At 46.8% G+C, this 288358-nt stretch overlaps 1 protein-coding gene across 1 annotated transcript; it reads right to left on the minus strand.

Moving 5' to 3' along the window:
* Nucleotides 1–35401: 35401 nt before the first annotated feature.
* FAM83F (family with sequence similarity 83 member F) lies at nt 35402–242442 on the minus strand. The gene is made up of 5 exons (XM_069652931.1): nt 241800–242442; nt 126100–126267; nt 124846–124967; nt 65228–65928; nt 35402–38415 (listed from the first exon to the last, which is right to left on the minus strand). Exons 1-5 carry the CDS (start codon nt 242253–242255, stop codon nt 38348–38350), a joined length of 1515 nt encoding a protein of 504 aa, XP_069509032.1. The 5' UTR covers nt 242256–242442; the 3' UTR covers nt 35402–38347.
* Between the last annotated feature and the right edge of the window lie 45916 nt (nt 242443–288358).

Raw genomic sequence — 288358 nt, forward strand, 5'->3', positions numbered from 1 at the left:
GGAAAGATTGACCACTAGGGGATACCCAAGAAGGTTAATAAAAGATCAAATGAAAAGGGCTGAAAATACTAATCAGGAAATCTGTCTCACGAAACAAGTAAGAAACAAGAATGAACGTCTGGTATGTGTCACAACATTTAATCCAGTCAGTGGGGATGTCAAAAGAATTATTGGTAAACATTGGAATTTAGTCAAACAACCTGGGACATTGATGAAAAAACCCATGTTCGTGTTTAAACGCAACCAAAATCTTAGACAAAAATTCCTCCACACGTACAGAGAGCCAATAAGAGAACTCACTATTAATGATCAATGGGGACTGCCACCCGTTGTCAGACATTTTAAGTGCGGTGGGTGTGTCGCATGCCCTCTGAATGAGACGAAACGTGAGTTCCGATACGGTCAGAGGATTTGGAAGATGAATTCTCACACCAACTGCCTGACTAAAAATGTAGTGTACATTATTAGTTGTCCATGCCAATTGCTATATGTGGGTAAGACTACATGTGAAATTAGACAGCGTATATCTGAACACAGGAGCTGCATACGAAATAGAGTGGCAGATAAACCGTTAGTTGAACACTTTGTTAAAATGCAGCACAAAGATACAGACATGAGATAGTTTGTATTACAACACATCAAGACTAACATGAGAGGAGGTGACATTGGGATAACATTGCATCGCATTGAACAAAAATGGATCCATACCCTGAATACAGTCCATAAGGGTTTGAACGTTTCGGTTGAGTGGAATAATCTGATCACAAGAAATTGACACCGAAATGAAGGGTCATTATGACCAACAGATGTGGGTACTATATAGTCAAATACTACCGTGAGTTGTACATACCAAGAATGTAACATAAAATGTGGGCCCTGAATCTATTGTATGTGACGGTCTGTTTTGAACCTGTTGACCGATGTCCATTACGCACATGAGAAGAAGTTTCAAGTATATGGTGCAATTTGGAGTATATCAGCCTGGTAGGAAATGATACGGTATTGTGAATGTAATGAGCCAATCTACAGGTACTCGAAGGTTCATAGGGTCTAAGCACTGTATGTAATTTGTAAAGAGATCTTCTCCTTATGAAAAAACTATTGGCTTTAATTACCAACATGTTTACATTGAGAACTGTTTACAAAAATATGGTAATGTGAATGCAATGAGCTATATTTTTTTCGTATCCCCATGGTCACGTTTATCAAGTGCTGCATATTAGATATGGAGTGGTCCGGGATGATATGCATTAAAAATCGTCTGGTGTAATTACCCACACGTCTATATTGAGAAATGGACCCAGTTCCTTAAATTAGGGAGTCAAGAAAAATGTGTTCTAAAAAATGTTGGTCTATCGTTTGCGTAGGTCACTCCCTTGAGGCGCGACCATGTGTAATTCTGGCCTTCTGGCATAGTAACAAGTTATGCTGGGATACATGGGTATGGAGGCTACCAAGTTCCTGGGTTAATCTAGACGGTGGGGTGGTCCTTTTTTAGTGTCGGGAGTACGCTTTAAAGGAGGTAGTCCTTTACCTATGTTTAGCTCACTTGGTTGTGGAGCTGTTGGAGCCGAGCGAGTGATCGCGGCCTTTTGAAGGAATTCACCAATGTACTAAAGGTAAACACTTGTTGTGGGTCGGTGTCAGCCTACTCTCAATAGCGTGCCAGATACCCCCCGCTAGCTGTCGGTGTTTTCGGTTGGCTTTCTGTTTGACTTATTATACGAGTAACTTGGTGTGCTGACACTGGTGAAGTGAAACGAGCGCCGTGGATTTCACGGCGTTTCGTTTATGTTCTCGTCTGCACTGAAAAGATGTTCTTTTAATTACAGGATATGCGGCACGCAGCATTTATTACGAGGGAGCACTGCTTGACATGTGTTAGGGGCACTGGAAAGGGGGCCCTGCATTGCAGAGCATCTTTCACAATAGGTTTTACCTTGCGTTCCGCATGGACGTGCACATACGGGGATATTCATATGGATATGTGCACAAGGCAAGATGGGCTATGGAGAATGCAGTTATACTGACACTATAGGGTGATTGCCCTTTGTTTAACTTGGGGTACATGAGAACAATATATCCGGTCTTTAGCATGGGTATTTTTATGATTTCCATAGAGCATCGTGAATGGTCTACCGAGTGTACAAGTTCTACGCTGGTCTGTGAGTGACCGTTCGGTTACGATACTTCGGTGAAGATTCCCGAGCCATGGGCATCTGTAAGTGTTGTTTTTTTGGTTTTTTAGTGTTTTTATCTTCACTGTATAGAATGCAGGGATATAAATATTTTCATGGACACTGAAATGTGTGTTTATGTTGGTTCCACATGTTCAGTATTTGCACTGATTCCAGTGGAGGATTAATGTCCATTATCCCGCTCACCTATTCTTGATTTGGAACCTGGGGGTGAGTAGGGACTGGTGTGTTGAGAGATCTTGAATACATTGTGACATTACTAGTCACTTTTTTGGAGAAATAGGGATGACACTTTGTTTTTACTATTGCTTTTAGATTGGTTACGGGCCCACACTTGTTAAGAACTGGGCGAAGTATTCTCTCTTCGCTCCACGTCCTGAAGAACGTCTCCGACCGAAACACGTGTCGACGCTTTTCTGTGAAAGATATCTGACCTAAATTTGGTATTGGATATACCACGACACCTAATATTAGGGACTGGGTCACTGTTCAATATACTAAATGAAGAGAAACATTATATTTCCAATACCCATTGATGTATGTAACACCATGGGTGTTCTTATTGTGTGAATGTTTGAATGAGTTCTGTATGTGGCTATGACTGTTGGTATGAAATTGTTTTTTATCAATTTTTATGATATCTAGATGATTTGTACATCCACCCACAGCAATTAAGGGGTAATGAAGCATTGCTCCTTGCGTGCCACGCACAAAAACTCCCAGTTGCTAATATAGACAAAGATCCCTTGCAACCTCTTTCCTTCATAGAAGTTTCTTTTCATAAATAGCCCAGGGCATGGGGGGGGCATGATGAGCCCACTGGTTGGGAATACATATACATGGGTTGCAATTGATAATGCCTACCATTACCCTGTGGCCCTTCCTCATGGGACAACGGAGCACAGCAAATCCTGAAACATCTGGTGCCTTGTTTTTACTAGGTTTGGTTTCATGTAGGAAATACTAAGACATCATGTCTTCAGGTGTGTGTACAAATCAAGATGTTACATATCTCCATCTATTATACTCACACCGATGAATTAGTGGGGCGCTTTAAACAGATGCTTAAACATCTTCTTTTGGAAGTTGGCCGATGAAGAGGGGATAAGTTACGATGAGGTTTTACTGTGTGCTCTGTTGCAGTGAGGACCACCCAAAAGTACCCTTCTGGGATCACACCTTTTGAGCTAGTTTATGGCATGCTGTGGGAGGGTAGGGAACAAAAGGTTGTTAAAACTTCTCAATTTGTTCCAAAGTCTTGGGACAGCATGACGATTTTACGGGAACTGGTAACTTAACATGTCAGCCAGGCCCAGGACAAACAGAAGTCCCATTATTACTGAACAGGCAAATTCCAAAACTTCCAGGTAGGCAATTGAATGACAGTCCGCCTGCCCACCACAGAAACGGTTGTCCTGGTGGCATGGACCATATGTGGTCACAGACGTCTTGGGAAATCTGAACTATAAAGCTCAGTAGCTGCATGGAAACCGAAGTCTTGGAAGGGAAACATCAGTCCTAAGTTACCCAGCATAATGAGGACCTGGACCCCTTGCTCACTGTGCTTAGAGAGGCACAGCTTCACCTCAGTGATGAGGCCCGATGAGGCCGAAACATGTGTCTGGGTTTGTCGGTGGTACTCTTGTTCAGAGAAGAATCGCTTAGCATTTCGGTGCTGGACTGCCCAAGTGGGTGGGACCAGATCGATATGCAAATGGGTATTTCTCCTCTGTGAAAAGCAGAGTGGGGGGCTAAAACGTGGATGTAGACCCTCCTGAGTGTGCACCTACCCATAGAACAGTGTATTTGGCCATATTCGTTCTCGGTAGAGGGGCTCACAGACCTTTTTTGTGCACTCTAAATTTAGCAATAGACCAAAAAAACACTTTCCATTTTTCTCAACCAACGACTTCATTTTCTCTCTTATTTAAATATATGCCATAACAAAGGCGTGAAATCACACTGTGCAAGTCCTGGCATTGTTAGCACGTGCCATTTTGCACTCCTATACTATATTATGAGACTAAAATCAAAGAATGGATGATTATTTCCCCCCTGTCATGGAACAACTTCAGATCTTGCCCAATGTGTTGTACTGCTTTCCAGAGTTGGAAACACAGCATAGCCTGTGCGATCAGCCTCCTCAACTTCCTGAAGTCGTAACGCTCCTGTGTAGGCCCAGAGATGGTGCACCTAGCTTCATGGGGCAGGTCGAGAAATTCAAACACCACCTTTTTATTTTTCCTGCTCCCGCAGCAGAATTTCAGTATTATTCTAAAAATAACGTTATAGGGGTGCCTCAACACAAGGTGAGATTGGGGCATAGTGGGAATTCATTTTGGTGTGTGGCTGTTTGCTCTGTGTGAGAGGGAAGTAAAGGCTTGTGGGAGACACTGGTGTACACTTCTGGGAGAAATGACCAGTAATTCCGGCCCCTACTCCGATTGCCTGACAAACACTGGTTGTTGCCCTTGACAGCATTGAGCTGATGTGTCAAGTCCCAGCAGGCCTACTGAGTGTGGCACCTGAGCGTGTTGAGTGAGGTTTGAGGCAGTGCCCACCTACCAACCAACAAACTAAGAAAAGTGAAAGCAGCACTTGGCATCTTCATATCTAAGACCAGGGCAGCGTGACGTTGTGGGCCCCGCCCCCGCGTTGTCCAATCCAACTGCTGGACCCATTACATCACTTCCTGCCTGGGCAAAGGCCAGGCAAAGTCAGGCAAAGTCCCTGCTGTCTGCGGCTGTCTGCTGTGGGCAGCGCCTCTGTCTTCATGTGGCTGTCCTCTTCAGACCAGGATACCATGCATCCTATGACATTGCAAGTACTTTCTACTTTACCTGATTTTGTGTTACCGGCACGCCCTTTTCATCCATCTAAGGGCCACATTGGTGTTCCATCTGTGATCGTGGTTTCATACTCCATTTTGTTAATATTGTTGGTTACCTCATCTTTTGTGTTATTTATGGCACCTTTTAGTGCAGATGTTAGGCATACTTTTACGATGGGCAACATTGCTAACCTGACTTATCCTGCTTATACTCCTAAATCTACTGCTCTGCATTTTGGGTTATGGAATGCCAGATCTATATGTAATAAATCAACCACAGTACTTGATATGTTATTAAGCTTGAACCTCCATTTCTTATGTATTATTGAAACTTGGATTACAGCTACCAAAACTGTTATACTTGCTTCACTCACTACTTCTGTTACTTCTTTTTACCACACCCTCATATTTCTTCCCTAGGTGGTGGTACTGGAATTTTATATCACTCATCCTTTTCTCTTTTTCGTCATAATCTTGTTCTCCTTTCTTTTTCTACATTTGAATTCTCCTACTTTATTTTTTCTGCAGTTTCTTCTCTATCCTCAATCTCACTTTTATTGGTTTATCATCCTCCAGGTCCTGTAACCTCATTTTGTGAAGACCTTGATGTATTGTTGTCTTTTAGTGCTTCCCATCACTTTTCCTCTTATAGTTCTTGGTGATTTTAATCTTCATCTTTTGACTACTCATTCTACTCTTCCATTTCTTTCTATTCTAGACTCTCACTATCATAAGCCTCTCTGCATTCCTCCTTTTCATATCTCTAGTTCTAGCTTAGATCTTATATTTACTTCTTCTATTTCTAATCTTCTGTGTCCTCTCTTCCAGTCTATTTATCTGACAATCACGTTCTTCTATTTTCAATTCTTCCTGTTCCACCATCTAGTATTCTTAGTTATGCAACCTCTCCTTCTTACACGCATCGTGATTTATGGAAATTGAACACCACACTTTTTATTTCTACTAGTGCCTCTAAGTTGGTGTCTCAAGCATCGTTCTCCAATTTAACAGCTGACAATGCTGCTACTACTCTTTCTTCTTCCCTTTCTACATCTCTTGATTCACTTTATCCTTCTTCTCCGTTTTACCCGCCTCGTAAACCTCCCCAGCCGTGGCTATCCTCCCATCTTGGCTCAATGTGACGCATCCTTCTGCGCCTATGAAGGAGCTGGCTAAAATTGAAAACATCTGGGAATTACTCCTTTTATGTATCTTATCATGATCCTTATGATAACTGCCTTCTGAGCTAAACAGTCTTATTTCTCTGGTTTACTTCAATCACACTCTTCTCATCCAAAGCGGCTCTTTCAAACTTTGTCTTGATTACTTTCATCTCCTATTCCCGATCCTTCAACTAATTCTACTCTAACTGCTACAAATCTTGCTCTGTATTTTACTTCTAAAGTTTATTCTTTTCATTCAGCTATTGAATCCTTATGTAGTCTGGCCTGTTCTTTGCCTCCTGTTTCACCTTTGTTGCCTCCCAACAAAATATTCTGTGGATTTATTTCATTTCGAACGAAGACACCCTTTTTCTTCTTTCTCGTGCTCATCCTACATCTCCTTCTGATCCGCTACCAACTGCGCTTTTATCTAAAATCTATCTTTTATAATTTATCTTACTATCTTATTTAATTATTCTCTTTCCTCCTCTGTTTTTCCATTATTATTTAATCATGCTACTATTGTACCAGTTTCGAAAAAACCTTCTGCTAACATATCTTCTGCTTCTAACTTTTGTCCTATATCTCTTTTGCCTTATCTTTCAAAAATTCTCGAACACATGGTCTACACTCAGGTTTCTCCTTTCATTTCTCGCAATTCTATTCTTCCTCGTTTCCAATCTGGGTTTCATCCAGGATACTCTACTTAGACAGCTCTTCTGTCTGTCCTGGATTCTTTGCACTCTGCACGTCCCACTAAACAGTCTTCTCTTCTCATACTTTTGAATCTTTCTGCTGTGTTTGATACTGTTGATCACACTCTTCTATTGTCTGCTCTTTCTTCTTTTGGGTTCTCTGGTTCTGCCTTAGCTTGGCTTGAATCTTATCTATGCCAGAGAACCTTCTTGGTTTCCTGGGCGGGGTTTCTTCTGAAATACATTCACTCACTTGTGGTGTTCCCCAAGGATCGGTTCTTGGCCCGTTTATTTTTCTCTCTATACTTCTTCACTAGCAGGGGTTATTTCTTCTTTTGGGTTCTCGCCTCACTTTTACGCCGATGATACACAGCTCTTTCTTTCATTTCCTCTCTTTACAGATGATATTCACCTTAAATTTAGCACTTGTCGGCTATCCAATCATGGATGTCTCATCACTTTTTAGTTTTTAATGCTGCAAAGCTGAGGTCATCTTCTTTCCCGCCTCTAATATTTCATCTTCTATCTCACCCTTTTGTATAGCCTTTCCTCCAGCTCAGTTACACATCTCATCAGTGGCTCGTAACTTAGGTATTTTCCTTGATTCTGATCTTTCCTTTGTACATCATATTTCATTATCTGACCATTCTTGTAGATTTCATCTTTATAATATTCGCAAAGCTTGTTCTTTTATGACATTCAATGCCACAAAGCTACAGGTGTCTGTTCTAATTTTTCACAGCGTTTTTATTGTTCTTCTGCACTCTTTGGACTTCCTATTTCTCATTTGGCTCCACTAAAATCATTTTTCAATGCTTCTATTCGTACTTTCTGTCTGAATGCTCCACGTGATTCTATTTAAATTTCTCTCGTTAAACTTGGGTGGCTTTCCTTTCATCACCGTCTAAAATTTTATTTCTTATGTTTAGTTATTAAAGCTCTTCATGGTCTTGCTCCTCCCTACCTCTCTTCGCTTGTTTCTTTTTTTATCTTCCTTCTCTCGTTCACTTCGTTCGGCTTCTCATTACCTTATCATAGTCCCACGCCCTCCTTGTGCTCAATCTCGTTTCCGTTCTTTTTCTCTTTTAGCACCTCTAAACTGGAACTTGCTCCCATCTCCTCTTCGCTCTATTTCTGTTTATTTATCTTTCTGGGTTGCCCCAAGATCCCATATTTTGTCATCTGATCCACAAAGGTTGTTGCAATTGTTGTACTATTTCTGTTTTAAGCATTTTTCGTACTGTTTTTACTCCTACGTTCAGTGCTTTGGGTTAAGGCGCTATATAAATCTAAATAAAATACAATAAATAAAATACAAACCCATTCTCTTAACCAAAGCTTCATGCCTCGCATAACCCCTTAGCACTTTGTTTGTGGCAACCAGTGGACTCTCCAGACTGCCCCCTCCACTCATCTGCCAATGACCAGCTCCTTGCTGCAGCACATAGGGTACAACGCATCCATCTGAGAGAAAGCGTCTTTGGACCCAGGTGCAGAGACAAACTATCGACTGATCACCAATGTTCTGTTTTGAACATTTTGGATAAAATGGTATATTTCCAAAACCAAGCCCACCTTGAAGAATATGACCCCTTTAGGCTCTAGTAGTCTGGGTCTCGTGCCCACCACAGCACAGAATAAGTGCTTTTAGATTTAAAGTCTAGCTTTCTCTAAACATGAATCAGGGACAGATCTCTATGCTGCTTTTATTGGATTTGTCGGCAGCCTTCGATTTGATGGATTTTAAAATGTTGTTTCAGAGGATGCAATATGAGGCTTTTTTTTCAAAACAAGCAGCTGAATGGATTTGATAATTTTTAACTGACAGAAGTGTAAGAGTTTTTAATCGCGATGTGGCTGCTGACCCCGTGGAGTTGGTATATGGTGTTCCACAGGGAGCCTGCCTTGCCTCAACTCTTTTTAATACGTATATGAAGCCTTTATTTTCTATGTTGGATGCTGCGCGGGTCTTTTTACTGCGACTATGCTGACTCTCAGATTATTCTAAAACTCTCAGGAGACTATACTGCCAATGCTGCAATGATTAATAAGATTTTTTGATCTGATACACCCTTTGAAGGCACAGAATGGTCTGGCGCCCAATGAATCAAAAACTGAGCTGCTTGTTGTAGGTACACGCCAAAGCCTTGAAAAATAAATTGCCAGCTACATATACAGGTTTTACCATAGCTGGCTGCCAAGTACAGGTGCTGCCCAAGGTTAAAACATTCGGGGGTTGCCTGGATGCTACATCATCTATGAAAGACCACGTCATATTATATTACTACAGCGTACTATCTCAGATTACGGGCCAAGATTGTTCATATATATATATGGGAGTAACGCTGCCAAATTGACTCGGGCCATTATCAGAACACGTCTTGATTACCATGCTAGTTTATTGGGGGGCTCAAGTCAGAAAAACCTCTCTAGATTGCAAGTAATTCAGAACAATGCAGTGAGAATGGTAGCCTGTCTAAAGCGCTGTGATCATGTCACATAGGCCAGGCGTGCCTGACATTGGCTACCAGTGAGAGAGGGGATTAAGTGTAGGCTCCTCACTATCACTCACAATTGCTTGTTCAGAAAGAGTCTCACCTATTTAAAGCAGAGATTGTCAAGAAAGCAATATGTGAGGAATCTTAGGTCTAGCCACTCGAACTCTCTGCTGGTGCCACGTTACAAATTGGAGAGAGCAGGCAAACTAGCTTTTAACTTACTTGCGCCCAATCTTTGGAATCAACTATCATGTCTCCTACTATTTGAGTAACCTCTTGTTGTGTTTAGGAAGGCTTTGAAAACTTTTTTTTTTACTTAGGTTCTGCAACTTTCAATATTTTGGGTGTTTTATACTTTCTACTGGTTGGCTTTGTAATTTTACTTCCTTTGGATTTTAACTATTCCTGTGTGATAATTGTGACTCTGGTTTTATGGATTCTCCATGTACTTGATGCATAAGCGCCTTACAAATGCACAATAAATAAATAAGCTCTATGTTACATTTTATATTGCATTTTATTAATTGAAACTTGTGGTTCTGTTTTATGGATTTTTCCTTTTTTGTCGTTGTATCTTGTATTTTAGTTCTGTTTTTACCTGTCGGTATTGTTTTTGTACTCCTTTGTGTATTTTGCGTAAGGGCCCATTTGTCTGCGAGCCTAGGGCGTTCTATACATGTTTAAAATGTACATGTCAAGAGAAAGAAACACACACACGGTTTGACAGTGGAAAGCAAGAAAGTAAAATGGGAGCAGGTTGCAGATACTTCTGTGATGCCTTGCTGTGCCAGGCTATGCTTTGCTAAAAGTGGCTTTAAGATTATCTGTGACCGTCATGAAACTGCTCAAAAAGATCACCATTGACTTCTCCTTGCTCCAACACGTTCAAATGATATCCAGCACACACTATAATGAGCACCTAAGCCGTCCATGTATGCCTACTGAAGAATCCCAAGCAACAATACAGCCAACGTACAAACCACAGCCCTGCCAGTGTGTCCTAGCACCAAAGGCACAGAAGGCATCCTCCTGGACACAAATGCTTCCTTGCTTTTGACAATGAAAACATTGTAGCCGGCTTGCAGGTTTGTTTCTGAGTACTTCCCATCTGCACCCATCAACCCAACAGCAAAGCTAGCTTGCATTTTTCCACTCGCCCCACTAACTTGACCCACACTTTTCTCCTTCAGATACACCAGTGCGCCTGGATACCATGCAAATGGCCGCAGTGTGGGGTACACAGCCCAGTAACATAACAAAGTTGCTGCGCATGCTTACTAGCAATTTCTGACACCGGCATCCAGCTTCCATTTCTGAATAGCATTTACTGCCCCGCCAAAAGGTTTAACATTGTCTTGTGCCTAAAACAGGTTTTTAAAAAAAGCCTTTTCAGGAGTCAGGAACTGCTCGGAACACATCTGTTGCCAGAATGGCAGCTTGGGCCATGGGGCAATAAGAGGGGAACCTTGCCCCTCATGCCGTACGCCAGCTATGCCCCTGAGAGGGAAGAACCAAGAAAAGAGAAACTGAGGAAAATAAAAATCACAATCCTTAATAAATAAGAAATCTGATCAAGAACACTATAAAATAGCTCAGTGATGTGCAGTAGGAGGCACAGGCCAGGCAGAGCATTGCTTGGAGAATAGGATTCAGGCATTGTTAGGGAGATTTTCTTTTTTGCAAATCTTCTGTCTGACTCTCTCAGCACTACTGCTGAGCTCACTGGGATTTCTTTCATTGCATTTGAAGGGGGAGTGAGACTTTATCTCACTCATCCTGCATTTACATTTGTTCTGGGGACGTTCCAGTGTGGGGAGACCTCTCCTCTGTTCAGTGCTGTTCAAGATGGCCTGTCCTTTGTTGGCTGTCCTCCTTTCTTCCTGCACCATGCTGGGCTTCTTGCAAGAAGGCTGCAAAGGTTCTCCTTTGTGTGTATACTAGCAGGAAGCGGGTAGGAGGGAGGTCCGCCCCAAATCCACATTCCAGAGAGGCTTGGATGTTGCGGGCCTGGGAGGCTGGCTGTTCACGATTGGTCAGTCACCTCTAAGTTTTCTTACTGGGGGCTGTAGTCGCCCCCAGCCCACATTCTGGAAATGAGTTTACCACTGGAGCTGAGGAAGATCCGAAGAAGACTGACTGAGGGATGCTGGAGGACTGCTGCAGAAACCATTATTGACTCAGCGAATAACACTGCATCAAAATCCTCGAGCTTCTAATCAAAAGGCAAAACCTCTGAGGTTCATTCCCCTTTAAGATTGGTGGGACCAGTCACCTGTCCTGCTTGAGGTACATCACCTGTTTTCAGTTGTCAGATGGTGCATCTTTGCTCTGCAAGGCCCAGATCCAGTTGTTCATCATTGGAAGGACGGGATCTATTAAAAGTCCCGATTCTTCAGAGTCCAGGGCCAATGTAAGGGTTTATACTGCCTCTGGCAACATGCAATGTTGGCACTTACTCTCTTTGACTGGAGCTCTTCTGGGGTGTCCTCCAGGCTCTGCTGGGACACTGGAAATCTGCTGTGCTACTCTCCACCAGGAAACAAGCCTGCTGGAAGACCGAAGTACTGCTGTCGAGTTGCAGAGTGCCTTCTAACTCTGTCCGTGGTCAATGCAAGCCCTGCATCTGTAAAGATCTCTTTGAGGGCCTCTCCTTCATCGCGGACCCCAACCTGGGTATCCCGCCTACAGTCTGTCCCAGAGGAATTAAAAGATGACCAGTACTGAATATGCACAAACCCGGACTACTTGCCTCTTTCCTCAGGAACCCTTTTGTTTCGGGCTAGGGTTGGATGTCTGAAGTTATAGTATTTGGTGCTCCTTGCAATTCTAAAGAAGTGTGTAGCCTATAGTGGGCTATCTGAGTTGTAAGTATGTACTTAAGTATTTTTGCTTGATTTCAAATACTAAACGTTTTCCTTAGTGTAGCACTGTAATACATGTTTATTTGCATAACGTACCTATGTGGGTCTTGTCCTTATCAGTTCTGTTAAGTGTTAGCTGTACCACACAACAGTGCCCCTTCCTCCTTAGTTCAGCCTTGTTGATTAGTCACCACGTCTTAAGAAAGTTGCTTTGCTCAAGTGGGATTCTGAATAACCTTTCTAACCATAGGTTGGCCTTTCTAAGTTCTACCCCAGGTAGTGACTTTGAAAATCCCTCCTGACAGGAGGTGTAACTGACCTGGAGGGTTGCTCCCAGGAAAACGTAGACCAGATCTTTTCCCCAATTTTGGAGGAACATTAAGACATTTCTCTGCCACGAGCCCAGGGGGGAAACCTGTGGCTGTAGTGTGACATTATAACAGCATGACAAAACCCCTAAGGAGGTGAAGAAACACTTGCTGGTAATAGTGTGTTCTATTTCTGGCTGCCCAGAAGGGTGACCCATGGATAAAGGGTGAGCATATCTAAACCTGACAAAGTCCCTATGCAACAGGAGGATACATTCTTGCTGTTAGTAAGGTCATTAAGCAGGCATGTAGTATATCGCTAGTACTGAGATTGGCAAGAAGCAAACAAGGGCACTATATCCCTTGGATGAACACTGCCAGGAAGTGATTAGGGCATTATATCCTGGGTCTGAAACTGCTTATTTAGAGGACCACAGAAAGTATAGCATTCCACCTTTTAAAACACCCTAGGGTTCATTTTCATGGAACCGTAGCGTATATAAAATGTGTAAAAGTCTAGGACTTACACATTTCATTTACGTTACGGCTAATTTCCAACCATTTGCATTGCAGAGAGGAGGGGCGCATCACAAGTTAAAATTCAGCCTTGCTCTTCCACTCCACTATGCAAATACTCCAGCATTTGCGCCTTTTCATGCTGGCACAAATTATATGGATTCCTATGGAGTCTGCCTGTTTTTTACACCAGCAAAAAACAGGCTGATTCCATAGGAATCAAGTGTAAATGCTGCCTGGCATGTGCAAATGGCAGGAGGCATTTACTCATTTTGCACGACGGAGTGCAAAATAGTGGCGTACACGCAAGGATGCCACCTTTTTACACTGCACTTTTGGACTCCACCATGCAAATGTGGAGGATTACACAGAGGAGGCCCTTGTTTGTCAAGGTACAAACATAACCAGTCCCTTCTGCGTGATCCCGCATGGATTCCCTCCCTATACCTTCATCGGGGCAATCATTATTATTTCTAGCTGATCGCCATAGCAGAAACCAGCATTATTCAAACCCTTCCCGACAAGTTTAATGAAGATGCTGAACCTTCCTTTCCGACTTGTATGTATTCCATTGATCCTGTGCCGCAATACATTACAGAGAAAAAATGTGCAGTAACATACACCATTTTACAGTTTCAAGCAGAGGGAGCCAGAGGAAGCAATGATGTTGACCGCAGTGGAGTACCTTACAAATCAAGGTAGGGAACTCTTTAGAGCTAATCTCTGATCAGTGGTGATATTTTTCATTTCTGGGAGTAGAGCGTTCCAGTGGAAGGGCGGTATGGGTGAAAAGGAGCCAGAGGCAGCACGGGGAGGATAGGGCACAGATTAGTTGAAAAGTATGTGAGAGTTAGGAACACTTGGGTTGGGGGGTGGGGAGAAGCAGTAGATGAAGGTAGTCCAACGGGGGCAGCATATGAATTGATTCAAGATCAGAAGGACATTGAAGTGGATTGGATTTTACATGTCCAGCCATCCACATTGGAGATGATGGGAGGCGGTTCAAGAGCATCGGGTTCTGCAAGTAGTAAAGTTCAGTACTTTGTTAAGCCGAGTAATGGAGTAGAAGGGAAGACCCAGGAGAAGGCTAGAGCAGTGCTCGGGTTGACTAAAAACAAAAGAGAGAAGATTTAGTCAAGGAATACGTATGGTGCGGGTGGATTGTTTGGGTGTTTAGAAGGGTTCTCTTAGCTGCCATGGCAGGTTAGGAGATTAAGTAATGGAGCTGGAGGTCAAAGGTGACCTTGGAGTTGCAAGTCTTGGTGAATGGCATGGAGCGGCCTGGACGAAAGGATCTGGTGGACAGGAGGAGAGGATCGGCAGGTGAAGCAATCAGGTAGATATTAATAAGGGATGTCTGACTGAAGTGCCATCCACTGTCCGAAGTCAATGAAACAGTTGGAAATGTGGGATTATAGTTCAGTGGAGGAAAAAGGTGATGAAAATGTGGGTGTCATCAGGACAAAGGTGATCACCCAAATCAATGTACGAGGTAAATTTGCAGAGAAAGTATACAGGGTGAAAGGAGCAGTTAAAAGACAGAACCTTGGCAAAATCCAACCCACAGGGGGCTGGAAGAGGAGTTAGAGTCCCACGAGACACAGAAAGATCAAAAAGGCAGATCTGCACCCAGTCTTGGATTCCTATGTCAAGGTGGGTGAGCTTGATTGGGGAGTGCTATACAGTATCAAAGGACGCAGACGGATGAAGGAGGGTGCGAATACTGGAGTCTTAACTAGTGGTCAGACTTGAAGAAGTTGGAGAAATGAGCCATTGTTATTTCCATGGAGTGACTGCAGCCAAATCTAGATTGGAGGAGTCTGCATAAGGTATTGGTCTCCAGTTAGTGATTCTATTGACCACAAACATGTATGTCTATGGAATGGTGGAGAATGACGGTCAGTCTGATAGTTGTGTGCAATTTCTAGGTCAAAAAAGGGCTTTTGAGAATAGAAAGGACAGTTGCTGAGGGATAGGCAAATAGCCCATTAGATGGCTGTTTAATCTCTTTACCCCTCTCAACCGATCGAAAGCAAAATATTAATTTTACCTTAAATGTTGTTTCCAGAGCCTCAAATAATGTGTTAACATTTTATATTGTCAGCATCCGTCAAAGCATGTCATTAGTGTCTCTTTTGTTACTGCTGCTGGAAAGAATCATTTTCTAAAGATATGCTGGGGCACTTCTTTAAAATGGCAGGCCTTCCCATTTGAGGAGAACGCACTTTCCCTATGTTTCTATGGGAAGGCTTGTCCTGACTGCGGTATCTTCTTTGGGAATTGAGGTGCAGCTGTACCATTTGTTTTCCGGCATTTGCAGATCCTGCAAGTGAGAAATGTCATTGACTCGCTAAGCTGACAGATCCATTTTTGATGTCTTTGCCCTCAGCCCAGGGTTTACATTTCAGACATCTCACAACCACTCCTCGATCCTGTAGAAGGTGGTAGAACACAAGGACTGCTCTGCTTTTAAGATTATAAATCAGGATGGCATCCACCCCACTGAGGAAATTCCTGCATGTGCAGCTCTACCCTCAAATGAGTTGATCCTGCTCAACGGAGCATGGGCAAAATTCTGTCTGAAGGGGCCAATATGCACTCTTCCATTTTGACTAGGATTTAGCAAATATATACCTGAACAGATTGCGTACCTTGATCCAAAGAGGATATGAAATATTTTTATGGACGGTTAGTAGAAGCAGAGGATAAAATATCAACTGTTGAAGGGCGGAAAAAAGGGATTTGAGCAAATACAGCAACTTGAAATTCCAAACAATGATTTGGAGGACAGACACTGAAGAGCCAAGATTCGGTTTTTCGGGTTTCCTGAGAAAATGGAAGGAGATAATCATGTTCTGTTTATGGAGAAATGGATTCCTGAAATCCTCCTTTTCTTCCATTGGCCCGCTCGAGTTTCATCACGCTCAATGAGCTAGGCCGCATGCGCCTTCCTATAATTCTTTACCTTTGAGTGTTTTAATTATCTTTCATCAGCAGACTCGCCAAATCCTGACAGCGGCACAGCAGCAATCCCCCATTATGTTTGCTGGGCATAAAATCTAATTCTCCCCTGGTTTCTCCAAATTTACTTTAGCTAAATGAAAAGGATTTCTTGATCTCACAACGTAGCTCAAAAAACCTGCGCTCAAATATGGTCTTCTTGAACCTGCCAAGATGATGGTCACAACACAGACCGGCTCCACAAAGGAATTCCTGCATCTGATGCCTTGACCCCATATCAAACCTTCACTTCAAGTGGTTGGGTATTACCCAAATTGTTCGTTTACAATTGTTCGAATGAACAATTGACCGAATTTAAAGGGTCACAATTGACCTTTTCACAATTGACCGTATATATATATATAAATATATATATATACATCTGTTTGCTAATATATATTTATTTATATATATAGGGGTTTTGGGGGGTTTGGCGTTAGGTGGGGGGTTGTGGGGGGTTTCCCCCCACATATATGTTACAATTGACCTTCACAATTCGGTCAATTGTGAAAAGGTCAATTGTAATTCGAACAGTTGTAAAACGAACAATTCGTATACAACCAGTGGTTGGACTATGAAATGCTAATTTGTCTCCCCTAAATAGAGTGGATAGAATAAATTGAAATGTGGTGAATATAGCTCTTTGAGAGGCAGATAATACATTAAATCAGTCAATTCAGAATGACCCTTTGGGGAAAACAACTGTAATTGCCTCTGCTGTACCTCTGGCATGCCTGCTGCCCTCGGTCATTGCGTGGGTGAGGTGCAGTGATGCACGTCGTCAGTCACCAGAGTCAGGTGGTTGGCTCGACCAATCACTGCAGACTGCTTGAGTTACCAGCCATCCTACAGTAGGTATACAATGTAAGTAGAAATGTAAGTAGAAATAAGGGAAGAATTGTCCTGGTAAAGGCTAACCTACTTCAATGAGGTTTCAAGGAAAACAAGATGGGGGCAAATGAAGGCAGGTAAATCCAAGGGCTAATCCCCTTACAAGGAAAATAAACCACTGGGGACCCATGAGGATTGATTTGAAGGGAAGGAATTTAAAGATGGAGTGTTTTTTCATAGCAACCCACACCACATGTAGGTGGCGTGCAGAGGTGCATGTGTATTTTGGGAGTTTGCAGAGGGTATAGTTTGTAAAGTTCAATTTAGTCCCCACATCTCATGAGGAAGCCAGATGATCGTCAAGGGAACAGAATCATGTTTATCCACCAGAAGGAGACAGGGCCATTTCCTCTACCTCCTCTCCTCCAGATTCTGTTCCAAGTAGGTCATTACATACGATGAAGCACTACTGGGATGGAACAAGATGGAATGAAAAAACAAGCCAAAGGAGGGGACGAGGTTACTGAAACAGGAGGTGTATTGTGAGATGGGGAAAAGGCTCATGAATAGACCCTTGAGGCACTCCCACTAATAGGGAGTGGCAGAGCGACTGCCATCGTAGCTAGAGAAGGGGGAATCAAACAAGGCTGGGGTTCTACGAGCCAAGGTTTGAGAGGGTCAGGAAGAGAGAAGGATAATCGAACGTGTGAAAGGCAGCAGAGAGGGAAAGGAGGTTGCGAATGGATGAGAGGTGGGAGTGGTGAGCTGTACAGAGGAAGTTTGAGATGTGGGCAAGTGCCCTTTTCGTCGAGTACTTACTTCAGAATGCGGATTAGAGGGGGTCACAGAGTTTGTTAATCTCCAAGTAGGTCAGAATACTTTTGAAGGAGTGCGACAGGTCAATCGTTTGCTCGGTTGTCGGGTCAGGTGTAGGATTTTTCAGGATGGATTGAAAAGTAGTCACCTTGAAGCAGGCTAGGAAAACCCTGATGGTGTGTGATAGATTAGAGAGTGATGATAGGTGGGAGTCAGATAGGAGGGACCAGTTCCTTGATGGTCTGGGGTGCAAAAGGGCTGTCGGTAGCTCAGGAAGGGTTGGGAGAAAGGTGAATCTGTGCCCCCTCTTTCAGTTCCGGAAGTGAAGCAATATAGTCCTTACCATTCCCCTGCTTTATGTGCACTAGACGACCCTTACAATCTGTGCATCAATGAACGTCCCAGTAACACCACTTTTTCAGTGACTGCAATGGCATAACCATGTGCAAAACCTTGCATCTAAACACTGCAATTTCACCAAAATTAATGAACGGTATAAAGCAAACCTGGAGGCAAGATTTTCAGAGATCGGCCGCGAGTCTTCCTACTTAACTTTGCATCCACCCCCATCAACGGTGAACTCCAAGAAGGCCAAGTTACACATGGCGCAAAGGATGCAATTGTTAAATCCCTGCTGGAAAGACTGGACGGGAAACCGCTCCAAGCCCCAGGCAGGACATCGGTTTGCGACACAATGCACAGAATGGAATCGGCAACGCTGATGTGAGGCAGCGTATCTTGGAGAAACCCCGACCGAGGCCGTCAGGTTAGCCTGGTCATCCTGGAGAAACCAGACGGAGGCCATCCGGCTAGCCGCCCCCTTCTCCTGTAGCTTTTCCAGACATTGACACATTTGATCATAAGGCCCCACATGTCCACTTGAGAAACTAACCATTCGTGAACAAGACTTCTGTTACCCGGATAAAACAATTACTTAAAACCACACGCAACCAGTAAAGATCGTACATTTCCCCTCCCCCAGCCATACTCTCGACTGTTCAGGTTCCTCGCTGTTGCCTAGGTCGTCCTTTGGCTGAGGCTGTTTCAGTTGAGCACAGACGCTCAGCTAGTGGCATGAACCAATGAACACACGGCTGAGTTTTTCCGTGCAATGCCAGCTTGCCTCTGAGCCGCTCGGGGGTGGATGACTAGCGACAGACTTGGCTTTAACAGCACCAAAAAACAAAAAAACGTGGTGATTGGCAACTTGCTATGCCTCGGTAATTATTTCACCCTCCAAGCTACAATACCATTCCAACACCCGACACAAGGAGTTGCCCACGCTCACCCTTCAATTGTCTTTGCAGTCTGGGAGCCTGGTGTGATGCAAAGTGCATCATAATGAAGCAGGTCAATTAGCTTGTCAAATCTAATTTGGCGTGGGACCTACACTATTCGTCCCTGCTCGGATTGCTCTACACTGACTGGCCACATAGAAAACAAGGCAACTAGGATGTATTTAATCTCCAGTCATTTCAACCCTCCAAAGCTGCCATGAATGATGTATGCCAGACACCACTGGAATATTGTGTCAAATTCAAAGCCCTTCGCACAAATGACTGTCCACCATCGCTGTTTCACAGACAGTTTTCTATCAGGCAATTAAGATCTACAAATAGAGTTTCTCTCGCTTCCAGGATACACAAAGCAATGTCTTGGAGGCCAAGGATCTCTTCTACTAGTCCCGATCCTCTGGAACCCAGCTACACAGGATCAAGGCCACCTTCTTTTCCACGACAGTATTTCTTCAGTCCTACCTTCAAAACATCATGGCGGCCCCTTGTGTCGGCAGCCTCTTGGCCAGTGTGGGAAGTTGGACCAAAAAAACATGTTCCAGACATCAAAAGTAACACGCCCCCCCATTCACCAATTGTAATTTGTGGCTTTTTTGATAAATTGTTTCAGTAGTTCCCAGTGTGGCATTTTTGGAGAAATGTGTGGGAAATTATATATTGGAAGGCAGATTGAGCCAGTGATATTGGTAATGCCTGTTAAAACGTCCAGCCACACAATGCACCTCATAATTACATAATCCCACAATGGCCCACAAGTCCTGGCCATAATGGTCTGTTGGCTTGTGCTTTTTTCTTTATATAAACCATTTTATGAGATTTGTTTTAAACAAAAAGGTACAAAACATGTAACAGAACTGCACAGAAAATCGACATGCCAATTTACATTGATAGGTTCCCCCGCACATCCCACCCCCGTTGTTAAGTCTCCAATATAACCCAATATACCATAATCCCTCTCTGCATCCTCCCAACTCCCCAGGTTCAAGACCCCCTTCCACATTCAGCAATCCGATAATTTCCCACTGGGCTCGTGCTTTGAACACTGCACTATTGCCTTTGGGCCAGTCTAAGACTTACCTAGTTCTCCCCTTTAGCCTCTCCCAGGAGATTGCGTGACCTGAATTGGATTTTTCTGCATGAGCATGATAAACGTTCAGAATAACCCACCCCTGCGCCCCCTTCGCAAATCTTTTAAAGGGGGCAACCAGCTTCTCTTAGCTACTCTCAATTCTCGCTCTGCTATCAAACACTCCACTGACATCTCCTCTTGCCTGCTCCCCAAACCTATCTTCCTTGGGACTTTAACATCCATCTTGACTCTCCAGATGTGGCTGCTGTTCTCTTTCAAGACCTCTGCAACACTCTTTCCCTCACTATCCTTCCCTCTGCCCCAACCTACTCTGATGACACACCTTGGATGCTCTCATCTCAACAGATATCCCTCTCTCCAACCCTCTTACTACTCCTCTCTCTTGGTCTGACCACTCTCTCCTCCCTTCCATCTTAACCTCCCCTGCCACTTGATGATGCCTGCGCCCGCACTGCCAGTCTCCTTCGTCATTCAACTGATGAAGCACGTGTCAGTCGCTGCATTTGCCTCTTTCTTCATCCCTCCTCCGCCCGCATCATTTGACTCTCCTAACTCTGTTCTAGCTAACCTTCATCTCTCTAGCTCTAACACCCTGGACATTCTTGCCCAAGTCATGAGAATCCGCATGAAGCGTGCCTCCAAATGCAACTCTTGGGATGACTCCGACTTGGCAGCTTTGAAACGCAAGTGCAAAGCTGCAGAGCGTAAATGGCAGGATCTATCTCATCCTCTGAAAAACTGGCCTGCTGCCTACTTCAAAGGCAATATCGTCTCACCATCTGCTCCAAGAAGAAGGCTCATGTCCAAGCCTGCATCTCTAGTGCCACCAATAACACAGATGAACTCTTTAAAATCTGCAAGGAACTTGCCAATCCTACCAGTCTCCTCCTCTCCTCCTCCCTCCCAGGCCCTCGGCTCTGCACTGGCAGCCCACTTCTCATCCAAAAGTCTGACCATCCTGTCCTCTCATCTGCTCCCTCCCAAGCCCCCTGTTCTCTTGCCTCCCTTGGCCCACCTCTTCACACCCCCATACTCTCCTCCCATTGTACCAGATGAGATCTCTAGATGTGTCTGCTCTATGAAAGTCTCCTCTAAACAGGTGCTCCCCTGCTCCTCCAGAACCATCAAGAACAACATTGCATCTCTCGCCCCAGCCTTGGCTGAACTCTGCAAACTCCAATTTGCCACTTCACCTTCCCACAACCCTTTAAGGACTCTCTTGTGCACTGTCTCGTAAAAAAGCAATCTGCTGACCCTTCTTGTCTAGCTAACTATCGCCGTATCTCTATCACCCACTTTTTGGGCAAATGCATGGAGAAGCTGGTCATCCCTCAACTGACCCTACACACCGAAGTGGCTGGAGGCCTCCATGACCACCAATCCGGTTTGAGAGCATCCAGAGGTATGGAAACTGCTCCCCTGAACACCCGTGAGGACTTACTCTCTAATCTGGACTCAAACACTCCCTCTGTTCTGATACTCTTTGATCTTTATTCTGCCTTCACACAGTCAACCACTCCATCCTCATACCCTCTGATCTCTAACTTCTCTCATTTCTTTTAAGCTGCCATCCTCTACCTCCTCCCTCATACCCAACTGCCTGACTGCTATTCAGGCATGGCACTCTGCCAATGATCTCGGCCTTAATGCCAGTAAGATGAAGATCCTTCTCATTGGGATGCCTGCTCCTGGTTTCCTCCCCACTCACTGGCCAGACTCCTTGCGTCCCCCCTGTTTAGCAAAAAACCTTGGGATCATCTTTGACTCCTCTCTCTCCACAAATCATGGACCTTGCCAAGAAGTCCAACTTTCAGCTGCACCTCCTCAGGGGCATTCTAACTTGTCTCACCTTCCCCCAGAAGCTCAACGTCTCCAGAGCCCTGGTTATCTCTAGGCTGGACAATTGCAACAGCCTCTTCTTCAATATGTCTCTATGCTCTCTTTGCCCCCTTCAACTAATACAGAATAGGACTGCAAGACTTATACTTGGCCTCAAGCCCAGGGACTGCATCGCTCCAGCCCTAAAACTCTCCACTGGCTCCCAGTGACCACAAGGATCAATTGAAGACCCTGTGCATCATCCACAAGGCTGTCTGGGGCCTGAGACCTCTCTACATCCAGCTTTCCCTCCCTAAATAACTCCCAGCCAGAGTCCTTGGGTCCTCTGGCTCCAACTCTCTGCAGATCAAATGTTTCAGCAAGAAGAGAGTGGGAGGTAGGTCCCTTTCCTTGGCTGGTTCCACCCTCTGGAACGGTCTGCCTGCCCCCCTCAGACTTGAGCCGGACCTTCTTAAGTTCCGGACACTTCTCAAAACTTCTCTTCCTTCCCTCTCCCCTTCCTGTGCTAACTCTTCTTCTGCCGCTGCGAGTGGGCCTGGTCTCTTCATAGTCATATAGGGGCCAGGCCACCCCCTACCAGTCCCCCCAGCATCCCTTGCCAGCACTTGCCTTTGAGGTCCCTTTCCTGGACTAGCCCAACCTGGTCCTCCCTGTCCACCACACTCGTCCTCCCTTCCCCTGGCACTTGCCACCTGCCAGCCCAGCACTTGCCCACCCCCACCCTTGTGGCACCCCACTCCTGCACTTCTCCCTGAACCCCCTCCCCCATACACTTACCACCTTGTCATTCACTTGCACGGTAAGATTGTCACAAGGCCAATATAACCATTTTTGTTGTTCCACTTTTGTGGTTACCATTTCTCCCCATCCCTCCGCTGCCCTCCCCCACATCTTGTCTTGTGGTTCCTGGAAACACTTGTGTATAGGTGCCATACAAATCTCCAATGAAAACAAAATGAATGAATGTATTACTTCAAAAGTGTGTTTCACTGGGAATTGACAATTCCTTCCCACAATTCCGGTCTGAAAAGGGCTCTTCTGGGGTATGGACACCGTACTCATAACGCCAGACCCAACAGAGTTATCAACTTCAAATAATCATATTTTTTGGTTCTCACATATGTGAGTTTAGAGGATGTCACCCACTGCTGAGTCAGTTCACAGACAGGGCAGGCCCCATACACGTCCATAGATTCCAATGTGCTTCCAACTGCCAAAAACAAAATCCTCAGATTTCCCACACCTTAGCCACTCAAAGGGTTGAGAGGAATGCAGCAACGGTACACTTAACTCACCTTATCCAAGATGGAGAGTCGATATTGTCAACTGCCAGCCCTTTATTCATGCAACATTGACCCGTGCCCATCTAGTAAGTCTCGGCCGTCTTTATCCTACTCCCACTTTCCTGTGGCGCAGCCTCTAGAAGGGGCTTCAGATACGTGCATATGATGTATGCCGTTTCCATGCAGCATGATTCTGTGGCAAGACAGGAGGCTCATATTATGCATTACAATCTTTACTCTGAAACCACAGCAGCAAAGAAAAAACTTTCACAAACAAAAAAGTTTGAAAAACATAACTAAATAGAGTTCAATGTCAGTGTAAGGGGGGACTCCCCAATCCATCATGGAGGACAGGTCATGCCCTGCAGGAGACCAATGAGCAGGGACCCTCCTCTATATAAGTCCTTTACTCCAATCCCAACTCCTCTTTCTTTGCTGCTGACACCACAGCTAAGTCACTAATTTTAGTTGTGTCTTGCATGTTAGTCAGTAGTAGGCCTTAATAGTACATTCAGGCCTTAGATTGTGTAAATTGTATAAATATAAATGTCAAATATATATTAGAGTACCTTTTTTATAAAGGGAAAGTTTTACTGCTTTGGTTATCTGGGAGGCTGCATGCGGCCATTGCTTTTATTAATATATTGTTTTTGCTAGAATGTTGGCGCTCACGCTTGCAAACCTCTGGGTATTAAGCGCATTGTAAGTAACAGTTAATTTCTTTAGAAATGATTTAAACCCGTCGTGCGCCGGTCAAGTCAACGGAAGCTTCTGCTACAGACCCGGCACGCGCGTGCCTCTTTGCTTAAGCATTCCTTTGTCATGACTCAGAGTGCATTTTCGTTCTGTCAGGGCAAGGTTTGCTTTGTTAGAAAGCATCATTTGGCGTTCTCAGGTTTCGTTATGAAAGCACTGAGCGCTGTGGACAAGGGTTTCCACAGGGTGTCTGTTCCTTCATTGTAGTGACCCTGGGACTTGACCCGCTCGGGATGCCCCTCTGCAGCACGTGACGGGCTGGAGTCACTGACAGAGATTCACAGCATGTCAGTGCACTTTCACTCACACCCGCCCTCTAACTGCGCGTTTTGCCCAGCATGGTTGCTTAGCCCCTCTCTGTCAAATGCGCATCTCCAAGATACGGACATGAGTCCAGGAAAGCGTTAGTTCAAATATCTACAATGTTTCCCTTATGTCTGTGGTATTTATATATACTTGGGTGAAATGCTTCTGCTTCAATACAGCAAATGCTTCTGCTTCAGTCTTGAAGCCGGATAGCTCAATGATAGAGCTGCATGTTCACCATGCAGGGGGATCTGGGTTTGTTTCCCGCCTGGTCCACAACATGTATGTTTATATATTTTTTTTTATTTGATATTTTTTATTTTTGTTATTTAAATAATGATATTTTGCAAAATATATTATGCCGATTCCCGCCCGCTCAAGAGCCTGATGCGCTGCCAATCTGCAGCTTTGTTTAAGCGCCGCATATGGCTTAGGTGATTGCCTTCTCTGCAGGCGTGCCATAACTTGCTCGGTGGCAGGCTTTGCCTGCGATCTAATGCAAGGTTGCCCCTACTGTACTGCTGCTTTCACACCCAGCTAGGGTGAGCAGTTGAGGTGCACTTGCTCAGTGTATTCCTCTCTTAAACAATATTTTAAGCTATGTGTACAGCACATTGGCGTATCCTGTTGGCACTAGCCCGGATGGCTCTGTAAGCATCAGCTTTTATATAAGGGCCCAGGGTTTGGGGCCCCTGTTCGGGCATAACCCCACTTCCTAGGCAAGGATTACTTTGTATTTATTAATTATTTATTTAGTACTTCAAAGAAAAGAGTGTTTGGAGGAGGGCGTTAACAGACCTTAGGGGGGCCCTACTTTCCTTTCTAGCCATCACTCAGGCACTAACCTTAGTCTTTTAGTAATTCTGTCAGCCCCATACATTAGTTAGTTACAGGACAACTCAGTCCTTTCGCTTCCGTAGGCAGTCCAGTCCCCTTTTTTCTTATACAAATAATTGGAGATCTATAATCTACTCGCTGAAGAGGGAAATAACCCGTAATATCCATATTGACGTGCAAGAGCTGCGGAGCTTGATGTGCAGATGGGTTTTCCTGCTCCGCAACACCAATTCCACTCCTTAAAGGGTGGTGTGATTTCTTTTACTATTGTCCCAATATTGTATTGATCAATACAGTTTTATCTATTGGCGCGGACAAGGTTTGCTCAAAGGTAACTGTTTTGTCTTGTTAGCAAGAAAACGTTGAGCTCCCAGGTTCTGACTCTGTTGCAGCGTTTAGGAAACACTTGCTGGTATCAGAGGGAAAGGTTACCAGATAATAACATTTTGGAGCACGCCCCCATACCTTTCTTCCCAAGGCTTTGTCTGTTCCCGCTAATACATCTAGCAGTGTATACAATTCCTCCTCTGCTCGAGGAGTACATGCCCAGTTTTGCCCTCCAGTGGCTGTTTATTTTCATTCTTTTTTACCCTGTAGCGCAGCGAATATAGTGCTTGCTTTGACATCTGTGCAGTGCTTGCTGACGCATGTGTCGAATCCAGGAAGTGTCAAAATAAACGTTTCATCCTTCCGAGGTCAATAAATGAACACCACACACCACACACCGTGGATAGTAATAATAAGCAGTGCTCAGATGCCTGAGGGTTTGTAGCACTATATAAGTGCTATTTCATTTTATTTTATTATGTGCAATGTGCTTCTTTTTTCCTTTCCCCTGATCTCTGGAGAGGCCAGTCAGCCTGGCATGCATACAGAGGTCCAAGCCTCAATGTTGAAGGGACGGTGGTCCCAGTATTCCTTCACAGCCTTTTCCATTACTGGGCACAATGATTATGCCATGGTCATTACCCCTCCCCCTCAAGCTCCTCCCCCCGTTTTCCCTCCCCCAACACCGTTTTGCACCATAAGGTTACACCTCCGGGAGGAACACCTGAGGTTTCTTGTGTTTTCCTTTAACAGGAGTTTTTACTCTTGACCAGTGCAGAGCTTGCACTGGCCATTTGGCTCCCGTCTGTTTGTTTTCCTCTTCACCATTTTTCCTGGTATTTCACTAAGTTAAGCGGAGCCGCTACGGATTCACTTCAGTCATAAGGGGTTTGGATGATATATACTTGTTTCTTGTTTTGGTTAAGTTTTCATGTTTCCAGTACAGTGGAGTTAGCGGGCCCCCCTTCTACGGTCTTGGGGGATGGGGTTTTAAGTGCAAGAGTATATAGGCTGAAGAGGTGTAAGAGGATCAACTTCTGGGCTTCAGTGTGGACATCAGGGTTTGCATCCTCCTCCTTCTGAGTTGCAGGTTTTTTTCCTTCAATAGGTGGTGGAGGTTTATCTCCTCCTATAGGAAGGGACAATATCCCTCAGTGGGATAGAGGGGGCTGGACGTGGTGCACATCTTCCATCCAAGTTATTATGGCCTCTCTATTACAGGATGTTTCAGCGACTCAGCATTAGCCATCCCCGCAAGAGTCCGTCAGTATGATTGCTCAAGTGCAGGGAGACACTTCGTTAGTGAATGGGTTCACTTAGCCATCTGCAGGGCAGGTAGACATTTTGGTTCCCTCTGGAGATTGTTCTGCAATAAAGTGCCGGCACAGTGTGCTGGGGGTGTCTAGATAGTTCAGATTTACTAAGACAAAGGTTAGTCGTCCTCCGTTAAGCAGCTTCACATTAACTGTTTAGTGATCTGTTTTCTTAGCAGTCTAGAGTCTTTCTCAAGACTATGGAATGTAGTGGGTCCGCCTTCGTTAGTTAATGTTCCCCTAGGGGATTTATCAACCATGGAGGAGGGGATAGGTCGAAGCACCTGGCGTTCTAGCCGGGAGTTCAGGCATCGCTATGATGGGAGCGATTGGATGTAAGATAAGTTTCTCTTTGCCAAGTTTCTCTCTTAAGGGTCAGGTTTATGTAAGTATCTCCCTATGGTCATGATAGCAGAGTCCTTTTTTTTCAAGGGTTCGGGAGGTCTGAGGATCTCCGTCTTTACGAGTTTAACTCTTCCTGGGGTTTTTCAAGGATTTTGCAGAATATCTCTTTGTCATCAGTGTCCCCCGGTTGGGCTCTTTTTAGTTAAGTTGTTATTTAGCACCTATCTGCTGGGTTTCAGGTGCGGCTCCACTCTTCCATCCTGCTTCTGCCCCCAGAAGACGTCATATTTTTCTGGGTTTAGAAAGGTATACTGGTACACAGGGGTTACATATGACTGGAGACAATGTGTACTTAAGAACAGGACTTGGGGTACACTCTTCTGGGTGCACAAGGCCCTGAAGTCTATTGCATTTTAGCTCCACCTAAGCTAGGTTGTCCTATAACATGTTAATAAGGTGTTCCTTTGACTCCCGTTTGGGCCTTCTAATGAAGGTTTGCCTTTCCAACTCTGTTTCTCCATGGTAGTCATGTGATATGTCTTGTTTCTAATATGATTTCTTTCATCAACACATGGGATGGAGCCAACAAAGCTTTCACCCCTCGGAGGGGTGGGGGGGGGGAGCGGGTAATTTTCTTTATCTCCAGGAGAACTAAGAGTTTAACTTCTTACGTTTCTGGGTTACCATAAAATGGTATGACTTTAAGTGTTTTAAATCTTTGCTGTTGAAGACAGAGGAGCTTGTTACGCCTATGCTTTTTTCCTGCTTATTACTATAGGAAGACTTTTGTCTGGTGTCCCCCCCCCCCCCTTCTTTTTAACCAGTTGGCTTTGGTGGCCTGTGATGAACGCTGGAATTGGCACATCTTCCTAGTTCTTTGCAGTTAAGACTGCTATGCCTTATATGACAGTTATTGGGGCAGCTTAGCTTGGGGGGAATACATTTTGCAATCAGTTGATTGGTCAAAATAGAAAAATTTAAAACACTTATTCTCCTATTATTTTTGTATTGTCACTATTGTATTGATCATGTTGTAATTAATATGATGCAAGGGCTTCAAACTTGCATGATATGAGCCTCCTGTCTTGCCATAGAATGACTAATCCCCCTCACTAACGTGAGAAGGGGGGTTAGATTCTATTAAAGACAGGAGGCACTTATTATACCACCCACCCACCCTTGATATGTTATGATATGGCATTTATAGCGCGCCTATACACAAGTGTTTCAAGAGAGAAAATGTTTTGGTTTGTTGTTCTCCCCATCCACCCACCCTGCTTTGTTTGTTGTTCTTACAGCTTCGGGCTGAGATGTTCTGTTCAGGAACATTGCTCACAGTTTTACAAGATGTAGAGGGTTCATGATCCGGGAGCTTTGCTGGATTTTGTCTTCATAATTTATCATCTGATCTGGGCAGTGGATGTCTGGTTCAAGACAGCTACAGAAAGAGGAGTTGGGATTGGAGTAAAGGACTTATATAGAGGAGGGTCCCTGCTCATTGGTCTCCTGCAGGGCATGACCTGTCCTCCATGATGGATTGGGGAGTCCCCCCATACATTGACATTGACATTGAACTCTATTTAGTTATGTTTTTCAAACTTTTTTGTTTGTAAAAGTTTTTTCTTTGCTGCTGTGGTTTCAGAGTAAAAGATTATAATGCATAATACTCACCTCCTTGTCTATAATAGAATCTAAACCCCCTTCTCCATTAGTGAGGGAGATTAGTCATTGTATTCACCGACAACGCTGTTTCTCCATGTGCGAGTTTGTCGAAGGAGGGAAGGCGCCTGTGTTGTACTGAAAGCTTTGAAACAAAACATGCACGTGCCAAAAAATGGTATATGTAGACATCGAAGGGGCGCGTGGACAAAAACCTTCTCATCAATGATAACACATTGGGAGGCCAGTGCAAATATAATCTTTATTCATTTCTTCAGTTGCCGGTAAGTCAGAAGTAGGTACGATCAAGCCACCTACAACTCATCTACGCAGCTTCACATTAAGTGACCCCAACTGTCATTCACGTGTGCATCTAGCAATCAGCGGTGAACATTACCCAGCATCCAAGCAAACATAGAATGCCACTATATAAAACGTAGCAGAGACGCTAATCCTTTTCAGCTTGCTTAATGCTGGTTTGCTGCTTTTGGAAAACAACCTCTCTTTGGATTACACAAACAAAGCGGCGTTTGGCTGCCATCTAGTGGCCAAAAGGAGAACTGCAGTTTCAGCGCATGGTAAATGTGGCCATATTGTATTATTGGGTGGTGGGGAGATTCCCAAAGCCCTGGAAGCAAACCTGTAGATGCCCACCGGAGCATCTTTGAGATGCACAGGTGCAAATGCGATTCCCAGCGATTTGCTCAAGGGCATCTCAGTGATGCTCCAGGCATCTCCAGATTAGCTGAAGTTTTAGGATGTGTGACTCCAGTATAAAGTACCCAGTGCTGGTCTGAGATGTTCATGGGCAACTCGGGATCCGCTGCCGTGCCAGTCTTTCACGATCATGCCCTTGGTGATAGATTTTGGCTGGGCAACCTATCTGAATAGGCCACCCTATGGGAACCGTTGTCCAACTGAACACAGCTTTCTTCAGACCTGCCTTTAATCTGACAATCATAGACCCTTTTGTCCTGTGTAACACCAACCATGCCATGTTATCTGGAACGTCGGTTCTAAAATAAAACAGTAAAAAAATCATGTTGATGTTTATTCGTTTACATCAGCCATTATTTAAAATGTTTGCAGTGTTTTCTGTAAACGGTGACTTGCCTTTTTGAAGGTGACGACGGAAATACTAAAAGAAAATGGAGGAGGCACCCCGATAACCGGGGCAGGGGCCTTCCTCCTTCCGCTCTCTCGTCCCCCCTCCCCCCCTCGGGGGCAGGGGAGAGGGCGGCAAGAGTGCAAAAGAGCGCCAAACTCAGCAGTAAGCCCGCGAAGTGCAACAATGGAAAGGGGAGGAGCAAGGGCTTCATATGCGGCGGGCGCCCGGCACAGGAGCACTTGCAGCTTTTCCAGCAGCCGGGCGCCCGTCAACCAGGAGAGGAATTCGTTTTCCCTGCCCCAGTTGCCTGATGGATAAGGCACTGGCCTCCTAAGCCAGGGATTGTGGGTTCGGGTCCCATCTGGGGTGCCTAGGCACTTGCAGCTTTTCCAGCAGCCGGGCGCCCGTCAACCAGGAGAGGAATTCGTTTTGCCAGGAGAGGAATTCGTTTTGCCGCAACAGAAGGACGCCCGCTCGCCGGCATGGAGAAGAGGATGCCGATTTATGCAGTTCCAGAAATGGTGAAAGGAGGGTTCCAGTTTTGGCTGTCCGGGTTCCCGATCGAGTGGAAGAAGGTTTTCCAGCTGGTGCCGGGTTTCCAGCAACCGCGCGGAATAGGAGTCCGGTAAGGAGCTGATTATGGCGAGGGGGAAACTTCCAGACCTTGCACTGCCCTCTAACCGTTCGGTACAGGGTGCACGCTCGCTGCCTGTTTATTGACATTTTACTTTTTAGAATGTGCGCGGTTTCCATGTGGGTACTGTACAGTTGATGATTTATATTTGGGATATGTTGGATGTCCTGAACATCGTTTTAAGACTTCTTAGACACGGTATTAATTTCGCGAGCTAACATTTATGGAAAGGCTGCATTCTGGGAATTTTATTCTGTAATGGGGCATAATGGGGCACTCGAGCGTGCGGTCTGTGAAAAGCCCACGCCTGGGCAGTGATGTTCAAGCGTCAGGGGCCTGGCCACCCAAGCTGTGACGTGCCAAGGCACTTCACTTAACGGGGCCAGCGCTTCTTTTATTACTTACAAGCTAGGAATCTCACAGACACCACTCCCCCTTTCCAAATCAGTGGGAAACGACACTGCGAGGGCAGAGCTGGCGATCAAGCAGCATACGGTTATCCCCTCCACCCCTCCAAGTTTTGAATTTACATCACTGTGACGTTTAACTACTAGTGGGACTGTGGGATAATTGTTAGATTTGTATGCGCACAATTTGGGCTGACCCCCCACTTTAAAGCCGGAGTACCACAGGATGTGCAGTTTGTGAATCTTTCACTGAGTTTCTTATATAAACCAAAATCTGGTTGTAATGCTCTCTATCGGTTATAGTTGGTTCTCCCGCCACTCCCCGCCCCTTTTTGTGTGTGTGGAGTATTTTCAAAGACATGTGCTCGGATCTCATAAAATGACATCTGTCTCTGATCTGAAACCGTATTAATATCATTGAGACTTGGGGCCAAACAGTTAATAATGCGCTTAATTATGATTATCGTGTTTTTTTTTTTTTTGAAGGAGTCCAACCAAAAAACTAGTGCTTGGGAAGAGGGAGGCACTGGGAACATCAGCTCTTAACCGGAACTTGGTTGTGATTAATGCCGGTCCTTAAGGGAGAGACTGGTTGTTGTTCTCATCACGGCGAAGCGCTGGCTTATAAAACAAGAAGGTACTTGATGTGAGGGAGCTAACATTTATGGAAAGGCTGCATTCTGGGAATTTTATTCTGTAATGGGGCATAATGGGGCACTCGAGCGTGCGGTCTGTGAAAAGCAGACCGCACGCTTTTGTATTCCGATGTCATTGGTCTGCACCAAAGCCCATGGTTTCCAAAATGGCAGTCGTGTGTTATTAAATAATGTTAGTGTCAGAAGGATGCCTGCCCATAAACACTTGCACTTGGAATAAGCATGGGGTTTGACCTCTGAACCCTCAAGAGATGTGGCTTTTTTGACAGCTTTGAAGAGCATGTGTTAGGGTTCCTGCCATTCTGTAATGCAATTGGATAAGAAGTCTGACAAGTCCACGCTGAGACCCGTTGGGACGTGGGGGTGCACACGGGAGTGCCGAGCAGGACAATGTATGGGTTACAACCGCGACAATCATTGTTGAGGCCTCATCTGGAGTATTAAAGGGCTCATCTGTGGTATTGGGTTCACTTCTGGAGATCTCATCTGATGAATCATGGCCAGTTCTAGCGACCACATCTGTGAAGTGGAGTGCAGTTCTGGCGGACACGTGCTAAGTACGGGTAAGAATTCAGAGGGACTCATCTGGTGTACCTCGTCTAGCTGTAGAGACCACACTTCAGTCCTCTTTCCAGAGTCAACATCTGGATCATGCAGTCCATTTCTGCAAGTCTATGGTCCCACTCTAAAGGCGCATAGCCATGGAAGGAAGCCACACCTGGCGGACTGCGCCCGGATCTAGAACTCTTCTTGGGAGCAGCTGTGTGCGCGCGCAATTCAGGGTCACGTCTTCACACGGATATCGAGTGACTGGAGTTCAGAGATCAGTGACAAAGTGTTGCGTTGCTCAGCCCACATGTCCCACGAGGCATCAAGAATGGAAACACTTAAGTACGGAATGCAAGAAGGCAGAGGCCAGCGCCATTTCGGTTCCTCGAGGAAATACAGTACATGGGCTACAATCCTTCAGTGGGAAGCACAGCTGAAACTGGAGCTCATAGTTTGTGACTGGAGAAGGAAAAGGCCCAGTAGCAGAGGCAGCTTTGGGGGTGAGGGAGTTATAGGGCCCCTGCTGGAGGCTGGAGGGCGCACTGGGCACCAGGGGGGAGCCAGGGGAGGTGGCCACTCCCCCTGCACCCCTTCACCTCAGGCTCTGCCTCTGAAAGGCCCATGAGTAGAATAAACCATATTTTATGATAAAGTGTAGGGAGCAGCCTTTTGGGAAAGCGGTGGACGCAAATAATTAACGGTCCCTGGCAGATGCAGGGGAATGATAGTAAGTTGTGAGAATGGGCAATAGTTTAGAACATGCAAGATCTTGGTGGCAAACAAAACGAGATCTGGTGCAGGGTATTCTCCAGCAACCCACTTAGCCCCCACCCCCCCACTGTAACGACCGGATCTGTGAATGGAAATCCCAGGCCTAAAATCGGGAAGGGGCCTGCGCCTCTGCAACACAGGCAATAGATTCTACACCCTGATCCCTCTTGCAAAGGTTTCATCAACCTGCACTCGTCCCCAAGGGGCCTCATGCTCCGGTCCAGCGATGGAGTTGGTGGTAAGTTCGATCCATATGTGGTGGCAGTGCCATAGTTTCAGCCCAAAAGGGAGATTATGATGTTAGTTCATTCAATTGGGGAGCTCGAGTCATGGGTCGATCCATAAGAGGGAGTTGAGAAGATGGTTGAACCAGTATAGGGAAGTTGTTAACGTGGTTCAATTCAAAGAGGGGGCGGAGAGACTGCTTCCGGCCAGCAGTGGGCAGAGGCGGTGAAATGGTTTAACTCAACAGTGGAGTTGGGAGAATGTTTTAGTCCAATGACAGATGGTGGAATTGTTTATTTTAATAAGAGCGTTGATGTATGGTGCAATAAAGCAGCGCGGTTGGTGGAATAGGTTGGCTCAAAGGGGGGTTGGTGTCTCAATTCAATCCAAAAAGGAAGTTGGTGGTCTGGTCCAGTCTTCGGCGGTTAGTTGGAGATATGGCTGACTCATAAGGGGGAGTGGGCGGCCTGGTCCAGTCTTCGGTGGTTAGTTGGAGATATGGCTGACTCATAAGGGGGAGTTGGCGGCCTGGTTCGATCCGTAAGGAGAGCATGAATCCAGCGGGGGAGTTGGCAGCATGATGTATTGCATGAGAGAAGTTGGGGCATCATTCTCTGCAGTTCGGGAGATGCTGGCTTGGATTGGTCAATTGGGGAAATTGGTGAGATCGTTTGATCCCTTTTTGATGTTGGTGGCATGGTAGGATCTAGGGTGGAAGTTGGTGACACAAATCATTGGGGCAAAATTGCCACCCTGTGGATTAGCTCTATTGCCACATCATTAAGTGCCTGTAGATGGATACAATCTGAAAAGTACTTCCAGAATGTGGTGCACTTCCAGAATGTGGGCACATTAAGACTCGTCAGGCTGATTCCACACTTTTGGGCCGCTCTGCATGGTAGACCTGTTTCCCTAACCTTGCGTCTGCAATTGCTACACTAGTTTTCAATGGGCCTCATTACGACCCAGGCGCTAATGAGCTAATGGCGCCGTAAAAGGCTGTGGCGCCGTTAACCTATTAGCACCTAATTACGAGGTCCCTTTGCGGGACCCGACCTTAACGGCTGTTTTTGCGGCACCGTACTTAGCGCCTTCCCCATTCCCATTGAGCCCTACGGGGCAAAAATGGGAATGGGGAAGGGCCATGGAGGAAGGGGGAATTACCGCCCTGCCAACCTTGTAATGGGGTGGTAATTCTCCCTTTCTCCATGGCGGAGTTGGTAACTTACCGGCATGGACCATGGTGTTAATAGCACCATGGTCTTCCGCCAGGGTCGTAATGAGGCCCAATGTGTTGTTCTTGTGTATATAAGGTGGGAGCACAGCACATGCACATTAAGGATGAACACGTGCCTTGTGAAGAGCGACATGCAGAATTACTAACACTAACACGATCACTGGGGTCGTTTTTCCTTCCTTCCTCCTGCTTCCAATTCTCTCTCCTTCCCAACTAGCTGAAAACAGACAACACTGCCAGTGAGCGATGGGCCCATCACTGTGAGCAGTGCTCCCAGCACCCACACAAGTGCTGGTTGCCCATCGTACTTTAGTGCAGGAGCACGCTTGCGACACTAATGCTTGCAAGAGGGCGGACCAGCACACACTTTGCATTGCAGGCCAGTCCCCCGAAATAGGCAGGGCACCTATGAGAATAAGGTGAATCGTGCATTTCCAAAACTAGCCATAATAAAAAAACAAGCACATCCTCTGCACTTTATTTTCGCTTGTTTTTGAGAATCTGTCGGAAAGTGTTTTAATATTGTAGGTTCAGAATGACAAGTGGAATTGAGACTGGTCAAGAACATAGAGGTCTCCACGCCTCCAAGAAGGATTAGAATGATACAACGTTCATTTTTTCGATGTGGTTTTTGCTTGTTTCTTCTCTCTTGGGAAAAAAAAAACCATCGAAAAACATAGGGGCTGTGGGGAAGGCTATATGAATGGTGGGGTAGGGAATAGAGTTACATTAAAAGGGGATTGATGTCTTGGGGAAGGGGAGTAGGAGCCCCTGAAAAATAAATAATTTTCCCTGGGTGGTATAAACCGAAAAAGATATTTCGGCAAATAACCCATCGAAAAAATGACTGGCGAAAAGTGAACATAGAACCGATTAGAATAACTGAGCCCAGCCAAAAAGCCTACCTTTTTTGCTTTGGCTGGAAAACCGTATCAAGCGGAACTTGACAAAGACTAGACTGGACTGGACTGACCCATCGCCCAGAACCCGAATTTGAGTTGGTAGTTTGCGCTTACCCTCAATAAGAAGTAGGAATACACAGAATCAGTTCGTTCTTCATGAAATAGTGATTTTCTTTTTTATTAGGTGGAAGAACTAGGTAAAATTAGATGATGCATTGGTCCATCCCCAACATTGGCAGACTGATCACTGGGGCACACAGCTGTGCCTATTGCCTTAGCACTGACTGTACAATAGGTTCACACACCATTGCAGGGGTCTTCCACCAACTCCCATGATCCATCCATATTGACTGTACTGGCTTGGTCCGATGGGAGTAGCAGATCCCTCCTGCGTTTAAATGAAGGCCCGTCCTGTACTTTTCTTCATCGCTGATTGATTTGCCATTAGCCATCATGTGAGAACGGAGCCCTGGAGTGTCTAGTTGGAGGTGCCTGGTCTATTTCAGAGTGTTGGGCTGAAGCCCAACACACTGTAGGACAGGGCCTGCCATATGCAACAGGACCTCCACAATGCTGAAATAATCTTACGTGGGAAGAAAAAATTGTCTGGTGGTATAGCAGTCAGACTTGCAACAACAAGCAAACACATTTTTCTTCTCCTCTGCCATGGCACAGGCAGAGAAGAGTGTAATCCTATTGTAGTCCTTCGTGAGTGGGTACCATCTATTGGGACCTCCTCATTCCCAGAAAAGGGTCTCTTACACTTTTGGCAAACGTTAAAATACTTGGGGTCCACCGCCCAAGTTAGTGAGGGTAATCCACACCCTTCCTCTCTGTGGCTATAGGGGCTCTGCAGGTCATTCGCACCTCACTGATGATGCACAACAAGGCAGACACAAGCGCCTGGTGTTCCAATTGGTACATTGTTCAGAAGAGAATTTTCCTGCATTTTGGTGGTGGACTGGACAGTCCTCGTAGGTGGGAGCAGATGATAGGAAAATGAATGTTTCTCCTTTGGTAAGGCGCGGTGATCTAAAACCCGATTGTAGACCCTCATGAGTGGGTACCATCCCCTAGAACATGTTATTTGACGTTAATTGTTCCCAGCGGAGGGACTCACATTTGCGCCCATACATTCAACCAGGGGCTTCCCTTCTTGGAAGCACTTTCATGTGTGCAAGCAGGAAGGCCTCTCACGGGATCATCAGATGAAGGTACACTGCCGGGGTCTCAGTGCCGAAAGGAACTGCCCATTGGGACACCATGCTAAAGCTCTTCCAGAAGGTGCAACATCCTGCATTGCGAGATGACTTTGGCGTGTAGCTGGACTGGCACCTTCTTGGGCATGAATTGCAGCTGGCACTTCAGGGACCTTTGAGTGATTCCAACACGTGCCATGCAAGCATCTGCTGCATAGAAGTCTACCAGGCAAGATATGCTCGCTTGGCCAGAATCCGCCACAAACAACTATTGGCTGCCACTGCTGCTGTGTTTGAAGCAATTCATAGTAAGCCTGCAGCAGAGGGTGGGGAGTTCAAGAAAATGTTCATTTTTTCACCCAATCAAAATGGAAACAAATTATATTGGGAACGAGGAATGAAAAGAAAGAAGGCATAAGGGGCAAAAGAGAAAGTGCCCCGGGGAACACCATTCCTGACCGTACCAATGGGCACAAAAGAGAATGATCTTGGTGTGACAGTTGACTCACTGGTGGCCAAACTGGCACAGTGCATGAAGGGATGAGAGTGTAGGGCAGTGGTCTTCACACTGGAGGCCCAAAAGGATGTTAAGGGGAGGTGGGAGGCAGACTCTTCAAAAAGGGATTAAGGTCACTGTTTCCAATATAAAAAAAAGATGAATGGGACTGCTTTTACTAGAGAATATAAGCAGTGGGCAATCTGCTCATATTTTATAGAACCTGGGGTACCCCTGGACATCTTTGGGACCCCCTCAGAGGGCAGCACTAGGTCAGAGGGCCCAGAAACAATATTTTTACTCAAGGCGGGATTTGGTTTGAATACCACTGGCATTCATGGGTCTTCATGACAAATCTTAGATGGAGAGGCCTTTTGGAATTTCTTTTCCAGTCACTTCTTAGCCAAATGGAACAGAGGCAGGAAGAAAGAACATATAGAGGGCATTGGGGAACGACTCTATGCAGGAAGTGTGATAATGGTGTGTTTGCTCAAGCGGGGGAGTTGGTGGCATGGTTCAATCTAGAATTGGGAGTTATTGACATGGTTTGATCCCAAGGTAGAGTCAGCTGAATTGTTCAATGGAAATGGACTTGTATTTATATACTTGCTTTTTCCCCCCCTGCAGACAGGCCTGAGGAAACTACGAAGAACAGCAGCAACCCACCAGAATCTGAGCCAATCGCCTCCTGCCTCAGTCTCTCAGTCCTGCCAGCAGCAAAACCTGATCCTGAGCCTCACTGGAGCGTCAGACTTCAGTTGCGTCCTTCAGAGACCAGGCGCTGAACCCAATTGCTACTCTGTAGACCAGGGCCCTGTGCACAGGCTGGGAGAGGCGGGGGCCCAATTGTTCAGCTCTACATCCTGAGCTGGCTGGATAGGACCCTTTGAACCTCTTAACCTGTCAATTTTCCATCGAAGAGGTGGCAATAGCCTGCAGTTGTTTTACTTTGGAGTTCCAGTTGGAGGATTGTACTTAGTTTGTGCTTCTGGTGAGCCTTTTACATGCTGTAGACCAACCTGTGCATGGCACTCTCGAATGCATATCACACAAAGGATAAAGGCGGCTCCCACATCGTTGGTGAGAGTTGAGGTTGTGACCTTGGCACAAAGCAGGCTGACCAAGGGCCGGGAAGCTGTAAAGGAATGCCAGCATCACCTGAGGAAACGGTCTGAAGGCCCCCCAACACTTGGAAAGAGTCCCACCCTCTCGTGAGTTTCCAGAGCTGAGTTCACACGCCACCCAGAGTCGAGGAGTGTGTTCTCATAAAGCAGCATAGAGTTGAAGCCCTTCTTGCATTGGTGGGAAGCCATGCTTTAATGTGGTCCCATTTGAGGTAGAGGAGAGCCCTTCCTTCCGGGGAGCGGAGTGTTCCAGTGTCTGGAAGACTTCCATTCTCAAGACACAACACACTTATCTGATGATTTGGGCTTGAGGCTTCGGGTGGATTTTGGGCTGATGTTGCCTGCAAGAAAAAAGAGAAAGATAAGAACAGAGAGGACAGGTTATGGAGGTGGAGATTGGCAGAAGGAGGTCAAGACATAACCATGCAGCACTATTTACAGAGGCCTACAATCATGACTTTAGGAGAGGGGTGAAAGAGCACAGCGTATGTGGTATTTTAGTCTGCACATTTGCATGCCTGCCCCCTATGAAGGTATCCGAGATAAGATCAGCTACCCCCGCCCTCCCTCGCCCCCACAAAAGCACAGTCGCTGACCACTCTTCTAGAGAAGCAGCTGTGATGTCACGCGCTCTGGGCTGCAGTACACCATCTCAACAATTTAGTGCAGAGTTGGATATTCTTATGAATCTGGGGTGGGGGCGGTAGAAAGACAGGCACCACCTCCTACCTCTATCCATCCCAGTCTGTCCCCTACTATACCAGCTTATCGTATCTTCATTCCAACACACCTGCGACACCTCCATCACCCCCTCCCCAGCGTGGCCCTCCAACAACCCTTATCGCGGTTTAGATCTCACGCCTAGCTCATCCCCTAGCCTCTTATAAACTGCATGGCTTTTTGCACAATTGTGCACAGAAAGTGTGATGTAATATGCACCAATCTAACCCATTTTTAAAAAAGATTTCTCAGTGAGAGAAAGGATCCCCCTCCCCCAGTTGCTTCGCCAGTCACTCAAGCACTCCATGGGAAATGTTTACAGCCCTCCAAATAAGAAAATTCACCAGCCACCACCGACGACAGGAATAGGGCCAACGTTAGAGGGCGCATACGGTTTTTTATTTGTTCCTAATGGCTAAGGTTTTATCTGCCGCCAAAGGGCCAGCCCCCAAAAAAATCCATTCACCACATCTCATGTTCGCCATTTTGCTGGCCTTTTGTGTTTTAGTTCTACGAGATGCTCGCAAGCTCTGAAAGAAGGACACTCTGCAGATGCGGCTGGAGGGGAAGGTAAAAAGGGAGTAACCTCCTTTACTTTACACCAACACGTGTTCTTTCCTACTAATCCTGACCCACCAGTAGTAGCACTACTAGAAGTAGTAGTAATTGTACTACTACCAACAGTACTTCAACTACTATTGTGAATAGCGCACTACCAGTCGCGGTATCACTACTACAAGTGGTAGGACTTTATTAACATTATTACAATCAGTTGTACCATTACTACCAGTAGTAGCAGCGCGACTACAAGTAGAAATGTCAGTATTAATCATAGGAATAGTGGTATACATCACTTTTAGGCAGTGGTCGAAGTGTACGAAAAGAAGTAGTGGAACTATGTTCCCTACTGGCCTGCACCGCTCCCCACGACCCCATCACCGCACCCCCTCCCATGCACAATTAAAAACCCCAAAAAACACGTGCCTGCTCTTTAAGGAAACGTCCTGTGCAGTGCACTGAAAGTGCAAGTTTCAACTTCTTCCTACACTTTTATTCTAAAACGAAACCGTTCCGGAACGGTTTCTTTTTAAAATAAAAGTATAGAAACGGTAACACTTAATTAAAAGAAGTAGAAGAGCACTGCGCCCGCCCACTTCGACCACTGCTTTTAGGTGCTGGCTCATTACCAGTAAAAACCAGTTTCATCATGAGGAACCCCCTGCAGAGATGCAGCACCACTGTTATACCGAAGTACAGGTGCTGCATCGAAACCTCTTGGGTTGTGGCCATTGGGGAAGGGTGGAATTTCCATCTGGATTGTGTGAGAAGAATTTGGCACTTGCAGGAGACAGCAGAGTAGGCCTCGGGGAAAACTAGCAGGAATTCTGACCGCTGCCTAACCAATGCCAGACAAACGCCATACCCTGCCTCATCAGGCCCTGCCCTCGATGGGCAAAAGTCCCCGCAAGCCACTTGGCTTTCCAACCAAGCATGTAAGGTTTGAGGTATCTCTCAGCCTACCAACCAACATCTTAAGGAAGGTGAAAGGGGTCACTGGCCCTCAAACTTCAAGCAGACCTTCCTCTGAACCAAAGTTCCTGACTCTCATAACTCTCAGACGTTAGCTCATGGTAATTTCTAGAGTTTCAAGACTGTCTCATTCCTTCATATGCCAACTAGCAGGTGCGTGTTTGTATTTCTCATGGGATACAATGGCCCTCATTACGACCCTGGCGGAGAGGGGTTTACGCCAGCGTAATGCATGGCGTACCTCTCCGCCAGATTAGGACTTTCCGTAGCGCCATGGCGATTTTTACGCCCGGATTTTCCGAGCGGAAAAATCCATGGCGCTACGGGTCCCCTCGTTAATTACGCCACCGTATTCTACGGTGGCGTAATTAACGCCTTCCCCACTCCCATTATACCCTATGGGGCAAAAATGGGAATGGGGAAGGGTAAATGGGGATTGGGGACTTACCGCCCCGCCAAGGTCGGAATGGGGCGGTAAGTCCGCCAACCCCCATGGCGGAGTTGGCAGCTCTGCGCCATGGTCCATGGTGCAAATTGCACCATGGACCTCCGCCAGGGTCGTAATGAGGGCCAATGTATTTATTTGAGACAGAGAGGAAAGAGTGAGATTGACAGGTCCCATTTCTCTAGCTAAAAATGCCATTGGTCTGCAAATTGCCAGGGGTCTGAGGGAATTGTTGTGGGTTATTTTGTTTTTTAAGGCCTACTGCTCCCTTCCCCGACTAACTGATTCCCCTATAAGATCTCCTACCACCTAACTTTACATGCACAACCCATTTTCTCCACGAATGGACACCCCAGGAATAGCCATTTGCACATCGACACTAACCGACTCGCGACCAAGCTTTCCTATTTAGCACAATCACACTCTCCCACATCAGAGGCTAACCAGACCTAACACTCACGTTTTCTCCGTCAAATCTATAGATAGCCGACGGGCACACGGGAAACTGGTACTTCAGACATGCACCCATTAACACCACAGGTTTCGCATCAGATTCTCCCACTTGTCCTTCGAATGAACCCCACACTCCTTTCTTACAGAACCAAGCACAGCAAGGCCACATGTAGTGGCAGACGTGTGCTGGACAAGATCACTTACATCACATTAGCAGTGGGTGCAGTAGCACCGGTGGAAGGAGTACTACGCTAGCAGCAGTAGTAGTATGGTTACTACCACTGACAGTAATACTATCCCTCATAGCGATAATTGCAGCAGGATACATACTACTTGCAGCATCAGAAGTAGCAATACTAGTATTGGTAGTGGTACTAGTACTACTGGTACCATGACCTGGCGGTAACTCTATTAAAGGATAGTGAGGGGTACTTGTTCTGCTACTACTGATAGCAGTGCTAAACCATTGGGTTGATCTGGTCAGTAGATGTTGTGTGCCCTCAGATATCAGTCAGAATTCTGTTCTTTGACCACTTCTTGGAACATGGCAGATGCCAGTAGAGCTTTCTCATGAGTCGCTTTTGTGTAAGTGCCTTCTTCTGTGCTTTAGGACTTGTCTCCAGGTTCAGCGAGCGTAGGATAGACTGCCTCAGGTTCGATGGGTGATTTGTGGTGGAAGTATTAACTCTGCTCCTAATCTAAGGAGCAGAGTTAATTCTTGTGGTCGCTACCTGCACACTATTTATTTCATTTTTGTTTTGGTTGCATCAGGCCTACACCATAATTCTTGGCAATCACTAGCATAAGCAGTCTCTCTTCTTGGTCACTACCAGCACCACCTGTAAATATTCAGCCACTATCGCGTAACTGTACATATTATTTCATTACAAAGCTTTACTCTAACAGGTTTGCCAAAGCTGGACTAAATTGCATCTCCCTGTTTGTTTATTTATATAATTATATAGCTCCGCAGCCCAGAAAGCGGCTAAAGAAGCCAGAAGAGAAAATAAAGTAACAGCTTATTCAAACAGGGCAGTTGTCAATTGCTTCCTGAAGATCGTCATTCTAACCTGCTTGCTCTTGGGACTCGCCAGTCGGATGGTATCAGCACACACAGTAGTTCCAGCAATGTTTTGTACAGTGATACATGTTTTAATATACTGAGGCGACAATAGTGAGCGTTTTAAAGCAGATTCTAGCTTTCACTGGGAGTCAGTGTAACTCCCTCATGCTGTGAGCCGAAAATAGGCTTCTGTCTGGGGACACTTCACAATCTCAACTGCTTCATTCTGCAGAATTTGAAGTCTTCCCAAACATTCCTTGCTGGCTCCAAGCAGCAAATCATTACAATAGTTGATTCTGGGTATACCAATAGCTCGAACCAGTGTTCAGCAGTTTGTTTCGGAGACATACGGTTTCACCAGTCTTGGCAATCTAAGGTGGTGTTGTGTTTTACTTATAACACTATTGATATGAGCAATCATGTTCAAGGAAGGTTCGAAAATGACCCCTAAAGTTTTGACCTTGTCAGCTACGTTGATATATTGATGATCAATGTTAAAGCTGATATATTGAGTGTGGAGCTTGGCGCGTGCTTTGGAGGAGCAAAAAAAATCAAAATCTCAGTTTTATCTCCATTTAGGCACATTCTGTTGGTTGCCATCCAATGTTGTATTGTTTCCGCAGATAAAAGATTTTCTACGCGTCTTTTTCATAGTCCCCACTCAGTTCCATTAAGAGCCGAGTGTCGTCAGCATAGTTGGTGAACTGCGCTCCCAGTTTATCTAAAAGATCACATAACGGGTGGCAGTATGCACTGAATAAGGATGGCGAAATACAAGCGCCCTGAGGCACCCCGCACTCAAGCAATTCCTGTCCAGAGCACACATCTCCCCAAACAATTCTGGATCTCCTGTTGCTCAAGAAGGAACTAATCCAACCAACCGCCTCTTCAGAGCAGTTTCCTAGACTTCTTAGCCTCTGGAGTAGCTTGTTATGGTCCACAAGATAGAAGGCTGCTGATAGGTCCAACAACACCAGCAGCCCCAGTTTGCCTTCATTCATAATTAAGCATTTCAGTTTGAAGGGCCAAAAGGGCACTTGCTGTACCATGAAACGATCTCAAATCTGATTGTCTGTGGTGTAAAATTTAAGCATTTTCCAGGTGGCACTGGAGCTATAAAGAATGTCAATTTATCCACTATCATTATACGAATTGCAGGCCCCTAACTAATGTCCCTTTTCTGTTAAAGTTTGTAATCTACTCCAGCCTTTTTACTGCGTGGATTAACTGACACACTAATCTTTTTAATATGTCAGGCACTTCATTCTTCATACATGTAGCATTGGTAAAGCTACCAAGATAAGGAATAAAAAGTACACTATTGTCCATAACGAGTTTGGATGGAATAGTTTCACTGAAACAAGTGGTTGGTCTAATTGAGTTTCAGCCATAATTTAATTGAAGACGAGTTTTCTGCGGTGCTCAGTGCTGGGGCCAGACGAGCTTGGTTGTCCAAATTCTTCCTAATGTTGTTGTGTGCCCTTTTAATTTTCTCAGCAAAAGCCTTTTGGATAGCTTCGTAGTCCACAGCTTGCAGAGTAAAATTATCTAATTGCGTTTTCGGCTTCTCCAAGTCTCTAAGCATTTCAAACAATTTTTTGGGTTCATTTTGGGAATTGGCAATTTGATGATCAAAGAAACTTTTTTAGCTAATATGATCTCTTTACAATAAAGTTTTTCCAGTGTCTTCCAGATATTTTTATTCTCTGGTGTCCGCTCCGTCTTCCAAATTCGCTCTGCTCTGGTGTCAACCATTTCTGGCCATTAATCCTTTCTCTAAAATTCTTCGACTTCAGCGGTGCCACCTGCTTCAGGAGCTTGATAAAGGTTTTCTCATACTCAACTACCAGCGCCTGTGAACTGTCCTCTTCTGAGGTATTATTCATAATTTCATCCATGCAATTCTTCAAGTCATTGCTCAGAATGTTATGAAATTTCCTACTAATAATTTGATTTTAGAAAATGTATCCCGTTAGCCACCAGAAGTGGTAATGTAAAATGGACGGTTATAAGAAGTGGTCAGACCAAATGCAAGACACTGTATCCAAAGGGCTTAACCCAAGATCTTTAGTAGCAACCCAGTCCAATATATTGCACATATTGGGAGTAGGTTCCTTCTTATGAATATAAAAAGCATGTTTGTACAGCGTTGCTGGAGTTCGATAGCCTCAAGGTCCTGGGGGTTCCCAAATCATCTGTTAAATCTCCCAGCACCATGATGGAGCCGTTAGATTTATTTAGCAAGGACAAAATGCCTGAGAGATCCTCATAGAAGCCCGGCATATCTCACAGTGGGAGGTATATGAGAACAATATTCAGACAATTGCTTGGTGTTGGGGTGGTTTTTAGTAGAATGGTCTCACAGCCACTACATGAAATAGATGACCTAAAATAATTCAACTTTTTTTTTTCAACTAAAATGGAAACCCCTCCTCCCTTTCCACATTCTCGGTTTTTGTCCAAAGAATTTAAAGGCCTTGACTGTAGCTAAATCAATACTAGGGCCACTCGACTGAGCCACGTCGGCAAAAAGGCTGTGGTTTTACCGCCGCAATCCATGTAAAGGATGGTGGGGACACCCCCACAACCCCCAGACCCATTATACCATTTAAGAGGAGTGGGGGACATCCCGACAACCCCTGCTCTCCTTAAATGGTATAATGGGGTACACCTTTACCGGGTCAAACCACAGCATTTTTGCAGCGATTTTTTTGTAAAGGCGACAGTTTTGCCACAATTTTATTACTGCATACCGTCTCAGTGAGGCACATAATATCTACATCTTGATCCATAATATAATCTCGTACCTCCAGAGCATGCTTATCCAATGACCGGGTGTTCAGCAAAGAGATTTTGAGGGAATCACTTTGATTTTCTATAGGGGGGTCTCTAGAAGAGATTAGAGGCTTGTGTGTCCTGTAGCAGCCACATCTGAGACATAAGTGATATCCCTAGGTTTTGGAGAAGGCACGATGAAATCTGTGCCAGCAGTCCCCTGAATAACCATATTACACAAATATTATCGAATCTGCTCGTGTTGTGGCGTAACACAAGCATTCTGAGGAAGAGTACTCCGAACCAACAAAACGTTAGTGATGACTTCTGGAATCTCATTAGGTGCTGTCTGTGAAGAAGTGTTTTCTGTATCATACAGACAATACTTCTTGATAATGGATTCTCTACGAGCTTTTTGTTCTTGAAGAAACGCTTCTAGAGGAGCAAACATGGTGGCTCTCCTACCAGCAGTAATGCACTTCACAGAGAGACTACCCTAATCAGAACAGCCACCGAGTTTGTCAGCGCAGGTGCCTCGTGCGCAGATGTGCTAGCCCCGACGCGCTGGCACTGAATGCGCCCGATTAGTTCCTAAATACACTCACGAACTACAATCCTGATGAGAAATGTAGTTCGTAGTCTTATCCGTGTTCTTAGGGAACAAAGCAACGCAGTCTCATAGGCGCAGAAGGGCGGCGTCTGGGCACAGAAACAGCTTAATATTACAATTACAGTTAAGCAACATTAAAACACAATTTATAAAAAGCTAATTTTAAAAGTTGCCTAAAAACACGAAACGAATAATAGTCGAATCTAGGTGAGGAACTATTTCCTTTCAACGGTCAACACAACAAGAACAGCTAACTGTTGCAAGTGAATTGAGCCGACTGATTTATTCTATCCCTGCCTGTTCTATACATCTGACCTACCCTCACCTTGCAACACTCCTCATTGCTTTACTTCAGATCTCAATCCACTACCCTTAATCCTGTGATACCAAGAAGACTCCCAAACACACCCTTTGACTTCTCTAATCCCATCCTCATGATTTCTACCACTCACTAAATAGTGCCACTAACACCATACCATCTCCAACCTCATCTGCCCCTCTCACCTTGGAAAAGTGCTCTGACCTCTTCCCATCGTGTTATTGTCTCCATCTAGGAATCAGAATGCCCAAACAATCTGCCACAAACCCCTTCCCTCACCACTCTCATTCACCCTTAACCATCTATAGTAGCAATAACAGAAACATGAGTCCCATGATATATGATACGATATGGCATTTATAAAGCCCTATACACAAGTGTTTCAAGGGGCGGCCAGGAAGGAGAGGAGGAACAGAGGGAAGATCGAGACAATGATCTTACTAGGCCAGGTGACATTGAGATCATACAAGTGCAGGTGAAGGGGGAAGGGGAAAAGTGCAGGGGTTAAGGGGGGAGGCGGCAGTGCGGTACATGGGATGGACAGTAAAATCAATAGAATAAATAAAAGCAGTAAGTAAAAATTGCAGCCAACTGGTAGCAAGTGCAAGGGTAAATGCAGACATCAGGTGTGAAGTGCTGGTAGGGGACTGTAGGGATACAGAAAACAGTCCCCAAGTGCAGGGGTTGCCAGGGAGGCAGTGCAAGAGTGCAAATGGCAGGGGAGGGGACCTGGGCCCCGAGATCAGAGGGTAGCCAGGTGACCAGTGCAGATTCATAAGATGGCCACTCCTTATGCCCTCTAGTGGAATGTAAAATAGTTGCATAGTCTGGGTAAAAAAGGTGAATAATAAGCTCACCCCACCGCCACCTTCCATCCCTGACATTCTTCCTACATCCTCTGAGCTATAGCCACTCAGCATCTCCGAACTACCACTCTCAGTTCTGGGCTAGGCAAGGTGAGCTCCCCCCAGAGCCCTGGCCCAGATGCCCCCCTAACTACCTAAATAAGTGTTTAAAATGGCGTTTATCCAACGCACACGGTGCTCGAGTCCCCTTCCTCCTTCCCCTCCCTCCGTAGCCCAATCCTGCCTCCCAACCCTTCCCTGGCACCCTGATTGGTCCACGGGCCAATAGAAAACAAACTACCGGAGCGTGGCATCCTCGCTCACACCATCACTTGCAGGAAGCTGGGCAAGGTGAGTTCCCCCCAGAGCCCTGGCCCAGATGCCCCCCTAACTACCTAAAACACTGTGAAAAGTGTTTAAAATGGTGTTTATCCCGCGCACACAGTGCTCAAATCTCCTTCTTCCTTCCCCCTCCCTCTGCAGCCCAATCCCACCTCCCAACCCTCCCCTCACACCCTTATTGGTCCACAGGCCACATATCACGAACACTCCCAGGGCAGCCCTCTGCCCGGCAGCCCCTGTGGCTAAGGGCCCAAGGCCAAGGGCGGCTCCGACACTGCCGGTTCCAAGATGTGTCTGCAGGTGTCAGCAGGGGAAGCCAATGAAGCCACCAGACACCGACAAAACTGTAAGCTCCTGCCACTCTAACTTACCTTTCAATGGCCTAGACTGCTACAGACCTACACCATGCATTATTAGAGAGATATGTGACCACCAGCCTAAACCTATTCATGGCTGGACAACAAACACAGCCTGCAGTATAATGTTAACTAGTACCATAACCCGAGAAAATCACAAAGATTAGCATGCACCAAATCTAGACAGAAATGTGATTGCTAGCATAAACCACACTTAGATGGAATTTCTCAAGTTTAGTCTGCGCCAAATCCAGACAGAATTGTGACTGTTAGCATGTGCCACACCTAGATGGAATTTCTCAAGTTTAGTCTGCGCCAAATCCAGACAAAAATGTAACTATTAGCATGTGCCACACTTAGATGGAATTCTCAAGTTTAGTCTGCACCAAATGTAGACAGAAATGTGATTGTCAGCATAGGCCACACCTAGTTGGAATTCTCAAGCTTAGCCCGCATCACATCTAGAGAGAAATGTGATTGTTAGCATGTGCCACACCTAGATGGAATTTCAGAAATGTGATTGTTAGCATGTGCCTCACCTAGATGGAATTTCAGAAATGTGATTGTTAGCATGTGCCACACCTAGATGGAATTTCAGAAATGTGATTGTTAGCATGTGCCACACCTAGATGGAATTTCAGAAATTTGATTGTTAGCATGTGCCACACCTAGATGGAATTTCAGAAATTTGATTGTTAGCATGTGCCACACCTAGATGAATTCTCAAGTTTAGTCTGTGCCAAATCTAGACAGAAATATAATTGTCAGCATATGCCACACCCAGATGGAATTCTCAAGCTTAGCCCGCGTCACATCTAGAGAGAAATGTGATTGCTAGCATGTGCCACACTTAGATGGAATTTCAGAAATGTTATTGTTAGCATGTGCCACACCTAGATGGAATTTCAGAAATTTGATTGTTAGCATATGCCACACCTAGATGGAATTCTCAAGCTTAGCCCGCGTCACATCTAGAGAGAAATGTGATTGCAAGCATATGTGATTCTTAGCAGGCACCAGACTTAGAATCCTGAACCTAATTTGCGTCGCATCTAGATAGAAAGGTGACTGTTAGCTTGTGCCACACTAATATGGAATTCTGAACTTAAGCTTGCATCGCACCTAGATAGAAATGTGACTCTTAGCATGTGCCACACCTAGATGGAATTTCAGAAATGTGATTGTTAGCATGTGCCACACCTAGATGGAATTTCAGAAATTTGATTGTTAGCATATGCCACACCTAGATGGAATTCTCAAGCTTAGCCCGCGTCACATCTAGAGAGAAATGTGATTGCAAGCATATGTGATTCTTAGCAGGCACCAGACTTAGAATCCTGAACCTAATTTGCGTCGCATCTAGATAGAAAGGTGACTGTTAGCTTGTGCCACACTAATATGGAATTCTGAACTTAAGCTTGCATCGCACCTAGATAGAAATGTGACTCTTAGCATGTGCCACACCTAGATGGAATTTCAGAAATTTGATTGTTAGCATATGCCACACCTAGATGGAATTCTCAAGCTTAGCCCGCGTCACATCTAGAGAGAAATGTGATTGCAAGCATATGTGATTCTTAGCAGGCACCAGACTTAGAATCCTGAACCTAATTTGCGTCGCATCTAGATAGAAAGGTGACTGTTAGCTTGTGCCACACTAATATGGAATTCTGAACTTAAGCTTGCATCGCACCTAGATAGAAATGTGACTCTTAGCATGTGCCACACCTAGATGGAATTTCAGAAATTTGATTGTTAGCATATGCCACACCTAGATGGAATTCTCAAGCTTAGCCCGCGTCACATCTAGAGAGAAATGTGATTGCAAGCATATGTGATTCTTAGCAGGCACCAGACTTAGAATCCTGAACCTAATTTGCGTCGCATCTAGATAGAAAGGTGACTGTTAGCTTGTGCCACACTAATATGGAATTCTGAACTTAAGCTTGCGTCGCACCTAGATAGAAATGTGACTCTTAGCATGCACCACACTTAGAATTATGAACCTAGCTTGCGTCGAATCTAGATAGAAATCTGACTGTTAGCATGTGCCACACTAGTATGGAATTCTGAACTTTAGCTAGCGCGGCATCTAGAAAGAAATGTGACTGTTAGCATGTACCGTACCCAGATGGAATCCCACAATTGCAAGGACAGCAATGCCAACTAACCAACCAACTAACAATTCATCCCTCCGCATACACCTCTCAAGCTATAACCAAACACAACCACAAGCCTAAAACGCAGCAATCCGCACAAACTTCACAACAATGCAACAACAAAACAAACCACACATAGACTTGCACAACAGCACACGACGACTACGGACCATAAAACACTGCAAGCCCAGCCAACGGACCCACGGGGATGAGGCTGCTAACAGCACATCACTGCTCTCTTGCACTTTTCCAGCTTATTCCCACTAACCCACCCCTCTCCTCCCCTTTTTCAGAGCCGCCAGGGGACCACTTTGGTGGTGATAATGTTAAAGGACATTTGTACCGCGCACTAACATTAACATTATCCATCATCGGCTGATATTCTTACTCTTTTCACTGTGACGCTGGACCTATCCAACCTGTTTAGGGAACATCGCCTTCAGCATGATTCCTCCCCCAACAGACCACTGCCTGGGTGCCTCTGCCCAGCGTCCATACTTATTCTTGCAGAAACTCTTTATTTGTCTCTAGGCATCCATTAGCCACCTTGTCAGTTCCAATGAAGCAACTCACTAAGATCACTACCTCCTACACTTTCCCATCTCTGTGCTCTTCCACCCACTCCTCTTGCCTCCACCTCACCAAACAAATTATCATTCGACTGCCTGTCTCCTCATCTCTAGGTGGTTAGGGCCTCTTCATTATCTTGCCCCCTCCCAAAGCCATTTTCAACCAGCCTCCCACTTGGAACACAACTACCATGCATGATCCTTCACTTCACGCTTAGCCCAAATGCAACCCTGGCTCACCTTTGGCCTGACAACTGAACTGCCATGCACCTCTTATCTTTGCTAAAGGCCTTGCCGCCCCGATTTCTGTCCCCTACAAGGAATGTATCCGGATTCTGCCAAATCAATTTATTATGCTGGCTTCATCACTTCGCTTTGCTGATAGCATTGTAAACTACCCAACTCTCACCACCACTGCGCCCACTCCACCTCAGCCTCTTTCTCTATGATGCATTTTCCCTTTACTTCTCCTCCAAAATCATGAAGGTCGGAGCCACATTGACTGAATTCTGATGTGTTTTTCCCTTTCTACCCACCTACAACCACCCCGCACCTCCCTCGCCTCCCCATTCCCATCCACTACTCCCAAGGAATAGCCCATTTCACTCCAAATGGACCGTTTTGCTCCTCACACCATTACAGGAGTAGCCCCTCTCACCGGCTTCTTGCCTTTCGCTGGTCTCTGCGAACCTTACCTGACCCCTACAAGGTAACAATATTCTTAAAACATTTGCTGACACCAAAAGCCAACCATCAGTACACTAAAGAACACACATATATATGGTGTTTAACTGCATACCTGGAGTGAGTACCTTGACTGCCACAATGAATGTAACCCCCTCCAGTCATTTCTCAATTCTCACCTAAATCTCACTCAATGATAGCATGGGAGAGATGGAGGCAAGTGATTCGTGTCTGAGACAAGGGTGAGTGCAGTTGCTGTGGTGTGTTTACCACAGAATCCTGCTGGAGGGGATTACATAGGTTGTTGCACTCACTGTATGCTGTTAAACACCACACATCAGAACGTTACTGTAGTAAGGCATTAGGAAGATAGACTATTACTGGGCAGCTTACCCAGTAGTCTTTCTTGAGCTTGTTTTTGTTTAGGGTCACATGTTATGCATACTCTGCCATCTAAATGGTAGGCTCGGAGTATTGCAAGTTGCTCATTTCAAATTAAAATTAAGTGTTGGTGTGGACGTTCCATTCGTACTATCCATATCCTGGGGGAAACAAACATTAGAACTCTGGTCTCTAGTTTACAGCTATCAGTTGCACTCATAGGTGTGTTTCTGGAGAAACACTATTATTATAGGAGAGCTCAAGCCAGTTTGGTAGGATTTAAACACAGATTTCCTGTTGCAGTTTGTAAATTAGTGCGATAGGCACAATATACGGAGGGGCGGTATGAAATCCTGTAATTAGCTAGCTAGCCTGCTCAAAGGATCCAAAAATGCTTCTCATTTGGATCATGGCTCATTGAACACAGGTGGCCATGTCCAAGTAAAACCTGGGTTTATAACGTCCGCACCAAGGCCTGGCATTGGGGAAAATGCTTCTTGTTTCAAGTCATGCTTAAAGCAAACATGGCAAAATGAGGAAATGTGGGGTGCCTCTTGTCCATCCTACCTCTACCTCTGGGCTGCAAGGATGCAGGTCTAACATATGTAAGAATTCGCCAACGGCTACAAAGGGTCTAGTTGATAACCAGTAAAAGACTTAAAACTCTGATTCTCAGTTCTCGTTGATTCTCCCCCTCTCTCTCCCTCTCTCATACATATATATTTATATAAAATGCTTAGGTATGTTTCCATACTCAGCTGATGCAATTCATCCATGTTAAGTTGCCCTGTACTGTCCAAATGGCAAAGTGCACCTCTGTGTGCCCTTCCACTTCCACAGCAGCTATCATTTTAACAAACAGAATGAGCACAGCTCTATGCGGTTTCTTCTTTCCACTCCCCCTTCTCTTCACACAGGGCATGGCGGTTCCAGCGTCAATGACCAGTTAATTACTGGCTCAATGTTGCAGTCTCTGCCACAGTGACTGCTGCCTGGTTCCCCCAGAGTGGTACACTTAGCATGTGGACTCTCATCCCATGCATTCCCTGGCAGTTGCCCACCTGGCCTCCTCTTAGCACTCACCTAGCCCCTGCAGGCACCCCCTTTCACTTGCACTCTCTCCTCTTTTACCCTGCTCTTCCCTCCGCACTTCGCATTCGCGCAGAATGCCTCCCCCTTGCACTTCTTGTTAATGCACTTGCACTGTCCGAATGTCACAAGACCTAGTAGGACCGTTATCTTTCTCCATTGTCCCACCTTCCCCCGTCTTGCCTTGTAGCGCGTTGAAACGCCATTTGTTGTACAGGGGCCTTACAAATATCCAATAAATAAAGAGCAAAGCATGTGCTGTGTGCAGGTCTCCATCCTGAAGAGAAGGACCAATTTGTGGAGCCTCATGCGCCAAAAGGAGGGGGGGAGTCCCAGAGCACTCGAGGGACTTAGTGTGGTCTTTGGAGTACTGTGCACATGACTATTCGCATGAGCGCCAAGTGAGCTCCTGGTGCCCGGCCCGCCTGAATCATGACCACACATGGGCTGGTGGGGTTCTTCAGCAGACCTAAGGTGCCGATAGTCATTCTCAGAGACCCACATTCGAAAAAGCAATGGGATAACCCTGCACACAGTGCCACAAGCCAGAAGGAGCCTGAAGGCCCTGCACACAGGAGGGGCCGGTAAGCTTGTTTTCCGGGCTGTTCCTTTTGTGTCCCGTTGCACTGGGGTCACTGCAGCATCTGGGCTGGTGCAGTTTCCCAGTGGGTGGAACAGCCAACATCAGTGAGCCCCAGGGCTAGATAGAGTGTGCTGGCGTTTGCACTGTTCATATGCTGCTCCTGCTTCATGCTTAGCCCCAGACTAAGAAAATGCAGGTGCTACGCTACCAGGTCACATTAGATCGCGGGCTATGTTACAGTGCGAGAAGCCGGCACGCCAGCCTCGCACGTTAATGTAACATTACAGCCGAGTTAAGCACCATCTATGGGTCAAAAGGAACATTTCCTCAACTATCCATGGCACTGTTACGCCACATATCTGGTGATTGACAATATAGGAAGAGCTCTTAGACTACACGGTCTGAAGAAACTTTGAGACAGTACCACACTTGCGTGGGCACATGCAGCGGTTGGAACTGCATCATGGGATAGGACTGTGTGTTATCAACATGGAGGTAACCAGCACCAGTCCAGCTCCTTGCGAGCCCTCCATTGCTTAGGATTGATGGATTGACTCAATGAAAGTATTGTTTAGAATTTCTGTTGGGACCAGGAATTCCGACGATCAGAAGCAAGGAGCATCCTTAAATTGCATTGGTAGTAAGGGTAATCGGGCATATGAGAGGAGAGGATGTGGGTATCTCATGGAGGGGGAGGAGTGGTGTGTTGGCAGGAAACTGTTCAAAGTTGGCGAAACATTTTGGCAAGAAACCTAATGTGGTGCTCCAGCGCTACCTCTTCTTCTCATGCACACAAAGAGCAGGTGAATCTACTGATCCATGTGTTACTGCTTTGAGGACACTGCTTGTATTATGTAAATTCACCAGGGCTATTGAGGAGTGCATCAGGGTCCAAGCCATGGCGAGGACATGCAATACAAAAATGACAGAATCCCTGTGGAAAAACATCCTACCATCGACAAGGCTCTTGACACGGCTAGGGCAACAGAAGAGTCCTCTGCGAGGGTCATCAATGGTGATCCGCGCATGGCCAGGGAGGAGGGTGGAGAGGTTCACAGGAGAGAAGTCAATAAGCCACACGGCATCAGAGCCAAGGGGGAGTCTAAGTTTACCAGTGGTTTCAAGAACACACGCAGCCACCCACGACCAAGGAGCTATCTAGCAAGTGTGGCTGGTCCAGGCACAACACAGGCACCAAAGAGTGCCTGGCTATTAATGCCGAGAGCAGACAGTGTAATGTTAAGAGTCATTGCGACAGAATGTACACAGATTGCCTGGCCAGACAGCACAGGGCAATTACAATCCTAGGTCTCGTCACGGGGTGGTGGAGGGAGAGGACCCCATCGAAGATGCTGAAGGTCTGCATCTGTTGTGTTTCAACACCTCATGCAATTGTTTGGTGGTTTGCCGGGTGCAAGTTCTTTTCAAGATGAAATTTTGTTGTGGGGAAAGACTGAGCAAGGACAGGATGGCACTGACGTGTGTGTTGCAAAGTAAAGGCTGGACCATTAAGATACCTTAATGTCAGATCAAGGTCCAAAGTGGAACATACCTTGGGTAAACGATTGGCTGCGAGGGCATCAGGCCCGTGAAGGTCTGGTTAGAGTTGTGTTACAAGCCCCCTCCTCTATATCCAAGGAGCAGCTTGGTTCATTCCCACGTATTCCCTCTTACACGAGCAGCGCATGCAAATAAAGGAGCTGCTTAGGATGCTTGTGCTGCTTGCATGCTCCCAGCAATGCCACACTGAGCTTGAAGAATTTAAACGGGATCTAGACCAGACACTGGCCCTCATTACGACCCTTGCGGAAAGCGACTGACCGGAGCGCCACAGCGTAAATAGCGTTTCCGCCATTGCACGAAGGAGCAAAGTGCGGCCCATTCCGACCCATCGGGCACGAGCACCACGCCACGGCGGAAGTGCAAAGTCCGCGATGGCGGAAATGACCCCAAAACGGCCCACACCGCCGCCGTACGGCGCCCTAGGTGCAATACCGCCACCCCTCTTAGCGGTCACCGCAGTGTGCGCCTACCGGAAAGTACGGTGACCGGAAATATACGGAAACGGAAGTTAAAACATGGGCCCGGAACGGGAAACATCCCGGCGTACACCTATAAAACCACTAAAACCACACAACCACCAAAATCACTACCCTGAAACACACCCCAACCCGTCACCCACCCTAGCGAAACCAAGACAAATGGGAAAAGTAGCGAAGAAAGCGTGCGACCGCAAGCGGCAGGTCCACTTCTCCCGCGAGGAACTCACCGTGCTAACAGAGACCCTCCAGGAGAATGCTGCCGTCGTCTTCTCCACGCAAATGACCAGAACGGCACTTGCAAACAAGAAGACCATATGGGCTCTGGTGGCACAGCGGGTAAGTGCGGTGGGGACCGCACCCCGCACCCCACAGCAATGCCGCAAGCGATGGGACGACCTGCGGATACGCGTCCGCAGCATACTCTCTGCCAACCGCAACATTGCCACAGCCACCGGGGGAGGTCCTGAATCACCCATCAAGTTGACCCCCTGGGAAGAAATCTGTGCCTCCACCATCGGAATGGAGAGCATAGAGGGAGTCGGAGGGATGGAGAAAGGAGTGCAGACATCCGAAGATTCAGGTAGGTGTACCAGATAAAACAATGCCAAATCCACACAGTCCATCCATGTGAAGTACCATGCGTCCACATAGTGCAACAGAAACACATGTCCAGGAGAACGGCCACACACATCGGCCTGATAGCGCACGTTAAAACCCACAATAAATACATAAATAATTAAAAACCCCTAATACACGCACTACACGTGCAGCAGGCACACCCTAACTGCAGGCTGCCAAACAACTGCACCCTCACTCCACACACAAATCAAAGCACCTCCAAGGACCCGACCCAAATCACCCTCAGGTACCACCCCAGAGCATGTGATACAATGCCATTCCAATTCCCACAGACCCATCATTAACCCTCGCCCTCCTTTACTCCACCACAGGGTCCGATCCAAACGACGAGCTACAGGACACCCCTACCAGCACACCTGCAAAGAGGGCCAAGACCAACGGCCAGAGACCCTCCACCTCAGCTGCACGCATCAAGACACGGCAGCAGCACAAATCAGGTGGCAGCACAGAGGAGGGAACATCAACAGGCACCCCAGCAGCCAGCATGCCCACAACACCACCACCACAGGTCCCCCCAATGGATGCCACAGAAGGCACTGCCTCTGGTGGCAGCAGCACCATAGGTGACACCCCATTGATGGCAGCATGCTCCGACACAGAAAACGGGGATGTCGAAGTCAGATCCATCCATGACCTGTCCCAATCCCCCTGTCTGTCCCATCCCGTACAACATGAGGATACCACGCAGGGGCACCCACAAGACAACGACTGGCCATCCCCCACAAGCCCTGTGGCAAGGCAACATGAGGACAACAGCCCCTCTGTGACACCCCCGCAAATGGGCATGGCCCAGCAGAGGCAACAGTCCCTCGACAAGTTAATCGTGCAACAGCAGCAAATGGCCACGCTCCTCAAGGACCATGCCGATGAATGTGGGGGCACTAAGGCAGACATAGAAACATCAACTGAGACACTTAGGGCAGAAATGGAGAGAGGCACAGAGACGCTAAGGGCACAAATGGAGAGTAGCACCGAGAGCCTGAGAGTCCAAATGGAGAGAAGCACCGAGAGCCTGAGGGGGGAACTGCATGCGACGTCCAAAGACGTATGTGCCGAACTTGCCGCAGTGCGCCGTGTGCTCACTGAGCTCTCGCAAACCCTTAGGGACATGCATGGACGTGAGCAGGCAGACACATCATCCGTTGCAAGTTCCGTCCAGGGCAGCCCCCAACGTAGATCTGGAAGGAACCTGCGCTCCACAGGCAGGGGTGCCCCTGATACCCGCAGAGGGGGCTTGCAATAGCGACAGCCCACTGACAATGAGCATCTTTGGACACTGGGGTTCGGGGGGGAGGTAGGAGGGTGGAGGGGGTGTGTTGGGCTCACTTGGGTGGCGGGTCGATAGGGTGTTCAACATGACATCACATATGCCATATAAAGTGCACGATCAACCAATGAGATGTGTGGACATTGATTTTTGTGTACTAGGCCATCATAGGCGTACAGTCCATATTGTGCATGTCCCAGACACGCACAGTGCCACGAGTCCCGTGTCCATGTATCAGCCACCAGGCGTGAGTGCTAGAAGCATACATCAATGAGATGCTGACGAATGTCACGGGCCTCCGGTGCCTCGCAGACTCCATGAGGTGCTGCCACATCCCCACACTCATCATGACCATCATCAGGTGCTTGCAGTTCTGCGTCAGGGGGCATGGGCACATTTCTACGTACGCACATGTTGTGGAGCATGACACATGCCATCACCATCTTTGCAACCTTCTCATGGCGGTACAGGAGTGCCCCGCCAGACCTGCTGAGGCAGCGGAAACGAGTCTTCAGTAGGCCGAATGCCTGTTCAATGACTACACGGGTACGTGAGTGGGCATGGTTGTAGTCCTCCTCATGCTGGTCCCGTGGGTTCCGGACTGGTGTGAGGAGCCATCTCTTCAGTGGATATCCAGCATCACCTGTATGTGGACGAGAAACCTATGATGTGGAATGCCATTGATACGTACGCACACCCCCCCCCCCTTCCTGCCAGGTCATTGCCAAATCACATTCCCCACATAATCATGCATGTAATGAGACTCACCGAGTAGCCAGGATCTGTTCCCTGCGTGTCGCTCCATGTAGCGTGGTATTGTAGAGTTCCTCAAGACCATAGAATCATGGGTTGATCCAGGGAATCGGGCACAACAATGTGTAATGATCCTGTTGGAGTCACACACCATTTGTACATTCAGGGAATGAAATTGTTTTCTGTTGCGGTACTGGGCCTCCATTGCATGTGGGACGACCAATTCCACATGGGTGCAGTCGATGGCACCAATGCAACCCGGTATGCCGGCAAGTGCATGGAATCCCACTTTTGTGTTGGTAATTTCCTGCTCCGAGCGTGGTAGAGAGATGTAGTCGTCTGCGTGCTGCAGGAGGGCATCGAGCACTTGCAATAGTGTCCGTGAGAACAGTGGCTGAGAAATGCCATGCAACTGTCCGACTGTGTGCTGGTAGGTGCCTGTGGCCAGGAAGTGGAGTACAGACACCACCTTCAGTAGGGGTGGGATGGCGGTTGGGCTATCTATCATGCTGACAAGGTCAGCCTGTGTCATGTCCACAATGGCGGCTATGGTGTCCCGGTCCAGACGGTAGAGGGTGTGGATCTGCTCATCAGTGAGGTCGAACGGATGTGCTCGGAGGCGTGGGATTGCGGGCTGCCTGCGTGGTGGTAGTGGCTGTGCTGGCGGCCCTTGCTGGCCCTGCCTTGCCCTCCTCCTCCTCCTGCGTCTCCTTCGTGCGGCCGGTTGCAGTTGGTGTTCGTCTTCTTCTTGGAGTTGGAGTAGTTGCAGTGCTATCATGTCCCCCAGGGCCAACATCGCGAGTCCTGCCGGTAGCATTTCGGTGTGGTTGTGGGAGGAGACTGGCTGTGCAATTTATGTGTTTTCAGGCTGTATGGCCTCCACCTGTGGTGATTAATTCCACCTGTGCAAGCTGCTCTCCCCTTTGGCCGAGCACGTCCCGCGCACAACGCTGCAAATCTGGGAATGGCATCTTGCTATTGCAATCATATATTTGTACCCGATGGCCGTGTAACATTGGTTGACATGTTCATTCTGCTGTGGTCCCATTGTTGCACATACTATCTGTGCAGTCGCGAACAGACTTGTGAAGGGTCAGTGGAACGTAGTACTCGAGTAACGGTGGGCCCTCATGCATCACTTTACCGAGTTGCAATGACGGGCGGGGCGTCCCATTTGTGGGTGAAGGCAGTTGACATTTTCACACACAGCCGCACTCGATGGAATAATTAGTGATTTCAAACGGCCACAGATGCCTTTTCGGCGTGATGTTGCAAATGTGGAATTCCAAGGGCGGCGCTTTCGGTTTCCAGCTAGCGGCGAGGAGATGCCCACAGGTCTGACTGCAAATATAACGTTCTGTTGTTCAATGTCCTTGAGACAGGGCCCATGGCGAGGGAGCAATGATTGATATGAATAGTTTGGGATGCGCAATTGCTACGTGGGCGATGAGGCCGGCCGTTCCCAGATACATGTTACTTCACAACACCGGAATTACGGGCTGGGGCACTGTGGATTTTGCAGGCTGCATAACGCACAGACTCAATGGATGTTTCTAATGTTATGTGAGTAATTATTCAGGCGTTTTGATTCCGGGATGAGGGAATGATGAATGGATGCATGGGCAGGTGATTTGATACAGAGTTTGCCATGTACAGGGCTTCTTGGGATCTATCCGCCTCACCTACGCTATGTGATGCAGGGCTGCCATGGTGGGACCATCGTCTATCTGGCCTTGTTGAGCCCTCCCTGTCTCGACACGCCCTCAGACACTTGTGTCCATGCACATTAACATTCCCATCTGATGGATTCTGTTTTGACAGACGCATGCACAGGTACACTCGTTTGTGATGGTGTTTGCACCTCGATATAGATGGTTAGGAGTCGCAAGTGGTTTTGGGGTGGTGATGATCCTTTGGAGTGGGCTAGCATGCATATGGCTGTGGATTTCGTGTGATCATTGAAGTGAGTTGTTGGAATGTAGTTCTGATGGCCATTCTGTTCTTTTTCTTTTCTTTTGGTTGACAGGTATCTCCTCCCCTTTTGCCACTGCCATCTGTATGCCACTCCTGCAGATGGGTTTTACTCCCGACACCTGCTGCTTCGTGTTAATCAGTGGAGCAGCATTACGATCTTATGGGACGATCGCCAATGGCCCACATGCCCTTACGCTGTACTGGTGGCTCGGAGCAACATTTCGGCCTTTCGGCTGGACTAGTGCCTCCCCATTGGGACGGCCCTGCGGTTCTGTGCGCTTCCATGTTGCCTTTTCGTACGTGAATGTGGCTCTGTGTACCATGAGGGAACAGGACGACACACAAGTAGTGGCTGGTCATTTCTTGCGGATGCAGCCCACAATGGTGATTGGTGTTTAGGAGTTCATGGCCTGATGGCTGTATGGGCTTGGTGACTTTGATGTGCATTAAATTTCTATTCTGATTTGGCCCGTGTAGCGTTTTTCTTTGCAAGTGATGTGGCATATGCCTATTTGGGGGGCGATGTATTGTGAGGAGATCTGCATTGGGTTCCAGCTTCGGAGTTTAGTTGCGTGGTACTGTACTGGGCGCGTTTGCCTACTAAGCCCGTGAGGTCAGGGATGGGGGCTGCCAATATGACAGTTTGAATGTTGTCATGCTCAGGGGCGGGGGATTGGGTTTTGTTTAACAGATGCCGGTCAGCCAGGTGGACTGGTGGAATGATGTGATTCTCGGAATATGACTGGTCACAGGTGCCTGTGTTTGCGTGCGTTTCTTGGTGGGGGACTGTGGTCATGTCCATTGGGATGGCTTCTGTGTTCGTGCCATCTGTGCCCTGCAGCTCCCATTGGCCCCTCTTGTGTTTCTTTTGTTCGTTGCCATGCATGGGTGACTTGTACATTTCAATGGTTGCATTGTGGCTTCATTGCACCTACGGGGAGTTGTACTTTGTGGGCAGGGAGCGGTGTACAGGCACTCAGTGGGGCCGTTTACGGTTGATTCGCGATGCCGTACTTCTCACCATGGCGGAATGGTACATTACGCCATGCCTGATGGCGTTAGGTACATGTCCGCTAGGGTCGGAATTGGCGTACCGTTGCGCCATGGTGGTGTTTGCGGTTTGGCATGGCGCGCGCGCGCGTGCTTGGTGCAGTTAGCGTTGGCGTTCACTACGGTGTCGCTAATGGCTTCGTACTTTGCGGTGACGGGTCATAGTCGCACCGAGCGCTATTCGATGGCGGTATTGCATTTCCGCCATCGTTTTCCGATTTCCGCAAGGGTCGTAATGAGGGCCACTGTCCTTTTTCCATATCGGGGGTGAAACAGTTCTCACAGTAGGTGCCAGTGAGCTTGGAGTGGGGTGGGGCTTGCCCAATGGCAAAATGGAGAGTACTGACCAGTAAGGTTTTCTCCATGGACACTTCGGGACCCAGAGAAGAGGTGTGCAGAGATTGGTGTTGGCAGTCTGGTGGGCGTCCAAGCATTTTTGTACTTTTCTATGGGGAATTCTAATCCTATTCAGAACTAAACCAACCATAGTCTGCTCACATATGTCATGACAACCAAAGGTTTTGAACACTTTTTAACCACGCGTTTCCAAGAGGATGGTAGATTTACAGGGGTACAACTTTGTGTTAGTTTATGTACTAGGGCAGAAGACTGTGTCGTGACAACCCTCGACATCTCCCCACGGGGAGCAGGTCGAGGACGGTGTGCGATTCAAAGTATTATAACGCGGATGGACAAAAGAGAATATCTGATTGAGAGGGATATGGACCTATAGCTGAAGAGGATCCGCAAGGGTTGTGCGACTGATGGGACAGGGTGGACCAATCCCAGGAAGGCAGGGACTATGCAGCTGTTTGGGATTTACTGGCTAACAGATCGTGGGGTGTGACCAGATGTGACAGATTAGTTCCTCCCATCTCTTTGAATAGTTAGCTCATTGAGTTAGCACAGGAGGGTAATTTAGCTAGGACTCTCACTAAAATACATTTGTAGGAGTCTTATTGGTGGCCAGCTATGCGACGTGGATTGGGTTGTGAAGGAATGTGCTGCGCATGTACCATTAGTGACAAGAGCCAACTGGTGCGGACACAGCACAGTTTTCCTGCGCTGGTCCCGTACGAGGTTTGGAATAAAGTGGCATTAGATATCACAGGCCCATTTGATGTGTTGAAGGGTGGCCTATGATGTTTACTTGTAATGTAGACTACACTTTAGGTGGGTTGGGGTGTCTGCCATGGAGTCTGTACTGACAGAAAAAGGTATTGATTTGATGCATAAAGTTTTGGATCGTGCGTTGTTCCAGGTAGTCTGATGATGGACAACTGCATTCCGTTTTTCACCAGAGGACTGCATTTTTGCAGGAGTTGGGAATATAGCATCACAGGACCGCACAGTAAAACAGGGCATCCAATTGGCCCGTGGAGAGGACTATGTTTGTGAAGGTGCCATTCAGCTGGCTTTGGCTAGACAAGTGCTCTGCGAGACAGTTAAGGCACATAGACATACACACTAATCTCATGGGACAAACCCCTTTTTGAGATGAGGAGAAGAAAGGCGGGTTCTAAAAGAAAGAGTAGTTGGCATCTCTGATACCAGAAGAGGGGCCACGATGACAGATGTAGAAGTGGGTGATTTGGTCAGGGTGCCCTAGGTTGGTAAGCAAGAGCTTATCAATGTTAATCTTACCCTTCTGAAGAGTCGTCAAGATTGGCTTTGGGTGAGGCGTATGTCCGTCTGGATGACAGACCTGCCTGGGGCAAGAGATGGACTTTATTTTAGGATACCAAGGGTGCTTGGTGGATTGATGGTGTAAATGAGGACATCTGTGTAACCCCCCTGTGTCAGGAGATTAAAGAAAGGATCCCTGATGCGCAGGGGACCAGGAAATAAAATAAAGATAAGGCACCCTTGCCTGTACACGTAAGGGTCCCTTTACTGGCATTGAACCACCACCAGGCCCCGGACACATTTTTCTAACAGCGTTCCTCACATGATGGGAGTGCCCAACGTGGTTTAAGTCCTCCAGGGGCTGAATATTAAGAAAGGTGCCATCCCCGGCCAGGTGGCCCACCAGGACTCCCTGGGCTCTACCTGACAGATGTGGCCCAAGCTGAGTAAGTTGTGTGGGGCTCCCCATGCTACCTAGGAGTGCTGGGCTGCATATGACATACGCAGACCAGCCCATGTAAAGACTTTGTGCGTCCCCACACACCCTTGCTGCGGCCTGCTGTCTTCTGCCACAAGACGCATCACCAGAGAGCACAGAGAGTGAGAAACATCGAGAGAGCAGCAGCCAGAGACCTTGCGACAGTTCTGGTCTGGATCCCTTAGAAGTAATATTCTATATATAGTTTTAAAACAGTCCACTATATAGAGTTTGTATATATTATTTTTAAGACATATTTATTTAATATTGAAAATGACTTTCTATTTTTGCGTTTTAGTTTTTAGATATGCAGATGCTAGGACTAATTGAAGTTATTTGTAGTGTCTTGTGTTTGCCACTTTTATACAAAGACTCTGCAAAACCTACTGGTTTACGGGAAAAGTATATACGTGATCTTTTAACAACTAAAGAGAACCGTACACCAGCTTTGTCAGCCTATCCTTTCGTGCGACAATCACTCTAACCTTGTGTTCTTTCCATAGGGGTATTTAAGGATCCTATCCCAACTACGTGATCTTCCCTACCCTGACCGCCTTCATAGCGAGGTACACCAGGATGATCCTGAACCCAGGAGAGCCGGGTCTGGAGACAGGTAAGAGGCGGGTCAAGCTATAAGTGAAGATTTGAGCTGTCTATTGTGTGCCCACCTACCCCTATCTCCCAATAAGGTGCGTTAGACGATCACCCTGCTGCATGTGTTTGGGAGAGGTTGCTGATGCCCATTTTCAGGACAGGGTGGAGGCGCAAGTGTCAGTGAGGCTGAAAGCAAAAGTGAGCCTCCCCCTTATATTGACAGGAATGAAGGCCTACATTAGTCAGGTAGAAGCAGGCCAGCTCCCGCCACGTTGAAGGATTTTGTGTGTGACAAGTGTTGAAATTCCTATCTTATAGCACAGTGCTGTATACTAGCAAAAACAAAGAGGTGATGGCTGGAAGGTTTAGAATTAATCTTAACCACTGGCAATGCTCTGGGCAACCCTCCAGACCACCGTTCTTCGCCTGCCAAGCCATTACAGAAGGGAAAGACCATAGTGCTGCATACTGCCAGGTTCATATCCTGCCTCCATGGCATCATTGCCAGGCTCAATCCACTGGGACCTGCAAGGTTACTGTGGCAGTCAGTGGTTGATGGCAGTGAGGTGCGACAAAGCTCCTTACCAGTTTCCTTCTGCTTACTGGCCACTTCAATGGGAACACACCCAAGAATCAACATCCAAATGCATGCCCATTGAAGACAGGTTGAGTGATGCCAATTGTACCAAATGACTGTAATTTTAAATTGGTGCTTTTGCAGCACCCCCAAAGGATTAAACATAAAAGCACAGTGGGCCAGATTTGGTTTATGGTCGTTCCATCGAAAATAAACCATTGAAAACAATACCCATCGAAATAAATGCAACGAAAACAAATGCATCGAAATGCTTTCGTTTACATTCAAAAGTACATATCCATAGAAACTTGTCCATCGAATATAGGAATGGACAAGTTTCGATGAATATTACTTTTAAATGTAAAAGATAGCATTAGGATGCATTATTTTTCCCATTAAAACGTTACATGGAGCTGTGCAGTGCTGAAATCTTCAAAGTATTTCGGCACTGGCCAGCTTCATGTAACGTTTTAGTGTTTATTATTTATTGGGGTGGGGGTCCCCTCAGCACCCCCCCAACCCACAAGGGCACCCCGCCAACCCTAACGCAACCCTAACCCTAATCCTAATCAAAATGTTTAAAAAAATGTATTCAATGAAAGTGCATTTCGATAGAAATGGCTTTCAATGAATACATTTCGTTGGATTTCAAGTCAGTGTACCTAATTTCGATGGATAGTCTAGATCCCGCCAGATTTCAGTTTCACGGATCTGGGGTAGTCCTTATACCCTAACAGTGACAGTGTTCCAGGTTTGACACTATGACTGTGTGGTAGTGGCAGTGCTGCAGCGATGATACACCATGTGATAGGAAAAACACATCAGTATTACTTACACAGACAGATTCGGCCTGTCACATGTGGTATACAGACTATGGGACAGTAAGGGTCACCAGTGCGACAGCAAGAGTGCCTTCAGATATTAAGTTGTGTACTTGCTTTAAGACCGTAACTCTGCGGTTATATACCGTGTCTCCTGACATCAGGTTAGGTGTACCTACTGTAATACTGCAGTTAGATGCACTCGATTTTGTGACAGGCTAGGAACAGAGAGACACAGAGACAGACAGAGACAGAGAAAGAGAGAGAACCTGCTACACGTTGTGTGGCAGCAGGCCCCCTCTGGTGTTCACCATGGAGGTTGTGGTTGTGTGAGCACCCCCTGGTGTTAGTATACATACAGACCTTGTGCGAGCGAGACCTCACCCAGCGCACTGTTTCCAGGATTTACCTGATATGTTCTCACTGCTCCGTACAACGATGCTGCCGGCCACGCTGCGGCTCATGTCATCAATTTCGCTCTTGTCCACAATCTCAAACCCATCCAACATCAGGGGAGGACGTTTCCTTCGGCTAAAGATGCTACCGAACCGTTTGCTTGTTTTGGCTGGCTTGTTCTCGGGACCCCAGTTAATGACAGGTAATGGCGTCCGATCTTTTCCTATGTCCATTTTGGCCCTAGTGCTAGCACGGGGCTCCATTTTGGCCCTAGTGCTAGCATGGGGCTCCACAGGCAGGATTTCCGAATTGTCCTGCTTCAATGTCACTAGATCATCCAGGAACTTTTCCAGGCGCTTCTGGCTCTCGCTGCCACCCTCGCCCTCCTCACTCTCGGCAGCCGGGGGTCGTTTTGGGCCACCCCAGCGCATCATCTCACCAGGGGCCAGTCCAGTTCCCACCACCAGCGCATACTTTGGGCTGATCATCTTGCGTGCCACAGTGGAGGCATAGTTCAGGCCTTCAGGCTGGCCACGGGGGCCTGTACCTGGACGGGGACTGGGCCGGGCATCTATAACATTCAGCTCCTTGTAGAGGTTCACCTCTTCAGATACGGCGTACAGCTCGCGGAACTCAATGTCGAACATCTCAACATTCTGACCCGAGATGAAGGTCAGCAGGTTGCGGTCCAACCGCATGGAGGTCCATGTTAACCTGTGGGATGAGATAAGGAAAAGGGTTAGAGACGAGAGTAGGGCACCGCGCGAGAAACCAAAGCTACCGTTTACTGCCCATTGCGGTGGGAGTGAAGGTCCCAGACCCGTACCACACTACTGCAGATGGGCAAACTTTTGAGGCACCAATAACATGTTTGTTTCTCTAATATTCGACATTCCTCATTTTTCTTTCCACCGTGTGTTTTCTAAGATAAATCTACGTAACGAATGGTGCAGTGATGGATGAATTGATCGGCTTGACATGTAGTGGGATCAGGACAAGCTACATTCCCCAAGCTCACGCTTGTTTCTAATTTACAATTGTAAACTGGAGGCAGAGCTCATCTCCCATGAACGTTTCCCGGTCTAAATCCAAACCATTTTCCCTAGAATCAAATCTTGACAAAAGTGAAGTTCGAGAATCCCCTTTTAAGGGTTGTTCCTCTGTAGCTGTGTTTTTAGGTTTCACTTATTGCATCACTCTTCCATTATTCTACATTATTTCTGCTGCAGAATACACACACACACACACACCCACCCCCCCCAACCCCCCAAAAGTGCAGGTTTTCGTTACAACAGTAGGACCACTATAGATCCTAAGCCTAGAGCTCCCTCTAGCTGTGACAACCGGCGAAGCTATGCAAATTGGTCCACTGTGTATCCTAAGGCAACAGCTCCCTCTAGCAGAGCATTCTGTGCGTTCGGGCAGCCTGTACTTCGCATGACCGCATCAGATGTACATCTGGCCTTTTATTATATATGTAGGAAAGTCCATTTGAGCCAAGTCACACATTCCAATACACCACCCAGTAACAAACACTGGAAGTTCACCTTCATTTCCGAGACACAAAATCAAGGCATTGTGGGTATGCAAATTAGCCCAAATGCAAACATTTTTCTCCAGCAAATTGTCTTTGTCTGAGAGGGCAGTGCTACTTAATACATAGCTTAATCAACCCAAGACAGACATTTGCATGACTGCCAGGACAACTACATGCCTGGGTTCACCCTTTTTAGGGATCATCGGCGCAGTATAGTATAGTCCCTACAGCCTTGCGGTTGGAGCATTTGGGCATGTTTCCATAGCACCAAGAAAGTTATGGTGGGTTTAAAAAGGTTTGAAAAAAACATTTCACTTGAAATGTGAAAGTAGGAACGTTCATTTGAGCCAAGTCACACATTCCACAACGCCGCCTAGTAGCAATGGCTGGAAGTTCACCTCCAGTTCTGAGCCACAACAACAAGACATGCAAATGACTCCAAATGATAAATAGCCATTGGCTAGTATATTTGTGCTATCTAACTCTACTCTTCTGCTTGCATGCAGTACTCTGATGGCATGGACAGCTTAGTGACTCTGTGTTGCATCAAGAAACCAGAGGTCACAAGATTATTCCATCAGAGGGTCCTCTAAAGTAACCAAACTGGATGTTTACTGCTCCATAAGGAAGGCCCATGACACCACGACTGTAGCCCAAGAATGCAGCTGAGCATACCCCGAAAAAATATCTAACCGGGAGCCTGTGAAGCAAAATGTAATGGATGATGGCTCCAAGAGTGCAACCAGGTGGCACTAGAGCCGCATGGACTTCAAAATTGCAAAGAAAGTATATTCCAGAAGAAACCAAACCACGGGTTCACTATCCTCGAGGAAGGGCCACTGAGCTGCAGCCTAACATAGCAGGCAGAGGTAACCTGAAAAACAATCCAGCAACCCAATGTCCCTTAAGGAAGGACAAAGCCACTGACGTGCAGCACAACACTGTAACCGGAGGCCAATAGGCTGGATGAATGGCTCCAAACATACACCCCGCCAATGATACTGGAGGAAACACAACCAGGTGCTTCCAAGAGGGACACACACTGGAGCTTACTCTGCCATTCAAGGAGAAGGAACGAGGGCCCCTGAACTCTAACCCAACAATGTAACTAGACAGGACCCCTAAGAGAATCCAAAGCAGGAGTTTATATGCTGCCATAGGGTTCAACATGAGGCCCTTAAAAGGTAACTCACCCTACCCTTGACCCGCGTTGAGGGCCTACTCTCTCCGAGTAAACCATTAATGCACCAGAATGTGATTTGCTCTACAAACTGGCGAGCAGTCTGTAGCCAGGAGAGTGAATTCATGTGCTGAGTGACAGCATGATGCCACAATGGGACTGGACCGGAGGGGGAAGGAATAACGTCACCTGGTCACAGTAAAGGTTCGGAAACAGGAAGCAATGTATTCATGCCTATGTTTACGTTATGGGTATGGCATGACTGGGAAACCCCTCACTCATTGTGTGTAGGCAGCACGTGAGGATGTGCAATGCGGTCCCTCTAAACCTGCTCTAGCGGCAGTCACCAAACTTTTGGGTGCGTGTGCCGCCAGCACAAGTTTACCTGACGTTTGTCCCCAAAGTTGAAGCTGCTTTTCGGCATTCTCAGAGTGATATTTGTCTAAGGCAACAGGAACAGAATCTTAGAGAGAGAGGGGCTAAAACGGACTCAAAGAGGAGCTAGATTCTGTGGCTGCTTTCGAGGTCGATTCTGTGACCAGCGCTCAATGGCATTAACCTCTCAGGTTGAGGTGACATTACTGCAGGAGGGCCAGTGACACTGCAATGGCATTGCTGTGGAATGTCCAGTTTAACGGCATAAACCATAATAGGCCATTGGCGATGGAAAGCAATAGAAAACTAAATACCATCAAACGCGACATTGCGACATGGAAGGAAAAGTATGGAGCCTGAAAAAGCATGGCCGCCAATCGAACACAGAAAAGCCTGCATGATGGAAGCACATGGAAAACCAATGCATGTGGGAGATCATGCAGCACGGTAAGCATGGAACACAGACCATGGAAGACAAAAAATAAATGCTGGAACGTGGAAGATTATGGAACATAGAAGATGAACGAGAATGGAACATTGAAAAACACGGACAACGGGAAAGCATAGCAAATGGAATATGGAGGCGAATGGAAGAGCACGAGCGTCGTTCCATTCTGCTAGCACACTGCTTTGCTCACACTGCTCCTGAAGAACGCTTCCCTGGACACTTCATTAGTGGCCGATAACGAAGCCACTTTTTTGTTACGATGTTATAAAAGGTTGTTTCCAAGGAACTGCTGGCCCTTCAGATCGTTTCCATCTTCTTTGCATTGTAAGAAAATCTATGTGAAAGAAAAGGACGCAACAAGTGCCAGTTTAAAAACAAACATGTGAGCGGCAGCTTGTGCACAATTTTATTTTAATTTTATTGTGCATTCGTAAGGCGCTTATACAGCAAGAACTTGTGTTTCAAAAGTACCCACAGGGCAAGGGGAGGGGACAGGGGCCAAAGGCAATAGAATAAAATAATGAACAGGATAGAGGTGGTCCTACTAGGCCTTGTGGGCATTCGGATCGTGCAAGTGCAGAGGGAGAACACAGAGCCAGGGGGAAGGGGGGTTAAGTGCGAGAAAAGAAAATAACAATTGCAAAGAAAATGTATGATGTTCGCAGCACAACTACAATAAAAGTGTATGTCAAACATTATTTGACAAGGCACAAAAAGGAATTGTGTTACATGGAAGAATCCAGCAAATGTATTAAAATAGGGGAAGTGACCAATCGGAGATAAAAGCACAGCATGTCACAGGAGAGGCCCAAAAAATGAATTTGGGCTTTGCATTGTGTATATTTTCCTTTACAGAACTGAAAACCAGCTGTACACCAAACATACAGACATCAGAAATGTCACATGGTGTGGTGAGTCCCAGGGCAAAAATAATGGTGAGGGCCCCCTTATGACGACGCAAACAGGAGATGCAAGAAATCTGCCCTTGAGTTTGGTTGTGGAGGAACCCAAATCTGGTTTATTATTATGACTGCAAATCAACTACAGCAAAGTTATGTTTCTCGACTGAAGAAAGGTGTATTCCAGACCAACCTTTGTATCATATGCATAAATATATTAATAAGATGGCAAAGCCGCATGTGGTTTGTGACGGCAGCATTGAGGAGGGCCCCGGCCTATGTGCGCATTAAAACACACTTCATACACAGTCACAAGTATTTTATGTTCAGTGGCGGCTGGTGAATTTTTTTTAACTGGAGGGACTTAATGTTTGTGCCAATTATGGAGGAACAACAGAGCACAGTGAGGGAGCCCAATCCAAACAAGGGTGCTTGAGAGGGTTTCTTGTCCTGGAGGACATTTTTGAAACAATAGGTTAAAATAGTGCATTTTACAGCACTTTTTGGAAAAATTGGGTAGAAAGCTGCACGGTTTGCAAATGTTTTTTTATGGTAGAACATGGAAAAACCCAACCGTGCACCAAAGCATTTCCCAACACATTTCTATGCTGTCTTTGCCCGCAACATATGCCAGTATAAAAACATGTTCATGCTGGCTGCTCCAATACATATCGATGCAAGTTGAACCAATATATGCCAGTACTACCATATAAGGACTCCCAGCAAGTAAACAAATGCCATGCCACAGAAAGTATATCCATACTGGCTATACCTACATAGACCATTGTACCACAATCACACTTATGTTTTATTTTACCCTTTATGCCCAGTACAACAATGCCATGACATGCTTATAATATATTGCCAGACTGGAGCCACCAATGGAAGCCTGTCTAGTCACTTAGGTGCCATTCCTCAGGTTTGCTTTATCCTTGATGCCAAGTAAAGAAATGCCATTGCCCATTAAGAAAGCATATGCGGACTGCACTTGGATTACTAGTGCCAGTCTGCATAGGTTTTTTTAATGTGGCATGGCATTTCTTACTGTGCATCAAGGGTAAAGCGAACATGATAAGTGTTATTACGTGGCTAGACTAGCCTACATAGGATGTAGTAATAAACAAGAGGAAAATGTCTCATGGAACAACAAAGAGATATAATGTGTAATTAGTGGACTCTCAACGGTAAAAGAGAGGGTAGGCTGGGTCAAGAAATATTTATATTCAACTTTTATTATTACATATCACAAGGTTCCATAGAAATTAGCCACATATTCATCCGATATTTTATACAAATCTTAGATTATTTTTAAAACATTCCAATTTGATATTGCACCAAAGTCAAACATTTGATCACAAAAAAGACGAGTTCGCCTTTGGCCAAATGCAGGGTATTTTGCATTTTTTGAATTCTACTTTTTTGAATTAGGAATTGCTGCAATCCCAGTTCTTTGTTGTTTGTGCCTCTGCAGATAAATTGCAAAATATCTGACTTTTGATTGGCGCATGAAGTAATTACCCACCATATCCGCAATGGAAGAAACAATGGTATTTTTTTGTTCTCCAAATACCTGAATATTGAACTCCTTCCACTGGAATTGTGTTGTGGGCTCGGGTGGGCAGGTTTTAATGTAGTGCAATTTTATTTTGTTTTGTTTTTTGTTTACTTTTCAGAACAAGATTGATTCCAATTCATCTAGGGCGATGTTATATGAATATTGACGAACATGAACTAGTCAGGATATTCTCCTAAAATTACATATATGTTCTATTGTATATTAGTTAACATTCGTCCTTTGTGCTCTTCCTGAGGAAGGCGAATATCAGTTCTTTGTAACTAGATGCTATAATCGTTGAAACTACCACCCACAGGATATTTTGTGATATGATCTATACTTACTTACCCAAGATACCTGTAATTGACATTGGGCACTTTGTTAGCATTCATACAATTGTTTAGCACTTTAGTAGCTACTTGAGAGGACTACAGTAATAACCCATATAAAAACAAGATAAATATGGGAAGCCTATTCTGTCTTTTAACGTAGAATCATAGTATTTACTATGAAACCTTTTTGCACAGAAAAATTACAAAACTGAAAATAAAGTTTTTTTGTCTTTTTGTGATCAAATATTTCACTTTGGTGCAATATCAAATTTGAATGTTTTTCGAATCATCTGAGATTTGTATAAATTATAGGATGAAAGTTTGGCTAATACGTGTGGAAACCTGTGATCTGTATTAATAAAAGTTGAATATAAACATTTCTTGACCGAGCCTACCCTCTCTTCTACCAGTGAGTGTCCACTAGTTACACATTGGGGCCTGATTCATGGAACATTTTCCTATCGGATTGCGCCATTATAAAAGACTTCCATGAATCAAGCCCTATATCTCTTTTTTGTTCGGTGAGACATTTTCCTCTTGTTTATTAGTTCATTAGCTCCCCCATGTCCACAATGAAGGGGACACCAATCCGTTTTACTAAATGGGAGGTAGAGTAACAACAAAATGGAGCCGAAAGGTAGTCACCTCCCATCTGTACCCTAGTCGTTATAACACAATTGACAGAAGGATAATTGTTAAAAGTTATTCCTACAGCTGGGTCCCTAGTGATATTTATTTAGCCCTATGTGTAAGGAACCTCCTACAGAGTCGATACCAGCCCTGGTGTATGCCGGTGTGCCGTCTGCAAATGAGGTGTAGAGGTCCTGACCCTTTCCTCTCTCACTACTTTCCTAGATTCTAAAAGTAAGTGCACACATTGTGGGGCTCGGTATTGGTCTTTAATGGTGCCACCTCCAGTCTTTGCGTCTTATCAAAAATGATACTATGACCACTGTGGTCAAAGAGTATTTAAAAAGCTAATTATCTGTTCAACTTGGAGTTGATTAGACATTAATAGCTATGATAATTTCCTTGTACGAGCCCTTTTCATCTATGCATGAGGGGTATCGGGGTCTGGGTTATCAATCCAGTACTGCTTCAGTTAAAGTCAACCGGTTTCAGCGGGATTAGTTTGTAGCCGCTTTCTTCAGGATGAATACTTGTGATTGTGGTATTCTATGTGCGATCTTCAAATCTTTGAAGGTTAAGAGGATATCTTCGGGTGTCCAATGGGCTTATTGGATCAATTCCTCGGACCTATAAGGTAAAAAAGACAAGAAAGACAAATGGAACTGTCATCAGTCTTTTAGGGGCTTCTAACGTTTAGTTCCTACTATTCATATGTGGATTTATTTTTCCACATGCTGTGAGGGAAAGTAACTTCTTACCTGTATTTAATGCAGAACTCTCTATATGTTCCTGTTATGTGGTGAGCGATTCTTGGGCTCAGCTAGACTCCTGTGGTATATTCTTTACTGGAATCTGTGAATAAATTGATAATATATACTAATGTCCCATTTTCATTTTCACTTGGGTTCTGCCCCAAGGGGTGGTGTACCACAACAAAACAAGGATAAACAAAACAAGACACCATACGCTTATTCACCTGTCTTCACAGTTTGATCTTGTTAACGTGAATGAACAGGCTCGGTTCCTCTACGGATGGAGTTCATCCTGTAGAAAGACAACAAGGTCCCTTTAGATTTGGCGCCTCTGTGTCTCTGTTACGGATTGTTGTGGTACACCACCCCTTGGGGCAGAACCCAAGTGAACAAGAAAATGGGACATTAGTATATATTATCAATTTATTCACAGATTCCAGTAAAGAATATACCACAGGAGTCTAGCTGAGCCCAAGAATCGCTCACCACATAACAGGAACATATAGAGAGTTCTGCATTAAATACAGGTAAGAAGTTACTTTCCCTCACAGCATGTGGAAAAATAAATCCACATATGAATAGTAGGAACTAAACGTTAGAAGCCCCTAAAAGACTGATGACAGTTCCATTTGTCTTTCTTGTCTTTTTTACCTTATAGGTCAGAGGAATTGATCCAATAAGCCCATTGGACACCCGAAGATATCCTCTTAACCTTCAAAGATTTGAAGATCGCACATAGAATACCACAATCACAAGTATTCATCCTGAAGAAAGCGGCTACAAACTAATCCTGCTGAAACCGGTTGACTTTAACTTAAGCAGTACTGGATGAATAACCCAGACTCCGATACCCCTCATACATAGATGAAGAGGGCTTGTACAAGGAAATTATCTAATCAACTCCAAGTTGAACAGATAATTAGCTTTTTAAATACTCTTTGACCACAGTGATCATAGTATCATTTTTGATAAGACACACAGACTGGAAGTGTTACCATTAAAGACCAATACCGAGCCCCACAATGTGTGCACTTACTTTTAGAATCTAGGAAAGTAGTGAGAGAGGAAAGGGTCAGGACCTCTACACCTCATTTGCAGGCGGCACACCAGCATACACCAGGGCTGGTATCGACTCTGTAGGAGGTTCCTTACACATAGGGCTAAATACATATCGCTAGGGACCCAGCTGTAGGAATAACTTTTAACAATTATCCTTCTGTCATTTATACATAGGAGGTAGGCAAGTCTTGCCACGTAATAACACTGGTTTGCTTTAACGCTAGGGTTAAACAAACATGATAAGTGTTATTACATGGTATTCATTCACAACTTCTCTCTGTCTCTGAGCTTAGGCTAAAAGCTTTAAGTATACAAGAAATAGGTCCTCTCTAATCTAATTCCACCTTCAGCCAAGAGAAGGAAAAGTTGCACCTTTGGAGACTGGAGGTTTGACAAAAGAGGCAGCCAGATCCTGGGATCACTCAGGGGGGGGAGGCGGACTGAAGTAATACATGGCCTTGCCAGCAGCCTAACTTCAAAGAATTTACACCATGAAAAAGGTATTCACAGGAGTCATAAATGCCTAGGCCCTACAGCTCAAAGAGGAACTGAAACCATTTAGCTGTACCAGCCAGGAACTGGTGTGCCATTTCAGAGTGTGATTCATCCCATTACATAAAATAATGCACCATGTGAAATCTGCATATGGAATCATTTATTCTCTTGTAACTATTGAACATAAGGTCGTAGAGATTTGCATGTTAAAGAAATGTTCAGGTTGAACAGCTCTCTGCTGGATGTAAAACGATATTTACATAATATTCATTATCTAAAAAAGGCAAATGTTGAAATCTAAGTTCAGAAACAGAGCGTGGCATTGATTGATATATCCTAGTGTCTGTGCCGGTAAGCCCGTCATTTGAGATGGAAATTGATTGTGTGTATTAGTGAGTACAAATCCATAATTTCTAACATACATAGGTCGTGGCGAGATGGAAATCCCATTATTTGAGAGCAGTCTGATGAACCAATAAGTAATATTACATGTGAGAAATAATGTTGTAAAAAGTAACAATTGTTTTAAAAAAATGTATTCACATATTTATAATATTTACAACAGTGCCGGCATTGACCACCCTCCCACAACCCCGCTCTTATTGAACCAGAATCACAGAGCTAATACAAATCAAGAAACCTGCTCCAAATATTTTCAAATAGTTTCCTTTTTTTCTGGCTGTTATAAATCACTCTCCATATCTACCAGTTTAAACATTTCATCAAACCATGTATTTTCATTTGGAGAAATTCTTGATTTCCAATGTTTTAGGATTAACTTTTTTGCCATCAATGAATCTCTAAACAGCCATTTCTTTTGTGCCACAGTCAACAAGTTCATCATCACCCAGAATCAATGCCTCAAAATCACAATCAAGAGATAACCTAAGCACTCTGTTAAATACTGCACATAAATTCTCCCAGAACTTCTGCACCTTACCACATTCTCACATTATATGTTCCAGAGTTCCTCTTCGTTGCCTGCAACCCTAGCATTCATTCGCATCAGTCATTCCTTGTTTATGCAGGGTCTCTGGTGTCCAATAGACCCCATTTAAGAGTTTAACCTGCCTCAACACCTCCCTCCCAAGCTGACAGGTGAGAGAGCCACATTCTTACACACACTCGCCCACCGTATCTCTTTCATCTCGCTAGGCAAACCTCGCCGACCATTCCTGTAGCAAACCTATATTACTAGTTGCAGATGATACAATTAGTTTGTAATATTTACTTGCCAGATGGCCTTCGATCTCTGCTTCAACAATCACATTTTCAAAATCAATCTCTCCTACCTCTGAGATATTGTCAATAGCCCTTTCTAATTTACAAAATTCCCAAGCTGTACAGTTTGTAATCTGCCATGTATTTTTCAAATGATCAAATGAGAGTCATTTTCCCCCTTCGCCAAGGTCGCCTAACCACTAAACAACCTCCAAAAACCATTCTGGCCAAAACAGCATTTTCTTCCAGTCTTTGATGACTGGGTTGTTCCAGGTTGAAGAATCAAGGTGTTTCAGAGCATTCCCTCCTAGAAGTGTCAGGAGTTTCTTCCATGAAGCCCTTATAAATTCAGTAGTTAGTGCTGTATTCTCAGTCCACACTGATTTTGTCGACAACCTTGCCTTTGGTGTCAACGGCCCATTCAGGCTTGCCTCTGCCCTTGCCCATTCATCTGGCTCCGATTTCAATGGCGGCGCCAGGTGTCTGGCCGTAAAAGCCAGGTGGTAGGCCTGGAAATGGGGAACTCCCAGGCTACCTCTGTCCACTGGTAATTAAAGCTTCCATAGCTTCATGCGAGGAGGCTTACCATCCCATACGAGGTTTTGCAACAAGTTTTCAAATTCCAACCATACTTTCCTCCCAACTTATAAAGGCAGTATGCCAAGCACATAAGTAATTTTGGGTATCGATTTCATCTTTAATGCGTTTACCTTCCCCCATAAGGAGAGATTCAAAGGTTTCCACCTTTCTAGATCCATTTTTAAGCCCAATAGCAGTTCCTTCATGTTCTCTGCCATTGCCTTGTCTAGCCTATTGGTCAGTCAGATCCCAAATATTGAATTCGTTCAGGACACCTTTTAAATTCCAAATTCACAATCAAATCTTTGTCACAATGAATTGAAAGAGGCATTGGGCCTCATTCCGAGTATGGCGGTAAGGGATAGCGGCCACCGGTAACGAGACCGGTGGCGGTATTCCCTTACCGCCATACTCCGAGTTCCCTCTGCGCCCTCGCCCTTAACGCCTGCTTTGAGCAGGTGTTAAAGTCGAGGGCGCAAAGGGGCCTCCAAGCATATAACGGTGACCGTAATGAACGGTCACCGTTATTTGCATCTTCCCCATTCCCATTGAGCCCTATGGGGGCTCATTTGGGAATGGGGAAGAGCCTTGGTGAATGGGGAATTACCGCCCCGCCAACCTTGGAATGGGGCGGTGATTCCGCCATCCACCAAGGCGCTGCCGGTCCAGGTACGGCGTCAACCAAGGCGTTAATAGCGCCATTGGTTAGCGCCATACTCGGAATGAGGCCCATTGTCTCTGATTTAGATCAATTCGTTTTATAACTGGACCGTGCATTAAATTCGACATCAGAGTCGGCATCAAGCTCTCTAAATAGTACAAGCAATTTGTTTTTGGGTGATCCCGCCATAACTAATTCCTTTAATTCTCTCGTCCTGTCTGATGGCCGCAGGCAGCCAGTGGCTCTATCGCAATCATAAAGAGCAAGGGTGATAAGGGGCAACCCTGGCGAGTTCCCTGTTCTAGACCAAATGATTCTGATTGAACCCCATTTGTAGACACTTCAACGGTCGGGTTTAGTCTTAACCAAACTTTAAAAAGATTTGCCAAAGCCCATCTTTCCCATTACTTCAAACAAAAAACTCCTGATGAAACGCCTTCTATGCATCCAATGAGAAGATTGCCACGTCGTCCTCTGTTTCATTCGCCTGTGTGATTGTCTGAAGGAGTTTCCTCATATTGGTTATGGCATACCTTCCTTTAACAAATCCTGCCTGGTCTGAGTGTAATCAGCCTAGGTAATATTGCCTCCAGTCTTTTCGCCAATGTCTTTGCCAATATCTTATTGTCCGTGTTGATCATACTAATTGGTCAGGAATTTGAAGGAGATGTCTAGTCCCTATCTTTTTTCATGTTTAATGAAACTGAAGCATGTCGAGTTGTCCCCGGTAGCATCCCAGTAATCCTAGAATTCGCATACATGTCGCTCAGCAATTCAAAAACTGAGTTGTGCATTATCCTGTAAAATTCCATGGGTATCCCATCTGGCCCTGGGCATTTATTGGAGTCGACGCTTGGTACTTGTTTCTTTAGTTCTTCTATTGAGAAATCCTCTTCTAGAGTTGCTTTATCAGCGTCGCAAAGTCCTGGAAGTAGCAGATTTTGTCCAAACACCTCTAGTTTTCCCACAACAACTGCATCCTCAGAGTATAGCACTCTATAGTAATTATGGAATACTTTATTTCACTCAGATCAAACGTAATGGTGCCATCTGTCTTTGTAATCGATGGAATTGCCCTGTCCTTTTCTTGTTTCCTCAATCTGTGTGCCAGACATCAGTCGCATTATTTTCTCCATTTTCATAGAATGAGCACCAAACTCGAAAAAGCATATACTTGGCTTTTTTGGACACTTATTATACTCACATTTATCTGCCTTAGCTCATTCTTATTTCCATCATCCTGATTTAGCATCATCTGCCTTTCCAAATTCTTAATCTTTACCTTCATAGTTCTCTATTGCTCTTGCTGGATAAACCAATTAGGATGCCTCTCATAGTGCATTTAAAGGCCTCCCAAACCATTCTGTGGTTCATGTCACCATGTAATTCTCTTCAATAAAATAATTAGCCTCCGTGACAATTTTGTCAACAATTTCCTCCTCCTCTAGAATTAAAGTATTTAACTTCCATAGTGATCGCCTCCGAGTAGAAACTGCAGAGCCATAGTCATCTCTACAGGCGCATGATCTGAATAATGGATGTTTTTAATTGCACCTCCTGTGCAATTAGTAGTAGCCGAACCAGCGGTCAGGAACATGTCTATCCGTGAATAAGTTTTATGGGCATTTGACAAGAAGCTATAGTCCCTATCAGACGGGTGTTCCAATTGCCATGTATCTATTAAGTTATGCTCTGCAATCAGATCCTTCAAGGCAGTCGCTTGATTATTCTACGCTCTCAAAATGCTATTGTTACTTCTATCCATTAATGGTTTGATCACTTCATTAAAGTCTCCCCTAGTATTATGTTACTGCAGTCCTGGTCCTGCAATGATTGACCAATCATTAAAAAAAGGATTTGTCATCTACAGTTGGTGCGTAAATACTGCAAAATGTAAATTTCTCTCCTTGGATACACATTGAAAGTGAGACCATTCTGCCTTCTTTGTCCTTCCGCTCAGGGAGCACTTGAACCGCCAGATTTTTACGAATCAGTATCGTCACGCCTCTTGAGCGTCTGTTAAACGAGGAACCGAAAACCTGACCTACCCATCCTCTCTGTAATTTAGCAGTCTCATCAATTGAGGGATGGGTCTCTTGCAAAAAGGCCATGCCAGCTTTTAGGCTCTTCAAATGATTAAGAATTTGTTTAATCTTTAATGGGCTATTAATCCATTTCACATTCCAGGAGACAAAGCGCATTTCACTACTTGAAGTGGACATTCTTCCTATCACTAAGCAGGTCAAATTCTCATTAATACTAGCTGTGTGAATAACAGAAAAAAAAGGAAAACCCCACTCCCTCTTAGGATAATGTCAGACTCTTGAAATACCAACCATAAAAAAGAAACCCAGAAATAACCACGTTGCAGAAGACCGCAAATCTTTAAACTGGTTGGCGGTAGACGATCGTATCACATTTAAAGCGGTTTCAATCATCCATCACTGTCTCTATGGCTCCGTCCCTACCTACCGTCCCTACCTACCTAAAGGAGCAAATATCCAAACCAGGACGATCACTGAGTTATAAAAATCAAGACTTAGTTAAGATCACCCGTACAAAGAAAGTTAATGGAATGAGATGGTCGTTCCCAGTCAAAGCATCCCTAAAATGGAATAAACTGCCGACCATGCTCAGATTAGAAACCAATTTTCAGACCTTCAAAAAGAAACTGAAAACACTTATTTAAATAAATTCCCAAGCAACTTGATCTAGGCCAGACGTTCCCCGTCTTGTTTTAAATGTAGTCCTCTGTCTGTCTTAATGTCTGCGCCCTGATGCCTGCGGGCTTTCGGCATTCAACAAATACAAAATACAAACCTGTGGATAACAAAAATAACAATTAAACCCTCTTCCCCCGCTCACCCTCCCTAGCTAACAATACTAAGTTAGATACGAATAGTTAATATATATAATATATATCCATAGCCAGCGCCACACAGGGCATATCAGACTATTCCCTTCAACAGATGATTCCATCCGATCTGATCTCTGTTAATTAAATCTGAAGCATGCAATATATGCCTTATTTTGTTTTGCGATGATCGAGCCATTTACCTCGGCCCAGGAGCCAGGTAGGACGTAATATTAAGATGCTCAATATCATATGGGCATTAACTTATTAAATACACTATGAACATTTTCAGCTTACTCCTCTCTCATTATCTGCACGTTGTCCAAACCTGTAGACCACCTCAGTCATCACATCTCTAGTCTCAGGGGTAGCAGGTAATATCCCCATAAATAATGTCACCATACATATAGTCGCCAGGAAACGGCATAGGCAACATTATTTATGAGGATAATCTATGGGGTAAATTGGAGTGGGGTTGCAGGGGTGTCCCCCGCTACCTTTAAAAAAGTATGGGGGTTGCGGGCTAGAGCCCTGCAGGTTACATGGGGTAATACCGCCACAAAAAAAGTCACCATTCTTGTATGGCAACATTTTTGCAGTGATATTATCACATGGAAACATCTCCGGCACTCAAATATAAATTATCTTTCATACTGTATTACTACAAACTTCCATTGCATCCTTAATCATTTATCAAGCTATAATATAGACTTGGCGGCAAATTAGAATATGTATGTAATGCCTGATTCAGCTTGTTTCGTCTTACCCAGCCTCAGGCTAGTAAAGCCGGCAAACAATTCAATGCAAGTTTGTGCAATGTGTCGCACATTAATTCAATTGTAAATCCCCCTTTCAGAAATCTATCAGCAAAATTAGCATTGTGTCCCCAAACTCTTGTTTAGCAACAATATCTCCTTAGTCCAACTTGCACCACCATACAAGACTTGCAAAACTCAGCATTAACCCGGTTCACACATACAATGGTTCAGATACATTAATGTAATCATATTACCGGTATAGCATTCCTTTCTGAGTCATCGTATGCAGATTGCAATGCCATACTGTCGCTGCATACATCTAGCAACTCTGTACCTGATCACATAGTCATCACAAACCCATTCATCCTAAAATCCTAAAGCCCCCCTCCTTTCGAATGCAATATTCAGTTACAAATATAAGTATTGTTTAACAACGTCTACCTCCCCCCCTCTATTCTAGATGTATAAAGCATAGTATCAATACATAGTACAATGCATGTGGAAGGCATTGCACCAATAATGGCAGCAGCTTTAAAACAATCCTAATTCCTGCAAGAAAGGATAGACCTAATGAAAATTGGGTGAATGGGAACCAACTCTGTATAATCAGTAAAAATAATTCAGCATTTGACTTCGGGGTAATGCAACAAAAAGAACCCTCATTAAATATTAGACCTTCTTTATATTCCCTAGTTGCACATGATTGACTTTAATCTCATCTGCCAATCCCTACTTCCAATCCCTTTTATTATGAAGGCATAGAGGCAATACATATACCATTCCTGGCACGTTCTATAATTTCGCGATTCAATTCATAAATACATTCCAGCCGTTAGAAATTGTGTCAAAAGTATTGGAAAGTCCCGGTAAAACACACTCAAACCATACCAGTTCTGACATTAAGACACGTCATGTTTAGTAAAGCATAGTCATGACCCCACTTCATATAAGCAAATATTCCTTCTCATCCTGACTGCTGCACATTTAAAAGGAAAAAGAAATGTAAAAATAAAGGCATTTCCCCTCCCTTATGTCCATCCTTGAGCTACTGCTCTGCCGAATCCACAGTTAACAATGTCCCTGCAGTAATTTCAGTAATCATCGTGGCCGTTGAAGCAGCACCCTTATCACCTTCATTTAGCGGGCGCCAAGCATGTGCTTGTAACAGAGCAATGTAGACATCCATCCACCTTGCCTTGTTGGAATGTGAGGATTCTTAGTGAGCCGCATCATCATCCGGTGTTCTCTTTTAACCCCATTCTGTCACTGATTAGAGTGACCACTCCTAGACGAGATCCAATGCACATCCAGGATTTGCAGAGCTTCCTGTCCGCGCACACCTGCCAGGCCCCCAAACAGTGAGTGCACCCGCCCCCTTTCGCCGCACCAGCTGGAACGTTTACTCTTGGCAGCTTTCGCAACAGACAAGGGGGCGAGATAGGTGGGCGAGCGACCTTCAACTATTAACCTGCATGCATTAGACCTCACAAGGAGCAGGCCTGACAGGAATGCTTGATGTACAGACTACAGGGTGACAAATTACTCAAGCGTTGATGTGAGTGTCATTACGGCGCAGGGTCCTTTCCTCAAGATGTGTGATGCTACGGGCAAAGGATTCCTCAGCATTGCGGGCAAATGAAACAATAATGGCATCCGGATGCCACTGCACAGTACGATTTATCTCGAGCCTGCATGTTATTAAGGCTGATAACGGTTGCGGCAATCCAGGGCCATTTTGACCGTCAAATATTAAAATGTACATTAAAATAAATGTTGACACAGGGATCTTACTAGGGATTTCATTTAGCGCTTGAGTCTGAAAAATTGTAATAACAGTACCTAAATGCTCAATTTTCTCTGGCCAAGATGTGGGGGCAGTATGCAACTTTTCCAGCCAGAGTAAAGCTTCAGAAGGGATCTCGAGCCATTTTTTCGCCCTAAGGTAGTGCTAGTTTTCAGTACAGCAGCTCTGCTCAAAAACACTTTAATGCCTTTCTCCTTAGCCAGAGATTAAGCCTCCTTAAAGGTTTTCCTTTTGTCCAGGATTTCTTTTGGGTAATCTGGGTATATGAACAGAGACTTGCCTTTATAGGTGACATGGCCTTTCCTTCTTGCTGCATTCAGCACCTTTTCCTTTTGATCTTACATTATTGAGGGCCAGAAGATTCTGCCTTGGCCTGGTATTGGAGGGTTTCCCTCCCTGTATGCATAGTCCACATCAGTTGGAGAGTGTGTGCCTGGACCTAGAATTTCTGTAATAATCTTCACTGCAAATAAGTCCATACTGTTGCTCTCTTCCTTGCTTTCATCCACTCCCGTCAGCCTCAAATTTCTCTCACATAGTTTCAGGTCCATTCCAAGAGTTCCAATTGTTTAATGAATTTCAAAATCTTGATATCACATCAAATGGGAGGGTAACTGGGTGTAGAGGTCTCATCGAGTAGACTGCTCTCTTCTTTTGAAACCGTGTCCAATTACAGACATTGACCAATTAGATTAGATACATTATACACACCTCTAAAGGGAGTGGTTTCTGCGCTACAAAAGTTCAAACCAATAGATTCTGGACACACACTCGCTCTCTTACTGAGGAGAATCGATAACAGAAAGGAGAATGGAAGAGATACCTTTCCTTTTAGACCCATTTTGGATTACCAGCAGAACCCTGCAAGAGAGGCCTACCTGGAGTGTTCCAGGTGTCCTTAGGGGGAAATAAAGCAGACGGGCCCAAATACAGAAAGAAGGGGGCCAGACTGTGGAGGGAAGCAGAGATCTTGCTGACTGATGCCCATCTGTTCAGGGGGAGGCAGAGTTGAACCAGTGCTTAAGACGGTGCCCACCTGTCTGGTAAACAGCCAAAAGACATACCTATGCAAGCAGAATTCGGAGGTGGAATAGATCAAATCCCAGCCCCTTTCATTAGTAAGTACAGAGGGATGGGGTTATATAAAGTGACTGTACATCCTGAGAAGTTAGGAAATACTTCAGAAGTGTATGTGCTTATGCAATTATAGATTTGATAGAATAGGTAATTTGGTGTGTATACTGGGCGATCTCCCGACTCCTCCTCTGTGTAGTGATCAAGCACAGAAGAATATTCAGGGAGCTATAGGGACATCTCACCGTCTACATGCATAGAGAAAAATGGTAACTGAAGTGAATTTCAGGTTACATCACCAAGAAGAGCCTTGTTACTGGTGCTGATCAGTTTAAGAAAAATGGCAAAAGTGGATTCATCGCTACCCATTTTCCATGAGAAATGTATACTTTTAAGCATTAATGCAATAGGACCACCACTGAAGGGAGTTCAGCAAACATATGCTTTCATTTCTGTAAGTGATTCACATGCGTGAATGTTAAGTAGCTTGTCTTCCAGTTGAGTCTTTTAGAACACAGTTTGAAATTCTGACATGTTCATTGAAGGGGGGTGTTAATTTGCAATTAATTAGAGAGATCTAGATAGGCAGGGATGTTCTGATTTAATTTGATTTTCTATAAAAATAAAATTTTTAACCGAGCCCACATACAATGTTCAACGCATGGTGGATGTGTGCTCAGGATAAATCAAATGTACATTTGGGGATGCGTGTGCTTTAAAAGTTTACTTTGATGTAAATATCATTTTGACCATTGAAGATGGAATTTCATAGACCCAAAATCTGCTTATATTTAAATTGATTTAATTATTTCAATTGTATTTATAAATAGACCTTCTGTGCAATCCTGCGCGTCTCTCGTCCTAAAAGGGGACGGAATGATGTTGGGAATCAAATGTATTAAATTGGATGTTCCAGGTTCATAAAAAGAACTTTATTCAATAAATATAAATTGTGCTTGCCCGGTTTGGGGTGGGTGGAAAGTTCCCTCGAATTGGATGTTGCATGATTAAAACATTCTACAAAACGTGCCAGTTCAGATCCATAGGCTGGATAGTACAAAGGCAGCCATGCTTAAGTTATAGATGAGACTCTCAAAATCACAGCATCTAGGGATGCCTGCCTTCTGGTCCTGCTTAATTGATCAGCAGTATTCGATATGGTCAGGCATGACGCCATTTGCTTCATTCTGGCTGCCTGTATGGGAACTGGTGGTCTGTTCTTATTAAACTGTTCTTAAACTGGATCTGTTCTTTTGTGATAAACAGATACAGCTATTCAGGTGGACAGAGTGCATGTCTCACGCGGCCTATCCCATTGGTTGTTTAATCGGTATGTAGAGCCACTAATTGATCTGGTTCTAAAAGAAAGTATCAGCATTCACCAATAGGATACCAGACTTTATTATATTCAGGTATCTGCATATACTTTCTTAATGTGGCATGGCATGTTTTACTTGGCATCCAGGGCAAAGCAAACAGGTTTTAATATGTGGCTAGAGTGGTGCCAGTCTCCTTATTCTTTCCTACTGTTGCAAGGTATGCGTTACTTTTTACTTGGCATCAACAGTAACACAAACACGAAACTGCATGGCCAGATTGGCCTACATTGGTGGCTCCAGTCTACCGATACATTCTGTGTGTGTCATGGCATTTTGTACTTTTCATCAAGGGTAAAAGGAAACATGTATTACGTGGTACACTGGCCTATGCTGGTATATCCAGTCTGTGTCACAAGTCTCTCCCCGTCTCACCTGTTTTTGTTGAGTACTTGCGACCTTCTGGGATTTCATTTTACGGTCCGTGATTTGTATAGACCCGAACGCTGATCTTCGGCGCCCAGCAAGAGGATAGCGGTTGAGTTTCCAGGAGCATTCAGAAAGTCCAGGGAAACACCAGGAAGCAAACAAGTTACACTCGGAGGCACAGAGGACCATGACTTGAGCGCAGAAGGTTTTCCAGGAGATTGGAGAGGGAAGGAAAAAGACAGGGAATCAAGGAGCTGGGAACAAGGAATCAAGCGAGAGCCCCGATCGAACTCCGGCAAAGCACGTCTGACTACAGGTAGCGGTAGCGTTGAGATGCGCAGAGCCGCGGGGGCCTGTCTCTCTTGTAGGATGAGCAGCGTGGAACGCATAGACTGATCCGGAGCGTTCCGTTCCGAGCGGCCATGTTGGAAGGAATACTGCATGCAATCCTCTACGAGTCAGGGACCAGGATGACCGGAAAAGACGTAGATGATGGTTCATGACAGTATGCCTCCTCTGAAAACCAGCTCCTCCGGGTTTGCCCGGATGGATCAGATGAAATCGTCGAACCAATCTGGGCGCATTCATGTTTGACACTGGTTCCCACGTGCGCTCACTGGAAGGGTAACCTTTCCACACAACCAGATATTGTAGTTGACCTCGTCGATATCTTGAGTCACAAATCCTGGAAACCTCGTATTCCAGTTGATCATTTACAATAACAGGGGTAGAATTAGGAGCTGTTCGGGATGACTGAATGTATGGTTTTAGCAGAGAAGTGTGAAAGACTGGATGAATCCTTTTCCAAGATTCAGGTAACCGAAGTCAAAAGGCCACTGGGTTGATGATTTCTTGTATGGAAAAGGCACCGTAGTATCGGGGAGCCAGTTTATTAGGGCGCAGGTGTCTAGGAAGGAACTTCGAGGATAACCAAACCTTATCTCCTACTGAATAGGGAGGTCCAGGTCTTCTCTTAGAGCCAGCATAACGTTTGACATTTTTTCGGGCCCTTTATAGGTTTTCTTTAACCTCCTTATGGACTGTGATGAGGTTTTCGATCCAGGAGTCTACTGCAGGTACTGGGGTAGGATGTGGGAGTACGGAGGGTAGGACAGATGGATGGAATCCTTGACTACAGAAGAAGGGACTGGTCTTGATAGCTGAGTGATCTGAATTGTTAGAAGCAACCTCGGCCATAGGTATTAGGAGTGACCAATCGTCCTGAACTTTGGTGGCGAAACAACGTAGGTATTGTTCGAGAGTCCGGTTGACACGCTCCATGCCTCCATTGGTTTGTGGGTGGTAGCCAGAGGATAAGGCACGTTGGATTCCTAGAATACGACACACTTGCTTCCAAAACTGAGATATGTACTGGGGTCCTCGGTCTGAAATGATTTTGGAAGGCAGCCCATGAAGTCGGAATATGTGTTCCAGGAAAATTCCAGCAAGATCTGATGAGGAAGGTAGTTTGGATAAGGGTGTAAAATGAGCCATATGAGTAAATAACTCAATAGTGATCATGGTTGTTGTGTAGCCTCTAGAGGGTGGTAATTCCACGATAACGTCAGTGGCGATGAATTCCCACGGTCTTGTTGGTATTGCTGGTTGGAGTAGGAGTCCGGCCGGCTTCTTATTATCATATTTGTTCTGATTGCAAACGGCACATGTTTGGACATTGATCCTAATGTCATCCTTCATCTTCGGCCACCAAAACTGTCTTTGTACTAAATGGAGAGTGTTGGTAATTCCACAATGTCCCGAATGTAAGGTATCATGACATAGCCTTGGGATTCTTTTTTTTTTTAAAAGATTTTATTAAATTTTACAAACAACCAAATAATACAAACCAAACAAACAGTGCATGTACCAACAGTTTCATTACACTTTCTTAACTTCTAACCACTACTCACCCTATCCCACTTCCCTTTAAGAGTCTATTGCATCAAACCTTCAGTTTCTGCATCCTGTGGTTCGGTCCCCTCCTCTACAGGCTCAACCGGGTCAGTTAATGACCCAAACAGTTCGGCTATCAGTGATTTCCAGTCCATCGGGGACTCATTCTCGTCCTCCCCCCGTGCGCTACTCGCTTCTTGCTATGCCATGGTTTCGGCTTCCGCCCATTTTTGAAAGTCTTTCAACCACACCTCCATCTTTGGCACATGGCATGACTTCCATCCGATGGCAATCCTTTTTGCGAGCACATAAGCCAGATCCCTCAGCTTACTTACATGCCTGAGCTTCTTTAGTGTGGGGAACCCCCCCAGCAGACAGGCCCACACTGTATCCACTACCATCTTGACCCCTTTTTCTTCCAGTTTCTCTTTCACTCCCCTCCAGAATCGCTCTATGATCGGGCATGACCAGAACATATGCACCATGCCCGCATTCTCCTCATCACACTTAGGGCATGCCTGCCGCTCTGCATTTTCAAACCTCGATATCCTCCAACGCGTCATATAGGCCCTGTGTGTTATGTACAGCTGAATCTGTTTCAGCCTCCCGTTTTTAGACACCTTCTTATGATACCCCTGCGCCCGTTCCCACATCCCATCTCCCATTGGGGCCCCGACCTCCATTTCAGTCTCAACTGCGTGACCCCCTTCCCCACTTTAGACATCAACATTTCATGCAGTCTGGAAATCTCGTGACCCCCCTCAGCTATGTCATATATCACGTCTATGGTAGCGTCTAATTCTTCCTCCAGCACAGTTTCAGGCCATGTTCTCTTAATCCTCTGTACCACTCTATGATACGTAATGTACTGACCCTCGTGTAACCCAGTTTCTTCCCGCAGCCCCTCAAAAGTAATACTTGAGCCCTCCTGCCAAATATCACCCATTGTTGCCACCCCAGCCGGTTCCCAGTGGTTCCTGAGTATCATTCGTAGCTGAGCATCTGCCCCCGTCAATACAACCAATGGTATCTGCGGTGAGCATGGGGACGGGTCCTCCATCATTTGGCATGCCCTGCGCCACACTTTCCACCCCAGTAGCATCATTTTAGGGCGCCCCACCATTTCCGACCTGGGTACCCACATCATCTCCTTCAAATAAAAAGGTGCACAATCACGCCCAAACAGCCTAAGTTCAGAGGTCTCTTCATCAGAGAGCCATTTGGCAACATACTGCAACTGGCTTGCCACATAGTACGCCACATAGTTGGGCAGCTTTATTCCTCCTTTGTCATGGAAGTTCTGAAGCTTCCATAACGCCAGTGTGTTTCGCATGCCATGCCACAAAAAGTCCCTACACATGCTATTCAATTTGGTGAAGAACTTCTTAGGAATCAGGTACGGTATGTTCCCGAAGTAGTGTAGGAGCCTCGGCAGGACCACCATCTTTAGCATCGCTCCCCGCCCCTTCATCGCCAAAGGCATCTTTGCCCAAAACTGCATGCACTTCTCGATTTTCTTGATGGCTACTTCTGTATTGCACCTGTGCTCTTCCTCCACGGTGTGATGTATGTCTATCCCCAGGTACCGAAATGTGCTAACCGCCCACGGTACCTGCAATACAGGTAACCGCTCCGCTGGAATCCCCATGTACCCCCCTAATGGGAACAAGCTAGACTTCTGGGGGTTCACCGCTATGCCGGACAGCACAGCATATCTCCCGAGCACTTCCAGAATGTACTGGAGGTTTTCTTCTGGGAATCGCACGTACAGCAGCATGTCATCTGCATATAGGGAGATCAAATGCCGCTCCCCTTTCACCTCGATGCCTATGGTGTCATATTGCTGCCTCAGGTATATTGCTAGAGGTTCCAGGGCCAGTATGTAGAGCATAGGAGACCACAGGCATCCCTGTCTAGTACCCCTGCTGAGCTGCCACCTCTCTGATATCACAGATCCTGTCTTAACTCTAGCCAGCGGTTCGCTATATAACATTTTCACCCACCTTACATATCCAGGCCCTAACCCACAGTGCTTCAGGGCCGCCAGCAGCCATGGCATTTAAATCATTGAGTCGAAGGCCTTGATCGCATCCAAGGACACGATTGCCATTTCCTCGTCACTTTCTCTGCCAAACTCAATGATTCTCTGGAGTCGCCTATGATTATTGGTAATGTTTCTATGGGGGACGTAGCCCGTTTGATCCGGATGTATTAATTTGCTAATAACCCTCTTCAGTCTATTTGCTAGGACAGCAGTTAATATCTTGCCGTCTTGATTCAGCATTGACAAGGGTCTAAAGGAACCACAGCTGTGCCCAGGTTTATTAGGTTTTGGGGAGAGGTATTATGACAGCCTCTCTCAGTGACTCCGGTAAGCGTCCCATCTCGAACGCTTCGTTTATCATCTCTAGCAGCAGGAGGAGGACCTCTTCTATGTATACTTTGTAAAATTCACTTGGAAGCCCATCCGTCCCTGGGGTTTTACTAGTAGGCAGCTGCCTCACCACCTCACCCAATTCTTCCAAGTTGATTGGGGTGTCTAGTTCCTCTCTCTCCTCCTCGCTTATCTTCGGCAACCCCATATCCTCAAGCGTTTCTTCCATCATAGCGCGGCTACTTTCCCCATTATCTCCGTATAATACTTTATAATAATCCACAAACGCTTCATTAACCCCCTCCTGGGTGTCCTCTACGCTACCGTCTTCTCTCTCTATAGTTCTGATTGTGACTCTGGGGGTCTCACTCTTATATAACCACACCAAATGTCTCCCTGCTTTATCACCTCTCGCATGCTGTCTCTCTATGTGTTTTTTATAATTAAGGTTACACAATCTCTCCCAATATTCTGCAAATTTTTGCTGTAGCCCAAGTATCAATTCTAGCTTCTCCGCTGTATCGTTTCTGCCCTTTAAGGCCTCTTCTAATTTTTCTTCCGTCTCCTGCAGTTCAGCCAAAACCCCACCTTGTAGGCCCATGGATTTCGCTATGGCCACACCCCTCATGACAACTTTGAAGCCCTCCCATAGTGTTCCCGCAGAGTCCACTCTCCCAGTATTAGTTTCAAAATAATTTACAATCTCCTCCCTCAAGTCCTTTCTAAAAAAGGTGTCCCGCAACGCCTCTGCCCGTAGGCGTCATGTCGGGATCCTCGCTCTCGGGGGGCAGTATTGCCATGCGAGAATCAGGGGCGAGTGGTCCAAGAGGACACTGGCCTTATACTCTATATGCACAATCTCCGCTATAATTTCAGGTGATGCGAAGACATAATACAGCCTCATTGATAACTGCTGTGGGGCAGAATAATGTGAATATTGCCTTTCCTGGGGGTGCCACACTCTCCATGCATCTTCCAACCTAAAGTCATCCAGCAATGTCTGTAACGCCCTAGCCGCAGGGGCCGGTCTATCCAACTTCCCATCCGATCTGTCCACCCGCAGGTTCAATACGCAGTTGAAGTCCCTTCCCCAGATCACCACGCTTCCTACACATGCGCTCAGGTTCGCACTCAATGTCCTAATGTACGCCGCTGTGTTCTGGTTCGGGGCATACGTATTAACAATGCTCATCTCCCTGTTCTCCACCAGTCCCCTCAGCATAACCATCCTCCCGTCTGTCTCAGCCACCACTTGCAATCGCTGAAAAGGAACATGTGGCACCACCCATATAAGCACTCCTCTTGCATAGGCAGAGTACGATGAGCCAACCAGCACCCCTTTCCACTTCCCTGCGATCGTGTCCATCCTCTCTCGTATAAGGTGGGTTTCCTGCAGCAATGCAATATCTATTTTCTGCCTGCGCAGGTACAACATAACTTTGTTCCTTTTTAAGTAGCTATTGAGCCCCCGCACATTCCATGTAAGCATCTTAAGGTCCCCCATGGCCTGTTACAGTTCCATTCCCTCCCCCACAGGTGCAGTTTGACTTTGGATTCCAATCCAATCTGTATAGGCTCGCATCCCATTCTAAATTCCCTTTAACCAAAAACACACCAAACTTCCTGCTCCCCCTCCCTCCCGCCTCCCGTCCCTTCCCCAACATCACACCCCCCAACAGTTGCCCAGCCCCATCCCTGATCTCAGGCTCCGCCGCATCTAGCTCTTTCTGGCTCTCGCCTGTCCTCGAAGCTCCGCAGGGTGAGGCCGCCCTAGTGGCCAACCTACTACTACAACTATAATTCGGGGGGCAGGGTGTTTTCGCCCTGCCACTCCTATGGCACATAGGATTGACTACACATTGCTATACAATTTAAATATATGTACACGCCACTATATTCCAGTCCTTCAAGTCCATTGCAATCAGCGGTATTTTATCAAAATATCAGCCTCCTACTGCCGCGCCCATTGTTCTTAGCCTTCGTCTAGGCACCCCTGGGATGCTCACACGCCGCCTTAACAGTATGCATACCGTATCCCAGTCACTTATCGCGTCCATCTTGGGTCTCTTCCGTGTCTTGTTCCGGGCAGCCCTGCAGATCCAGCCACGTCGTTGCTTCTTTCGGAGTGTCAAAAAAATACATTTTGCTCTTGTGCACCACCTTCAATTTTGCAGGGTACAGGAGCATATATTTTATCCCAGCCGCACGCAGCCTCCTTTTGATGGTCACATAACTGTACCGTTGCCTCTGGACCAACATAGTATAATCCGGATACGCCGTGATGGTGCTCGAGGCCCTTTCGATTGTTCCACCTTTTCGGAAGTACTCCAGTATTTTCTCGCGGTCTTTGTAGTTCAATATTTTGGCGATCATCGCCCGTGGAGGGGCCCCTGGTCTCGGCTTCCTCATAAGGGCTCTGTGTGCACGCTCCACTGCAAATCCCTGCGAGAGTTTGCCAGCCCCAATTCCTTGTAGGAGTAGGTTCTCGATGTAGTCTGTCAAGTCCTGGCCCTCTTCACCCTCCGGCAAGCCCACCACGCGGATATTGTTTCTCCTCGCTCTCCCTTCCGCTTCTTCTGCTCGAGACTCCAAGTTAGCCACCTGTTGTTTAAGGACATTGATCTCCTTTGCATTGTTAGCGCTGGTGTCTGTGTTAGTTTTCACCGCACCTTCCAGGCAGCTTGTTCGTTCTGCCAGCCCCCTGACATCTTGCCTCATCAGGGAGACTTCAATGCCCACTGCTTCAATTTTAGCCTCCAGGGAAGTGCGCAGGTCCAACATCGCAACCCCCCCAAGAGTCTTTCAGCTCTCTGATGGCCTCGAAAATCTGATTATTATCAGCCGCTGTGGTGCCCTCCGCTGGTACCATCGGGCCTTTGGGTGCGATGGCCGCAGGAGAATGTTGTGTTTTGGCAAAAATATCCATTGTGGGTTGTTTATTCTTATTCTTGCCCACGGCCCCTCGCGCTGACATTTTCCGGCCTTCTTTGGGCCTCTCTATCGCGTGCCTCCCTGACCGTCTTTTCCACCCTTATCGGCTGTTGTAGTGATCTTCAAGCAGTCGCACCATCCGCCGCCTCTCGCCACAGCTGGCTGCTCATCAATGCCGAGCGAGTGCTTTCCGTGCTAATCGTGGTGCGGCCTATCTGCCCTCGGGCTTCCGCCTTTCGGGTCAGCACACGAGCCATCGCGACACAAGGCTCACAGCCACAGGGGTTTTGTCTTTGTCTCAGTCCAGGAGTGGGAATAACTAGGCGATTGTCCTTGAATAAATATCCGTCCTTTGCTGTGAGATTCCATCTGTTACTTCTCTTGTGCTCCTTCCAGAGGTCCGAAAGTCGAGTTTGGCCTTGGATATTCTCCAGGAGGGTGAGTGCTTGGGCAACAAAGATTGTGTGGGGAAACATTTTTGGAAAGGTCCGATCCTCAGGGTTTTCATAGTCAGGACGTCTGCAAAGGGCATCAGAAATTATATTCTGTGATCCAGGGACATGATGGATGTGGAACTGATACTGGGCAAAGAAGAAGGCCCAACGGGCCTGACGACTGTTCCTACACTCCAAGGATTGTAGAACCTGAAGATTTCAATGGTCCATACGGACCTGGACTGGATGCCTAGCTCCCAGGAGTAGATGTCGCCACTCTGTAAAGGCTTGGCGGATGGCTAATCGCTCCCTTTCCAAGATGGAATAATGAGTCTCGCTGGGAGTCAGAGTTCGTGAAAGGTAAGCAATGGAGTGCTGCAATTTGTCCTCAAATTCCTGTTTTAGGGCTGCTTCTATGGCGTAGTTAGAGGCATCTGTCTCCACTAGGAATGGCCGGTTAATGTCGGGTTGAGCTAGGATGGGGGCTTGAGTGAACTCTGTCTTTAATCGTTGGAATGCCTTGTCTTGGGCTGCGGACCAGAGAAATGGGGTATCTTTCTTCAAGAGAGAAATAATCGGTTGAACAATTTCAGAAAAGGGCGGTATGAACTTTCTGTAAAAATCAGCAAGTCCCAGGAAGGATTGAATTTGTTTCACGGAAGTGGGAGCCGGCCAAGATTGTATGGCCTTTATCTTTGAAGGATCCATTCCAATTCCTTCTGGAGTAAGGACAAATCCTAGGTAATGAACAGAAGTGACGTGAAATAGGTATTTCTCGGGTTTAGCCAGCAGTTTGTTTTCACATAATCGTTGTAGGACTGCCTCAACATGCTCTTCGTGCTTTAGAAGGTCCTTGGAGTAGATCAAGATATCATCCAGATAGACGATGACGAAGAGGAATAGCATATCCGAGAACACCCTATCCATGAAACGTTGAAAAACTGCTGGGGCATTAGCAAGTCCGAAGGGCATGACTGGGTATTCAAAATGGCCAAAGAGGGTTCTAAAGGCTGTTTTCAATTCGTCACCTTCTTTTATACAAATGAGATGGTAAGCACCCCTTAGGTCTAATTTAGTAAAGACTATTGCACCTCTGACTGCTTCTAGGATATCCGAGATGAGGGGTAAGGGATAACGATCCTTGAGAGTACACTGATTTAGACCACAGTAGTCCAAACATGGTCTGAGTTCCTTGGTATCTTTGTTTGGAACGAAGAACAATGAAGCTCCCGCTGGAGATTTGGACAGGCGTATGTGTCATGCTCACCTGATTCCCACGGAGGCGCACGTCTGGCTTCGAGTGCTGATGCTTCTCCTATGGTGAAGCGCAGGACTCTGAAGATGGACTCACTGGCTCGCAGGAATATTCCCCTGTGCGTGAAAAGGGAGCATTACCTACGGACGGAATAATTCTCAAGCCTCCCACTCCCTTCCAACCCTCCACGATACCCTTCCTCGATTCCCCGTGAAGTCTCACCTTAGAGTCTGGAAGGATGAGTTCTCCATCCTGCTTCTGATGCAGGGGCGCGTTGAAACCCAGTTACTTCACTGGATTGAGGTTTGATGGGAGTTCAAATAAACTTGACTATTCAGGTAAGGCGCTGTAAGAGTTCTGTAGCAAGTTCAAAAGTTCAAGCTTAATAATAATGTTCATTGTCTTATTGCCGCAAGCGCTAACGCTTATGTGTTTTTCCCCTTAGGGGCCGGGGTTCGGAATGCCGGAGATATGGCGCCGACCTGAAGTGAAACGTGCAGTTCCAGCAAATGACAGGTAAGTTCTGGATGAGCGTTCGGGTAATGTCTTTGCATTCGCTCATTCAATGTCTTTGTCTTTTTTCCCCATAGGGGCCGGGATCCGGAATGCCAGGAAGCGGCAGGACCCGAAATGAAATGGGAATGACCCAACAGGTAAGTCTTAGAAGGAAACTGAGCTTTTCCTATTCCCTTCCTTCTCTCACCTTGTGTTCTTGTCTTTTTCTCTCTAGGCTCTGGGAAGTGGCTGCGGATCCAGATGACCGCTGCTGAAGATGGAGGTGCCCAGGAAAGGTGAGTGAAATGCAGCGCTGCAGCAATCGAAACGAAATGCTTTTAAAATGATGTCTTCCCTTTCAGGATCGTCGGTGTGAAGTCTCCGTGATACAGCTTTAGCAGGTAAGGTCTTCTTTCTCTCCAATTCTCTCTTAGCAGGTGACCCAGGGTGCTGACAGGCGTGGCTGAAGTCCAGATGCAGGAGCTGACACGGTGAGCGTCCAGTTGCGAGGAGCAGAACAACGCGAAGCGTGAGTTGCTGATCAGGCGTGGTTTAAATAGCTTTGGAAGAAGTTCCAGGTATGTATCCTTCCACCGATCAGGTATGTATCCTTCCCCGACCACACCCAGGGGAAAGTAGTTCCACAGGTAAAGTAGTTCCATTTAGGCCTCAAGAGGGCCTGGATGTAGCAGCATGGTCTGCATCAGGTAAGTGCACCTTAAAACACTTGAACACATGTCTAGCTTTATGAGCCTGGCGCCTAAGGCGCCAGGACAGGGGTCCAACATGAGCCTGGCGCCTGAGGCGCCAGCACTGTGTCCAAAGGGCCCCAGCTTGGGCCCGCTGGCACTTCCCTGGGGGAAATGATGCCTGCCTCTGGGGTTGCTGGGTCGGACCTGGCTCCTTGGAGGTAGGCATCATGACAGTACCCCCCCCCCCCTCAAGGCCCCTCCCAAGGTTGTTCCCTCCGGGGTTTTGGCTTGTTCGGAAATCTCCGGTGGAACCTTTGTATTAATCGAGGTGCGTGAACATGGTTACTAGGCTTCCACGATCTCTCCTGAGGTCCATATCCCTTCCAGTCAACAAGATAGAAGGGTTTGGACTTTAACACCTTGGAGTCTAAAATGTCTTTAACTTCAAATTCTAATTCCCCTTCAATTTGAACTTTGTCTGGAGGCTTGGACAGTCGGGTCCCTGGTTGTACTGGCTTCAAAAGTGATGCATGAAAAACTGGATGAATACGCATGTTAGACGGTAAATCCAGTTTAAAGGCCACGGGATTGATTATAGCCTTGATGGGATATGGTCCTATGAATCTGCGATTGAAGGTTTGCGGGCCCTTGAGGGGTAAATGTTTCGTTGCTAGCCATACCTGATCTCCTACTTGGTATGGAGGAGTTTTACTTCAGTGCAAATCAGCGTTTTCTTTATACTTTTTCTTGGCTTGCTGTAAATGAGTTGCAGCTTCTTTGAAGGCTCGGGTTATTGTTGAATGCAAATGATTTACTGCGGGCATTTCCAGGGTCAGAGGTGGATCTAGATCAGAGGTCCGAGGATGGTGACCATACAAAGTATAAAAAGGAGTTTGTCCGGTTCCAGAATGTACTGAATTGTTGTATGCATATTCTGCGATCCAAAGGATGTCTTTCCAATTTAACTCGGATTGGTGTAACATGCACCGAAGATATTGCTCGAGAGTCTGATTGGTTCTCTCGGTTGGTCCGTCGGTCTGGGGGTGGTGGCTGGTGGATAGCCGCACATCTATTTGTGCTAGTTGGCAACACCTCTTCCAAAAATGGGAGATAAATTGACTTCCACGATCCGAGACTAATATGGAAGGGAAACCATGTATGCGAACTATATTCTCCAGAAATTCCTTGGCCAAGGTGGAAGCTGAAGGCAAACCTTTTAAAGGGATAAAGTGGGCCATTTTGGAGAATAGATCCACAATTAGAAGGATAGTGTTGTAACCAGCACAAGGAGGCAGGTCAGTTATAAAGTCCATTGACAAGGTGTGCCATGGTGCCGGTGGAATATCCAAGGGTTGAAGTAGGCCGGCTGGCCTTTTCTTTTGACCCTTGTTTTGGGCGCAAATTCCGCAAGACAATACAAAAGACTTTATGTCTTTTCTCCAAGAAGGCCACCAGAAGTGGCGTTTGATTTTTTCCTCCGTTTTAGCGATACCAGGGTGTCCTTCCATTAATGATTCATGATGATGGGCAATAACAAGTTCTTGCAATTCTTTACTAGGCAGAAACAACCGCTCCTTGAAACAGGGTAAGTCATCCTTAATGGTGTAATGAGGACCCTTTTGACTCCATTCCAGTAAGGCTGAAGAGCCTAGAAGTTGTTTTACTTGCATTTGGATGTCCTCAATAGTTTGCAATGAAGTTAGGCCTAAGATTCTTTGTTCAGGTATGATTGGCACAGGTTCTAAACTCGAATTGGGTTCTTCCATGCCAATCCGGGATAAGGCGTCCGCTTTACCATTCTTGCAGCCAGGGCGATAGGTAATTACAAAATCAAATTCCGCAAAGAATAGAGCCCATCGGAGTTGTCATGAAGATTGAGCCTTGGCCGTCTTTAAATACTGTAAATTTCTGTGGTCCGTAATTACGGTGATGGTGTGTCTTGCCCCGAGAAGGTAGTGACGCCAAGCCTTGAAAGCAGATTTAATAGCCAGTAACTCTTTGTCGGTAATTGCGTAGTTGATTTCAGGAGGAGAAGATTTCCTGGACCAAAAGGCCACAGGGTGTAGTTGGTTAGTTTCTGGGTCTCTTTGCGACAGGACAGCTCCCATGGCCGAACTGGATGCGTCGGTTTCTACAATGTAAGGGAGATCTGGGTGCGGGTGCTTCAATATAGGTGCAGAGGTGAATTTGGTTTTCAGGTCCTGAAAGGCTTGTTCGGCCTCAAGAGTCCATTCAAAGCGTTTGTTTTTCTTTAGGAGAGCTGCGATGGGTTGGACTGTTCGGGAAAATTCCGGGATGAATCTTAGATAGAAATTGGCAAAGCCGAGCATGCTCTGAACTCCCTTCACCGAGCTAGGAGATGGCCATTTGAGGATGGCGTCCACCTTTCGCGAGTCCATTCGGACTCCTTGAGGTGTCAGGATGAATCCGAGAAACTCCACTTCTGTGGTATGAAAAACGCATTTTTCTAGCTTTCCAAATAGTCTGTGCTGGCGCAATTTCTCAAGAACTGCCCTAACATGTTTTCTGTGATCGGATTCTGAAGAGGAGTACACCAGGATGTTGTCAATATAAACAATGACACAGACGTCGATAAGTTCCCGAAGAACATCATTCATAAAGTACTGAAAGGCGGCAGGTGCATTGCACAAACCGAAGGGCATCACCTGATAGTCAAAGAGCCCAGATTTGGTGCGGAATGCAGTCTTCCATTCGTCGCCTTCTTTTATACGCACCAGGTGATAAGCTCCTCGGAGATCTAACTTGGTGTACACACAAGCGTCTTTCACCTGGTCGATAAGCTCAGGGATCAGGGGCAGAGGATAACGATTCTTAATCGTTATTTGATTTAGGGCGCGATAGTCTATACATGTTCTAAGGTCGCCCTCTTTTTTCGGCACGAAGAACAGAGCTGAGGGGACAGGAGACTTGGACGGGCGAATAAAACCATTGGCTAGGTACTGATCTAAATACTGACGCAAATGTAGGTTCTCAGGTTCCGTAAGAGCATAAATCCTACTACAAGGTAGTTGAGCATTGGGTACCAGATCGATTTGGCAATCATAAGACCGATGGGGAGGTAACGTGTTAGCCTGTTCCTTCTGAAAAACGTCTTGGAATTCTTGGTATTCTGACGGTAGCTGTACAGGGGTGGAAGTTGTTGAGGCTAGACCCATGACTGGATTTCTTGGGTAACAAGTTGGTTCACAATCAGGAAAACTTATCTTCTTTGCTCGCCAGTCAATTCTGGGATTATGTGTTTCTAACCAAGGAATTCCAAGAATTACTTGAAATTGTGGGGCCTTGATCACATCAAACACGATTGCTTCCCGATGTCCATCCTGACCCACCAGTGTCATTTCAACAGTGGAATGCGTTACAGGCCCTGAGGCTATTTCGGTTCCATCTACTGTAGTAATGACATCTTGGGTTACTTTCGGGCGGAGAGGGAGCTTAATCCTGGAAGCCAATTCACGGTCTATGTAATTTCCAATAGCTCCAATGTTGATGTATGCTTTTATAGCTTGCAACAGCTGAGGCTGTTTTGGGTCCACGAGCACCATTGGCATGACAAAATGCGAGGTCAAAGAGTTTGTTTTCAAGCTCGGCAAGTGGACCCCTACGCTTGTTGGGCTAGGTCGTTTCCCGAATCAGGTGTCAATAAATCGTTATCAGTGGCTCCAACCACCTTCTTAGGTGGTTTAACCGGACAATTTCGAAGAAAGTGACCGGAAGTCCCGCAATACAGGCAAAGTTGCATTTGCCGCCTTCTCTCTCGTTCCTTCTGTGTTAATGGTCCTTTAACACCGCCGATTTGCATAGGTTCGGATATGTCGGTACTCTTGGAGTTAGCGTGGGTTTTGATCGGTACTCGGGTTTCGTACTTGAACCGATCTGCTTTTCTATTTTGAAGTCGGTGATCAAGTAGAACCACCAAGTCTATGTAGTCTGCGCAGACCTGGGGTGGATCTACTATCTGAGCTAGAGCATCCTTAAGCTCTCCGCGCAGGCCTCGATGAAACAATGTGATCCTTTTGTTTTCTGGCCATCCAGTTTCCACAACCAGTCTATTAAAGGTGGCAACGTAGGACAGAAATCCTGATTACCTTGTCGTAAGGATAGCAGTTCGTTATCAAGGGCCTGTCCTTGAGAGTGTCGAGCAAACAATCTTTCCATGCTGGCCTGGAAACCCTGAAAATTCTGGAGAATGGGATCATCCGGATTTACCAATGGAATAGACCAATCGGCAGCACTGCCACTGAGGTAAGATAGTATAAAGGCTACCTTGGTCTGGTCGTTAGGGAAGGCCCGGGTCTGCATAGAAAGTGTAAACGACATTGGTTCATAAAGACGGATATTTCTTGGGCTCCCCCGCAAAACGGTCAGGCGGGGCCAAAGGCATGTGTCCAGGTAGATTGATTTGTACCGGGTTGTACAAACCCATTGATGTGGAAGTATCTCCGGAATTAGGTAAAGCAGTGTGCCCTGCCTGGGCCTGCAATAACCTTTTGGCCAGGTCATCTGTTCTTTCCTTGGATAGGATCAGTTCTCTTTTGAGAGCGTTAGTCTCCTGGGGGGCTGAGTGCACTTCTGCCCGTAATTCCCCCAAAAGCTGGGCCAGCTGATCTGTCTCGGAATTCTCCATAGCGCCCGGGTGGGAAATTGTGGGTAGGCTTCGCGTTCTGTCACGCTCACCTGATTCCCAACGAGGCGCAGGTCTGGCTTCGAGTGCTGATGCTTCTTCTATGGTGAAGCGCAGGACTCTGAAGATGGACTCACTGGCTCGCAGGAATATTCCCCTGTGCGTGAAAAGGGAGCATTACCTACTGACGGAATAATGCTCAAGCCTCCCACTCCCTTCCAACCCTCCACGAGGGTTGGAACCCAGTTACTTCACTGGATTGAGGTTTGATGGGAGTTCAAATAAGCTTGACTATTCAGGTAAGGCGCTGTAAGAGTTCTGTAGCAAGTTCAAAAGTTCAAGCTTAATAATAATGTTCATTGTCTTATTGCTGCAAGCGCTTATGTCTTTTTCCCCTTAGGGGCCAGGTTTCGGAATGCCGGAGATATGGCACCAACCCGAAGTGAAACGTGCAGTTCCAGTAAATGACAGGTAAGTTCTGGATGAGCGTTCGGGTAATGTCTTTGCATTCGCTCATTCAATGTCTTTGTCTTTTTTCCCCATAGGGGCCGGGGTCCGGAATGCCAGGAAGCGGCAGGACCCGAAATGAAATGGGAATGACCCAACAGGTAAGTCTTAGAAGGAAACTGAGCGATCGAAACGAAATGCTTTTAAAATGATGCCTTCCCTTTCAGGATCGTCGGTGTGAAGTCTCCGTGATGCAGCTTTAGCAGGTAAGGTCTTCTTTCTCTCCAATTCTCTCTTAGCAGGTGACCTAGGGTGCTGACAGGCGTGGCTGAAGTCCAGATGCAGGAGCTGACACGGTGAGCATCTAGCTGCGAGGAGCAGAACAACGCGAAGCGTGAGTTGCTGATCGGGCGTGGTTTAAATAGCTTTGGAAGAAGTTCCAGGTATGTATTCTTCCACCGATCAGGTATGTATCCTTCCCCGACCACACCCAGGGGAAAGTAGTTCCACAGGTAAAGTAGTTCCATTCAGGCCTCAAGAGGGCCTGGATGTAGCAGCATGGTCTGCATCAGGTAAGTGCACCTTAAAACACTTGAACACATGTCTAGCTTTATGAGCCTGGTGCCTAAGGCGCCAGGACAGGGGTCCAACATGAGCCTGGCGCCTAAGGCGCCAGGACTGTGTCCAAAGGGCCCCAGCTTGGGCCCGCTGGCACTTCCCTGGGGGAAATGATGCCTGCCTCTGGGGTTGCTGGGTCGGACCTGGCTCCTTGGAGGTAGGCATCATGACAGTATAGTACCATTTTCCAGGTTAGTATCCAGGTATTCTCGGAGAGCCCTCTTTTCAGGTTCAGATAATATAAACATTCTGCCGAAAGGAATCACTGCAGAGGGCTCGGTATCGATGGCACAATCCTCTGGTCTGTGAGGAGGTAGAGCTTGAACTATAGCGGTTGAAAAGACATCAGAAAAGGCTTGGTAGGCTCTGGGAATCTCGATGTTAGAAACGGTGACTGGACTTTGTTGGTTCTCTTGAAAGTCTTCAGAAGGCTTCGGTACGGTATCCAGGGATAGGCAGTGAGCCAGACAATATTCAGATCCAAGAAACAGTGAGCCGGCTGCCCAATTGATGTAAGGATTGTGCCTTTGTAGCCAAGGCATTCCGAGAACCATCGGATAATGGGCTGATTTAATCAGGTCAAATTTGATCCTCTCTTGATGGTGATTAATAGAAAGTAGAATCTCTTTAGTCTGAAGGGTAATGGGTCCTGAGGAAAGAGGCCTTCCATCAATGGCCTCTACTGGTTGCATTGTTACTCGGCTTTCATGTGGAATGTTGTGAGCAGTGACCCAATCTTGATCTAGAAATACACCCATGGCTCCGCAGTCAACTAATGCTAGGATGGGGTAGGATTCTGTCTCGGAAGGCGATAGAAAGGCCTGAAGAACCACAAGGTTATTTTGTCCAGGAGAGTTCAAGGATGGAATTGAAGTGGAGCAAACATCTCTCTCCCGACACTGTGCTCCATCTAGGATCGGGAGCTGGCGTTGCCCGAACGCCGTGGAGGAGCAATAGGACATTCTCTCACCAGATGTTTATCGGAAGCGCAATACATGCACAGAGCAGTATGGATCCGTCGCATCCTTTCTTGAGGGGTAATGGGTCCATGGAAGGCTCCTAGTTGCATAGGTTTGGGGTCCTGGGTAGAAGGAACAGTAGGCTCTGCTCTAGGAGCATGTTCCGTGCTGGTCTTTTGGAAACTCGCCTTAGACTTCTTTTTCTCTGCTCTTCTTTCTTGGATTCGGAAATCTATCTGTAAGGATAGGTCCATAAGAGCCTGGAAGGAACTTGGGCGGGCCACCCTTGCTAGCTCATCTTTTGTTTCTTCTTTCAGCCCCCTTCGGAAGAGAGTAAAACTGGCTTCTGGAGACCATTCTGCTTCCCTTACAAATTGTTTGAAACAAGTAACATAGGTGAGCATATCCTGGGACTCTTGTTGAAACTCGAGTAGTCTCTCTTGAGCACTGTACACTTGTTCTGAGCGATCAAACATTTCCTTAAGCGCTCTCACAAAGCCATCATAGTCATCCAAGAGGGTATCACCTGAATTGACCAGGAGGGTTGCCCAAGTCAATGCATTTCCAGTGAGGTGCGAGATCATAAAACCCACCTTTGCTCTAGGAGTGGAGAAATAGTAGGGTTTGAAGGTGAAGTGAACTAGACACGAATCAAGGAAGGCGCGGAGAGTCTTGGAAGAAACGTCATACTTGTCCACTATTCCTCCCAACAACACACTTTCTTTTGTCGCTGAATTACGTGATAGAACTAACTGCTTTAACGTAACGTTCTTTGCCTTGAAGTTCTGTACCTCTATTGTTAACTCCTGCATGCCTCGCATGAGATCTTGAATGGCGCCTTCCATCTCTGTATCGTTTTTAAGGCGTCTCAATCTGTCACAAGTCTCTCCCCGTCTCACCTGTTTTTGTTGAGTACTTGCAACCTTCTGGGATTTCTTCTTTTTACGGTCCGGGATTTGTATAGACCCGAACGCTGATCTTCGGCGTCCAGCGAGAAGATAGCGGTTCAGTTTCCAGGAGCGTTCAGAAAGTCCAGGGAAACACCAGGAAGCAAACAAGTTACGCTCAGAGGCACGGAGGACCGTGACTTGAGCGCAGAAAGTTTTCCAGGAGATTGGCGAGGGTAGGAAAAGGACAGGGAAACAAGGAGCTGGGAACAAGCAATCAAGCGAGAGCCCCGATCGAACTCCGGCAAAGCACGTCCGACTACAGGTAGCTTTAGCGTTCAGACGCGCGGAGCCGCGGGGGCGTGTCTCTCTTGTAGGATGAGCAGCGTGGAACGCATAGACTGATCTGGAGCGTTCCATTCCGAGCGGCCATGTTGAAGGAATACTGCATGCAATCCTCTACGAGTCAGGGACCAGGAGGACCAGAAAGGACGTAGACGACGGTTCATGACAGTCTGGACATGCTTTTATTCTGTGGCATGGCTACATATTTACTGGCTAGGAGTCCCTATATCATAATACTGGCCTATATTGATGCAGCCTGCATGGACATTTATGGGCACAACCAGCATGAAAATGTCTTCTATGCTGGCATATGTTGTGGCAAAGCAATCATGAAAATGGCCCTGTGCACTGTGGGGGCCTCATCTATTCATTTTTTCCCCCAACGTGCTATCATAAAAAAACAATTGCAAATTGTGCGGCTTTTTACCCAAAGTTTCCCAAAGTGCTGTAAAATTTGCGATTTTAGCCCATTATTTTAAAAATGTTCTATGGGGAAGGGTGATACTGCCGAACCCTCCTTGTCTGTTTTTGACTCCCTCACTGTGCTCGGTTGCTCACGCATATTAGACACTACATTTACGCCGCTCCAGTTAAAAAATTCACCAGCAGCCTCCGGCACCAGGCAATTGCATATTATTTCTTTGAGGGCGTTAGAGGGGGCTTATGGAATATGAAAGGGCCCAAAGGGGAGCTACTGTCCCATGACCTTATGTAGCTCTGCCACTGACAAGAGTGAATAGTATGGGACATGGGAAACATGGAAGAAGGAAGAGCATGGCAAAGCATGGAAGACTGTGGAACCTGAAAAAGCATGCAACATGTAAGAGCATAAAAGAGGGTAGAGCATCGAAGAGCATGGGACATGGAAAAGCATGAACAACAGAACAGCACATGCGATGGAAGAGCAGGAACGACAGAACAGCACAGGCGATGGAAAAGCATGAATGACAGAACAGCACAGGCGATGGAAAAGCATGAATGACAGAACAGCACAGGCGACGGAAGAGCATGAACAACAGAACAGCACATGCGATGGAAGAGCATGAACAACAGAACAGCACAGGCGATGGAAAAGCATGAATGACAGAACAGCACAGGCGATGGAAAAGCATGAATGACAGAACAGCACAGGCGATGGAAAAGCACAAACGACAGAACAGCACAGGCGATGGAAGATCACGAACAACAGAACAGCACAGGCGATGGAAGAGCACGAACAACAGAACAGCACAGGCGATGGAAGAGCATGGAGGATGGAAGAGAATGGGACGCGGAAAATCATTATAGAGGGCTAAGCATGGAACACGAGAAAAACATGGAAGCCGGAAAAGCATTGAAGATGGACACTCAACACGGAAGCCTTGCACTTTAAGGAAGGACAGAGGCCCACTGCACTACACCCAATAATGGAAGAACACGTACAATGGAAAAGTGTAAGGCAGTGCACAGCCCCCTCTACACTGCACCCAACAATATAACCAGATGGTTCCCCAAAGTAAAACCCAAAGCGGAGCCTATGGTGCTTTAGGGAAGGGCAGCAGTCCCTCAAAGATTTACTCGTCCTTCCATTTGGAACAGCTCACCAGGAAGCCTTCTCTGACAGCAAGGGAATAAAGCACTGTCCGACTGACGTTTACGTCAGATTGTGATTTTCTCTAGAAACTCAAGAGCAGCCTCGTGCTAGCAGAGTGACGTCATGTGGGAGGGACAGAGAAGTGCCACAAAGGGACTGGGGTGGAGCGAGAAAAAGTGCATTTAAAGGTCAGGAAGCGCATTGCTGCTTTTGTTTACGGGTTGGCTATGAAACACTAGGAGGCCGCGCCTCACTGAAAAGCAGGCTCCTTCAGGCCAACAGGGGAATGCATTAAGAGCGGTTCGTCACAGCGTGGAGCAATTTCTGTGTCAACGTTGGCCAGTATGACGAGCTACACCACCTGATGTAGCTGCTAGTTTTCACCAAGGTTACCGAATAAATGTGCTTTCAAATGTCCCATTTGAAACAAATTGGAGCAAAACGCCCCTTCCATTAGCAATCCGTTTTTCATGAAAATGTAATAGTTTGGCCTTTGCGATTTTGGCCAACTTTTTTAATGATGCTAAGGCCTATTTTATGTTGAAGGCCAACACTCTTCAATAGAAGGGGTAAAGCATGTCCCAAGTTGGTCCCTCAATAATGATGCGAACGGCAGTCACGAGAGTGGGCGCCAGTGTCAAGGTCCCGACACCGCTAAGTTCTGCCCAAAGTTGAGGCTACCCTTTTGACAAAACAATCTCACGCAGAGAGCAGTATTTGCCCAAGACAAAAGGACTGACCTCCAGAATTGGCCTGGAGTCTTCTCTAGGTCTCTATGGGAGAACTCGAACATTTTGGGATTGTCAGGGCCTGTAATACAATACAATGGACTGGACTAAAGCAGCTGCCTTGCCTCAAGATCCACAGGGCACCTCCCTGGGGGTTTAAACGCTTCATCTCTCTTCACACTTGGCGATTAGAATTGATGGGGGAATTTGCAGTTTTTCTCCAGAAAACCCAAATAAAGCTCCAATTGAACAAACAATTTCTTATTCTAAGACAAAAAAGGAAATCATCTCTCATCATTTTGTTTTCTCATTTTGACACACACGAGAAAGGGGTTGCATTGATCTGGAATTTCCCATTTTCTTCACACGGTGTTCACCAATAAGTGGGCGTTTCATTCTCACAGTATCGTGTGTGTGCTTAATTCTAGAAAGCACATTTGCAAAACCTAAAAAAGGTAGTTAGATTGTATTGCGCTTTGAAGATTTGGCTTCTTCCATTCAAGACGGGGCGAGTAAAAAAGCCAAAATGTTGCTCTTTTTGTGTAACATTTCTATAATGGATATTTTTATATTTTTATGACTTTTTTTGTGCTGTTAAAGCCATTTTTATAGAAGCAGAGTATGTTTGAAAGACAAACATGAACCCACACGCCTATAAACCAGACCAAAGAAGATATGTGGTTAAGTGATCAAAATCCCGGTTTCACTGCTTTACTAACCTAGGGGCGCATCATGTTTTCCCACTGTGCCTGATCAACAGAGTTTTAATGAAAACTCGGCATCTCCTGCTTTTGCACTGAATTGTCTATGATGTAATAATTAAAACAGAACACATTTGCACAGTTATTTTGAATTAAAAATGAATCTTGAAATAAAAATATGTAGGTTTATCCAGATGCTGATGCTAAATGGCAAATGCTGCATGTTTTCAGATTCCCTCCAGCTTAGTAATATTACTTTGGTGCTTGGGCGCGAGAGGTGCTCAAGTAGGGTTCTTGAGATATACTGGTATGATGGAAGGTCTCGTTATCTGAACCATGACCTTCATTTACTTTATACCGGGTTATCACCCGTTATCTCCTTTTCCGGTCAAAGGGCAGTGATTTGTTGTAAAGCAACAAAGCCAAGACAGCAGTGCGAATGACTGCAGAAATGCTAGCAAAATGTGTTCACTAGAAAATAAATATTCTCAAAACGGTGAGCTGGAAATGAAGCTGGCTACATTTTCTGCTGGTAATTGTAACTTTTGAAAATGTAGAAGCAAGCACAGGCTGACATTCTTTACTTCGGATTTAAAGTCTACTTCCAGGATTACCCATTTACAAGTAACATTTTATGTCATTCAGCAACAGAAAGCTTTCCACAAATGTGAAACACAGGAATCCAAGTGTTAACTAATTCACCATTTCACTATGTACATTTATTATCTATTGCAAAAAAAGTTTCTACAATTATGTTTTTTAGCCACAATGTCTTAGCATCACTGGGCAACATTGACAACCAGACATCTATTCTTCATGAGGTTTTGTGCAGCACCAAATGTTGCTTGGTCACCTCCCAGATTAGTATCGTTTCATGATTGGGGCCAGTCAAGTTATCTGAATCAGCTCTCGAAATTGAGCACAAGGTTAGTGACAAGTGGCTGCAGACGTGTTCATGATAAACTGGCCATTCGTTATATCCAATTAGCAATAATTATAAACATTTCTAAAACCTTAAATCAAATTTCATTTTTAAATTTGTAATTATGATATTGCGTGACACAAGTTGGTCATGAACAGGACACTGGCTAAGTAAATAGCCAATACAAAGTGGAGCAATGTGCCTTTCATTTAGGAAAGCTAAACATATGAATAATACAATTTAATAGTTGATCTAGTTCTGCAATACCTCTCAGGTCTCCACTTGTTTACACCAAAAGGATAACCCAATTTGTTACTTGGTGTTGCATTTTACATACAATTGATACGATAGTGTCCGGATGTTTGGTTGCATTTTTTAACACTGCAGCCATTACAACAATGTGATCTTGGACGCATAATATATTCTGAGCTTTTATGTTCATGAGAAGGAAGGCAAGGCAAACAGCAATGGCAGGCTGGAGGAGTTGCTGGGGTGCAGACTTGTGGTGCCTTCTTTCAGAAAGAAGCCACCCGGCCGCTAGGCCTGGATTCCATATGACCACCTGAGATAATGACAAAATGAATTGAAAGCCATCGGTCTGATCCCATAGCGTTCTATACTGTCCTTCAGACAAAGTCACTCTTGAGTTGGTTAATACGAACATCCTACATTTATAGTGTTCAAAGCTGTAGTCCAACGCCAGGGAAAAGAAGCTACTCCACTAACGTTGCAGTGGGGTGATGGACCAATCATTGCTGGGACAGAGGCATTCCAATTGACACTTGTTAATGAAGTGTAATGGGTAAACACTTGCTGCTGTTTACATTGATCTGAAAGGTGTAGACTTAACAATGGACCTATCCCAGAGCAGGAATCCAATGCAACATAACAGCATTTACCTTATCGTCTGTTTAAATATACAAACCTTTTTTTGTCTACTAGGCCTTATCCAATGTAGTTAAAGCAAAACAAAGTAAATGAAGCGTGAATAAAGCCTAAACAATAACTTGGTGATTTTATTACCTTCAGGGGAATTTTACTTACTCAATACCGTGATAACCGCAGGATGCCGTCACTTTGACAGCAGGCCATCTTCCCATTGCAAAGTCAATATCGTGACATGCCTAGCTGTGAGGCATGTGCTCAGCAGGACCCAGAAATCCCAGGGATTTTGGATTTGAAATCTCAACAGATCTGCACCAGGAACCATAATCTCAGTGACGGGTAGAGTGGGCCAGAAATGGAGCCAGATTCCATAGCCAAGCCTGATTAGCATGTGCTTGTTTTCTCTTGTGTCTCAAGATGAAAACCGATAGTTTGGAGCGATGCCCGGAGCAAGAGCAATGCCAGTGGTAAGGATTCAGCCAAAACCTTCCAGCCAGCAACCTTCCGTTTTGCTGGCTTCGAGGTGGCAGCATTATTGCAGAAGATTCCATACACCTTTCTTAATGGAGTTAACCTCTTAATTTGAAGTGACATTATTGTAAGAGCGAGTGATGTCAAAATATTATTGTGCAATGTCCAGTTCAACAGCAGGAGCCTGGCACGTCTCTTCCCATGGAAATCCACAGAACAAATATCAAATGCACAGGCTTTGGACACGGGACAGTTGGGGTAGTTGAAAAACATGGATCTTTAAATTTGAAGATCATGGAATACAGAACAACATGAAACAGGGAAAAGCATGCAACACAAAACTTGGAAAAAGGAAAAAGCATGAAAAGAGGAAGGGCATGGCAAAGCAGAGACTAGCGAAGAACATGAACATAGTGAAGCATGCATGATGGAAGATGAGTGGAGCGCATGGATGAGGAAAGAATGAAACAATGAAAGCCTGGACCATTGAAGATTAAAGCACATGGGACATAGAAAAGCATGGAAAGGTGAGGATTCTAGCATGTAGAAAAGCATAGAACATTGGAGAGGGTGGAACAATGGAGAGGGTAGAGCACGCAAGGTAGTATCATAAAGGGAATGGTATTAAAAAATGGAAGAGCATGAAAGGGAATTGAACATGACCAAATGCAATATCTGTAACAACAGTATGATGTCTTGTAGTATTTATAATGTGTCACCAATCGCTATCAAGCCTGTACCATGTAACTAAGCTATTGCAAGTAACAGCGCCTCAATGCCCCTGGGCTGCTTGCGCGCTATATAAATATAAATCAATAAAATAAATAAATAACATGGAAAGCATGGGCAGTGGAAGACTGTGGGACATGGAAAAGCCTGGAAGATGGAAGAACATGGAAGCAGGAATGGCATGGGAACTGGAAGCACATGAGGCATCGGAAAGCAAGCAAAGTGCAAACAAAATAGTAAAAAAGCATAGAATATCCACGCAAAAGGGAAGAGAGTGGAAGAGGGAGGGACACGACACATGGAAAAGCATGGATGAGGGAAGAGCAAAGAAAATGGAATGCACGGAAGATAGAAAGCAGGTAACATGAAAAATCATGGAACATAAAAGAGCATTGAGAATTTATGAGCATGGAAAAAGCATGAGGGGACAGACAGCAAGAAAAACATGAAAGTGCATTTAAGGGGGAGAGGCATGGGACATGATAGGGGGGTGTGCGTTGGTCACTGAAAAGCATAGATTAGGGACGAGCATGGAAGATGATGGAAAGCATGACAGGAAGGGCATAGTATTTGAAGATGGAAGCACATGGAAAGCATGAAAGATGGATTAGCATGTAACATGAAAAACATAGTAGAGCATAGGACATGCTAGCCAGAAGACCGTGGACATGGAAGAGCATTGGACATGCATGCAATGGAGATAACAATAAAAAAAAGATAATGGAACAAGAAGACATGCAACATGGAAGCACACTGGAAACAGAAAAGCTTGAGGGGGCGATAATGGAACATGTGAACACATGGACCACTGAAGACCGAAGAACAAGGAGTAGGGAAGGACACGGACAACAAAAGCATGGAAGATCGAGCATACAACATGGAAGATCATTGTACATGGGAAAGAATAGAAGAGTGAAAAGGATGAAATATGGAAGAACATGGAATACATTGCAAGCTGGAAGAGCATGAAAAATGAAAGAATGCAACAGGGAAAAGCACGAAAATATGCAAATCTTGTATGATGGAAGCGAATTGTGATGAAAGAGCCAACAGAATACACAAGATCCACGAATAGAGTTCACTCCCTTTATTCACAATAACAGGATGGGGAGGTTAGACACCGGTAGGGCCAAGGGATCCAACTAATAGAAAATGATAACTAAACTAAATGTATCAGGATGGTTTACTCAAAATGGTGGAAGGGCCTTAGTGAACGCTACAGTCCTTTCAAGAGTCTATTAACAAATACACGAACATAGCACTCACCTCACTTCTTGGCTGAAACGTACAGTGTCAGTGATGTAGTGCCTACCTCACTTCTTGGTTTCACAGTCTCTTGGTTGCAGAGCCTCAGGGATATAGTGCCCACTTCGCTTTTTGATCTCACCTACCAGTAAGTACTTGACCCCTCCTGCCCCCCATCCCCCATGTTTTGGGTCCAGATTTGGGTATAGATTATACCCTCTATATGTGGGTCACATTCCTGGGCTATTCACTCCTACCAGAAAGTATTTCTTCCCCCTTGCCGTTTCGCCTCGCTGCCAACCCGATCCCGGCATTAATGTGCCAGATCGACCGCCCGCGCAGCAGACGGGTGCAGCGGGCGCGCTTAAGGCAAGCCAGTCTGGGCACGTCCGTGCCAGGGACATGCGGGATGTGCTTTATTATTCTTATACTAGGCACACCTTGCTATCCTTTGCACCTGTTAGCATTATACTGCCAAGTGGTTGGAGAGACAGTCCAGTGAATGCCTGCTCCATCCCCAGAAAAACTATCGGTGGAGGAATCTCCCCCCCCCTTCCGCCCTCTTTACTCTTACTGAATATGCGCTCTCTACCTGCCCATGCAGACGAAATACATGATCTTTTGGCAATCTGGCGGCCAGCGATGCTGTGCGTTACTGAAACCTGGCTTCTGCTTAGCTCATCGCAAGCCCTTGTCCAGGCTATCCCAGCAGAATACCATATTATCCATCTTGATCGACCACCCCCACAATATGGAGGTGGGGTTGCAGTCATTTATCGCTCCAATATTGATGTTACTCAGTTGAGCTGTCCCCATAAACTCAATATGGAGGCACTTCTATTTAGATGTGCTATTTCTCCCACTTGTCTCTGCCATTTCTTCCTCATATATCGTCCCCCTGTTCCATCTGGGAATTTTGGTGAATTTTTCTTAGATCTTTTGGCTGACATGCGAATGCGCTTCACCAACCTTGTAGTGCTAGGATATTTTAACCTGCAATTTAACTCCCCTAGACCCACTGACATGATTCTTTTCTTTGACCGTATACTCAACCTTGAATTCTCTCAATTAGTCCACGGTCCAACATATAAATTAGGAAATACTCTGGATTTGATATTTTCTAAATAATCTCTACTTACTCTTAACTCCACTGAACCGGTGGTCTGGTCAGATCACTACGTGATAACCTGTACATTTAAGACCACAAACCCGCCTACTAAGATTCCGGCACCTAAAGTATGGCTGCGCTCCTGTTATTCTGTTAACACTCAAGAACTAGCTGTACAGATAGCCTCCAGATGCAACTCAATACCTTCTATTACTCTCACGTGACTGTCCCAAGTGTTTCAGGATACTGCAGGTAATTTCGCACCACTGAAACTGGCACAACTGCGTAGATTGCCTTCCCAGCACTGGTTCTCAGATCAACTTAGAACAGGTAAATTGAGGGTCAGACAGACCGAACGCAATTGACGCATGTTCTACGATCCGCTCTTTAGAGAAGTATACAACTCATGCCTTTCCTTCTATCTGGCGGACATTAAAACCGCCAAAGCAGCTTACTTTTCTCGTAAGATTGAAACAGCGCTGTGCCAATCTAAAACCCTGTACTCCATTGTCAAATCACTGTCATCTTCTGACTCTCTTATATCGAGGGTTAAACCGACACAAGAACTATGCAACGGTCTATCCCATTTCTTCATTATCAAAATCAATGATATTCGGACGAACATTGCTTAATCCATAACCTCATCTTCTGATAAAATGAAGGCTATCCCTAACGCTACTGTTCCAGAAAACATCGTTAAATGGTCTACCTTCCAGCTGTTTACTGAAGAAGTGCTAGCAGCCATCCAAAGGATTAAATCTTCCTCTCCTTCCAATGCTATACAGTAGAGATTATGAAACCAATTGCGCCAGAGCTCTTGCATGCATTGACAGCAGCATTGAATGACTCTTGCCAATCTGGACTTGTCCCTCCTGAGCTGAAATCTGCCAGGGCTGTCCCACTCCTTAAGAAACCGTCATTGGACCCCACTGTCCTAGCCAATTTTCGCCCTATTTTTTTGCTGCCTTTCCTGTCTAAATTACTTGAATCCTTCGTTGCACCCTAACTTTCTTCTTTTCAGGAAACCTCCAACGTTTTCAACTCTGCACAGGCCGGTTTCAGACCTGGCACAGGCACTGAGAGTGTGCTAGTCTCTGTCCAGGATGGCATGTCCAGGCTGGTGGACTCAGGTGGGGTGGGGACCCTGATCCCATCAGACCTGCCAGCAGCATTCGACACTGTCGACCACCCCATCCTGCTGTCTCGCCTTGCCCAGGTAGGCATATCTGGTCAGGTTCTAGCCTGGTTCACCTCATTCCTGACGGACCATACGCAGACTCCATCTATGCCACCTTTCCTTGCCACTCCATGTCACCTCACTTGTGGTGTCCCACAGGGCTCGTCTTTGTCTTCGATCTTATTTAATATCTATATTTGGGCCTTGGTGTGTCTCATCCGCTTCCATGGTCTCAACTGCTACTCTTATGCCGACAACACCCAAATCCTGATCCGCTTGGATCGCGATCAGGCTGAGGTGTCATCGTGCCTCCAGAGCTGCCTGGCGGCCGTTGGTGAGTGGATGGAATACAACTGGCTCAAATTGAACGGAGACAAGACAGAGGTCCGAGTGGTTGGGCCCCCCCCGATCCCTCACTTTGGGGCTCCTCTTTCTGGCCTTCTACTCTTGGTCCCCTCCCAACACCGGTTAGCAAAGTGAAAAATCTGGGGGTCATTCTTTCCGCTTCCTTGTCCATGGTGAATCAAGTTGCTGTAATCTGTCAAGCCATTATCAACGTAAAGTTCTGAAGAAGTTGCTCCATCTGAACCCGCAGCATCTTCGTCCTCCGGTAGTTGCGGCTCTGGTTCTATCTTGCTTCGACTATTGTAATTCACTGTATCTGGCCCAGCCTAAGGGTCCCACGCAGCGATTTCAACATCTGCAAAATCTAGCAGCACAGATGGCTACTGGTACCCCTTATGGAGCCCATATAACCCCGGTGCTACGATCATTGCACTGGCTCCTGGTTGGCCAGCACATCAAATTTAAAGCCCTGTGCATAGTTCACTGAGTTCTCCATTCTCAGGGTGCGGAATTTCTTCAATCTAAATGTATCCGCTATTGCCCTAACCCCCTGCTGCGATCGTCCTCTTCAGATCTACTTATTGTACCCAGGTTTCGACATACAAGGGTGGGTGGCCGTGCCTTCTCCATTGTTGCTGCCAACCTGTGGAATGGGCTGCCACTCCCACTGAGGAAACTATCGAAACATTTGGCTTTCAGAAAGGCGCTCAAAACAGCACTCTTCTAGGTGTCAGTTAACACGCTCTTGGTATCCGGTCTGAACACTGCTCACCTCTCTAGCGCCAAGATACCCTCGGGTAGCCGTGCGCTTAATGAATATTCCTAACATAACATAACAGGGTTACAGGAAGTGATAGTGTTAACTGCCAGCTATGGGTTGTCCCCTTAGCCAAAGTCTCCCCTGTGACCAATTTCTTCCCAGAATCTGTGGTCTTGCCCTCAACAGGCTGCCTGATTTGTCTTTCTGGGTCTCAGACTCCTTCCAGGGTCAGTGACATAGTCCTTTGTAAGCTTGAAACTTCCTCTTCTCCTCTAGATCTGGTCTCTGCTGGTGTCTGGAATATAGCCCTTCGTGGCTTTCAGCTTTCTCTCTTCCTCTGGGTCTGTTGCGGTTTGTGTTAAAATGGATTTCTAAACTCTGCTCTGGTGAACAGAGGGTTAGGAGGCCACTCTTAATGAAACAGGGAACACATCTGGGAATATAGCCAGACCAATTCACTGTAGCTTGGAGAGCAGTCAAGGCCAAGTCACAGTAGGAGTGAGGGTGATCAGAGGTCTTCCATGAGCACACACAGTAAGACACCAAGAATTACCCTTAGACAATAGTATATGAAAACATATCGGGAGGATAGCTCAGCGGCAACGTGCTCGCCTTCAAAGCAAGACGACACGGAGCACGCAGGTTTGATCCACGGGTACGCGCTTAGAAACCTCTCGGTATTAAGCGCATTATAAATAACCTATCATATCATATACAATTTATTAGTCCCAAGAATAAACATAAGTGAATAATGAAATGCACAGTAAAAACACCACTCAAACAACACCCTTTGTAAAATATATACAGTCACTGATGTCAATGCATTAAAGTGTTAAACACCGTCAAAACCTGTAAGGGAATAGGACATGCAAACGTTATATCAGAGACAGTCTTCAGAGATGGATAACCCAAACTATAGAAGTCCAGCCATACGATGAATGGAGCATTGGGCTCAATGTTCGATGCACACGTAAAAGCACTCAGTCGTGCGTAAAGTCACAAAGTACAATTTTGCTTCGATGAACAAAGCTATTCTCAACTTTCAGAGGACTTTAAAAGTGGGGCTAGACAAGCCAATGGGAGCACCACAAGAGATTCTCTGTGCATAAAATACAATGGATGAATGAGCGGCCAGCTGTAAGTGGTTTCAGTACTCACCGCCCTTACGTCGGTTTGCGTCCAAACTTGGCAGGTCTGGAGGCGGTCGCCAGAGGTTTGATTTCCCACCCTCAATTTCCCACCTTCGGTTTTAAAATGCACAGGTGCTGCGGGTGCAGATGCGGGTATGAACAGGAGCTATATCCATGTCTCAGTTGAAGAAAACAGTGATGCAGCTGGTCTCGGGCACAAGAAGGAATGCAGGAAAATTGGCATTAGCAACTAGCACTGTAGCACAGTGGCGCAGAGGCACCAAACTCGCGATCTGACGCATACTTCTCTCTCACGGCCCAAAGCAGCTGGGACAAGGAAATTCAGTGAAAAGTTTTCCAAAGTTTCAAAGGAAATCTGATGTGACGATGCTCCTTCACAGGTGAAGGTTCAAACTGGACAGTCTACTTTAAGGTAGCACTCCCAAACGAGCCCTTTTGCAGGGTAACCAGGGTGCTTTAAGAGTGATTGGTCCCACCATTCCTAGGTTTGAAGCACCTTCACAGGTCTTCGGAGATGAAGCGCTAATTAGGGCTCTACCAGTACAACAGTGGGCTCAGGGGGCTCAGGCTGCAAACGTTCTGTCTGGTTCCGGATAGTCCATGGGTCTGCTCAGCTCTTCTTGATACCTGGCTCCATCTACAGGCCGATTCGGACCCATTGCTGATCTGCGGGTATGCATTCAGGACCCCTCCTCATATCCACAAGTCTAGTGAGTGTTTGCACCCAGCCAGCCATTGAGGAGATCGGCCCCAATCATGGACCATTGCAGCTCTCATGCTCTCGTGCACACCGACATCCTGGCACCAGTAGTGCGGATTGGGACCAGACTGTCCCAGCCCACTTCCTGGGTACTGTAAGGGAGGCATGGTATCACAAGTATGACACTGACACAAAAGGTACAATTTGTAAAACCTTTATTCAATTATCGGGGTTTGGAAAACTCCTACTTTGCGTATAACTAGGATGGGAGTAGTCTCGACCATCAAATAATAAATAAAACAGTCCTACTTGAGTCAGTCAAATCAAAATGGCCTATACTAACAAAACCTAATGCCTGCCCCATCTCTTATATAAAAAGTGTGTAAAGCAGAATATTTATGCAAAGGAAAGTCAGTGTTAAAATATAAAGAATAAATGTGACTGAGTCAGCACTCCTCTCCACGTTATACAGCACAGAGTGAGGCGGTCCCTGCAGACCAGATGACACACTCTGGCTCAGGTTCTCCAAATAAAGGTAGATCAAAAACATGGATTGAGGCCCGCCTGGCCTTCCACGTTAAAGTCTCTTTTTTTGAGCTTTCAAAACAGTTCAACAAATAGTTCACGCTGGTTTCTTGTTCAGATGGGTTTGGACCACAAAAGTTCACGTAGCCCTCCCGCAGTCGGGCTCAGACCTTTCAAACAACACTTGCAGGGATTGCTTTCCCCAAGCTTAACTCGCATCCTTTAGGGGTTCCCTTCCCCTAACTTATTACACTTCCGGTCTCCCTCAGTCCGGCTCTGACCTTTTCCTGACCTTTTCCTGCTGTCAAAGACTTTCGAATGTTGCAAGAATTCCCAAGGGCGTTCAACCTACCAGCACTTTGAGGTAATACCAATGATATATTGAGCTCTATATAAATGCAAAGTAACATAACATGTGCGTGGCTTTTACTATAGACCTCTGCAGGACCACTTGGACTTTCCCTTCAGCTCACAGTCTTGTGTTATTTGCCCCAGTGTCTCTTGGTCTGGGTAGTTCGGGGTCATAAGCACAAAGGTTCAACATTCACCTTTTACTCTCACCCTTTTCCCGGGGTTACTTTTGATCACTTAGCTTTTTATAATTCATTCACTTTATTGCTTTAAACAAAAACCTTTTCACCTTTCATGGAGACTTTCGAGTGGGCTACTACCTTTCGCCGGACCACTCTGCTACTCAGTATGGTTGGTTTCACAGGTGTCAGTAATTCAAAGTTCATCACAGGCCTCCCTTCTTTCGTGTCTCATCCACACGCGTGCAGCCATCAGTTGTGCAATATAATGTTGCACCTTCAATATTTCCCCAACACACACCGGTTTTTCATGTTGCTTGCCAAATCACCGGCTGTGTGCATTTCTTGCTTGTCTTTGCAGTTTAATTCACGAGTCAAGATTAATACCACAGGCTTGGCCTCACCTCCACAACTCTGCTGTTCATCTGGGAGGGTCGCTGGCGTCCTTGAAATACAATGGAGTCTTCTTATTTGATTTGTCCTTCTCCACTTGTCTTCTGCAGCCTTTTGGAGGCAACAACCTCCTGCAGGGAACTCCTGGGGTTCTCTCCCATTTGCTCTTGTCCCTCGGTCTGTCGTTCTGATCCAGTAGGTTCGCCTTTGGCCCGGAAATTCTGCTCTTGCTTGTGTTCCACCTTGCTCGCAGTGTGTCTCTATATTTTGCCTTTTATCTGTGTGAGTAGAGCCAATTGCTATCAGATTTAAGAACTTAAAGTCAAGTGCCTGACTTTGCCTTACCCGATTAGTGGGACATGTCCAGTGTCATATGGAAGGGTCATCCTCTGTACTCTCAGTAGCCCTCTTCCTGTGTCAATGTTTGTGTAAATAAGAGGGAGGGAGGGGAGTTGGGACATTGGAGAATCCTATAAAATAGAATGGGTCATGGGTACAAGAAAGGGGGGGGATACTGTGTCTCACCATCGGTCGCCTCACCCCACTCCCTGAAGACCCCTCACCCAGGTGATCCTCCCGCACTGGTCCACCCCCATGAACTGGATCTAAAAGCAATGGCCGTGTCCTGGCCACCTGGATGACAAGTCCCTGTGGGCTAGCGGGTGAGACACCCTTTGGTTTCTCACAGTTCCCAAACACGTGAACTGCAGTAGCCTGCAAAAGTTCTGGCTTTCGCAGGCAACTGCATACCCAAAAAGGCATTCCTGGGTCACAAAGATCAGGGAGAAGGCCAATGGATAAAATGACCAAAAGAGTAGACAAAAGACCTTGTGGCACGGCTATGACAGACACTAGCCACAGTCATGAGCCAAACGCGGGAAGTGTGGTCTGGCTCAGTAAAAAGTTATAAAATTACGTGAAAAAGCTTCTGCTGTCACCAGTCCACTCATATGCACATTGTCAGGTAACCAAAAAATTCTTAGTGGATGACTAGGGCCCAAAAACGCAAGGACCCCATTGCGCTGTACAGTAATGTACTTGGCGCAATGATAAAATGTTTCCAAAAGTGGCAACAAAGTCGAAAGACTAAGAGAAACAAAGTTTCTCAGTACGGATAGCCTGAAGGACGTGTCAGTTTCCCTGAAACGATGAGCGAAAGCCCAGTGTTATGCATCTGAAGGCTGTGCTTCACAGGCAAAAGTCAGGTTAGGATGCTGAAACAAAGGCAAAATCTTTGGTAGGGGTCCACAAATATAGAGGTAAAATAGTCGTAAGAGAACTGTTGCCTAACAGTTTGTGTCTGGGTCTGTTTGCCAATATCCGGGATATAGCCCTTCGTAGACCATCAGCTTTCTCTTCCTCTGGGTCTGGTGACTGCCAGTATCTGGGATATAGCCTTAGTAGGCTTTCAGCTTTCCCTCTTCCTCTGGGTCTGGTGGGGTTTGCATCTGGGTCTGGTGTTTTCCAGTATTTGGGCTATAGCCCTTATTAGCACCCTGCGGGGGTGAGCCAACCAATCAGGAGGCTAGGAAGGCAGGCTGATTCTGCCGATCTAGCCCGCGTTACAAGACACCTGATGGACTTTGATTTGATTTTATTTTATTTATAAAGCGCAAAAAATCAGGCCCAGGGGCAACCGGGCACGTACTCTTAAACATGTTACAAAAAGCAGTAGTTACAGTGAGTTACAAAAATATACAGCATATATACATGTACCGAAGGGTACCATTAACAGCGTATAATACAGGGACAGAGCAGAGAGAAAATGTATATTTAGTCTTGTACCCCACATGGAGTCTGGACTGTGTCAAGGTCTCATGAGTCTTGGGAGAGCAGCCATGTTTTAGCATTGTTCTTGAAGGAGTGGAATGATGGTTCAATTCTGATAGGTGTGGGCAAGGTGTTCCAGAGTTTGGAGGCCAGGACGGGGAAGCTCACCCCACCAGCTTTTTGGAGTTTACATCTATGCACGATGAGGCTGTGAGTTTGGGCTGCTCTGGTAGGTCGAGTGGAGGTGTGGCGTGAGAAGCGAGCGGACAGGTAAGGTGGGGCGTTGTTGCTCAGACATTTGTGAGTCAAAGCTAGGGTTTTCAGGGCAATTCTCTGTTTTAGCCGGAGCCAGCGTAAGTCCGATCCGACGGAGGAGATATGAGAGCGTCTCAGGATGTTTAAGGCTGCCCTCAAGGCATTATTTTGTACAGTTTGCAATTTATTAAGGTTAGACTGACTGGTCCCTAGGTAGAGAGCACTACAGTAGTCGATTTTGGCCATAACAAGAGTTCTGGCGAGTGTGATACAGTTGGTGGAGTTTAGGGAGAGTCTACAGGCAGTGATAAGTTTGCAGGTATAGGCCGAAGCTGACCTAACTGCATTTATTTGTCTGTTCAGAGAAAGCGAGGAGTCAAGATAGACCCCTAGCGTCTTAGTATTTTTGGAGACTTTAATGTCATTGCCGTCAATAATGAAGGACTTGTAGGTTTGGTCTAGTTTGTTGAGCCGATGATTTCATCCTAAAAGTAAGAGCTCAGTCTTATCATCGTTAAGGCAAAGTTCGTGCTGTGCCATCCAGGCCTGGAAACATCGTTAAGGGCTTTGGTGTCAGCTGTGTAGTCTCCTGTGATAGGGATGAGTATCTGGGTGTCGTCCGCGTAGTTAGTGTAGGAGACACCCAGATAGCCAAGCACATCGAAGAGGGGCTTGGTGAATACGTTATACAACATAGGGGATACACACAAGCATTGAGGATCGCCACAGTGAATAGGGGAGGGATCCGCCAGCGGTGAGAAGACCCTCATGGATCTATTGCTCAGGAATGAGTGGATCCAGGCATTGGCAGAGTCGGAGAAGTGGGCTGCGGATTTGAGATGCTGGCAGAGTATTTAGTGGTTGACCAGATCAAAAGCCGCGGAGAGATCGAGGAGAAGGAGAAGAGCTAGCTTCCCATTGTCCTTCAGTGACTCCATCTGAGTTTTCAAGTCGATCAGAGCTGACTCCGTGCCATGTTTAGGGCGGAATCCTGATTGTCTTAAGCCCAGGAGATTGTTTAGTTCGAGGTAATCCTGAATCTGCAGGTAGGCTGCGCGGTCCAGGATCTTGAGCAGGAATGGGACTGTAGTGATAGGTCTGAAGTTAGTTGGGATATTAGGGTCAAGGGAGGGTTTTTTGAGGAGTGGGATAACCCATGCATCCTTTAGGTTGTCGGGGACAATACCCGTCTTGAAATAAGCATTTATGAATGCTGTAATGAACGGGGCTAGCTCATGAGATGCTTCCTTGATAATAGGTGCTGGGCAGGGGTCGCCTTGGCAGTTGGAAGGTTTTAAATTGTTTATGATGTTTTCTACTTCGAGAGTAGTGAGTGGGGAGAAGGAGAAAGGTGTATGCGGATAGGTTAAATGTGTATTAAGTGTAGGTGTGGTCGGTAGTTGGTCAAGCTGTAGGGATTTCTGTTTGTCCCCGATTTTAGATTGGAGGGTAGCAATTTTACCCAGAAGTGCTGACTGAATATTGGTGCACCAAGTGTTGTCTTTGGAGCAAGAGTCAGGGGGGGCTGCAGGTGTCTCGAGTTCCTTAAGGATGTTAAAGAGTTCCTTAGTATTGGACTGGGGTGACATAATGCGGTTATTATAAGAATCTTTTTTTGCCTGGAGTACAGCCTCTTTATAGTTAAGGGTGGCTATCAGAAGACTGTCCTTGTGGGAGTCGGAGTGGTGACTTCTCCAGCGTGACTCTGCTGTGCGTTTCTCTTTGCGTAACACTCTAAGCTGGGGAGTAAACCACGAGTTAAGGTGTGCTCGTTGTTTGGGTTTCCTCAGTTTGAGCGGGGCGATAGAGTTGATAGCTGCAAGCAGTGACTGGTTATACATGTCGGCTACGTTGGTGGGGTCTGAGCAAGTGTCAGGAGCGTTATTTAGTGTGGGAAGGATAAGGGGGAGTAGTTTTTCTGGCGTAATGTTCTTTTTATTTCTAGTGAGGGTGGCTGGTGCGACCAAAGGCCTAGGTGGTGGGGCTGCTTCGATGCTGAAAGTGATGACATGGTGATCAGAACACAAGCAAGGGGCGTTAGAGATTACGCTAATATTGCAATTGGTGTCACTAAGCCAGTCAAGGGACCGCCCTTTAATGTGGGTGGGTTCCTGTATGTGGTGAGTGAAACCAAAATCTGTTAAGGTATTAGCTAGGTCGAGGGCCGCAGGATCATTAGGGTCTTGGTGTCCTAGATTGAGGTCGCCAAGAATGATGGTTTGGGAGTTGGATTTAGCATTGTTGAGTACTAACGTAGAGATAACATCCACAAAGGATGTGGGTGGACCAGGGGGTCTGTATATTAGGTGGATGGTAGCCGTTTGGTTAGCTGAGAGTCCGAGCTTGACACAGAGTAACTCTGCAGTTTCCACCTTAGTGCTTGGGATGGTTCTAAGTCCTAATGATTTTCTAGAGATGAAAGCAATTCTTCCACCTCTCGTGGTGCGATCACATCTGATGATGGAGTAATCAGTGGGGATGGCCAATGAGAGTGCCGGGCCGGAAGCCGCGTGGACGGTTCCTCCACCATCTTCCCCACGCCCTCTGATCTTTTTTTTCCAATCCCACCTCCCCAATTACCTGATTGCAGTGGCAGCTGCCACCGCTCCTTCTGCTCTGCCCCGTTTCGCCGCCATGGAAATAATAGAAGAGGGGCTCCGTACTGAGCCCCGCCTTCCATTTCCTTGGAAGACCATGTTTGTATAGTATTTTCTTTCAGTGAACGGGACAGTGCGAGGCGACCTGTGCACGGAAAGAAAATACTTTAAATTAGCCCTGTCACAGTCCATGGGATGGGTGCTAATAGTGTTAACCATCCGTTCCAAGGGCTGGAATGGGTGGTAATGTCCGAGGGCCCTCGTTAAACGCCTTTGCTACAGTCAGGCATTTAACTTGGGCCCCGGGCCATAACCACCCTTTCTAGCCCTTGGAACGGGTGGCTACACTTAAGTAGGCCTTCGGCTTTCTCCATCTGGTGTCTGCCAGTATCTGCGATATAGCCCTTAGTAGGCTTTCAGCTTGCTCGCTTCCTCTGGGTCTGGAGTCTGGCATATAGTTCCCAGATGGCTTTTGACATTCTCTTGCTCTCTCTCTCTAGCCCTGGGCTCAGCCAGAGTTCAAATTATAGCCCTTGCAGGCTTAAACAACCTCTTCTCTGGGTCTGGTCTTCACCAGTGTCCGAGATATAGCCCTCAGGAAACTTGCCACTTACTTTGTGGGGCTCAGGCTTGACCCTCCGGCTCCTCCGCTCTTCATATTGCCTTCAAGCCAGTAACTGTGTCTTTCACCCTCATTGCAGGAGGACTCTGGCCATTATACGTTTCTCAATAGGCCTGATTAATTAAGTGACTAATTTGGGTTTTCCCCCTCGTGGGTGTTTGGCTAGTCACTTTTCTTAGTTGAGCATTCTCAAGTGATTTGCTTCCCTAACAAAGGCTTATCCACTGGCTGTACTTATTGCCTCCAATTTGCTAATTGGAACAGGTTATCCCATGCCTGCCAGCATCTGTGCATTTACAACCCACCCTCGCCCCCGGCAGCCCCCAGTTCCCATTTTGAAGAGATTGGTCGTCCTCCTGGCTCTGAGATGTACAGTTCAGTCTTGGTCTTGGTGTTCTATCAGAGTGCACAATGGTTTTAACAAGGTGAGCCTGTTTTATCCACCCCTGGGGTTGGCTTTGCAGACGGCATGATGTTTGTTTGTGGAAAGCCGACAGTCTACACGAGCGCTCGTTACTCAGTGATCTGTCCTCTTAATGATGCATGGGTGTCTGGGCGGGCAGAAATGTAGTCTTGGACTAGGAAGGGAGGGGGTGAGAGGTTTCAATTCCTTTGTTTCTCAGAATACGGGACCTCTATTGACATTCCCCAAAAGGGATATGGTGTGGAGTTCTGACAGGTCAAGGGGGAGGACAATGTATGAGCTGAGGGCCCCGCCATATTACCCTTCCAGAACATATGTTCAACTTGTAGAGGCTGCTCCCATGGATGTCATTTAGGTGTTGCCAGGGGTCACAACTGCGACCCCTGAGGTCTCCCTTGCAACCCCTAAAAAAGAAAAACATTTTTGTTTTTTTTTGTTTTTTTTAAGATTGAGGCTCATGGGCTTTGGCCAGCAGCATGTGACTGTTTGTTTCTGGAGTGGCTGGTTTTCTGATAGCTATAGCCGGGAAGATAGCTCAGTGGGTTGAGCGCTGGCTGCTGCAATGTGTGTGTGATCTGCAGGTTGCAGGTTCGACTCCCAGCAAGGTCAACTCAGGCTTTCATCCTGCTGAGGTTGATAAATGAGTACCGACACAGGTTGGATGATTTTGTATGTATATTTGTTCTATATGAAGTGCTTAAGCGTAAGTGCTATATAATAACACATCATTATCGTTTGGCCTTGGACGTCTGCTTACATTCACAGTGATTTGGTGATATGGGCCTATATGCACTGATATTAACGATACATATGGTAATCCATTCCTGTATGAAATGTATATCACTTTACGGTGATATCGTAACCATATTGTTCGTAGTGTACTTAGAAACAATGCTATGTGATGCTACTTCTTGTTTTATTAAGGGGTGAAAGGTTGTGTTCCATCGCTTCCCGTAATGTCACTTTGGGGTAGGGGTCAAATGACATCACTTCCTGTGATGTCATCAGAGGTCAAGGGTCATGTGGTGTCACTTCCGCTACCCCTGGCATTTTGGTGAAATGACGTCCCTGGCTGCGCCTCCGTATTATTCCCTGCTACCAGGAAACCTGATGATCTGGGATTCAGAGGGGGGGGGGGGGGGGGGGAAGTCTAGGAAACCCCCTGCAAACAGCCTTCAGGGTACACCTTGATGAGCAGGATGGCTCTCCTGGCCCCTAGAGCTCATATTGTCTATGACAAAGGCGTGCTGGTAAATGTTACTGTCTCAACGTGGAACATAAAAACGCATGGAACATGGAAGGGCAAGAAAGCGTAGAGCATGGAACATGAAAGGTATGTAACATGGAAGAGCACGGGACACAGGGGAGCGTGGAACATGGATCACGGAAAAGCATGGAAGATGGAATAGCGTGGACGATGAAATATCATGCTACACAGGGAAGGCAATTGAAAGAAAATGTACCATAAAAAAGTCCAGAAGATGGAAGCTCTTGGGTCATTGAAACTATGGGAAAGGAGGGAGCATGTAAAATGAGATCAGATGGAAATGCAGGGATCATTGAACAAAGAAGAGAGAAGAGCATGTAAGATGGAATAGCACAGAAGGTTTAAGGCATGGAAGAGGAGCGCAGAACATTGGAAGCACTTGTAAAGCATGCACATTGTAGGAACATGGGAAACAAAAAAGCATGCAACGTTGAAAAGCATGAAATGTGGAGGTCCCTGGATGATAGAACAAGCATGGAAGATAGGAGAGGACGCAAAACGGTAGAGCTTTGCACATGGAAGAGTTAACAGCAGGGTGCATACAAGTGCATGGCAAATAAAAGAGCATGGAGCATAAACGAACATGGAAGCATGAATGGCAAGAAACATGGAAGAGCTTGGAGTAGTGAAGAGCACGGGACACGGAAAGGTATGCAAGAAGGGAACGCTTGGGAAATGAAAAGGCCTGACAGCATGGAACCCGGAAGCTCATGGAGGAACATGGAAACACATGGAAGATGAACAGCATGGAGGATGGCAGTGTATGGAAAAGCCACCTCTTAGCTGTCATGGTAGGGATACAATTGCCCAAAAGACAACTTACCTGAAGGTACCGAAGGCCACTTTGTCTCCATCCACCATGATAAACTTGTGGGAGAGGGTGCCCGGGATTCTTCCCGATGGCATGAAGAAGCCGACGCCGGAAACATAGCGTACTCGCAGGTTCTAGGGAAAGAAGGGAAAGCAGACACGGTTGACTGGATTGGGGTGGAAATCACAGTTAGCAAAGTAACCCGTTCTAACCCTTTCAGCATCTAGACCTACAGGGGAATGGTGAAGACCACCAGAAAAGCCCAATTCTCTGGACAGAGGCATAGCTGTAGCTCCTCCAGGCAGTCTGGGCCCGTCCTGGTATAAATGGAATGGCAAGGACCGTCCAGGGTATTCAAATTAGCAAGAGCATAGTGCTTTAGGTGGTATCCGGTCATTGCATCGACAATCAAAGCATCGACAGCCATACCATCTATTAAGAAAAGTATCTAAGCATCAAATGCATTTTTTAGCTGTAAAGGGTTTAGTTTAATAAAAATTGGTTTTAAAGGTTAAAAAAGGGGGGTTGTGGGTACATTTTTTTTTTAATGCATCAGATGCTTTTTTTTTTAGATGGTATGGCATTAGATGCTTTAACTGTCGATAGAAGGACTATAAACCCTTTAGGTCAATGGGTGAAGACTGTTTGTGCCCAGTTATAACCCACTTGGAGCTCTGTATTCTGCTCCGGTTAATATGTCCTGGTACCAAATAGCGTGGAGGGCAGAGCTCCCGGTGCCTGGGGACAGGGTGATTATATGTCCTGATATGAAACAGCAGGTAGTGCAAAGCTCCAGGCCTCCTTGGACAGGCTGAGCAAATTACGTGTAAAAAGGGAAGCACGGCGCCCCAGGACAATGTTATTGAGATGCCCTAGTATTCAAAGGCAAGGAAAGAACATAGACCCTCTTCAGTAGAACCAGGCGGGTCCCAGTGCATTCCATTAGATGTAAGGGGGAGGGGGGGACATAGTTCCAGGTCACTGGAGTTGCACCCATGGCAGCAGACACAGGAGGACAGGTTCCCGCGGCAATCTGGCAGCCAGTGGGCGAGACGATGCAGCAGAACAATCATGCCTGCAGTTTCTATGGAAACAGTAGGAGATGAAAGGATGGGGAATCATGCACTGGTTATTGCCCAGTAGTTCTGTATTGGTTTCATAGCTGTCATGTAGGGAGTAGGTTGAGGTGCATCCTTTCTAGAGGCGCCACTGTAATAAAACTTTCCACCCTCGCTCCCTCCTGTACCTCCAGGGTGACCCCCTCACCTTCAGTTTGTAGCTGTTGAGGTCCATTCCTTGGCACATTTCTAAGAACAGCTTCACCCCCTCCTGGTCCAAGATGATGTAGACTGGAACCCGCCGCCGGCTTGCAGCCTCCAGCACATCGCGGAACACGTCGCGATCCGTGAACTGGTCCATGACCACTGCAATCACCTGTTTGGGATGTGAGAGAGGCCCAGATGTTTACAAAGAGATTGACAGCCGGACTGTGCATGGGGTTATAAGTTCTGAAAATCTCAGAGCTCCAGACAACGGAGATATCCCTCTGGTTACACATTTTATTTCTGGGCTAGGAGAGCACATCGGTCTCCTCGGTTACACATATCTAACAGTCTCAGCTCTGATCTGGCTAGCTCGGCTGTAATGGCAGAGGGAGCCATTGGGCCTCATTACTACTATGGAGGTAGCCATGCTGCTTTTTGCGGCATGGCTACCCCCAATACCGGGTACCAGGTCCGAGTTCCTTGAATGGGGAAATACCGGGCCATTCTGACTTTGGAGGTCCATCCCCATTTGAGCTCCCATAGGGCTCAATGGGAATGGGGAGGATGCTAACAACAGGCCCGTTATTGACGTGCCTGTTGTTAGCATCCTGGTCTGCTCGCGGGACCCGCTAAGGACGGTTGGTTTTACCAGAGCAGGTTTTGAGAAGTCTTCTGTTTCAATGTCGTGTCACCTGCTCTAGAGCCTGCAGTCCTGGTGGAGCGGTTACCATGCATCACCTGCAAGCGACTGCAGCGGGTGAGACTTTGCAAGCTTGACCTCACGGCAATGGCTTTAAGCGGGGAAGAAAAGAAAATACTCCCGTTGTTTCCAACAGGTGACCACAGATTTACTCCTGTGGGACTAATCCCAAAGCAATTCAAAAAGTAAATGTCACAAGCAAGTGTGAACATGCAATCATTATTTCCAAAGAAATACTTTGCTCAAATTCAAAAGAAATGTTATACAGGGACACATGCTACATAGGAACACAATACTAAGTTGAAAAGAGCAACTTTAATTCGTGTTTTGAGCATCACACTAGATTCAAATAAAATAACCAATTTAGGAAAAAAGGGTCTCGTTAGCAGTTTCATATGTACATACAAGTGCGGGAGAGCTTCGAGCAAATTACAATCACTTGCTTTGGCAAACAAGAAACAGTGTACCAAAAGGGATGCACGTTCTCAAAGCACCAAGCACTTAAACAGCAAGTGTCCAGTCCTAGCCATGTTAATTACGTCACTTCACATTTGCCGGCGCGCCTCGTGTCCAGTATCTGTTTTCAAGGCTGCTTTTTCTCGAAATTCATAAATATATATATATATATACATATATATATATATATATATATATATATATATATATATATATATATATATGATAACCCACAATGCAATACTTCATCAATAAGCAGTGGCGTCGCCAGGAATCAAATTTAGGAGGGGCACAGAAGGGGCGAAAGACAAAAGTAGGGGGGGCACAGACAAAAGTGGGGGGGCTAAGAAAGGTAATGTGTGACGTCACAAGCACTCCTGCAGAGAGGCTTTTGTGCAGACCAACTGCCCACACCCCACTGCACCGACTCCCATCAGAATGCAGGCACAAAACCGTTCAGTTTCTAATGGCCCATCATTAGCAGTTTAAGTGGCTCGTGCTCATGTGCATACCGATGCCAGAATGCATACCAAGATCACTGCTCGCTTTGAGACAAAAGGAGAATATTTGCTGTGTGATCTGCAGACATTTGCCTCAGTGAGTGTCACAAATAACACCACGAACAGAGAACAAAGTCACTGCTCGCCTTAGGTGGGGGGGGGCACAAAGGGGGGCCCAAGATTTCAGAGGGGGTGCACGAGCCCCCCTCCAGCCTCCCTCGGTGATGCCACTGTAATAAGCAGCTGCTGCCTCTACTACGACAGACTGTATCCTGCAACGCTGGGAGGACATTTGAAACTACAAGGAGACAGTTTTAGACTTTGCCGCCTCACCAGTCACTTCACAGTGAGGCTAAAAGGAATACCGTTGTTTGTAAACTCTATATATTGATTCGCCTTTCTGAATTTAGAGGTTTTCACTTTTTTGTTTTTTATGTGCATCGCACTGAAAGAGCATTTTTTTCTATCTTTGGGAGTGGGCTGGAAAAGGGAAAGTGGGTCTGCAGCTCCTCTGTTTCGGTATTGGGAGCTCTGACCTACTGGCTATACACAGTCTGCTGCAGGGCACATTCGAACCAGTGGCGCCTGGTGACTGGAGGGGTGTAAATACTTCCCAGTAACTAGACAGTGGGGAGGAAGCCCGAACCCACCAAGGTGGGTAGGAACCATACTATTTACAATCGGTCTGTATGGGAACACATGGAAAATGCAGATGTCGCCCAGTCACACGCACTACTCAGGTGGGGGGGGCATTGTACAACACATTGCTACACTCCCAGGGAAAGGTGTTCCCAGAATATATTCCAAACTCGATTTTAAATGGAAGGTTTTTGTATTGGACCGAAATTCGATTTCAGTCATCACCCCATGGAGCAGCTCTTCCATCCACAATGCGCCACCTACCTGCTGCCCGCAGCAGGTAAGTAGAGTGGTGGTGGGGGCCGCGCAGCGTAGGGGTGGGGAGGGTAACCCCTGAAAAAGTCAGAAAGGGGCAGTGGCGTGTCCAGGGAGTGGTCTGGGGTAGCACGAGCTACCCCTGAAATCTGATTGGCCCACACCAGGTTCCACCCCATCATCCTAAACTATGATCATTACACTTTAATTACTAACTAACAATAGTGTCTTATATTCCTGTGTTTAAAGTAGATATAGGTAGTGGAGACAAATAGTAAATGAATGCTATGCAGACGTGTGTGTCTGTGTAGGCGCGCGCGCACACGCGCTCGTACTTCATGCCACCCCAGTGCCCCACTTGGGCCACCCCAGCAAAGAGAGTCTGGACAGGCCACTGGAGAGGGGCCAGGAACCAAAGACTGGCCTTGCTGGTCCCAAGCCTGCATTCTGCAAAGTCTGCCTTTTGTTCCCAGCTCTTAGCCATCAAACCATAAAGACATACAGGATGACTTGGTCAACGTGTTAAGATGCTAGCAAAACACTCTTGCCTCCCTTAAGTGACCACATTCCTAGGCCAGAAGACGCAAAGCAATCGGGACACCGATCATGAAAAACGCCAAGCAGTCGCCGACGGCCTTCGCCAGCCACTCCCAGTACAAAACACGCATCACTTCCACTACAGCCCTCAGCCCTGCTGTATGTCCAACCTTGTAAAATATGCGTTCTGCCTTCTAACAGACAAGCATAATAAAATGACACAGTTAATTGGCGTCGGATAACTTACTAAAGTGCCGACCCCCCAGGTCTGCCAGCGCCCTCATTATTCCGTGAAAATCAGGATTATCGTGTTCAGTCTCCTTTACGAGTTACGCAGAGCAGGGTGATAATCTTTTCACTGTTTTTTGGCGCAATTGGTGACGCATCAGGTACGCCTCAGCGAGGAGTCCTGGGTCCTTCACTAATCGCGCCAACCCACGCAATAATGCCCATCAAGAACAGGTATCAGCTGAACAACAGAACCGAGCCCCCTGCTCTTCTTGTAAAGTGTGTTTAAGGGCCGCGCCAACACGATGTGATTCACCTCTAAAGTTTACATGACACTGAGCTGGAGGCAAAGCGCCCTTTAGTGCTGCCCCCGAGGGCGCCCCTGATCGCACCTTGAGCCGGCGCTGGCTTGCTTTGTTCCACCTTAGGGTCGGTGAGCAGAGTATTTGTGCAGGATGCAGTGCTGTCAACTTGCCACCAATTGTGCCGAGAATCGGGACACACACAAACAGCTCTGCTAATATATCGGAAACTGCGCGGCTCTGGTGGGCCTCACAGCACAAATATTTGGATGCCGTCGCCATGGAATTGCCATCCAAGTTAGCGAGTACGGTTCAAATAGCATTTTATTGGACACTAGTAGCCTATTCACCTCCAATAAAAAGCCATTCAAAATTATTCATTAACCTGGAGGGTTACAAAAAACAAAGTAGAGAAGTTGAGAAGCTGGCTGGAGTCGCGAGCCATACTCTGCTGCCACCTGCTTTGTTGCGAGGGGTGTTGGCAATAGCAGAGGGTTTTCAGCAAGGGGGGGGCGGCAGCACATGTATGGGGGCAGGGCTGGGTACGACTCAACATGACAGCGCGAGGGGCATAGGCTCCACGGATAAAGAAGCACTGGTAGTAGGAGCTGGAGAAGAGTCAGCCAATTAGGTTTTCGGTATGCTACATGTTGGGTGTTGCGGTTGGTATGTGGTTAAGGAGTTGTGTTAAAGGACCTACGTAGGAGGAGGATTTGACCAACTGAGAAAGGTTATAGGGATAGCATTGAGAGCGTCCGACAGGCACCATAGGGGCGAAGGATGTACAGCAACACTGCTTAAGGCGGCCCTTTGGTGGCTTTCTAAGGGTGGACTAAGTGGCTTGATCAGAAGAGGGTGTACGACGCGACTGACAGGAAAAAAGTCGAGAGAAAAGTCAGCATTACAGATGTGGAATGCACCAATTAGGATTGGAGCGGAAACAAAAAGGAGCGTGGAGGCTTCGGTCTCATGGAAATGGCTAGAAGGAATACAGACGGTTCAAAAGAAAAGCATTGTACACACTCTTGATAACTATATAAAATCATTGGGTTTTTCCTCCTATTGGAATGCCCTCCCGTCTCCCCCATCTCATTGGAAAGCAGGTTTTATTTTCAGTGGGGTGGAGGGGAGATGTAGCGCCAGAAGCCTGTATAGGTTGTCTATTGCCGGTACAATGACTCGAAAGCCAGGCACATCCAACTCGGAATGGGAGTTGCAGATTTTGAACGGGGTGGGTCCAACTGGTGCCAGTGTTGTGGGAGATAAAGACAGGATGGCCGATTCCTGCTGCAGTAGAGGAGCTGGATAAAAGTGATCAGCCTTGGTCTAGGGAGAAACAGCAGGAAACTAAGGTGGCCCAGGCCATACTGATGCCAGGGAGGGGGCGGAGGGGCACAGGCAAAATAGATTTCATGGTGCAAGGACGTCATTTCACCAAAATGCCAGGGGTAGCGGCAGTGACACAACCCATGACCCCCTAATTATATCACAGTAAGTAATGTCATTTGACCCCACCCCAAGTGACATCACAGGACGTGATGATAAGCGATCTTCAGATTTTTTAGATGCATCTATCGCCCGTGTTTCCAGGTGCTCTCATTTCAGCCAGATATAAGAACCGAGGCACAGAGGGAGGTGTGATTTGTCCACGATTACACATTTGGGCAATGCCATTTTCCACATTTGACGTGGGGTCTATATGTAAAACACACATAATGCAGTATTTCTAACAGGGCAACCGGAATCTGTAACCCAGGCTACAGCTAGTCTATGAAACATCTATGGATCAATGGACACAGAAGTATGTGTTATCTGTGGCGTTGCTATGTTAAACAAGCCAAAAAAAGCAATTACCTGGGGAGGTGTGCACTGCAGTTTAGCCAGGTGAAAAATGCTGCACAATTAAATCCTTTATCAGGATTTAGTATAAACAAAATTCCCTGGTTCTGAATGTATATAGGATTTAGCTACCACTACGATACAAGAAACCGATTAGAGTGGTCTGCGTGCACAGAGGGGAGTGCACCTGATAATGTTATCTTTGCTGGAGTATAAATACCTGGGAAAGGTTTTTTCAATATACCCAAGACCCCAATAGTTTCTATTATCGAAGCATAATACTGGGTGCCAGAGGACCTAAAAAGCCCCCACCACAGCAAAAAGGGCATGGGTGCTGATGACATCACAAAGCTCTCACAGCAGAGTGTAAACTAGGACAACAAACAAGGCAATGTCAAACGTAGGTGATGAAGAGCAAATATCCTGACAAAGGCAACAAAACCGCCAGCAAACTCCTCATCTTCTGCCCCCATAGGCATCCCACGCATGATTAATACAACGTATCAATTACAGAAAATCTGTCAAACCTCGCAGAGGGCGTCCTGTTCCTGCTGGAATGATGCACACTGATCCAGGAACTACCTCGCCCCCTCTCTTGCACACATTCAACAGGTGGCCACCTTACGGCTTCTCCTTGCACCACCCCAACTGGAGAGGCCACCTTCAGCTTATGTGCGTCTTCCACTTCAACAAAGGTTTGTGTATTCCATCAGCTCACCATGCACAGACAACCGGCTGTTATTCCACGTGGAACCGTCGTCTTTCAAATGAACATACTCGGCACCCACTTTGACCATTCCGCCCTGAAGCGTGAACACTGGTAAACCCTTCTTCACAAACCTGGGGTTCTGCACCCTGGCCATATGAGCATCCTGCAACAAGGATGACTTGGCAACACGCCTGGCATCAGAAACCCAGGCATCATCTGTTTTTGCCTCACTCTTTCTGCCACCACCTTCATATACACACACGCGGGCTCAACACCACCAAACCATACTGTGTTCAACTTAGAACCTGCTTTCCTCCCCAATCATTGTAAAAATAGTGCTTCCCATCAAACTATTGGCTGCAAGCCTAAGCCTTGAGGGCCTCGGGAAAAAGAAAACCAAAATACAATTATCTTTCAGTCCAAATTATACAAAGCTAAATGGAAGGCATCCTTAATGAACCCATTAGGCCGACAAATCGTTAGAACTCTGGTTGCACAAAGTGTTCTTTGATTTTTTGATTCGGACCACAATTGAGCACCATTCTTCTCAGATGAACGAAATTGAACCCCATTGTCGGTAACCATACTTTCAGGAACCCTTTTTCCATCAGAAACCTTGGTCTTGAGCTCTGTTTCCTCGCTAGTCGTGAATGGCTTTGCAGCAGCCATCTACGCCCATTTAGACGTATAGTCCACCCTGACCAACAAACATTGGGTTCTACTTCACAAAACCCCAAATGGCCTCAATATCCATGGCCAACTTGCTTCACACTTTCTCTGGTAATGGCACAGGGGAGAGCGGTTGTTTGGAACACACCTTATGACTTGTGCCACTCAACCTACAGTGCAAGCATTCCTCAATGATGGCCTCCACATCACTGTTCATTGCTCGCCACCAATAGGACTCACACAAACATTAGTTTTTGAGATATTTTGAGGTGGCCCTCATGAGCTAATGATATTAAGTGACCCCTCAAAGATACAGCTGGTATGAGCCTGTCACCCCTAGTAATGTCCCTGGGTCCCTCAACCGGTAAGACCAGACATGTGGCCTACCCCTTCCTTCAAGCGCTTGGGCAATAGGCTACCATTCTTCACACAGACGCTTGTGCAAACCGGTCCATTCCACATCCTTATCACATGCCAAAACCACTCACTCAGTTGTGTCAATGGCGTGCACGACACTGGCAATTTGCATACCTTCCTAACTACAATCTGCCTGAAAAGATGGCAAAGAAAACTAACAGACAATCAGCCACAACACGCCCATATACAGGAGCATATTCAACCACAAAGTTCATCCACCTATCAATCCAGGGGCAAACAGAGTTTAAGCCTTTTATGGTCAATACGTAGGTGAGAACTTTGTGGTTGACCTCCGTAGCAGACTCTACTTTCGCTAGCTAGTGACGGCACAGGGTTGGCTCCAACCTCACCAAAGGGGCCTGTGTGCGAATGAGATCACAGACGTCATCAGAGTGCAAACGACAGCAAGAACACTGCAAGGTAAAACCTGGGCAATGGAGAGAACATCCTGACAGAGGCAACATGAAACTGCTCGCCTACTGCACCATACTTCATTTGTGGCATGTGCCAGGGCCACGGGCGACTGACTCCTGCGCTCATTACCACCCTCTGCTCTAGCCATCTAACCTAATTGTTCCTCAGGAGCAGATACAGGGTGATCGGGACGCAGCATCATGAGGCAGCGAGAATGCGCAGCACAAAGAAAGCTGAGGCAGCGAGATGGGTCAACGACAGCCGTAGAACTGTGAAACCAGAACTACTGGTTTTCTGGCATTGGTGTCGGCCAGGGGCAGCGTTAGCGTCAAGTTTTCCTTTTGTTGGCAGTTTTCCTTTGGCATCGCGCCCATAGACTGTGCTAGGGCACCACCTTGAAAAGTAATCCAACCAGAAAAAAATGTATTTGCATCATGGAGGAGCGAGTATTTTCAATCACACCTTAATGCAAATGTACTGTTTGCATTTGCAAATCTAAAAATATTTGGGTTCTTTGCAAATGCAAAGACTGATGGTGTCCCTAACGTGCTGCACAGTGCTGTACACAAAAAACACTGAGGGCTTACCTGTAAACCGTATCGGTTAGTGTTGCATTCCTGTTCAATGTTATAACACATAAAAACGGAACTTGGAGAAGTATTCGCAAAGAGGTAGTACTCATATCTGATACCCCAAACACATTCAGACTGTCCCTACTAAGCAGAACACCCGACCCTGTCGGGCAAAGCTCTCCCTAGAAGGCCGGTGGTACGCCGCCTATCTAATAGGGATAGCGAGAGAACTCTCCCTCGTCAGCAAATATACACGTATACCTATTGAATTAAATAAAAAGACCAAAAACAAGTGAGACAGTGAACATTAGAGCTGATCTCATCTGTGTGTTACCAGAGACTCCTACTACCTGCAATTTTTGTACATGTTTAATCACCAACTGGGTAGGGGCCTTTCACACATCAGACCTTGTTCTGGAATCTTTAAAACATAAAAAACCTCAAAGGGAAAGCCTAGTGGCTTGGAGCCTATCTAATACATGCAGTGAGTATAGGGTGTTCAAACTTTATCCTATGAATATGAGAAAACTCATGAACTTATGGTCGACTGGTTTCGATGACCACTTTAGTGCGGGTCATCTTCAGGACCTACATTTTTTCTATGATGGGCTTCACTCGATCAGTAGTCCGCAGGTGCGAACAAGGCGACAGCTCTGTTCCCTAGAGGGAGACACAAGGTGAACAGCTGGGTATTATTCCACCTCTGTGGCACTTACAAAGTGATCAGGTTAGAGAACTATCCCTATTAGATAGGCGGCGTACCACCGGCCTCCTAGGGAGAGCTTCGCCCGATAGGGTCAGGGTGTTCTTCTTAAGGGACAGTCTCAGTACTGTACACAGACGGGCCGGTGAATATAATCCCCAACGGCACCACTGACGCATGGCTCTGTGAGGTCATGGAGTTCCATCTGCTAGGGGAAATCGCCCAGATTTGTTTACATTTTAGGAGCTCTTGTTAACGGATTATGCCATGAAAGTCAGATCTGCTAAAACAGTCTCAGTATCAGACAGCGCTGTGTTTTACAAACTGGTTTTGATGGGTTTGTACCCAGGTGGGCCTACCGGCTATTGGATGCATTATTTAACTTACCAACATCCACATACAAGACAATTGGCCAGCAGCATGTGTAGCTGCAATAGGGCTTCACAATTTGAAGGGGTGGAGCCGATTCTGCATATAAAAGCATGTACGAAGTGGCAGAAGTACTCATTGTGAACGGGGAGGAGCATTCAGGACTATGTCATGAAGATGCCCCCAAAGAATTTCTAGTTGTATAGATCTGACATTATTCTAATTTTCACATTGGCTTTTTTGTGTGCAAAAAAATGGGAATAGCAGCAGTTTTAAACGTGCAATATTGTATGAACCCAGAATCTGGTGGCAGAGGATAATAAACACATGTAGGCCATGTCTGGTTTGACATGGCGGCTCTTGGGTTTACACAATTTTATAGCCAAAGGCCTTCTCATGTAGTATCCATGTTAGCTTAGTTTCAGTGACCCCTCAATGGGAGGGGCTTTGAGTATCCACTGTTTGGGTTCGAGTTTCAACCGAGACAATTCATTTGGGTGCAGACTACAAGTCCTTTTCGTTCTCCCTAGGGATGATTTGGCACGTTCCCAAGGAATCAGGAAATACGGGTGGGGATGGGAAAGAGCTTCAAAATAGAGCCTGCTGAGGACACAGGGAGGTTTACAACAGTGTGTGCATGACTGGAGACTGAAGCAGGAAGACAGAGCAAGGGGTGGAATTAGACGTCAGAGTGGCTTGGTAGAGGATTGACCAGAAACAGAAGGGTTCCATCATCTTGGTATTTCTCAGGGCACAGTGTTTCCTAAAGACTCTGCACACATAGGGTGGCCAACTGTCCCGTCATTTGCGATGTTGTCCCGTAATTGGGGACTGTGTCCCGCAGTTTGCAGAGTAGCTCTGAGGGACGCAGGTTGTGCCGACTTGCTCTCGAACAAAGCAAGTCAGGAGCCACAATTAGGCATGCTGGGGGCTGGGGCCGGCCGCTGCAGGCCGCTGTCTCACAGACTATAATAGGAGCGGGGAGGGGGTCATATACATACATTTCCCGCAAGTTGGAATAACAGTGGCTGGCAAGTGCCATCTAATCTGTGAACCAAAGTCCTATTTCATTGCACCCGCAGCTGCTGACGTGACAGGCCTGGAGGCCTGTCACGTCAGCAACTGTGGGTGCAATGCATTGATTCTGCCCGGTGAATGACGCTGTGACGCCATCACCGCCTTGTGTCCTGCAAAAGGATCTCACAAAGTTGGCCACCCTATGCACACAGCATCCGTCATTGGTTCCCTTCAAGCCTTCTATACGGGGCTCCAATCATTTCCCACTTAAAGGGTGAGCTCAGAAGGCTGAAGATGAAAACAGGAGGTAAAACCGAAGGCTCCAAGGAAAAGGTATAAAAAAATTTCCAACGAGAGCTAAACTTAAATTATACCAACTTGATTGGCATCACACCCAACAGAAATGCTTATTGCTAAAAGATTTTGATAGACTTTCTTTTGGTCATAAAAAATGTCGTCAATCAGCTGACTATGTATTGAAGTGTCCGTCAAATACACTTAGAAGTCAAATTCTAAGATTTCGTATGAATTTATGGCCAACCAATCAAATCTTATTGAGAAGGGGACTAATCCAACGTGATGCATCGTATTGTCGATTCTGTAAAATTGCGGGAATGGAATCGACATTAAAACATCGACTAATTGTGTGTGTTGCGTTGAGGAAGCAAAGGATAACTGTTTTACACAAGTTAACTCAAACACATTACTTGACACGCTCAGATGATGAATTGTGGATGAACTATTTGCCACTTCTAACATTTCAATAAGAATAGCCACAATGCAATTGTTAAGCTTAGTATTGTCCATAGATTGATTTTGTATTAATCGAGTTGATTACAGTGTATTTAAAAATAACACAGTCACTTAAGATTATTTTACTTTGGACTGCTAGATTTTATATGTTTAGGTATTAGTTTATATGTGGCTAATGCTCTGAATTAAGTTTGACAAGCTACTTTTATGTTGATTTTATATTTTCATGCTGTTTCTTTTAGTCTCTTCTTGATGCGTTATATGATATGATTTAGAATTTAAAGTGTTATATAGAAATTTGTTTTGAAAGGTTAATTTAGCCAACCAAAATAAATAAAAAATAAATGTTTTTTTTTTAAAAAACACACACACACGTCTATTGTATGCAATCTGATCATGTCAAAGGAGCTTCAATCCCATTTAACCAAACTACAGGTAAGCAGGCGTTCAGTTCCTACTATGCACTTTGCCGTGCAGTCCATCCTCGCAGGCAGCTCCCTAGGAGTTCGGCTGCTTGGTGACCCTGCAGGAAAGCCTGCGGGGTCACGAGGCGAGTGGGTGGCCTCCGCATGCAGCCTGCCGACACGTGGAACCGAGCCTCGGGGATGGGTTTCGTTTTTTCCATGACTCACCGAAGGCTTTGAGCTGAAACCTTGTCTCTCTCCGACTCCCCCACCCTCCCCCCACTCCCCCCACTCCAACTTGGCCGCCTGATGACCATAAACGCAAACTGCAATGGACAGCCACACACGCCATAACTACTGGAGCTGCCAATGCTCGTTATACTTGATTTGGGTGCGGGGTGGATCTGCGCAAATGGGCGGGGCAACGACTTCGCTGAATGTAGGGATGGTTTACGCATTTCCAAAAGCGAGGCCCACTCTTATTGCTCTATAAACGACACCTGATCCAGCAGCAGTAATTCTAGTTCACTCACACAGATGGAATAGCTCACAGCCGTGTGAAATGAACGACAGCATGCGGAATGTAGCCCGTCACACGCTGTATGCAATGAAAAACAGGAAATGCGACACTATGGGTTACTAGCTGGGTGAAGGGTTCACACGTTCTTACGTTACGTTCTTAGAGAATGCCGTCACATTCTGACACCACAATATTATAATCGTCTGAAAGGGTGATGTATTCAGAGCTTTGGAAGGCAAACACGAATTTCTGCGAACACACCCACAGTGCCTCCTTCAGCCAGGAAGGGCAAACATAACATTTGTTGTCCCATTATTACATCTTCTGAAAACAGAAGGTTGGGCAGCATTGCAGTGGCACAGAAACCAGAGCTGTAAATCAGAAGCCGAACAGCGTGCACTGCCAGGAGAGGCACCCGAGGCGCTTAAAAAAGTAATGTCCTCCATACAGGAAGTGACGTACCGCGTCCTAACTTCGACCCCTAGACACAGAGATCAGGGTGGGCGTAGACAGTTAAATAAGGCAGACCGAGCGCAAGTAAGACTGAGCAAAGGGGGTAGAGAGCAAGATGGGGCATGGGCCGGTGCGGGCCCCTGTGAGTGCTGGGGGCACCCGACGCGAACCATCCGAGCTGCGGTCACGCAGCGGACAAAGGAGTGGGGGATCACCCCACTCGCTCCTGGGCACTGGAGCAACCCACGTGGCTGGGGGCATCCAGCACACGGCCGCCCCGGCTTTGGGGGCACCCATGCTGGGGTTGTACCATCCAGCCATGATCACATGGCTAGGCAACAGAGAGGGCGGCATTGCCCAGCAGGGGCGCCAACCTCGTGGAGGGCCACGTCCCGGGGCCTCCTCCACACAGTGCCGCACCAGCAGGGTGCACACAGAGACCAACATCAGAGTCAGAATCACAGACTGACGAACCGGAAGCGGCTTGTTCTGTTTATTATGTTGGTCACATGGTTCCCCATGTGACCAAGAAAACACTAGGAGATACCATGTCTCCCAACAGGGGTGACATGCAACAGGCCCCATGCCCATGTGGGCCCCTCAGGCAGGAGCTGCCCCCTGTACACTGACTGGCTCCGAGGACCAAGCCCTCTGCCCGCCACGAGGCCCTGGCGATGCCCCCCTCCACACATGACGCCTTGGAGACGACTCACCGTAGGCTCCACAGACCCGCACCCTTTAAAGCTCTGTAGACAACTCCCCTCACACAGCCCCCCTCCCGCATAGAATTTTTAAATGAGGTACTCTTTTTTTGTGATGGTTCATTTGTCAAACCATCGTTTCTATAAAACATTTTTTTTTTACAGGCCAGTGATTTTTGGAGAATAATTTTGTGTGGTAATTACATAGCTCTGTGTATAGATGCAATCAAATATATGTATAATATTTTAGGCTTGGGTTTTTTGTGTATGTTGAATTGAATTGTTTCAAGACCAATTAATTTAATCTCGTACTTTTTCCTTTCTTTTTTACATGAAATTTATTTGTAATGATTTGGAGCAATGATATCGAGTATAATGATATCGAGTAATGTGTAATGTTTCTTAGGAAACCAAATCATAATACATAAATAAATATTAACTACAATTAAAAAAGGCACGTTTTTAGAAAGTCCCCCTTATTTGACACACTCAAAAAGGGGGTATCTTCACATTTCCTGTGCTTCATATATAATAACAAGCTTTAGAACTATATCAATGACTACAAACAGGTGACAGTCACTCAGTATCTTTTGTTGGGCATCTTTGGGTTTAGATAAGAGCATGGTCTCCCTTAGCAACATCCTCTTTTGACGACTGTCAAAAGTACGAGATTAAATTAATTGATCTTGAAACAAAAATCCAAACCTAAAATCTTATAAAATGACGACTGTCCACCCACAACCAAAAGTCGGTTTAAAAGCACTAGGAATGCCAATATTGCCAGCAACCGACTTGTAGAGGCTGATCATCCAACCCACTGCGACCACTCCAAAAATGCAGTCCAGTAAAAAACTTGGAAGTTGCAATAACACAAATATAGAAGGGAGGAGAGAAGGGAGGGATAATACTCAACTCTGTGTCAGTAATAGAAACCTTATATTCGGTCAAGGAGCAATCAACATAATATTCAAAGGCATGGAGGTTTCCCATTATGCCAGTTCAGACATGCCATCACCACAAAAGCAGCTGAATAATAGGTTTGCAAAACATGTATGAAAGAATGTAAGCCAAGAACAGTAGGCAACGTCGAGGATGTCCTCCATCCTGGCTCCTGCTCAAGCTATCCATCAATTCCTAAATGCATCACACAAGACACGGGGAGGGGAGCTCCCTGAAACAAGAGACCTCCATCAGAGAAGAAACAGTCTTAGTAGGATGGAATCCTTAAATGGGACTGGGCCTGGTGTTAAATACCTTCTAGATAGGACCTTCGCACAAACTACTGAAACCAGACACTTCAATATTTTTCAATTTGTCTGACATTTCATGCAATGACAGAGCATCATTATTCGGCCACCCCTGAACAGACAGATTAACATCTCAGCCGTCGTACACGCAGCAGACATTTCGGACTTGGATCACGGCAGATAAACTCAATGCTATTTGTTACCAAAACGTGGCTCAGACAAATCTCCTCCCACTTCTGTAAAATCCTAGTGCCACCTAGATACAGCTTGCAGAAGAAGGCTACCCCCCCATGTAACGCTAGCACGATTAAGGGTTACAGAATCCAGAGTCAGGAGTCAATCAATATCTGCTCAAATGCCAAGCTATCTGCTCAAAACACAATTTGATTCTATTTTTCAATTTGTACTGAAAAAGGATTCATACTTAAATGGTGAGTGGTAGCACCGAGGGGAGTGGGGGAGGGCGGTAGTACACCAAAAGGATCTGTGGAAATACAGTTTTAAAAACACAAGGAAGAAAAAAGAAGGTATAAAAGTAAACACAATCTGTTGTATCGGACATGATGAGATTTCATATGTTGAATAAATGGAGACTATCATCTAACTAGAGGCAACACCAGTCTTCTAGTATGGGGTGGTTGTACTCACAATGCAACAGAGTGGTAAGTTGTGGCCCAGGGATTAAGTACTAGAACACAATATTGGAAGAGGGACTTCATCGGGGCATAAGTGTTGGAATCAATCTTGGAGAACCGTGGTTTACTTGGTGTTGAATGTAGAGCGTGTGGGGCTGTAATATTTCCTTTCTCCCTCTTTCGATTAAGAGCCGTTATCTTCCACTTCACATTGTTGACCGTGGTACTTGGGCTTATCTGCGCCTGTTCTGGCCGCATGTTCACTTTATGTTTCGTAGATGGCGACGAGTGCCTGGATTGAGTGGTCTCTTGAATCAAAATCGTTCACCTGCCAGTTAGCTCTGGTAAACTAGATGCAGAGGCTAGCTGGCAGGCGAACAAATTATTCAAGAGACCACTCAATCCAGGCACTCGTCGCCATCTACGATAAAGTGAACATGTGGCCAGAACCGGTGCTGATAAGCCCAAGTACCACGGTCAACAATGTGAAGTGGAAGATAACGGCTCTTAATCGAAAGAGGAAGAAAGGAAATATTATAGCCCCACACGCTCTACATTCAACACAAATTAAACTGTGGCTCTCCCAGGTTGATTCCAACACTTAAAGAATGACTATGTACTGATAAAGGCCCTCTTCCAATATTGTTAAGAACGCCCCAGGATGGACGTATCTGAAATGTGTGGCCCAAACATAGTGTTTCGACTTTTAGCTCTTTGCTAGTCTTTTCCATTTTCTAGGACTGAGTCCCTAGGCCACAACGTACCACTTTGTTGCATTTTGAGTTCCATCACGCCATAATGGAAGACTGATATTGTCTCGAGTTAGAGGATTTCATTTGACATATGAAATCTCAGAATTATGTCCGATACAGCAGATTGTGGAACGTGTGACCATTTTACTTTTATATCTTTTGGGTTTAAACCTTCTAGTGCAACTATCTTTCTCACCCTGTAATTATGTATTATTCGTTTGTTGGTACAAATTGAAAAGAGAATCACAAATTGTGTTTTTACCAGATATCTTGGCATTTGAAAAGATATCAATAAACTACTGCCTCTGGATTCTGTAACCCTCAATCATGCTAGCATAACAGGGAGGGGTATCCTGTTCTCCTGTCTCTGCAAGCTGTAGTAGCATGTTCTTCCCTTTTTAAAACAGGCCCCCTGCTACCAAAAAAGTGGGAAGTACCTATAGTGATTTCGACCTGGATACAAAATCCAACATGTTGACTGGAGTGGCAGTAATACACAATATCGACTTTCCTTCAGCAGAAAACAATCATTAGTTTCAATGGAAAATCTCCCTTGCCGATTCCCTCTATCACACACGGACTCAGACACTTTTCACCTCATCTACAGACCAACTCACAGGTGTGGTACTTCCCTAGATGAGACAACAGACTTCCTTTCTACAGCTTCAGTAACACACGTGACCAAATTCTTCCTTGAAGATCTCAACCGTCCCCGGGACCCACGCAACACCAGATGCATTCCTAGCTCTGGCAGAAATCTTGCATACTACCCCACACACAAACTAAGACTCATTCCCTAGGTCTCATCTTATCCTGTTCCCTGTCTTCTAAGCTGTGTGAACCCCGTCAGGCTTAACCAGATAGTCCATGCAGCCATCCTATTGGCCTAAACATACTCATTGAAAGTCCTCAAGGGTCAAGATAAATGTCCCATGGTGGCACATCACGCCTTCAAACACTTTCCAGTAGAAGTGCTGGATAGCCGTTTCACCAACTTCCCCACCTGTAAGGTTTGACTAAAGGTTTCCAGCAGCTAGGTGATGTGCACAAATTAATTGGTGTATAACTTTGGCTCTGGGATAATCGTTCCATGCCAGAACAGAACCGCCCATCCACGGATGCATTCAAGAGCTATCAATAAACAGTCAATTAGAGCTCTTGAGAAATGTGGTGCAAGGCCCACAAACCAGAGGATGTTCTATGCCTCAAGACCTTGCATTCCAAAATGTCGGACCCGGATATCTGATGTCAAGACTATTGATTACACCACCACTATTGCAGGCGCCAACAGGAGCAACGCCCTTTTTACAGAAAACATTGTTTGAACCCCACACCAGACTCACGGGTACCAGAATACTGGGAGAAGCGTGAGGCTTTCAACAAGTTCTTTATCAACACGATCAATGCCAAGAGGTCCATGTCAAGGGCTCCAAATCATATGACCTACTTCCTCCCTACTCCTCTGCAGGCCATTCAGCTCTGGATAGACTTCTCTACCCTCTCACCGAGGACCTATCATACACCCATTAATTTTTTAAAAAGTTTTACACCCATGACATCTTCCCAACCAACCTCAAAAACACAGTGGTCTTAACCTTTCTGTTCTTCTTACGATAGTCAAACCCTCCCTCATTGAGGACACATTCCTGGACAACCTAAAAACAGGGCTTCTATGCTCACTCCATAAAAACCCACCCTTGACTTGGAAAACTATGGGCTGATAACGTGCCTCCAGTTTATCGCCAAAGTCATCGGGAGCTTAATTGCCAACCAACTACTTACTAAAATAAATACATTTTAAAATAAAGGTACTCTGTATGGTTCCCGATTACCAATCTGGGTTCGGCCTCAAATGGAGCACCGAAGAGCTACCATCCAGGTGGTCAATGACGCCATCCAGCTAATCCACAAAGGGGGCTCATGCCTGGTAGTCCTCACAGACCTCTCTGCCCCATATAAGATGGTCAACCATCACACACTGCTCACTACCTGCACACAGGATGGGCTTCTCTAGCACCACCCTGAAATAGTCAACATCCCCAGGCTGTCTAGATGGTTCTCTAAGGCCCAAATGCTGACCAGTAACCCGTGGAGGACGTAGGTTTACATTCGCTCCGTGCTCATCTTTAACCTCTACATGGGACTGTTTGGATCCCTTTTAGATGTCCAAAACAATGCCATACACCAGTACAAATATGTTATACAGTTCTACCTAAAGGTCAATGTCCCACAATAGATTGCAAGGCATGAGTGAAGGCAAGCAATCATTCAAACATGGATGACAAGGGCCTACTTAAAACTTGAAGACCAAAATTAGACTCCTGGGCTACCCTTTCAAAGGTCGCTGGATGAAGTGCACATGGACAGGTTCAACCCTCACCTCACCCACCCAGCAAAATCCATAGGCATTTTTGTGGATAGCAATTTATCCTTCCAACACCACACTGTAAAAGAGGCTCAAATGGCTATGTATCAGATCGCTATATACCACAATATCAAGCCCTTACTCCCGTCACAAGACTTCCAAATGGTGGTGCAGGCCCTAGTGATCTCATGCTTATAAATATGGGGGATGGGGATTAACGCCCACCTCGTACGGCTCCCTGCCACCAACCTGGATCCCCTCAAAGCAGGCCACTGGGCCATGACTCACCTCATCACTGCCTCTTGAAAATTTGACATCACCCCACCTTGCTCAAATTGTACTAGCAACCCATCCTGGCTAGGATATGGTTCAAAACTGCATGCTGAGTCTACAAGTCAATCACTGCCGGTATGCCTGCCTACATGAAAGACTGGAACTAGAGAGTGTCTCGCGAGGAGAAAACTAGGAAACCGTCCTTCAAATGCTACATGTCCTAGTGGTAATCCACACTGCTCGAAATCTCCTTCAGTTTCAGAAGGAACTGAAGACCTGGTTCTTCCAAGAACATCTTGGTGTAACCTAGAATCTGGCTATCTTGTGCACAGCCCATCTGTATATTGTACTGTCATCATTAATAAAAGGTTTACTTGATGAATTGTTAAGTGCTTGCTACCAATGTTTTTCTCTATGACCTGCACAGCGTTCCATTGCTCCGGAGCTAGGTTTGGGCAATAAAGCTATATAAGAAGAATTATAATAAATAAATGATACTAACAATAACATCGCAAAGGCAAGAATATATTGGAGTTGTAGGAATAGTAAGTATATTGTCCTTGAGGAGCCTTCAAACCAAAGAATGCAAACCCACAGGTCAGCCCAGCACCAGCTGATGAAAAGATGAAATGGCAAACCTGTAAATATTAATGGCATGTTAAACAAAAAAGGTATAAGCGCCAACAACCTCTGCCAGAAAGGGATCGAAATTCTATCCACTGCACCAATCCAACCATGCCTTCCAGCAAGACTTATGTGACCCGATGGTGCCGGGGACCCAAGGTTTTCTGAAACAAATCTGAAACGTGTGCCAAAATGCCCTCTGGGGCTCACCTGACCTGGAGATGAGCTATGCCATGAGAAGAAGGGAACCCATCTATTTATTTATTGGGTATTTATAATGCGCCTATACGGCAAAGGTGTTCCAAGGCGCAACAAGACAAAAGGGGGAAGGGGAGTATAGGGATATGGGATGAGGGAAAACAAAAACAGTCCTACTAGGCCCTGGGTCATTCGGATCGTGCAAGTGCAGTAACAAGAAGTGTGGGGGAGAGGGGAGGGTGGGGTGGGTTATGGAGTGCCAGACATAGCGGAATGAGCGGATGCTAAGGAGGGAAAGGAGTGCATGTCAGAGTGGCGAGCGTGCAATTGCTGGAGGTTAAGTGGGGAAAAGGGCCCATGCGTTAGGCGAGTGCTAAGGAGAGGCCAGCTGGACAAGTGCCAGGAATGCAGAGTGTGCAGGGGAAAACAGTCCACGTGCAAAGTTAGAGGAACAGGGCTGGATGGGCTCAAGGGGTGCAGGCCCAGCCAGGCTAGTGCAGAGGGAGGCAGCCCAGTGGGGAAAGTGCAGGTTTAGGTGATGGCGGGGGAGGGAGGAGGTCTGGGCAGAGCAAGTGCAGGCGTAGATTGGTAATGGTTAGGCCTGGTCTTAGAGAGGATCTTGTAGCCCTCTGGGAGGAGTGTCAACAGTAGTGACAGAGCTGGCCATGAACCAAGTCAAGGTCAAAATCTTGAAGGAGTTGTCAGATGTCAGGAGTGTTTAACAGCAGAAGACTTTCAAACAAGTCGGTGGGGCTCTCCTTTCTCGTTCAAAAGTAGGTTACATCTATCTGGCAGCAGCACCGGAAAGTCCACAGACATCCAAAGGGCCTGGGGAAACCCCACCTGGGTGCGTCAGAAAAGCTTTTGTAGCCAACTGAGGGAACGTATAGTGCCCTGTCCCCTTAACTGGGAGAAGACATATATGTCTGATCAGTGAACAGATGTGGCTTCCTACTAAAAAAAGATTGGAAGCGAATGGTTGAGTCTGGAAGTGAGCAAGTCTAACTGAAGAGCCCCCCGCCGTGTCAACAGCTACCTTAACAGTGTCTTGTCCTACACCGAGTGGCTGCTGTCCTGCCAATGATGTGAGCACTAATAGCCCCTCCCCCCCAGTTGTGCTTGCCTGGAGAGTACTCTGCCCATAACTTGCTCCAGAAAACAGGCTTGCCTTTGGGATTTGGGGATTTTCAAATGTGCATCTTCCAATTGGTTTTGCACCTCACGACTGATCCATGAGCACACTCAGTAAACATGAACTTCAGGCCAAAAAGGATGGCACTAGAATCTCCAAACAATTTATATGAAAGGGAGACTTGTGAGGAGAGTGAACAGGGAACCACATCTGGTGTTCCACCCGCTTTGACTGGCATCGGATACTAAGTAGCCACCATTCAGACTCTGCCCTGGGCTCTATGGAATTGGAACCCACTTTTCTTAGTGCCTGAATTTTCGGTCTCGGAAATGCCCTGTAATGAAGGGGATCTGGAAATATTGCCGGAATGGAGACCAACAGCAGGCCAATAATCCCAGAGAGACATGCGACCGATACCAGCGGCAGGCCCACCGCTCTCTGCAGTGCCCACTGAATAGGCAGCATCCTGACCTGGGGGGCTACAAGTGGAATCCCAGGAATAGTATCCTGCTAGATGCAGCCACATCAGACTTTTCCCAGGCGATGGAAAACGCAGAGAATAAGCCACGGCTCCACTGACCTCTACAGATGATTCAAGGCCTCCTCCAGCGAACCTGCCATCATAACCTAAACTTCCAAAGGAATTAGCAACAGGCTCCACTCTCGCTCTTGGGAATACCGCCAGAGGCCACCAAAGCTTTATGAAGCACCACAGGATGAAGAAAGCCTGAAAGGGAGGGCAGCAAACTTGGAGATCCTGCTGTGACAAATGTCCATCTATCAGGAGGAAACTCCCAGATTTATGGACATTTTGTCCCCAGATGGACCTGCCAGACATTGCAGAACTTATCAACATCCACTTTTAAGGCCACGCATTATACTCTTTTGGGCTTTAGTTGTTCGCGTGTCAGCAGCAAGTTAGGCCACGTTGTACCAAACAAAAAGAGTGCACACAAGCAGAAACGGGCACAAGCAGAAACCAAGTAACTGTTTCTGATGTCTCTAATGGCGGCTTCCGTGGAAACACGTTCACATCATGCAGCCATCTATTGACACTTCTAAATGGATTCATCCAGTATTATAGGCTGAGAGAAGGTGTGTCACTGCAGTCTAGCGCATCTTTAGCAGCACTGTGGCGACATTTTCAAAAGTGTTACAAACGCTTTACTCATTACAAGTGTAAACCCAATTTTGGTTGCAAAATGTGCACATTTGAAGATGCCCTGCCAAGGATTTCTAGCTGGCATGTATAAAGCCAAAGTAATTCAAATGTTTGCAATGGCTTTTTTGCAATAGCACAGCAATCCCCTTGACAGTAAGCACGCAGTTCTAAACGTAACTGTACCTCCCATGGGCCCGAGTTTGATTAAAAATGAACTAAGCCCTATCAGGTTTTATGTGGTGATCTATGGGAAACCTATGCTGTACTTGCATAAACCTTTTGATGTCGTTTTATTGTCACCCTGGTTTCTACCCTTTCATATGACAGGGCCTGTGTGCGTCAGCTGTCAGGGACTAGGTTTCATTCACAGCTATTTGCGGGCGATCCCAGACGTTCCCTTTCTTCTATCTAGGAAAGCGCAATACCTTCCAGGACCACAGGATCTGCCCCCCAGGAGGCTGGGAGGCTACCTGCACTTCAAAAGACAGTCTCTGCCGGCCAAAAGGAAATCACACCATGCTACTTGCTGGAGCTCCTTGGATGCAGGGCAGAAAGGGGCGTGGGAGGGGTTACAGTAGGCCAGGAGAGAGAGGGGGTCCCATCATCTTGTAATCTTTTAAGCTTCTCCCTCCCCACTTTGTCCAAATCTGGCACCGACATCTCAAGGCGAAATCCTCTGCGTGCAATATCCAAGCCTGAACCCTTACAGAAGGCTAGAAGGGGACCAATCCGATTAGCCAAATCTACTATTTAAAGGATTGACTTGTAGTTGAATCATCTTTTGCTTATATAAAAAGGACTTCAAAGTGGAACTTTGAGGGTACAAACATCGATGGAGCTGAAGACAAAGACATTTAAGAAATGAGCAAACCCTTTCCCTCACCCATCCCAGAGGAATATTTGGGGTGACCCGCTTCTGGAACAAGGCTTGCCTGTCTGAGACACTGGTAACAAGGACTCTGCCTACTGGAGCCCGACACATGCTCTCTGGCAACCTCCCAGGCTGTGAAGGGCAGATGAAGGACTCATTTTATTCTTCGAGACCCCGGTCTGGGTGCCGCAGCAACCCTGGGAAAAAGGAGCTTTGGGCTCTGGTTCCCACCTCAAACCACTTGTGACCTATGCCAACCCACACAACTCCCGCTGGTCACAAACTTCTTCATGTCAAGTGTTGTTGCTTGTTGAAGCACACTGCTTGTTGGACCAGACACTGAATCACCACCATATTGGGCTCACAGGTCACTGCTGTTTAGCCTCAGAAACAAGCCTAAAAGGTATTTGAAGTTGTTCAGTCACTCTTGCCTGCCTTGACGACAATCAAGACCTGGGTCCCTACATTTTGATAGACCTCTTAATTGAACTTGGACATTGCAGCTGAATTATTTCCCTGCTACCCCCGTCTTTTGATTCAGAGTACCCCCTTTTATTCCAAAGTCAGCATTTCTGCGTGTCGTCTTATACAGGGGTGGCTGATTAGTGTTTGCATTGGTTGTGTGTATTTTTAGTTGAAAAACTTTTTTTAGAACCATGGACATACTTTTATTTTGCTATTACCTTACTGATGTCATTTGAATGCTTCTGTGCTGGCTCACAACCCTCCTGAAGAGTATAGCCTGCCCTCGGCCCATGCAAACTTAAAGAGGAGAAGGAGGTATACCACTCATGTTGTGCCAGTTTCACTTTTATGACTTGCGATCACTGCTGCTTTAGTCGTACTGGGGGCTGAGTAGTAGTTTCAATTACTACTCATCCCTGTACTCATGCAAAGCAGTAGTCATTTTGTCATACCTTGCCTCGCAAAAAAAGGAAAGGCACTTCCTATGGCCCTTTTATAGTGAATCAGTCAGATAAGCATCCTTGAGATCCAATCGAACGAATGAACGAACCTCTGGGACACAACTAAACAACAATCTTCTCCATCTTGCAGAGATGCTAGACAATGAATCAGTGGATATAAAGGATGACCACTGGCTGCAACCCCTTGCCCTTCTTCCAGACCACAAATATATTGCATACACACAAAGCCTCTGTCCTCCAGGGACGTCATTTAGAGGTTGCACATGCAACCTCTGAGGTCTCCCTTGCTACCCCAATTTTTTTTTAAAAACGTTAATTTTTTTTATGGAAGCTCCTGGACTGAGTCCAGCGCCATGTGGCTCTTTGTTTCTGGAGTGGCAGGCTTTCTTGTTCAGTCCTCTTTTTAAAAATAAATAAATAAATAAATAAACCACAACAAGGGGTTCCACGAGTGTAACACTTTCAGCCGTGACCCTAAATAAAACGGGAATAACAAATATCTTGTCTTTCTGGAATTCTATACAATAATTGCTCGACTCATTAAAGGTTTATTTCAGGCACACTTCAGGGGGTGAGTCACTGATTTAGTCTGTTCTTAAACACCTCAAATTCACAATGCAGACAAAAACGTGCAAAAAGCATTTAGAGTAGAATAAGCACCCATTTCGGTCTATGTATTTTGCTTTTCGCAAGTTGCAGTTATAGTATGCTTTTTTACTGCTGCGGTCTTTGTTACGATCATCACAAGATATTCCATCTCGTTGTCCTCGGTCACTTGACAAAAGCCTTGTGCTTAAAAGCTTGGGTGAAGTGTAGAAATGCTTGACCATAGCACATAAAGAGGCCCTTCATTTCATTGTGCCACAATGAATGCCTTGTTGTAATGGGTCTACCTATCTCCATGGTATGCTGTTCAGGATGTTTGTTTGCATGCATGAGGTAACAAGTGCCCAGAGTACAGGATGCCGCGTGAGGCTAACCTCTGAAGCCTGAAAAGTAGATCCATGCAGGCTTGACACGTGACCAACTTTCCACCAGACCTGCAGATTAACTGCCCTGCTGTTAAATCCAAGTTGCCTGTTTAATGGTATTCACTACAGAGTGTAATTCGCTTTCTGACTTAGAACATTCAGACATGTCATTTTACTATCGCCGGTAAGATAGCTATAACCGGTAAGAAAGCTCAGTGGGTTGAGCACTCGCTGCAGCGATGAGTGTGTGATCTGCAGTTGCCGGTTCAAATCCCAGCAAGGACAACTCAGCCTTTCGTCCTTCTGAGGTTGATTAAGGAGTACCAACACAGGTTGGGTGATATTGTCTGTATATTTAGTGCATAAGTGTAAGTGCTATATAATAACCCATCATTATCATTTGGTCTTGGATGTCTGCTTGCATTCACAGTAATTTGGTAACATGACCCTATACACATTGATATTAACTGTACACATGGTGATCCATTCTTGTTTGAAATGTATATCGAATTACAGTGGTATTGTAAACATATTTTTCCTAGTGTACTTAGGAACAATGCTATGTGATGCAACTTCCTGTTTTGTCAAGAGCTGAAAGGTTGTGTTCCATTGCTTCCTGTGATGTCACTTCGGGGTGAGGTCCAATGACATCACTTTCTGTGGTGTCATCAGAGGTCAAGGGTTGTGTGATGTCACTTCCGCTACTCCATGCATTTTGGTGAAATGACATCCCTGCTGTCCTGACCCTCATCGGCCTACCAGTGGATTTCGACCTTGTAGACCACAATATAATCAAACAACGCCTATCAGATCTCGACATCAGAAACAGTGTTTTGGATTGGATGATCGTTCCTCAAAGACTGATCCTAATGTATCCAGAGTTTGAAGTTGGTGGAAGCTCGGAGCTAGCTCCTGGTTCTGGCTAAGGATAGCTTGGTTGGTTTGAGACCAACATTTACCAATATATACTTTTCACTCCCCAGGTCATCTGGCACCCTACAAATATGACAATAACTTGTGTTTAGGAATATGTATAAATGAGCATTAGGACACATCTAGAATGCATTTAAAGCATAATGGGCCATAAACGGATACAAGGTTACAGTTTGGATCTCATATCAAAGTTGAAGCACATTATAAAATAGCTCCACATTCCGCAGTGGTAGCTCCTTATTGGGTGATGCTGGATACCATGGGCTGCTTTTAGCTCCTGCTCATCAACTCCTTATTTCGATTCCTGTGTATTACTATGGAACTCTTCATGGCATATTTGAAGATCTGCCTCTTAGGGAGCATCCCTATCGGGGCCTCTTAGGGAGCATACCTATCAGTGCCTCTTAGGGAGCATCCCTATCAGTGCCTCTTAGGGAGCATCCCTATTGCTTCTACTCTTTAACCTATACTTGTCCTCTCTGCCTGCCTTTAACAAATCCCTTAACCTTTCCCGTCATAACTAGGTCGATAACGCCCAAGTGATCCTCAAGTCACAAAAAAATGCTCATCCCCTATTCATCCTCACAGAATGTAACACTGAAAAAAATAAATGTTTTTTTAAAAAACACAATAATTTAATGGCATGCAACCACCTTCTTCCAAACAAGAATAAAATGGAAATCATGACCTCGGGTAAGACCACTCTCTTCCAGGACTTCATAACTAGAACATGACCTTTTATTCTACTCCTCATGTCCCCCCAAAATAAGGAATCTTGGCATCATGGAAACAGACCTCACTTTAGGACCTCAAATCAATTCTGTAGCTAGATAGGCCTTTTGAAAACTTAAGGAGTTAAAAGAAAGACATCTTACTTTTCCTCTCATTCACTCAGAAATGCGTGGGTGATTTGGCCGAATTTCAGCCGCTCGAAAATTCCCAACGGCTGAAAAGTTTGACCAAATCACCCATGCAGTGCTCAGGGGTGCAGGGATGTCCCCCGCACCCTTGCTCACTATATTTATTGTGAGCGGAAGTTACGGGATGTCCCACGCAGCCATCCCAAAAATGCCAAAAACAACAAAAGCAAAAAAGAAAAAAAAATGAAAGAAAAAAAAGGAAAGGACCCTGCTGTGCTGGTTCCTGATCACGGAAGTCACTGCTAGTCAGCAGCCGCAAGTTAAGTAGGGGGCTGGGGGCGGGGGAAAAGTTGGAAATGTTCAGGGGAGAAAAGACTGAAGGTTATTTCAGAAAAATTATCTTCAGTCTTTTCTCCTTTGAACATTTGGATCTCAGGATCTCAACCCCGATCCCTATTCTTGCCATAATCATAATTGAACTAGGCAAGGTGAAAGAACCTATACCTAGGAGCCCCTGCCTACGAACTACCAAAACTGCAGAGTTCAGAACGTGGCAGCACATACCCTGCTTGCAATCTATCCAAGAAAACACATCTCACCTGCCCTGATCGGTCTTCACTTCCTACCAGTAGGCAGGCAAATTGCTTTCAAATCCCTGGCCATCATCTTCAACATGTTTTTCCCTCTCCAATCGGGGACTTGCTATCTAACTGCTGTATAATCCAGGGGTCATTTATATTGGCCTTCTACCCCCTTTCCTTTATTCTTGATTGGGGTCTTTGACCTTGTTGAATACTTAATGCTGTGTATGCTATTAAAGCAAGAGTGTACTTCCAACTCTTCCCTCCTTTGCCGATTCCCTTTCCCTAATCTGCCGCCCTCCTCAGGTGTAACACATCTGATACTTCCCTTAATGATCTTCCTTGTTCCATGAGACTTTCCTGGTCCCAGAATGTAACGATTGCTCCTTCTCCCTCCACGTACTCCCATGTCCCCAGAATCGCCTTTAGAACACCAAACACTTGGCATTATCACCTTTTATAAACAAGTCAGGCAGACCTTAGAGTATCTCTCTGGGAGCCTACATGCTTCTAGAGAACACGCAAGAAATGCTTGGGTCCATCCTACATCCATTCTCTCGCTGCTTTGCTCATCCTTTAATCAAGAACATTCCTCCGATTATATAGGATCCCTTGCACCTCTGCCATACCCTTCACATTGTCAGGCACCCACATAATCAATTGAAATGGGCGCCCACAAGCTGATAAACATCTTCAGCAGATAGCGGTCCGGGTCTTGGCAGGGGGGTGCCCAAGCAGACCTTTGAAATGGGCCCCTCGCCATCTTCAGCCGGCCCAGAGGAGGGTTGATGCTGAAAGTCGTGGCCCAGATCTTCAAGGCAGGTTTTCAATTTGAAATTTGAAACAAGTCTGATTCAGGAAGACATCCTTTTGAGCGTGTAATGGAAGTTGAACTCTTCAGTTTCCATTAGTCATTATACCAATCCTAAGACATATGTACCAAGGTGGACCTCTTGACATGGGTGTGAAGCTGGCTGCTTCTGCATTCAGTCTCGTGCCAAGGCTTCTGACGCTGGGCTTGGGAAAAGATCGGGGGAGTTTCCTGGCCCGGGGAGCCTTTTCTTTTCCATAGAGCGACGGATCCTTGACAAGCTTTCCTTAGCTGGCGCGGTGGCCAGGCCAGCCCACATTTTCTTTTTGGGGGGCGAGGAATGGCTAAATAACAGTTCTGAATGCTGGTCAGCATAATGCATACCAGTATGGCTCGGTGGGCTTTTGTCCTCTGCCACTGTGCGTTTGCTACTACTGCCACATTAATGAACGTTTAAATGTAAATAGTCTTCTCTCCCAGGTGAGAAATTTGACAGGATCTGGGGAGCACCACTTCCCCATCACAGCCCAGGGCTTAGCCCTCAGACATCAAGGCACAGTGCTGTCTTCTTCTTGCAACCTCCTCCAAGTGGGAGGCTTAAACCCTCCCAAGCCAGGGGTTGGCGCCGCCCCATTAGGTGAAAAGCTCCCATGCGGTGGGGCACAGCCAGGGTGAGATGGACCCCCGAGGAAAATCAAGACGAGGGAGACGGAGCAGAGCAAAGATGGATGGGCGGAGAGAGAAAGAAACAGAGGCAGAGGCCCGGCGAATACTAAGAAAGACAAAAACTGAACCAGGGCAGGGAGGGGGCACAAAGAAGTGGGGAAGAACTCGGATGTGTCAGTGAGCATCAAATCTGTGGGAGCCTTTACCAATGGACAGCATTGTGTGCACAGTACCTGGGGAGCACGCAAGTACTAGAGGATTTACTGTGTAAGAACGTGTTGGAAGCCTCAGTAGAGGGGGCAAGGATTGAATGGGCAATCTCATCTCCCTCTTGTCTCCCCCGTGCAGGAGTAATGCACAGAACTGAGAAGTACTGGTAGCTTCTCCCATTTCATCACAGCCCTGGTACACTTAACAGGGTCTTGGCAACGCTTCCCACGGGCTAGCACAGGCGCCAGCACTGTATGGACTAGTACTAGAACTTGGCCGCTCTGTCATATGGTTACTGGCACGGTACTGGATACCCCGTTCATGTTCCTACTGTACTGGCACTTCCCAGTAAGGCTACTAGGTCCTCAGCTGCACTTCTGCTATACTTCTAATGGGACAGTACTGGCTCCCTTCAGAAGAGCAGCAATACATTTACTTGCACAGTTTGGCACTTTTCACCATAGCTGCCATATGTTTACTGGGACAGTATTAAGTCTTCTGAGCACCGCTGCTATGCATTGTATGGGATGGTCCCAGTACTTCCCAGCAGCGGTGCTACTCTTACATGTAGAGTGCTCGGTGTTCCCCAGCGTGGTCCTAGAGTTGGAACCTATCGAACCACATTGCTGGGCACTGCTTATGTGAGCTGCAATGGCTTAACAGAATAGTACAGGCACCACTCTGAAGGGCTGCTATACCAGGGCTTAAGTCGCGGGTACACGCAAGGTGTTGGCGTCCACCCACTTTATGCAGAGGGTGAACTCAGTCCCACCCAGCTAAAAGAGAAACATTGAAAGTCCTCTTTGAGTTTGTGAATTAAAGCCGACCTCAGGGATCAAAGCGCAGTCGTCAGGTTTGCCAGCAAATGCCATTCGCCCTGTTCAATTTGGGTGGTTATGCAAAGCCAATTTGATGAAATGTGCATATTTTGCCTTGACATGCTAATTTCTGGCGACATCAGACCCCATGGCGTTTGTTCATGAGGCCCCCAGCCCCCACTAGGACGGCACCCCCGTGCTATACATTATATAACATAATACAGACAATTCTCAGCTGGAGGTCTTCTCATTCAACGCAATAGCACAAGCACCGCTCCGAAGGGCTGCTATACATCTAATGCGACTGGGCCCGCAAGTCCCAGAAGCAGCGACACCCCAGCGGCGCAAGCTTTCCCCGGAAGAAAGGTCTCTGTTCAGGGCACAGGTGGGCGAGACGCCTCTGGCACACTTTGCAGGTGGCAGAGACCAAGCAGAAGCCATGCAGGACTGGAACCCGTTTCGCCAGGCGTCCAGCTGCAACCATCCCCGCTAGGCGACATGATCGCGTGCGAAGCTAGGACTCTACTCTTGAGGGGATGCCGTTATTCAGATTCTTAGGTTTCAAATGTGTGCTCCTTTTAGAAGTTGTCCGCAACATGATGGGGTTTCTCTCTCTCTCTCTCTCTCTCTCTCTCTCTCACACACACACACACACACACACACACACACACACACTCACTCACACACACACACCCACACACCCACACACCCCTCCCCCCTTCGTGTGAAGCGTTGTTTGCGCGCACGCGCTGAGCTGCGAGAGGCGGTTGAGATGATGGGCTGAGGGTGGAGAGATGACGACAGTTAGCAGTTGCGAGCCCTGGGGGAAAGGTGTACACAGGCTTTAAACCACGGGAGGGCGGGACCAGCAACACCCTACAAACCGTCTACATCTTGCGGAATGTGAGCCAGAAGGCGAGCGAGTCTAAGCCTTGCGTCCTCCTCGACCCCTCATAAAATCCAGTAATCTCCCAGGAGGGGTTGGGATATCGAGGCCTGGTGCACAGGAGTGGGGCACAGTGCTACATCAGAGGCTGATGGCTCCCGCCTAGCAGCTGCGAGACTTAGTTGACGTCAATTGGGGACTAAGACTGTCCATGATTGAAATTATCTTTTGAGGTTTAAGATTGCCATCGGTGGTCGACGTGTACGAAAAGAAGTAGTGGAACTAGGTTCCCTGCTGGCCTGCCGCCTCTCCCCGCATGCCAGATCGACACGCCGCTATCCAAACCCACAAACGCACGCACCCGCTGTTTATGGGAATATTCAGTGCACTGGTAGTTTCAAGTTCTTCCAACAAAATTAAACCATTCCGGAACGGTTTCTTTTGAGAAGAAAAGCATGGGAACAGCAAAGGTTAAGAAAAACAAAAAACAAATAGAGAAGCACCGCTCCCAACCTCTCCTTCCCGCTTCGACCACTGACATTTACCATCCAGTTAAGGAGACTAAGCATACTCCCATTGACTACTCACAGTTCAGAGATGTACATCCAACGAGGAAGGCACTGGTCCATGGTTCGAGGCAGGGTAGTTTCTAGCCAACTTTGTTCCCATGGGGACACACTGGAATGTGTCAGACTATGGTCTGCACGGTGACACTATGGAGCCTGTTTTCCTGCTCATGGTTCCAAGTCACATTGTGAAGCCACCTGGCAGTGCTTGGCGATGCTGAGCTGATGCATTTATTCCTTGTCCCAAAGCAGACACTAGACCACTTAGGCAAGACAATGACAGTTAACTTTCCCAGGCATGCAGCATATGTAGCTAAAAGGTAATACACAAAAAACAAAATAAAAAAAATTGAAATGTGGTGTGTCCAAGACATGAAAACAAAGAACATGGTTCTCATGGAAGAATGCATAGATTTGATTAGCTAACTGAAGCTTTGTGCTGGCCTTCAGAATAAAAATGCCCCATGTTAGCTCTCATCACTATACTGTAAAAACAATGGCTTGTTAAATGAGCCATCACCAATAATTGACTGCCACTTTAAAGGCCCTGTCAACACAAAGCTGGAGAGGGTGTGATTGTGCTTGGAACTGTTCATTATAATGATTCATTTATAACATGCTTAATCCCAACAAGTGGTTTCATAAGGAGTGAGAGTGTCCTGCAAGTTGCGAGACTTCTACCCAATAAGTATGCTGTGCTGCAGGTGTCCTTCAGGCTCAGACTGGCCATAGGGCCATAGGACAACGCCCGAGCCAAAAAATGGAAAATGCTGGTGTGGCCCAGTTTTCTTGGTCAAAGTGGGCCACTTTTTATTGCCCAATGTTCGCCACTTTGATGAGATACTTCACTATGTGGCTCGTAGTTTTGAATAGTGTTGCTGAATAAATCTCTTTAAAAAGCACAATTTTGCATAACGTTTTATCAAAAAACTCCCCATTGGGTACTATTCAAAAAGTCTGTCACAAAAGTAATGAATTGCCATTTGCAACTGTGGGCAACATTTTCATTGGTGCCTGACAATTGTATGCCCCAATTCGACCCTGGTGTCCTCACTGACTGTTACCCAGTGTTACGTTGTGTAACTGTGGGCATTGGACTATCAGTTACCAAGCTTCTCGGTGCATGTGCACTCACTCTTCCCTGCCCAAGGTCAGTGTAGGGACAAACAGTGGCACGACACAAAAGGATTGGGCCCCCTAACAAATGCAGAGAGGAGCCCTTAAAACTGCAGTCATGCAGAGACTTATTTTATTTATTTATTGTTTCCTTGTTAGGCAAGTGCCCAGAGGGCAACGCGAGTGAACAAGGGAGTAAAACATTAAAAAACACAACATTTAAGAGCTGTGGGAGGAAAAAAGGAAAAAGGACGAACCTACTATGCCATGTGAGTATTCAGAACATGCAGGTGCAGCAAGGAAGAGGGCAGAGGGGGTAAGTGCTGGGGAGTCTGAGCTCATGGGCGAGCCACAGACGATGTGCTAGGATTGTTGAGTGCTACACGGCCTGGAGCCAGGTTAGGTGCAAGTGCAAACCTCCAGGGCAGAAGGTGTGCCAATGCAAGTGCTGAGGGTAGACGGGAGCTGGGTGGATTGGGTGTGGGAGGTTAAGATGGATTTCTGAACTCTAACCTGGTTGGCAGAGGTTCAGAAGGCCAGCCTAGTTTCTTGGAGCAGGGTAACCTTCTGGACAAGCCAGACCAAATCAAGGTACCATTGGCGGCGGTCAAGACTAGGTCTTAGGAGGGGTGAGGGTGATCGAAAGCCCACAATGAGCACACACAGTAAACAACACCACAAATAACTCTCAGTCAGGTGTATATATCAAAAATACATATGCATTTATTAAAGGCCTTTTAACTCAAACACAAAGTATAATCCAGCAGTATTAATGAAACTAACTATGAAAGATATATACAGACCCAAGTGTCTTGGGAGGATAGGTCAGGGGCAACATGCTCGCCTTGGAAACAAGACGACACTGAGCAACACAGGTTCGATTCCCTCGTCCGCTCTTAGAAACCTCTGGGTATTAAGCGCGTTATAAATAACCTATATCATATCTAAGGGAATATTACACAGTAGAGATACACAACCTGCAAAGAAAGGGGTCACACATTGAGAATATAACTTATGCAGCCCTTCAACAATTCAAACCCTAACTAAGAGGTAGTCCAGTCCTTACGATGAGTGGAGCCTTGAGCTCAAAAGTAAATTCAGTGCCGGAGCACGCTATCGTGCAGTTAGGTTCAAAACAGAGTCTCTTCAAGGGCTGTAGTGACTCAGGAACGTGGGTGAGGTGATGAAGAATAACGTCCCACTATTCAAGGAGGGTCTCCCCAAGAGGGCAGAACGGGTTCCAACAACTGGGAATAGCTCGGTAGCACAGACTACCTCGAAAAAGAGAGTGGCCCTCAGGAGACACTCATGCCTAAAAGTCTATGGATGCGCCAGGGGCCACTGGTAAGGGATGCAAGTACTTACCGATCCTCGGCGTACCACGGACCAAACTTCGCCACTTAAGTCAAAATCGTTTGCAGATTCAAATCCTGCAGTTACGCTGCGACTTTCAGGGGCTGCGTTCCGGGAATTATTTTGTGGCGGCACAGTGGTGATTTCTCCGCTCCTGGTGAAGGGATCAGGCCAGTTGCACTGCAGTAAGTCTTAAGGCCCAGGGGGGGAAAGCAACAAGGCACCCACGAAGATCGTCACCACAGCTGGGCGACACAGTGACCGCGTATGATTGGGTTCAGGCGTACTCTCCCAATTCCAGACCTAGGAATACGAAACTCGGCGGGAGAGTGCCTTATACCCAGAGTTTACAAAGACTCAAGTTGAAACTCGAGACAGTGGCGGTTCCAGGGCAAAGGTCCCATACAAGCTGGCCAGTTCACTGGGCGGTCCAGAAACACTTCCGAGCAGGCTCGTTTGCAGGCTACACAGGAGGTGCCGAGAATAGTTGTTCCCTCTATTCCAATGGGTCGAAGCGCCCTTGCAGGCCTTCTATGATCGATGCAAAACAGGGGTTCCGATGAGACAACAGCGGGGTCACGGTGCTAAACCTTCCAGCCGGTCACCAGCAGTTCCATGGATCTGCTTCAGCGGTTCAGGATACTTCGCTCCTTTACTAAGCTCAGTGTGAACTTAGAAGAACAACCTGGAAAGGGTGTAAGGTGCCTTCTCTTATCCAGAATCCCCTTCGCGCCAAAACAAAGATATACTGATAGGAGATCTGCTCACATTCAGCCATCCAAGACATTGAGCAATCACGGACCACGTGATTGGCTGTAACACTTTATCAGCTGAGGCCTAGCCACAGAGCCCGGTGCTCCCGCGCCACTTTATCAGTTGACTGCAGGTGAGTTGGAGCAGCCCCCCAGATCCCTGCAAATGATTACTTAAACATCTTTGGCCTTGAAAATATCTGTGTGCGCCATCTCTGCTCCGTGCCTCCAAGCCCTGTCCCTCTCCCCACTTCCTCGTTGCCCTGCATCATCCCGCCCACCTTCCCAGCCACCTCCCGTGATTGGGCGCCACTGCTGCACCTGTTTAGCTTCCCGATTCGTGGAAGACAACCCATTTAAGACAGCCACCCAGAGCAGTCCCTTGCCCGTGCAGCCCCTGCGGCAAAGGACCCCCAGGCAAAGGACAACAGCTCCTGAAGAGGCAGCCCGTGTCAGCTCATGTTAGCCTGTCGTGCCTGCAGCTGTCAACCAGTAGCTCCGACCAGGTAGACCTACGAGATCTTCTGTGAACCGTGCAAACCCATCGCATCCCATTGCAAGCACTCCTGTTGAGTCCCAAATACCGCCTTAAGTAATGACCCCGATAACCATACTCTGCACCTAATTAGCCAGTAACCCCAAGGGTCCTTGCATATTGCTTACTAATGGATTTACTGTTGTCCCCATGTTAGGCCTTTATCCTTCTATCCAGGTATCCCAAATCTAGGTATTGCTAATATATCCAGGGCTACTTTATCTACCATTAGCAAATTTGCTGTTTTTCCCATGTTAGGCCTTTCTCCCTCTATCCAGGTGTCCCAACTCTAGGTGCTGCTATTACATGTCCTGTTACTACATTTACTATTGCTCCTGTGTTGGACCTTTCTCCCTCTAACCAGGTGCCCCATGTCTAGGTGCTGCTATTACGTCGAAGATTACTATATTTACTGTTCCTGCATTTGCTGTTTTTCCCGTGTTAGGCCTTTCTCCCTCTATCCAGGTGTCCCAGCTCTAGGTGCTGCGATTACATGTCCTGTTACTACATTTACTATTGCTCCTGTGTTGGACCTTTCTCCCTCTATCCAGGTGCCCCATGTCTAGGTGCTGCCATTTCATCGAAGATTACTATATTTACTGTTCCTGCATTTGCTGTTCCTGTGTTTGGCCCTTCTCCCTCTATCCAGGTTCCCAATCCATAGGCACCGCTACTACATCTGGGGTTATTACAAATTGTGTTACTACATTTACTGTTTGTCCCCGTGTTTGACCTCTCTTCCCCCATCCAGGTTTTCCGAATCTTGTGCTGCTATTACACCTAGAGTTACTGCATTACTGGTTTCCCCTTTTTAGGCCCCCTCTTCCTCCATCCAGGTGTCCAATCTAGGCGTTGGCATTCATCTAGGATCACTGCATTTACTGTTATCATCTATTACATCTAGGGCCTCCCCTCTATCCCGGTGTATCAGACCAAGTGCTGCCCTTGACCTCTCCTCCGGAATGGAGATACCATATCAAAGACCACCTCTCCGACCCCTCCCCCAGCCTTACAGCACCATACCCACCCCCCATATCTCACCCCTCCCGGCGCATAACCTCTGCTCTAGCACCCAACTTCATGAACCCCCCTATAATCCACATCAGGTTGCCACCCACACCCCTTGCCCCCGAACAATGATTCACTCTAACCCCTTTGCCCCCACTCTCCTCCTCTCATTACTCCACCTCTAAGATCAGAGGAGCACTCTGGCGTGCCAAACACCCATCAGCTCAAAACCTCAACCCTCACACTTCAACCCACCAGAACACATCAACATTCTCCCTCCCCTTAGCATCCATCGAGAACAATCCTGCACTCCCCGTCCACACACCCCGTGCTGTATCAAACTCACAAGCAAGCAGAGCTCTCTGGTGCTCTAAACATCACGAGTCTCCCATCACTCCTACCTTGTACCCACAGAGGAACTCCTCTCCCTCTCACCCTACCTCCCACTCTGCCCTCAGCCCCATCTCTACTCCGGCCCACATATCCCCGTTCATACCCTTTCCCTTCTCTGAAAGAAGCATGTCTCGCCCTTTCTACTACAGTTGCCTCATCCTCTTCCCCCTCTAACCCCCCTACCTTCTCTCACACTCCTCCAGCACCAAAACCTGGAAAGAGTGACCTGCCCTCTCCTTCAACACTCCATACCTCACCACTTCTCCATCGGTCCTCCTCCCCATGCTCCCCTCTAACCTGAAGCCCCCCGCCTCCACCCCCTTGCTCTCGACGTCTCACCCATTACACCTAAACCCCCATTGTCCTCCAGACCCAAACCACAGACAACTCGCCTAAATTTCCCCACCACAAGTGCTCCACTTACCACCCCAAATGCCCCCTGACCCTCCCCACCACATCTCTCACATACCCACCCCACCCGTCTACTCTTCCCGCTACCCATCAACCTAACCCTCTCACCCGACCCCCAAAATGTACATCAATCCAGACCCCACACAGCCCTGTCTCAGTCTGTCTCAACCACCGAGACTGATCCTACCACGCCCCACATTTCACCGGGCACCCATGTCCTCGAAGCACTCGCAGTGATGAGCGTCACGATAACTTCCTCGCCTCATGAAGTCACATGCATCCTTTTCAATGCACGCTCCATAGCAAGAAACAGGCACAGCATCTTAGACCAATTATCCTCGGACAATCCCAACCACATATCACCAAAACCAGGTTCTCCGACTATTATGCATCAATCGCGCACAAGGCCTTCCCCCCTGGCTACTCACGTATCGCCCACAACAGACCTTCCAGAGGTGGCATAGTGGCAATCCTCTACAAACCCCCGGATCCCCCCTTGAACCCTGCCTGCCTCTCTTCTCAAAGAAATATTCTTCTCTACCTGTGCAGGCGAACATGCAAGATCGATATGACTCCCCCACCTCTGGCACCTTTACAGAATCCTTTAAAATAGTGCATGTCAAACCACGTCTAAAAAAAAGGCATCCCTCGACTCCAAGAATCTCCAACACCAGATTTCTCGCAAAACTCATTGACCGGACTGCGTACTCCCAGCTCTACTGCTTCATAGAATCCAACAAGCTCCTTGACCCCTCACAATCAGGTTTCAGACGACGCCATGGAACAGAATCTACTCTGATCTCGATCTAGGATGAACTCAAGGTTTCGGCAGACTCGGAGGGTTGCACAGTGCTGATTCTCCTTGATCTGTTAGCAGCCTTTGACACCGTTAACCATTAAATCTTCCTTGACCGCCTCCACTCCCTATGAATCTGTTGCTGAGCACTCAAATGGATTGCCTGCTTCCTCAGCAACAGGAAACAAATCGCCTTTTGTCTCAACTGCTTGTGCCGTAAACCCCAGAGAACCCCAATGCGCCTGCCTCTCTGCTCTCCTTTTCACGCTCTATCCGACCACTCTTGCAGGAATCATCCATGCACGCAACCTCTCCTGTTATAACTACACAGACGACACCCATATTATGCTAAAAATCCCCCAAACAAGCACCAACCAACGTCCCGACCTTGAAGCATGTCTCAGTGATATTGACCGATGGATGACAAGTAACCACCTCCTTTTGAACCAAGATAATACTGAAATCATGGTGTGCGGCAATAGTGCCCTTCTTCTGCAACCACTCCCATGGCCCCCCTTCCTTGGCCCAACCTCACCCCTTCCAAAAATAGTCAAAAATCTTGGCTGCACTATGGACTCAGGCCTAACCCTCTCCCGACAGATCAATGTATCAAAATCAAAATGTATGTATCAAAATCCTGCCACTACCACATCAAACTCCATAGACGCATTTTTCCTTACCTCACCAATCCCCACAGACTCGTTGCTGTTATGGCTATTGTTATGTTACTCCTTATCTGGGAGCACGGGCATACTAACTTAAACTACAAAGAGCCCAAAATGCAGCTGCCAAACTCCTTCTCGCCCTGGGACACGGGGACCACATCTCCCCCACTCTTTGCACACTCCACTGGCTCCCTGTCGGGCGAATGGCCACTTTCAAAACCTTATGCATTACCCACCGAGCAGTGCACAAGACCGGGCCAACGTACCTTCAACAGAAGATAAAACCCTACCTCCCATCACGCACCCTAAGATCGAGCACTGCCCTCTTAATTGCAATCCCATCCTCCAATTCTGCCAGTGTTGCAGGATCCGCCTTCTCAACCTTGGCCCCAACTCTGTGGAACTCACTCCCCCACACACATTCGACACATCCATGACTACATGGCCTTCCGCAAAGCTCTAAAAACCTGTCTCTTTCAATAATGCTGATAAAGACCATCTAAGGCCACTGAGACCATCTAAGGCAACCTGCAGACAAATGTTCACAGAGATACTGAGCAATGACACCCAGATAAGTACTAGTCCCTAACAAGGTCATCCAATGCAGCAATCCGAAAACAAACAAAATCCGGAAACAATGGGCTCATAAGAATAAACTATCCACCCCAGACACTAGCCTCTCTTATCACTATGCTCACTCTATACTCTACACCACCACACAATAGAGTGCAGCTACACCCCCTCGATCAATTTCGGCCTAGCTCACATACGAACATTACCCCATGAACATCTCAACATCCTGCTAGAATGCAGCTATACCCAACAATAAATCATCCTAGCTGCACACATCAGCGTCCTACACAGGCCTCACACAGCCAGAATCCAGTCTCGGAGACCAACCTCCAGATTGCACACATTCAACTGATCTCAATATCACTGCACCTAATGCTAGGAGCAGCTACCATCAGGCAATTGCATCAGCTGCACACATAATGAGTGCACCCAAGAGCCCTATGATACTCTACTCTCGCAACTGACCTGGACTACGGCCCCCGAGGTCGTCCAACCCACAAGTGCTTTGTGGTCATACCATTGATATATACAGCGCTATATAAATGCCAAATAACATAAACTAACCTTCCCCAGGAAGGGGGTGATGGAAATAGGGCGGTAGTTGGCAGGGCAGGTAGGGTCTGCTGAAGGTTTTTTCAGAAGTGGGCGCACAAGGAAGTGCTTAAGGGAGGAGGGGAAAGATCCAATGTCAAAAGAGTGATTGCAAAAATCAGCGAGTGCAGTGGCAAGAGAACCAATGTTATCCTTGATGGTCCTGGATGAGCAAGGGTAAACCTGTTTAGAAGGTACCTTCATGGAGCTGACCACTCTGGTAACTTCTTCAGGTGTGATGGGAGAAAGAGGAGAAGGAGGAATGGGTAGGTTGGGGGTGGGGGAAGGGAGGAAAGGGGGTATGGAATGGGTTGTGAGGGTGTGTAGGAAGGGTGATCATGATGTCCTCAGTTTTGGTGGCAAAGTGTGTGGTCAGTGCATTGCAGAGGGCATGGGAAGGATCAAGGAGGAGGAAACTGTGGAAGGGTTGGCTAGTTCCCTGCAGGTCTTGAATAGTTCAGCCATGTTGTTGGGTGCAACGTAAAACCTGTGCGTGTATGTGGGCTCTTCTCTTGGCACAGATGCAGTCTGTATTGCCTTTGGAGCAGGCGGCAGGCCAGTTTGTCAGAGGAGGAGTCGGAGGTTTGCCACTTCCGTTCTGCCGCCCTGCACTTTCGTTTCTGGGCTGTAACTTCAGAGTCGTACCAGGGCACGGATACCATGCTCATGAACTAATGGGCACATGTGGCCATTGTACCAGATGGCCAGGCACTCTGACTTGAAAAATTGGCAGCACACATCATCTGACAGAATAACAGATATTTGATCGTACAGCAGCAGATACACAAGAATTATTTGGAAGAGTGACTGCCAAACTAGCCAACTGTGGACACGTTACTGGGAATTGGCATCCTTTGGCAGAGTAACATATGTACCTGATTATTTGCTAAAAGATTCTTGTGTTTGTACGCTCACTTACATAACTCCATCACTATGTATTTATTTATATACAGGAAGAACAATGCACTTAAAAAAAAAACGTTATTTATATTGCTTGACGTTATAACAAGGAGATAGGTGAATAATACATTGCGAAATACCTTCAACATTCTAACCATTCAAGTCTCAGTTCCGTGTCTTGCACATTGTATATACATGGAATTTGAAATCAAGGGCCATGCGATCTACCCACTGACACCATTACAGTTTGAGGAGTGCTGGGGCATGGGCCTCTCCAGTACTATCCATGTTCAGTGATTGCAGGTAGGTGCGGAAGGGGGGGGACATATGTTCATTGGTCTGCTGGCAGCCGATTGCATAGTGGCCCAATGCTCCTCGATGTCAGATGCCCATATGACAGCGTGGAGCCAGTGGTCCAGAGTGGAACTAACAGGGCGCATCCACAGTAGCAATATGCAGTGGGTCACTAGCAACAAAGAGCAGCCAGTTTCGTATAGCTGCGCTGAAGCTGTGGAAACTCATGAAACAAGCATGTTATTGGGCATGGTGCAATTGTACAGTCAAGCATCGTCGGGACTGCCCCACATACCCCCTCCCAGAAAGCAGCAATCCTTGGGCAGGACCAGAGCATTTGAATATATCCTGCATTGTCGATGCTACATCTCAGGCACCTAGAGGAGGGTTCATGTGACATGAGGCGGAGTCTAGCGGGGGTGGAGTGATATCTATGCAGCAGTTTAAATTGGATTAAGAGAAATCTGGAGTTTAGGGTCACCTCATGAACACAAGCACACATAGAATCCCATATCTTGTCTGTTATATCCATACCCAGGTCTCTACTCCAAGCCCTGCGGTGGCGAAGTAGTGGTTGACATGCCCGGTCTTGGAGCAGCCTGTATAATCTGGACACTCCCCCGCAGGCCAATATGCCCTCTATGACCAGCATTAGTAGTGAGATGTCAGGGAGAGAGCGAGTGGAAGTTTTTCCACCTGTTCTTGAAACCTCGGCGTAGACCTGCATAGTGCAGCCATCGGGAGGGATGTGTCCTCAGGGGCTCGGGTAAGTCTTACCATTCTTTGAAGGACCCCATCGCATAGACGTCATGGAGGAGGCCGTAACCGGCCACTGACCACTTGCGCGCAGTCATCTTGTCCATCGAGGGGGTCCCTGGCAAGCAGTTCCACAGAGGAAGGTTTCCATGGAAAGGATTGGGGACACCCACCTGCTTCCAGATTTTGCCCCATGCAAATGGCGTGACCCCGGCTGGGTCAGCGTTGCCCAGGCGATGGTCTAGAGGGGGGGGGGAGCAAAGAGCGCATGTCCCGGGTTCTAGCGGTCTGCCACTTTAGCTTGACATGAGGAAGAGGGCTATTGGAATCAAACCAATATGGCACATATTGAGCCTGGTCTGTGATCCAATACCTCTCAAGGTTCGGGGCAGCTAATCCACCCAGATCATATGTTCTCATCAGTGTCCCATTTCAGACGGACAGCACCCGAATGCCATAGGAAGCTGTTGACAGCCGATTTTAGTTTTTCAAACAGAGCGGCTCCTGGCCAGAGCGGGACATTTAGGAATCAATATAGTAACTGCGGAAGCACAACCATCTTAAGAAGTGCAACACGTCCTGCCACCGTGATTGGAAGCTTTGCCCATACATTTAGCTTCTACAAGAGCGTTGCTAGATAGCCCCCGTAGTTTTGATCGTATAGTGATGTCTGGTGGCAAGTGATGATAACACCTAGATATTTGATCTCTGATGGTGACCAAATGAACCCAAGGAGGTCTCGCAGGACATCTGTGGCGTCTGAGTGGAAACAGTTCGGATTTAGTACAGTTGACCTTGAGTCAGGAAAGGGTACCAAAGAGGAGGATATAGCATATGATTGGCGCAAGGTTCACTTCAGGGTTGCACACATCTAGCAACGCGTCATCTGCATAGCGCAAGATAATCTCAGGCTCTCCTGTAAGCCTCAAGCCTCTGTGGGCAGGTTTCTGGTGAATCCTATCAGACAGGGGTTCAATCGCCATGGCAAATATCACAGGCGAAAAAGGGCAGCCTTGCCTAGTCTCCCTGGCAATGTCAAACTGAGCGGAGAGAAGACCATTAACGCATACCCTGGTCACCCAGAGGGTATGTAGCAACTTCACCTACGAGATGAAACGGGGGCCAAAGTTGCTTTTTTGCAACACGGCCCACAGAAACCACCAGGATACCAAGTCAAAAGCCTTCTGCATGTCTAGCACCGCCACCACTGCCGCCTACGCCTCTGGGTCTATTCGGGCCAGAATATTGAAAAGGCGCCTATGGTTAAGTGCTGTGGAGCGCCCCGGTATGAACCCAGCTTAATCAGGGTAAACAATGAATGTCATGTATGGGGAGAGTTGAAATGCCAGCACCTTAGCGAAGATCTTCACTTTGCTGTTTATCAATGAAAGGGGGCGATCAGAGCCACAATGCGTGGCAGGCTTATCTGGACCCAGTAATACTGAGATGACCGATTTCCGCAGTGTTTGGGGGGTGGGAAAGGGAAGTCTCCCGGTTCTGCTCGACTCTTCCCACATGGCGGACAGTCGAGGCGCCAGGTGGATCTTGTAACATTTGTAAAAATCAATGGTTAGACCATCAGAGCTGGGGGCTTTACCCGATGTAAGTGATTTGATGGCAGAACGGGTTTGCGCTCTTGCTGTACGGCAACAGAGAAATCAGGGTAAAGATGAGTCTTGGCAGAGTCTAGCATCAGTTCTCCTTTGCCTCTTGCTGCATGCAGTAATGCGTCCCCGTCAGGCTATTATGGGCCGGGGAAGAGCCCCAGACCTAGGTTTCGCAGCTAGGGAGCAGTGGGCACATTCGATCGCAAATTGCGGTGACAGCTTGCGACCATCCAGTAGGGACTGGAGAGTGCGATCCACAAATTCCTCCATGGGCCTCTCAGTGTTGTCTTCTGGAACCCCAATTATGCGCAAGTTGTTGCATCGTGACCGGGACTCTAAGTCCTTGTTCTTGTTGCTGACAGCCTATACCTGTCTAGACAGCAAGGTGACCTCGGATCTGAGCGCCATTATGTTGTCTTCAGCTGAGCCCACTCTGGTTTCAACTTCTGTGACACGGGAATCAGTCTTTTCTATGCGTGCCTTGATTGAGCTGATTGTGCCCCTCACATCATCAAGTTTGGTGTGTAGTGTTGTGAATCCTTCACACATGTATTCCATAATCTTCTGAAGTTCTGTGGGTTCACCAGATGTCGTGGGTTGCATGGGGTGGCTGTCCGCCTCACCAAGGATTATGGGGGGCATAGGCATCAGCTTGGCAAACATGTTGATGGAGCTTTGTTTCCTGCCCGCCCCCTTGATCATAGAAGCACAGTGGTGGGTGCCAGCTCAGCAAGGTGCATCAGCCGCGTGTTGGTAGGCGATGGCTAAAGCAGGTAATGCGGCTCAGTCTGGATATCAAAGCATGGAGCGAGTATAGACTGCAAGGAGGCTCTTTGTAGTTCCCAGTGCCCGCAGGAGCTGGCCAGTGATGTATGTGGAAGATATTGTATATACACGGTGCAAGTGTGCAGTCTGTTCCCCACAGCCCCACCACTCAGTGCAGTTCCCCAGCCCCACCAAGGCCTTGTCAGTTGTAGGGTAGGCGTTAGGCCTAGCAGCACCCGCCTCTCGCCTGGGCTCCGTGCAGCACTGCCATGGGCCTAGCAGGTGCGGCAAACTCACTTACAGCAAAGATGAAGGGGTAGCCCAGTCTCCTACGTAGGGAGGTAGAAGGTCCCGTATGTACAGCACACCCACTGCGAGTCTCACAAAGAGTGCTCCAGTAATGCTCCCTCAGCGGTATGCCCGGTACCAATACAGATCACTGCCCGAGCCGGGGGGCACACCAGTCCAGGGACAGAGGCCAGGCTAGGATGAGGCGTTGCGGCCAGGCTCCGCAGGTCAGCCGTGACCAAGTGTTGTGCGCGTCACAGGCCGCACCGTCGGAGCTCAAGATTCACCAGAGTTAGTACAGCCGCGAGTCCAGTAGAAGCAGCCATCCCGTTGTAGCGGGGAGAACGGGGCAGCGCAGATCCCCCACACAGGGGAGGCACTATGGTCCCGGGTATGCGGTTCACTTACTGCAAGCTTGGAGCCGAGTATTCCGGTGACACAACCTTAGAGGAGCGTACCAGTACGGTTCTCTGCCGGAGCCAGGGCATGCACAAAGGGTCCCTCGTGCCCAACTTGGAGCGGCAGGTAGTCGGAGGCTTCAGCTGTGTGTAGCTTGATATTCTGAGCAGTTGTGCTTTAGAGGATGATGTTTGTGCCGTGGGAAACTGACAGGCTGTCAGAGCTCAGAACTCGCACGGCCACCTTGGCACGTGCGCAACAGCGCCCTCAGAACAATGCTCTTTTGATCACAAAAGTACGTAAAATAGATACGAAATCAGATTTGACGGGAAGCAGTGTGCGTCTTACAATGGGGTGAGTTTGAAGGACATTCTGACAAGGTTGTGGAGGGAAGTAAATGGAAAAAGTCACTGGGGATAATACATAAGTGGACATACATAGATTAAGGACATTTCTAAGTGCAGCAAGGCCCCAGTGCCCACACCCGACACTGGGCAGAGTAGCTCAGGTTCATACAGCAGTGGCCAACACATTCAAAATGACCCTATGATGCGCGACAGGGATTCTGATGGACATATTTCTCCATCACAAACTGGCACGTGATGTTTCATGGGCGGATTCCCTGGGACAGGCTTTCTTTCTGTCACAAGATGTAGGTGATGGGTTTCCCCAGCACTTAAATTATGATGGGGGAAGTATGTTTTGTATCATAATTTTCTTTCAAGGGGAACTATTGTTGTTGCACTAAAAAAAATGGGTGGCACACGAATAACCCAGTGTAGCTCCATTGCTGAAACTGAGCACCGTTTGCTGCTAAGCGGTACATTTTATAGTCCCGCCACAAAATGTTGCTTGTAACAGTAAAACAGGTAGAATCTTAAAAACTGCCCTTTTTTTTATCATCCATACTGACGAATGTTTACCTCGTGCGCCATTTTGAAAACGCTGCATGCAGTAAATACTGCATTATTATGGGTTGGAATAGCGCATGAAAATCACGAGGTCTCACCACAGAATGTTGAACCTAAAAAGGGGGTTGTCAATACTTATTGGCCCCAAACTATTGGGGTACTCCCATAAATGTTTTCCTGTGGAAGAATGAGCTAGAGCATAACCCCAACTTTCTTTGGGCCCAAGGGGATCGGATCAGAATGTGCGTGTTCTGATGCCCTAGTGCCAGCCCTATGCCTAGATGCCAAAGGCCAGCCGTGGGCGGGGCATTTACAGGCTTTCTAATGCACATCCCTTATATGGCAAGCATTCCCCTGCTCTAGCGTGGAACAGGCAGAGGGGAAGGCGAAATGCACCAAAGGGTCCTTGCCGACCCTTCGATCCATCCCCCTGCCCTTTTTCACGGACAGCTGGTGTGCAAACCACCCCTGACTCGCATATATATATATCCAACCCTTTGATAGGGATGAAAATACATGGTTTACATTTTGAAATACCCAGAAATGTGTAAATGTGCTTGAAAATATACTGTTGGGCTGAATGGATTAAAACAAATAGTCCAGTGGGAAAACGCCAGCCAACCATTTTTTTTGCCATCACAACTGCGAGTCATACACCCAAAAATATATACTACCGCCTTCAGCCCCCGTAGGACCACAATGTTAATGTTACAGAACACGGGTAATTAGAAAAACATTGGTTTTGAAAACAAACTAAAGTAACATGTCTCAGTGACGCCATTTCTGTAGTTTGCCCCTGTCGAGTACCAAGATATTGTCGACGGTTTAGGTCCTGGAAGCTCACGGCGAGGCCGCAGGGTGGATGGAATTATTTTCCTGCGCCACGGCCTTGTCTCTGCAGCCTAATGAACCGGAAAAAGGACGCAAAATAAACATGCTGGCGACGAACGTAGGCCGTGCCCTGTTCCCTTTCACTGCCGCCTTACTTGGAAGAAGGCAGGTCCGGCCAGTTTCCTGCTTGGCGGCGAGCCACGAAAAACCAAACGGGCTCATACAGGCCAAGGGGTCCAGGAGGCAGAGAAGGAAGTAAGGCTCTTCAGGTGAGCCAATTAATAAAATATGACGACAGAAGTCGCCTAAGCTCTACGCATGCGCTCTGGGATCCATCTGTTCCGTTAAACCCATAAAGGGTGTTATCAGCCACTTTCACTACCGTAAAAATTGGCAAAAACTCCCAAAAAATACAAATCGCTAGGAAAAATACTCCTAAAAAAATAAGAAACAGACGCATAGGCCCTTGTGCCCCTGCTTTACCCCACGCAGTTCCATGGATATGCATGGACCAGTACTGCACTAGTACCACAGGAAAACACATCTATTATGACTGCCTAATTGTAGGAAGTGTACAGGTATCTTTAAATACGTAGGAATAACCACGTGTGCAAAAGAACTATTCTTACAAAAACATTTCCCCTTTCCAGTAAATGCCTTTTTACTCGCTTATAACATACTCCCATTGGGAACTGGACTTACACTTTTACTCCCAACTTTTAAAAAATACTCCCACTTCAAGATCTTATCTGGAGCACTTGAACTTCCATTCTCTCCACCCACCTACATGGTCGCGCCAATAACACCCGTATTATCCACAGCAGCGTTTCTAGGGACTCCCACGTCGCTATGAGGGGGTGGTGATCACTTTCTTCTCTTGGTAGACTTGGCATGCTCCTCGCATATTGCATTACAAATCCACGAATAAAGATGTAGTCAAGTAACGAGGCTGTTGATTCAGTAACTCTAGAGTATTCACTCGGTATGTCCCCCATGATACGCCCATTTAACAAATAAATCATGGGTATTGTGAATAACATACCATGCACATCCTTTTACGATGAAGTTAGATTGTTTCAGTGATGCCGCTTGTATATTCCAAACACTGTTCCTAATATCATACTTCTGTGTGATATTGGGAGCAATTGTGGTATTGAAATCCCCCAACACCACACTATTGTGTTACCTGCACCATGTCCAGCTATTACTTTTTCTAAAACGCCACAGATGTTTTTAGTTTCTTTTGTTTCTGGGGGATGGGGGAGGGGGGGGAAGAGGTTCGATCATAGATCTTAATTATCAATAGTGTTAAATGGTGCTATGATGGCTCAACCAACAATCTTTCCAGCCAACACATAATCAGTAGCAGTGCCCGTCTCCCTAGTCCCATCCTCATTTATAATGCAGATTAGTAAAGCCCCCTTTCATCTGCCAAATTGTGCTTTTATTGTGTCTTTTTTATGGTATCCATCCCATAAAAGAATCAAGAGGAGATTACAGCACTAAACTTTATCTAACTTTCTCCATTTCATATTGATTAATGTAAAAGGTATTTATACTGCACACCATCACCACTGCTGTGGTCCCCAGGTGCTCTGGCGGATCTGAAACGTAGGGTGTTAAGAGGTGAGGAAGGGGGTTAGTAGGGTGTGGCCGGAGTAGGAAAGTGAGAGTTGTGATGTCCTGTTGGCCACTTCAGTTCGATATGCAACGTTCGCTGAGCTTAAGTGTGCTTTTCGATCATTGCCAGAAATCCCATGTGCTGTTGTGCTGAGTTGTGTGTTGTTAGTCTGTTGTTGCAATGTGGTGAAGTGTGTGCGGATTGCTGTGCAGAGAGGTGGTTGTGTGAGTTTCTGTATTTTGAGTATGCAGAAAGTTGAAATACAACACCCCGCCCCCCCACACCCCAATCACTATACTGTGCGAGGCCGTAAGAATTCCATGAGAACGAGATTGTTTCCAGATTCAACACTTGACCCAGTCTATAAAATTTGATCGGATGGTCCACTGGATCAAAAGTGGCCACTCGATCGAGCAGCATTAGTAAGTACGATCCGCTGGCCTCCAGAAGTCCGAGCAAGTTGCTGCTCACATTCAACAAGGCTGGCTGAGTACTTCTAATGGCTCCAAGGCCAGATGTTCTTCAATGTAACAAGCTTGAAGTTGTAGAGATGCAATTTTATCCAAAATGTTCTGTTGAAAAGCAGCATTGGAGATGGGACGGTAATTTGCATATACTGAAAGATCCAAATGGCGACGTATTTTCAATAACGAGGTCACCCAAGTCTGTTTGACTACCTAGCACTTATCCCTCTTAAAAGGATTAATATTTGTAATCAAGGGGTGAAAATATGAGAACAATACAACTGCGAAGCTTGGGCAAGGGTCGCTCTGACAGTTTGCAAAAGCCCTAAAATCCTGAAGCAAAACAAGCACATTAAGAACATTATAAAAGTATGGCCAAGGTGGGTGGGTGGCGATGGAATGCCCTCACAGCCATAAATTGGTGGAAAGGTTCATACCTTTTATTCTTTTCGGCCCCCCGCACACAAGACAAAGGAGGAGTTGCCCCAAATCCACTTCCCGGATCCCATTTCTGGAAATGAACTCCCCTGTCTGAGTCGATGACTCTTTTCAAGTCCAGGGCCAAGTCTGTAGGTGTCTTTGCCCTGGCGCAGCTTATTGGCAGACCTGCAGCCAGCAGCGGCACGCCACACAAAAGGCTCCGCTTGAACCTGACGAAGATGCTGTGAATTAATGCCTTGTCCCAACAAGCTTTTTTTGGCATAGAACATTTAAAGATAATCTTTTAGAATGATGCTTAATTGTAACTTTGAACCGCCTTGCCCTTCACTGTATGGAATGGATGTGTGTATATCACTTTTTTTTTTATTTCGTTCTTATGCAATTGTTCCTCTGTTTTATGCGTTTCTTTCTATGCATCCTTGTTTTTATTATCAATTGTTCCACAATATCAATAAGCAAAGTTATTCCATCCTTATGTTTTTTTTCACAGAATAAATAAATAAATGGAATAAATGTGCACATGGATTTCCTCAAAGATGAAAACAAATGCAACAATGCCCTTCACCCAAGCCCACCATCTGGCCTCAACCTTCCTCCATCTGAACCGGGAAATCGCTTTTAGGTTTCATCCGAGTTTGGGTCAGAGGGCCCTTGAGCAACCTCTCCAGCCAAAAGACCTCCATCGCCTGAGAGTCTGGAAGAGTTGAGGCCCACTTCTTTGCACTCTGGGCTCATACGGCTTGCAGGACTACAGAAGATGCCAGCGGGACTCCCTCAACCTTTGGTATCCTACACACTGTAGCTGAACCAGAAGGAGTAAAAAGGGTCTTCATCCATTTAGCAATAAATAAGAGCCAGAAAATTAAGAATAACAAAAAAAAAATAAGAAAATAACCTTTAGGTCTGAATAAGGGAGAAAGAAACATGGGTAAATCGTACAGGTAGGTATAGATGTGGAGGGTGGTATTCACTTGCAACTCTTAAGCGCGTTTCCTGGCCTTTAAACTGTACGTTGCACTTTCTGTAACTAGCGCCTAGATGCCTATGGGTTGTGTGATAGCTAAATATTAAACCAGGAATGGAGTAGCATACACCACCCTGCCCTCCAACCCACCCCAACTGGAATGGGGCGCGTTGGCATGCACATCACCACCTGAAGCCCGATGATCAGCCCATACAGCCACTGATGGATGCCCTGAATGCTACGCTACGATCCCGACATCCCAGATACTGCGCCTGTGTCCAAGTCCACCCTAGATTGCACTCTCATTGGTGCAGATTTGCCTGCACTTTCAATTTGGCCAACCCGCACTCGCTGCACACATGATTCCGAGGGAGGTCAGGTGAAGGGACGGCTCCAGGAATTCAACAAGCTGATATTTTATGGGAGGGGTATGGAGGGAATCTGGGTCTATGCCAGTTGATGTTTTTAATTGGAGGGGTGTAAATATTTCCCAAAAATATGTGCTTGTGACCGAGTGTAGCAAGGGAACTCTAACCAAGAAAGGTTGTGGGGAGTTCCTAGTTCTGCCAGGCAAGGTTTTCAGAATAATGGGTTACCATAGTGCATTGTACGTACACTGTGAAAATTGGGTAAAAAGCCAGACATTGTTGCAAGTCACAAACGGATTTTCATGCCTTTCCAAACAATATATGCCAGTATAAAAAACATTCTCATGCTGGCTGTGCCCATACATTTCCATGCTGGATGCACCAATACATGCCAGTATTTCCATAGAAGAACATGCTCATGTTTGCTTGTGCATAATGCCAGAAAACATGTCCAATATGGCTCTGCCAATATAGATCAGTACCTGCAAATAAGAACATTCTCCTGTTGGCTTTGCCATTAAAACTGTTAGGCCACAATAAAAAAAATACATGTCTGACATGTACTTTATCATAGATGCCCAGTAAAAAAAAAAAGATCATGCCATAGTAAGAAAGGGCTAGACTACAGCCACTCTGGCATGGATTTTGGAACAGGGCATCAAGCTAAAGCAAACCCGATAAGCAAACCATTTGCTTTAAAGTTGCTGCCCAGTAAAAAATGCCATGCCAGAATCTAAAAACCTAACAGGACGAGCGGTAGCAGCGTAGGCTAGTCTAACCACATAACGATCATATTTGCTTTAGATATGAGCAGCAAAAAAAAAAAAAAATACAAAAAAAAAAGTCAACGTTGCAATGCAGTCCAGTCTTGCCATGTAACACTTCTCATGCAAACATAAGTGTTGTTACATTTACATTTTTAGGCGGGACTGCATTGCTGCAGCCAGTCTAGTTATGCTGTATGCCGCTAGCTTTTTTTTACTGGGAATCATGGGTAAAGCAAAAATGATGTTTGATTTAACATTGACGGGCAGTAAAAAAATGCACCCCCTCCTCCGGCATCCCCAAATCAGAGGCATGTACACCACAGTGAGCGGTTCTCTGATTTGGGTGTGCCAGAGAGGGCAGCTCACCAGCACGCTAAGTGAAGCTCACTGTGTTGTGTGGTGAGTGGGGTTCCAATTTAGGGGTACGTCTTCCCTCACATCCACAAATAAGCGGCCCGTTCACCGTGCGGGTGGAAGGGATTCTGATTGGGGACCGGGGTGAGGGATTCATCATCTTCTCGTTCGCACGTGCGCTCACCCAACATACACACTTTCATTCTCGCACACACTGAAACGTGCACTCAATCACACATGTAGCAACACACACATTCTGTATTTTTGTTCTTACCTGCAGCTCTGGGCCAGAATCAGTTCCGCCAGTTTCTGCAGCGGCTATCTGGCTCCCATGCAACAGGAATCACAGGAGTCAAGGCCCCCCTTTGAGTACGCCCCAGCAGCTCTGAATGTACAGGATGGGGGAAAGTGTCCATACAATGCTGGGGAAGCAAAACACTCCTGGCCTCACATGACCAAATTGTACATACGCACAGGGTCGGACTGGGACAAGAAATCGACCCGGTCACCCAAAAAAAAGTGGCCCACCCTGCCTTAAAAAAGTGGCCCACTCCTCTCCTCATGACCCTTGACCTCGGATGACATCACCAGAAGTGTAACTTGACCCCACCCAAAGTGACATCCCGGGAAGCGATGAAACACGACCTTTCACCCCTTGGCAAAACAGGAAGTTGCATCAAATAGCATTGTTCCCAAGTACACTAAATTACTGTGAATTCAAGCAGACGTCCAAGGCCAAATGATGATATGTTATTGTATAGCACTTACGCTTAAGCTCTTTTTTATAGAACAAATATGCATACAATATCATCCAACCTGTGTTGATACTCATTTATCGACCTAAGACGGATGAAAGGCTTTTTGAAAAATAAAAAATATTTTCTTTTCCCAGAGGGAAAAATTACCCTCCATTGAACAGGCACACACCCTAAACCACTGCACGGATTTCCTACAAATACAAAATAAGCTGGGCAAAACATGGTACAGTTGTGCCTTTTGGTGGTTCGCTGCAAATCTGTGAAGTTTGATTAAAACTTGCAGATAGCAGGGTGCCCCCGTACCAAAATCTATTAAATATCTCCATGGAGCATTGCAACAACTGAGGCTTTCCAGAAATGAAGTTTCAATTTTTTCAGTGCAGGGCTTTCTCACGAAATGGTGGATGGGGCAGTGTAAAAGAGTAGCATTTGGGCGCATTTTACATTTGCGGGGGCTTGTGTTTTAGTCATTGTGTGTGTATAAATTACATATTCACATGAATCATGCATGAGAGACACAAGGTGTTCGCAACTGGGATTTCTCGCAAAAATGGGAAAATCGTTGCTTTCACAGAAAATTGTGGTACGCTCTCGGGCAAAATACTACGAGATTTTCTCACAAGAACAAGTAGGGAACACAAAAAACCCTTTTCAAAATATATGCCAACATGTGCCAAATATCGTGCACAGCCTCATCATGGTTCCTGATTATTACAAAATGGCCACGGAGCACAGACCCAAAATGGGGAAAAATCCCAAGGTGTGTAGCTTAGAAACACACTGATAATAGCGAAAAATGATTTCAATGATGTTATGAAAAGCCAAAACATTAGTACTGCAGGTGGTTGAAGATAGAGCATAATAAACCCATTGTTACGAGAGAGTTAAGTAGAAACTGTTCAATGCAACAAAACCATTAACATTCAATGAAAAACCTTTACATGACATGAAATTAAAGTGTTGGTTTAGTGCAACAAAACCATTTAAATTTCGGAAGGTGTTGGGAGCTACATCACCTTAACTGTGGCACCCCCATTTCACAGCCAATGAGCATATTGCTGATAAAACAGATGACATCAGGAACGACATCTAAGATGACATCACTTGTGACATCAGTTATTACATCGTCAATGACATCACTGGTAATTAGAGCATGCTGAAGACACTACAGATTACATCACAGATGACATCAAACGTGTATTAAAGGAACATACCTGTCAGAATAAAAAGTTCTCTTGGTCTAGTTCAAGGCGTAAGGCAAACATATAATACAGCTGTATCTGTAGTGCATGGTAACAGAGATGTAATTATACACACAGGCATATTATGGGATAAAGTAGCAACTGGTCCTGGCAATAGGCCAACCCAAGAGGCCACATTGGGTGGCATGGCAGGCGCATGCCCAAAGGTCATGCCCCAGGTAGTGTGGTCACTGGCCACGGTCCCAGCTCTGGCAAGTGGCACACAGATCCTGTATGGGAATAGAGTGGTGATTTTGGGTGCCAGTGCCTGGGCAATGTGCCAACAGGCTATGGATGTCACCAGTGTGCTCTAGTTTCGAATGATGGCATCTGCAATGTATCAGTGATGTCACCTGGGATGTCATTTGTGTACTCATGGGGTACTTTAAACCATCACCTTATGTGAACTGAAGCTTTTTTCACTAGCTATATAACATCTATAATATAAGATATGCATTATAATATCTATGACAGAATTGGCCATGTTGGCTGAAATCTGCATCCTAATTCTTGCCTTCAGAGACTCATGGGCGTCTTGGGGGTTGATTGCCTCCTCATCCTAACTCCCAACTGCCGGAATCTGTTAGCATCGCAACTTATAGCCATGTCAAGGCAGGTCTTGACGCCCAAAGTGTAGTAACAGGAAAGGTGCATGAAAGTATCTACCTCTGACTGCTTTTTTTCTTCTGTATTTCTATTACTTTCGGCAGACCCTGACCCTGAAAAGCCTTATTGGGACCTATGATAAAGCAGAGTAACACTATTTTCACTTGCAGCCAGACAAGCCCCCGGAAAAGGTTCTCAAGCACGACAATACTAGGGAAAATGCGTAGGTGGGCAAATGCAATGGGCCCTGGGAGCCCTCTACAAGCAACAATCATGGACCCACATCCAAGAGAAGGGACTAAAAAATGTCACTTCCAATAATAGTGTGGCTAAACTCCCTTGACTGCCTTGTGACTAACTTTGCTTGTACCAGGATAATACCCGTCTCCCTTTGGCTCTGGGGTTCCTCCGCTTTGCCTCTCTGACTTTACAGGGTTGGGATTACAATGTAGGAAGGATGACGAAAGGCTTTTTGAAAAAAAAAAAACTGTCAAAGTGAAACCGCCTCTCCCTTTGACAGGTCAAGGCAGGCCAGGGGTGCACCCCCAGCTGCTTTTTCCAGCTGAGGAAGCGCTTCTGTTTTCACTGCGGTGGCTTTGGTGGCTCGTCCAAAATGGGTGGGTCGACATCCAGTCGCACATTATGGACGAGACACCCCTGTTCTCTGCCCTTTAAAAACTTTATAAATACATTACATCGGGTTGACTGGGCTTACAAATATGGATCGTAGATTTAAGAGTCGTAGATCCTCACATTAAGGATTCAAAATACACGCGCATGCTCAAAGTTACTGATGTACAGGGTTGGAAGAGATAATCAAAATGTCAGTATGGGGAAAGGACTGTGGGTTTCTCGTCATAAGATCCTTTTCCAAGGGGGTGTCCCGGCCCCGAGCACCCGCGTACTGGGCACTCCTGCCAGAGGGAAAAGTGGGGGTGGAGGGTGCTGAACGTTCGCCACCTGGCCCGGAAAGGGTTAAGATCATGGCGTACTAACAGAGAAACATGACCCGGGAACCAACAGTAAGAGCCACGCCTCTCATTATCTGCCATGCATTATTCCTCCCAACTAAGCGTTGGTAAAGGTCAGCATTTTACCTGGCGACACGTCTTGCTGACTCACGTCAGCATCCGGGACCTGCTGCCAACGTTCGGCCGCAAAGGGTGAGCGCGAGGACTCGGGGTCAGCGGCCATGCTTGGCTCTCCGGGTCTCAAGCCCAATATTATGCACTGATCAAACAGCCCGATGAAATGCATAAAACTAGCACTCGCGCAACAAAACAAAAAATATGCAGAAACGAAACGACAGGTGAACGGAAAGTGAAGCGAACGCACGTTTTAAACACCTATGTCACGTTATATAATATGCAGACTATTAAAAGAAACACTTTCGACCAGCAGAGGCGGTTGGCGCATTTTACATGACACTGAACAATTGGGGGGGGGGGGACATCTGTTTTGTTGGGGGGCGTCAATACTTCTGCTACAAGTTACCAACACGGCTGAGGAGCATTTTCCAATGCATCGTCGTGATGCCTTTATCCACTAGCTATGCCAACATGAAAAACAGTGGCTGTGCCCATACATGTCCATGCAGGCTGCACCAATGTATGCCAGTGTTACCATACAAGAAAATACACAAGTTGGCTTTGCCAGTAAAAGATTCCATTCTACAAGAAAACATGTCCTGGCTCGTGCTGTACAAATGCACCCCCAACACACACCACACCACTGGCACGAAGGGCACAAGTCCCAAGATAAAAGTGGGGGGCGGTGGGACCCATAACAAATGCAATGTGAGCAGATTTTAAGATGACATATGCACATTTCATTTATTTTCCAAACGAAGAAAGTGCACAGGACAAACAATTATAGACAGCGCAGGGGAGGGGGCACTCCACAACTAAGAAAGAGGGGGCCAGTAACCTGTGGGGCAAAATAGGACAAATGGGAGAGGGGAAGACCCCAGGTTGTCAGTCAGCAACCTGTGACTCTGGGGGAAGTGCAACACCTCTCCCCAGCCCTTCCCACAGACACACGGTGCCAGGGAGGATGAGGGAAACAGTGGGCCAGCACAGAACAAGGGAAGGTGACAAGCACCAAAAGCCGGAGGCAGGAAACCCCCAGGTAAGGCACAAAAGAGCACCCCAAGGTGCAAAGTGCTGTCGGTGCCAGCCAGCCGGGGGCGTGCAGAGCCCCCACACAAGCAGACATGGCCTAAGGCTAGTCATCCACAATATAAGGAGCTGCACAAGCAGCAGAAAAGTACGCTCCTGTTTGGGACTCCGCACACAGCACCAAAAGAGCAGTGGAGTAACTTTGCTGAAAATGTTAGGGGGGGGGCATGACATCTGAAAAAAAGGTGCCCCAGCGAAATGAATGGGAACAAAATGGTGTGCCATGAAAGTTGTGGGGGGACAAACACCCCTGTCCCCCCTAAAATTGCACCCATGCAAACAAGTAGTCTGCGTACACAGAGTACTTTCATTCCCAAGAACCCTCCCACCCAAGAAAAAATGGAGGCGAAAAAAGAGAAGAGATACAGGGCAACGAACTGGGACCACGCCCTCGTGGGAAGAGGAAGGCGGCATGGGCCGGGGGGAACAACCCTGGACCCCGTGCCCAAAAGTGCACATTATGTATTATTATGATCGTTATAATGATTGTGTATTATTATTATTACGTAATGTGCAATCAAAACCACACAATGTTGGTTGGTGGTTTCAGAGGAAAACATGGGGGACAGTCACTAACCTTTTAGTTCCACAGGTTTTTTTCCTCTCAGAATATTAATCATGCACAGCCGACCCCGGAGGAGTATTTCCTATCATGTTGCTGGCAAAGTATAAAAGGCACGCACCTAAAACGCATTTTTTAAATAATATCAGCAAAGTAAAAACCGGAGAAGCCATTTCCGAAGTCTTGAGCTCAGACCTTCCATGTGGACTTGTAGTTCAGGGTCTGATCCACGATTCTAATGATGGGCAGACACTGTCCACTCACCTGTTTCTCTGACTTGTGCCCTGCCACCATCAAACAAGAAACACAAAGAACAGACTGACTGACTGATGTCACAGACAACACCAAAGGCTGACTAAGGGTAACCCCTACAAGAACAAGGCGCTAGGTGGAATAGAACACAAGTGACAACCCCACAAGGACAGAAATGTGCATACATGCCCAACCCTACCAACAACCTTACCCACCCAGAAAGGACGTAGGATAAAGGCGTAGCTTGCAAGTAAATCAATCCAAAACTAGGTCACGTCAAAGACAAATTGGGATAAAAGGGCTGGCCGAATACAAAGACGGGAAACACGAGAGCAGCTAACTTAGCATAATGACAGAGAGAGGAGACAGCCTCATCACGCTGAAACTTAATCACCAAAAGGAAACTTCCTTCTCCAAATCATGAAGGAGACGCAATAGGAATATGCATCTCTCCAACAATGACACCCCCAAAACGACTAAAACCTCACCACTTCTCACACACTCTAATCAAACACAACCACACCTCTTAAAATCGCAGCAACCCGCACACACTTCACCACACCGCAACAACCTGTTACGCTCACCTGGTATCCACGCGGATGCCACCCAGCCCTGGTTGGATGATCTGCATTCTCGAACCCTCTCCTGGTCCCTTGGTAAGGCCTCTGATTAAAGATGGGTCTGCAATATAGGAGAGCTGGATTCAATACCAGATTGTCTTTATGTTTTCCCACCTCCCTTGGCCTCAACTCCTTCCTCCCCCCTGGGCCTTCTCCTCACCTTAATATTGTAAGAGGTGGATTCTCCGTCCTGCTCCTGGTGGCAGGGGCGTGTAGATGTGGGGGGCGAGCAGCGACCAAGTTACTTCACCGGTGCAAGCCTCCCTGTGGGAATCCAGGCCTGCTGCGACTCCGTAGGTTTGCGGCTTTACAGTCTTTATATGCAGTTCTTATGTTCCTCTTAGTTCGAATAATAATGTCTTGCTTCTTTCCTTTTAGGTATGGAAAGGTATTTTGGTGTTGTCATGCAGTTTGAAGATGAGCATGGGCCGGTAGGCGAAAGCCCAGTGTGCGCGATGTTGTCCGGTGAGTAATGCGCGATGCGCTGTTTCGCCTTTTATATTGCTAACCTGTGTCTTTTCTCTCCTTGCAGGTTGCGATGTTCCTCGCCAAGCGCCGTAATGTTCCAGCAATGATACTGACCAGGAGATGAATACCCAGGTAAGAATTGTGTGGCTTTCTTCATTTGGGAAGAAACGTGAGTAAACGCTTACTAATGCTGTCTTTCTTTCTCCTCTTTCCAGGTTATGGTATTCCAGGATGCATGCGGTGCCGGATGATGGAGTTCGTACCTTCAGGTGAGTGGAACTGAAGTCGGCGATGGATTGAAGACAGGATACTGTTCCAGGTAAGATTTGTAGTGTTCTTTCTCTCTCTGCAGGTCCTTGGTTTCAGGTAAGCTGGCATCAAAGAACTGAACACGGTGAGCATTACGCTGCCCAAAGCAGAATAAGACAAAACATGTTCTGCTGTTTGGGTGCGGTTTAAATAGTCTCAGGTAAAGCAGTCCAGGTAAAATAGTCCCAGGTCTGCCAGACCCAAAGTAGTCCAGGTAAAGTATTCCCAGGCCTGCCACACCCAAAAGACTAGACCGGATAGCTCAGTTCCTTGTAACTGAGCTATGTGTGTGCCTCCATGTTGGCTGAACCCCCCCCCCCCAAGTTAAATAATCCCAAGTAGATAGTCCCATTCTAATGTTGGTCTTCATGATGGTTATGAGCCTGCGCCAAGAGAGTCTTGGATGAGGTTTTAAGGCCTTTGACCTGGCCCCAACTGGAAGGCTGACTTGCCAGTGAGGGCCAGGGGCAAGGGTCGTGATACAACCATGCCACACAGACCCTCAAGCAACAGCACACAGACTCGGAACCCAATAACACACCAATATGCTTGGCGAACGGTGTTAACTGAACCAAAGCTGCCAACAGTACTTCACAGCTCCTTTGCTCTTCTCCAAACTTGATCCTACTAACGAGCCTTAACCTACCCCGCCTTTGTTTTAGATCCGCCAGAGCACCAGGGGACCACTCCGGTGGTGATAGCACGCGGTACAAACAATGACATACATACACACACACAGCCACTCGTGTTAAACACAAAAAACAACAACACATATAGTCCCAAAAAAGCAGGCACTTAAACATTTAAACAGCTAATATGGCTCCAGGCGACAGCAGCACGCAACAGGGCAAGCGCCTTCATCTTCATCACCCCCTCCCCCTCACTGCTGGCTTGTGCTCTGGTGTGGCGTCCTCGCAGCACTGCACATGCACCAGGGCTGGTGACGTGAAACGCCCATCATGCCCAGATTCAAGCACAGCCTGCGACAGGCCTGAGGGAGACCAGGGTTGCGCGAAAATCCGGCCTGACGAGGAAGAGGTTTGTCTCTTCGGCCCCTCGCTGTGCGTCACAGGCCAGGGTGCAGGGTCAGATCCCGCTCCCGATCTGTCAGTGGGAGAGTCGAAGAGACAAATATTTTCCTCAGCAGGCCGGATTTTCGAGCGCCCACTGGGGAAATCAAGGCGTGACGTCATGTCAGTCGCCCTATGCCTTTCCCAGGTTATGCTGGAATCGGAGCCTGGACGTTCCAGGTGGCCCGCCTTGAGAATTGAGAAGGGCGTTCGCGGGCACCGCCCCAGTCTTTCTATTTGCAGAGAATCTAAAGATTTAGATTGTTTGCAAATACAAACACTATATGTGCAGTGTGGAATAAGTAAAGGGGGCTTCCTCCATAATGCAAATGGATTGGTTTTCCTTTTTTTGTGCCACAATTTTCGGGACCCAGATGGTCCTGAAATGTGTAAGGGCGGCACTTACAAAGCCTACAGGTCAATCGCAGTTTAACTCCACCTGTAGTCTTAGATCCCTAGCTGCTGAAATCCTATGCCCAGGAATGGCATCCTTTGGAACCTCTATCAATCTATGCTGTGCCATTTGGCATTGCCAAACAACCCCACTACATCTCCCACAATGCACTATGCCGGTCTACAGAAAGCCTGAACTGGAATTTGCACTACATCATCCTAAGCGTGCCAAGCTGGTCTACCAGAAGGCACAGAATGACATCTGCACGTGTGAACTTGCCCGGTGCCCCAATACTGGCTACCATGCATGTACCCCAACGCAGCCCCATCGGGTGCGAATCAGGTGCTCTAAATTTCATTGGTCACTGAAATCACTGCATTGTTTCAATGGTGGTTCACAGCATCGCTTCCCACGAAGAAGCCTGAATGGCAGAGTGAACCAACAGGGAGCGCTGACCTGCCTTCAGCCTTTGTAACATCCTGCCACTTTTTCTGTCTTTCATACCTATTAAATTTGAAAACAAAATCATGACGTGTGCGAAAATGCATATTGATATTTCATGGATCAGGGATTTTTTTGAGGGACGTCACCAGAGGAGGAGATCCAGACCAGAGGATCTCAGGCCCTTGAAAGGAAAATGGCGGAGCGGTCAATCGGTGTTGCGTGCAGATAGTTGTGAGGGAGGTAACTGGGAAGGTGGTCTGGGTGATAATCCTCGAGGCAATGAAGAAGGGCAACAGCGACAGAGTGACAGTCTAAAGACCCCAAAGGTGTCATGGCTGCTACAAGCTGAAGAAAAGAGCCAGTACACACATGTGCAAAGGTGACTGCACACCTGTATGTGCCCAGAAATGGATCGAGGAAATTAAGCAGGTGAGGAAATGGAAATCTTTGGACGGAAAAAATGCAGCATAAATTCTTAAGACTGACCCTTGGGGACAGGTCAGTGGATGTTCCAGGGAGAATTTAGCACTTCAGGACAATTCAAAGTAGGTTCTCTCACTCTGCGGGAGTGCCCCTCGTCTGGTAGCCTTATTGGCTAGCGTTAAAATGGATTTTCAGAATCGGCCCAGTGGACAGAGTCATTGAAGCCACCCTGTTCTGGTGAACAGAGAAAGACACGAATGTCTAGCCAAAGACACTAATGTCTAGCCAAAATATCGGGGTACTGTAACGGAGCAGCAACGGAGAATGGTGATGGTTTCAGCTAAGCACAAGCTAGGCAGAACAAAATACAATTATTTATTTAGGTCTTGGAAAAACTCTTAACAATTAAAAACTACAGGTAAGCATCCCACTAAACATACACTACTATTATATAAAAATGTACTTTTGGGGTGCGCTGGCTATAAAGCACAGATAGTTATGTTTGAACAATGTTAAAACAATCTTGGCAACTGAAAGTGAATGAGATAAGCAATAACCAAACGCTGAATCTATTTTGGGAACTTGTAATTTGAACCCTGAAATTCCGATCTTGAACCCGATTAAGGCCAAAAGAATTTTATTTGAAGCAGTCTGGATGTCTACAATTGGCAAAATGAGGTTGTATGTGTTATACAAGAACTTGACCCAGTGTGATAAACCACTAGGAAATTTGACCAAATGTTTTGGTAGTGTTCCCAATCTGTACTGGAGGCGGCAATTCCTCCGGTTAAGGTTGGACTGGACTCAAACGGGAGAAATGGCTCATGTCCGCTCAGATAAGTCCTTGGTTGTAAAGAATGTTCTGTGTTTCAAGTGAGGGTTACTACTCAGTCTAGAGAATATACAGTATCCAAATACTTGGCACTTCCGAGTGCTCAGATTACATCGTTTTCCAAATATGTACATGACGTATCGTGGCTTACAACCAAATAATTCTAGGACAGAGTCATAAGCGGTCAGGAGACTTCTCTGCCCATTGCTTTGTTAACATTTTCAGGTATTGCCGGATTGATGCAAATGAAAGAAACATTACATTTTAGATACATATGAATATGTATATGACTTTGCAATGGAGTATGGTTTTTAAAATCTTATGTTTATGATATGATTCCATTTATAACGCGCCTGTACACAAGTGTTTCTAGGCGCAACAAGACAAGGAAGGAAAGACAAAGGGAAGACAAACCAAACGGTCGTACTAGGCCTTGTGTCATTCAGATCGTGCAGGGAAAAGGGAGAAGAGAAGTGTCAATGGAATCGAGGGGGGAAGTGCAATAGGGTGACGTTTAAGTAAGTGCGGCTAGGGTGGCCAGTTCTGCGTAAGTGCGAGGAGGCAGGGAAATGTAGGGTTTCAGATACATCCCTAAGTGCGCGATAGCCTGGAGGCAGTGCATGGGGCTACTGGTCGAGAAGGAGCCTGGTGCCCATTAAAGTTCAGAGGGTGGCCAGGTAACCAGTTAGAGCAGCAGACAAGTACATCAGCAGGTAAGAGAGAAAGCAGAAGCGAAAAGTAAGGTCTTGAGTTCCTCTGGAACATAATGTGGTTCTGCTCAAGTTTGAGAGAGGCAGGAAGGCTGTTCCAGAGAAAGGCACCAGCCGAGATGAGAGATCTACCCCCCCCACTCTCTGCCTGGAGAAGCGTCAGACCCTCACAGTTGGAGGTGGATGAGCGAAGAGCTTGAGAAGGAAAGTGCTTAGGAAGAGAGTTGGATGTAGTGTGGTCTCTGTCTCCAGACGGCCTTGTGGACAATGCAGAAGTTCTTGAACTTGATCCTTGCAGCCACCTGGAGCCAGTGGAGAGATTTTAGGGCTGGAGAGACACAATCCCTGGGCTTGAGGCCAAGGAGAAGTCTTACAGTCCTGTTCTGGATTAGTTGCAGTATGAATTTAACTTATTTCTGGTTTTATGTAAGGCTAACTTGATTTAGCCAATTCATAAAAAACAATCATATATATAACTTAATTAGATAACTAATATGAATGAAAGAAAAAAGTGTTAAGACCATACACAGCATTATCAAAATAAGACACTACACCTTAAAATCCCACCCCAAACTACAAATATCTGACCTAATGCACTTAAGAATCACAACTCCCAATACAGCTCTTTTCAGAAGGACATGAGTCTTTACAGGAGTCTGTGGCAAAGCCAGCCAGCAGTTAGTAAGTGTCTCAAAGTTAAATAACAATGAAAGTAAAATTCTTGGGAGACCCTCTCCCAATCTACGCTAGGGGAAACCAAAGGGAGACGCCACCAAACTTCACAGGTGACGTCAGGCAAGGGAGTGGTAGAGCGAGGACTTTGCACACACTAAACCTTATGGAGGTGGGGGTAGGAACAGATCGGTTTACCCCCAAACTCCCGTACTCCGATTTACTCAGGGACTACAATAGAAGCTCCTGAATTTGCTGGGCTCCCGTACTCCGTGTCTTGGTGCTGTTGGAGGCGGCCTGGGCAGCATTGTTACAGAGGTCACTTTCCGCATCAGGATTTGGTTCCGGCTAGACTGCAGTTCCACGCTCTGGTGAGATGGTTCCTAGAAATGGACAGCTAGACAACCTGCAACAATGAATAAAAGGACTACCATGTTGTCGACGACCTCAAAGGACACGATGCAGGCGGAGATCTGCGAGGGTCATGGCAAAGAAATTGTGGAAGTCGACCCTAATGGCAGAAACAGAAGCTGGTCCTGCAAGGCTCCTCTTCGTGCTGGAGAGCTGAAACTTCACTGGGATGCATCAAGTTTCACAAGTTGAGGGTCTACAGAGTCCCAAGTCTGAACTCTTGAGATTGACTGATACAGCGATTTAGCCAATGATGACACTGGTGAGCCCACAGGATGGTTCTGGGACACAAAGGTTTCAATGGGCAGGCTCCTCAAGCATGGGTCGACACTGTTGGTTCCTACTGGTCCAGGGGCTGAAGCACTGATGAAGGCCTTCTTGAGACCAGCAAAGGAGCAGAGCTTCGCCAGGATAGTTGAAGACAATACGGGTTGCCTGCATGAAGAGGGCCGGGTCTTCAGCAAGATGCTACTCTTCAAAGGGATCTTGGCTTCAACGACAGTCGGATGAATGGCTGCAAAAGCCACCCTTTCATCCAGGGTTTGAGCTGGAGTCACCCTCCCAAGCCCACCAATGGTAAGGTTCTGCACCATTCAAACTAGCAGGGGCTTTTCTTCGGCCATAACATCTATCCAGCAAAAGACACTTTGTGGCCGGATATGGGGGCTAGGAAAGTCTGGTCCCAGTCCACATCCATGGCAGACGTGCTCCGCTGCCTTGCCTGGCAAAGTTGAAGCTTTCCCTGGAAAAGGGTTTACCATAGATTCACAAATCTGGCTTGAGAGGGCAGGAAGAACATCAAAATATAAGCTGGCCAATGGACAGGCAAAGATTTCATAGCACAGCGATTTTAGAGTATATGTTATTTTAAAAGGCATTAAGCGGTAACATCCACTGATCTTCCCATAGCTCCACCCCCAATTCCCTATGGACCGCTATACTAGATACACTGGGCGGAAGCCCGAGCGAATTTTTTAAAAATTTGCTCTCCTTTCTCTGTATTTCCACCACATTCTGGTAACGCCAGATAGCTGCACCATACAGAGTCGAGGCCAGGGTTTGGGTATCATATAGGGGAGTTCGATAGAAGTCTATGGAGAGAAAGCAGCAAATAGAACATCCTTCCTAAGAGTTTGCAAGGCAGTAGTACATTTTAGAAATAGCGAGCAATCTTCAGTTGGGCTTGCGACTGGCAAGGAAACTGCCCATATGTGCACGCGCTCTGACGGCCTTCAGGAAAGCTCAGAGACCAGGTGAGGTCTGGGAAGTCCTCCAGATTTGGGGGCCTCTTCATAGATCCGTGCAACATGGCAAAATACTGTAGGCTCAATGTCTAGCCTCCGTTGGGCACTGTGCCCAAGAAGCCCGGCCAGATGGATCGATACGGGCAGGTGGAACTTAACACTCCCTTACAAAATAGGATAGACACCCCACCCCTTTTCACAAAGGTCTTTCCTTTATGAAAACCCATGCAATAGACTTGCAGAGATTTGTGAGGAAGCCGCGCTCTTCCGAATCTCTCTAGAACTTACAAGAGACATGTTTTCTAAGGTAACGAGTATTCAATTGCATTAGTGCAAATAACATGCTGACGTGTGGATGGAAACATCCAGGCACCGGTGTAGTCAAATCATTGTAAACAGCTGAGCACAGAGGCACAGCAGAGACGTGGGGGTGGCATAACAGAGATACAGTGGATCATGTTCGTGGGCAGAGAAGCTTGAAAGGGGAAAGCTAGGTAGTGAGAGGTGTAGGAGTTATTAGGAACAGGGGATTGTTAGTGGTGCAGATGGGATGACTGGCCAGTTAGTGAGAAGAGCATGCAGGACAGAGGGTTGCTATGGACACAGGAAGGGGATAGTTGCCCAGCCACAGTGGAAGAAGGCCGCTGCCAGTGGCCATGGTCCGCACTTTAAGAGCAGCTATTGAGCCCTCCCAAGGCCCTCGTCAGCCTGTTCCCATGAAAGTCCACAGCTCCTCCTGCAGTGCTACAGCGCAGGCGCAGAGAGGGCCCCTCTCAGGGCAAAGCACACAATAAATGCTCGCTGCAGCCACTGCATGCCACACGTCGCTATGCCAAGCCAACCATCAGCCTCTTAATCCTAGTTCCGCCATTTTCTCTCTGCAGCATTGGCCACATGGCGGCTCTAGAGAGCCAAAACCTCCCCAAAGCATTGTCAAGACAAAGCAACAGGCAGTATTTTACTGCACTACTTCCTTTGGGAGATTGCTCCCAGCCCGGGGCCGAGTGCTTGATCTGCATGCTGGCAAGGCTGTGCTAGCGGTGATTAGGGTCAGAATCTTTATAGGAGGTGGTGTGTGGGGGCGATCAGGGGTGTTGCTAGGTCTGGAAAAGATTCGGGGCTACGCTAATGTCGGGACTGGCGGGACTCTGGGCTAGGTAGCATTTTGGTTGTAGCTCCTGAACTTCTATCCGGGGCTACAACCAAAAGACCCGGGGCTATAGCCCCATTGCCCCCCTCCCCCTAGCAACGCGTCTGGGGGCGATAACAGATAGAGAATAACATACCATTGGATACCATTGGATCGCCGGCTCACTAACGACAGTGATGCAGCGAGTCGTCTTTTTATTAGAAAATGAACAACATTTTCATTTTACCCTAGAAATAATACACAAGAAAAAATAAACAAGAAAAAAAAAAGACGAACTCTCTAAACGGAACCGTGCGGAGCCACTGCCGGCATCGGAAAGCAAAGAGTCTGGTCACTGTAGTAGCTTTTCCATATAGAGTGCACATATTTTGCATTTCATGGTTTTCAGCTATCCATGTCTTGTGGAATACCTCGTTGGTGCCCATTGGTCCGGATCCATCTTGAGGTAATGTGCCCATGAGTTAGCCAATATGCAAATATAGCAGTAATGTAACTCGGTTTCTGGTGACCGAAGTGTTCCAGCTGCCTTTGGTTCAGCGAGAATAGGGGTATTTAGGGATGGAGTTTTCCAGCAATCCTTGTAGGTCTATTCAGACAGTTGCCTGGTGGTTGCAGATTTTGCGGTCCCTCAACGATTTGGCGAAATGCAGCAGTTGGTGGGAAAAAGCTCAAAGAAGCCACACACAGTGTAACAGCTTCTGCATGGGCAGTTCTTCTGGGCCAGCAGTGGTGGCACACCTAAGTCCTGATGACACGGCCGTGGCTTGAATTTGATATCCAATAGCGGTCCTGATGAAAACTGAGGTGACGATACCTGGGGCATCCTGGTTCGACCCGACAGATTGTATGGAGGTTCTGCAAAATGACTATTGCTCGGCAGGCGTACAGAGATGAGTAGTGGCTTAACAGTCTGCTCAGTCTCTCGCTACTACCAAACCAGGAGGGGCCCAAATTATAAAGGTGAAACAGGCACAGCTCAACAATATACCTCCTTCACCTCTTATGGTAGAGCAGGCGATATCTTCCCTTCAGGAGATGTGATAACAGGGATTCGGTCGAAATGACCGAATCCAATTTACCTACCCCACCAAAAGACCTAAAATGCATACCACTAAAAGTTAGAACCTTTTGTGGTATGTATGCTTTGGTGGGGTAGGTAAAACAATGTTAAAAAATAAAATAAAAAATAAATCAAAGGCTGCAGGGGTGTCCCCACAACACCCCACTCACTATTCTATACAGTATAGTGAGCGGGGATTGCGGATTACCTCCTGCAGCTGCCCAAAAAACCACCCAAAAAATAAAAATTATCAAAAAATAAATAATAATAACAGAGCCTGCAGCACGGTTCACGATCACGGAAGTGAAAGGGAACCAGCGTCTCAGGGTCCAGCGAGACAGAAGGCAAGGTAAGTAAGGAGGTGGGGGCGTTGCTAGGGGGGGGCTAAGGGGGCTTTAGCCCCTGATCTTTTGGTTGTAGCCCTGGATAAATCTCAGGAGCTACAGCCAAAAGACTAGCTAGCCCCCAGTCCCAACAGTTCCGACATCAGCGTAGCCCCGCTCATTTCCAGACCTAGCAACTCCCCTGGGTGGGGGTGGGTTGGGGTGAGGGCAGGTGTTTGGGCACATCGGCAATGTTCAGGGGAGAAATGGCTGAAGATTGCAAATAATCTTCAGTCATTTCTCCCTCGAACATTTCCATCGCGGAAAAATCACACAGATTCGATAACAGCAGCAACCCAAACTGAGTTGATACATTGGCTTCAAAATAAAAGAAAGTCCGAGTTCCAGTCGTGGATTCCCAGTGCCCCCCTGAAGCTCAACCCATACAAGACTGCTGACCAACATCACCAAACATCCAGAAATGGCTCTCTGCTATGCACCTCGAGGGCTTCACACCCGAGCTGGCCACCTGCGCCAAGTCCCTTGGGTTCGGACTAGACAGACACCTCTCCATCAAACAGCACATAGCAAGGAAGACACAAACAGTGTGGCACCAATTTTCTCTCCTGTGAAAAATTCAAGCCTGGGTCCTCTCCCACCTGGATGGAGGCAATGCCCTTTTGAAAAGGCCTGCCAGCAACTACCTTGGCTCCCCCGAGATGTGTCCTGCATGCTGTACTCTGTAAATTTGGGCACAAACCGGGACCCCTGAACGGCGCTGGCTCCACTGCAAGCCTGTATCATTTTCAAATCCTGCTGCAACATATACAAGCCAGTCACCCTGAAGTCCCCAATATACCACATTGAGAAACTCTGCTGGTGCAGTAAGGAAAAACCCAGAAGACTGGCCTTCTCGGGCTACACCCCAAACCTCTGGAACTTCAGATCAATATCTGACTCGACCCTCACTTCTACAGTTCAGAAAGCAGCTCAAGGCCCATCTTTTCAAGGAATGGCTGTTCCCGAACACCTAGGTCCATACACCACCCACTCCCCACTTGTTTTTATGCTCCCTAACCTTATTCTTCCCTCCATGATTGTAAAGTGTGCCATTGCGCTCAATAAAAACCCTAATAATAATCTACATTCTATAAAAATGACTAACAATTAATGAAGACTTTAGATTTAAAAAAAGGGCAATCTGGATGGAAGCAGGTGTGCTCAGACAACAGAATTTCAGGAACAGTGTCAGAGTTAAGGTGTTTAAATAGGCGGAAAAGGAGCTTAAAAGTCACTATGGTCCCTTGAATTGGACCAGCAGGACAGGGCCTTTTAAAAAATAACCTTAGTTCTTGTATTGGGCACTCGGAGACTAGCAGTCTTCCAGGCACTTTTACTGTGACTGACGCAGCGTCATGACGTTCAAGACGTGTGGTCCACTGGCAAGTCACGTCTCGTTGTTTTGATGCGTGGCTCCCATCAGTTCGAGTCAGTGGTCAAGACGATTGTAATCGATGACCTCCAACGGTTCAAGGTGGCTGTTAAATTAGCAGTGAAATTATGTTTCTGCTGGGTAGAGCCAGCATAGATGGGAGAGTGATTTGCTTCCAGCAGGTCAAGTCAACGTTCAAATCAGTTGCTTCCATGGCATCAAGCCGGCAATCAGTGACAAGGCAAGTCTGCTTCAATGAGTTGAGCCAGTGTCTGGAGGTTTCAAAACACAGGCAAGAGGTTCGAAGATGCACAGAGTGCCAAAGCAGCGCTGATGGTCCAGTAGCCGCTCAAAGTACTTTGAGCGCAGCCAAGTCAGCTTAAATGTGTCTTGAGGCGATGAAACAAGGTCCCAGTTGCTACTAAACTTCTGGTTTGATGGTACTTTGAGCGCAGCCAAGTCAGCTTAAATGTGTCTTGAGGCGATAAAACAAGGCCCCAGTTGCTACTAAACTTCTGGTTTGATGGGCGTCCAACCAAAGGTCTCCAGGGACAAAGTTATTTTTTTTCTGCACTTCTACTCCAGGAAGTTGTCTGGCACCTACCAGCGTTTCTTCACACCCAGTGGGCAGGATGCTAGTTTCAGTGTACAGGCAGCAAAAGGATCTTATACCAGAGCAGTGTCACCACCACGGTTACCTGGGGATCGCGAGGGTGCATAGTTTAGCTCTGCCTTGGATTCCTTTAGGTGTTCAACTATATTGCAGATGACTTTATAATAGGCTGCATTGCCAGCAGAGGACTAGTGAACCCTTCTTATAAACTAAGAAAGGTTTTTCTGCCCATAAAAAGGTGAACTGTTACAACAGATTGCGCCAAAGCAAGCCTACTGCAAGGGAACCCATCGAGGCAGGTGCACCAAGTTCCCGTTGTCTTCTGATATACCCAGAGTGCTTTCCAGTCTGCAGGCAATGGGAAGGGCAGGACATTTTAGAGAATCCCAGCAGACACACAGATGCTGGAACCCCTCCCTCAGCCTAACCCTCCCCTCTGGCTACTCTCAACTCTACCCCTTCCCATTTCTGCTGACTTCAAATGGGCTCCAGTGATCAGCACACTGGTGCGAGTATATCTTTATGTCATGTCAGTGTTGCCTTTGAACCACCATTTCCCAAGCAACCTCCAGTGGAAGCTTCCTTCACCCAGAGAGGCAGAAAATACACATCCTTGTAATAGCTAGGCACTGCACACCAAGCGGACACTAGGATGATCTCAAAATACAGTATAATTGTGCTCCCCCAATTAGCCACCATACCATAACAAGGCATCAGGTTTATTAGGGTACACATTATTAGGTTTTGAATCAGAGGTGCAGTAGATTAAACATACACCTATGACTATTGGAACTTTGTGTTCCTGCAGCTGGCAGGAATGCACATGTGACCTTTGAACTTTCCCAGCTGCCACTGAAGCGCAAGTGCTGTCAATATCAGTAGAGGGTTACAGCATAGGCACATGATTGTACTATGGTTTTGGCATGGAGTTTATGAGAGGGTGTCCGATTAGCAGATCTCTCTTTCAGAAACAAAATTGCCCACATCATTTTTTAAAAGTATATACTCAAAAGCTCCATCAAAGAGGTAGCTTCAGGTTGAAGGGGGTAAACCAAGTTGAGCAGGCACAGCAGAGTTGTGTTGCTTGCCAATACTTTGATGACAGCCATGGAGTTCAAGTGCTGTGGGTATAGGGGGCGGAAGCGGAGCAGTGGTTCCGTCTGCTGGGAGTGACTGCAGCAGACAGGCTCATATCAGTATTTCAAGGATAGTCTATTCATCCAATCAAGGCCAGGCTCTAATCATGCAAATTCACCCCCCAGGTGTCGCCTAAAGTTGCTTGGATGCCGAGTAGGTGGTCCCACCATGCCTGGTATCGCGCTTTGGGTTGTCACTGCCATCTCAGCACAGGGACCCAGTGTAGATAGGTCGTCCCCTCCCTCCCCCTCCCAGCTTTACAGGCCTGGTCATCGGATGGTGCGGACAGGTCATGACTTGACATCAGATTCCCCTTTCCGTCTGTGATGTCTCTTTCGATTGCCATGAAGGCACAAATAGGCTACATGAGATACAATTGGGTAGCCCCAGGTGGAATGGAAGTGGGCATTCTGTCAAAACCTTACCCGAATGGTGATGTTCCCCGATTCTCTTGCCTCTCCAGCGAAGTTTAAAGTGCTGGCTCCTAGCACCCATTCATTTAAAAGGGAAGGGCGCCACAGCCTCATTCCCACATGTGCATCCATTTGAATTGGAAGGTCCTGGCCACTCGGGGCCAAGTGGGTTCTATTGAAACTTTGTTGGAAAGGGCATGGTGGCTTTCCTGTGCAAACAAGTATGTACAGTCTGCCATGGATGCACCAAGAGAAAAACAACTGCTTTATTGCTCATGGCCAGGTTTCCGAAGGAAAACATGCCTGCTTAGCCCCCTCCCTGACCCTTGCACACACTGTGTGGGAAAACTCAGTGAATGGACAGCCTGGAGTCCAGTGGGGCGGGGTTAGGCATCATCCCAGGACACCTGCTCAATTACCTCAAAAAGCCAAAACTGCAGGCAGCGATGCAATGTCTATAGGTGCAATCTGGATAGCCCAACTGTCTTCGGCGAGTGGTGGAAACCTGTTCGAATAGATTTAATAGAACATTGCCACACTTCTGGGTCTCAGGAAATCCGGGCCCGCCTGACAATCCATTACTGAGGACATTTTGAGAAAACTCACAGCGACTCTGAAAAAGTAACCTGCTAGCACTGTCTGCCGGCGGCGCGGAACGCGGCGCTACTGCTCAACAGTGACCATTGCTTCATGAGCCAATAAAACACTGGAGAATGCGGCATTCCAGCTGCGCCAGCCGTGCAGAATCTTTCCATTACTGCAACCGCTTCACACAACGTAATTGGTGCTAGCAGTAGTAACTTCAAGACTGGATCTATGGAACGTGATCGATACCAGGCTTTCGAAAGCGGCAGGTGATTTTTATTTATGCATTCGTTACAGCGCACAAAGCCCTCTGGTATCCTGGCGCTAGTTTCAATGGGGGTGCATTAGTTACATTGGGTTGCAAGGTTACAGTCTACATAACTTGGAGAGGTGCATGACAGTTACATTTTAACTGGCAGAGGGGAAAGCAATAGTCTTAGTGGGGGTGTAGTCAATAGAACAGCCATGCCTTCACGTTTCTGCGTAAGGTCCAGCAGGCCTGTTCTTTTCTGAGACTAAGTGGCAGATTGTTCTAAAGTTTGGCTGCCAAGAGCGGGAAACTCTTGCCTCCTGCTGAGAGGCGGTTGAACTTGGGATGGGGAAACCCACTCATACTCAGCCTGCAAATCCCCCACCAGCTCCCCATGAAAAAGCCTTACTTCTCAGGTTCACCTCAGACTTTCTAGCCAATGTTTTGCAGACTTTCGGACAGGGGCTGCTGCTCCCTTAGAGTGTTAGGGGCAGTGCCCCACCAGCTTGGAGACCACCACTATTTCTTGAAGTGAATTAAGCCGTAACGAGGCCTCCTTCCCTTCTAGAGATTGTGGAGGTACTGTGGGTGTGAAATGGGGAGCATTCGTCTGAGCCATTCCCAACATAAATATTCAGTTCAGCATGCAGTTTGGTGGTGGTGCATCGGCTCCCCGGACCTGACCAATAAAGTTGCCTGGGATGGAAAAGTGCGTGCCCGCGAGGCATAGCTTTCCATTAACTCCACATCTGGCCCATCAGCCAGGAATTCTTGGGAGGGGAATAGGATGGGCCGGGGCCAAGGGAAATGACATCAACTTTTGTATTAAGAGCTAAGACCCACCACTTTCCTCACCCCCCCGGTAACCGTGCAGCGCTCGGTTAAGTGGCTGCTTGAGAGATCGGTGTGGCTGGGGTTAGTTGGCGTGAGCCCCAGCAGGGCCATGGCTCTAGAGTCCATCTCAGAAACTGCTGGCCCTTGGGCCCGGCTAGCCCCGGCTCACTAAAAGCCCAGAGAGTAGGTTGGTTTGTGCATGTGATGGCGGCATGGCAGCAAGGGTGGCGTAAAAGGAAGGGACAGTGCCGGACAGAGAATCCACAGATGAAGAGGTAAGAGGGCCAGGGGAGTGAGAAGTTATGGGTGGTGTGTGCACAGCAGCAGGAGGAGCAGCAGGAGGGGCTAGGTCGATGGAGGCCACCATTTAGGGGTGGTGAAGGGAAGCGTGAAGTGATGGGTAGCTGCTGGGAGAGTGGGATGGGGATCTGAATCGGTAAATCCAATTCTGCTTAGTCGGCGGCAGAGTGTCAGTTGGTGGAATTCAACAGGTGTGGATCAGCAGGTCGGGAGTTGGTAAGGGATGGTTCGGGTGGAGCACATAAATTAATCTAGATCTGTTACCTAGTCATTGTCCCTGGCTAGCCCATTTTCAGTGATAGCCCATTCTGACAGCAGAGGCATTGCTAGAGGGGTAGGCTGCGGGGGCTATAGCCCCAGGTCTTTTGGTCGTAGCCCCGGATAGAAGCTCAGGGGCTACAACTAAAAGGCTAGCTAGCCCAGAGTCCTGACATTAGCATAGCCCCAGATCTTTTCCAGATCTAGCGACACCCCTGACCGACAGTCCGCTTTGTTCGAACCGCAGCCTGTTGGGAATTAGCGCAAGAGTTTTTTCCGTAACAACGAGAGGCAGGAAGAGGTCAGAGGAGCAAAAAGCGGTCAGAGGAGCAAAAAGAGGTCAGAGGAGCAGAAAAGCAAAAAGAGGTCAGAGGAGCAAAAAAGAGGACAGAGGAGCAAAAAGAGGTCAGAGGAGCAAAAAAGCAAAAAGAGGTCAGAGGAGCAAAAAGAGGACAGAGGAGCAAAAAGAGGACAGAGGAGTAATGGGGGGCTGGGGTTTCATGTGGGGCACTGGCAAGGTAGGGGTGGAAGGGAGATCTGGGGTGCAGGATTGGGGGATAGACCCATGCACAAAAGCAGGGTTGGGGTGTCAGGGGTCGGGGGGCACAATAATAGGGTTAGGCATTGACAGACGAAAGCTGCAGGGGTGTGCCTTGCACAAGAGAGTTAGGAGAGATGTGCACCGGAATGGCAGAACATTGCCTACAGCGTCAAACCAGACCTGGGAGTTGGCACGAGTGGCTTGAAGGTGGGTACATTTCATGGAACCCTTTGCCCCCGACTCTACCCCTTTGACTGGTTAGGCTCACCCAGGTAGCCACAATCTGGTGTAAAGGCACCTTACCCAGCGACAGGTAGAAATGACAATGCCAAAATGTAATAAAATACAAATACTTGCAGACTGTCGAAAGAAACACAATCATAAACCGCAATGGGGTGGGAGCAGGCGCGAGGTCCTCTTCACTGGCTCTACACAGCTGCACATGGGTAAGGTTCGGGAGTCGCTTACTTTGAACAAAAAAAAAAAATTGCGTTTAATTCCATGTATGTACCCAATGTGCAAATGTAATTCTTACTGGGTTACCCCGTTGTTAGGGAGAATTTTCATTTTGTGTTTAATCCCTCCCACCTTAGAGACCCCCAGCTCTTTTGCTGAACTTTGTTCTTTTAATCCTATGTGTTTTCTGTGTTTCTTTTTGGAGTCTGACAAACTCCATAGGCATCATCTTTTTACATTGTGACACACAAGGCCCTCAGTGCAGTGTCACAGAGCAATCATTTGGATCTCTGCTAAGGTTTAAATACCTTCTCTTGGAAAACTACTGTTTCCAAGAGCAGTGAAGTGAAACTTGACTTACATTTTCTGCTTTATGGACCCAGCACACACTATCTTACAATAGGGTGCTGGAGGGGTTACTTAGTATCCCTTTTGTCCAACTTCTCATGTAAAAGATGCGATGTTACCCTTTCTACAATTAATGGCGGGTGGCCGTGGTTTACTGTTTCCTTACCATTCTATGTTTTTACCGCATACTGAATCCTCAGCTGCAGTATTGCACCCATGGGTGCCCATTTTGTCAAAATGGCCTGGTCGTCTTTTCTTGTTGTAAATGTTCTTCTTCAGATTTACTCTGTGTGCCAAACCAGGTTTGGTCCCTTTGTTAGTTTTGTCTTTGGCAGGAATCACTGGTGAAGCCCACCTCTGGCTGCAACTTGTCTGGCAGGGCAGGAAGCAAGGGAGGTGCCGAAACTCCCGGTGCTTAGTCTCCTTGGTTACAGGAATGCAGCCAAAGGTGATTGGCTGGCTGGCTGTCCTTGAGAAGACAGCCACCCTGCTGTGTGGGTGAGAGCTAGGCTGCAAATGAATGGGAGAGACTTGCATAAAAGGCGAGGTCTTTTTCAAGGAAGGCAGAGCGGACCACTGGACGAAGGAATCCGAAGAAGAACTTGGAAGAGAAGCTTGCTGCAACTCCTGGACCGTGGGTTTGCCTGGTGAAGCCCTGCTGCAGTGCCAAAGCACCGAATTTGCCTCGACTAGAGAAGCCCTGCAAAGGATGACTTCTCCCTTTGGGTTGGTGGGACCAATCGAACCCAAGATGAACTCGACTGGAAATCCTCTCTCTGCTGGCTGTACTTCCATTGATGCTGCAGTAACCAAGTGCCAGGGGACAGGAACACGAGAATCGAATGCATCATTTTTAAGCCAGACCCGAGCTCCAGGAAGATCCTCTGGACTCCCTCAAAGCAGGGCTGACCAACCCTGAGCCACCTCAACAGAGTGCTGGACCCCAGAAGCAAGGAAAGTCCCCAAGGTGTCTATGAACCACGGTGGTGCTATTCGTCAGAAGCTGAAACCGTGAAGTGCTGCTGATCTGAACTTTGCTCATTGCTGCCGCCAATCTCCGAATCTTAGTGCAGGAGTCCCCAGATGACCTCCCTCCTCACCCCACGACTGAGGCCCAGGAACAACAGGATCTGCCATATTACAACAGGAACAGAAGCCAACTGGAACCATTTCTTCAGACCTAAGGTACTGTGAACAAAGGGGTACTTACCTCTTATTGTGTAGCTTGCTTGATCTCAGTTGAGACTTGCATTGGCTGCCCTTTTCAGAGTTGCTTGCAGCTGTGCCCATCACAAGCTCCCCAGCTTGTGGCCCAACAGTGATTTCATGTCCAACAACACCATCTTTAAACATTGTGCAAGACTTTTACTTACCTTCAAGGTGTGCCTTAGCTTCCCCTAGACTTTACTTAAGTGACATTGACTGTCTTGTCTCCCTGAAGACTCTTCTAACCTCTGACTTTGTGTTTAAACTATGCCTCCAAAAAGTCATACATACCTTACATGTATAGCTGGGAAAGGGTTCACCTAAATTGCATTGGGGGGGTTCAAAAGTGCTTACCTGTTTGAGAAACTTGTTAACCATTGTTTCCTTTCCTAACCTTTCCCTTTTTGCCACAACTTCTGTATTACAATTTAAGTGTGAAAAGTGATATATTAATGTTCATAGTGTCCTAGCAATTGAAGTCACCTCCGGGTGTAGGAAAATCTGTGGGCCATCGCAAAAGTGCATCTTACTTCTTGAACTGAAATAGTGTATTTTGAAGTGTATTTTTATTGTTGCCAATTGTTCCCTTCTAAAGAAGGCTTATTTTAAAACGGACTGTTAAATTAATACATAATTATTTTTATCAAGAACCCTTAAGTATAAGTGTTATTTGGATACTTGTCACTGTGAAACTATGTTGCAATCCTATAGCTCACATTGACCCCTCTTGAGATAAGCCTGGCTGCTCAGTCACTCTACCAACGTGTGTAGTACAGGCCTGTACCAAAGGTTGGGTTAACTATTGCCAGGAGGACAAGGCTGGTGTAGTCTCCCACAGGGTTACTGCATACAATCTTGCCTAACATCAGTCATGCTTCTTTTATGGCAAAATGCTCATCAGATAATCAGATATCTTTAAATGCCTGATAGCCTAATCTGGTGTCAATGTCCTATCCGAGTTGCATCCAAATCTGGGTGGAGGGGTGGGGAGGGGTTGAGGAGATAATAAATATGAACTGCTTGACAACTCAATTGATGTGCTTCATTGTTATAAATGGATAATGGTTATATTGAGAACGTACATTTTTTTGCCAAGAAGCAGCATCATTTCAAGAGATCTATGAAAACTGTGCGAAGAAGAGTAAGGACTCCAGGTTCTCAGTTTAAATGGAACTCCCATAGATTGCAGAGGTGACATTCAGAGTCAAAGGCATTTGGTCAAAACAACAGGCGACTTGAGGCCCAAATGCATTTTCAATGTGGGCTTCTTAAGGTTTGTGATTAGGTCATGTATTTATGATTGCACAAAGCTTATGTAAAAAGAACATTTAAAACTCATTTAGAAAACCCGGAATGCTTACTCAACAGGCTACAAAAAGTCCCAAATGGGGCAGCCAGACTGCTTGTGGGACGTGAAAGATGGGGGCGCTTCATGGCTGTCCTGCACTAGAGTATCCCCTTCAAAGCTTGGTGCATCCCCCACCGTGCCGTCCATAGCAGGGGCTCTGAATCCATCAACTGAAAATTCATACACTACCAACCACCGAGAGCGGGTAGACGCAGCAAAGATACCCTAGTAACAGTGGCAAGGTGCAACCGGAAACAGCAGAGGGGATCTTCCTTTCCCCGGCTCAACCAAACTCAAGAAGTCACTGCCCAAAAACCTTCACACAGAGGAAGACCACCTCACCTTCAGAAGAGAACGACACATCTGGCTGTTTATGTGACATCAGCATCAGAGGCGAAGCCAGCCACAACATTTTGAGAGGGGGCTGGATTGCAGTTTTGAAAGCTAGTAGTGGTGGTGGGGACATTCAACCCCTTGCACTGTGGATCCCGCCCCCACCTTCCTCCAAGACCAGAAGGCGGAATAGACCTTGTGCCTTCCATTGGCTCATTAGATGCATCTTTCAACCCAACTCACAAGTTATTGAGTCAAACAACGCAACGTGGATTATTAGAGGCAGGAGTCACCTAAAAGCTGAGACCAGCGGCTAAGCCTTTAGCTTCATGATATGGGGTCTATGGATATCGTCTGGGTAGGCTTTCGTCCTCTGCCACTGTGCATTTGCTGCTGCCCCCTCTGCTGTTTCCGGTCATGTTACTGGCTGGAGAGTGGTGGGTTTACTCACCCTTAAACAAAGTGAGAAATTGGACAGGCTCTTGTCTTCAGAGACCAGGGGTGGGCGGCACAGCAGAGTGCTACCCTCTGCCACAGAGTGGGAGGCATTTAGCCCTCTCATGCCCTAGGTAGGAGCCGCACTGCCCATCACCAGCACCAGACCTCAACCAACAGATGCCCACTCACAGTATCCTCAACCATGGGAAGCCTCCTTGACTAAGTTATATGCACCAACAATTAAACCGGCAGCAAAGGCCCACTGGAGAACCGGTTTATTCAATTGGACTTCACGCTACCTAAATGGAATCGAACCAATAATGCACCAGACCGCTGTAACCATGCTCGCGGATGATGTCCAGCTACTTCACTCTCGGATTTCATCCAATGCATTTCTGCTCTCCACTGCATGTACCCCTCTTCCCATATGACTCACCTTGAAAATCTCCTACAGCATTACACCGCACACATCTACCTCCCACCTCCTCCGAACAGGATGACACCATGCTCATCAGTGACAACATCAACATTAATGGAGCTGTGACAAAGTGCCCTTCTTTAGCTACACATCATCGGCTATGCCAGACCCGCGGTGCGGTCATTCATCAGGTCTAGTGTTGAAGTCTTTGACATTGGTGCCCAGATGCATCTACGGAAAAGCCCCAGCATACCTTAAAGCCAAACTCACACTATATGTGCCCAACAGAAAGCGGAGATCGGCCAATCACGGCATGATTGCCGTGGCCACCAACAAGCGCAAAAATGGAGCAGGAAAGTCCTTCCCCGTTACAGTGGCTGGCCTCTGGAACAGTCTCCCTGTTCACTTAAGAATGGAAACAAACTACTTGCGTTTTCTCAAATAATCGAAAACCCACATCTTCAACTAAAAGTCATATTCTGACTCACTGACTGTCCACCCGTCGTCGACTGTCTTCTGCCTTTTTGTTCTATCACCTGGCTCACTGTTTGTCCCTGTGCCCGAAGCTCGTGATCTACCGGCGCAATACAAATTAATAAATAAATAAATAAGTGTTTCCCCTATGGATAAACACATACCCGAGTGCCCTTGCCAAACCCATATGACCAGAGCAACACCAGCTTCAGGTACTTCCGGCTTGCACCCATCACCACCACCAATCTCACACTGGACTCTCCCTCAATCGCCTAAAGCCCCGACCTCCCTCTTTTCTTTCAGTGCCATACATCCCCACCTCCTTTTATTTACAGGGTCATAGCGTGCAGCGAGAACACCAAAATGGCAGAATATAAGACCACTTAAAAATTACATTAAGGTCATAAAGAGGAACAGTGAGTTTACAGAAAAAACAAAAGCCAAACACAAATGGGAAATGAGTGTGGTTGGTAATCGAATGCCAAAAGTGCCTGTTCATTTGGTAGGTAAATAGCTTCTGAAGTTGCTGCTTTTAAAAAGATTAGTATATGATTGCTTTGCCTCGACTATATGTTATTCAGTGGTCGTCTGTTGTGCATGTAAAGTATAGCCCAGCCCTCAACTGTAGACAGTTGCCCTAGGGGTTGGATAGACTCGAATATAGGATAGGCAAGGTCCAAGTGGCGATGGAAGCGTAGATTGGCCTGCTCCTGGTCCACGCTGCGCAGCAGGGCCGCAAGGATAGGCAAGGTCCAAGTGGCGATGGAAGCATAGACTCCAGCAGGGCCGCAAGGATAGGCAAGGTCCAAGTGGCGATGGAAGCAGAGGCTCCAGCAGGGCCGACTGGCCTGCTCCTGGCCCATGCTGTGCAGCAGGGCCACAAGGATAGGCAAGGTCCAAGTGATGATGCTGTGCAGCAGGGCCGCAAGGATAGGCAAGGTCCAAGTGGCGATGGAAGCGTAGACTGGCCTGCTCCTGCCCCATGCTGCGCAGCAGGGCCGCAAGGATAGGCAAGGTCCAAGTGGCGATGGAAGCGTAGACTGGCCTGCTCCTGGCTGATGCTGCGCAGCAGGGCCGCAAGGATAGGCAAGGTCCAAGTGGTGATGGAAGCGTAGATTGGCCTGCTCCTGGCCCATGCGGTGCAGCAGGGCCGCAAGGATAGGCAAGGCCCAAGTGGCGATGGAAGCGTAGACTGGCCTGCTCCTGCCCCATGCTGTGCAGCAGGGCCGCAAGGATAGGCAAGGCCCAAGTGGCGTTGGAAGCGTAGACTGGCCTGCTCCTGGCCCATGCTGCGCAGCAGGGCCGCAAGGATAGGCAAGGCCCAAGTGGCGATGGAAGCGTAGACTGGCCTGCTCCTGGCCCATGCGGTGCAGCAGGGCCGCAAGGATAGGCAAGGCCCAAGTGGCGATGGAAGCGTAGACTGGCCTGCTCCTGCCCCATGCTGTGCAGCAGGGCCGCAAGGATAGGCAAGGTCCAAGTGGCGATGGAAGCGTAGACTGGCCTGCTCCTGGCCCATGCTGTGCAGCAGGGCCGCAAGGATAGGCAAGGTCCAAGTGGCGATGGAAGCGTAGACTGGCCTGCTCCTGGCCCATGCTGTGCAGCAGGGCCGCAAGGATAGGCAAGGTCCAAGTGGCGATGGAAGCGTAGACTGGCCTGCTCCTGCCCCATGCTGCGCAGCAGGGCCGCAAGGATAGGCAAGGTCCAAGTGGCGATAGAAGCGTAGACTGGCCTGCTCCTGGCCCATGCTGCGCAGCAGGGCCGCAAGGATGGGCAAGGTCCAAGTGGTGATGGAAGCGTAGACTGGCCTGCTCCTGGCCCATGCTGCGCAGCAGGGCCGCAAGGATAGGCCAGGTCCAAGTGGCGATGGAAGCGTAGACTGGCCTGCTCCTGGAAGCGTAGACTGGCCTGCTCCTGGTCCACGCTGCGCAGTAGGCAAGGTCCAAGTGGCGATGGAAGCGTAGATTGGCCTGCTCCTGGTCCACGCTGCGCAGCAGGGCCGCAAGGATAGGCAAGGTCCAAGTGGCGATGGAAGCATAGACTCCAGCAGGGCCGCAAGGATAGGCAAGGTGCAAGTGGTGATGGAAGCGTAGACTGGCCTGCTCCTGGCCCATGCTGTGCAGCAGGGCCACAAGGATAGGCAAGGTCCAAGTGGTGATGGAAGCGTAGACTAGCCTGCTCCTGGTCCACGCTGTGCAGCAGGGCCACAAGGATAGGCAAGGTCCAAGTGGCGATGGAAGCATAGACTCCAGGAGGGCCGACTGGCCTGCTCCTGGCCCATGCTGTGCAGCAGGGCCGCAAGGATAGGCAAGGTCCAAGTGGTGATGGAAGCGTAGACTGGCCTGCTCCTGGACCATGCTGCGCAGCAGGGCCGCAAGGATAGGCAAGGTCCAAGTGGCGATGGAAGCATAGACTCCAGCAGGGCCGCAAGTATAGGCAAGGTCCAAGTGGTGATGGAAGCGTAGACTGGCCTGCTCCTGGCCCATGCTGCGCAGCAGGGCCGCAAGGATAGGCAAGGTCCAAGTGGCGATGGAAGCGTAGACTGGCCTGCTCCTGGCCCATGCTGTGCAGCAGGGCCACAAGGATGGGCAAGGTCCAAGTGGTGATGGAAGCGTAGACTGGCCTTCTCCTGGCCCATGCTGTGCAGCACAGGTAGGTCGATGGAGAAGAATGCTCCGGCCTCTCCGGCAGCATTGGCCAGCATTCAGGCAGGTACTGGTCAGTAAGACTAAGTGTTGTCAGGCATGGTCTGGCAGTTGGGGTGAAAGATGCAGTGGCAGCAGTCTATACCGTGCCCTTCTCCCAGGTGGGAGTTCACCGCTCATTACTGCAGGGGATGTTATTGCTGCGCCTCACTCCCTCAGACAGGAGCAGTATTCTGTAACTGCAGCAGCAGTCCTTGCTGAGCTTTTCTCCCCCAGGCAGGAGCGCGTTCCGTCTTTATCTCATCTCCCCCACTGCACCAATCACCGAGGCGTGCGCCTGCCTAAAGTGTGATGGGTCACGTGGCAATAGCCACGTGACCAACCTAATAAAAGTAACAAGCCGCTTCCGGCTCGTCAGTCACACCATCCAGAGGCTCCGGTGTCATTCTTTGTTAGCACCATGCTGGTGCTGCACCGTGTTGGCTGGGCCCAAGGACGGGGCCCAGCACAAGGACGGCACCCCTGCTGGGCAACACCGTCCCAGGGTGATCCCTTGGCCATGTGACCATGGCGGGTTGAGGCGACCCCGGCCTGGGTGCCCCCAGAGCCAGGGCTGTCGTCTGCTGGGTGCCCCCAGCCACATGTGGGCTCCAGTGACCTGGAGCGCAGTGGGGTGATCCCCACTGCATTATCCGCGGCGTGATCGCCGCACAACAGGACCCGTCGGGAATCCCGACATGAGAATGGGGCCTGCCCGGTGACCTCCAACACTTGCTGCACTTTTCTCCCCCAGGCAGGAGCACGTTCCGTCTTTTTTATCTCATCTCCCCCATTGCACCAATCACCGGGGCGTGCGCCTGCCTAAAGTGTGACCTCGTCGGGAAGACCAACTGTTGTGAGGCCACCCCGACCAGCCAACATGCACCGCAAGGTCGTAGCTTGCAGCGGCATGCTCCAGCACGGCTGGGCAGCTTGGTGGATTCAAACTCATTCGCCGGATATTGTGGAGGGTGGTACTGCACACACACACTTAAGGCAGGGCCAGGAGGCATTAACTGGCACACGGCAAGCCAGGCGCCCCTTTTATTAGAGGCACCATGTGCAGAAGGGATGTGACCAAGCAGTTCGAGATGGACTGCCCCTTTTGGGGTTGGACCAAGCCTGATTTGCATATGGTCTTTCCCCTTCTGTAATGGCTTGGCAGGCGAAGCGATGGTCTGGAGAGTTGCACAGAGCAATGCCAGAGGTTAAGATGAATTCCAAACCTTCCAGTCATCACCTCTTTTGTTGCAAGAACCCAGGAGGGGCTTAGGTTACGACATTAGGGGCTGCAATAAAGAAACACCCATTGATGGGCAGTACAGGAAGTTTGTCGGTCTTAGAATTACGTTATATTGGGGGAATCCCCCAACCCAAGTGCAGCACTTAAGAGCAGTTCTTTTTCTTCATTGGTGTAGCAGAGGTGGCATCCTATCTGCTTTCAGGTTGCATGCAGCTCTGTTTGTGACATCACTGCACTTGCATTCTTCGATCTCGCATTCATCATGCTCACCCCACTGCTTCCTCAACTTGCACCTACCTGATCTCAATCGTATGCCGTGTTTTCACTGCAGCCACTGTACACACTTGCATTTTAAACATGCAGTTTACTGGTATGCAGTGATAAAATCGTGGCAGAAATGTTGCCTGTACAAAAAATCGTGGCAAAAATGCAGTGGTTTGACCCATTAAAGGTGTACCCCATTACACCAATTAAGGGGAGGGGGTGTCCCCACATTTTCCCCTATACCGGCAAGCTGCTTCCGGTGTTGTCACTAGGGTCAGGGTTAACGAGGAACTGATGCCATCCAGGTCAAAGGTCATGTGACATCATTACCTGTGAAATCTGGTGTGTGTTGTCACTTCCACCACCCCAGGCATTTGGGTGAATGGACGTCCCTTGTAGGAGAACGTCTTGTTATGCCAGGTTAGGCCTTTTCACGCCTTGCAATGACAGGTTATGCCTTGCAAATTGTGGCTTCTAGAGCATTTACACCCTTCACGAACCATGAAGCCATTCCACTTTCTAGCTTCTACCATACTGCTCCCGGGTACCGCATTGCAATTATTTTCCTAGATGTGCCACTGATCTTCTGCTTTAAGGTGCCCACTGGAATGTACTCCCACTGCCATTTTACCCCTGTGGCCCACTCGGATTTTGCTCCTAGGTCTCCCACTGCAATTCTGCTCTTGTGTGTCGCTGCATGGATTTTCCCAAGGAGCAATTTCACTCACTGTTGCCTTGGTATTCACTTTCTGCATGCTCCAGTTTTTCTTTCCCATCTTCCTCCAATTGATTTACTAGGCGCTGCACACTGTCTGCTGCATGAAACACAAGGCCACACTAGTGTGCCTCAGGACTTCTCTGCACTATTAACCCACCTCACACTTGGTGGACGCTGCCAGTCAGCGTCTCCACTGGTTGCTTTCTGCACTACCAGGATTACATTCTATATTCCACACACGCAGGCATACAGTCCTAACCAACCACACATTGCAATTAAACATCCTTCCCAACAGGCTTGAGACATCAGAACAGCAAAGCTATCTTGCATTTTCCTCACTAACCAAACCCATTCCCCCCGCTCTCCTCGGGTTCCCCAGAGATCCTGGATAGCATGCAAATGGCACAGCAGTGTGGTATAAAATCCAACAAAACAAAATAGCAGATGGAAATTAATGCCAAAGGGATGACCAACGCCGTCTAACCATCATTTGCAGCCGAAGAATGATCTTCAAACAGTCAAACTCAAATTCCCACCTTCCACCCAGTCAATAGCCATGCTTATCCTCCTGGGCTGCTCTATTACTCTCTTTGTGGAGCATGCTCTGTTCACCATCTTAGAGAAACCTATGGGCACATTGACCTCAGAGAGACCCTCTGCCTATGAAGTAATGATTTCGAACCCAACAATCAAAATCGTCAGGTGTAAAAGTGAATCCTGCCACGTTTATAGCTGAGCCAGTGACAGAGGGTGACCATGTGCATGATTGTGCAAATTATGTTGAATTTTATGATATACCTTGTGTAAAAGAAAACGCTTTGCCAGGAGGGGAAAGTCTCTTTATTGATGGTTCTTCAAAAATTGATCAAACTAGTGGAGAAAGGCATTCTGGTGCAGCTGTAATAAGACATAGACTGAATGGGGAATTTGAAGTGATAGCAAGTGCCAGACTACCGTTTCACTTTTCAGCGCAAGCAGCAGAATTGGTAGCACTCATTGTTGCGCTTGAGAAACACGAAAGGCAGGAAGTGATGGTGTATAGTGACTCCGCCTATGTGACATCAACCGTAAACGCAGGGCTAGCGCATTGGAAAAGGAGGGGCTACCTGCACGCGGACAGCACTCCAGTGCAGCACGCATCTTTATTGGACAGGCTTATTAAAGCACCACAGCTCCCAGTAGCCATAGTGATCATTAAATGCGCCACCTATTTCTTGCAGGACCGAAGCGGCAGACGTAGAAGCCAAGAGGGTTGCATATTCTCCAGACATTTCAGGTTTTGATACACCAAATAAGAGAAAGTAGTCCGAATGGTCCTTTTCAGCATTTACATGTTGACTATGTTGATATGCTGCGCGGGGGTGGGGTGGTGTCCGATAATGCGATAACGGACCACATTTTGTCAATGTGTTTGAACAGATAGGGCCTTGATTGAACATTAAGTATACGTTTTCTTCTGCTTATCACCTGAAAGCGAACGGGATATGTCAGAGACTCAATGGCTATATTGTCTGCCCTTAGCTTTACATGCTTAATTAAATTAATATTTGACATTTATGATGTCTAGCATCTCTCACATTACAGATCAACTCAAGCGCCAAGGGAGTTGGTCTCAGAATACAGATTATCGACAGCTAAACTGTTTATTGGGGATGCCGTGTTAATCCAAAATGTTACCCGTAAATGTCACGAGCCACGTTTTCATGTCCCCTTTATTGTTGAAAACATAACCCCCTCAGCAGTAAAAGTTCAAGGCAGGTGAGCTTGGCTTCATTTAAATTACACTAAACTGTACAGAAGCGAGAATGTACCTCCCACCGATGCCGATCCAGAAGCAAGACAAGAAGAAGAATTTCAGCGTGTGCAGACTCTATCGATGACAAGGAAGAAGGACGATAAAGCTACTAGCAGATAAATGCAGATTTGCATTTGGACTGTGACTCACTTTGGACACTCCATCAAGATATTATCGCAGGCATACAAATCTTTGCTAAGAGTCAGGAATTTTAAAAATGAAAGTAGAAAAATATTGATGTATCACGAATATATATGCCTGATCTTAACTTTGAGTTCAAAGATTGGAAACAAGAGCAATACTGCGACTCTTTTCTCACCGAGTATCTATTTGGTTAGCCCTATGGTTCTAACCGACTGGCCGTGTATCGTCTTGTGCTTGCTGTTTTTGTGTTTATCCTTCAAGATTATCCTGCTCTTGTCAAAAGAGACGTTGATTTCGCACTTTTTTAAAGGATCCTAAAAAAGGGCCAGTGATTAGAAGATTGCTAATCGCAATTATTGAACAAGTATTACAACCGCAGGAGTAAAAGTGTTTCTTTTTTTCTTCATTGATTACAATAGAAATGATGAGGTAAACACGATTTTAGGGAATGGACAAACCCAACCGATCTCAAAATGCCACAAAAGGTGGATATTGGTATTCTGGTGTATGATATATGCATGTTCAATTTCTATCTTTGTCTTTTTGTTTCTCCTAGTTCACACTCTTTATTTCATTGGTCCAAATAAGGCAGATGTGATCCTCCCCACTCGAGGAACTATTGTTGATTTACCCATTGCTGATTAACCAAAACCCGTTGTGTTGTCCTCCCGTAGTAAAGCTGCTTTAGAGTTGTTTTCATGGGCTGCAACCATTCTGTTAGGGAGACAAAGGAGAAGCGTGGAGGAAGATAATGAGGGGATAAATACATACTTGGATAATGCAGCACACTTGGTTCACAACATTTGGTATCAACACATGAGAAATGTAGGGGAAAGAACATCTAAAGAGTTGTTAGGTTTGCGCTCTCATACCCTATGCCATGAATGCTGCCCAAACTTTCATTTCCAGAGAAGTGCCAGAACACAATGCCAGATGTTTTGTTCACCTCGCAGCATGCATGACTCAAGGACAGTTCCAAGGAAAATGATAGATATCGAAGTGGTCATTTCCATTCCAGGATGATTATATCAAGACTACACAGATGGAAAAGGAGCCTGCATGGAAGAGCAAGATGCTTACGTATCCTATTGCAGGACAGGATGAAGTGGTCGTAGAAGAAATGAAGAGAATGGAATGTCCTGATAGAACAGAAATAGCTTGGACACCTGGAAACGATCCCAGCTGCTAGTCTATGGACAAGTGAAGTCCAAGAAATGATGGGAAGAAGGATTGATGTCCTGTGCAGCTCATCTATTGAAGCCAGAATACGTGCGAGAAGTCATGAGCCGAACTTGCCAAGCTGCTGACATGGGTAGAAGATGAATCAGGTGACATTTGGACTGTGACTCACTTTGGACACTCCATCAAGATATTATCGCAGGCATACAAATCTTTGCTAAGAGTCAGGAATTTTAAAAATGAAAGTAGAAAAATATTGATGTATCACGAATATATATGCCTGATCTTAACTTTGAGTTCAAAGATTGGAAACAAGAGCAATACTGCGACTCTTTTCTCACCGAGTATCTATTTGGTTAGCCCTATGGTTCTAACCGACTGGCCGTGTATCGTCTTGTGCTTGCTGTTTTTGTGTTTATCCTTCAAGATTATCCTGCTCTTGTCAAAAGAGACGTTGATTTCGCACTTTTTTAAAGGATCCTAAAAAAGGGCCAGTGATTAGAAGATTGCTAATCGCAATTATTGAACAAGTATTACAACCGCAGGAGTAAAAGTGTTTCTTTTTTTCTTCATTGATTACAATAGAAATGATGAGGTAAACACGATTTTAGGGAATGGACAAACCCAACCGATCTCAAAATGCCACAAAAGGTGGATATTGGTATTCTGGTGTATGATATATGCATGTTCAATTTCTATCTTTGTCTTTTTGTTTCTCCTAGTTCACACTCTTTATTTCATTGGTCCAAATAAGGCAGATGTGATCCTCCCCACTCGAGGAACTATTGTTGATTTACCCATTGCTGATTAACCAAAACCCGTTGTGTTGTCCTCCCGTAGTAAAGCTGCTTTAGAGTTGTTTTCATGGGCTGCAACCATTCTGTTAGGGAGACAAAGGAGAAGCGTGGAGGAAGATAATGAGGGGATAAATACATACTTGGATAATGCAGCACACTTGGTTCACAACATTTGGTATCAACACATGAGAAATGTAGGGGAAAGAACATCTAAAGAGTTGTTAGGTTTGCGCTCTCATACCCTATGCCATGAATGCTGCCCAAACTTTCATTTCCAGAGAAGTGCCAGAACACAATGCCAGATGTTTTGTTCACCTCGCAGCATGCATGACTCAAGGACAATTCCAAGGAAAATGATAGATATCGAAGTGGTCATTTCCATTCCAGGATGATTATATCAAGACTACACAGATGGAAAAGGAGCCTGCATGGAAGAGCAAGATGCTTACGTATCCTAGTGCAGGACAGGATGAAGTGGTCGTAGAAGAAATGAAGAGAATGGAATGTCCTGATAGAACAGAAATAGCTTGGACACCTGGAAACGATCCCAGCTGCTAGTCTATGGACAAGTGAAGTCCAAGAAATGATGGGAAGAAGGATTGATGTCCTGTGCAGCTCATCTATTGAAGCCAGAATACGTGCGAGAAGTCATGAGCCGAACTTGCCAAGCTGCTGACATGGGTAGAAGATGAATCAGGTCCAGTGGGTGCGATTCCAGTGGCAAATGCGCCACTATGCTTTCTAAGAGAAGGAAAGAGGCATGTGGGGATAACATAGGTTGCAAGACTACAGTTGAGGTCTACAGAATGGGAGCAGGGACAGCCAACCTAATGGATCGATATTGTGCTTGTGGGTCCAGAGCCTACATGAAGCTGCCCAAGGATTGGGGAGGAATGTGCTCCTTAGTGCTTATCCATGTTGCAGTGTTAGTGATTCCTCAGACTGACCTGAACATTGAAGAATTTCCAAAAGCAGATGCCCATTTGAGAAGGAGAAGATCGCTGACATTTCTCAACCGAACCAAGAGAGAATTACTTGTCAGCAAAATCAATAGATGCATAGGAGGCTATCCCTTCATTCCTGGGATCCAGAGGAGGGCCAATGCCAAATGGTTGCAGATTATCAGATGGGAGCTCAACACCACTATAAAATGATTCAATGCAATCAAGGAAGAATTGAGGGCCATACGACTAATGACCCTCCAGAACAGATATGTTCTAGATATGATCACAGCGATGGAAGGAGGAGTTTGCTGCAAAATCGGCCGTCATGTTGCACCTTCTCACGATGACGAGAATGGGAATTTGACACAGGCCACAACGTTGCTGACAAACCTGCATAACAAGATGAAAGACGAGACAGAGGATGTTGCAGACGACAGTTGGTTTGCATCCATCTTCTCATGGGCTCCACAATGGATTGCAAACATCTTCAAGCTTCTTGGAGCAATATTGGTGATGTTGATGTTTGGATTCTGTGTGATCAGGATAATAATTGCACAGTGCAAGAAGACAGCCAAGAAAGCAGTGGGAATGAGGATCATGATTGATGTTGAATCAAGATTTGGACCCAGGGAATTGACTGATGAAGAAATCAGAGGATACATAAAGGCCAGCATCTTAGCACCTGAGGGCACAAAGTTCCTCTATCCCAAAAAAATAAAAATAAAACAAATCACAATAACTATGTGGGATGATGGGTCTATTTTAATCTAAATGGACAGTGCAGTTACATGACCTGCAGTGTGGATGAACATGTCAAATCAGCCGGTTCCCTGAATGGAGCGATGAAGATTGGGGCTCCAAAGAAGCACTTCAAGAAAAGATCAAGATGTGGAGACTGATTAAGGTGTAGTCGATGACTCGACCAGAGAGGTAGGAGTTTGGGGGGTGTAGAGGAGCAGCCGAATGCCTCTGCAGGAAGTCCCGCCCCTCTACTGCCTGTATGTTGGAAGCCTGAGACTCTACCATGCTTGACACCTGTAGTTATAACCATGCTGTGACGAGTATTCGAGAAAAGGTATCCATTAAGAAAGCCATATCAGATGTATGCCCGAAGAGATGATCTCATGGAAGAGGTCCCCGAAGAGGTCCCCGAAGGAATATGAAACAAGAGAAAGAGAAGCTGGTGACGTCACAAGAAGTGCAAGTGATGCACTAAGAAGATAAAAAGATGTATGGACCTTAGAGAAACTAATGACGAAATAAGGAATCCAGTGAACGTTCCTACGCGGAAAAGAAAATGGCATGTGTGTGTGCAACACACTGCAGAAAATACAAGCCGTTCAATAAACGTACAGACGCAGCAACGCAAGTAGACTAAGTAATCATAGAAGCTAGCTATACGTAGTGAATAGACTGCAGACGAAGCTGCAATTGTATAGTGTCTGGACATCAGTGTCACACATTTTAGTAAGTTCAAACCCACAGAGAAAGAAGGATTGAGATGTGTGTTGCAGCAAGGAATTAGCTGGAGATCGCAGATTTTCAGGGTGAAGCTGTTTGGCCTAGTATCAAAGCTGGACAAGCCATGGCCGGTTATCTATCCTTGAGGAACAGAAACCTTGAGACACTGAATCAACCCTTGTTAAAGTGCAAAGAAAGAACACCATGTGTGCCAAGTGTATTTATTCAAGACCATTAATTGGTGAAAAATGGGCCAAATTGCGGTCTCCCGTCACATGGACTAAGGATGAAAATAGGAGTTGGGTATGCCGACCAGAACTGTGATAAGCATGTGCCTGTACTCCTTTAAATTCCCAGAGACGAGAATACATTGCAAGGCCAAGTTCAAAGGCAAATCTTCATGGCGGGAGGCATGGGCGATAGATGTTGGGCTAATTGGGTGGGAAAGCAAAGTCACCACTCACTTTGCATTCATTCATTCATTCATTATTGTGAGTGACGCACAGGGAGATAGTAGGAGCTACATTGTATACATGGTGAACGAGAGCATCGGTTGGGTAAAAGTTCAGTTCTAGGTTAAAAAATAAAAATGTAAAAAATATATCATATTTCCTCAAAAGACCAAAAATATCCACTATGAGCAGTATTCCCCTCTCCATAACTGAAGGTGCAGCAGACAGCCTCCCCTTGTGGAGGGAGGGCTTCCTGCCACCCAATCGAATGTCAAAATGGGCTCTGCGCACGCGGTTAGAGCTCTTCGTCAGAGCCATATAGAGGCTGAAATCTTGCAGGAGATGCCGGTACGAGTGAAATTCAGCCTGGCCAAAGGGTTCCTCTACAGGGAAGAATCACTAAGAATGGGGTCGCGCTGCTAGGGCACACACCCTTTCATGCTAGAAGTGCTTGTCTGCCTAACCCTGCCCCCCCAACCCTAATCTTTTCATCAGACCTCACCCCTTCGATCCCCTTAACCCAAGCCACTGTGCGATTTTGCGTCAGATATGGTTGGGGTACTGGGTTACGTGCGTGTGTGTGTGATTATATGTATCCTCATCTAAACAACAGTGTGTTGGCATTGGAAAATATATACTAGCTTAGTTTGGAGGAAAATCAGAACTAAAACTTGTGGGAGATGACCTTTTGTATAAGCTTCACTCAACGATTCCGTAACTAGCAGTTAATTATTACCAATATCAGTTTACAGTAAAGAAGGGAATGGCATTGAAATACATTTACATCTACAGTCAATTGTGGTCTTTAAGTAACACTGAAACTCCCATCACAGCCTTTTAAAGCAGTGGTTTTATTGAATGTTTCACTGTTAAAGGCATGCCTGGGCCTGCCCGGCCTCTCGCCCTGGAATATGTCCGACTGGTGACTGAATTTGAGGCTCCACTCAGATGGCTCTGCTGAATATCAGAGGTGTAAGGTGAGCAGAGGGCGACTTCCGCATTTCTGGTAAACCTTAACTGCGCAGCTTTACTGTGAACTGGTAATTAATCACCCCTTAAAAGGATGAAGGGCTCAGTGGGTGCTGCTGCACGATTTCAATTTGCGAAATGCTGGCTTGGCTGCGACGAGCACTTAACTCATGACCCATCCACTTGGTCATTAGCTAAACAAAAATAAAACTCGGATTTGAAGACGAAGAAAATAAAAAGATAAGTGATCCTTTGAGTAAAAAAAAACAAAGGAAAGAAGCACAGAGGTTTTGAAGATAAAGGGGACAACTAGAAAAACGGTTAAAAACATGCCAGAGTCCACTAGTAGAAACGTCCACCTCTGCTACTTTTTCCTGAGATGCTCGATCCTGGATAAGTATTGTAAAAGAACAACGAGAATAGTCAATAAATACAAGAACATAACATTCAAAGACTAATAACATCTCATCTTACACAGAGAGCCATATGACGTTATCCAGAACAAAGATTAATTGTACAGAAAGTAGGTTCTGTAGGCAATTCAACGCCTTCAGATTTTACAGAAAAAAAGGGAGCTTAATTGTTACACACTAGCATGTGGTGAACAGCAATGACCTATCAGCCAATCACAATGCTCGGAATGCAGTCCGTGACTACTGCCATTGACAGCAAGCCAACGATTACGAATTTAGCAGGGTTCAGGGAAACGACACAGCATTTCTCTGCGGTCAAGAAACAGCAGTGGAAGTTTCGTGCAACATTTCTTTCAACAAGACACTTTTTTCCACTGCATCTATGACAGTCAACGTCCAATTTAAAGCACCAAACACTGTTTTTTGCTTATGTAGAGAAACGGTTCCCTTTAAAGACACCGAATGCAAGCTCATATAAAACTGCTCAAGTTTACAATTGAAATGTTTACACTATAATGAGAACCCTGTTTTTTTTTATACAAAATAAAACCACATTTCATTTACTAACATGTATTTATTGTAGTCATTATTAAACTAACGTTTCCTACTTCACCACTACAACTCCAGAACATGTATCGCCTTTACCAATCTCATGGACTTTTGGAAGGGTTATTAGGCCTGGGAGAAGGATTCTTTCCAAATGTATGGACCTTGGTTTCGTCTCGAGCCATAACTTGTGGGCTGAATGAGCCCTCCCCTTGGGATATACGGCTATTTCCTATATGCCTGCTTGTATGTTGCACCCTGTATTCTTCTTCTTTGGCAGGCTTACTTTGCACCAGGGCTATCAGGTGCTCGGCCCCACGACTTATTTTGAAGCAAGTACAGACGACCAGCCCTCCGGGCAGTATTGCTTGCCGCGTTTGTTCTTAACGGCCAGAGAACTACAGAACTGGATGAAACAGTACATTAAACCGGCGCCCCAGGTTGTAATCAGAGGTATTTGGCACCTGGAGTGAGAGCACTAGATCAGCCTGGGAGAAAAAACGAAACAGCACAGACAACACTGTGTGAAACACTGCACACTGGGGTGCAGAGTTCCGATGCATATGCTGGCTTGGGAAGAACATTGCGTGAAAAGCTCCATGCTGGGGTTTGAGCCGTAAACCCAGAATGAGAAAACCTTTCTTGTAGAAGAATGATGCATGCTGGGACTTCCCCGACCAAAGTGAGAAACAGAAATTTGAATATGCCACTCTACAGACAGGAGTACGGTACACCTTAACCACTGCAGAAAGCAACCAGTGAAAAGTCTTGCATGATGGAGAACGGGGTCTTAAACCCCTGAAGCGTCTGCAGCAAGGACCTTCCGGAAGGCCATTCCATGTTACATATTTAGGTTTAGAACTAACACATTTAAGTGGGAGACTGGGATGCCAGACCAAGATTAGAATCGTGGGCCAACCCTGATGACCTACAAGCAAGACTCACAATAAAGTTCTGATTCGACTTTCTCTAGTTAGTCTGTCTTTCATTTAATCAAGTTTGTGACACTTGTCTTGTGGTGGCATGTCATGTCTTGTGATTTGAGGAATGTGATGTGCTGGGTGCCTGGGATGAGATGCGATTAGCTCGATTTGATGCGATAGGGTGTAATATGTGATATGGGTGAAGACAGAGGTCCAAGTGCGGCCCTTGTGACTCCCACCCGACTCGCAGCACGAAAATTGATAGATGTACATCACTCGTGGGCCCTTCATCACCATCGTAGATGTATCCCAGATGCAAGAAACTTTACTCGCCCAGACAGCCATTCAAACCATACCCGACTGATGAGATAGAGTTGTCATCAAACAAGTTGACTGACTACAACCTTGAAATCTAATGACAACCTTGAAATCTAATGACATCATCACTGATATCACGATGTAGGTGCACGTAAACATCAAGCATATAGGCATCCACGCACAAAGCTACACAATTAGTTTATCGCAGATAGACAGTAAACAAATGCTTATGACTCACGCAGATAGATGACTGACATACATCTCCTTTGCTAAAGCGGAAACAGCAAGATGCCAAGAATACAAATATCCAGCTTGCACATTCTTAATTGCGACTAACATGGAAAGCCATAAGAACAAAGATGGAAGCCGTAGGTGCACTGGAGTGAATGGGGACGATTGAGACAAACGTCGAATACATGCAAAGGCTGACAGCCTGATGGGCAGACAGAGCTTCCAGTGTAGGCACAGTGCACATCCTAGCCAAGGACGAGCAGAGATGGAAAGTTTCCAGTTTACCAAGGGGATAAGACACCTGCAAGGAATATAGTTTAAAATCCTCCTAACTACAAGCAGAAGCACTTCATTTTGTGGTCTCTACACACATGACCTGGAAGAACAGAACAATGCTTGTTTACTCGAGGTAGATGGAGGAATGCTGTTCCCATCGAACCAGAGGTGGAAAGATGCAATTACTGCACAGGTTCAAAATTGGATGTACCGTCTCAAGGCTTAGGCGATCAGAGGTGGGAACATGATGGGAACTCAAAGCACCTTTGTGATCCTTCTCATCGCCTTCAAAAGTTTCACTCAGCCTGGTAACTGTACAAGGTCCCAAAGCTGGGAAGACACAATTTGTATCCAATCCTTAGCTACCTTTCACGTTAAGGCATATTATGTTGCCGGGGTCAATAGTTTCCCAGCTAACCTGCAACTCTGCATTTGTTACATGTAGAAGTAGTCCTCGGCGAGCCACCGGATATGGCGATCCAATAACCAAACTAACCCCCATCTATTGTATATGTAGTTTCTCTAAACTGACCAGTCCTCATCCCGGATAGCTTTTGGGGGATGAGACCGGTCTTTGTGGCATCACTTATGGTTAAAACAGTGCGACACACGTTTAGAGGACGAGAACTCTGGAAACGACATACTGCTCTAGTGTGATCCCTGTCATTTTGTTAGATAATACAGACAGCACATTTTGCCCCATGGTTGAGCCTATGGTTCTTGCGGCAGGGATTTTGTTGGGGCCCAAGTACCCTCTTGCTGGTAATCGGGGTAGCTGCTAGGAGTGCCCCTGCCACTCCTTTACATGGGGAATACTGTGATTTAATGGGGCTGTATATGAGAAGAGGTGGGGCAGGATGTAAAATGAAGAGGCATGATGCAATAGGAAGTAATATTATATAACTGTAGTAAAAGCTAAATAATTTGACTGGTGCTTTGGAACGTCCATTGCAATCACTTCTACAGGATATATTTCAGCCGGCGTTGGAATCTGCCCTTCCTAGTATTTTACCTGGAATGAAGGATATAGCCACGGTCAGCTAAGATAAATAGCCCTGGCTCAGCTGAAGAGTATATATGAAATGGAGGTCTCCATGTTGCACACAAAAAGGTGTATAGCAGTAATGAGTTCCTCTCTGGAGGTTGCCGCATCAATAAGGTTTCTAATATTTTTTAGGGGTTAAAAGGTGTCTGCTACTGGTAGCTCTGTACCGTTGAAGATCTGTTACGAGGCTGGATTAAATAATTGAATATTGATCATCGGGACAGCTACCAGAGAAGTTCTTCTGTGTGCTATCTAGCAGTACTGGACCCTTCAAAACAGCATTTATTTGCTAAGCCAGTTGATTGAATAGTGCTTTACACAGCTGTGAAGGCAGTTTCAAAGCTCTGAATTCAGAGATGGGCAGTATGGAACTTAGGGGGCGAGAAGGTGAAGCAGACAGAGGAGGGGGGGAAATCATGTAACGTTAGGTTTGTCGTTTGTATATGTGCAAGAAGTAGTTGTCATTACAGGGGCTCAAGTACAACTCAAATACCCAGGGGGAGTCAACAAGTTCTGCTCTGCCTGACTTACAGTTCGGATGCCCATGATGTTCATTCCTCCCTTCCCCAAAGTTGACACCCTTCTCCTTTGCTGGTCCAGAAAAAAAGTGATGGCCCCAGCCGGCAGATTTTTCACTGTTAGTAAAAATGCCAGTGCTTCAGTGTGCTCATTCCTGTGGACTCCACCGGAATGGGAACTTACAGTTACAGGACATCTGGCGGCAGAAACAGTAAGGCGAGTCTGCCAGTAACCCGCCGGTTGCACCAGCAGGTTACTGGTAGACTCGCAATGAGGGCCATTGCCTACCCTCTGTCAGAATGCTACTGTTTCGCTGCTGTCATTAATCTTTCCGTTCCCTCTATCTCCTCATGGGAATTGAGCATCCCACTCATGAACCCCCACCATTAACAACCCAGTAGACGCCCCTAACTAAATGCAAACCATCCGTTGGCTGGGGCGGGGAGATTTTCTACTGAGTGGAGGAAATCCCCTCAGCTGATATGGCACTGTATCATAGCTGCACCCATCCTGGCAGATCTGCTTCATTAAGCTTGGGACAGTCAATATTAAAGATCAAATAACACCCCTCCCTCTGGAAACAATGGCAGCAGAAAGGCAAAACAATCTTTTAGTGTTATGGCAGCAACATGGAGAAACGAAGAGGTGTTGCAAACCCTAGTCAACAGAGACTAATGTGCCCAATTGGCATCCTTCGACGTAGTGGGTGGTGAGGTTTACTAGGTTCACAGCTGAAACATCCTCACCCAGCGCACCCAACAACTACTTAAGATACACATTCACGGCTAGCCCTACTGCCACCTGTTACCACAAGGCGGCGGCTACAGGAGAGGGGAAGGAGGGTGGAAAGAATTAGTAAGCAAGGCTGCCAGAAGAACAGGCAGTGAACTTAACTTGGGTACTCACAATAGAAGCACTCCCATATGTCTTGCTGTCACTGTTTATTAGGTGGTCACACTCAACTCAGGGAGTTCCTTTCCCCCAATGAATGTGACACACAATAAATCACTATGACTTTGATTTGGTTGACTTTGGTAAGGCCTCCAACCTGTCTTGCACCCAACCCCAACAAGTACCCAGTGCCACAATGGACCAAGAACCAGGTCTGTGTGCAGTAACAATGTATTTATAAAATGTATTTAAACCAAGTTGGACAAACAGACTATCATTGGGCACCAGTGCTGTGGCAACACAAGAACAAAACTGACGTCCATAAAGGCACCAACACAGAGGTAATACTGAGATATGCAGTCACAATTCATTTTCAAATCACCCACCAATACAGAAAAATAACTATTAAAGAAACACAGTGGTTGCTGATTTGGTTATAATACTTTTCTCTCAGCAACCCCCACCCTCCAAACATCAATTAGACTTGACCACAACACAATGGGAACATCGTTGTGGGATTCTGATAAAATAAACTTTATGAAAAAGGGATTTAAGGAGGAAAATCATTTTTCTTTTACTTCTTACCCCAGGTGCAGAATGAGGGAAAGAAAAGCAGAGGGAATTTCGCTTTGCCACACCTAAAAAGAACAGGCAGGGCTTTGTGGTTTTGGTCAGAGCATGTTTTTCACCCTGCACATGCAAAGAAATATCAGGCTTCTGATTTAAAATTAAGAGGTTCAATGGGGAATTTAGTTTTGCACCCTGCACACTCACGTGGAAACAAGGTTTTGGGATTCATTCTTTGGCAGATCTTTATGTCTATACCAGCTCAAAAGACACTGGGAAGAGTTTATTAGTTTTGAATGCCACAAAACACATCCTGTGATTTCTATGGGGGAATTAAATGATTTAATTTAAATATGCTAAGGATCTGCACAGACAAACAGGATATTTTGCTATGGGGAAAAAGCTAGAACAATACTTGAAAAATGCAGGGCCTACACAATTAAGTTATTGGACAAGGTAGCTACACAACAACTGCAGCAGTTTGTTGAGAATGAGGAGATCCTGCATCAACAACAATCTGGATTTAGAGCATCCCATAGTACGGAAACTGCCATGCTGGACCTGCAGAACCAGATGCTCAGCTTAATGGATAAAAGCAAGTTGGGAGTTCTTATGCTTTTGGATCTAAGTGCCGCATTCGATCTGGTGGATCATCGCCTTCTTATCAAGGCGCTTAGAGAGAATGTGGGTTGCTCGGAAGGAGCCATTGATTGGCTCTTGTCTTTCCTCTCGGATCGCCAAGCAAGAGTACATTGGGGCAGTAGTTTTTCCGATCCATATGACATCTTATTCGGAGTCCCACAAGGGGCCAGTCTGTCCCCCATGTTGTTTAACATATACATGCGCACATTGTGCAGTCTACTGGTGAATGCGGGGGTGTCGTTTACTAATTACGCAGACGACACCCAACTCATTCTGGAACTGGGTGGCAGCCACTATGATTCAGACAGTGAAATAATAGCCAGGGTTTATAAGATAATCGACGATTGGATGCAGACAAACTGGATGTGTCTGAACGACTCTAAAACCGAGCTGATGCTGTTTGGATCAAGTCATCAGCTAGCGAACTTGGGGGCTGAGTATAAATCGTTTAAAATCAAGAATGCCACTATCCAGGTGGTCCAGAAAGTGAAGACCCTGGGAATAATGGTCAACTCACAGGTGGATTCTCATGCCCAGACTAGCTACCTACAGAAAAATACGGCATATTACTTAAGGCTCATGAAAGCCATTAGGCCGTTTCTTAATGAGGGTAATATGGCCACCGTAGCCAGGGCCATTATACTATCAAGGCTTGACTATGGCAATGCCCTGTTATTAGGGGCCTCCTCTAAGGATGTTTCTAGTTGTCAGGTGCTTCAGAACAATGCGGTTAGGCTGGTAAAAAATCTGAAGAAAAGAGATCATGTTACTGCAGAGAGAATAGCCTTGCATTGGCTCAGAGTGGAGGAGCGTATTAAATTCAAAGCTCTCTGCCTGGTGCATAAATGCCTGTACGGCTCTGCTCCTGAGTATCTGAAAAGGGGCTTAGTGCTTCATACCCCCAGTAGGAATCTTCGTTCAAAGGGTAAATGCCTGTTGATCGTCCCCAAGTTTAAATTGAAATCTGGGCTGGGCAGTTCCTTTTTGGTGCAGGCCCCCAGCTTGTGGAACAGTGTTCCAGAAACACTCAGAACCGTTACCAACCTTACTGTTTTTAGGAAAGGGTTGAAGACTCATCTTTTCAGATGATGAACTGGGATACGGGGGATTATGACCACCTCATGGCTTAGCGCAGACGTTCCTATTGTATTGTTTTGTTTTTCGTTGTTTGCCTAAGCGCCCTGATGCCCACGGGCTATCGGCGCTATACAAAAAATAAATACATACAATAAATACATACAATTGATGGCTTTGGGGATAGTTTTTCTTATAGGAGAGGGCTTGGAATGGGCATCAGGGAACAACAGGGCACTGCTGGGACAGCAAGGGTGTCAGTCAAGGATAGTCTTCTCTGAATCCTCCAAGGGTTCCCACTCAACTTCTAGGTCTCCTGATTCCTGTCTCCAATGTATGATTTGTGCCTCTCGCAAGAGTTCAGCAGCAAGCTGCCTCCCGGAATAAGTGAAAAATCCAAATTTTCATGCAAACTGGTCTACTTATAGGGCAAATGACATCACAAACTTGTCATGATTCCCGTGAAAGGGATTTACTGGTTTTCTCTACCCACCTCCCACCTGTGTGCCAATAGGACAAGGAGATGAGGGGTGTGAGTAAGGACAGCTGTGGGAGGCGAAAGCTTCATCTTCCCAAACTGACATGTGGGCTTGGCATGGACAAACCTCTAAAAATCTGTCAACATGGCAAGTACCACAATTTGTCAAATATTTACATGTATGAATATGTTTTTAAGAACTACATATTAAGGCAAATCAGATGATGCTAATCTGAAGTCATCACGCCCTTTATATGCACAGATACGTTTTTTCTTTATTTACTCAGGAGTGCAACCCTGCAAAACCTGAAAGAATTGCAAATCGGTGTTCGCTGAGTCATGAGAACTTCACGCCAGGAGAAGAGGTGAGAAGGGGAATTTCATACTATAGTACTTACTCCACAGAGTTTTTTCCTCCCTCCTTCTTAACAGTGTGGGGACAGTATGCAGCAAAGGCAGGACAGCTAGTGTCTTCTGCAGAGGTCTGCAACTTGTGGCTCTTCAGATGTTTTGGCATGCGACGCCGATGATCCCTCTGCATTCCCTGTCCTAGCTAGGGCTAATGGGAGTTGTAAAAAACACTCAGAGAGAGAGTTTTCAGGCCGCCATCTAAAAAAAAAAAATGGTCACTCTAAGAGGCACATCTTGGATGAGTTGGTAAATCTGGCAGAGCAGGCCGCCTTCATGGACTTAATGCTCTGCTGGATTTAGTTATTTTCTGGAAGGTGCCGTAAAGGAAACAGGAATTTTGGGTAGTCTCCATGATCTTTGACATTTTCCGTTCCATCTGGAAAATACACCTAGATCCCCAGTGCAAGATAGCAGCCTTGTGTACGAATCCATCATTGCAATCAATCCCTATGGTTTCCACATGCTTTTTGCAATTGAAAGAGATAGGTGTTAAATCATAGGGATTCAAGCCACTCTGGCCTCATGAATATTAGGTGTGATTGGCCACACCCAAGACGCCAACAACAGATGTCATACCTTCTCGCATTCCCACAGGTGTCCCGACGAAAAAGGTACCTCACATGTGTGGGTGCACCTACCGGGGGCGCAAAAGGAAAAGGGTAACCCGCTGGTAACCCCAAGCCTTTCGCCACAGAACAATTTATTCATGTGGGCACCCTACAGATTTGGGAATAGGGTGTCGAAGCCAGCAAGGAAAACAGGGAACCCCATGCATTTCCCAAAAGAGGACACCCGTGGGAATGCACAGAGGGCCGACTTGCGCGAAGCGGCCCAGAATTTATTACCCAGAACCCCAGACAAAGTGAACATTGTGTTTTTTCCCCACCAAATATCACACTTTGTCGGGGATTGCCAACAACAGATGTCATACCTTCTCGCGTTCCCACAGGTGTGCCGACAAAAACAGTACCTCACATGTGTGGGTGCACCTACTGGGGGCGCAAAAGGAAAAGGGTAACCCGCAGGTCACCCCAAGCCTTTCGGCGCAGCCCATTTTGTTCATGTGGGCAACCTACAGATTTGGGCCTAGGGTGTCGAAGCCAGCAAGGAAAACAGGGAGCCCCATGCATTTCCCAAAAGTGGACACCCGTGGGAATCCACAGAGGTATGACTTGCGCAAATCGGCCCAGAATCTACTACCCAGAACCCCCGGCAAATTCCAAATTTGGGGGTAAAAAACACAATTTCCAGACATTTCACTCTGCCCAACCACCGAAACACGCTGCCAACAACAGATGTCATACCTTCCCGCGTTCCCACAGGTGTCCCAATGAAAGCAGTACCTCACATGTCTGGGTTCACCAATCTAGCTGCAAAGGGAAAAGGCTAACCCACTGGTAACCACAGAAGGTTTTGGGGAGATAACCTATGGATTTGGGCATAGGGTGTCCAGGCCACCAAGGAAAACTGGGAACCCCTCGCATTTCTGAAAAAGGGGCACCAGTAGGAATGCAGAGGTCCAACTTGCGCAAAGCGGACCAGAATGTTTTACCCAGAACCCCTGACAAAGTAAAAAATGTGGGTTTTTTTCGGCACATCTCAGACTTTGCCGGGGCTTCTGGGTAATACATTCCGGGCCGATTTGTGCAATTCATACCTCTGCGGATTCCCACGGGTGTCCTCTTTGCGGAAATGCATGGGGTTCCCCGTTTTCCTTGGTAGCTTGGACACCCGAGGCCCATATCTGTATGATGTGCCCATCTGCAGAGAGCGTGAAATTCAGTGTTACGCTCACCTGGTATCCACAGGGACACCACCTAGCCGGGTTACTCGCTGGTATGCTTCTCAGCAGGAGGACTGTGTTCAAGACTGACCGACTGGGGTAAGTATCCTCCCTCCATCCCCGTATGATTTCAGTCCCTCTGGCGCCAACTCCTAACCTTGTGGTAGAATTAGGCGTGCTCTCCATCCTGCCTTCTTTGCAGGGGCGTGTTGTCCTTCATGGGCGAGTGCGGTCCAGTTACTTCACTGATGACGGCCCGTTTGATATTGTTCAGGTAGGTCTTATTGCTGTTCTTTAGTTTTGTTGCTATCCTGCATGCCTTTCTTTGTTTAAAATGTCTCTTTTTTTCTCCCTTAGGTATGCAGAGCTTCAGCTTGGCGAACTGGCTTGGTTGAGCCGCGGTGGTAAATGATGGCGCATTAAGAGCACTATGATGTGGTAAGTAAGCGCTATGCGGGGTGCTGCAAAGTCTTGCCTTTGCTAACCTGTGTTTTCCTTCCTTGTAGGTCGCGGTGTTCTTCAGTGCGAGTGGAATGTCCGGAGTGGTGCCAGCTGAGAGGCGACCAGCTAGGTAAGCCTTTTGAGCAGTTCGTAATTTGTAAATGTCTCTACTGCTTTCTTTAATGTTGCCTCTATCTTCCTCTTTCAGGTCGTTCTGTCCGGGAGGCGTGCAGATTCGTGGAAGCTGTTGTCAGTAGCTGCGAGTGTTTAAAGATGAAGACTGCAGGTAAGATGCTGCTGCTAATGATGTTCTTTTTGTCTCCTTGCAGGTTCTGCTTCTCCGAGGTTCAGGGAATAGCTGGACATGGTGAACGTCGCATTGCAAGCTGCAAAGTAACGCGAAGCGTGTTGTCTTGCTCGGGTGTGGTTTAAATAGCCCCAACAAAATAGTCCAGGTAAAGTAGTCCCTAGGCTACCACACCCAGAACACTAGACCGCATAGCTTGGTTCTCAGGAACCAAGCTATGTGGATGCCTCCATGTTGGCTGACAATACAATAAAGTAGTTCCCAAGCACATTGTTTTTCTTGGTGTATGAGCCTGGCGCCATAGGCGCCAGGACTGGCCCCATGAGGGCTTTTGAAGAGGATTCCAGGCTCTAGAGGCCCGAGTCCTGACTCCACCTGGCCAATGGGTTTGCCAGAGGGGATTTTGGGCGAGGGTCGTGACATTCAGGTGTGAAAACAGACTTGGGGTTACTTGTGGTTTAGGCTTTCCCCTTGGCGCCCAGGTAGGTGCACCCACACATGTGAGGTACCGTTTTTATCGGGACACCTGTGGGAGCACGGGAAGGTATAACATATGTTGCATTTGTGTGGTTCTCATAACGTTTTGACCCATTTGCTGGTGCCCTTTGTCACACAATCCTTTAATTTCCCAAATGTGACCTACCTGCTTTAGGCACCATACACTTTTGTAACCTGCACAAGTCACCTACCCCTGAAAAGGTCTGCCTGTGCTCTTTCAAGAAATGTATGCTTGCCATTCCTCACCACTTTGGTTTTCCCGATTTACACATGCTAAGTGCGTCTGTACAGGCCGTGAGCATAAAACTCCTGTGTACCATGGCTCAGTGCTTGGCTTTTGGTATTGCTTTTTTTGTAAAACACTACAAAAAATGTGTGCTTTCCTAACTGCAAGAGTCAGGGGAATGTAGCGGAGCATTGCTTTTCTCAAAATTCATAGAAGCCATTGCCGTACCAAGCCAACCATGTCCAACACATACCTTTTTTTCGGTCATTTTCCTTCTTTTCCCCCAATCTATGGCATTTTCCCCTACCTAGTTGTTGCCCAACCTACGCAACTCACCCCTTTCTGAACTCGGAATTTTGTCTACTTTTCAGAAATATATGCTTTTCTGTCCTCCAATTCGGCTTTCCTACCCTTTTCTTCCATTCCGCCCATGCATGTCCAATTGGCAAAAATGGCCAAAATTGCCTACCTCTCACAAAATGGTTGATAACCACATCAAAATAATTTTTTTTTCATTTCCACTCAACCTGTTCCTGAAAGCCAGGAAATTGGGGAATTCAGCACAGCAAACCATTTGTTCCTAGCTCTTACAAGGAAAAAACCACAGCCTTCTTTGTACATCATTGTATTCGCATTTTTTGAAAATACACACAATCTTTGCCCTTTTTGGTTATTTTATCTCACCACCCTACAGAAACCTAGGATTCCTGTGTGGCGTTAGGACCGCCTACATGTGGGAAAAAAAAGGAGCCAAATTTGGCCAAGATATCTCATGTAACAAAAAAGTTACAAGGCTTTGAATGTCCTCATATCGAAATCCCCAAAAAAAGGCCTTGGCACTGGGGGGAAAAACCCATGGCAGTTAAAGGGTTAAAAACCTGGCCTTTTCCCTAAACCATGAAAGGGATCGCCTAGGGCTGCTAAACCGTCCACCAATGGCCAGTATTTGGCTAGAACAGCATTATCTCAAAAAGTAGAAACAGCTGGCCATGGAAGCCGGCTAATAAGGCATCATCACGAAAGTAGGAACAGTTGGGGCATGGAAGCTGGCTCAAGAGACCAGCAGGCTCTGGAATAAGTAGCTGTTGGCTCTAGGCACCCTGGCTCGACTACAGTGGCCTAGCTGCCCCCCTTGTGTCAACAAGTTGGCCATGCCTCCCTCAGCGTTCCCAATCCCATTGCCCACGACTCCAAACCCATAAGAGCTCAACAGCACCCATAACTAAGCTTAATCCTTATCTTCCCATAAGGAAGCACGCTGCCATTACTCCAGGAGATGCCAACCAGTGTCATACAAACCTATCCGCAGACTCCTGCACACCATCACAATCCCAGCGCGTAATAGCTCCTCTGACAGCAAAACGCGTTTGAACCTGCTCTGGTCAAACTTTACCCATCTGGAAGTTACCACGCAAAGCACCATCGCAGACTCCCCTGTCAGCCAACTATGTTTGGCCCGGTTTCCTGTTAATCCTGTGTCAAGCTCTAACTATCTGGAAATCAACACACAGAGCCACTACTACAGAGTCTCATAGCACTTAGACATTACGATTGGGCCATATCATGGCACCTATCGGGTACACAAGGCGGTCAAGTCAGGCAACCCTGGCCTACCAAGGAATAAGGCTAAGAATGGCCTCACCGGAGGCGCTATAGCAACTTGCTTGGTTGGACGCTCCTGAGAGTTATGCACTACGGCCTCCATCCAATCAGTTCTCTAGCACCCCTGCTCTCGATGGGACGTTGTTGCGATATAATTCCACACCTGTAACCACAAACGTGTCAGGAGTTACCCAGCCACCCACCCACGATAAACTATGACCAGGGACCTGAAAATGGGCCCTCTGACACCTTCAACAGAGCCTCAGAAACAAGGACCCTCCGACTGGGCAAACACAACATACTCTGCACCAGCCAGCGAATCTCTCTCAGAGTTCCACTACTCGAACCACCAGGACAGACACAGTCAGCTCATCGGGTTCCGGAAAGTAACCAGGAACAGGGGCCTCCATCCAGTAAGCACAGACACTGGCTCCTACTAATATGCTCACTATCCACTTTACACCAACAAACAGAACGCAGCTATACCCCTCGATCAATTTCGGCCTAGCTGTACACATACCTCCTTGAACATCTCAACAGTCCATTAGAATGCAGTTATACCCCACGATAAAATATTTTTAAAAATAGAAAAATTTCCCTGGCTGCACACAATCTCTTACACAGGCCTCACGGCTGCCAGAATACAGAATAACTACCTTGCTGCAAACATTACACTGATCTCTCACAACCACTGCACATGGCGTTCGAATGCAGCCACCTCTGCGCAAATCGCACTTGCTGCACACATACCAAGTACACCCAAGCACTAAAGGCTACCCTACTCTCTCCTCTGACCTGGACTACGGTCCCCAAGGGCGTTCAAATCGCAGCGCTTTGAGAACATTCCAATCGTATATTAGATGCTATACAAATGCACAATAACATAACATAACATTTTGGCTAAACGAGATCCTGAACTTACTTATGGAAATGACAGGAAAAGTAATGCATTTTTGGCACAAAAGATGCGTACACGTGTTTACAGATCGGAGGCCCAGTGTTTGTTCTTATCAATGGGCGAGAGGATAGGAATACAAGACCAGATGATGCATGGGAGGTAGAAACATGAACCAGGGACGAGGACAGTAGAGCATGATATAGGAACAGGATAGTGGAGGAAGCGCTGGGTTTAGGGGCAAGGGATAAGTGCTGTGGGGTTGATTAGAGAGGTGTACATGAAGATTTGGTGGCGTAGAATGCTATGCAAGTAGTTCTTCAGAAAGGAGTAGAGCTAGGAGTTTGGATTTAAATAGCAATACAGTTGGAGTAATTTGCAGAGGGAGATTATTCCAGAGCAAAGGTTCTAGGGGAGGGAGCAGAAACGTGAGGGAGCGCAAGGGGCACAAGAGGTGGCAACGAGGTGAGCAGAGGATGAGCGAGGCGGGGAGTGAGATGGGCGGATAGGTAGGGTGGGGCAAGTCTGTGTATAGTTATGAAGATGAAAATGAGTTTATAGTTTGTCTATCAGACCGAGGGCAACCAGCCTAACTGACGATAGCTGGGGAGCTGGAGGTGAAGCATGGAAGTTGGAAGAGTGTACAGAAAGCAAAGTTGAGGACTTGGTCAAGAGGTGAAAGGCGTAGTTTGGAAAGGCCAGAGGGGAGGTTGGCACAGAAGTCAGATCAAGAGAGGGTACTAAAGAAGAAATTGCTTGCCAATCTTGAATGGGAGACAATGTTTTATATTTCTGATGTGGAGGAGAAAGTCTGGCCGCAGTGGTGGATTATGGAGCTAAATAGCGAGAAGTTGCAAGATGGGTGGAAAATGACACCAAGTTTGCGAGCAGAAGCAGTGTAGGGAAGGTGGTCATAAGAGAAGAATAGAAGAGGGGGAAGAGGAAGAGATGGCCTGTTTGGATGGGAAGTAGAGAACTTCAGTCTTAGTGGAGTTGAGCACAAGCGAGTGAGATGCCATCCATTATTTGATGGCGGATAGACTGTAGGAGATGTTTTACCGTAGCTTACCAGATAAGGAGAGAAAGTAGAAGAACATCTGAGTGCCATTGGCAAAGAGTTGATAGGAGAAGCCGTAGGAGATCAATGTTCCAAAAGCAGAGGTAAAGAGAAGTGGATCCACGACTGACCCTTGGGGAACACCAACAATAAGGGGGTGAGCGGGAGGTAAGGCTGTTCTAGGACACCTGGAAGTGTCTAGGGGTGAGAAAGGAAGTAAATCCAGGGAGGGCTTTGTTCCTGATACCTAGGAAAGAGTGTTGAGAGAAGGTCAGAATGGTTGACAGTATCGAAGGCAACAGAGAGATTCGGAAGAAGAAGAATAGATGAACGGTTAGAATGAATAGCCGCAGAGATGTAGTTGCCGAAATTTAGAAGAGCTGACTCAATAGTGCAGAGTTCAGAAGCCAGATTGAACAGGGTGCCGGAGGTTGTGTTTACCAAGGAACTCAGCGAGTCGGTTGAAAAGTACATGTTGTAGTATTTTGAATCATAGAAGAGCCAGGACGACAGTTGGCAGGACAGTTAGGATCTAAGCCAGGTTTCTTAAGGATAGGGATGACAGTAGCTGACTTGAACGATGATGGAAAAGTGGCAATGTCAAAAGAGGAACTGAAGAGGGAAGTAAGATGCAGAGCAATGCTGTGATCTAGGAGTTTCACTATGTGCGGGGATAGAGGGTCGAAGGGTTAGCCATGAGGAGAAGGGCAAGAATCTCATCTGGGTTAGTGGATGTTAGGCGATCCTCTGCACACCGATTCACTGCACACCAGAATACTGCTCACATTTCCCCAACACCTCCCTCCAGGGTTCGAGGCTCATGTGATTCGGTTTACCCAAAGGACCGAAAGCTCCGTACCAGGTATGATTTACGGGCTCGATTGCAACCCTTCCTGCACTGGCAGTTGCCATGGAGAACATACAGCAGAAGAGGCGGCGTTACATCTCCACGCCGATCGGTCACTTGCTCACGTGATCCAGAGTGGCGTTCCTCACGTGACCTTGGTGGACGTCACATGACCCCGAAACAATCAGTATATAAGGCTTGAGACACGGAACACTCATTGCTTCTCAGCTGCCTTCAGACCCTGTTTGGCGTTACATTTTGGTTTGCTTTCCTGGTTTACCTTGATCTTGGAACTCTCTCTTGGACTCCTTCGGATTACCCCTTTGTACCTTTGCTTGGAACTGTTTACCTGTTGCTGGATTTCGGACACGACCCTGACTTGCCTTCGGATTATCCCTTGGTATCTTGTTGAACTTTTACGCCATTTCCCTTTTTGGGATTCAAGTCACGTCTTCAGTCCTACAGGTGGTCTATCCTGCATCCACACTTGTCTGCGGTCCTCATGTTCTAGGGACCGCCTCATCTGAGTCTCGAACCTCCCTCCTAGGTCTCCTGAGTTTTCCAAACACCGGATAGGTAAGGCTATTCAGATTCTTTGGTTATTGTGATTATATACTGTAATTGCCTTGTACTTAACCTCGCTCTTTTCGACAGCAGCATTGGTGTTCCAGAGGTTCCGTGGATCCGGGAAGTAACATCTCCCACCTGTGGCCCCAAAGGTCGCACAGCGGGTTTCTTTTAGTTCCCCTGTGCGTCACTTGAGGACGGAGGTTTCAACGGTCTACACGACACTCAAGTCAGAACAGTGGAGGCAAAAGAAGATATTGCCGCAGGAGAGGAGGATAGAGGTAGTGGACAAAAGTGAGCAGGTGGGGGGGATAGAAGGTAATTTATTAGTTGGAAAATTTAGGAGCAAAGTAGAGAGCAAGATTGTTAGCAGAAAAAGTAGAGGAGAGTTTACGAGATCTGAGATTTTTGGAGGCATCTAGGTTTAGAAGATTGAGACTAAATGAGAGAGAGCGAGAAGTCACGTTTGGCAGAGTCGAGAGCAGCGGAGTAGTTTTGAAGAGCGGCTAGGTAGAGCTGGAGGTCTGAGGAGTGTCTAGATCTTTTCCAAGTGTGAAGGGTTTTCCTCATTGTTATTTTAAGAGTGTGGATGGATGGTGTGATCCAAGGCCATGGAGGGGAGGGTTTAGAAGTGAATGTAGAAAAAGGGAAGTGAGAGGCAAAGGGTGCGTTAGTGAAGGCTTCACCATTGGATGGAACAGCAAATTATGCATTGGAGGAGAGAAATAGTGGCGTCATTGATCAATTACAGATTCAAAATGTACACGGATGCCCAGCCCTGCACCACTCCCCCGTTGAGACCACCTTCCTTGAGACCCCCTTCCTATCGCACTCAGTGCTGGTGATGCCCTGTTATTGTCCCAAAATCTTCTCCTTTATGTAATAATTAAACAGCGTCACAAAAAGTAAAACAATTGCAGCTTGGGATTGTGGGCCTATTTTATGTGCCAGTCCGACCCGGCTCTAGGGGCTAGGTTCTGTTAATGGACGTGGGTTGGAAGGCTTTGGTTTACCAGAACGAATGGCCATCGATTCCCATCATCTCAGCCGCTACCATGCGCCCTCAGAAGTAGTGATGGAATGACAGCAATTAAATGGGGACATTCGACTATTGCAATTGATGTCACTGAAGTTTTGCAACCCGGATGTTCCCTTTATACCTCAGAATTACAGTTCACAGGGTAAACTTGTAAAACAGGTTTGCCTCTTCAGCTCACGCATTGTTAGCGTTACCCATTTTCAAATGTCTTGGCTATGTGACGCATTCACACAGCTGGGGGGCAAACACTGCTTTTGTCATATTCGTGTTGTGTTTCACCAAGGACGTGACAGGACTGAACTCAAATTTCCTACCAGTCAAAAATATAACTTCACCTTCCTGTTATGCTATTGCACACACCAAGGCCAGACCCTGGGGTCCTCCAAAGCAACTGGTTATCTTACCTCACATGATGTATGGATTACTGCTCCCAACAAACGCACGATTCCTCACCCAAAAGACTATAAATGATAAGGTGTGCCTCTCTGGGTAGGGCAAAAGACAATCCATCTCCGTAGGTTTTTATTTATTTATTTTTTATGGCAGTTGTTACCGCATAATGATCTCAATGTCCACACAAAGGCCTTATCTAGGACCCAAGAGGTATTCCTGTGAAGGTGCGGTTTTAAGCTAGCATGAGATGTATCATCGATTGGCACCTTTTGATTGGGTGGGTGAGGTGGGCTAATCAAGGGGAGGAGTTACCACAACCACATGAGAAGGTTTTCCCTCATTATATGTAGTCCACTTATGCGGATCGGTATAAGGACACACACAAACATCTTGGTTTATAAAGCTGAAAAGAAGCAGAGTGAGCTTAAATAAAGCAAATATGGCAGTGACTGGTGACCATCAGATTGGATCAAAATCCCAGAGAGTTCTCAGGTGCAGCCATGTCAGCCAATTAGCAATTTCCTTCAAAACAGAGTCCTCTGTCTATACCTGGAGATAGGATTCTGGATCCCCTGTGAACAACGTCTTCCACAACAAAGGGAACGGGCCTCTCCTTCTGGGAACGGTGCCTCTCCTTCTGGGAACATCTCATTTGTATCCATTCTACTGGCCGGATCTCGTTTGCATCCAAGGAAAGAAAACCTAGCTACCCGGATAGGGGTCTCCCTGCCGGCAGACTCGTAGCCAGGACTGTCTAACAAGCGGGCCCGAAGCTGAAGTAGTTGGGACCACCGCAGTGACATTAACAACTGTAAATGCCTGCAGAGCACTGTTGAGTGGGCCTTCACGGATGTTGGATGGGCCTTGCCAGCTCAGCCCCCATCCCGTCTACGCCTATGCCTTCCAGTAGAGAAATTGAAATGGGAATTTAGGATACAGATTTCCCAGAAGAGGCCTGGGCTGCTCTTGGGGAAATTTACAAACCAGGCGAACCGGATCCAATGGGCGATGCATCTGATCTTCCTCTGGCAGCGAGTTTATAAGACCTTGATAGGACGTCTTCCTACGCATAGGCTCTGCCTTTCTTTCAAAGCCAGATCTAGGTGGTCACATAGGTGCCACCAGGAAAAGATGAGCATGCCACACAGCTCCCATCAGTAGAGGTAACTTTTGTAAAGGGGGAGGCGGGGAGGGATCATGACTGGGAAGCAATAATCCTTTCATCTGCCCTGGAAGGATAGTAACTAACATTGGGTGACCTAAATTTAGGTTTAAAGGCGGGCACAAGACTTGGTCAGAAACAATAAAGCATCTTGAGATGTTCTAAAGAGGAGGGGGTTACTGATATGTTATTTATAATGCGGTTAATACCCAGAGGTTTCTAAGCACAGACCCTGGGGGGTCGAACTTGTGTTGCTCCGTGTTGTCTTGCTTCCAAGGCAAGCAAGTTGCCTCTAAGCTATCCTCCCGAGACTATCTTTAGGATGCCACCAAGCACACTCCCAATGGCCGGGTGGTGATCGCCCACATTAAGAGAGTGTAAGATACCCTTGTGGACCACCAGCTGCTGTATGGCGGGCCGTTGACTAGGTGATGCTGTTAGTCATGCTTTGGGCTTGTAAGAAGATTTAACCAATTAGGTTTATAGTTTTTTTCTTTAAAGTATTTCTATTAGTATTCTTTCCATTTTAGTTTGGACTCCTAATTTTCATCATATAGGTTTTGTTCCGTCCATGGTTTCAATGGTGAATACAGAAACACTTGTGTACCTGGTCACGGGGCAAGCTACAGAGACAGATGAACTAGCGGCACGGCACAATACAGGTTGGCCAGCAACACGGTGTAGGCATTCACAGCGACACAGAAAGGCAGATCAGCACCAAAGGCATGAGGCAGGCAGACCAGCATCAAGAGACCGGCATTCAGCCAGCCACCCACTGTAGAGTATGCAGGCCAGCAGAAGTAGGCAATTAGGCCAGCGACAGGAGAACGGTAGGGCAGTGACAAGGGCAGGTGGGCAACCAGTGACACCAGAACAGCAGGCAGATATACACAGTGAACAGAGACGGGCTACTGCCAAGATGCAGGCAGTCCAAGTAAACTAGAGAGCCAGGCCAGCAACAGGAGAAATGCAAGCCAGTGACAAGGGGCAGGCAAGCCACCTATAAAAGACAAGGGGACCACCAATAAAACCGCAATATGTTTCAAGAAGGCCACTGGCAGAATCTGCCCAGTGACAAGACACAACCAGAGGTAGCACAGAGCATGAGGTGGTCAGGCCAGCGAAAGGAGGCGGACATCACAAGAGAGGGGCAGGCCAGCAACGACACAAACAAGCCACTCACTGACAGCAAATGCAGATCAGAGATGCCCTGGCTTCTGTGGCGAAGCAAGGGAAAGGAAACAGTGGGGACAGTGAAAGAACAAAAACAGCGAAGGAAACCGGAAACCTGCAGGCCAGCGACAAGGGAATGCCAGGCCAGCAATAAGTGGGAAACAGGCCAGCAGCAACAGACCTCTAGACCAGTCTACTACAAAAGCAGACAGAACAGCCACAAACAGCAGGCAGAAATGTGATGAAACAGGCAATCAAAAGCGAGTACAAACAGGCAGGTGGGCTAGCGAGGGGATGTTGCTCACTATTAAAGAGTTAGGGCGGCAACACATGACAATAGAAAGTTAGGGCAGCGACATTGCGCAGGTAGGGCAGTGAAAACGATACAAGCAGGGCAGTAGCAAGAAATGGGTATGGCAGCAGAAAGAGGCAGAAATAACAGCAACAATAGGCATGCAGGCCAGTGACAAGCAGAGCAAAGTGAAGGCACAAGCAGAGCAAAGGTAAGGCACAAGCAGAGCAAAGCTAAGGCTCAAGCAGAACAAAGCAAAGGCTCAAGCAGAGCAGCAGGAGAGTCAACAAGAGAGAAATAGAGAATTAAAGAGAGGTCGGCAACGTCAATAAAAGCAGGGCAACAATGCATCAGACAAGTGGCAGGAAGAACAGCTTAGCCGGCCGGAGGCACCCAACAGGCAGCAGACTAGTGGCAAGAACTAGGCAAGTCCTGCCACTAGAGGCAGGCAGGTGAGGTCTACAACAAGAAACAGGTAGAACAGTGATGAGGGACTGGCAGAAAGGGGTGGAAGAGACAGGACAGTTACAGAAACAAGATGGCAGCAATACAAGTGATTAGAGACAGGGGGGCCAACAGCAAGAGGCACGTTAGTAGGTTGAGCCGAGTAACCAATGGAGACATGTGGGGCAGCTTAGAGACCAGCAGGGAAACGGCATGCTGATTTTCTTCTACAGCACGTTACGCAGAGGCGATTTACAATAATCAATGAAATGGTAACACTCAATAACAGGATGCAACAGAGACAAACAAGAAAACTCCAAATAGGAAAATGAAAAATTCGGTCCAATAAACAATACGGATGAGGTCAAGCAACAAAATGAAAAGTTGCAAGATAAAAGCAGGCCACCCCTAAACCAAGGCAACACCACTGCTGGGAAGCTAGTCTTAGTTTAAAAATGGCATTTAAAAAAATCCATCATTGACAAGAAAAGGGTAGGACAGGAACGACGAAAAGACAGCAGCAACAAAATACACACAGGACAGTGACAAAACATACCTGCCGGCCAGCAGCGAGGGGCAGGAATACCACAGCACCAAGAGACAGGAAGAGCAACGAAAAGAGACAGGAAGAGCTTCTGCTAGGGGCAGAAGTGTCGGGCACCAGTAACAAGCCCAAGCAAGAGAGGACAAGATATGGGCAGGCTATGAACAAGAGGCAGACGAAACACAGGCAGGCGAGTCGCAAGAGACTCGCGGGCAATGAGAAGAGCCAAGCAGCGGAATGACAAGAGACAGGTCCAGGACGAACGGCGACAAGCAGCAGAGACAGCAGCGATAGGCAGGACACCGAGTCTGGATGTCCAGTGACAGGACGAAGGCATGGCAGGGGCGCGCTGGGAAACAAGGAGGTCCTGGGAATCATTTTCAAAGTTGTCCTATAATACACATTTTCAGCAAGCCCAACTCTTTTGCTATGAGAGAATTTGGAAGCGAAATAGGTTGCCCCACAAAAGGGGCCCTGGGTGCAGAGGCCTACTGGGAAATCTCCAGAGGTCCCTATAGGCCAGTCCGCCCCTAGTGGTAGGAGACAAGCAGGCAGACAAGCTTGCTTGCCAACGTCAAAAAGAGACATCAATAACAGACAGGCAGGGTAGTAACAAGAAAAAGACACGGCTGAACACCGGCAAGAGTGTTTACCCCCTCATCACGGCACACCATTTTGTCCCCCTCTTTTGGCCGTGCCCCCCCCCCTCCCCTCCTTTAGATGTCATGTCCACGGCCGCCCCCGTACAAGTGAAGGCGATATGAGCAAGTCTGAAATTCCGGGATAGCTGCGAGCAAATGAGGCGGGCGCGCCCTGCAGCTCCCAACAGGCAGAACCGGTACTCAACAAACCCACACGCTGCAGACTTTCCCCTTCTCAGTAAACGCCAACAGACCGCAAAACACACGTAGGCACACCAGTTCGTGGCGGAAGGGCCCCGGGAGAGCCGTGCCCTTCCCCTCGGCGGTACTTCTGGCAGCGAATGAAGGCTCTGGACGGAGCCGTGCGCTGGGCAGGGATGTAGCTGGGCAAGAGTGAGGATGTTTGGCAGCGCTGTGTGCGGGTTCCAACACGGGGCAAACAGGGCACACTGCAGGTCAGGATGGAGGCGGAATGGCGGAGTGGGTGGGTGTCCGTACTGCAGAAAGGGAGGAGTGGTGAAGCAGACCAGGATGGGCAAGTATTGGGGGGAGGGGGGAGTGGGATCTGTGAGCCTAGGTAATGGAAAAGAAGGGGCGGCTGCAGGTGCGTACTGGGGTCCACTGATTAAGCTCGCTGAATCTCCCAGCACTGGGATAGCAGGCGAGCTACTAGCGTCAGCAACTCAGCGCCTGGCCCATAGAAGCTGCCTCCCTGCACGGGATCGCGCTTGGCCCATAGATGCTGCCTCCCTGCACGGGATCGCGCCTGGCCCATAGATGCTGCCTCCCTGCACGGGATCGCTCCTGGCCCATAGATGCTGCCTCCCTGCACGGGATCGCGCTTGGCCCATAGATGCTGCCTCCCTGCACGGGATCGCTCCTGGCCCATAGATGCTGCCTCCCTGCACGGGATCGCTCCTGGCCCATAGATGCTGCCTCCCTGCACGGGATCGCGCTTGGCCCATAGATGCTGCCTCCCTGCACGGGATCGCGCTTGGCCCATAGATGCTGCCTCCCTGCACGGGATCGCGCTTGGCCCATAGATGCTGCCTCCCTGCACGGGATCGCTCCTGGCCCATAGATGCTGCCTCCCTGCACGGGATCGCGCTTGGCCCATAGATGCTGCCTCCCTGCACGGGATCGCGCCTGGCCCATAGATGCTGCCTCCCTGCACGGGATCGCGCTTGGCCCATAGATGCTGCCTCCCTGCACGGGATCGCGCCTGGCCCATAGATGCTGCCTCCCTGCACGGGATCGCTCCTGGCCCATAGATGCTGCCTCCCTGCACGGGATCGCTCCTGGCCCATAGATGCTGCCTCCCTGCACGGGATCGCGCTTGGCCCATAGATGCTGCCTCCCTGCACGGGATCGCGCTTGGCCCATAGATGCTGCCTCCCTGCACGGGATCGCGCTTGGCCCATAGATGCTGCCTCCCTGCACGGGATCGCTCCTGGCCCATAGATGCTGCCTCCCTGCACGGGATCGCGCTTGGCCCATAGATGCTGCCTCCCTGCACGGGATCGCGCCTGGCCCATAGATGCTGCCTCCCTGCACGGGATCGCGCTTGGCCCATAGATGCTGCCTCCCTGCACGGGATCGCGCCTGGCCCATAGATGCTGCCTCCCTGCACGGGATCGCTCCTGGCCCATAGATGCTGCCTCCCTGCACGGGATCGCGCTTGGCCCATAGATGCTGCCTCCCTGCACGGGATCGCGCCTGGCCCATAGATGCTGCCTCCCTGCACGGGATCGCGCCTGGCCCATAGAAGCTGCCTCCCTGCACGGGATCGCGCTTGGCCCATAGATGCTGCCTCCCTGCACGGGATCGCTCCTGGCCCATAGATGCTGCCTCCCTGCACGGGATCGCTCCTGGCCCATAGATGCTGCCTCCCTGCACGGGATCGCGCTTGGCCCCGTAGATGCTGCCTCCCTGCACGGGATCGCGCCTGGCCCATACATGCTGCCTCTATGCATTGGATGACACCCCACTCACCGCCGGCCTCAGAGACAAACCGAATCAAAACACACAATAGTATGACTGAAGGCTACGCCGCCTGGGGTCCATTCTTCTGCACACAGCATAGGAGTGAGAATTGTGCACGACAGCCACAGTCAATCAAAATAGAGAGGGTAGGACAGGGTACAGTCACCAACCAACACCACTAAAAAAACTAATCTTTCTGCATTCTCATCCTCTCCAACTCTGAACTAAACACAACCATAGCTCTACGGCACAACCAACTGCACACAGCTTGCTGCACCACAACAACGAAACAAACCACACATAGACTCTCACTACAGCACATGGCGGCTACCAACCGAAAACACACCTATGCACACCGACCTGAAGCTGCCCACGCCACATCACGGCTCCCGCTGAGTAAACCCCTCTCCCCCCCCCTCCCTGCAGGGGGTGAGCGTGCGCGGTATAAGAACCGTTCAGATAACATGTGAGACTTTCTGCCTGGCAGCCTACAGTCATCCGTGTAATCAGAGAGGTGGCCACTAGTGAGCCAGTTGCCCACTACGGCACAGATAGCTCTCTCTGTTAGGTGCCTGCTGGCGAGGTCCCTGCTCACAATGTAGAAAACACGTTTGAGACCAGAAAGGGCCAAATCAGTTTTGCTTCTGGCTCCCCAGGCCCAATCAGTGGGGGTGGCGCCCTCTCTGATGGGGCGCATTCACTCCAGGTTTCTGTCACAATGATAAGAATGAAAGTGCCAGCCCTGTAGCCAATTCCTGCAGCTCTCGGCCACTTATGCAAATGTGGGGGCAGGTGCTCAGGAGCAGATAACCTCATATGCCATTGTCAGAGATCTGAAAAGGGAGCTTCCTCACAGAGTACCTCCTCCCCTGGAGGGAGAAGGGAGATGTGGCCATCGCTGCCTGCATGCTATGCACCGTCACTGGTCGCACAGGGCAGCAGGTGGGGATTTTTCCATTACCCCTGCTTTGGGCAAGCATTAACCCAAAACAAGGGTCGCTCTGGAGCCCCTGCTGTGTTCGAGTGGGTTCAAGCCGTGCCCGGCTCTCACAGCTCTGCCACACGCTGACACTGCATGTCGGGGTCGTGGTGCACACACTGGCTATCTCCCCCCCCCCCCCCCGCGGAGAACAGAGCGCCACCCCGTACCTTCTGGGCCTGCTGGACCATCTGCCGAATGACCGCCTTGATGTGCGGCGCGTTCTCCTTGGGCGGGTGCGTGTACACCAGGTAGCGGTTGAGCCCCCGGTAGGACCCGCTCTGCGGCCAGCCCAGGTCCAGCGGCGGGATCTCGGTGTCCGACTTGTCGGGCCAGTAGGCCAGCGAGACCGGCGGGGCCCCTCTCCCCGCCACCTTGGCCCCGCCGGCGGCCGCCTCGTCTTCGTAGCGCTTCCAGGCGGAGTGCAGCTGCTGCAGCTCGAGGCTGGACAGAAAGTTGGCCAACTTGGCATTCTTCACGAACTCCTGGTAGGCTGGCAGCCCCTGGCCCGCCAGCGCCTCCAGGGCGGTGCGCTGCTCCTCGCTGTAGTAGAACTCGGCCTTGGCGTCCGTGAGGCGCTCGTTGACGTGGCCGTCGTCCAGGCACTCGATCTGGGACTGCGCCATGGCGGCGAAGGGAGTCCCCGCTGCCACCCACCGGCGGCTGCACCTTGGGACTGAGCCGGCTGTTCAGTGGGACACGAGTCCTGCCTCACCTGTGGCACACGCCTCCTAGCCCAGGCACACCTGTGAGCACGCCCCTTAGGGAACACGCCTCGCGTGGAGCAGTGGCGACCTCCCTCACGCAACTGCTGAACTAAGCAAGCCAGGCCTTCCACCCCAAGGCTCCATCCAGCGAATCCGCCGCTCCCTGGGACCATATATCCATAGAACCTTCAAGAGGACCATGGCCACATGATGGCGGAGTACAGTACCGTATTAAACTCAAGGAGCTGTTTCCTCAGAGTACAACAATCCCAAAAAAGCAACTCCGCAGGCGTTCCGAAGGGAGGTTAGGTGCTTTTCAGTAGGTGTCTCGCATTTGGGAACGGCGGTTTTAATCCCGTTTTTCTGGTACCGTTTTAAAATCCGAGCACGCTCCACTGCTTATAACCAATGGGAGACTGCAAGTCCAGTTTTCCGGATCCGAGTTTCGGGGCGAGTGGACGGTTTTTGCTGCATCCCAGCCGCTCTCTGTTTATGGCACTTTTACATCACAAAGCAATGTTATCCCTGGCATGTATATGGGCGCAGCTCTATACAGGGAAACAATAGCATTATCCAGACAAACGACTCCTTCTTAAAATTGACCAGTACACGCTACGCTGAGATCCCTCCGGCATCCCCACCCCCTCTTTTTCACAAACTAAATGTGAGATAAAGGCATCACTGTTCTGGGGATTCGTGTTGGGCCGCCTACTCACTGCCCTCCGCGTGTGAGATATTTCCGCAAGTTTTGGCAGGCACCCGGATTTGGCTGGATGGAGCGGTTGGGCTTGGCTTAGCCGACTAGCCCCTACCAAGGCCCTCTTGAGTGTGTACCTTAAATAACTTACACACTGTCGCTTATAGTGGAATAAAAAACTGGTCACTTTATTAAGAGTCAATTTACGGATGATCCCAGCAGTGCAAGGCTCCTAGTAAACCAGGCTCCAAGCATAGCCCAGGGGTGGCCCTCATTGACGTGCTTTCCAACCGGTGACCCCATCACGTCGGTGATAGATTGGTTCCGGGTGGACAGGTCACTTCTGGCTCCTTCCTTTGGGTTAGGAACTGCCTCTGGTAGCCTTTCTACCAGGAACAGTCTCTTAACTCCCATACCCCTGTATGGAGCGAAACCCGAGCCACTGCAATTGTTGAAGAGTCCAACTGCCCTTAAGGGTGAAGTGCCCATTGTGCCCGCTCTGTCTCCTGCAGCTAGCGGGTAATGTTTGCGGCTACCATCCGCAGGGTGATTCCTCCTCAGCTAAGATCACCCAGTAACTCTGCATCTGTGACAATAACAAACAAACATTAATAACTTAACCTACCTAACCACTGAACTAACTTACTGCACCAGGTGCGGGTGAGTGGGAAATTCCCCCGGCTGCCAATCAACAACGAGGAGTACCTCTCGTTGGCCGTGGGAATAGAAAGGCTCTTTCTTTTGGGCCAGAAGGGGTTTCTCCAGCTTCCAGTCCTGACAGCCTCCACCCCCTGTTTCCAGCCTCCCCTCCTGAGGAGTGGAGACAACCTGCAGGCCAGAGGGGCAGCCCAACATGCCCACTGGACCTCTTTCACCCCCTTTGGGGGCTGGTGCAGCTGCTTAGCGGGCTAGCCCCTACAAAGGCCCTCTTGAGTGTGTACCTTAAATAGCGTACACACACTGGTTCATAGTGGAATCAAAACAGGTCACTTTATTAAGAGTCAACTTCCAGGAGATCCCAGCAGTGCCTGGCTCCTAGTAAACCAGGCTCTAAGCATAGCCCACTCGTGGCCCTCTGCCATTACTGTGTCTTCCAACCAGTAAATCCATCACTTTCGGTTATAAATAGCTTCCGGGTGAACACATCACTTCCGGTTCCATCCTAGCAGTCTAAACCGGTTATGGGAGCCTTTCTACCAGGAACAGTCTCTAATCTCCCACACCCCTGTATGGTGCGAAACCATGACCACTGCAGTTGTTGAGAAGTCCAGCTGTCCTTAAGGGTGAAGTGTCCGTCGTTCCCGCCCTGACTCCTGCAGCCATCGGGTAATGCTTGTGGCTACCATCCGCAGTGTGATGCCTCCTCAGCTAAGATCGCCCAGTAACTCCACCACGCTTTGGGGGTGGCCCCAACGCTACACCTATCGCCCCCCACACTTTAGCTTTGCATATAGATACTCACCCCTCTATATTTACGACCCTCCCCCACTCTGGAGTTCCTCAAAATCTGAACAGTAATAGGTCATGTCCTCAGTGATCAAAGTGTGCGGGAGCGGTTGGGAGCGGTGCTCCTCTACTTTTTTAAATTAAGTTTTACTGTTCCTATACTTTTATTTTAAAAAGAAACCGTTCCGGAATGGTAATGTTTTAAAATTAAAATGTAGGAAAAAGTTGAAACTTGCACTTTCAGTGCACTGCACTGAACGTTTCCTTAAACAGTGGGCGCACTTGTTTGGGGATTTGGATTGCGCTTGGGAGGGGGCGTGACAATGGAGTTTGCGGGGAGCGGGCCAGACCAGCAGGGAACATAGTTCCACTACTACTTTTTGTACACTTCGACCACTGCATGGCCTCCATCCATAGGTGATGACTCTGGAATTCCCCCATTGTCATAGTTACCCATATCTTGATTTACCACTGCTTTAGTTTTTTTGGCCACTTGCCATGCCCGCTCGGGATTATCCCTGCCAGACCATTCCATTCCATGATAAACTGCACCAAGGCCCTTATGGTCTCATGCATCTGCCGCAGGAATAAACCCCTCCCTGGCAGTGCAAGCACATCACCCAACAGGTGTATATCTGGAGCCATGCCCATTCTTACCTGCAGGTGGCTGGGGCGGCTCATGGCCTCCCGGAGACTGCGAGCCAACCCCTGTTTCCTTTAAACATACCTTGCCACCTTCCCTGAAGTGCACTGTTCTCTGCATCTGCCACAAACACATGCCTGATGGCCCACCTTTTGCATCTGCTAGAAGTAATGAACACAGCCATATTCTCTACCCAGTATTACAGCGAAACATGTCAAAGGAAAGAAAACCTACTAATACACTTTCCGCAAAGAAAAGAAACACACAAATGCATTTCCCAGCAGGAAGCAATATCCTAAATGCGGTTGCCGTTAACCACTCATGTTGGTATGCGCTGCCCTCCTGTAGGGTACGTTATTCACATTTTTCTAAGGCTGCTTGCCTGCCCTCCCTCCAGCAAGGGGGGTGCAGTAGGACATTTTACCCTTGCGGTTGTATGCGGCCCTTTGCACTCATTTGGATGTTCGTTTAGTGTTGCACCACCCTTGTGGTGGTGCTGTGGGTCAGTTCAAGGCCCATTCTTCCATGACCTGACAATTCAGCAACCTGAAGCAACTTTTTTCCGGTTCAGTCTTTTGGGATGTCTGACCAGTCTTTCCCATACAACTGTGCCTGAAGTTTCTTGCTCTAATACTCTTGATGGGATGTGTGCTGCTCTGGCCGCACCTGTGCAGCAGCAATGTCCTGAAATTACATGTGAAGTAGTTTATTGTCGCCTAGTTCTACCTCGCTATCCTTGTGAACTTTCGCTCTTCTCCTAGCTGTAATGGTTTATTGAGAGGCCACCCTCAATTCAGGGAGTTCCTTCCCTCCCCAAGCTAAGTGTCACACAATAAACAGGTAATGGGAGTTCTTTAATAAAGCCCGATCTCCAATTCATGTAATACCCCTTGGACCCCCCCCCCTCTCCCTGAGCTACCAATGAGTCAAGAACCAGGCCGGTGTACAGGACATATATTTATCTTTATTTTAATTAGATATAGGAAAATCACACTAAAATGTCAAGCACCACTTTATCCGTGGCACTACACAATAAACTTCTCTCAACATAAATAAATCACACAAGTGGGTGGAAAAGGACACAAATCACAATTCTTTACATTCTACAAATTTCACTTCAAGAAATAATAAAACTGATCAATAAACAAAAACAATTACATATGCAATGCTGTGTAATTTCAATTTTTCTGCATGCCTAAAAGGCTAGCAGTTTTGTTTTACAAATTTGTGCAAATGCATATGTCGATTATTATTTCACCCACACTTATGCTTTAAAATAAACACAGGGTAATTTAGAGGTTTGTTTTTCAGACTCCTCTCCCCCCTACTTTGGTCTATGTTGGGGAAGATTGGGGAATGATAGAAGAATTTGGGATTTAAGATCCCCCTCCACCTAAAGGCTTGTGTTGGGGAAGCTGAGTGGTAAAAATTGAGATGATTTGAGAATTTTGGATTTCAGACCTCTCTCTACTTAAAGTGCTGTTTGGGGGAAGCTGAACAGAAAGATTGCTTAATTAAATTACAGGCTATAGTTTTGAGCACTCACTGGGAATGAGCTTTGTTAATTTCAAATGTTCATAAAAATCATCATTCAGTGGTGTTCCGCCAAATGGGGAATTAATTAGATTAATATGTTTAGTTAAATAGGCTAAGGATCTACACAGCCCCCCCCCCCGCCCACCATAGAGGGAAAGGATTTAAGGCCAGCAGATTCCTCCACCTTTGGTTTGCAAAGGGTTCAAGTATACTTACATTGAAAACCTTTGTTTAAAGTTCAGGAAAGCCAGCTGCATGTCAGGAACCTCTGGAAGGACAGGGCAGGGACATGGCCACTTGACTCTCAAGTATGTTCCCCAGCTCCCCACCATAGGATCCAGTCAGCTTTTTGGCCTTCCCAGAAATTGACTGCTCAACCCAGATGCACTCTCAGCAATCTCCTCTGGTATTTCCTTGCAGCGGTCAGATGGTACGTTTTAGCAGCACCTTTTACGATGGTAATTCTAGGAGCTCTACCTTTTTCCTCATAGTGCATCCATTTTATATAGCAGTGATGACACCATCAAGTTTACAATCTTGCCGAGTACCCTGCAAGAGTTCTCGTAAATAAGACTGGACAGTTAGGATTCTCTCTCCTGCCAAATCCAGCTTCTCTCTAAGGATTGATTTAGTGGTTTGGAGCAGACATATGACAATTCCTATTTGAAATCCCCTTTCTTTTTATGTCAAATTTTGGCAAAAATCTAGTTTTGTGATTTACTATTAACTGCCATAAAATTCATATATATTCAGCTTTAGCTAATCATGAGGAATTTAATAAAACAACAGCCAGGTCCGTACCATGTTGCACGGGCGTTTGGAAATTTCTGCGTTTTTTTACAAAAAGCTCATTGTTAGGAACTTGCAATTTATTCCCCACTAAAAATTGAAACATGCATTTAATCAGTGCGACTTCTGTTTTCTGGGAAAATGCAACTATCGTGACAGTCCATTTAAACAAAGCAAATCTTTTTATGTGCAAATATGAGCATCCCTTCTTCCAGGTCATTTGCCATTTGTCCCACTGGGCCAGTCTGTGATCAGAGATTTTTTATTAGTCTTTTTGAAGTTGGTTGTTTGAAGTTGGTTGCAACTTGTAAATACCTGGGATGCACCTGCTAGAGCCATTTGCTCTGCATAGAACTTCCTTCAGAGACCGCAAGTCTGGGGGACACTTGGTTTTCAACACTTTTCAGGCAAGCCACATTTTATTGTAGTTTTAAACAGCTGGGATGCATGCCAAGCTTTCAGTGGGTGAGTTCTTCGTGAATTTTGCCCATTGTCCTTGACCAAAATGATCCTTCCTACTGCATTTTCTAACGTCAGCCTTGATTGTTTGACATACGGTGTGTTCTCAGGATTCACTTTGCTTTTGCGCTTACAGTATAGGGATGTTTCTTTCAGTCATTAATAAAATACACTTTTAATTATCTGCTGTATGTTTTTCTACTGAAAAGTGAATCTGAATTGTCACAGTGTACCAACTTTTGATGGGTGGCGGTTTCAGTGAAAATACTGCATTTATTTCTCAGCCAATCTTTGCTTGGATTACATTTTTGTTTTAGCTGTCTATGGACTTCCACTTCAGAAAGACACCCACATAGTCTGCCTCGGGCATACAGGAATTTTCATGGCAACAAAGTGGGATTTTCTTTTCAAATGTTTTTTTAGTATTTTCGATGTAAAGCATAATATACATTACTTTTTGTCAACACACACACCATGTCTTTTCCCTGACATCTATATGTTGGTAGGGTAACATTTTTCTCATGTCTTGCTTTAACTTGCAAACACACACGCAAAGCCGTTTTGGTGTCAGTGTTTAAAAATCCTGTTTTTCATGTGAAAGGGAACATCACTTCAACATGTTTTTTTAACATTTCACAAGAACATTTATTAAAATATTTTTCACTCCTCGGGAGGTTCCTCTGATCGACTTTCATTTGGCTCCTCAATCAGTCGTAAAGCCAGTCTGGGAAGACAGCTTTTCAACTGATTGATGTGGATCCATTTTTCTTCTGTCTGTTCTCCTTTTGGTATGTGGATCTTGTAGGCAACAGGTGATATTTTATTTACAATTTCAAAGGAATCATGCCAAGACGGGAGAAATGTTTGCTCCTTGGCCTGATTCCTTTGAAAATTGTACAGGTAAACCATGTCAACTACTTCATATTCTTTCTTGGTGGTCTTTAAATCATAATAGATATTCATTCAATCAGCCAACTTTTCTAAATTGTGTTGAGCATAAGCAAAAGCATGCTGGAGGTGCTTCCTTAAATTTTCAATGTACTCGTGAAGGGTGGATGCATTTATCAGTGTTTGTTCCTGAGTTCTATAGAGCTGATGCTGCGGTAACACCATTTTCTGTCTAGTCATGAGCTCAAATGGAGACATCATTCTTGCAGCAGATGGTGTAGACTTAATAGCCATCAGGACAAGTGGTAATTGAATGTCCCAACTGGGTCCAGAGTCTGCCACAAACTTCTTTAAAATACTCACAATTGTCTTGTTGTATCTCTCTATGCCCCCGCTTGAAGCCAGGTGGTATGCAAAGTGGAGTTTTCTTTTTACCCCTAGAATCTCCTACATCTTTGCCATCACCTCATTGGTAAAATAACTTCCTCGATCCGACTCAATCCTTTGTGGTAGGCCAAAATGAGAGAAGATGTGATTCATCGTTAGTGCAGCAGCTGTCTCCGCCTTACAATTCAGGGCTGTAAGACACTCTACCCACTTTTTAAATAAGCATGTCGCAGTCAACATGTACTTGTTTCCCCTCTACAGGAGCGAAGCAGTGGCCCAATGAAATTGACTTGAAAATCTGACCAAGGCAGTGTCATTCCCCTTTTTGTTGTAGGGCAGCTCTGTGTGTGAGTGAACTGAGTTGGAATTGAGCACCCACAAGACACCCCTTTAAGTAAGTGTCGAGATCCTGCCCCATGTGTGGCCAGTAGGCAACCTTGCACAAGATTTCTATTGTGTGAAACCCCCTATGACTGTTATTGGCCGCATCATGGGCATGATTCAACATCAGGCTTCGGAATGAGGTAGGTATCACCTACTGGTCACCGCCAGATAGGGCTCTGCTTACCAACAAACCTTCTTAGATCCTGAACATCTTGGAAAACTTCATCAACACCCAGAGATCCTCTTTACCGGTATAATCTGACTCTGTTAGAGGAAAACACACGTGGTCTTCAATGTGTCGATAACATTTTCCAATGATCGGGTCCTCTTTCTGGGCATTAATCAAATCTGCATGTGGGGTATCTTTACTCCACTTGGTAGTCAAATGTTCACTATTCGCATGAGTTTGTGACCTGGTGGCAGCAGCAACTTGGATTTCACCCAGCAGGGATTCATTTTCTATGAAATCCCCCTGGAGATCTCCTGTTTTTAGCCAGCTGGTCAGCGAGGTCATTCCCAGTCTTATTTGGCCTCTCGATCTTGGAATTACCTCTTATCTTCTTCCATTAGATGTTCACCTCATTGGAAGACACCAAATCATCAATTGACTGCATCAGTTTGACATGCTTTAAGGGTTTATTGTTGGCACAAAGCATGCCTCGATTCCAGTTAATCAGGTGCACCACAAACCCATTCCTGACATAATCATAGTTATGTTATGTTAAGTTATTTTGCATTCACATAGCGCCTTATGTACCATTGGTATAGTCTCAAGGCGCTGGCAGGTTGAACGCCCTCGGGAACCGAAGTCAATGATTATGACCAGTTCATTGAGTTGGTGGTGCACTGCAGCGAGGGCGGCCATCAACTTTGCAACCTTACTGCTTCAGAGTCCTATTTTGTAATCAGCAGCAGGTTCCGGGGTATCATTCACTCAGGCATTCCCAATGCCAGCCACCAGTTTTTTTCCCTGTTGTTGTCAACACGATAGTAACACCCATCAACATAAACTGTGGTCATCCCCTGACACGTGTCTTCTTCATAGACCTTGTGTGGGGGAGTTACGTAAGCCTCTGTGTTGTTATTGGTCATTAGACTATCACCCTCAAGCCAGTTTTCTTGAACAGAATCATGCGAGTCCCCCAACCCTTGCCCAAGGTGACTCTTCTTGATTTGGTCATATCTGACCTCCAGAGGAAAGCTTTGCATGGACAGAGCCCAGGAAGTAATTCTGAAATTACTAACCTTTCCCGCCCAGATTCTGTCACTTTGGAGATATTGCAAGAGTTGATGGGGTTTCTTGACAATGATGTGCTCTCCCTGGATTAATGGGCAGTAATTTTTCAACACTCACTCCGCTGGCAGTAGTACCTTCTCGCAGTCATTGAACATTTCCTCCACAGAGGACAAAGTCTTGTTCGCATATGAGATGACTTTGTTGACCTTGTCATGCTTTTGATACAACACAGCTGTTAAGCAAGTATCTGAGAACCCCCTCTCCTAGAAGAACTCCTTGTTCTTTATGAGGTAAACCAAACAAGGAGCCTGGGAAAGGCTTTTTTTTGGTTATTTAACTGCCACGGCTTGTTACGGACACCACTCCTACTTAAATAGCAGTATTTTAGGGTTACTTATTTTGGGATCACTGACACCCCCCTTCGGGACAGAAGACAGCGGTTTCAGAAACGTAGATTCGCCCAAGTACTTTATTGTCTATACCGGCTCTAACACACTGGGCATGAGCTTTGTTAGTTCGAACTCTAACAACACTCATCCTGTGATTTTCTATATTGGAATTCATTGATTTAACTTAAATTCAATGCACTAAGGGATCTATACTGCTTCCCCCTCCCCACAATTTAATGGAAAGAATTAAGGCAGACAGTTCCCAACACAATTCAATTTAAATGGATAGTGTAATTTTCTATAGTGGAATTAATTTGAATAAGATTTAATAAAATGTGCCAAGGGGCTCCCCAGTTCCACCCCCTTCCCGATATGCAAGATAGATATTATGGCTGGCAGATTACCCCATGCTTTTGTTGGCATTCAAAGTGATCTACTTACATGGGACGCCTTGATTATGGGGCATCCAGGGAAACAGCAGGGCTCCTCTGAGGACAGCACGGATCTGATCAAAAGGCTTCAGTCAAAGGTAGTTCCCAACACCCAGAATTCCTCTGGCTCCTCAAATTGCAGGCCCAGCTAGCTTCTAGATTTCCCAGTCTCTGTCTCCCATGCAAGGCCCAGCAATAGAGTGGGAATGTCAAGGGAAAAATCTAAAATCCAAGGAAAGGTCCCAAGAGTTGGAAAGTCCAAGAAAGATCAGCAAGTCAGTCCCGTCTCAGATAGAAAACAGAGCTCTTATAGGGCTGCTGACACGCCATTATTATCATATTTCCCACATTATAGATTGGCCAGTTCTCTCTGTTCACCTTCCACCAAGACACTCACTAACTGCTGATAGGAACAGAAGTTGGGAGGTATGGGTTATGGAAGATGTGGAGGAAAAGTACATCATTTTAAAAATGACTGGTGGTGTTTACCATTTTGTGTTGACAAATCTCACAGCGTGGCTGCTACCCTGATTTTTCAGATAACTGCATGAACCTATATAATTTTGTATTCTACATTTTATGCCGAGTCAGAATATATACATTTTAATGTTGAGACACCCTTCCTTGGAGGAGTTATTGTTTTTTCGCGATTTGCTCCTGAGCCAAAATAGTCACAAATCTGCCCCTTCCTGATTCCAACCGTACTTCCTTAACCTATCATAACAACACTTTCTATTCCCTTGGAATTATTAGAACGCCGGAATCATAATATTTCTCATAACTCAAATTGTATCCATCACACAAAATGTGCCTTTACATGGTCCAGACAGGTTTTTTATCCCCTTTAATCAGAGCCTGTGGTGAGCTCACTGGGCCATACAATTCTCTTTTAATTGAAGAAAAGGTGGCCCAATGTTAATCAGTGCACTGTATTATATGAGAGGTAGTTTTATATCTGGCCGCCACCAATTCCTAGGTTGCATTTCTCTTCTATAACATGATGAGGAAATCTGCCCTCTTCCTCCTTGGCTTCAAAGGACCCCTGTTCATGACTAATGGACAGTTAATGTGAAAATGTGACCTGAAGGGTCATTTCTGCTAGCTGTTCTCTGCATTACCACAGTTCAGATCTCTCTTGGAACATTTCCTTATATTTTTAACTGAAGCTCCAGGCCTGTTTCCTTGAAAACCCAGCCCAAATGTCTGGGGGTCACAGTTCCAGATACAAGCAATTCAGTTACATGCACACTTCTGAAAAATAGCATTTAAATCTAAGAAACATATTTACACATGACATTTTGTATTGCATCCAGGCTTGCTAGCAAGAAATAAACTCTTTCTTTACAGATTGCCTGAACAGAAATGTGTCCACTCTTGGTATTATTTACACAGATAGGCCATATTTACATAAAGAACCAGTGTTCAAATTAACACCAAACGAAATAGGCCTTTCCCTTTACATGCTGTGATTTTATATGATAAAAAATGAAGTCTCTTTATTCCTGATAAACGCTATCGGTCACTTGACTTTATTTCTTGAATGTCAGGCATCATTCCTCCTTTTTTTCTTCCAAATGTGCAGTGTTTCAATCGATGTATTTTCTTTACATGTGCACTGCTGTAGTTTTTACATCATTTCTTTCCATTTCACTAGGCCTTATCCCAAAATCACTGTTATGTACTGGCTTTTATATTTCAATGGAACTCCACATTAGCCAGCTTCACTCTCACAATAGGGGCCTAGCATGGCCTCTCCATCTCTGTCACTCTGTGGCTGTCATTTTACCCCACAATGTATTACAAGTTTAGATACTGCCGAAATACCACCAGAAATGGGCAGTAATTCCACATAAAAACAGCACAGTTACCTACACCTATAAAGTGGAAGTAAATAAAAACAGGTGATGGAAAATCAAGCCACAGGTGCACCCAATCCACACATAAACGGTATATAAGGCCCACACCTTCCCCAAACACACCTTCCAACACCATGCTGCCACTAGCGGTTACTAACTGGGACATGCAGCTGCTCCTGCTCCACATTGAGCTGCAGAGACAGGAACAGCAGCACAGGGCACAGAAAGGTGGACGAGGAGGAGGAAAGGCCATGCAAGGCGAGCGCACATTCCCCAGGTCAGCCCATCACCCTGGACATTAACTGATACCCAGCTGATCACCCTGTACCGGCTGAACAGGGAGACCATTGTTGAGCTACTCACCCTGATCCATCATGAAATACAGAGCAGGATAAACATTTGAACTGCCTTGACCCGCTGCTGAAGCTTGTGCCGGTCCTTCATTTCTTTTCAACTGGCACCTACCAGCACACTGTGGGCATGCTGCATGGCATGTCCCAGCCTACATTTTCATATGTGCTTGTGCAGGTGCTGTTAGCACTCCTGTGCCATGCCTCCCGAAACATCTCCCTGCCCACCACACCGGCATAGATAAATGCCATGAAGGCATGTTTTTACGCAGCAGCCCACCTGCACAATGTAATTGCTGCTCTGGACTGCACCCATATGGCATTGGTCTCCCCTCTCAGGCATCCGAAGATGTATACTGCAACATGAAGCAGTATCACTCCATGAATATCCAGGTCGCCTGTGATGCTGACCTTGTGATCACACACTGTTGTGCCCACTTCCCTGGTTTCAGTCACAATTCCATGGTGGAACAGCACACTGCTTGCATAAATTGAGAGCCACAGAGGCCAATGGACATGCATACTGTATGAGTGCAAGCGCCATCACACAAACTGATCACGCAGCACCAGTGAAATGGTATGTGATGGGGGTGGGAGGCATTACCACAACTGAGCAATGAATGCCCTGTTAAGGCCCTGTACATGCAGGACCTGCCCTCTCACCCTGCACATGACAGCCACCAATCCACAGGACTAGGACATGCTGGACAATGCAGTAGTGTGTTGACAATGCATATTGCCCCAACAGGCAAGCAAAACACACATATAGGACTGCAGGAACCACAATGCAATTGAACACATCCCTATACATTGAATTTCGCAGTTCAACACTGCACAAAGACAATGTGACACTGATAGAAAGTAATGCAACGTACAACGGTAATCATGTATGTGAAGCCATAATACAATGAACACAGACACCACAAATCTGCACAAATACAACTAATCACCCATCTGGGCACATGCATGATAGCAATGAGCAGGCCCAACACAGGCAACATGCTTTCTGCTATGCCAATCACAGACCCTGAAAGTGACGAGTATTGGTCGTGAGCTGTGTGCATGGTGTAACACAACAATGCATATGTTCCCTCATAGTAAATTATTCTACATTTAAGTACTGTGAGTGCCTATCAACATGCTGTTAGAAAAGGCAACACACCACAATGCTCTGTGACTGACACCTGTGAACTTTGTCCTTTTAGGTGCCTTTGGATACCCCCAGCTACCATGGCTAATGGCAGATGTGCGCAATTCACGTACCCCAAAGGAGGTGTTCTACAATGAGACACGTCAGAACCCGGCTGTGCATAGGGCCGAACTTTGGCCTGCTGAAGGGTAATTTTTGGTGTCTTCACCGGACCAGAAGGGCCTTGATGTACAGACCAAAGAAGGCTGGATGCATATGTCTTGCCTGTGCCTTGCTGCACAACATCTGCCTCAGGGGAAATGTCCCCATGGCCCCTGATGAGACATGCAGAAAACAAGGGGGGTCCTGGGAGTCTCTCTGCCAGACATTAGTTCTAGTTGCGAGAGACTTACCCAAATTCTTTAGCTCACTATGTTTCACATAGGAGAAATATCCCAAACATATCAGTCTTTGTCCTGCACAGGGGCAGTCCAGCACCGAAATGGTAGGCAATTCAACTCTGAACCAACAGCAACCACAGACACGTTTTTCGGTCTGGTTGGACCTCATCAGTAGTGTGCAGCTATGCCTCTCTAGGAATAGTGAGCACCCCCCTTGTAGGACCCCTCTTGGTAATTTCCCTGATGAGACATGCCACCCCCAGAAGACAACAACTCACTACTTGCAGGTGCAGTGCTGTAACACAGCGAGCGGGAGGAGGGTAGAGAGGGTCATCTGGTCTGGCAAGAACTAACAGACAATTATTTCATGCTGCTCACCTTTGTATATAGCCAAGTAATGACTAATTCACATTCACAAAATAAGGAATGTCCTAGCATTACTTCAAGTGAACTCGAATTTAATGCTTACATGTGAAATATGACATTCCCAGTAAACCCTCCCCACCCACCTGCCCCCTCTCCAACACACCATCCCCAACACACCCTCAACTCTCCAACACATCATCTCCAGCACACCCTCCCCACCCCAACACACCATCCCTAACACACCCTCCCCACAAATCTCCCCTTTCCCAACACACCATTCCTAACACACCCTCCTCCCCAACACACCATCCCCACCCACCTCCCCTGTGCCCGGTGAAAAAAGTGAAAAGGCAGTGTGTCACTCATTTTCTTGGCCTCTTGCCCGTATGGGTGGGGCTACATTCCTCATGGAGCGGCAATGTGGGCTGCCGGCTGCAGATCCCTCCTTGGGGGTCACTGAGGTTGACTGTTCAGACTCTGGCCCTGGGTGTGCTGGAGGATCAGGAGCATTTATTTATTTATTTATTTAACATTTATAAAGCGCTCACACAGCCCGCAGGCATAGTTGCGTAATTGTGTTTTTTTTTTTTTTTTGTCTTAGTTACGTATTTATAACGCGCTTAAACACCCAGAGGTTTCTAAGCGCGGACCCGGGGATCGAACCTGTTGTTGCTTTTTGCTTTGTGTCGTCTTGCTTCCAAGACGTGCACACTGCCGCTGAGCTATCCTCCCTGGCCTGCATTGACTCAGCGAATGCTGATAAGCCTTCTGTGAGCTCTCTGATCCTCTGTCCCACCGCAGTCAGGGTGGCAGTTGCCACTGATGATTGATGTCGCTCACGGTCCAAGGACCTCACAATCCTCCATAAGGCGCCCTGAACAGAGTCACAGGTCACTTGCAGGTGCTAGAGTTGGCTGTCTGCAAGTGACTCCATGTTCGCCTTGCCACGCTCCATTGTGTTCAGGCTCCTCCATATTTCATCAAGTGAATGCTGTGCACTTGGTGGTGGGCTATGAGGAGGGCTGTGGCTGAAGCAGGGGGACCAGAAACCCTGTGACGTTCACTTGAATCAGTGTCACCCTCTGATACCAGTTCTCGTTGAACCTGTGCCTGTTCGTCTGGCTCTGGTGACGAGGGGGTGTCATGGGCCAGATAGGCGCCTCTGGGTGCAGCTTGAAGTGCGCCGGTGGGAGCAACAGGCTCCCCTGACTCACCCACAGGGGCTGCTTGTGATGGGGTGGTTGCAGCTGGCGGGGGTGCAGCACCTGCAGCTGTGTGGGTAGTGCTGCCATCAGGTGCAGTGGCATGTGTCATGCTGCTGGATGGGCCACTTGCCACACTGGTGTCGACTGTGGCAGTGTTTCCACCCCTAGCAGCTGGCATGGCACTGCTGGGCTCTGATGCCCCGCTCCTGCCCTCCCCCACGCTCTTCCCATTGCTGGGCCACGCAGGGGTGGTGGCCCTGCTATGGGAGGTAGATGGGCCTGCTTCCTCCTTCTGTGTCAACTGTGAACCTGCTGGATGGACAATGACATGCCGCAAGTCATCATGCATACTTGTACGTGGGCTTGCAAGTCACTCACACTACATGGTGGAAGGTCATCATACACACGTGGTCTGATGGGTAGAGTCGATTGTAGGCCAATGCATATGGATAATGCAAGGTCTGGGAAATGTACATCCCATTGGCATGGGCCCTTTGCCTGGTGGCCTGGCGATGTGCCCTGTACATGCGGTTGTGCTGGGGGTTCACTTTGCCACTTGGCCTTTCCCAGCACACATGGGTGCTGCTCATAGTTGCATGGCTTCACATGCTAATCCGTACGACAGTGCATGGGTATGTGCACAGTTTCCCACCTTTCCTTGCGTGCACATTTGGTGACATTGCCTTTGGGTGCATTGGCACGTGGTTGCACATGCCACTGTCCATTGGGCCCATCCTCGCTGAGGGACACATGCATGGGTTGGTAATTTGGCCAGTACATTGTCAAGGAAGGGACATTCATGCTCACCAGCTTCGCCATGGCTGCAGGCTCCAACCTCAGCACTCCCAGCACCCTCCATGGGGCGGATGCTGCTGTCCGTCTCATCCCATCAGGTCAGGACAAAGGGGTTCACAGTGCCACCTCCTTTGGCAGATGTCTCCCACTGGTGTTTGGACAGGAGACTGCGGTCCCAGGCCTTGAGCTCATTCCACCATTTTCTGCAGTCCTTGCTGTCCCGTGGGACTCTGCCCACTGCTGTAACCTTGTTGTGGATGTGGGACCAATGGCAGCCTTCCTCTGGCCAGATGTTTTTCTATGCCTAGAGCCATAGAGCTCTTCAGCATGGGCCATCCCCTCACCGGTGAGGACCTGCAGCTCTGCCTCACAGAATGTCTGTTTCCTGAGGTTCATATCAATCACCTTCCCTTTGTCCTGTGACATTTCTTCTCTCCCTCATGTGCCCGGGTGCCAAGTTTAAATGGGGGATTCGGAGTGGATTTGATTTTTCAGCATGGCAGCTGCTGAGCTTCCCGTTCCGGTGATGATGGTAATTCCTGCTGGCGGAATTAGTGCCGGATGTATCGGCAGTATTGGTAATTCTACAGATTCTTGGTGGAATTACTGTCCAACACTCAATTTTGCCGTTAATTCTGCCGGACAGAATTACCGTGGTGTGCGTGCACTCCTTCCAAGTTGTAATACAAGTGGTAATTCTGCCGGACACCACAGCGGTAACGGTAATTCCAGTAGAATTACCACCGTATTACCACCAAACTCACGATGAGCCCCATAGTGATTTATTTTAGAATAAAAACAGGAAACTTTTTTAAGAGTCAGCTTACGGGCGATCCCAGCAAATCGTCCCAGCCGCCAAACAGTGCCGCCAGGGAACATAAGGCACTTTGGGCTGGAAGGGGTTTCTTCCAGCTGCCTGCCCCTAACAGGCTCCGCCCCCCTCAGTCCCCCATTTCCAGCCTCCTGAGGAGGGGAGGCGGGCTCCAGGGGCAGCCCACTATGCCAGCTACACCTCTAACACCCACTTTGAGGGCTGGTGCAACTGCTGAACATAGTCACCCACTGCCTGATTGCCCAGCCTTCAGCAGGACCCTAAATGTGTTGCCGGCTGAAGGGATTTTTATTTATTTATTTATTTAATTTATTTTGATTTCTTTTTGATGATTTTGATCGTTTCGCTCTGCTTGTGTGGCGCAGACCCTATGCGGTTTGTGCAAAGAGCTTTCTTTTTGTGGATCTACTGGGGCATTGGCGGCTAGGATTGCTACTTGTAGTGGCATGATGGTACTTTAACTTTGAAAGCACTGTTTTTTATTACACCACCCTTCATGAACTTCATTCCCGTTTATCGTTTGTTATCTCTCTTTCCTGTTAAATGTCATTGGCTTTTGTAACGCAGCAACGTCATGTCAACAACGCTATTGCAGTGCTGAAGGTTAACACAAAGGTTTCTTTGAAGAAAAGCACGGCTGGCCCATCCCATTACAGTACGATGGCAATAAAACAGCGTTCAGTCACTGCTGGTAATTCAAATCATTGAAAAGGCAAAAGCTAACACAAAGTTGATTTAAGGTGTGGTTCCTGGACTGTTGTTTTACAATTAATATGAACTTTTTTTTAATAGCGTTTCAAAGTGCTAATATCCCTCGCCAACAGAAACCTTCAGAAATATGTGAACCATAGGAATCCATGTTCCTATATGTCACTATTACTCTGCAGACCTTGGTGCTCGTTTTGCTCCTTGTGGTAATTTGAGGGCCGGACCTGGTACGTTTGCACTGAGGAGTAGCCAGGTCCCCACCGCCAAATTGTCGTCATTTGCACTGGTGGGTGCAAATGCAAATACAAGCGTGAAACCGCCTTTTGCCCTTCACATTTGGACTCTGCAGTGCAAATGAAGTAAACGCTACCTGGCATGCCTGCATGCCAGGCAGTGTTTACTTTTAACTGCGAGCCAACAATTACAAATAAATGCTGCCCGACATGCTGGCATGTCGGACAGCGTTTAATGTTCATTGTGAACACTGATTACCATGCGTGTTTACAAGGAAAAATAAATGCTATCCGACATGCCGGCATGTTGGACAGCGTGAATTTGTAATAGTAAACGCTGCCTGCCATGCGAACATCGCAGGCAGCGCTTACAATGATTTCTTGCCGGTTTCCATACTAAATCATTGGTTTCATACCAGCATGAACATCTCATGCTGGCGTGAAACCAAACGAAACCCAAGTTGTAAAGTTGCAAATGGGAGGCGGAAATGCAACTCCCGTTACGCCCCCACCCTCAGTCTTCAACAATAGTTACTATTTCTTTTAGCATGAATGAAGTGTTAATGTCTTAAGCGCTTCCACTTACGCTACGGTACTTCCAAAATGAGCTCCCATGCGTTTAATAATTGAAAGAAAACGTGTTCTACTCCATTTCTTAGCATCTATGACAAAGCATTGCTGGGTATCTATGGAAACCAGACACCTATAGTTTGGGGATTGGGATATTTGTATTTGTTGAATTTCTAACGCGCTAAACCTGGCAGACTTAACTGCATTTGGGCGCAAATGATACAACTAGCATGGCTCCATGTTACTGTCAGTCACTCTAGTCTTAAAAAGGATGACGGAAGAAAGATTTAGATAGTCCCCTACTAAAACAGGAAGGTTTTTAGTATTCTGCGAAATTGAAGGAGTTCCGTAGTATTTCGGAGGTCCCATGTAAGAGAGTTCCAAAGTCTAGAGCCATATACCCAAAAAGCGCTGGTCCCACTGGAAACGCATCGAGATAAAAGGGATCAGCAGCAGAAGATTATCGGTCAACCCCAGCGTTCAATTTGGCTCGCCGCGTTTAAGCATTTGAGCTAAATATGGTGGTGCAAGACCTTGAAGGCATGTAAAAGTCAAACAAAGAATCTTAAATTTGATTCTTTCGTTCAATGGGAGCCAATGGAGGGAGCCCTTTAGTGGTGAGATGGAGGCAGATTTAATATTGGCCTAGCCACTGCATTCTACGCTTTCTGAAGTCTTATAATCTGTTTCTCGGGACAGCCTGCCAACAGGCTGTTTCCATAGCCCACGCGAGAATTAAATAATGCTCCCACTACCATAGCATGGTCAGTTTGGGCTACAGAAGGGAGGGCAAGGCGCAATAGATGGAGGGATTGAAAAACAGACTGCACTTTGGCTCCCACCTGGATATCAGAGCCCAGATTTGCTTGCCAGAAACATGCCACGTTTTTTACCTTGGGAGCATATTTAAATTTAAACCCCATAAAATCGGGCTGTCAGCTAGTAGGCGTTTGGGTTCGAACAAAGCTACTTCCATTTTCTTAGCAATTAACTGCAGCTGATTTTGGGACATCCATAGGCCAACTTCATCAAGACATTGGCCTACTCTCTGAATTGATTCCTCAAGATAGCCAACTTTCTAGAAATTCGTTGTATCGTCTGCGTATGAATGGAAGTTAAGCTTAAAATTCTTAAAGACATTCATTAATGGTTGCACATAGAGATTGAAAAGAAGTGGTGAAAGGGCAAATCCCTGGGGAACACCACAGCTAACGGGGAGTGTGTCTGATAGAAACCTTCCATGATTTGATTGTTGATGATGGTTAGTTAGAAAATAAATGAACCCTAAGCGAGCTTTGTCTGAAACCCCACGTACGTCCTTTAAGCGTGCTAATTGTATGCTGTGGTCCACCATGTCGAACACTGCCGACAAGTCAAGCATCACTAAGAGAGTCAAATCACTGCTATCCCCACAGGCTAAAATATCATCTTAATCCGTAATGAAAGCCATTTCCATTCCATGTCTTGGACGGAAACCTGATTAATAGGTATCCAGGAGGGCATGTTTCTCAACATGTTTCGGTAGCTGGGAAGTCACTATTTTCTACCAATACATAATGGATTACCCTGGAAGAAAAGGGAAGGGGTAAACCGGGTAAAGAGACAACATGAAAAACACCTAAAAAAAAACCCTTCCGATCAGGTATTTTACTATGCACACTCCTGGAGCTGATGAATCACTTCCAGACCATTAGCATGAAAAATATTACAAATTGTAGTCTAGATACATTATAAAAACATTAGTCAGTACTATCAATGGTCAAAATGACAGAAATACAAAGGGCGCATGATTGAAATGGAATTGTGGAGGCACTGAGGGAGGGGACCTTAAGACCCTAACAGTAGTAGTAATCTTAGGCTGAGTTAATGCTTCTTCAGATTTTGGTCAATTGTATCCTGAATCTTAACAAGTGTATTCATAAGAAAGGTGTGAGGGCATGGGAGCGCTTGAAGTGCAGCTCGATTGAAACAAATTTGCGATCGCGACAAACAACTCTCATGGTTTGTTATGCGTGGTCTGGATTTTGTTCTGGATTGTCAGCGTTCCGTTTGATTCCTCTATTTCTTGTCATTGATCTGGTACACACAAGAAGAAAAATTCCTGACTCCCCAGTAGCTTTAACAGTATATATTTGAATTCGGGATTCTCATTAAACCCTCGGAACCCTTGTTCGTCCCTGTTTACGCGTTACTTCAGAGAACGCTATGGGTTGCCCTGGAAACGTTGGCGCCCTTTGCATTCACGTAGACGTTCTAGCCTACGGCGGCGTGTTGTGCGTGCGGTCAGCTGATCTGTATATTAACCCTGCCTCTGCTGCACGGCGCTGCTTCTGAATTTGTAATTCCAAGCTTTGTATTTTGTGCCTTGTTATCTGTTCTTCGATTCCCTGGTCGGCTCTTTGACCTCCCTTGCCCCGTTCTTTGTCATTGCTTACTTGGTATCTGTTGTTGACCCGGAACGTCCACGGACTGCCTTCGTCTCATCCCTCATGTCTTACCTGCCTGCTGTCAAACCGGAATGTCTATTGGACTGCATTCGTTTCATCCCTCACGTCTTACCCGCTTGCTGCCAAACCGGAACGTCTAGTGGACTGATTCATCTTCAAACCATCGTCAAGTCTTCTTTCTTTTTTGGACCAAAGACTCTAAGGAACTTAAAGGACACTAGCGCAACGGCGCAAGGATCCAAGGACATTAACGCATTGGCGCAAGGATTAAAGACTTCTTCAGGCGTCCTTGTGCTGGCGGGAATAGGAAAACAAGACTTTGTGTTTCCAGGACTACCCCTTAATTTCAACAAATTCCTCTTCAGAATTCCTCCAGGACAATCATTGTTAAGCACACAACTGCCTGATTCTTCCTTTTCTTACTATCCTGTACTGATGGTAATAGCTACCGCTCTTGTTTCAGGATACCCACCAATCTAGCTTGGAACTATCAGTCCCAGTCTACATTTCTTGCTTGTGAGTATCTGCTCATCATCTTGCTTAGTTATTGCATCGTCTTGAGTCTTATTTTAATACTTGGTTACTTTTTCTTGCAGCCAGCTGTCTAGGTACCAGGGTGTACCAATATTTTCGGGCAATACTCACCTCAATCTGTCCTTTCGTACTCTTGAGGGGTATATTGTCAGAAAGACTCATTTGCATCACGACGTGTCAAGCCACCACTGCTGGATTTAGTCCTTGGGCCCTAACATATTCAGAAGCCTATAAAATAGAAGAAGCCGCTGATCATTTGGCTTATTTTATTATTTTTTTTAAACAAGGGGGAGGGCGTCCTGCCACTTCCTATTAAGGCTCTTCACCTATGTATTTTGGTAAAGACTAAATTATTTCGCATGCTAAATATGGCATTAGCTATTTCATTGAGCTAACTGTCATGTGTTATAGAAGACGAGCAATAGAGCCCTTTAAGAGTATATTGTAGCTTTTTTTATTTTGCTAATGTTAGTAGGTGCACATCGCATGTTATGCATTTAAGTTTAACACGACACTTTTGCGTTTCATAGTGTGCATTTAAATCAAAACATATTCATCTTCTTCCACAAATACATTGAAGAAAAGGTGACAATCATTTTTTAAACAGCGGTTTGACAAATAAGATAAAATGAACAGAAAAACCTTCATTAATGTTTTGTCTGAATGAGCAATAGATGCAAGGAAACCTCATACATGGTGTATTCTTTTGTCACAAGGCAAACAATTACATGAGGCAGTGAAGTCAAGAACCATATGTTAAAGGGAAAGAAAGAAAGGGAAAGGGCATTCTTTCTATAACTAAATTAGTTTCTGTTGGCTCTTGAAGAGAAAGGGACCTAGTCGTTGGCGGCTTTGTCCAATGTGGTGGCTGACCTCAGGGCCGACATGACAGCAGCACATGATGCTACTCAATGTCGTATCAATGAGTTACATGCTGGCTTGCAGTCAGGGGCTGGAGCCTCTAGTTCTAGTGCGGATTCTGCTGCAGGAACTGAACTGAGTCAGGCCCTGTCTACATGGCCGCACAGTTTCCGTTGGCTCCTCCAGAAAGATTCTTAGGGGATCCTAAGACCTTTCGAACGTTCATTAATCAGTGCCGCTTACATTTCTTGTGTAGGCCTGCCTCCTTTCCGGATGCTACTACTAAGACAGCTTTTGTTTTGTCTAACCTTGGGGGTACTGCTGCAGTATGGTCCAATCCCCTGCTGGAACAAATTAGCCTGCTACTTCATGATTGTGAGGCACTGATTACGGCAATGACCCGTGCCTTTGATACAAGGTATAAATCATAGGCTACGGACCTGGAATTGCTTTCTTTGCAACAGAAAAACAGTTCCCTTTTGGATTATTTGGCCAAATTCAATCAGTTAGTTGCAGAAGCAGATTGGCCAGATGAGAAGAAAGCTGCTTTGTTCTATAAAGGTCTTTCGGAAGGCTTGAAGGACGTTTTAGCAACAGTACCGGTTGTGCCTAGTGGTTTCCCAGAACTGGTTGACCTTGTGTTGCAAATTGACGCTCGCCAGGCAGAACGAAAGGGCGAACAAAGAACCACCCTCGCCGTCCCGCCTGTGTTGACACCTGTTTCAACATCCGAGCCAATGCAGATTGGTGCCATTCGATGCCCACTTACTCCCACAGAAAGAGAGCTTTCGAAGGGCCAATCATGTATGCTTCTACTGTGGCTCGTCAGAACACTTCTTGAAGCTTTGTCCCAAGAAACCTAAGAAGGCGGGAAACGCCAAAGCTCGACAATAGACAGGGTCCCTTTGTCGAGTCAAGTTGTCATGGACCCCAGATCCTCGGTTCCTTTCTCGGTATTGGCTACCTTGTTTTGTCCATCTGAGAAACCCTGGTCTGTCTAACCCATTCTTGATTTAGGTGCAACCGGAAATTATGTGGACGCTCAATATGTTTGGGATCATTCCATTCCATTGCTTTCAAAGAAAACACCAGAGTTAGTTAATGCAGTGGGCGGGACATCCCTGATCTCTGGTCTGGTGATGGAACAAACCATTGACCTTGTGTTATCAATTGGTAACACACATTCAGAGATCATCCATTTTGATGTCATTTCAGCTCCACAACTCAAGCTGATTCTGGGACTGCCCTGGTTAACTAAACACAATCCCATCATCAACTGGATGTCACGTTCTGTTGTATTTACCTCGGACCAATGTCAGGAGTCTTGTCATATATCTACGGTTGTATCCAGAAATCCTAGTTCCATGCTCCTGGATGCAGCATTCACTATTGGGGCTATCACTACAGTGCTTCCTAAAGAATTTGATTCTTTCAGGGACATTTTTGATAAAAAGGTGGCAGAAAAGATACCTCCGCACGTCCCTATGATTGCCCGATTGAACTACTGGCAGAGGCCCGTATTCCTTCTGGTAGAATGTATTCACTCACGCAAAAGGAGGACGTTGTGCTAAAAGAGTACTTAGACCAAGCACTCAGTACGGGATTCATTCGCCCCTCTAGGTCTCCAGCAGCATCACCTCTTTTTTTGTTCCCATAAAAGAGGGAGACTTATACCCCTGTATCGATTACAGAGAACTGAATGCAATCACAGTCCAGAATCAGTATCCAATTCCTCTGATTTCAGTCCTGTTGGATCAACTGGGTTCTTCCAAGTTTTTTACCAAACTGGATTTAAGGGGAGCTTATAATCTGGTGACAATCAGAGAAGGTGACGAATGGAAGACAGCCTTTAAGACAAAGTACGGTCTTTTTGAATATTTGAATAATGCCACGGCTACGCTCCAGTATTTCATCAATGATGTTTTCAAGGATTTACTGGACCGGTTCATGGTTGTCTATCTTGATGATATTCTCATTTATTCCTCTACCTACAAAGAACATGTTCAACACGTCTCCACTGTTTTACAGAGACTGCGTGAAAACAGTCTCTATGCTAAATTGGAGAAGTGTGTCTTTCATGCTGATCAGGTGGAATTCTTAGGCTACGACATCACCAGTGAGGGTGTTAAGATGAGCAATAATAACGTTAAAGCGATCTTGGACTGGCCTGTCCCAACTCATGTAAAATCCCTTCAGTCCTTTTTAGGGTTTGCAAACTTTTACAGGCGGTTCATCCATTCCTTTTCTGCTATCGCAGCTCCCTTGACTGCACTAACTAGCTCCAAGAATCGCTTTGTTTGGACTGATCAAGCCCAAGAAGCATTTGACATGCTTAAATCCACGTTAACTTCAGCCCCGGTGCTCCAGCATCCGGACCAAAAGCGTCCATTTGTTGTCGAGGCCGATGCCACTGATCAGGCTATTGGGGCTGTTCTTTCTCATAGATGTGAGGACACAGGTCTTCTACTTCCAGTGGCCTATCATTCTAGAAAACTTACCAAGTATGAGATGAATTATACGATCACTGAACGTGAACTACTCGCAATACATGATGCATTCCTGGTGTGGAGACACCTTCTATTGAATACTATTGCTCCGGTACAGGTTTTCACCGACCACCGTAATCTTCTTGCTCTTAAATCAGTACGCTGTACCACCGCACGTCACATACATTGGCATGAATTCTTTTCAATGTACACTTCCAAATCATTTACCGTCCCGGCAGTTTGCATTCTAAGGCAGATGCATTATCCAGATTGAATGAAGGTGGACAGACGCCTGTCTGGGAAGGAAAGGTATTACAGCCGTCGTTTGTCATTTTTTCTTGTACTGTTGATTCCTCTTTGAAGGGTTTGATTCAATCCTGGATGGCGACTAATCCTCCAGAACTCCATGACTATGAGATGGAAATCACCCACTCAATGCCATATGTAAAAGGGCGGCTTTATCTTCCTACACCTGAAACCCGTGTGTTAGCTCTCCAGTGGTGTCATGATGCCTTAATGGCTGCACTTCCGGGTAGACGCAAGACTCTTGAGTTAGTTACTGAAAAGATGGACATTCTGGCCTACTATGACTAAGGATGTGTCGGATTACATCAAGAATTGGGCCATTTGTGCTCAGTGCAAAGGTACGGCGTCCAAACCAATGGGATTCATTCATCCCATGCCTGTCCCGAAGAAACCTTGGCTAATGATTTCGATGGACTTTGTGGTAGAACTACCGCTTGTCAGAGTCTGTGATACCATATGGGTGGTCATAGACTATTTTTCTAAGATGGCTTTGTTCGTACCTTGCCAAGGCATACCTTCTGCCCCGGTCCTAGCGGAATTGTTCTTGCAGCACGTGTATTGTCATTTTGGCCTGCCAGAAATCATCATCACTGATCAAGGTTCACAGTTTACCTCCTGTTTCTGGCATCATCTCGTCACTGCCTTGGGTATTGAAGGACGTTACTCCACGGCCTATCACTCTGAAACCGATGGGCAGACAGAAAGGGTGAATGCCACTATGGAACAATTCTTACGCTGTCTAATCACCCAACATGAAGAGTCATGGTTAAATGTTTTGTGAGCAGCAGAATATGTGTACAATAACTCAGTCCATTCATCTACTGGTACCACTCCATTCTTTGCTCTTTATGGTCTACATCCCAGGTTAATTCCTGGAGATGTTATTCCTACCACTGACAATCCGGCAGCTCAGGACTGCATCCGTGATTTCATTTCCCTGAGGGAGACGATCTCTGATCACTTGGAGGCCGCGCAACGGCAAGCTAAACGCTATGCTGACAAGCACCGGACTCCTGCTCCTGATTATCAACCCGGAATGCTGGTCTGGTTGGCTTCTAAGAATCTCCATTGGCCTGGTCCTAGATGTTTAGTACCTCATTTTGTGGGTCCTTTTCCTATTAAGGAAGTGCTCAATCCTTTGGTAGTCCGTTTTAGAGTTGCCTTCCCAGTGGAAGATACATCCAGTCTTTCATGTTTCCCTTTTGAAACCATGCCCTGCAGGCACTTGCCTCCCTTCTCGTCCGGCACCAGTGATGGTCAAGGGTGTGGAGGAGTATGAGGTTAAAGCTATTCTCGATACGAAGATGATACGTGGGGTTCGTCATTTTCTTATTGACTGGAAAGGTTACGGTCCGGAAGAGCGTACATGGGAACCTGAGTCAAATGTGCATGCTCCCCTCCTCATGGCCAGGTTCTTGGCCTCTCACTCCGGGGATCTTTCTTTGGGGAGGAAACTTTCAGGGTTCCGTTTGATTCCTCTATTTCTTGTCATAGATCTGGTACACACAAGAAGAAACTTTCCCGACTCCCCAGTAGCTTTAACAGTATACATTCGAATTCGGGATTCTCATTAAACCCTCTGAAAACGTGTTCGTCCCTGTTTACGCGTTCCTTCAGGGAACGCTGTGGGTTTCCCTGGAAATGTTGGCACCCTTTGCAGTCACGTAGACGGTCAAGCCTACGGCGGTGCATTGTGCGTGCGGTCAGCTGATCTGTATATTAACCCGCCTCCGCTGCACGGCGCTGCTTCTGAATTTGTAATTTCAAACTTCGTATTTTGTGCCTTGTTATCTGTTCTTCGATTCCCTGGTCTGCTCTTTGACCTCCCTTGCCCCATTCTTTGTCATTGCTTACTTGGTATCTGTTGTTGACCCAGAACGTCCACGGACTGCCTTCGTCTCATCCCTCACGTCTTACCTGCCTGCTGTCAAACCGGAACGTCTATCGGACTGCATTCGTCTCATCCCTCACGTCTTACCTGATTGCTGCCAAACTGGAACGTCTATCGGACTGCATTCGTCTCATCCCTCAAGTCTTACCTGCTCGTTGCCAAACCGGAGCGTCTATTGGACTGCATTCGTTTCATCCCTCACGTCTTACCCGCTTGCTGCCAAACTGGAACGTCTATTGGACTGATTCATCTTCAAACCATCGTCAAGTCTTCTTTCTTTTTTGGCCCAAAGACTCTAAGGAGCTTAAAGGACACTAGCACAACAGCGCAAGGATCCAAGGACATTAGCGCTTCGGCGCAAGGATTAAAGACTTCTTTAGGCGTCCTCGTGCCGGCAGGAATAGGAAAACAAGACTTAGTGTTCCCAGGACTACCACTTAATTTCAACAAATTCTTCTTCAGAATTCCTCCAGGACAATCATTGGTAAGCACACAACTGCCTGATTCTTCCTTTTCTTACTATCCTGTACTAATGGTAATAGCTACTTCTCTTGTTTCAGGATACTCACCAATCTAGCTTGGAACTATCAGTCCCAGTCTACATTTCTTGCTTGTGAGTATCTGCTCATCATCCTGCTTAGTTATTGCATCGTCTTGAGTCTTATTTTAATACTTGGGCAATACTCACCTCAATCTGTCCTTTCGTACTCTTGAGGGGTATATTGTCAGAAAGACTCAATTGCATCATGACGTGTCAAGCCACCACTGCTGGATTTAGTCCTTGGGCCCTAACATGGATAAACGTAGCCTTGGCTTCAAAGATTGCAACTTTGTATTTCTTCAAAGCTGTTGTTACATTTAAACCAGAGGTAATCGTTTTCAGTTTCCTCCAGAGGCGATCCGTTTGCCGGTATTTTTTCTTCAGGAGCGTGAAAGACGATGAATACCAAGGATTAGATGGTTTGTAGGTGCTCTTTGAACAAGAGGAGCATATTCATTACAAACGAAGTGTATCACCCCCATTCCTTGACTGAAGAACCTTCAGGCCTGTATGATATATGATATATTTTATTTATAGCGCGCCTATACACAAGTGTTTCAAGCACCAACTGCGGAATGGTTCACCTCACAGTGCTACTGCTACTATTGCCAGTTTATGGGTACTCAAGTGGACTCTCTGCCCCCGCGCAAGGCTTTTTGCAGACATGCATTCATTGAGACATGATGTTCAAGCCTCATGGCTCTTGCAGCTTGCAGGCATGCATTCGTGCATGCGCGTGTGTGTGTGTATATGGCTCTTAAAGGAGCCCATCAACACTGACACATGTTGTACAACATACCAGGGGCTGAGGTAGACAGGGGTCTGTGCTTTGAGTAAAGTCAGTGGGTGTCTGTGGACTTGGGATCAGGTGTTGAGCGCAAAAGGGACAGTGAGGAGGTCAGAGGGAAGGGGCAGGAGACCGGGAGTACGTGGATGTGAGAATGGTGCAGAAAGACAAACGCCTACATGGAAGAGTGCAGGGCAGAGAGGGGCACAAGGTGATGGAGGGGGGTTGATTGTTGCACAGCGTGGTAGGTCGGGGTGTGCAAAAGGCACAAGGCTGATTTTGCAAGATACATTGTGATAAAAAGGTGCCCTGGGAAGTAATGCACGGTGACGAAGGGACTGCAAGAGGTGACTTTGGCGTCATGTGCTGATGGGAGAGTGGCAAGGGGGGGCCGCCCCGGGAGCAGACGAGGGTGTGGAGGATGTAGCACTTCCGCCATGGAAAAAAAGTGTCCACGGTGGCTGGCCAAGAAGGACACAGCGAGTTTGGGGACTGATCTGGCAGAGGCAGGAAAGATTTTGAGCGAGCCTCCTCAGGAGAACAGGTGGAGCAACCAAGTGGCTGCAATGAGTGAAGCGTGGCTGCCAAGAAAGAAGCTGATGGAGAAAGCCGGGACTGAAGCACTGCCGGGCACAGTGCAGAGGGGTTTCCCCTGCCCGATGGAGGGGACAGAGGAAATGATAGAGTGTGGTGGGATGGCATGGGGTATGAAAAAGGATGACACCCAAGGGGTTACGAGGGGCTGGTAGACAGGCCACCCAAGTGAGAGATACCAGGGTCAGGGAGTGAGCGCAGGAAGGTCAGCATGGTGGAAAGGGCAACAAGAGCCATGAGCGTGGTTACAGGAGCATAAGTGGTTGCTGTGGCGGCGTGGAGCCAGTGGTGACCAGCAGTAGGGTGAGGATAGAGCACATTAACAGGGCAAGCAGATGGGTTGTTATAAAGCATGGGACAGACATTGGAGGAGGTGGAGTTACGGGAGAGAGAAATGGCACAGGGCGGAAGGATGAGGAGGCCTGGAGTATGTAAGAGCGTGGCTGGTGTGTGAAAAAAAGGATTCGTGGAGGTCGCAGAAGACCTTGATCTTGCGAGAGTGTCAATAGTGACGCAGAAGGAAGAAGTGGTGACGTAAATGAAAGGGAATGTTCACAAGCATTTCGATGTCGGGGACAGGGTTGAAGCAGAAAAGAGTTGCCATGCGAGTAGCTAAAGTATTGTGGCCACACCTGTCACTTTCCAAGGAGAAGATATAGACTGGAGAGTTTATGGATGTTTTTAAGTTGTTGCACAGGGGAATACGGTGTAGGGAGAGGGTCGAACGATGAAGAGAGGGAGTTGGCAAAGAGGCCTAGAGTGTATTTGACAATTGTCTTTTGGCATTTCTAATATATGCCAAAATACATCGTGAGAAGTATGGGAGAGCAGTGTAGCGCTCATGTAATATATTGACGTGACCGGTGAGGCGCAAGTGCATTTTTGGTGGGTTTGCTTGTCTACAGTACAATAAACAGTTCAGGTCTAGGATGGGTGAAGATCAATCAATGGCATAGGAGGACTTGGATTTCGGTCATTGACTTCAATGGAATGCACCAACGCAGTCTACTGCAGGGATGCTCACGCCCAGCGGGCTGCTGGCACTGTCCATGCCGTTTCCATCCGGTCCTGCTATACAATGAGTGGGTGGGCAAGGGTGAGCAGCAGTCCAGGATGGAGCTGCTTGCTGGTTATTTAAAAGAGGGATGTCTGCCAGCGTTGGCTATTGCTACATACATGAGTGCTCGAAGCATAGCGGGGGACACCTTTTGGTACAATGTCACAGACGAGGGGGATGTTTTGGGGGACACTATGAGAAGCGTGGAAACAGCATCAGGGGACTGCTGGAGAAGCTCTCGAACATTGGGCAGGCTGTGGGTGTGGCTGGAACACTACCTGGACAGGAAAAGGGTGCATTAGTTGGGCCAAAGTTTTGGAGTGGGTTTTCGGGAATGGCTATTACATTTTCAGTGGTGGCAGATGGGCAGAACATTTCAAAACAGTTTGGAGCACTCTGAGCTAGTGGTGCAGAAATTGGAAAGAAAACTGAAGGAAGGGAGGAGGGCAGGCCACTTTGTGAAGGTGCCATTGTTGGGTAATCTGCCAAAAACAAAGGAGAGTGAATTTTGCTTAATGCACCACTTTTAGTGGCCTGAGGGAGGTTCAGTGAATTACCTAATTGTGCAAGAAGACTCTTTGGTTATGTATTCAAGCATTGATGAGACAGTTGGTCTGGTGAGAAAATGTCTCATAAGAGCCAAAATGGCATCACATTGGTGTTCAGATGGTTGTCTCTGTACTGTGACGAATCTGAGGACGTTGTCCCTTATTCCCAAGGGGGAGACCATTCCCATGGGGTCAAGGTGGTGCGTCCACAGTACAATAGTCATATGGGGAAGTAATTCTCCTATGGGATTGGGAACGGCCATCACCAGCGAACACGGTATCCACCAGCTCTATTGTCTCCAAATACTCCTCCGACTTTAATTCCTCCTTCCCCCTTCTTAGGCAGAGCTGATGTATTGTGTTATTGAGTCAGTCCACCTAATGTAAATGATTACACTGAAAACACACTTAATACAAACCATCTTGAATGTAGCTCTGAAACAAATTTACATGACACTACTGAGGGACCAGATAATGCAAAATATTGCGCATGTAGCCAAACAACCTACATAATAACATAGGGGGTTGGACCAGGGTAATCAGCAACGAGGGTGGTCCTGGGTGGCCGCCACTCTGAATAATCATCATCTTTCTGAGGTGTCCACTCAGAGAGTCTAGCTCATAATCATAATTATATTGTTCCAGGGGACACTTGTCACTTCGGTTTTGCAGAGTAGCAGACATCCACTTCTAATTTTAAACTGCCAAGCAGTAATTTCTCAGGACCACTGAATCTTGTTGACGAGGAGTCTCAACTGTCCATAAGGGTCTGTCGTCTGTACCTGGCTCGAGTGCAGCCATTAGGAACCGTTCACGGCCCAAACCGCAGCATCAAACTCCTCCCTGGCTAGGACCACCCCATAACTCTGTCACGCTTTGGGGGTGGCTCTGCCACTGCCCCCAACAACCCCAAAACCTCAGACCTTATCTAGATGCATCTACACTGCCCATGTCAGAAGTTGTTCATGCTTTTGGTCTGTGTACCTGCCAGGCTTGTGTTGTGTTTTCTAATATGTTTATAACTGTATGACGAAGTACTTCACCAAGGCTTTACCTGGCATACTGTCTTCATAATAGACCTTTCGTTTTTATAACACTTCTGGTTGTAAGTGTTTCTGCTGAACATTAGTATTATATACAGTCTCACTGCTGAGCCTGCATCCAGTGGGAGCGTTGCATACCTTACCTAAATTCTGGGCACTTCTGCAATGCCCATGGCCATACTCTAGAGACAAACCTGAGGCGGTCCTCGTCGTCCTCAGAAATCCCCATTCCTAAGACAGTACATAAATATAAACCGTTAGTATCCACCCTGGTAGTCTGCAGAACAATGAAATCCATATAGTAACTCACACACTTTGTCCTTCGGATAATAATTGTAAAAATTCTTGCTGCACCATTTTCCCAGTGGGGAGAGTCCTTTTCGCACACTGATCTATTGAGCACCTTCGTGTTGCCCTCTGCCCCTCCGCTCGCCCTCGGCTTTGAAGCATTTTCCAACAGGGTGACTACCCCAACATTTCGAGCAATGGTGTGGAAATCGGTACCTTGCACCCCAACTGCAAGACCCTTTGTTAAATGATCAGCAGGTCTGTCCAGAAGTGAAACCCCTGTGTGCTTGATCATTCCTCTTCAGTGCTGATGGGCCATGATCAAAGGGCCACCAGTCGGCTCCATGGTTGGGGCCATCCTTACGATACCACGGCTTCTGTGTACCCTTTGACACCTCAACAGTTGGCTTACTAGCCCTGTCCTTACCACCCATGAATGAAATCCATCCTTCCATGTCCTTCTGGTCCCGTGTCATAACCCGAACCATCTTGGATCTAAAATCCCTGTCGTAATCTATCCAACCCGTGGAGCCGTACATTCTCTGCTCATCGACAATAGTTTCCCTATACCTCCATAAGGCAGACCCCTGCTATGGATGTTTCTCCATCGAACGGCTGCTAATAAAAAGAATGCACTGTTCCAGTTTAATATGTTCTCTTCAGCCATGTGTTTTTTCTGCCTCTTCTTGTCCTCTTCTTTGCTAACCGTAATGTCAGAACCTGCTGCCTCTACTGCTGATAATGAGAATATGTCAAAATATTCCCTTTCCCAAATCCGCTCTTTCACATGCCTGGAAATATGCCATGCTAAGGTGGACCTGCCAGACAATAAAGGCGCAATAGTTAATAAGGGGGTGCCAACCACCTCAGGTGCACGTCCCCTACTCACAGGAGGACCTGCTATCCCTGAGAGTGCATCTGGTTGCTGCAGTGTGGGTACCTCTAAAGACAATTGTAGAGGAGATCCCAAATAAAGCCTGCACTCCAGTCGCCCTTTTTGAAGTACCAGGAACGTTCACACCGAAATATGTGAAGTATGATGAACAAATAAACCAGCAGAGAGCCGCAGTAGGGCTCTGCCCAGTGCCTATCAGAAGAAAAACACCTGTTGAAGTACCAATAACCAGACAACCATGGACAGTAAGGTACCCATTGAGAAAACCCTACCAGCAAATGAAACGAAATGAAGATTGCTCAAATTCTGTCCCGGAAGAAACCACAAATGCCTTAATTGAAGACGAATGGTGACGTCACAAAGGTCCGGACAGACTTACAGATAGAAGATATGATGACCCAAAGATGACACAAGAGACGAAATGCCATGAATAAGGATATCGTGAACCTAGAAGGAGAGACAATGTTGAAAAATAAAGAAGCGTAAAATGTAAAGCAGGATGAAGCCATTCAACCGGCTAACGCCTGTATATATGCTTGAAACCGCAAGAAAGCTAAGAAAACAATGCGGCTTGCTATGCTTAGTAGAAGATAGACTGCGGCAAGCGCCACCTATACATATCTTCCTCAACTAAGCACATTATACAAGTGCGAGTCCACTTTACACAAAGGCAGAATTAACTCAGGTTACTAGAGGTCAAACAGGACAGGATTCGTATTCCAGCTAAAACAAGAAGAGATGGCTGAATCGAAACTCAGCAGAGGCAACGTGAGCCAGGAAGAGCCAAGGTCAGACCAATAGAAGGAGCAAACAGTAGCTTTACGGAATCGAAACTTAAGAAAAGAACAGCCTATCTCAGGAAGGCAGAGATAAGGAGGCGTAGGCAGGTGGCAAGCCAAATAAGAATTAAATGCACAAATTGAAGGAAACCAGGCAGATTCACGGTGTGAGCAGCACGTGACCATCCGAGCAAGAAGAAGCATGGGTTCACACCTACCCCTGGCTGTCGCCCAGACAGAGATATCATAACTTTTGCTGACAAGAAGACACAGTTTCGAGGCCGACCACAGCCAACTAATTGACACATAGCCACTAAAGTAATGAAGGATTAAGGGAAGGCAGGGTGAATCTTAGGACACCCTGCACCTGGTTGATCATTCTGCGTGCTGCTAAGTAAAGTGGAGATTTATGCATGGGGTTGAAGCCAACCCAATCACAATGGACCAAATAATCTAGGGTCCTATAGATAGTAGAACCAATGGGACGTCATACTCATAGTGACGTCTACTAGAGTAATGTTAGAAGGAAGGGCTTAGACGCCCACCTGATAGTGTTTATCCAATCCTCTCACTCCGTTACCATATACAAATATAGTACCTATAGTAAAGTTACCTTTTCCTAACCAATAGAATTGCACGTTAACTTTTCAGCATTACACGTCAGATTATGATGAGTTTTTGATATAAATGTTACTGTTTGTTTGAAGTTTGAGGGAGTTGAAGCGAGACGGACTATCGCATCACTGTTGATTTCCATGTTTCCCCGTTTTTTGTACTTGTCATTAAACAGACTCCCCGTTGCCAATCCATTGAGTTGTCCTTATTGATTGGTGTTGGAGTAAAAAAACCTGCACCCCCATCCATCTCAAGGTGCAGCTATCTTGTCTTAAAGTACTCTGGAGCAAACCCTGACTCTATGGGCCGGCCGGGGGTCTCCCCAGTACACTTGGTAGCAGAGGATGGTTTATCGACTATCGATTATGGATTAAAATAAGACACCTATTGACCGTCGACATAAAGTAACTCTAGGTCCTCTGCAATATCACAAGTCCTAAGCCATTCGGCTGAGTAGACCGTGAATCTCCCCGTAGACAGTGGTATATAAAGAAGAGACTGCAGTCAGGGCCTGAAGGGTCCCATGTTCCCCACACTTTCCTTCCCATTCCTACGGGAAGCTGAGCGGGCGAAAAGCTGAAGAAGGCGGTAACATAGGCAGTGATCCTCAGGGTCCAGAGACGAACAATGCGAACGGTTTAGTGAAGCAAAAAATTGAATGCTTTGGCAAATAGTGCATGCCTTAGAACAAGTAAAGGGAAAAGGTAACGGAGGGAGGAGGGAAAACAAAATATTGTTAGAAGTAAAGAAGACTGTATTTATATAAGGGGATAATGACTCGAGAGCAATAAAAGATAAAAGAGAGGTTACCGGGGTAGACATCCGAGAAGAAAGAGGTTACCGGGGCAGACACCCGAGAAGAGAGATGATTCGCCTTATTCCTGCGCTTTAATATAGCGGCTAGAAGAAACATGTACCCAGAATCCCACATAATGGGTAATGACTAGGCTACCACAACGTTTAAAGACGTTGTGAAAGGGGTACATTTACACTCCATGAACGGGTAATGATTAGAGACAGAGATATTTGTGTCCAGCTGGTGTCCGTCTAGTCTGTTAAGTGTCTGTCTTATATGTTTCTCTGTTGTGACATCACACATATGCATTGAACATTTTGTTGAGAAAACTAATTAAAAAATTTCATGCGATTTGATAGCTGAGACAGAATCGCACATGAATTGATGTTTTTTGAACAAATCGGTAGTATAACATATTTGTGGAAAATTTGGTTTGGAGCTTGCGATATTTGGTGCTCGCTCATATTGTTAGAAGCTGTTTAAACCACACAAAAGCATTGACAAGTGTTATATGAGAGGAAAGGGAACATATTTAAGCATGGAAGACATAACTCCATTGGCACACTTATGCAAGCAATTGCCAAAACACGCACCCAAGCTAAAGATATATAGTACCGAGTGGGTTAAAGGTATCGCCCACAAGATGTTTATGCCATGGCCACAAAATGGGTCTTTATCAAAAGTCGTCTTACAACATATGACGACATATTTGCATGCCACATATACAGGAAAGAAGTTAGAAAAACGCCTTGCTGTTCGCGAGCTGTGGAAAATGTACGAACAGGGAAAGGAGGAAGAGCCGCCAACAGATTGGATACTTAACCTATGCACAGAGGGGGGTGAGATGCCAACCGCAACACCAGCCCCGCCCAAAATAAAAATCAAGGAAAGTAAGGACGAGGGATTATACCCGTTAAGGGAACTTAAAGCAGCCACGGGGTACAGCGACCCCGCATATGAGTCACCTACACATAGTAGTGACGAGAATCAAGGGAGAGATAAGGACAAGAATATTACCTCTGCAGTCCCAAGGGACACAGGGAGACGCGATGATGAAAGGAAAGATCAGGCACAGACAAGTGCATCTCTCGACAAGGAGAGAGAAGGGAAGAGATGGAAAGGGAGCGAAGACAGAACTGATGAGATAGTATACGCAAAAGACGAATGGACGGGAGGACACATTTTATTGAAATTCGATGGCAAAGGCATTGATGACGCAAGATAAAAGGAGAGGTTAGATGAGACACAGAGAAAGGGGAAAGGAGAGGAGTTAAGAGACGAAAGAATAAGAAGGAAAGACAGACAAAGGTTAGAACAGCTATATCACGAAGAGCAAGAAAAACAGCTTGATCGCAACCCAAGAGCAGCCTATGATCAAGACAGAACCAGCAAAGGTTAGAAGAAGAGCAGAGGATATGTGAGAAAAGAATAAGAAGACGAAGAGATGAGGAAATTCGAAGGGCAGATGACCGTAGAAATGAAAAGAGAAAGGAAGAAGATAGGGTCAGAGAAGAGGCGAGGAAGCACAAAGAATTTGATGACGATATTGAGCGTAAGCGAAGACAGAGAGCACGCCATCTTGAGTATTTGGAGAGGGAGGGTAAAAAACTCGATCCAGTTGTAGACTGGGAAGGCATCGAAGAATTCTTTCCTGCGTACGATTCAGTACTAGGCACGTCCAGGGCAAATATTGAAGATGACTTTGACACCAGAAGCATCAGAGAAACGATCGATAAAATATATGATGAAATTGGGCTAGAACAAATACCCCAAGGAGAGGGGGAAGAAGAGCGCTTGGAAAGCACTCAGCTGTATGACACTGAGGAGCACACTCGAAGTAGTGGGAATAGAGAGCTATCCCTGGATAGATTAGAAATAAGCAGGAACAAAGAGGATACGAGAAGTTGTGTGAATTGGGGACAGACAATGTCCGACTCCGAAAGGGAAGAGCGCAAGGAAAACGAAGAAGGGAGGCGAAGCGAGAGACGACTCCCGAGGGAAAAAGGGATACGATGGTCAGACACTAGCGAGTTTGCACCAAGGGCATCAGAGTAAGCCACGCAGTCTGACCAACATGAAGGAGCACCTCATGGTCAGAGGGGTGTGTTTTCACCACCCTATGTAGACAGACTAAGGACATTGCCAGGTAGACGGCGATGCAGGAATATTACCCCTCCAATAGACAGGAGAACAATGAGAAAAGAGAAAGAGGGCTACACATTCCAATTTCCGCTACTAGAGAAGGGGGGAATAATACCACAATATATTCCATGGCCACACATGGATCGAGAAAACTTGAAAATGGATACATGAGTTAGAAAAAATGACAGGAGGCAACACGCTAGCTATAGGGAACATCAAAGGTCTCCTAATCGCCATACTTGGTGAGAGAGCAGGCGATGTGTGGGCATGAGCAGGCTACCCTGGCGTAACCACAATTAATACCGCGCATGACGGAGCACCATTTAACAATTGTAGAGCAGCAGTATGGAAAGCGCTTGTAGTGATAAACAGTACCCGCACCCCCCTGGGATCCAGCCCTTTGTGCAAAGTAAATCACTCCTAATTACCTTCCCACACAAATAAGGTTTAAGACGCACGATGAACTCAGTCTGGAAAAAAGCCAATCACACAGACTATATGATGCTTGCATTTATTATCTACAGTGTCTAATGAGAACTAAGCAGAAATTTACAATAATGTGGAAATAGAAAGTGCAAGCTATATAATGGCAATTATCAATCACAGATGAATATGCAATTATTTGGTCTTACGCTCCTAATAAAATGTAGATGAAAGTACGATCAGATCACACCCAGGACCCTCGCCGCTTCAGGTGCCCGGCACTCCTCAGAAGAGGAGGGGAGGACTGGCCAAGCCCCCACAGTCCTACACCAGAGCGGGGATGTGATGCTAGGAGTCTCGGCCCAGATAGTGCACAGCTGGTCGTCCAGGCACTGTTCCTCTTGGTACGCGCATCTTTCCAACAGCCCAGGATGAGTCCTCCCTTCCCTGGTCCAAGTATAGTTCTCTTATTAGGAGCTGCACGTCAATCTTCATGACTTGTCAGCTCTTCGAGAAGCTTCTAGGCTCTCCCTTCCGGGCAGTAAACATGTTTTCGCTTGTAAAGTTACAAGACTGGAAACAGCCAGTCTTGGCTCCCAGGCTTCGGGCACTGTGTTTTGAGAAGATCTGACATTCTTGCCTTATCAGTGCACCTGATTCGCAGAGCGAAGACGAGCAAAGCTGTGCCTGGCTCCCAAGGGCTGCGTAGAGCCTCTTGCAAATGCTAGATGTTTTATGTCTTCAGGAAAGGCCTTCGCAATTAACCCCTTGCAAGCATGCAGGCTCACCCGGTTTGAGAGGCCTGGTTGATGTCAGCATTTTCCTCCACGCTTCGAATAGGCTCTAATACACACAAGATAGCTCAGTGGGTTAGTGCAAATGCAGGTTAATGCAAGCGCCTAGCATCTTATCACGACATTCCATCCCTTTCGAAGTGAGGCCTGAAAATGCTGACTCAGTTCCACGATTGGAAGCATGTACAGTGTGCTGTAGGCCGATTAAGCGTTTCTCTAGCGCAGTCATTCTAGTATAAAGGAAAGACATTCTGCGCAAGAGACCAATGAAGACGATAAGTATGAATATTAGGGAAATCAGCAACCACAGCAATGGGTGCAGTATTATATTAAGTAGCTTAGTGGAGGAGGGAGACCATCCAGTGAATATATCCCACCAGTGGTGAGTAGTAACTGATTGCAGATGGTCAGCAGTTTTGATTAATTGGTTTCTGTCTATTATCAGCTTGTACTCTGCAGAAATAACCGAGGTAGCTAGCGTCTGGAAATCTTTCCAAGCAGTTTGGGCAAACTGTCTAATAGCTTGAACCGGGCAGTAATCAACCCATAGGATAGAGTCCAGTTAAGCAAAATGCGTGAGCTCAGAGTGCAGAGTAGTGTGAGACCACTGGGTTAAAGAATATAAGGTATGAGTAACAATGTCTAAGATAGTCGCAACTTGATCTACGCAAAAGACTTGAGGATTCCCTAATAGCTTATAATTGTTAATAAGCAAGGAATGATTAGTAACTATGCAAGCTTTATGCTGATCTATCTGGAAGATGTCAGTCCCATTAATGTGGTATTGCATCCAGGTGCACCCCCCTGCTACGGGATGCATGCATGGGTCCGGAACCCTCCCAGTTAGGGGACACACCCACCCCTGATCCCAGGGCATGCAGGTGTGACTGTGGATGGTGTAGTTTTGCTTGTCTAACCATTCCCCTCATATTTGCGGAACCCACCAGGAACCATTGATTTTCATAGGCAATACTATAAAAGGGCACCATATTTCTAGAGCATAAGCGGTCCTACTAACTTGCATTAACGCATGGCATGTGTTATTCATGCAATCAAAAGGAAGCGGCTTAATCCATATGTTTGCTGGTAACTGTAGCTCTGTGTGCCAGTGGGTTGAAGATAGTCGCCCCCATTCGGAGCGGAAAGCCAACACCTGCTGATTTAGCCAAATTTGCCATAGAATGCATCGTGTGTCTTTAGCAGTTTTGTTGACCTGCCCTATGGCAGAGAAAATGTCTTCATAGCTGAAATTCTGCCACTTCTAGTGGTTGCCAATACTTGTAGCAGTGTTGCGCAGGGTAGGGCTTATCAATGGGCCCCACTGGGCCAGGAGCTTTATAGCGCCGCTGGCATCAGAACCCATAGTGGCTAACTTGTTGCGCACAGTTTCTATGTCAAAAGCATTTAAAGCCCCCGTTCCCACTCCCGCTGCACCCGCAATCAATGAATCTAAACCCCTAGCTACGCGCAATTTGGTGATGGGCCATAGAAATTGACTCCATTTATAGCAGCTTGGTAGTACTAAGGAAACATTGCCCCGTGACAAATCTATGTCTAAGTGTACCTCTGCAATGATAGAAGCGTGCATCACATGTCTGCAATTTAAATGTTGTCTTACTACTAGAAAATCTAGCATGTTCACAGTTTCTACTTTGTATGATTTGAAAAACACCATCCTCCAAGTGGGATGCCTACCATATACAATATTGGTTTTTGATACAAACTCTGGTAGAGGCTGTTTCAACGTACAATTGTATGAAAGGCATTTGGTCAAGTTATAGTCCAGAAAATCTTGGCGAGTACACTCGCTGCAGTTCTTGGGGCAAAAGAAACATGAAACATCAAACAAATTATTTGATCCATTCACTGAAACGTTTGGGCCTAAGATTTCATAAGCACCAGTCATATGAGTAAGTGACAAAAGGTGTCCGACAATGTGCCAATCTAGAACTCTTGCAGTTCCATGTGGATACTCATTTGTAACGCTTTTCTCACAGGTTACGGTGCGGTTGTAGTTATCACGCAGGACTGGAGCATCAGGTGTAGTGCATGCGATTCTCAGAGTCCATGTAGCGTCTTGCATCAACCCATTCTTTACAGAGAAAGCGTTGGCTTGGCAGGCCAGGAGCACCCACAGCAAGGCAAGTCCCATCCCCTTCATACTGCTCTACGTTCGTGGTGTGAGCCTAGTAGCGGGAATATAAACAGGCACATCAGAATTATGCAAAAGTACAACATAAGTACTTCCAACACCTTGACTTAACACGTCCCCAGCCTCAGGCTTTTTGTTAGGATGGTGCACCCACACCTTTTTTCCCGTGCTACCGAAGCCTCCTTCCCCCCTCAATGTAGTGTCTGGGGATTGCTTGCTCTCTACCACTAGGGGAACAACTGCTGGTTCACAAATCAATTGTGCAATTCGGTCCTATTTAGTTAATGATACTGCAGATGCACCAGCATTATGTAAAAGTACAGAAACAGTCCCTCTATAATCAGGATCAATCACACCTCCCAATATGTCAATGCCTTTTTTCGCCAGGCTGGATCGTGCAGCAATGCGTCCATAAGTGCCAGCCGGCAATTTGATGCCAATACCCAGCGAGATAGATTTGGTTTGCCCCGCCGGTATAACATCATCTTTACAGGTAGATAGATCAAGTCCAATGCTGCCTGCAGTGGCTTGCACAGGCAGCTGAGCTTCTTTGTCGGTTTTACACACAACAAGAGTCTTTGTAGATTCCACTTTCTCACTTGTCAGTCTCACAAAGGGTGTCTGGCGATTTCCCAGTGGACGATTGTTCAGTTCAAACAGTGCTTGTGCCAGGTGTTTGGACCACCCCTTGAGAGTGTGAGTCTTAGTCAGCTTCTTTATTTGTTGCTTGAGCAGCCCATTGCTGCGTTCCACCAGAGCAGAGGATTCTGGGTACCGGCTGATGTGCAGTTTCGATTTTATGCCTTGCTCTAGTGCCCACTCTTGCACATTGTGTCCAGCAAAATGGCTGTCTTGGTCTGATTGGATTTCATCCGGGATGCCATAGTGTCTGATGAGGTATTCCATGCCTTGCAAGGTAGCCCGTTGATCTGCATGGGCGGCTGGATAAGCTAATAGCAGTCCAGAGTATGTGTCTACCATGGTCAACACATAATGCTTTCCATTCTCGGGCGGTAAAGGGCCAATGTAGTCAATTTGCCATATGCTAGCAGCTCTTTCACCTCTTCTCAAAGGGCCTTGAGGCTTCCTCTCCAGAGGGTAGTGCTTCACTTCACAGCACACAGAACATTGGGAGGCAGCTTTTCTGGCTTGATCCATGGTAATGGGCAATTGTCTCTTTTTTGCCCAATGATAAATTCCTGTTTGCCCTAGATGCCCTGAGGTTTGGTGTGCCCAATCCGCCATCCCTTGCAGCACCTCAGCTTCTTGCGGTGTTGTCACTGGGCGAATCTTTGCCATTTGGTCCACTTCATTGTTGAACAGGGCAGCCAGTGAGGTGTCGGGGGGCATGTGTGCATCGACATGCCCAATGCAGATTTTGCACCTCTCACCTTTGCACCACATCTCTTCCCAGATGTCTGGCCCTCCCCAGATCGGAGTGTTCTTGATCTGCCAACCGTCTCTTCTCCATGCCGGTGCCCAATGTGTCAGGCCTTGATATGTGGCCCACCTGTCTGTGTATATGTATGCAGTCTCTGTTTCCTTCACCTGTTCAATCACGGAGGCCACCGCCTGCAGTTCAGCATATTGACTTGATCCTCCCACACCTTCTCTCATTAGCAGTGTTTCTCGGTGGGGCTGGAATGCAACAGCTTGCCAGTGTCTTTGCCCTTTATCATACTTTGCGGTGCCGTCCGTGAACCATGCAGACTTTTGTTCTTCCTCTGTCAATGTATCGTAGGCGGGTGCGACTTTGAAGGGAGATTCTGGCAACGCCACAGGGGTGTTTGGTTCAGGCATCGCTTCCAGATCTACTGCCTCCAGCATTTGTTCTTGCAGTCTGGAAACCCCTGTGCGGCCAGCTTTCGCACGTTGCTGTAAATACCATTTCCATTTGACATGAGTGGCGTCTTGTGCTCTGCCACTTTTCCCGCTTGCAGCAGTGTCACGCACCCAGCCCATAATCGGAATTTCTGTGCAAATTGTCACTGGTTGCTCGCCTGTGATTCTTTCAGTCTCAACTAGAGCCCAGTACACTGCAGCAACTTGTTTCTCAAGCGGAGTGTATCTTGTCATAGGATCTGTGAGCTTCCTTGACCAGAACCCCTACGGCACTCTTTTCTGTCCTTGCTTTTGCCACAAGCTCCACACAGCCACGTCATTGTAGACAAGAATTTCCAATTCAAAAGGATCAGTTTTTGTCATGGGCCCCAGCGTGATGTAATTTTGCAACGTGTCTTTAGCCTGTTGGAAGGAAGTCTGTTGCTCTAGGCCCCATGTAAAGTCATGTTTCTTTCTGGTGACTTTGTAAATGGGTTTCAGTATCAGGCTTAAATGAGGTATGTGATTTCTCCAAAAACCCATTAACCCAATGAATCTTTGCGCTTCTTTTTTATCTGCTGGTGGAGCCATCTGCTGAACCATATCAATTACCGGGTCGGGAATTTTCTTAACTGACCCAGACCAGATTGCACCTAGAAATTTCACCTCTTGGGCAGGCCCCTGTACCTTTTTGGGATTTATGGCCCACCCCCGATTTTGCATGTGTGTGATTAACTTTTCAGCAGCTTTTTCTACATGTTCTTTCTCAGCACTGGTCAGCATGATGTCATCAATGTAATGAGCAATAAATACATCATCCAACTGCACCATCTTTAAGTCTCTGGCAGTCAATCCATGCTACAGAGTGGGACTATGCACATACCCCTGGGGCAATTTAGTAAAGGTAAATTGTCTGTCTCCCCAAGTGATAGCAAATTGGTCTTGTGATTCAGTGTCAATATCAATGGAGAAAAATGCATTGGCCAGGTCAAGGACCACATTCCATTCACCCACTTCTCTCGTAAGGTTTTCAATCAGGGTGATGATGTCTGGCACCGCCGCAGCAAAGGGCGGCACCTTCTTGTTCAAAATGCGGTAATCAATCATCAGACGCCACGCCCCATCTGGGCGGCGGACAGGCCAGATCGGCGAGTTGAATGGGCTGACTGCCGGCCTCATTATGCCAGCTTTCACCAATGACTCAATAGTTTCACCAATCTCTTTATGTCCTCCTGGCAACCGGCACTGTTTCACGCACACTGGCTCAGCAGGAGGCGGTAAATGCAAGGGGGACCATTTGGCATGCCCAACCACAACGGGGTTAACAACTCTCACATGGATTTTTTGATTGCCAAAAACAAATTCGCCTAAATCTGTAGTCACACTTTTGCCCAACAACACATCCATGCCAAGGATGTACTCCGGTATATCTGCAATCAAAACATTTGCTGTGAAAGGCAATCCCTCGCCAATTGACATTTTTACATTAAAGGCTTTTGCAACAGTTTCTGCTCCCCCATAACCATTGACCAAAACTCTGGGACCAGATAATTTACTGGGGTTGCCATTCAGAATGGTTACCTCAGCTCCTGTGTCTAACAGAGCCAAAACATGTTTACTTTCTCATCCAAATTCAATGTAAGTTTCACAAAAGGGTGTCTGTCTCTGGGACTAGTTCTCTTTATTAACTGTACCTCAAAGACAGAGCCAGCCCTTCAATCAAAAATGGGGTCTGGGACCTCCCACTTGTCCTTTGCCAAATCAGGGTAACCTTTTGCTCGCACTTTGGGCTTCAACACCTCCTCTTCAGAGGGTGCAGAGGGCTTAGTTTTTCCCAATCCCTGTCTTTTCAATTTCTTCCATTTCTCAAGCAGCACAGATGTGGGTTTACCGTTTATCTCTTCCCTTGGAATTCCTGTTTTCAGCAGGTCCACCCACATTTGTCTGCGTGTGATCTCAACAGTATCAGTTTTCTCTTTAGACTTTAGATTTTTGCCACACTTTTTCTCTGAATCATTGTTTGCAGCCACTAGGCGCGCTGCTTTACGCACATCCAGCTCTTCTAATTGCCCTAACAGAATTGCCATCACCAATGGCTTTGCCTTGCGCTGGACCCAGCAATGAAAGCAATGCGCCCTTCATGTGACTCGGTGCATTTCTTAACAAATGTGCGCGCATGCCAGCTGTAAACAACTCCATGTCAGGCCCTGCAAAATTTGCACTGTACAGTGCACACTGTAAACCCATCTCTCTAAGCTGATCTGTTGCTTCAGTTAGTGACTGCCAACCGCCCCAACTCTCTTCCATATCCATTAGACTCCCATACAAAGTCATTAGGGCAGTCTGAAGCCAATTAAACAAGGAATGAGAGACTTGCTGTCCCAACATTACATTAGTAGTGAGTGAACCCATCTTTAACAGTTCTTCTGGGGTTAAGAAGATACTATCGGCACCCGTGTCCCAGAGGCAAAGGTATGACCTCAGAAGTGCTTCACCTGGCCTCTGTCTAAATAACTTAGAAATCTCTAAAAGCTCTGTCTGTGTATAATCGCAGACAATCCTAGTATTCTGAATATTTGCACCGCCAGCTTGGCCTTTTCACTTGTTAGTGATTAACGGCCGCGCTGGATAAACACATTTCTTTGGAGCACCTTCCAGCTCTTCTTCGTCAGAACAATTTAACTCTGCAAGCCTGATTTCAACAGATTCATTCCAGTCATATGCTTGCTCAGTTTCGCTGTCACTGACTTCTCCCGACCATAAATTTGGGTCCCAGTTATCTTTCCTAATAAGCGCGCAAATCCTTATCTTTGACGGATTGCCCCGCCGTTGTCTGCGCTTGTGCGTGGCTACACGCACAGCTAAAGAGGCACACCTGTCCTCCATCTGATCAGCCCGCTTAACGGATGATTCAAGGGTCTCTCTCATAATGATTTGTTGCTCCTGGAGCAGGGAAATCTCATCTGTTAATTTGCGAATCTGCGCATCTTTAAGCAATTCATTCTCATGCACCTTTCTGAGCGCCTGCAGGATTAACCAGCCTACGTTTCCAGCTGCCTTTAGCTCCCTTCTGCATTTCTTAAGCGGTAAACTCTCCAAGCACTTACTAATTACCGCCGGGGAAACATCATTTTCAAGAATGTCCCATGCTGTCGGTGCCGAGTACCGATGAAAAATATCTGCCACACCCGACCAAGCATTTGATGCCGGCCATCCTGGGATGTGACAGAGTGCACTATCTTCCTCATTGCATTCATCTTTTGCATGTTTTTTCCAGAATGGCATCGTTCTCGTAAACCCTGCTCACAGCGCCAAATGTAGTGATAAACAGTACCCGGACCCCCCTGGGATTCAGCCCTTTGTGCAAAGTAAATCACTCCTAATTACCTTCCCACACGAATAAGGTTTAAGACGCACAATGAACTCAGTCTGGAAAAAAGCCAATCACACAGAATATATGATGCTTGCATTTATTATCTACAGTGTCTAATGAGAACTAAGCAGCAATTTACAATAATGTGGAAATAGAAAGTGGAAGCTATATAATGCCAATTATCAATCACAGATGAATATGCAATTATTTGGTCTTAAGCTCCTAATAAAATGTAGATGAAGGTACGATCAGATCACACCCAGGACCCTCGCCGCTACAGGTGCCCGGCACTCCTCGGAAGAGGAGGGGAGGACTGGCCAAGCCCCCACAGTCCTACACCAGAGCGGGGATGTGATGCTAGGAGTCTCGGCCCAGATAGTGCACGGCTGGTCGTCCAAGCACTGTTCCTCTTGGTACGCGTGTCTTTCCAACAGCCCAGGATGAGTCCTCCCTTCCCTGGTCCAAGTATAGTTCTCTTATTAGGAGCTGCACATCAATCATCATGACGTGTCAGCTCTTCGAGAAGCTTCTAGGCTCACCCTTCCGGGCAGTAAACATGTTTTCGCTAGGAAAGTTACAAGACTGGAAACAGCCAGTCTTGGCTCCCAGGCTTCGGGCACTGTGTTTTGAGAAGATCTGACATGCTTGCCTTATCAGTGCACCTGACTCGCAGAGCGAAGACGAGCAAAGCTGTGCCTGGCTCCCAAGGGCTGCGTAGAGCCTCTTGCAAATGCTAGATGTTTTATGTCTTCAGGTAAGGTCTTCGCAATTAACCCCTTGCAAGCATGCAGGCTCACCCGGTTCGAGAGGCCTGATTGATGTCAGCATTTTCCTCCACGCTTCGAATATTCTCTAATACACACAAGATAGCTCAGTGGGTTAGTGCAAATGCAGGTTACTGCAAGCGCCTAGCAGCTTATCACGACATTCCACCCCTTTCGAAGTGAGGCCTGAAAATGCTGACTCAGTTCCACGATTGGAAGCATGTACAGTGTGCTGTAGGCAGATTAAGCGTTTCTCTAGCGCAGTCATTCTAGTATAAAGGAAAGACATTCTGCGCAAGCGCCCAATGAAGACGATAAGTATGAATATTAGGGAAATCAGCAACCACAGCAATG

This window comes from Ambystoma mexicanum, chromosome 3q (genome assembly GCF_040938575.1).
Source record: "Ambystoma mexicanum isolate Mex_15411 chromosome 3q, UKY_AmexF1_1, whole genome shotgun sequence".
NCBI lineage: Eukaryota > Metazoa > Chordata > Amphibia > Caudata > Ambystomatidae > Ambystoma > Ambystoma mexicanum.

Bases quoted from the DNA above. Each gene is read 5' to 3' on its own strand.
- FAM83F (XM_069652931.1), bottom strand. From the start codon at position 242,255: ATGGCGCAGTCCCAGATCGAGTGCCTGGACGACGGCCACGTCAACGAG. The intron at 124,968-126,099 runs GTGAGGGGGTCA...TTCTTTCCCTAG, and splicing joins TCAACAGCTACAAACTGAAG to AACCTGCGAGTACGCTATGT. The intron at 65,929-124,845 runs GTAAGTTGTCTT...CTCATCCCACAG, and splicing joins GTGGCCTTCGGTACCTTCAG to GTTAACATGGACCTCCATGC.